The 288,358-nt window shown below is 42.0% G+C and overlaps 1 protein-coding gene and 1 non-coding gene across 2 annotated transcripts; both read left to right on the top strand.

The window, feature by feature from the left end:
* Positions 1 to 70,652: 70,652 nt before the first annotated feature.
* On the top strand, positions 70,653 to 276,076 carry LOC126461247 (protein flightless-1). Its single transcript, XM_050095980.1, has 23 exons — positions 70,653 to 70,853; positions 77,030 to 77,140; positions 88,142 to 88,380; positions 99,898 to 100,059; positions 100,563 to 100,783; positions 101,382 to 101,598; positions 108,258 to 108,499; positions 109,523 to 109,617; positions 157,264 to 157,334; positions 176,113 to 176,359; positions 201,897 to 202,082; positions 211,370 to 211,548; positions 215,148 to 215,286; positions 236,074 to 236,246; positions 236,334 to 236,460; positions 236,548 to 236,670; positions 255,457 to 255,610; positions 265,080 to 265,266; positions 265,498 to 265,749; positions 267,814 to 267,940; positions 275,109 to 275,291; positions 275,374 to 275,487; positions 275,609 to 276,076. The coding sequence occupies exons 1-23, from the start codon at positions 70,791 to 70,793 to the stop codon at positions 275,741 to 275,743; spliced, it is 3,747 nt and encodes a 1,248-aa protein (XP_049951937.1). The 5' UTR covers positions 70,653 to 70,790; the 3' UTR covers positions 275,744 to 276,076.
* On the top strand, positions 102,039 to 102,236 carry LOC126423744 (U2 spliceosomal RNA). Its single transcript, XR_007576157.1, has one exon. It is a non-coding gene; the product is annotated as a U2 spliceosomal RNA (small nuclear RNA).
* Positions 276,077 to 288,358: the final 12,282 nt, after the last annotated feature.

Below are 288,358 nucleotides of genomic sequence, written 5' to 3'. Positions count from 1 at the left end.
GATGATAATGATAATAGTAATAATAATAATCTTTTTCTTTATCTTCTTCTTCCTAGTGCTTTCCTGTTGGAACAGGGGCCACTTTTTGGGTCAATCGCGAAAATTTTTATCGTCTAACGCTTACTCTAGACTTACGCTTCTCGATCTTAGACGTGCTCTTACAGTATCTTGCCACTGTACTTTGAAGTCCCCCATGCAGCCCTTGGCCTTCGACACTGTCATCATAGACTACACTAGATTGTGGCCATACAATGTGTCCATACCAGTGAGGTACCTTGAAGCTTCTCATTGACTGGAGCCAGTCCAGCTAGTTGTTGGGTCGATATATTGTTGATAAGGTCGAGCAGATAAATATCGAATAATCCTCTCAGTATCCACATTTCCATAACATTGCGTGAGTGCTCAGCACTTCTAGTTGTGGGCCAACACTCGCTACCATGCCATAGAACTGGCCGCACCATTGAGCGGCAAAACTTTTAATTTCATGTTGACAGGCATCTTCTTACCTCAGAGGACACCAGTGATGTCTCTGAATCGCATCCAAGTCACTTTGATTCTTGCTCGCACATCCCCATTCACATACCAGTCAGTCTGTAGTCGAGAACCTAGATAATGGAATGTGTCCAACATGGTAAGAGGAGCTCCTCTAATCTGTATAGTTCCTGGAGATGGAATCGTTTCGAGGTACTCAGTCTTGTGAATATTTAAATGAAGGCCATATGTTGTAGACGAATGTACCACATTTGCACTTGAGTTTCAAGATTCTACCCGGTGACTGCTGTAAACATAATGTCATCAGTGTACACTGTACAGCATTGTCCACAGTACACATTTCTGTAGGTCGGCCTTATGGTTATCCATTGTGGTAACAAAGAGCAGTGGAGATAGAACAAATGAGTCTTGATGAATCTCAACTGTCACAGGGAGCTTGAGTCAGTGCTGCTGTGAATGGTACGCAGACTCTGGTGTTTTTGTACAGCATGTTTATCCAATTTATGTACGTTTCAGGAACTCGACGATCACAAAGACCATACCGAATCATCGGATGTGGTACTTCACCAAGTGTCTTCTCAAGGTAAGAAGGCAAGATGTAGTGACCTCCTTTCCTTGGGGAATTACTGCAACAGCAGGTGTGCAGAAACAGATACATGTATCATGCCCCATACCTTCCACAAACCACATTGTGAGTTGGACCATCAGTGATATAGTCTGTCGGTAAACTGAAGGGCGAGCAGCGCTTTCGGTGGGGGAAGTGGCCTTTCCTGGAAGAACGCTGCCACCGGCCTACAGGGGCACCCAAAATCTGTTGCCCATTATCGGTCTAGCGGTATAGATCGGCTTGCAGTGACATACGTCGTTTCTGTTCGTGGGATCTTAGTTGCCAGTGTCAGTGAGTAAACTTTGTATACTTACTGATGTACTCCGATATCCGGAAGTGATGGATAATCGTCTAGCATTGCAAGAAAATGTGCAGTATACCAAGAAGTGGAGGTATTTGCGGAGTAACGAGCATTGGATCGTCTCTAATGTTATTACTGCGTGTGTTGAAGAGGTTTCCCAAAAACAACTATTGTCTAATACTACCAGTCCCAATTAAAGGAGCCGGCCGAAGTGGCCGTGCGGTTAAAGGCGCTGCAGTCCGGAGCCGCGCTGCTGCTACGGTCGCAGGTTCGAATCCTGCCTCGGGCATGGGTGTGTGTGATGTCCTTAGGTTAGTTAGGTTTAAGTAGTTCTAAGTTCTAGGGGACTAATGACATCAGCAGTTGAGTCCCATAGTGCTCAGAGCCATTTGAACCATTTTGAACCCAATTAAAGGGCTGCAATCTATGCAAACGTCAGCCTCACCGAAAAGGACACATAAGTAAGAAACGGAAAAATAAGCTGCATGGTTTACTGAAATCGACACGAAGGAAAACTAATAATTTTGGAAGGAAACCCATCGGTATAGACAGTTTCAAAATTACGTAAGACCATTGATGCTTATGGAACACTAAATCTGTATCTCAGTCTCTATTCACCTGATTCTGAGACATATAGCTTAAAACATGTGGCAATAGCTATTCTAAACACTGCTGAAATTTCCTTCGAAACATGTACAACGATTCTGGACTTCTAAGCAACAAGCTTGACATTCGAGGTGCGTTCACATATACATTTTTATTTTTTGGTAAGAAATTTATTTGTTGATCTACAGCAGTGTTATCCTCTTCAAGATATTCCAGAATACATACTATACACTTATACCAGTGCTTTTTCCAGTTCCCAAAACACTTTAGGAGCTGTTTCTTCGGGATAGTTTATAGGACGCTTAACTGTGCATTCTTAATCTCATCCATACTTGTAAAATCGCTGTCCTTTAAGGCCTGCTTTGAAATGTTTATACTACTTGTCTGCCCTTGGTTTACTCATAACAGGCTCATCAAAAGCATTATTTACCATTTCTAAAAATTTCGTACATTTTATTCTATTCTTACAATAAAATTTAATACAGATCCTGCAATCTATTTTTATACAAAACAAATAATCGTTGATGCTACCAAAACACATGTAATCTTTTTGACAGCTGACAACACAGTAAATAGCCAATATGCATAACATTGTACACATAGTTTTGAGACATGTTTACAAAGACATTGACAAAAAAGTAGTGCATATCTGACTAACACACAAAATTATAAATTTCTGCTTACTCTTCATGTTGCAAGAATTGTTAAGTTTCAAAGAAAACATCCACCTTCCAGTAGAAACACAAAATAAGGTCAAGCCTTAAATTCTACAGATCGATTGCATTATGTGCAGCGCTTTTTACGAATAGCAACAGAGGAACATATATTCACATGAACAGACATTCGGTTCTATGTTTGTAGTAGAATCCTGACTTCCATTCTTATGTTAATATTATTTACTTTATTGTTGTGTTTCGAAAGAAGTTATCGTTTTTTGTATTCCTTATGGCCTTAATTCATTAGTCTAAAAATAAACGCAGCCGAGAGGTATCTGTACACGGCGTCGCCACAGATTTAAATCGCGCGCTGCAGCAGGGCCGGTACTACGTTGTGAAACAGCCTGTAGAAGCGCCCTGTGATGTAGCCGGGTTGGCAGAGTGGGGACTCGCTCGCTCGCTCTTCAGTTTACTGACAGACTACAGAGCACCTCAAGTTCCTGCTGCTAATAAACCAAGTACACTGTTCGTTTGTTACATATTTTTACGAGCTTCAAACAGGAGTGACTTCAGTAATGGATAGGAACTGTGATTGCTGTGGTCAGATGCGAGCTCTGTTGGTGACCCTTCACTCACAACTCCAGGCAGTGTTGGCTTCCATCACACAGCTTGAGGCTGCTGCCAAGGTGCATCACTGTGCGGGGTCGGACGTATGGAAGCAAGGGAAGTCGAGCACGTCCGACGTGTCCTCCGATTGGTCCACTGCTGTGAGTGCCCCGGGTACTGCCTGCACTGAGGTTGACCCCTCACCCGTGGTCGAGTGGGATATCATTCCAAAGTCTGGCAGATAGCGAAAGACTTTCAGAAGGGCCAGTTGTAGGACCTCCCTGGTTTGTTTGATGAACAGGTTTCAGGAGTTATCTGTGGCTGATGAAATCTCTAAGCTGGATGCAGTCGTCTACCCTGTTGCAATGGAGGCTTCATGGGCCACAAGGTCTGGGCATTCATAGAGGGTTTCTTTGCTGGTAGTTGGGAGCTCCACCACTAAGCATATAATGGGGCCCCTTAGAAATATGGCTGCCAAGGAGGGGATGGGAGCCAGTGTGCACTCTGTGTGCATACTGGGGGGGGGGCATTCCAGATGTGGAAAGAATGCTTCAGGATGCCATGAAGAGTAGAGCGTGCAGCCAACTGCAGGTGATGGCTCATGTCGGTACCAATGATATATCTCGCTTTGGATCAGAGATTCTCTCTGGTTTCAGGTGGCTAGCGGAAATGGTAAAGACTTGCGAGATTAAGTTGGAGCTCACCATCTGCAGCATTGTTGATAGAATCAACTGTGTTCATTTGGTGCAGAGCCGTGTGGAGGGTCTGAATCAGAGGCTCAGGCGGTTTTGTGGACGTGTAGGCTGCAGATTCCTTGACTTGCGCAAGTCAAGGAAACTGCAGCCTGGGTTTCCAGTTTCCACTTAACAGGTCAGGAGTCCACTACACACAGGGAGCGGCTACACGGATAGTGGGGGCTGTGTGGAAGTGACTGGGCGGATTTTTAGGTTAGAGGGTCTCAGAAAAGTCGGCCGGAGTGGCCGAGCGGTTCTAGGCGCTACAGTCTGGAACCGCGAGACTGCTACGGTCGTAGGTTCGAAACCTGCCTCGGGCACGGATGTGTGTGATGTCCTTAGGTTAGTTAGGTTTAAGTAGTTCTAAGTTCTAGGGGACTGATGACCTCAGCAGTTAAGTCCCATAGTGCTCAGAGCCATTTGAACCATTTTTTGGTCTCAGGAAAACACAGAACGTGCGTCTGTCTAAAAGGGGGCAGGTAAAACTCAGTAAGGTAGTTAGGTAGTTGTAGAAAGGATCGATACTGTAGTTGTAAAATGACTTAGCTGTGTTGGGGAAGAACCAGAGCTCCAAGCCCTAATAGAAAGCACTGAAGCTCAAACAGTTGTAGGTATGGAAAACTGGCTAAAGTTCAGCAGAAATTTTTTCAGACGACCTAACAGGGTTCAGAAAGGATAGATTAAATACAGTTGGTAGTGGTGTATTTATTGCTGTCAGAAGTACTTTACCTTGTCGTGAAACTGAAGTTGATAGTTCCTGCGAAATAGTATGGGTAGAGATTATACTTGACAATCGGACTAAGCTATTGATTGGATCGCTTTACCGACCCCTCCCCCCGATTCAGAAGATATAGATGCTGATCAGTTCAAAGCAAACTAGAGTCATTTCAATTAGGTACCCCACTCATACAATTGTAGTCGAAGGTGACTTCAGTCTGCCCTCGGTATACTGGAAAAGTTATATGTTTAAAGCCGGCGGCAGGCATAAATGCTCTTAATGCCATTTTAAGAGAGTCTCCAATCCTTGCCATCTGATCACGTAAGCGTGGAAAAGATGTGGAATGATTTCAAAGAGATAGTATCGACGGCAGTTGAGAGATATATACAAAATAAATTAATAAGTTATGGTACTGATCCCCCATGGTTCACAAAATGGTTCAGATTGTTGTTGCGGAAGTAACGAAAAAAGCATGCCAAATTTAAAAGAACACAGTCTCCAAGATTGGCAAAGTTTTGAATAGGTTCGAAAGATAGTACGTATTTCACTGCAAGATGTTTTTAATAATTTCCACAGCGAAACTCTGTCTCGGAATCTGGCAGAAAAACCAAAGAGATTCTGGTCATACATAAAGCACACCAGTGGCAAGACGCAAATACCTTCACTGCATGATAACAACGGTGAAGTCACCGATGGCATTGCCACTATAGCAGTGTTATGAAACAAGGTTTTCCGAAATCTCTTCACCAAAGAAGACGAAGTAAATATTCCTGAATTCCGATCAAGAACACCTGCCAAGATGAGAAACATAGAAGTAGATAACCTCGGTGTAGCAAAGCAGCTTAAATCACTTAATAAAGGCAAGACCTCCGGTCCAGATTGTATACCTGTCAGGTTCCTTTCAAAGTATGCTGATACAATAGCTCCATACTTAGCAATTATATACAACCCCTCACTCACAAAAAGACTGGAAAATTGCTCAAGTCACACCAACATTCAAAAAGGAAAATAGGAGTAAGCTGCTGAATTACAGACCCATATCACTAACGTCAATTTGCAGTAGTTTTTTGGAACATATACTGTATTCGAATATTATGAATTATCTCGAAGAACACGATTTATTGACACATAGCACGGATTCAGAAAATTTCGTTCTTGAGAAACACAAGTAGCCGGTCGATGTGGCCGAGCGGTTCTAGGCGCTTCAGTCTGGAACCGCGCGACCGCTACGACGCAGCTTCGAATCCTGCCTCGGGCATGGATGTGTGTGATGTCCTTAGGTTAGTTAGGTTTAATTAGTTCTAAGTTCTAGGCGACCGATGACCTCAGATGTTAAGTCCCATAATGCTCAGAGCCATTTCATTTTTTGAAACAGAACTAGCTCTTTATAGTCACGAAGTAATGCGTTATCGAGAGGGGATGTCAAATGGATTCCATATTTTTAGGCTTGTAGACGGCTTTCGACATAGTTCCTCACAAGCGTCTTCTAACCAAACTGCATGCCTATGGAATATCGCCTCAGTTGTGCGACTGTATTCATGATTTCCTGTCAGAAACGTCACAGTTCGTAGTAATAGACGGAAAGTCATCGAGTAAAACAGAAGTAATATCCGGCGTTCCCCAGGGAAGTGTTATGGGTCCTCGAGTGTTCTTGATCTATAATTAACGACTTAAGACGGAAAACCAGTTCTAAGCAAAGAAGGGAAATCAGAAACGTGCTAGGAGTAGATAGGCGATGTACTGGAAGGCAATATTGTGGAAATGGAAGAGGACGTAGATGAAGATGAAGTGGGAGATATTATACTGCGTGACGAGTTTGGCAGAGCACTGAAAGACCTGAGTCGAAACTAGGCCCCGGGAGTAGACAACATTCCATTAGAACTACTGACGGCCTTGGGAGAGCCAGTCCTGACAAAACTCTACTATATGGTGGCCAAGATGTATGAGGCAAGTGAAATACCCTCAGATTGCATGAAGAATATAATAATTCCCATCCCAAAGAAAGCAGATGTGTGAAAATTACCGAACTATCAGTAAGTCATGGCTGCAAAATACAGACACGAATTCTTTACAGACGAATAGAAAAACTGGGAGAAGCAGACCTTGGGGAAGATCATTTTGTGTTCTGTAGAAGTGTTGGAACACGTGAGGCAATACTGACCCTAAGACTTATCTTAGAAGATAGATCAAGGAAAGGCAAACCTGCTTTTCTAGCATTTGTAGACTTAGAGAAAGCTTTTGACAATGTTGACTGAAATATTCTCTTTCAAATTCTGAAGGTGGCAGGGGTCAAACACAGGGAACGATAGGCTATTTAAAATTTGTACAGAAACCAGATGGCAGTTATAAGAGTCGTAGGGCATGAAAGGGAAGCTGTGGTTGGGAAGGGAGTGAGACAGGGTTGTAGCCTATCTGTGATGTTATTAAATCTGTATACTGAGCAAGCAGTAAAGGACACAACAAAAGCACTTTGAGTAGGAATTAAAATGCAAGGAGAAGAAATAAAATCTTTGAAGCTTGTCGATGACATTGTAATTCTGTCAGTGACAGCAAAGGACCTAGAAGAGAAGTTGTGTGAAATGGACACAGTCTTCAAAGGAGGATTTAAGATGAACATCAACAAAAGCAAATCGAGGATAATGGAAAGTAGTGGAATTCATCAGGTGATGCTTCGGGGAGTTACATTAGGAAATGAGACACGGAAAGCAGCTGATGAGTTTCGCAATTTGGGGAGCAAAATAACTGATGATGGTCGAAGCGGAGAGGATATAAGATGCAGACTGGCAATGGCAAGGAAAGCGTTTATGAAGAAGAGAAATTCGTCAATATGAAGTGTAGATATAGTGTCAGGAAGTCTTTTCTGTAAGTATTTGTAGGCGTGTAGGCATGTATGGAAGTGAAACGTGGACATTAAATAGTTTAGACAAGAAGAGAGTAGAGGCTTTCGAAATGTGGCGCCACGGAAGAATGCTGAAGATGCGATGGATAGATCACGTAACTAATGAGGAGCTATTTAATAGAACTGGGGAGAAGAGGAATTTGTGTCACAACTTGGATAGAAGAAGGGATCGATTGGGAGGACATGTTCTGAGGCGTCAAGGGTTTACTAATTTAGTAATGGAGGGCAGCGTGGAGGGTCAAAATCGTAGAGGGAGACCAAGAGATGAACACACTAAGCAGATTCAGATGGATGTAGACTACAATAGATACTTCGATATGAAGAAGCTTGCACAGGATACGGTAGCATGAAGAGTTGCATCAAACCAGTCTTTGAACTAAAGACTACAACAGCAACAACAGGAGACAATCTGAGTAGCCCTCTTGGTTGTTCCCAGATGATGCCGTCGTTCAACGTCTTGTAAAGTCTTCAGATGACAAATGAATTGCAAAATGATTTAGATATCTGTATGGTGCGAAAAGTGGCAATTGACCCTGAATAAAGAGAAGTGTGACGACGTTCACTGAGTACTAAAAGAAACCCGATAAACTTCGATTACGCGATAAGTCACACAAATCTGAAGGCTGTAAATTCAACTACATACTTAGGGATTACCTAAATTGGAAAGATCACAAAGATAATGTTGTGGGTAGAGCAAACCAAAGACTGCGATTCATTGGCAGAACACTTAAAAGGTGAAACAAGTCTACTAAAGAGACTGCATACACCACGCTTTTCCACCCTGTCCTGGAGTATTGCTGTGCAGTGTGGGATTCGCATAAGGTGGGATTGACAGATGACATCGAAAAAGTTCCAAGAAGGGCAGCTCGTTTTGTATTATCGCGAAATAGGGCAGACAGTGCCACAGACATGATACGTGAACTGAATAAAAACAAAGGCGTTTTTCGTTGCGACGGCATCTTCTCATGTAATTTCAGTCACCAGTTTTCTCCTCCGGAACGGTAGCGAGAGCTTGAAGGTGGTTCATTGAACCCTTCGCCAGGGACTTTTTGTGGATGGCAGAGTAATCACGTAGATGTAGATGCAGATTTATTTATTGTGAGCTAGACTATATTTCGGAGTCTGTTGTCAACAATAGGTTCCAGTATCTTCACAGTCTGGGGGAGGAGCCGGAATGGACGGTAGTTAGTACTTTCAGCAATAATAATAACAATAATAATAAGACAATATGCAAAATATTTTAATATAATAATAATGTGTTTACATCACACGTAGTACATCTCTTTAGTATAGCGTGCTAGACATTTCAGTTCAGAGAAATATGTTTCAAAAATATATGTTCAAAAATTTGAGACGTACATGTTACATACGATTAATTCAAGAGCTATGATAGTAACACACACTCACTCGTCTGACACAACCAAGCAAGCTCACCCCACAAAAACATTCGACATGCCTGGTGCACACACAGATGAACCGTTAAGCCTTTACATATAGTACAGCGATCAATTCAAGTGCTCAACCGCGCACGCACTGCTTCTATAAGAGCATAAGGAAGTAGCAATCCGTGAGATACTTATAGTCCAGTCAAATAATAGATATACCTTGCAAAAGGTGGGGTAGAAGAGTTTATTTTTTCAACTCGTTCATATGGTTGGAAAGATGAGAATACCGAGTTTTGCCAACAACATTTCGCTTGGGAAAACTTTCTGCAGTCAAAAAACTTCGAAAATTTTGGACTTTTTTCAGTTTTTTCAAAATATCTCAGTTTCAGTTGCTCCTATCGCTTTAACATCTATTTTCTTTTTTTAAGAGCACAAAATTCTCTACAAATTTGATTCTTGCCATTTTTTTCTACTCCCAATATCTAAGGCGCTACAGCGCCTCAAAAAATACCAATTTTTCAAACTTTGAACATAGTGGCAAGATACCTTTTTTTTAAGACTATTTTTTCAGTTTCTGTTTGTGTAGTATAAATACATTATGTTATAAGTTGGAATTTACCACCTCACTTTCAGGTATTCAATTTCTCTGTATGCAACATGAGGATTGGTGGGCACCCAACTACTGTGATTCTTACATCACTACCTGAAGTTCACTATGGGCCACCTCAGCCCTGGTACTTGTAAAACTATAAATATAAAAATACATCATTAAGAGACAAAGACACACACACACACACACACACACACACACACACACACACACACAAAATAAATTGTCTCAGGAAACTGAACTATTATTAGCTACCTAATTAGGTAGGTCATTCTTGTGTATAAAAGCCACACAGTTGACATTAAAAATAAGTAGTTTTATTGTAATTAAAATGCATTGTCAGTTACTAAAAAATGTTGACAGTTCTGGGTGTGTCATACTTGTAATATTGCACTTAAGCGCACTTGAGACAGGTATGAGCATCACTTCCAACGTTTTGATGGGCCAGGTTCCTCAGTGTCACCAGAAATACCTTGAGTTACGGTTTCAGGGTCTGTACCTAGAGTTGATCCCAGATTGACCTCTTCTTTAAACAGCGAGTCAGCCTCAGCAAGTTCGTTGGTTTCGTCAGCGGTTTCCTCAACATCCTCCATAACATCTTCTTCACTGTCTTCATATAAATAATTTTGGCACGTTTTGACAGTTGACCCCCATACATTTCTTGCAAATTGAAGAACATTTCAAACCCGCTTTTCTGCAGGAGCACGCTCCGCCACAGTTCAGCTTGCATGAGCATGGAACAGTGTGAAGAAGTGCTTCAGGTGCTGGACCTTGGCTCATTATAACGGGTATTGGACCGTGGTCACTGTGATTCCAGCCCCATTTCTCAGGAGGTTCCCAGTTTCCCATCCAACTTTGAACTTGTTGGTGAGTCCGCAACGAATGATGTTGTGCAGCATCTTGTGTAGGTGGCAGCCGTGCAAGATTCAGTTTGCTTTTTGTGGCAGACTTGGCGAATAGCGGGTACCGCAAGTGGTCTAGTGTGTGGGAACTGCTGACACCGCCACTATACAATGCGATAGTAACATGTTCTCCTGCGGTTATTATTTCTTCACGGGTAGCATATGGTTTATTGAACGTGCAAAGCACTGAGGTTAGGTGTTCATTTTTCGCAACAATATTGCAGCACTTAATTTTTCCTTGACCGAAAAAAGCAGATGTTGTATCATATCCGCTAAAAGCGTGAGTGAACAGAATATATTCACTGTCAAACTTGTAAGATGCAGTGTAAAACCCCTTGTCTTCTGCATTTCCTCTTCCTGACTTTAAGAAAAATAAGTTTTCAATGCCTTGCCCCAAACCGATCATGAGCACAAGCAGGTCAACATCTTCTCCTACAATGACAACACTTCCAAAATCTTCGGTTCTTGAAATGGCAGATGTTACAATTATAACGTCAGCGTCTTCTTGTGCCTGGTGCACTTCAATGCTACACTCCAGAAATTCCATTTTAAGAAGTGTGATCAAACGCATCTTGTTTCGTTCGTTGTACAAGAACTTGTCCTGAGGCATTTGGTTCACCATCTCTGATTCAACCACAACGTCAACCGAAGAATGTTGTTTGGACCTACGAATCCTCTCAGCACTCTTTGTGCTACATTTGTCTCCCTCACATGGATACCCATCAAATACAACAGCAAACTGAGATCTAAAATGACGTTGCAGGTAAGAAACATAGCTTTGGGCTATTGACTTGAAGCAAACATTTCGAGTCCAAGTCACTTTGTGGATAACGTATCCTCCATCAATGACAAAAAATTTACTCGGTCCACCTGACTTCACATCTTCCACTGGAACGAAGGCATTGTAGAATGAAGATTTTGTTCCTTTTCGTATGCCTTTTTCTGAGAATAGGGACATTGGGTAAGGAGGAAGTTCATATTTCAGAAAGGCTTTTAACTCTTCTTCACTTTGTTTCATTAAACAAATCCTTTGGAAAAGAGTTAAAGGACCAACAGGAGTAATTTTAGTGCTCCCAGCCAGCTTTTACAGAATTGAACGCAGAAAGGAGAGTCACAACTTTATCTTTTCTACGGAACTTTACATCGTGGAAATTGTCACCAACTATTCTTTGCTCGAAATTTGAAAAATTGGTATTTTTTGACGCGCTGTAGCGCCTTAGATACTGGGAGTAGAAAAAACTGGTAAGAATCAAATTTGTAGAGAATTTTGTGCTCTTTAAAAAAGAAAATAAACGTCAAAGCGATAGGAGCAAATGAAACATTTTGAAAAAACTGAAAAAAGTCCGAAATTTTCGAAGTTTTTTGACTGCAGAAAGTTTTCCCAAGAGAAATTTTGTTGGCAAAACTTGGTTTTCTAACCTTTCCAACAATATGAACGAGTTACAAAAATAAAATCTTCTACCCCACCTTTTGCAAGGTACAGGCTTTTTTTTCTGACAGTTTTACTGGACTATTATGTTTCAAGCGGTAATTGTACGTAAACATGGGTAAATCTAAGGACGTGACAAAGTGCCCAAAATTGACAATCGTGTTTGGCTGTGCCTACGGCCATACGGTGGCGAAGTTGCGGGATTTGTTGGTGTTTCGCGGTGGACTGTTCAGCGTGTCTACAAACAGTGGTGTAATACACGTGGCCAAGCAGCAAGACAGCAGAATTGCAGTCAGAATAATGTCGTGACTGAGAGGGACCAGAGACGTGAATCAAACTTATTTTTTACGTAATATGTATACATATATGGATGTATATCCACAATTCATGGCAACCACAGGTGCGTTTTAGAGAAATACGGGTATGTTGCTCCATACAGTAGTAATGGAACGTGACAATTTCTTGTTCAGCAGCAGGTGGGAAGAGTCAGACGTCATTGGGTTATCCCCAGCCTCACCCTTGTCATTTAAGACCACCTGCAACAGCTCATCAACTCCAACAGCGACAGCCGGTCGCTGCCTCGGCAGAAACCTTCAGGCTTCCCAGATGCAGGTGCATCGGGTTTGCAAGAGTGGTATTAGCCGTAATTTGTGTCAATCCTAATGAGTGAGTGTTGTCCGACAAGTAACCCTCTCTGTCATATTTCCGAGCACAGTTGAACTTGTAAGAAGTTCCTGTGTTTAAACCGATTTAGCCTGGTGCTGAAGGTAAATTGACTGCTTGTTTTTACATATCAGCGTTTCTCTAGTTTTCTAGTATTAATGTAGTACAGGTGTATTACTGAAGAGGTATTTTTAAACTTTCAGAAATTCCACGTTGTTGTGGATGTCGATATAAGCTAGACAACTTCTATATCGGTGGGAAGTTCACCTTTGTCAGCAGTAGGAAGAAAATTTCGACAGTCATAAAGATAGCATATAAACATTACTTCAAAGTAGAGATAAGTTACCAAAACAGAGTTTCTGTTGTGCTACATGTTACTGCAAACTAATTCAGTGGTGGAAAGGTAAAGAGAATGTTGGCATTGTTCGCTGTGCCCATGGTGTGGAGAGAGCCCAAGGACCACCTTACTGACTGTTGTTTCTGTCTAACAAAAATTCACGGTTTTGCAAACATAAAATCGAAGAGGCACATTGTTTACCCAGATCTGCATTCAGCAGGATTAGCAGTGCAGCATTCTGACAGCCTTCCAATACCTTCAAGAGCTCAGGGTCAAATTCGGAGTGACAGTGAAATAAATAGTACTAAAAAAATTACAGATGATGATCCTTTATATCACTACACAAGTGAGTCATCGACACATTTATGAACACAAGCAGATTTAAATGATTTAGTATGTGGTCAGACTGAGCAAACAAAAGGCGCAGCTGCTTGGTTCAAGATTACAAGAGTATAATCTACTCTGCCAAGGTACTAAAATCAATGTGTTGAGATACAGAGAAAATGTCTTTATTTCCTGTTTTGCAACTGGCGGAGCACTAGCATTTTGCAATGACGTTGCTGCCCTAATGAAAGTGTTGAACATCACCTATATTTCACAGGAGGGGGGACTTTTAATAGAGGCATCGAAAAAGAGTCTCAAGGGTGTTTTGCTCCATAACGGAAATAAAATACCCTCTGTTGCAGTAGCTTATGCCAGCTTGACCAAAGATAATTACAAATTCGTACAAAGGATGCTAAATTCATTCCAATACAATAAATACAAATGGAAAATATGTGCAGATTTCAAAGTAATTGCTATGGTACTGGGAATGCAACGAGACTACACGAAGTATGCCTGTTTTCTTTGTAAGTGGGATAGTCGAGACAGAAATTCTCACTACGTGAAAAGAAATGGCCCAGGCGGAGATGGAAAGTGGGTGTAAAGAATGTACAACGTGCAAGTCTGGTAGCTCCTGAAGATATACTACTTCCACCACTTCACATTAAACTTGGTCCAATGAAACAATTCGTAAAGGCCATGGATCCAACAGGCACTGGATTTGCATATCTAGCTATCAGATTCACGCACCTTTCAGCAACAAAAATAAAGGAAGGTGTATTTGTGGTTCCACAAATCAGAAGTTGCAGAAAGATGCAAATTCTGAAACACGTTTAACTGACAAGCAAGAAAAGACAGCATGGGACTGTTTCAAGATAGTGTCAGGAAACGTCCTCGGAAAAGAAGAGCTACTAACTGCAAAGCAATGGTGAATGACAAGATCAAAGCATATCGAGATCTGGGGTGCAACATGTCTTTAGAGGTACATAGGATAGACTCTGATCTGGACTACTTCACAGAGAGTTGTAGTGACGTATCAGGTGAAGAGGGCGAAAGATTCCATCAAGACATATCTACCATAGAAAGGCGTATTGAAGGGAAGTGGGTACTTTCTATGTTAGCAGATTATTGCTGGAGTATCATTCGAGAGAAGAAAGATTCACAACACAAGAGAAAAAAGTGATGTGCATTACAATACAGTGGCTCATTTTTTTGTCAATTTTCTATAATTTCTCACGTCAGATAAATGCTACGGAGCGCATACAGAAAGATTACTGTTTTATGTGATAGATCTCACCCTCCATTAATTTGATGAACTTATAACATCATAAAAACGTGAATTTGTTAATCCAATTTCACCTCATGTTTGCTGCACTATATCAGAAACAGAAAAGAGAAAAAATTGCTATTACTGATAAACTTTCCCTGACAGAAAAACATTGAAAACAGTTTTGAATTCAGCATTCTATGTACAACTAAGATCATAATGTATTTTTCAGAAAAAGAAAAAAGTTTTTTTGTAGAACTGTGATATTTTCTTGATAACGATTGCTCCACTCTTTTCAATAACAGCGAGACGAGCATGGGAAAGGCTCTAAGGGTTTGTGTGCTGTCAAGCCTCCTGCTTAAATTATTAGGGAAGGTTAATTTAATGTCCCTCAGAAGTGGCTCGTTAACTCTCTTTTAGTCAATGATTAAGCCTGCCACCATTATCTTAACCACTTTCCAATTTTGATTCTGTGTCCATATCTCCTTGATTCTATATTTTTAGAGTGAGACTCAGATTTTGCGTTTCAGTGCGTTTAACGCCCATATTCCCTAAGATTTACTTGTTCTCATACTGGCTAGCTATTTCTCTGTTTTTATTAGTGGTGTACCAGCCACATCTAGCAGGGAATAAATCTTAGCATTGTCTTCAACTAACCATCGTTTTAGACAGTATCTTGTGTGGATATTATACTGGGTGTCCGGGGAGAAATGACCAGTGTTCAGGGATATGACAGGAACGATCATTCGAACCAAAATGTCTGATAAACATAGGCTGTTAAATGCATACCTTAAGAGATATGGGCACCCCTTTGTCTTCGACATTATGAAACAAATCTCTTCTACTGCAACCGCTATCCTTTCCAAAGTTTGGAAGGAGGTAGTACGGAACAAAAGAATGAAAAAATGTCTGGTATACATGGGCTCTATAGTGCATACCTTAAGCGCTATTATCACTTGTTCAATAGAAGAGGTTTGTCTCACAGTAGCGAAGATAGCTCTTCACGGTTGCACTGCAAGGTCCATGTTTACTGGAAAGTTTTTCCTTGTTTTGTTCCATAACACTACCTCTCAAAATCTGGAAAGCTAAGAGCTTGCAGAAGAACAGACTGATTTCACATTGTCGATGATGAGGCATTGCTGATAGCTCATAAGATATGCATTTTCTAGCCTATGTTCGCTAGACTTTATTGCTTCGAATACTTGTTCCAGTCTAGTTCCTGAATACTGACTATTCCTCCTGGAACAACGTGTACTATAATTTCATTTAGTGCCGACTGAAAGTCACGAACGAGCATGTAGACACACACAGTCCAATGTACAAGTTTTATTATCCGTTGTAGTGTATTGGTAAACGCCTAATGCTTGTGTTGCGATTGCCAGACAGTCTTCCAAGTCTCTCGTAAATGTGTACAAGTGCCTGTCCAAAGGAGACTGCATATCAGGAACTGTTTTATTTCCACAAAGCTTTTAGTGTGTTCTGTATGTATCCTGACAATCACGCTGTCGAGAACCAGGAAACCAATATCATCATCGTCATCGTCATCATAGTCATCGTCTTGTCACTGTTGCGATGGAGCGCCATGCTGTGGACATGCCACTAAAGCATTCTTGCTTTTTTTGGGATTGTGTATGATATGACTTCAGTTATGACCAAGATACATGCGGTGGCTGGTGGTCGAGGAGATCAACACACTCCAAACGGCCACAACATGCTTAATACGAACAGAAAAACGTTATCTGAATTACGGCCATCATAAATATAACGAGGGGTATGGGGAATGAATTAATGAATGACTCAGTGATTCATAGTTGGATGGTAATATTCATTTCATGTAGAAGAGCGCGGTGTTGGGTTATGAAACATGACAGGGATTGTGGGAAAAGACTGATGCTCAGATGAGAAGCAGGCAGGAAGATTAAGAGTTTGACGTCCCATCCACGGCTCGAACAACAGAGACGGAGCACAAGCTCGCATTACTACAGGGTGGGGAAGGATTCGAGCGAGCCGTTTCCAAAGGAGCCATCCCAGAATTTGCCTGTAAAGTGAACAACAGAAATCTTAAATATGTTTGTCTGGACGGCTATACGAACCATCGTCCCCCTAAATGCGAGTCCAGTGTGCTAACCACAGTCATAAGTGTGATGAGAAGAGATATATTGCGAGGTAACAACATTTGTATTTCAGGCTTCCAAAATTTTTTTAAAAAAGGTGCATCAGTTCATCTGCTCCGTAGGCAGCCAATTTCAGCATCGATCCTGTAGAACACCTGGTCCCCACACAGCAGCCTCTTCAATGAAAGCAATGATGCACAATGGTATTGAGATGGCCTTTTGAGTGTCTTAAAAAAATGAACTTTGTAGTCTTCTCTGCGTATGAATTTTTCTTAAATTAATAATCGATAAATAACTCAAGGTTATGCTTCTATATGTGATATGAATGTTTTGCAGCGGCACATGTATCATGCAATAATCCGATATGATTTATTGGTCTCTCATGACCAGCACGCTACAAGGCCCATACATCACAAAATGAGTAACGTAGGGGATGAAATAAAGAGGGGAATCGCATTTTCAGAATATTCCTGAAGATATTTAAAATACCACAATTTTACATGGCTCGCCCTGCGAACCAGTTGCCAGACACACATGCCGCCTGGGCACCTCCTGTGACGAGTCTTGCGGAATATGCTATGTTGCTTACGTAAAAGACGGCCGTAAAAAAGGTTTCATGAATGAACCTCCATTACAACTTAAGCTGGGTGAACATAAACTGGTTTCAAAACACAAGTCCCTTGCTCTTAAAAATGAGAGTATTCGTTTCATTGACTTAATCAAAATTTACATAGATAACAGCACCATTTATTTATTGAGTCAAGTAATTTTATTTCCCATTTTCACTTGTCTTCTTATATCATGTACAGCTTTTCGTAGAGCAAGCCCACGCTTTGTTATAGTTAAACGGGATCATACAAACAAGCTCTCACTTGAAATATAATCCAGCCACCCACAGTCATGAGCCCTGATGCAATCGAGCCAATAAAATTCATTTGGTCCTGCCAGCCGCTAAATGCAGAAAGATAGCATTCTTGAGTGATAGCTTTGAGAAGAATTTGTTGTTTCCAGTTGTGCGATCCACACATCATACAAAAACAGATGTATGTACATATAGAGTGTAATGGGTGGAAGTTGAGAGATTTTTATATGCGGTACCTTAGTATCAACACACATCAATGTATTGTTTATTTTTTCTCTGAGTTGAACAGTATTACGACAAACATATCACAAACTTCCTGACCTAATCAGGAGGTATGATGTCATCAACACTGAGATGCGTAAAAAACTCCTGCATCATGCATGACGTTTTAAATTTTTACGTTTTACTACTAAGTCTATTCGCAAAATGTTTCGCTGGCAGTATCCAAATATACCACTGATTGTATTCGCAAATTTGTATTATTGTACAGTGCATAGTTCAGGTGATGTGACGTCTGTAATGTACAGCTGCACGAAAACGAAATCGCAGAGCGAAATTCGCTAGAGATACAGGTGAAATAAGTGTACAAATACGTGTGAAATACGTTTAACAAATGTGACATGTGAGACCTTAACTTTTCCCGGCGAATCGAATGTTCAAATAACTTACGGGTTTGCTGCCGGGTGACATCGTCGAACACCGCCGATATTTCGACAGGAGCACACCCTGCCAATCTCACGGCACAAATGCAAGGAAGAAAAAATGTGCAAGCAAATTTAATACCTCGGTTCATAGAGGAGAAACAAGGAAGACACCACACACAGAACAAGTGTCAACACAACCAAAGATAACCAGCATCAGAAATATCGATAGTTACTATTAATCAACAGGTGAGGTAGCACTAATTCTGTCCCTCTGTTTTTTCATGAGAGACAGAGCCGGATTCCAAGCAGCATTTAAACAAAATCCACTACCTCTGTTAATAAGGTTGTTTGATAGTCTGATTTCAAGAGCTTCCTTAATAACACTGTCCCAATAGCTGGACGTGCAAGCCAGAATCTCCGTGGTGTTGTAATCCATTGGATGACCGGTGTCAAGACAATGTTCTGCAATAGCGGATTTGCTCGGCTGTTGGCTGTTGGCTGTTGGCAGCTGAGCTAGCACACCTCGAAGTCACCTTTCGTCAGAATGGTTATAGTGAGAGGCAGATCAAACGTGCGTTGCGCCATCAGCCTTCTGTGCAACGATTGAGTGGCGATAGCAACGAAGTGGCACCTAAGTCTACGGCCTTTTTGCCTTACGCAGGAAGCATTTCCAACAGGATTGGCCGTATTTTGCGGAAATATGATGTGAAATGTAATTCTCGACCACCTTCTAAGATTAAGGCCCTGTTGGCGTCCGTAAAAGGTGATCTTGGTTTGCGCAAGGCTGGGGTCTATCGTATTCCTTGCAGTTGTGGCATGTCATATATTGGTCAGACAATCAGGACGGTGGAAGACCGGTGTATTGAACATAAGCGTCACACACGCTTACAACAGCCGAGCAAATCCGCTATTGCAGAACATTGCCATGACACCGGTCATCCAATGGAATACAACAACACGGAGATTCTGGCTTGCACGTCCAGCTATTGGGACAGTGTTATTAAGGAAGATGTTGAAATCAGACTATCAAGCAACCTTATTAACGGAGATGGTGAATTTTGTTTAAATGCTGCTTGGAATCCGGCTCTGTCTCTCATCAAAAAACAAGAGGGACAGAATTAGTGCTACCTCACCTGTTGATTAATAGTAACTATCGATATTTCTGATGCTGGTTATCTTTGGTTGTGTTGACACTTGTTCTGTGTGTGGTGTCTTCCTTGTTTCTCCTTTATGAACCGAGGTATTAAATTTGCTTGCACATTTTTTCTTCCTTGCATTTGTGCCTTGAGAATGGCAGGGTGTGCTCCTGTCGAAATATCGGCGGTGTTCGACGACGTCACCCGGCAGCAAACCCGTAAGTTATTTGAATTTGACATGTGCGTACGAAGACAAAGCCATGAGTAAAAAGCTCATTCTAAACCCATGGTACGATTTCAACCAAATTTGGTACACATATTAGTTACAATTTGGAAGGAAATACTGTGGTGGTAACAACCACTAGCCTTCTATCGGGGTGAGTGTGATAACGGGGAGAGAAAAGGGGGAGTAGGAGATGGACAGACAATGAGGAGGATGGGGATGTGAAGAGATAGGGGGAAGGGAGGCATAGGCACAGAGAGAGAAGGAGGAAATGAACAGAGAAAGGAAAGAGGAGGAGACAGACATAGAAAGGAAAGCGGAAGAGAATGACTGGAAGAGGGGGGAGGTATAGATAGACAGAGAGAGGGGGTAGGAAGAGGTGGAAACAGAGAGAGGCAGGAGGAGATGGATAGAAGGGGGGGAGGAAGGGATGGACAAACAGGAGATTACTACAGATACAATTTCAGTGTCACCACTTACCCTCTGAAGCACTCGCCAAGATGGCGCCAACTTATATTCAGTGCCCTGAAAACGAGAATATCCACATTAAGTTTCTCGCTGTTGAAACATCATACGTTTTGGCAGTTGCAAATGTTATTTATAGACAAATACGACAAAGTCTAGTGTTGCCACAAGTACAGCTGAGTTAATACAAAGTGTAATGCAGCATGTAGCACGTAGAAGGTGCCGAGGAGGTAGGGATGAATATTGAAGTGCTACTGAACACACAAAATTTATTGAAAATTTAATATAAACGCATTAAGTAACGTCCACATTTATATGAAAAATTATATCCTCTATATGACCGTGCAAGACCGCGCAGAAACGGGCAATGGATTCATTGAAGTTCTCCATGACGCATTGGCAAACATCTCGCGAGACGCCGTTAATAACCCTTTTAATTTCATCCTTCAGTTGGTATGTTCTTTGCGGTTTGTACGCGTACACTTTTGATTCCACAAATCCGCACCAAAAAGGTCACATGTCATAAGATCGCACATCTGGCAGGACATTGCTGGTTGCCAGGCAGAGGTAACTATTTGAGGAAACTTTTCATACAGCAGAACAATAGATTCACGGAGTGTGTGACATGTCGCACCATCTTGCTGAAACCAAAGATCGTCGTTTTCATCAATAAGCGGGAGAAACCAATCAGAAAGCATATTTCGCTAACGGTGGCGTTCACAGTGATGGCAACTCCCTCATCATTTTCAAAGAAGTACAGGCCGATAACTCCTCCTGCCCAGAACCCACAACACACAGTCGTGCGTTGTGGATGCATCTCGTCTTCCACAGTCACTCGCGGATTTTCGTTACTCCAGATTCTGCAGTTCTGCTTATCGACGTATCCACTGAGGTGGAGTGTGCCTCATCTGAGAAAAATATTTTTGTGAAGTTCTCGTTCTCCGCTTGTCGAGCCGAGACCCATTAAGCAAATCGATGTCTCTTTCCGGGCTCTGCGGGCTTTAACTCTTGCTTAAGTTGAATCTTGGACGCATGCATTTCCAGATCTTAGATTTTTTGAAAGGATTTCATGCAGTAAACTTGGTGACAAAGCCAGTTGTTGAACTCGTCAGTAAACCGATTTCCTGGGCCTTAGGGTCACACTTGTCACGCACGACAGCAATGTTTTCTTGTCTTTGAACAGCACACGGTCGCCCTGTTTTCTTAACGTCTGAAATGGAATCCTCGGTCTCAAACTTCCGCATCAACTTCCGAACAGATGATTCAGTTGGAACAGCATTACGTCCGAGTGTCACACGCAATTCACGAACGGTTGCCGTGGGACTTTCACTGTTTTAGTAATAACTTTTTATCACTTGGGTAAGTTGCTCAGTAGTCATCTGTTCCAGGACGAAAATAAACATCAAACAACAACACAAAAGCTGTTAGGTTATTAATGGGAAGGTGCTTTGGGGGTATAGAGGATAGCAACAACACGTCCAACCCGGCTTGACATTGGTACTAACTGATCTCGGAAGCCAGATGTGGTTGCAATCCTGCAACTAGACTGCGCATAAAATGGTATCACTTATACGAAATCGCCCACTGTCTCCCATTGCGACGCGTAAATTTGGAATTTGGCTCAAAGGTACCTTCCGCCTCCGTCTGTAATGGTGCAGAAGCGTAGCACCCTGTGACGTCACTCTCGGGATCGCCGACGCTTGAAACAGCATAGCGTCGACAGATGGGGAGAAGAGGCCACAGCTGCGAAGTCCAGGCGAGCTGTGAGGCGTGGACTAACGACGTCACACTGGCACCAAGTTTCACCACAACTCTGCCCAACGCCATCTTGGACGTGTGACACGGTGCGATGGCTGTCACACTCCCTGTTGCCCGCAATTCGTCCGTTCTTTTGAGGCGCCTGCGATTTGCGACAGAAGTCAGAACCGCAACAGCCACTGTTGAAATCGCGCGGTTTTCTTACGGGTGGCCGGGGAAAACATTTCAGACACGCCGCAGCCCACAACGACACGAAAATGCCGTCAGGAGGTGGCTTTAATGAAACCACACGTTCCACGACAGTTCGCATTATATTGAACAACGGGACGATGTTCTTAATTCGTACGACTTATCCCCACTCTATCTAAGGACATCGTGGGGTGCAACCACACCGAACGTGATACGACCCTCTGGAGTGTAGTGCAACCACAACTTTTTCTCTGCTATACACAACGTTACCGGTAGAGGGGGGGGGGGGGGGGGGGGCACTAGAGCAGCCGCGAGGCACCACTTAGCTACACGGCAAAGTGCGTGGCTGGCAGCGAGGGGGTTGCCGGAGTGGGTGGGTGGGTGGCGCGAGCGGGACTTTAGCGGGACCCTCTGCCGTTTTCTTCACGCTCAGGTCAATGTTGCACCTCAGAGTGATCGTGTCACAGGAGGGCGTTAAACAAGAGAGCTTTCCAAGTGTAAACACCCTTTGCTGCTTCGGACCACGTTCACATATCGTCGAATGGTTTTGCACGGTGCTTAGCAGTCCCACGCTACATACAGGGTGTTACAAAAAGGTACGGCCAAACTTTCAGGAAACATTCCTCACACACAAATAAAGAAAAGATGTTATGTGGACATGTGTCCGGAAACGCTTACTTTCCATGATAGAGCTCATTTTAGTTTCGTCAGTGTGTACTGTACTTCCTCGATTCACCGCCAGTTGGCCCAACTGAAGGAAGGTAATGTTGACTACGGTTCTTGTGTTGACGCGCGACTCATTGCTCTACAGTACTAGCATCAAGCACATCAGTACGTAGCATCAACAGGTTAGTGTTCATCACGACCGTGGTTTTGCAGTCAGTGCAATGTTTACAAATGCGGACTTGGAAGATGCCCATTTGTTGTATGGATTAGCACGGGGCAATAGCCGTGGCGCGGTACATTTGTATCGAGACAGATTTCCAGAACGAAGGTGTCCCGACAGGAAGACGTTCGAAGCAATTGATCGGCGTCTTAGGGAGCACGGAACATTCCAGCCTATGACTCGCGACTGGGGAAGACCTAGAACGACGAGGACACCTGCAACGGACGAGGCAATTCTTCGTGCAGTTGACGATAACCCTAATGTCAGCGTCAGAGAAGTTGCTGCTGTACAAGGTAACGTTGACCACGTCACTGTATGGAGAGTGCTACGGGAGAACCAGTTGTTTCCGTACCATGTACAGCGCGTGCAGGCAATATCAGCAGCTGATTGGCCTCCACGGGTACACTTCTGCGAATGGTTCATCCAACAATGTGTCAATCCTCATTTCAGTGTAAATGTTCTCTTTACGGATGAGGCTTCATTCTAACGTGATCAAATTGTTAATCTTCACACTTAACATGTGTGGGCTGACGAGAATCCGCACGCAATTGTGCAATCACGTCATCAGCACAGATTTTGGGCAGGCATTGTTGGTGATGTCTTGATTGGGCCCCATGTTCTTCCACCTACGCTCAATGTAGCACGTTATCATGATTTCATACGGGATACTCTACCTGTGCTGCTAGAACATGTGTCTTTACAAGTACGACACAACATGTGGTTCATGCACCATGGAGCTCCTGCACATTTCAGTCGAATTGTTCGTACGCTTCTCAACAACAGATTCGGTGACCGATGGATTGGTAGAGGCGGACCAATTCCATGGCCTCCACGCTCTCCTGACCTCAACCCTCTTGACTTTCATTTATGGGGGCATTTGAAAGCTCTTGTCTACGCAACCCCGATACCAAATCTAGAGACTCTTCGTGCTCGTATTGTGGACGGCTGTGATACAATATGCCATTCTCCAGGGCTGCATCAGCGCATCAGGGATTCCATGCGACGGAGGGTGGATGCATGTATCCTCGCTAACGGAGGACATTTTGAACATTTCCTGTAACAAAGTCTTTGAAGTCGCGCTGGTAAGTTCTGTTGCTGTGTGTTTCCATTCCATGATTAATGTGATTTGAAGAGAAGTAATAAAATGAGATCTAACATGGAAAGTAAGCGTTTCCGGACACATGTCCACATAAGATATTTTCTTTCTTTGTGCGTGAGGAATGTTTCCTGAAAGTTTGGCCGTACCTTTTTGTAACACCCTGTATTACAGCAGAACTTCGGTTCTCACTTCATTCCAAAGGGGTCAGAACACGTTCAGTGAGGTTGCGGTCCCACGATGTCTTTAGAGAACGGATGAATCGTCCAGGGTGGGTCATCAGTGTCGAACGTTGTCGAGAACGGGGGTCCTCTTGCTCATCACCCTGCCAACTGTCGTCTTCGACGGCGGAATATGTGGGAAGCGTGGTCTCATTCCCGCCATCTGCACCTCCTCCTGACGGGATTTTCCCGTCGATTCCGGGCAGCGGTGTGTCTGAAACGTTTTCCTGGGCCACTCGTAAGAAAACCGCGCGATTGCAACGCTGGCTGTTGCAGTTCAGGCTTCCATCGCAAATCACAGAGGTCTCAAAAGAAGGGATCAGTTGTGAGTAAAACGGAGTGTGACAACATTCCCACCGTGTGAGACGTCCACGATGGCATTGGGAAGCATCGTGGTAAAATTTGGTGCCAATGTGACGTCGTTAATCCACCTTACACCTCGAGTGAACTTCGGAGCTGTGGCCCCTTTTCCCACGTGTCGACGCGTTGCTCTCTGAAGCTTCGCCGAGTCCGAGGGTGACACCACGAGTCGACACGCTCTAAGAGAGAAGGATCGTAGGCACCTTTGAGCCGAATTTCAAGCTTATGTGCCGCAATGGGAGACAATTACGGCCTTTCTAAAATGTGACACTTTTTTGCGCAGTGTATAACGCCAGAGTACATCAGTGGTAGCGGCTATCGAGTGTTGTCGTGCTAGATGTTTTCAATGGGTGAGAGATTTGGAGAACGTTCTGCAGGCCAGGTTGGTCAGGACACCACGTACAATAGGCGTTGTTGCGTTATCTTGTCGAAGGCTAACGTTACAGAGTGTGAGAAGAAAGACCGCAACTACTGCCTGTAGCGTGTCAGAAATGTAACGGCTGTTGCCCAAATTAGATGATGTGCAGAACAGACGTGATCGTGTTGCACCCGAGTCGCCCTCCGTCCCATCACTCCAGATGCAAGGGCAGCCCGATGATCACGAATCCAATGTGGCAACGTTTGTTCTTGTAGCCCCCAAATACAGATATGGCCGACGCGACGCTGCCCTAGAACAGGCACTCGCTTAAGACGCCGATGCTCGTTTAGGACATGACGTGACGCCACTACTGCACTTGTTGCTGTTGGGCGCACCACTGCCTTCCTCTGTTGCCACATCTGTGGTGGCCGGTGTGACAATCGGCGGTGCCACAGACGCCGTTGCGCTCTGCCACAGGCGAGGCACGAGACGTCGCTGTACGATTCTACACGTAACGTTAGCGACAGCCCCGGACGGTGCACAAGTCCCGCCCAATCACCCCCCTCCACACCAATCCATATCCTAAGCTCCGCTCGTGGTCTGCCGCATGTTGCAACATCAAAGTTGTTCGTATCACAGATATACCAGTCACAACAAGGGAGAAAATCAGTAGTTAGTACGAAATACAGTTTTTCCGGCCCCATTGTGGAAAGAATTAGAAATATGTTCATTGAATATGCGAGTTGAAAAATCATCAATAAGAAATAAAAATAAAAATGGTATCCACACTGTCCTTTTTATTACACGAGCTTTCATCTGCACTATATCAAAAAACCTGATAATCGTTAACTACAGTAAGCGCAAATTTCCGTCACATCGCGTAGTGTAAGAAATTCTGTTGGGAATTATTAATTGGTAGTATCGCCAAGGATGCTGTCCATTATCTCGATTGTCTAAAGTCAATGTTGTGCATAAACAAGGCAAAGTCGATGTCTTGGTTTGTTTCTGATTACCTCATTAAGACTAAAGAATATAAGCGTGGGATAATGTAGAAATGCGTAATGCAAGCAGTCAGATATTTATACAGTGACATTCTTCATTAATATTTGCCTGTGTAATGGGTGAATTTTTACTTGTGAACTCTTATGACTGCTTGCCTATAGCAGTGTTTGAGAGCTTTAGAGCTGCCTATTGTTAAACATATGTACATAATTTCGTCAGTGTCATTCCAACACCTCTTAACGTACTTTAATGTCTGTTAGGTATCAGTTTTGACAGCAGTTGGCCGCAACAGTCAAGATTAGGTACCTTGTGTATGATAACTTTATTGAGAGTGCATATCTATGTTTCATTTTGACAGTATTACACAAACTGCTAAGAAGTACTAACAGCACAACACTGCTAGTATGAACAACCGCGGTAAACAAAAAACGACGAACAAAAACACGATAGCGACGAGGACTACCAAAGATCATATTGATGTGCTCTTGGTTGGTGTGGAGGGAGATAAATGGGCGGGGCTTGTGCAAATGTCCGGGGCTGTCGCTAACGTTTCCTCGATTCTACACGGCCGAGCGAACGGCATAACCCGTCTGTCCTCCAGGGCACCAGTCTCGTGGAGCTGGTGGCATCCCTCTCGGCGTCGAGTGTGGCCCTTCCGAACCCAGCCATCCCACACCCGTATGGCAGCCGCGGGATCCCGACCGACACGAAGAGCGACAGCGCCGAACGACGAACCACAGCCCCGACTGGTCACGATTCTGCCTCTGTCAAATTCCGGCATTCTCTCTATGCGATAGAAGTTTCTCCCTCTCACAAGAGGAATAACGCGATCTTCTCGCAAATAACAAGCACTCCACCCTGATTTCGGAACGAGTAACTGGCTGTGTAGTCTTTGCTTACTTACAGAATGTAGATGGCTTTACTCCTAGCTACATTTTGCAGTAGCGCTGCAATTTTGATCGACTGCATATCTAAGGTTGTAGTTCACATCAGTTTGCCGTTTGTTGCGTGCTGCCTCAATGATTTTGCTCTTTCATTTCAAATGGTTCCAATGGCTCTGAGCATTATGGGACTTAAACTTCTGAGGTCATCAGTCCCCTAGAACTTAGAACTACTTAAACCTAACCTATGGACAACACACACATCCATGCCCGAGGCAGGATGCGAACCTGCGACCGTAGCGGTCGTGCGGTTCCAGCTCTTTTAGTAGTGATCAATCTAGTTGAATGTGGTAACTGCCGACCCAAAGATAATCTTGTGGGGAACAACATACTTTTCGACCGCGGGAGACTAAAGCAACGGATTTATGTTTCTCTCGACATATTTGTATTTTCACTTTATAAAGAGGCGGTGATTGTAACAATTTTAAAGTAAAGGGGGTGGACTGAAAAATGGAGACATTAAAAACACAACACATTACTATACCCAACAAAGCGTAGGAAACTATTGCACTAGCATTCAAAACAGTTTCCAGCCGTCTAAGAATGGATAAATACACGTCTTGTATGGTTTTCAGACAAATCTTATACCATTCTTCCTGCAAAATAACGGCAAGATAACAAATGATGGAGATGGATGGCGATCGCGCAGCCCTCTCTCCAAATTAGATAAAAAAGAGCGCAATAATATTGAGATGTGGTGATTGTGGTGGCCAGGGGACGTGCTAACAGAACCATTCCTGACGATACCAGCTGTGCGAACAGGGACCCTGTCGTCTCGGATTAGAAAAACGCCATTGGAGAACAAATATTGTGCATTGGGATGGAAGTGATCAGCCAGATAATGCTTGGCAGTAATGCGAGAATGCAGAGTAATATTGGGGTGCACGGAATGACACGATGTGGCTGCCCCAATAATCACCAGACCCACGCTTCACTATTGGGACGAAAACAGCCATTGCGTCATAGTTCAGGTTTTGTGGCTTTGTCGTCACGTCCTCCTGTTAAGCGCATTTGTATCGCTCATCAGTGGTTTTGCAGTTCCAACGCACCCTGCAATTCCAGCCTATGGAGCAGCATCCGTGTTGTTTTGGGGCTGGCAGGGATCGTGAGTGCAATGTTCAGTTCTGCAGCGACTTTTGCAGCTCTCGTCCTCTAATTTTTGGTCACAATTCTCTTCGTGACTTTGTGCCACAGTCACTCAACACACACTATTGTCCGCGCTGTGACTTAGTGGATGATGTTCGCCCGCTTTACAAGTATGCGTATATATCTTCGGTAGGGTGCCTCTCGGAACACTGAACACTCCGTCTGCGTTGGTTACGGAAGCACCCACCACACGACCGCCGACAATCTGCCGACGCTCGAATTCACTCAGCGCCGACATAACGCTCTCTCACCTGCACAGAGTCCGCCCCAGTAGCTGAGTGGTCAGCGTGACGGATTGCCGTCCTCTGGGCCCGGGTTCGATTCCCGGCTGGGTCGGAGATTTTCTCCGCTCAGGGACTGGGTGTTGTGTTGTGTTCATCATCATTTCATCCCCATCCGGCGTGCAGGTCGCCCAATGTGGCGCCGAATGTAATAAGACCTGCGATATGGCGGCCGGACCTGCCCCGCGAGGGGCCTCCCGGCCAATGACGCCAAACGCTCATCATCATCATCAACCTGCACAGAACACTGCTCCGACGACGGTTGGCTCCTGCGACCCATTGAAGACATTCCGCAGGCACCGCTCGCGGTCGAATACAACGGCGCAACCTGCGTGCTCGGCTATCGTCTGCATTTTTGTTCGAACATACATTTGTCGCTGTGTTCCCCGATTTCTGTACAATCCCTGTATGAGTCAATGATGCCGCTAACTGTAGATTACAGTTAAAGTAATCTTCAACTGGGATAGTAATAAGTTTACTTACATGTCGACTGAAGATGCCGCTGTTGTGACAAACTGCAAAGAAGAACAAAAAACAGACTGATTAGAATGAGAATTTGTTCAATGAAAACCGAGATCATTGTGTTAGCAGAGTCACAGAAATATTGCATTATTGTTAGCATTATTCTTAACAACAGAATGATATGAAGTGCGTGCGTTGAACGACAACTTCCGTTAAATGCTAAATCTGGGACACAGTCAATTTTGGGGAATTGATTTATAATTTTACACATAGTTATTAACAGGAAGTTTAACAGTTATTTCAAGAATGTTTTTTAATTCTAGACTGCTCCATTTGTTCTTTAATATGTAGCCTCTAAGTTCAACACATTTTTGGGTGTCCCCAGACAACAGCAACAGCCGGTCGAGGTGGCCGAGAGGTTCTAGGCGCTACAGTCTGGAACCGCGCGACCGCTACAGTCGCAGGTTCGAATCCTGTCTCGGGCATGGGTGTATGTGATGTCCTTAGGTTAGTTAGGTTTAAGTAGTTCTAAGTTCTAGGGGACTGATGACCTCAGAAGTTAAGTCCCATAGTGCTCAGAGCCAGGCACAACAGCAACAAATAAACTACGTATTATGAAAGAGGAACGTATCACAGAATTTCATTTACCTGTGCGCCAGCGCATAATACCACCAACAAACAAAGACACTTCAACTCCTTAACGAAGGACTGTCATTCTCTTTCTCAGAACTTGCAGGCAGAATGAACACAGCAGTAAACAGGGGAGATTCCTGCTCAGCAGCCACAGGACAACACCAGTACTGGACATGTAGTATTAGAAATCAGAGCTGGTCAGGCAAAACAACGACACACCATAGATGAACTCTTGAAGAATAGCGGCAGGACCCTTTCTTACGGGTTCTTTTCCTTCTATGCCTGATGTGAGAAAATTTCACGAAAACCTTGACAGAAATTGTTGAATGGGAGCAAATTTATTTCTGGAACAATACGTCCATCTTAAAAATGATAAGGAATGCGGTATTTGAAACCCGGTGTAGCGTCGCAGGTCGAAAGTCGATGACTTGCGCAAGATGTGCAATATATCTGTTCTCTCTCTCTCTCTCTCTCTCTCTCTCTCTCTGTCTCTATCTCTGTCACATACACACACATACATACATACACACACACACACACACACACACACACACACACACACACACACACATACACACACACACCTTTTTTTCAGTCTTTCATTTTATTCTTTATACTCTTATTAGATAACGTGCACTGTTCTGTATCTTTGTTCTTCCATCCAGACATCTCTGTGCTTTTGTAATATTCATTCTCCACTTCACACGGCAGAGTGGGCTCTTTTAGACTGTAGACTAGAGGCTCGGTTCTTTCTCACCCAACGAAACTGGCGAGCAGATAGTGAGTCAGCGGTTCCCAATCTCAAAATGCAGTTACAGTCGACAGACTGTCTTCGTTACCGATGACCAGGAATTCTAGATGGATTGCTCGACTGAAAATGCTGTTTATACATTCGTTCATTAAAAATAAAAAGCCACACATAATGAAATATCGCCATCTGGTATTTTTTACGATCTCTCCAAGGCGTTTGATTGCGTAGATGATTTTATGTGCTGCACCACCACATACATACATTCCATTACTAAGGCAAATAGCCCTCTTAGCACGAGAGATGAAGGAATCAGCCGTCTTATCTATGAGATCTGTATCTATTCCAGATATTACAGTAAGAAAGAAAGGGCAGAGGCTACTGCTGGCTGTGAGACTCCGAGGCTTAAGCTCATTACGCCGTGTCATGTTTGTGTTGTTTGATGACGACGGCAGAGAGAGGGAGAAACCTGGTGCGACAAGCAGGTAATCGAAAACAGTGCAATGAGCCTATATATCGCGAGACAAAGAGGAATGGTTAGGAATTTTATCTAAGAGATTGAAAAGTCTGGTGATCAGGAACTTTACACCGCCGAATTTCCTTCTCTCGCCTGCCAAATTCTGGTGGTGACAAGTTTCTCCCAGCGCTAGCCAGAGTACAGACAAGTTTTACTAACCTCGGCTACAGAAGTGGAAAACTGCTACAGTAAAACCATTTACCCTTTACAGCTAAACTTGATGTAATCCTGGAGGGACCCAGTTACGCAAAAGTGCTCTCGGACGACATTATAATATTGTCAGAGTCACGTCCGGCATTGGCGTACCATAGTAACAACACAAACAATTATTGTGTGTGCCACATCTTAGAAGAAGCGTGGGAACTTTCATGCCGGAATAAAGCCATAATCATGTTTTGGGTTAAGAATCACAGTGGAATTAACGGCAATGGATAAATAGATGCTCGCTGGCACACGACGAACTACCATCTTATTTTTGAATTCCTGTGTACCATCAGGACCCAGATTTAGAATCAGTCCAATGACAAACTACACCTGGTTCTTGGTCTGCCGAAACGTCCTTGCTACAACAAAAGCAATTGCAACAAAAGCTTCCAAGTGACAACATCCAACCTCAGATTTAATCATTGGAAGTTTTGCCAACCCCTGAATCGAATCAGTATGGGCCCTTCTCCCTGCTGTGACTATGGGTCCGATGAAGACGCCAACTGTATTTTCTCCCGTTATCTCCGAAGAGAGCGTAGCACCGTGAACTTCCTGCACATGTCGTCGAGGAACGTGCTCCTGAAGGGTCAGAAAAACTTACTGGTGGGAAACGGTATAACCATGTGCAGAATCACCTATAGAACCTGTACAATTTTGTAGTAGAAAGCGAAACAAAAATTAGACAAACTTTTAGCTACATAAATCAACAAGTGATTAACATGCAATAAAATAAACTTACTATGCTACGAGGCTTTTATATAATAATTGCTTTATGTGCAATTATTCCAGGTTAACTAGTTCGGTATTATATGATATTATTTTATAGAAATGATGTCATGTAACAGCTCAAGTTGCTGATGAATTTATTCTTTGCTGTGCGACAAGTTTCGCTTAAAGACCTTTACCCCACACCGATTTTGGTTAACGATAAGAGTTATATATAAAAATTTAAAAAAATACAATGTCAAAAGTATAATATTTATAAATAATGTTATTTTAAGATTACAGGTAATTCTTGCTGTAAACAGAAATCTATGGCCGGCCGAAGTGGCCGAGCGGTTCTAGGCGCTACAGTCTGAAACCGTGCGACCGCTACGGTCGTAGGTTCGAATCGTGCCTCGGGCGTGGATGTTTGTGATGTTCTTAGGTTAGTTAGGTTTAAGTAGTTCTAAGTTCTAGACGACTGATGACCTCAGAAGGTAAGTCCCATAGTGCTCAGAGCCATGTGAACCAGAAATCTATGCTGGTTAACGGTCCTCGACGGGAACAGGCCACACAATAAACTGGCGACAGCATAATGTGTTACATGACGTCATTTCTACAATTCATAATACCTGTAGATCACAGTCAACAAAAAACTTATTATTTGTCTCGGGAGGCACATTTCATACACGAGTACACTTGGATGACATACGAGGTGTCTGGCTAATGGATTATGAACGAAGGCCAATAAATTTAAAAAAAAAATTGTCTGAGTGGAAACTTGTATGCATTTTGTTTTGAGCCTCAAAAATTTAGCGTAGGAATGTTTCGGTTCTAGGGAGGAGCTATTGCATACAGTGAGTTTGCTTATCCTTATAGCTGTTTCGAAATAAAACTATGATGCAGTCCGAAAAAAATAATACACTCAACGGTTCCCTAACGTTGGAGTACTGTAACATTTATAATTACGTCGCTACTTGTCGTTAAGGGGGACATTCTGCTATGTAACTGACTATAAACCTGTATGGGTTGCAAATTCGTTAAAATGTGAACACATTTATGAGCAGTTTAAGCTATAATGGTTCAAATGGTCTGAACACTATGGGACTTAACAGCTGAGGTCATCAGTCGCCTAGAACTTAGAACTACTTAAACCTAACTAACCTAAGGATATCACACACATCGATGCCCGAGGCAGGATTCGAACCTGCGACCGTAGCAGTCGCGCAGTTCCGGACTGTAGCGCCTAGAACCGCTCGGCTGCATTGGTAAGCTGTAAGCCACACACGGCACATTCCCTATTCTTCTCGCCGGAAAACTGGTATTTACTCCGTTTACAAAACACGGTACCTGTCGCATTTGGGAGGTGACTGCATTGTGTAGGGCCAACGTGTTACACGCCTGCAGCAGAGTGATGGGAGTTACCGACCTTCAGCACCTAGGGCTAGGAAAACATTTAAGAGTGGAAATCAAGCGTGGACATTTTACAACGCAATAATCTCCGTAGTTACCTTAAGATGAAATGGGAAATGACATGAACTATGGTGGATTTGAGGGCCTGTGGCGGAAAAACACGAGTGACATACATAATAGTCTATTCTAAACAAAATATTTGTTGTCGCTATAACAGTACATTTCAAGGAAAAATTTTGTTTCATCTTCAAAATAACCACTTGATTCACACCTAGATAATCAGGAGTTAGGAGCATAACACACGTTGATACACAGCGAAGTCTACCGCTTGGGTGACCTTTCATCGCCGAAGCGCCAAAGAAACTGGTACCGGCATGCGTATTCAAATACAGAGATGTATGTAAACAGGCAGAATACGGCGCTGCGGTCGCCAACGGCTATGCAGGACAACAAGTGTCTGGCGCAGTTGTTAGATCGTTTACTGCCGCTACAATGGCAGGTTATTAATATTTAAGTCAGTTTGAACGTGGTGTTTAGTCGGCGCACGAGCGATGGGACACAGCATCTCCGAAGTAGCGATGAAGTGGGGATTTTCCCGTACGACCATTACACGAGCGTGCCATGAATACGAGGAATCCGGTGAAACATCAAATCTCTGATATCACTGCTGCCGGAAAAAGATCCTGTATGAACGGGACCAATGACGACTGAAGGGAATCGTTCAACGTCACAGAAGAGCAACACCTCCGCAAATTCCCTCAAATTTCAATGCTGGTCCATCAGCAAGTGTCAGCGTGCGAACCATTCAGCAAAACATCGTCGTGTACCCTTTATGACAGCACGATACAAAGCTGTACACCTCGCCTGGACCCGACAGCACCGAGATTGGACTGTTGATGACTACAAAGATGTTGCCTGCGCGGACGAGTCTCGTTACAAATTGTATCAAGTGGATGGACGTGTACGGGTATACAGACAACGTCATGAATCCGTGGAGCCTGTATGTCAGCACGGGACTCTTTAAGCTGGCGGAGCTTCTGTAATGGTGTGTTGCGTGTGCAGTTGCAGTGATATGGCGCCCCTGATACGTCTTGGTGTGCCTCTGACAGGTGATACGTACGTAAGCATCCTGTCTGATCATCTGCGTCCGTTCATGTCCATTGTGCATCCCGACGGTTCTTGGGCAATTCCAGCAGGATAATGCGACACCCTACACGTCCAGAATTGCTATAGAGTGGCTCCAGGAATACTATGAGTTTGAACACGTCCGCTGGCCACCAAAGTCCCCAGACATGAACATTATTAAGCAAATCCGCGATGCCTTGCAACGTGCTGTTTACAAGAGATCCCCACCCCCTCGTACTCTTACAGATTTATGAACAGCCGTGCATGATTCATGGTGTGTCAGTTCCCTTCAGCACCACTTCAGACATTAGTCGAGTGCGTGCCACGTCGTGTTGCGGCACTTCTGCGCGCTCGTAGGGCCCCCCTACATGATTTTCGGCAGGTGTACCAGTTTCTTTGGCTCTTCAGTGTAGAATGTTTGGAAGTGTAATACTAGGAAGCCGTAAGACACTACTCACCTCGACGTACAAACTCCGCTAGCTAAGCGAGAAAATACAGAATCACTGCACTTGAACTGCGAGAGCGCGATCTGCTGCGATCCGATTGTCTTTCCACAGACTGAGCGAAGTAACCACGGTTTCAACCTGGCATTGTTGCCAGCGATCGGAATCCACACAGGAGCGCTTCGACCGCGGATGCGTGGCTTCGCCAGCTGTCATAAATCACTGAAAGTAGTATAACTGTGTTCCTAACCTATTCAATAAACACGATTCGAGGGAACAGAAAACCTTTAGTCTTTCGCAGTTTGAGATGGGTTTCTCTATTCGATTAATTCTGTAGCGTTGGAATGTTGAATGAATGCGGTTGATATTCCAACCAGCTACGTGCTGTTCTTACACTTACGCTCTTATTGTTATAACGCCAGAATTTAATAATGGAAATTTTGGCAATTGCATGCACGGTGGTGTTAGCTACAGAGCAACTGTTCTACTGGCATTAAGTAATGGTTTATGTGTCTGTACCCACAGCTATGTCAGGCAAGCTGCTGAGCCGTGTTTTTTTGTGGAGAGTACGAAGTATGTGAGGATCGTTTCCCCTTCCGTCCCACATGCAGATGGTGCGTGCGAAATGCGACTTCCGGTGGGCGTAGAATGTTACCGTCGATACGGCGGGGAGTGTTACATTACCAGGAAGAAACGGGACTTGGCGGCTCTGCTTGGGGCATCTGCTATCGCGGTTGCAAGACGAAGCCTTTTCGTAATGCGAAAAAATGTCTGTGTCGCACTTCTGACTGGAGATTGTTGGGCAAAATTGCGACGCTCAGCGCTGACTAAACACTGCAGTGAGGAATCGTTCAATTATCCTTTGAATCTCGTGTCTCTCTCTCTCTCTGTTATATTTAATCAGTTTGTTACGATTCTCAGAATGTGCGGAATCGCCTGTACACAAAGCATCTGTCCAACCGATGGTGTTGCTTGTAAAGAGCAGAATATGCGTACAATTAGGCTTGGAAGATACATCGCCTGTGCGGCAAAGAAATCAACTAGATAACATCCAGTACAGTGGAATGATCATTTCTTTACATAAAATACTGGACAGAAAATCTTTTTATCGTGTAGCCGTCATCGTCTTACTTCTTTCCTGGAGATAGCACTGCAGTTATGCGTTACTTTATCCTCTCTGTTTCTTGTCGTGTTTCTAAGCCGTTAGTGGGTAACATGCGTGTAAAACTCGTCCCAGAATCCGTGTGGGGCTGACGTGGGGGCCACGGTAGGCTCGTACGTCCATCCATGTCTGCGCCGATACTGCTTCCGGCGCCACAGGGGGGGCCGTCGACCACGGTTCCAGCGAACAGCAGGAACTGTGAAGAACTCGCGACGGCGGTGATTCGGCACTTATAAAAGAAAATCACGTGTATGAAAAATAGAAACAAGTTTGTGAGAAATGGTTGTGTCAAACAATTATTTTCCACTTACTTTGTTTGAAACGGGACAGCACCAATGGTAGCCACCTAGAATGGAACAGACTGTGAGATGAGACTTTACATTAAATGGGTGACGTCTAATTGCTGAACTCGTGAGCAGCCGTTGCCTGTCGTGAAAATGCTACCAGGCAAAGTGCAGTGCAGCACTCGGTGGAGTGTACTTCGTAACGAAGCTTATCCCTACTTCTCCAACTCCTGTCGTGAAAGGAGAGCGGAAACATAAATTTTTTACCGTGTTTTTAACAGACTACGTCGCTATCTTCTCTGTCCGTTCGGTACAAATCTTGCAGCTGATTTGAAATAATTTCCCAGTGAATTAGAAATCTGAAATTTTAAGCATACCTCAGAACTGAATGACTATGCAATACAAACAACGCTTTCTTGATCGGTATGTGACGAAGGGTACTTTATTTAGTACTGCTATTTCGCAATTACCTGGGGTTTTCAAATTTCCAGCAGAGATAGGAATTGCATGATTGTGAAACGTGAACTCGCTTTGTGTCTGGTGTGTGGTGCAGGGTACTTCGCGCACCACTGCCATCTCCCACATTTCCTGCTCCAGCAGCGAATGGCTCACGGGAAGGTAAGCATATGGGTAACCTCGAATCTTCTAATTTTACCTTCCCGGTCTTTTCTGGAGACATGTGTAGGATCATGCAATATATTGGTTGGTCAGACGAAGATAAACCGAAGTAAATCTGAAAGTTATCAAATGTCTAACGTCGTACTCTCATCAAAACGGGTGAAATAGATTGGACAAGACAAAAAAAACAATTATTTAAATAAAGATAATTTTAATATACCACAATTTAATGCAGACTAAAATGTATAATACAAGTTCTCCTAGCCCCATATAGATTCCTAACCACTTTCAGATGCTCCTGAAAATCTGGGATTGTGGATTTTTAGTAGGTATTATTATTCTTATAGAATTTGAAACGAGAAACGTCAAGCATGTGCAATACATAACTGATGCATGAATCATTGATATCCTTGCTGTTAACACTAGTTACCAATTGATGCACGAATAGATCTCTTCCTTTCTATTATCTATTGCATGCGCCTCACGTTTTTCGATTTAAGTCTTACAAGTGTTTTCGTAGCTAATAAAAATTCGAAGTTACAAATTTTCAAGACTATGTGTGTGGGATTAGGAATCAGTACGGCCCCAGAATAATAATTTGTACTTTTTAATCTGATTTAAAAACTTGTTGTATAAAAACTCATCTTTATTCAAATAAATGTTCTTTACTTCCGTACATCGTGTATCTCTTAAATTACCCTTGTCGTCCTTGGCAGGGCAGGTAATGGAGGAGTGCTTTTACAGTCCTTTTAGAAAATTTTTTCTTAAACTTTACGTGAGGTCTCTATATGTGTACACTTAGTAGTCAACCGTGAGCGACGCCTGTACACGTGAAGGGGAGACGCTGTCGCTTCTAAACACTCCTGAGCACCTCTCATTTGAAGTGAATTGTGCTTCTAACGACAGCATATATGCAGTTTTTTAATTATAGTCACATTGGTTTAAGACTTACATTATGCCCACTCTACGCCCCATTGTAACAGATCCACTTTGCATCCAACAATATATTAATTTCTTTGCAAGTTACCAGTTTTATTGCGGCATAATAGCTTTGTTTGTGAATGAGCACCCGACATGTTACCCACGGAATGTGATCCAGTTTACAGGGGTGTAGTCAGTAATAGCACAGGAGCGAACCTTCCCCCTCCCCCTCTCCCCCAACCCCCGAATCACTTCTTTCTGGGAAATAAATCTTCGCAGACAGGCGTCTCATGCTGCTCCACCAAAACACAGACGTATCAGTTCGATATAAGTTTGACGAAAGCCAGATCATGTAATGGATAGTGAATAATAGTCGTTAATCGATAAATGTAAAAACTGATTCGTCATTCGCCAGTAAATTAACATGAATTCTCCCTCTCCCCTGCCTCCCCCCACCCCTTACCGTTCTAGTATGATAAAAGAAAAAAAATAATTAAATTAAATGTATTTCAATTTTTTTCAATTTCAATCTGATAATTATATATATATATATATATATATATATATATATATATATATATATATATACTTTGTGTTTCAAACTAGAATGTCGTGTTCCCAGTTTGCCACAGGAGACACGAAAGCGGTCGAAGACGTCCGCCTTCTGGTCGGCTCCTGATCGTTGTCAGGAGGAGGCTAGTTTTTGATTACGCAAAGGCTTGGAAAAGAACAACCCGGATTCCTTTTTGTAATCAATATGAATTTTATAATTACCTAAGGGACCTTTAACAATGAACAATAAAAATTTGCATTTGCAAAGGAGCGGCCTTCTGTCTACGACCAGGATGCCGCAGTATGCTCTGCTGTAGTAAAGGCTGTTTGACAGTTATAAAAAATAATATGACATGGAGGTAAAAAAAAATAAAGGAAAAGAACAGAATTAGAAATCTGGTAAACACTAAATATATTCAAATAATTCCCACAAGCAATTAGGGCTTATTTATAAACAGTATAACTTACATAAGTAATTTTCTGACTGTATGGTGCGATCAGATTTCAGCCTGTCCTGTCTTGGTTCACGTTTTTGTCACAAATTACAGTCATTACTTTTCTCCTTCCTTCGAGACAATTCTTGCACCGTTCAACACCTTCATAACAATAACTTGCCGATTTACAGTAACGGACATAAATTACTTGAATTTTATTAATTAATAACTGCTGTCTCCACGCTGGCAAGACCGCTCACTTTTATGGCTTAAAGACGACCTTCTTTACGCTTTCACATTACAAGAAGAAGTACGACAAAATCTGAAGATCTATAAAGGTTTTTTACCGTCATATTTTTTTTTTTTTAGATTGAAACGGAACGTTCAGTTCTGCTTCTGTTAAAATGTTTCTTTGACTACGCAATCGATGTATTAGCATTCGCGCTAGATGAGCATCTTTACAGTTACGTAAATTATATAAAACAATTGTCTTTCAAATAATAGGTCTCATCTCATAAGTTGATCATTTAATACACAGCTAGATGAATGCCTTTCCAAGGGTACTCAGAGCTTTCATACGACAGAAAGCCCAATAATATTACATCGCTTCCCGCGTGAGGAGTAATGATTTTGCAACATCGTTACGTAATATTATTGGATTCACGTACTTAGTGAATGAAGTATTTAAGTATCTCTCCTTGTAGGGAGCAAAACAAATATAACATAAGGGAAATTGAGGTATATGCGTTTCACATTAAGTAGTCAAAACTCATCACAGTTGCTTGATCATTAACAGACTTGGTTGTGGCTTGATGCCATCATAAGTGTTCAAGGATTTAACATAGGTTCCTTCTTGCGTATTCTCAAGAATCACTTTCAATCAATAGGAACACTGAAATACTAACATAGATAGAAATACAAATCAAATACACATACACCTACATATATACACAAATATTGACAAGAAGAAAAGAAATTTGTTTGCAGGAATTCATTTGAAGTATTGGTGCATTTCCGCCAATTTTGAACAGAACATAAAACTTTTATCAGTCTTTCTCGTAGCGACGTCACTCTTCATTTTGTGGTTGGGAGTATTTCTTATAAACTAGGGTGATTTTCACAGGGTAATTCTTTATTATCTTTCACTTTTCAGTGCACTATAAATGGAGATCACCTTTCCACATTCTGGTGGGAATTTCACTATGTGAAGGGGGAAGGGATATTTCTTGTCTCGACAATCCATCGGGTCGTGTCGGGAATCAGGAAAGTTGATGACTGGTTCAATGACGAATGAGTCAATTTGGTGGCTGTCTTAATCTCATTCCAATTCATGTTTCAGCACATGAAAGTCCAGAGAAAAAAAAAATCTGTATTAGCTCTTGCTCATTAACTAGTATCTTAATGTAAAGGAATATAGAGTAAGAATTTAAGACAATAACAATTGCTATACAGACTATGTACATATATATTATATAGCCTATTATTCATGGTTTGTATCTAGGTTTCATATTCTTTCATTAGCAAGCATTAGCAAAACACGTATCGTCTTGTACAGGTCTTTCTTGTTGTTGTTGTTGTGGTCTTCAGTCCTGAGACTGGTTTGATGCAGCTCTCCATGCTACTCTATCCTGTGCAAGCTTCTTCATCTCCCAGTACCTACTGCAACCTACATCTTTCTGAATCTGCTTAGTGTATTCATCTCTTGGTCTCCCTCTACGATTTTTACCCTCCACGCTGCCCTCCAATGCTAAATTTGTGATCCCTTGATGCCTCAAAACATGTCCTACCAACCCATCCCTTCTTCTAGTCAAGTTGTGCCACAAACTTCTCTTCTTCCCAATCCTATTCAATACCTCCTCATTAGTTACGTGATCTACCCACCTTGTCTTCAGCATTCTTCTGTAGCACCACATTTCGAAAGCTTCTATTCTCTTCTTGTCCAAACTGGTTATCGTCCATGTTTCAATTCCATACATGGCTACACTCCATACAAATACTTTCAGAAATGACTTCCTGACACTTAAATCAATACTCGATGTTAACAAATTTCTCTTCTTCAGAAACGATTTCCTTGCCATTGCCAGTCTACATTTTATATCCTCTCTACTTCGACCATCATCAGTTATTTTACTACCTAAATAGCAAAACTCCTTTACTACTTTAAGTGTCTCATTTCCTAATCTAATCCCCTCAACATCACCCGATTTAATTTGACTACATTCCATTATCTTTCTTAAGCAATGTATTTAGCAATATTGCCGTATCAATTTTCATAACTAGGCAAAAGTCATCATTAGTGTCCTTTTCATGTAAATATGGTAAAATCGTGAGTAGTTTATTAACGTTTTATTATTTTTATTTCTACTTTCATCTCAAATCTGGAGCATGCTCACGCCCGTTATGGAGAGGGATGCTTATTGTTGAGCGCGGGCCTGCGAGCAGTCATTGAATGTTGCCACAATACTTCACAGTCACGTGGCAACGAACTGGCGGTTTAAAGTACTGTACTATTTGGCTGCGACTGCCCGCCGTAACTGCCAGCCGTCGCTGGATGTGTATTTCGTTGAGAGTGCTGACCGCTGCGGCCACGCCACTCAGTGAGTTACCTCTGTGAGAGGAACACGCACGCAACATGCATGCTAATACCGTTCTAGGTTTTTTGATGGACGATGAAGAAGAAGAGGAAATTATTGCAACGCTTACAAGATCTTGTCCCCACAGCATTTTCCAAACACGGAAAAGTGAAGTAATTTATGCTAACTTAGTAACCGGTCACTTGCGAAACGATGAAGTCATAAACAGCCCCACATCATCTTCCAACTCCCGATTATTAGCCAAGCGCTGCAGCAATTCCAATCGTTGTTGGCCCCTTTGGTTGATTGAATCCCAGTGTATTTTCCTCGATCTGCGAGCTGAGATGGAAGAGTTGGCGGCAGGTGCGTCAGTAGAGGACAAGGAAGCAGTGACTTGTGGAGTGCCGGGCCCTGTTTCATTGGCATTTTGTCCGTCTTCGTCAGATAGCAGTCCTTCAACACTTGTTGGCTCCCTTTGCGGAACACTACAAAAAGACGACCGCTCCCTTTCTACATCTCTCAAAAAGCCCATTTTGTTGTTGAACTTGGCGCTGCAGAACCTGTTTACAGTTTTTCTTTTCGAACTGTTTTCCAGTAGTTATGTCTGATGTCTTTCCCTCTCTTCTTACACTGGTTACCTAAAACGGAACGATATTTGTTTAGTTGTGTAATTAGGACAAGACATATTATTTATGTTTCATGTATTAATAATAATTATGGTTTGTGTTGTTTCTAGCTACAGGGGAAAGTTTCGTGTCCCTTGGATATGGTTTCCGGATATCACCAAGCTACGTGAGCATCTGTACAGGATGGCGGGTATCGGCAGGCGGTGGGTGTTGTGGAATAATAGTGTAAATTTTAGAGAAAGGCCATTTATTGGCTAAAGGATGATGAAAATGGGCTACATAGGCCTAGGGAGGTGAGGCTGAGCCAGAGCTTACAATTTGGCGAACATTGTTCGCGAACCTACCGAAAGTGGCTGTCCGCCAAAACTAAGTCCACAGTGCCGCAGCACCGGGAGAAGCGGGAGATGTTCAGTGCTACAGGGCGCTCATCCGACTCGCGGGTGAGCAAGAATACAAGAGGGCGAGCCCGGCGATGGGCCGCCGGGTATGTTCGACGCACCACGCGGCTTCCTCCGCCCTGATTGGTCAGGACCGAGCAAACCGTGCGGGCGCCATGGAACTTTCCAGAGCGTTGCCTGCTAAGCGACGCCTGGGGCGGCGTTACCTCGTCAGCACATGAGAGAGGCGGGTGAACAAGGTGCCCTTCGTCGGTGCTCACTTCCTGTTACTAGACCGTGGGACGAAAGAATTTACAGGCAGCTAACGCTGCCGGCCGTGGCTTGGCCGCAATGGAAAAATGAAGTTACCGGTTGGAGGCTCATATAATAAAGTAAAATCTCCTACTGTCTGGCTCATCCTTTACATTCCTCCCCCTTCCGTGGGAGCGGAGAACGTATGTGAATTCGCTCAATGTAATTAGCATTTAAATGTGAACAAATTTAGCTTGCAAAACAAAGTAAACATTACTTGATTAAGAATGGCCCTCACGGAAGACGGCAGGGGTCTTAACCTACGGGAGGATATAGAGACTCTAAAGACCTCCTAAGGGTCGCAAGGGGACTTACACATGTCAACAATATTGTGTGTATACAAGAATCATCATAAAACATCAAAACATTGTAAAACATCACAACATCATAAAATATCATAGAATCTCAAAACAAAATTAGAACAAAACATAGCAGTGTGAATTAGATAAACATGTCAAGTGTTCTTGTTGCTAAGTTGAAGTAAAAATGTCTTTTTTTATTCTTTTGTTAGAATAAGTTGAAAATATAAACATATCACCACTGATGAGTCACTGCGGGGGCGCCTGGCACGATGCGGCGTGGTGTGTTGTCCTCAGCGGGCAGCGCGCAGGCTGTCGGCGGGAAGGGCGCGTGGCCGTGGCCAGGGTCGTGAACTGGAACTCAGCGCAAGGCAGGGGGGTGTGAGGGGAGATTCACACGTTTCAAAACACAGTTGAAAAGGGAGTTATTACTAAGGGAACACTTCACTACACTACACTAGCTTTTCCACATTAGGTGATATTAGAATTGCACTCTTAAAACTAAGGGAGGGCACATGCCTGATAGGTTCTTGTTTTCTATTTTTTGTTTAGTTCGTGGCTGTTTGCATTAATTTAAGTGTGCCAACAGGCGAACGTAAGAAATTTGTCCTTTTTTTTCATTTTTTAGCAAGTCATCAATTGACGATAGGAGGTGATCATTTGATATGTTAGACAAAGCTGGCAAGTTAGCTGACAAGGGAATCATGAATGGGCTTTCAGGTATAAAAACATAATTAAAGGGGGCGCGAATACTAAGTGAGTAAGCCGTAGTGGCATGAAACGTCATTAATGGCGTTCCGACAGGAACCGTTTGCTAAAGATCTGCGCGGAGGCTACGTCAGAGTGGCAGCTGACTGCAAGGCCGAATCTCGCGCTAAGTCAGAAAGGCGCGCGGCAGATAATTTCCAAGGCCAGCGCGGCGTCAGGGCTGCACGCGGCAGCTGAGGGGTCTACGACTGTCAAATGCAACAAAATAAGAGTGGGATTACGCGTGACATAAAGCTAGATGAGCTGTTACAGTGGGTTCTGTTTAAAATTACATTATGCATTAGTAAGTTGGTTCGTAACCAAGTTCCTATGAAATCCATTTTAGCCCAAACATAATTGTTATAAAAACATGAAAATATAAAAGTGAAGTACACAAATATCATATTAAATTTACTGCATATTCCACATCGGCAAACAAAGAAAGTTAAGTGCCTCTTTGGGCTGACCCTCTACGTGTAATGACATTCACATTTTGAGAAGAATTTTCTCGCCACTCAATGTATTTGCTGAACACCATTAAGTGAGAGTGACGAAGAAAAGTGGCACCAGTCTGGTGCAGGTGGGGCATAGAGTGTGTCGTAGGATGTCAACGCTGTTGCTAACGAAAGGAGAGAAACAAAACACGACGATGTCCATAGTGGACACAGAGAGTATAAGGAATTGGATTAGAAAAGACTAAGTTGAGCGTAATTTCTGAAGGACTTTCCCTTTATGAAGGTACAGTGGATGGCGCATCGTTTACACGACGTTATCGCCTACTTAACTGGGTATACGACAATTCTGCGATTCCAAGATAGCTGCTACTTACTTCTTCCTAAAACACGACTTCTCTCACTTAAAACAAAACTTTACTGCGCGACAAAATTCACCGTCTTTATCCTCTCAACATCTTGCGACTAACTTTACTTTGCGACCAAATTCGCCGTCTTCATCCTCTCAACATTTTGCGACTAAACTCGCCGTCTCTATAACTCCGTTGTGCTGGCCTCATTGGGCCCAGCTGGTTGCTTAAAACTCCGTCTATCCTCGGTTATCTCGCAGTGTCCTGGGACACGTCATACAGTTAAATGCTACTACTTCAATAGTCGGTATTCCTTCGGAAAATATAATGGGGAAACAAAGAAGGCTCAAGGTTTTGAACAGAGATTTCCGCTTACTGGCGTTTAGCTGCGGGCTAGACGCGGTTCGCGTCTGACGTTGCCTGATCAGCTGTCGTCAGAGAGCACGGAACACTGCTCTCGTGAACTCTTCTTCGAGATGGAAGGTCAAAGTCTGGGCTGAATAGTTTTGTGTTAGGATACGCCCGGGTAATAGACTGCAAAAGGCGTTGTTCGGTTGAAAGTTGTCAGATGAAAGTGGATAGGACGGACTATGTCGCGAAACGGAAAAGTGAGGAAACGACACAGACAGCTGAGGGACCGCGCGGGTGCCAGCCGCGTCACGTAAGGTACGTGCCCTTGCGGGTGGTTGGTTCTCTTGTCCATCCAACAGACTAGGTATATAGCCAAAGCTTGCTCGTTCTGTGGGTGCGATTCACTCTGTTTACGTTACCTATCACGGCGGCAGGCATGTGGTATATCCCTCCAGATAAACATTCAGATACAAATGAAAATAAAGCATGGTTACATCCTAAATTACCCTTCCAAAACAATTTATTACCTAAGACATCATTATTACTAAACGAATAATTGGCAGTACTCGGGAACTTACTCTAGCACACTTGAAATCCTACAAAATGATTATCCTCATCAATATAGTAACACAGTGACACATGGAAACACTAGGCTGATACAAATACTAAATTACTGGTGCTGGCAAAACTTTAGCAAAAACTCTCTAAACATTTGATAATAGCATAAATGAGACATGGACAAAATGAACAATAGTAAAAATAATACATCGACATAAGTAATTAGACATAACTAATTGGATGTAAGTAATTGGACATAAGTAATTGGACATAATCAATTAGACACAAGCAATTTGACATAAGTAATTGGCAACTCATCATAGTGATACAAGCGGTTGCAAAACCGCAACAAAAGCAAAAGTTCAAAATAATATTTCCTTCAAACAAAACTTCCTTATCCTCCAGTTACATTTTGTAGTAAAATGAATGTAAGCATCCCTTTGTATTCCTTTATGCTCTCGTTTGTGTTTCCACACCAACTAATAGTCTTTCGTAGTACTACCTACAAGAAAACTGTCATTAAGCAATGGCAATGTTGTGTGTAATGCTGTGGAATAGTGTAATGTCACGTTAATACTTCCTTTAGCAAGATTCTGATGAAAAATGATTTTATGTCTCCTTCAATGAACAGACCAATAATTATTAAACGTGTGATAAACCGTTTCCTGTGTTGATTTGCAATTGCAAATATTGACGATCATCAGTCACCCAACCAATCGTTCCGGTGTGTATTTGTTGTTCCTTTTTTGTTCATTCTCTCACTTACCTGCTTCCATATAATCAATATTGGCGGCTCGACGAAGCTGGTTGCATCTCGAAAGACGTCGATATGACTTACCCGTCGGCGCTTTTGTTTTTAATAAAATTAGAGTTCATTTGCCATATAAAAAGTGTGTAGGGAGCAAAGTATGTTCCTTACTATTGAAAATGTGCGCAAAGTTATTCAAAGGGTTCGTTATACAATGGTTAAGAATTTCTGTGTTGAGATTCAGTGCAGCTTGAGGTGCTAAGGTGCGACACGCGCCGCGCTCCTGAGATTGTAAGTTGCTGACAGCACAGCTGACAGTACGGCTGCGTCAGGTTTCACTGGCTGGGCGGCACAACTGGCGTTCACGCTGGGTCCGTGCTCTTGCTACGCATGGAGTTTATCTCTCGGTACAGTCACAAAGCTTCCTTCTAGAGTTATCTTATGTTGTTCACGACAGTTATGCATGGAGGATGTTCTTTTCTAAGGGACTCTAATAACTTCAATCGCTAATCACAAAACTATCGGGTTCCAATTATTTTACTTAAACACTCTGTTCTTCTAAAATTTAGGTAACTGGCAGGTGTAAGGCTTCTAGATAAACTGCATTTTGCGATGGCATTCCAAACCCAACTCCTCGGCTAACGCGTTTCCCACACAGCGGTCGTTTGCAGGACAGATATAGCGGCAAGTTCCGGCTTTCTTGACGCCACATAGATCCGTTTATTAACCGTGGTGGTGATACAACATAGCCGGAGATCGATCTGAAATTCCAACGTTTACTAATCCTGATGGTTTAGAGAATGCGTACCAGGAAAAGTTCTCTCTCACTATTTTTGTTCCATACTGAAAATTCAAATAGACAATACACATAGATTCCCGTCTTTAGATAAGACTAATAAAATCTGTAGGGCAATATTAAGCTGCCGAGACGCATAACCAATTGGTCGTTCTTCGCCATCTATCTCTTGTGACAGGATGGCTCCTACAGCACAATCTGAGGCGTCCACTGACAGTATGAATGGTTTTTCAAAATCCGGGTACGCTAGTACAGGGGCTCTAGTTAAAACATGTTGAATTTGTTGCATAGCTTTATCACATTCTTTGGTCCAAATAAAACTAACTCCTTTTTTCAATAAATTAGTCAGGGGCTTAGCAAGGGTGGCATAATTATTCACAAAACCTCTGTAGTAGTTTGCAAGGCCTAAAAATGACTGTAGTTCTTTGACATTTGTCGGTGTTGGAAATTCCTTTACTGTGGTGGTCAAACGGGGGTCCGGTTTGACACCTTCTCCACTTATTATATGACCTAAATATTGTACTTGTGACTGGGCGAAAGCACACTTTTCCAATTTTACACTCAAATGAGCTCCTTTTAACCTTTGCAAAACACCCCTCAGTCTTTCTGCATGTTCTTTTATCGTTTTAGAAAAAATAATAATGTCATCTAAATACACCAAGCAGGTTGTAGGTTTCAACCCACGCAGCAGCAAGTCTGCAAATCATTGAAAAGTGGCAGGGGCGTTTCTCAATCCAAATGGCATCCTTACAAATTCATACAATCCTGTAGGTACAACAAAAGCAGTTTTATGGCGGTCCTGGGTGCAACAGGGATTTGATGGTACCCAGAACGCAAATCAAGGGTGGTAAAATACTTACAGTTGCCCAATCGGTCCAATGTTTCATCAATGCGCGGTAACGGATATGTGTCTGATGTCGTTACCCGATTTACTGCCCGCATATCGACACATAGGCGATAGGCTTTCTCCCCATTTACTGATTTCTTTGGCACAACGACCACGGGAGACGCCCACGCACTCGAGGAGGGTTGTATGATTCCTGCAGCTAATTGCTGCTGAATCGTATCTTCAACTACAGACTGCAAATGATATGGTATACGGCAAGGTTTTTGTGCAATGGGCCGAGCTTCTCCGGTCGGAATTTCGTGCTGAACCAAATCCGTAGCCGGTAGAAACTGCCTCTCTTCAAACAACCACGAAAATTCCTCTAATACTGGCTGCAACATTCCTTTCTCCTCACTGTTTAAATGACCTAACTTCTCTGCTAACTGACTCCTTAACGTCGACGCGACATATCGCACTTCCCTAACTGAACATTTCTTTCTTCTCCTTCCTTTCTCATCTTTATCTCGCTGCTTCTCAGCTCCTCTTATTCCCTCAAAAAATTTCCTGACCACTGGCAACAATAGTACCCTTCGGTATCACAACATCTTCTACACCAAAATTATCTATAATTACTGGTATCGCAAAACCCTTCTGTCTCCTTTCCGGTCGGCAGATACTTCTCTTTATATGTACTGAGTGACGATCCAAAACATCATTCTGGGTGAGCGGATCAACCAGAATGTCTGTCTTAGGCTGTTCTTGATTTTTGATATCTATCCAGAGAATCTTTCCACTTCCACCTTTTATCCTCACAGGGTCAGTGGTTTTCATCGCCCACATCTGCGGTTTTATGGGAGACTGTGAACGGCGCCTTTCGCAGCTCCCTCGCGTCTGACGGGGGTGCGCACTGCCAAATCGGTGAATTGCTTCGCCGAACTGCACAGTTCGCGTTCGATAATCCACTATCCCCTGATAACGGTGCAGGAAGTCATTCCCTAGTATGATGTCAAATTCACCCTTCTTTAGCCTTACTACCTCCATCGGCCGGCCGCGGTGGTCTAGCGGTTCTAGGCGCCCAGTCCGGAACCGCGCGACTGCTACGGTCGCAGGTTCGAATCCTGCCTCGGGCATGGATGTGTGTGATGTCCTTAGGTTAGTTAGGTTTAAGTAGTTCTAAGTTCTAGGGGACTGATGACCACAGATGTTAAGTCCCATAGTGCTCAGAGCCACTACCTCCATTCTCTGACTGTATTTACCCTCGTCTATTTGCAGATTCACTACACACGAACCTGCAGGGACAATTACTTCCTCTCCAAGGCCACTGATATGGTACCGGGGTGGCTGTAACGCCCTTCGGTCATTTTTCTCCAAAAACAGTACACTAACTTGAGCACCAGTATCAACTAAAATTCTAACTGATTCGTTCCCGAGTACACTAACTAGACTAACGTGTTCCACCTCTTTACATTTTCCAGTCCTAACCGGGTGTATCATTTTTGTCGGGGGCGCGGGTGGGTGGCGGAACCTGCCCCCCCAAGCGTTTCCCTGATTCGACCCCGCGTTGCGGCGGTGGCCGCGCATCTGATTTGAAAATGGTGACTTTGTGGGGCAAACATTATTAGTATGACCATCTGTCTGGCAAATAGTGCAATACGGCGCGCGACAGCGCATTGCCGTATGGTTGGGCTTCGCACAACGCTGACAAAATACTTCTTTTGCTGGGACCGGTACTGGGTCCGATGGGCGTGGTGCGGCAGCGCAAAAACGCAATACCTCTTCGCGTAACATTGCCAAACGAACAGCTTCAAACAGAGAAGTGGGGGAGGCTGCTTTGACTTCTCCTCCGATGCAGGGGTCAATATCGCGAACAAATGCATCAATTGCACGCGCTTCGGCTTCTGAGCGCAAAATTCTGTTTTCACTGGCATTTTCGCCTAGCTTGTAGGTACGACAATATACTGCTCGTATGCGATCTGCAAAGGCACCAAAATCCTCATTAGGCTTCTGCCTAAGGGTTGGTAATTGATCTCTGTAATATGCGGTACCTCTGGCATCGGAATAACGCGTAGTCAATCCGCGGGCCAATACTTCAAAATCGTGCGTGTCACGCAATTCGTCCACCGTTTCTATAAACATTCGGGCTTCCCCTGTCAACTTCAGTCTGGCTACATTGACCATCCGGCCAGGCACACGTGTGACCCACATCACGAATATTTTGTAAAAACATAGCCACATTTTCGTGGGACTTCCCAGAAAACGTGGGGATGAAATCAGCCGCAGGAAAATTGCTTACAGTCGCCATGTTAGCAGAAATTGTGGCGTTTGTATTAGAGACAGAATTAGTGTTAGTTGCGTCTGTTTGAGCATTTGTTACAGGGGTGGAGCTAGCCACAGGTATGGAAGTTCGCGCACTAGCTTCCAGCGTCTGTTTCAAGACGCGGTTTTGCTCAAGTAGCTCCTGATTTTGTGCGAATAACTGGCGCATTTGTGCATTTATGGCCTCGAGCGGGTCTTGCGAGGCAGGTGCCTCTACGGGGGTATCCCGTTCCGTCGCTCGTGTTCCCATCGGCATGTTTACAAATTTATGGGACGCTAGTGACCAGAAAAAAGTAATGATTGTTACAAAAAAAGGACGGCCACAAAGATTCTCAATCCAGCGGCGGAAGATCGTCGAAGCTATAGTTGTAAGCATCGCGGCGACTTACATGGCGGTGGAGGTGGTGCGACGCATTGGTGGCGGCGACGGCGTGGTGCAGTGGCTGCGGCGGGCGGTGGTCGGCGGGCGGCAGCGGGCGGCGGCGGCGGCGGCGTCCGGACCCTCGGGCGGCGGCAGATGTGTTGGCGGCGGACGACGCTGGCTCGGCCGGTCGGCGATGGCGGCAGGCCCCTGGCGCGTCGGTGACAGCGGCGGGCGGCGGTGGGCGGCGCGGCGGCGGCGGCTGACGGCGGCCCGGCCGGTCGCGCAGCGCAGGCCCCTCAAACTCAGGCAGCGGGCAGCGCGGCGGCGTCCGGCTCACGTGGCTGGCTAGCGTGGGCTGCCTGTGCGTGTTTAGTGGAGCAGCCACGGCCCACGTGGAGCAAACGTGGCGGCCGGTTGGCGCATTCCATGCGCGAAGTATACGGCGTCTTGCCGGGAGAAATTTAGTGTAGCGACAAAGTCACTACGGGAACGAATCCACACTTCTGACACCAAAGGATGGCGGGTATGGGCAGGCGGTGGGCGTTGTGGAATAATAGGGTAATTTTGAGAGAAAGGCCATTTATTGGCTAAAGCATGATGAAAAGGGGCTACATAGGCCTAGGGAGGTGAAGCTGAGCCAGAGCTTACAATTTGGCGAACATTGTTCGCGAAGCTACCGAAAGTGGCTGTCTGCCAAAACTAAGTCCACAGTGCCGCAGCACCGGGAGAAGCGGGAGATGATCAATGCTACAGGGCGCGCATCCGACTCGCGGGTGAGCAAGAATACAAGAGGGCGAGCCCGGCGACGGGCGGCCGGGTATGTTCGACGCACCACGCGGCTTCCTCCGCCCTGATTGGTCAGGACCGAGCAAACTGTGCGGGTGGCATGGAACTTTCCAGAGCGTTGCCTGCTAAGCAACGCCTGGGGCGGCGTTACCTCGTCAGCACACGAGAGAGGCGCGTGAACAAGGTACCCTTCATCGGTGCTGACTTCCTGTTACTAGACCGTGGGACGAAATAATTTACAGGCAGCTAACGCTGCCGGCCGTGGCTTGGCCGCAATGGAAAAATGAAGTTACTGGTTGGAGGCTCATATAATAAAGTAAAATCTCCTACTGTCTGGCTCATCCTTTACACATCATAGTTCGTGAAACAGTAGAAGCTATGTGCCAACACTTGGCACCTATCTTCCTGCCTCCTCCATCTCGAGAATCTTTCAGGGCAGGTGCGAAAGAAATCTACACTCTTTGGGGTTTCCCTAACTGCTGTGCTGCGATTGGTGGAAAACATATAAGGATACGGTGTCCTGGAAAAAGTGGTTCCCTTTTCTGGAATTACAAAGGGTGCTTCTCCATAGTACTTTTGGCATTGATTGACGCGAACTGTAAATTCGTTGCGATAGACGTAGGTTCATATGAGAAGGAAGGAGACAGTGGCATATTTGATAAGTCAGCAATGGGGAAAATGATCATGAAAGGAGACGTGTTTCCAGCAGATGAAGAGCTTCCATTAACTGACATCAAGATGGCATTTGTTACAGTTGGCGACGGGGCATTCCGCTTGCGAAAGCATATTCTCAAGCCTTACACTCGCTCGTCTGCCCATCAAGATAAATCAAAAGCGACCTTCAACTATAAATTGTCACGAGCGCGCCGAGTTTCTGAAAACGCTTTTGGACTTTTGTGTCAGGTATTTCGAGTGTTCTACACAAATCTGAATCTGCAACCTAACACATGTGATAAACTCGTTACAGCTTGATGTTGTCTACACAATCTCCTCAGGGGCGCCTATTTAGAAAAAAAGAGGACGACCTTTTTATGAACTTGACCATGACGTGAGTTTACCACAGAACATTATTCCCCTGCCCCAAACAGGGGGATTCTACCAAGCTGAAGGGTTTCAGGTACGAGATACATTTAAGAATTACTTCTGTGAACCTACAAATCAATGATTACAACCTGGAAAAGAACTAAGGCTCAAATAAAGGAAATAAATTATTGTTACTACTCGTAATGACTATTGTTGTAATCGTTTGGTGACAGAAAGAATGGAAGCATTGTTGTAGCCTCCATATTGTACAATTTGTCACAGTAGGGAAAAAACAGAAATAAATGAATGTTTATAAGCAAAACACTTACCATCTTTTTTCATTGCTTCTCCTATCTTCTTCCACACCTTATCCTTTGCCATCACATTTCTGAAATCTGTATGCTTATGATCATACAGTACAGAGTATCTGCTCACATACTCCACTAACTGCTCGTCGTCGTCATCGTGAAAACCTTTCTTCGACACAGCGCTTCGTTGATTTCTGCAGTCGTCACACACCTGGCAGTCGCGGCCCAACTGCTTGACTCCTGCAGCGGCCGAGACGCGGCAGTCGCGATGACGTCACGACCGCTGACTGCCGAGCAGTCACAACGACGTATGTTCCGTTTGCTTTGCCTATGAGGAGTAGTCAACTGCGGCCGGCAGTTGCAGCGAAATAGTACCTTTAGGTGATCGGCTCTGTAATGGCGGTCAGGCAGTGCCCCAGTATCGGCCTATTGAGGAACGACCACCTCACTTATGAGCTGGCAATAAGATGCCAGCCTATTGAGGGTAGTGTTCTGGACTTTGCAGGCTGCTTGCGTGCTACCGTTCTTCAGCCAGTTGGCGTCATGCCGGCTGTTGTGGGTGAGACAAAGGCAGCCACTGAGTTTTTGTTGGGAGTCTAGAGGACAACATCAGCTTTTTAGAGGGCACTCAACCTAGTGGCGGTCAGACAGGGTGTGGGCACAGTTGATACATTTAACCAACTGGATATCTGATTTAAGGGCATTAAAGTTAGAAGATCGTGTTAAGGAATCAAACCCTGAATTGGGGTCCTTGGTTAATAAATTGCAGTTTAAGGTCACGTGTAGAGCTTGATGGGAAGAGGATGGGGGAGCAGGATTTGTTATCTCCCGGGCGGTGTGCTAACGAGACCGGGAATAAGGGCCTTATGTCCTCCGAGAGGTTAGCCAGGACGTTTGCTAAATTGCCTAATCCTCAGGTGCATCTGTTTCGAGACATCACAGAAGTAACTATAGATCGACTCGAGCAAATTGAAACGTTGTTATGGTTGTTGGTTCACTTTGAGCAATAAGCTGATGCGTTTGGTGTTTCGCATCATGTAATTTTTTCTCTATTGTACCCTTTAACTAGAGGAAAATTGAGGACTCTGGTATTCAGGCCAGGGCATAAGGGTTTTCACTGCAGCAGTTGAAGGAGTTTGTGATCAGCAAAAGATTGACCACGGGAGTTCGTAAACAGCACGAGTGTCGCCATATTTGGCAGATGCAGCAAGATAGGGAGGAGTTGCATCAATACGTGGAAAGAATTAAGACAGCCTGTTTGCCCTTGTTAATGGATTTTCCAGGACAGGAGTTGGTTTCAGTTGTCCTGAGGGGAATGCGAGCGGCGGTTAAGTCACATTTTGTTTTTCGTGGTCGTCCTTCCACTTGGGAAGAACTTCGTGCCACCATTTTAGCGATATCCATGTTTCTGCTCTCGGACGATAGACACCGTGAAGTTAAAGTTCAGCCCGTGGACGTCACCGAGGTGAACTCTGGACTGCCAACACCAGCTGAGTCTGCTTAAGGGGAATCACAGCATTGTTTCAGGTGCGGTGGAACAGGGCATTTAGTTCATACTTGCGTTTAGCCACAGACACCCAGAGTCAATAAATGACGCAAGGCTGGGCAGCGACCCCCGGGTCGAGCCTTTAAATCCTGGTGTGCCCGTGTCGCTGCTCGATCATCACCCCCACTGCCTTATATTTGTTCCCTAGTAGGTGGCGAACCTATTTGTGCCGTTTTGGATTCTGATAGCTCCTTTTCATTCTTGAGCTTGGAATGGTTTCTTGACTTTGGTCATCTTGCGAGACTTGGGCCGGTCCCTTCTTTGGTGCAGAGGTGTCAGGTTGCCAATGGGCAGGTGTTGTCTCTGCATGGTCAGGTCCAAGGGAGTATCTTGGTTGGGGATATCTCGTGGCCCTTGTCTTTGGCCTTGGTTAAGGAGCTGCTGGTCGATTTGATTTTGGGATGTGATTTTATCGGTAAAACTGGTCTTGTCTTGGGTTATTCAGGGTACATCTTTTTCTTTAAGTTCGCTTCTGGTCAGAAATTTGCGTTCTCTGAGTGTACCAACACAAGGTGCATCGAGATGCGGGAATGCTGTCTGTTGATGCTAAGGTTAGTGAGTTTGATCTCACCCATCTTTCTTCCCAGCAGGCCTCTGAACTAGGAGGTTTGTTGGAGAGGTTCCCAGAGCTTCTCTGTGATAGACTGGGGGTTACTAATGTTCTTGACTATCCTATTCGTATGTCTGACCATACTCCCGCCAGGCAGTCCCCATATCGTCTCTCACTGTCTAAGATGAAGATACTAAGGGGAAAGATCTCCAAAATGCCTAATACATCCGCTTATGCCTCCTCTATATTCCTCGTCCATAAGAATCAGGGGCGGGACTTTCGGCCTGTTGTTGACTACCGTTGCCTAAATAAGAAGGTTGTCCTCGAATCGGTTCCTTTACCTGATCTTCATAACCCTATTACTTGGATTGCCAGGGCTAATTGGTTAACTATTCTCGGCCAGAATCAAGCCTATTATCACATTCCCTTAGCCGAAGAATGCAAACACGTTACAGCATTTTGTACTGATTTGAATCTGTTTGAGTTTAATAGGGTCCCCTTTGGTTTGTCTACTGGCGCAGCCGTCCTTACTCGTTTGGTGGATAATATTCTTGGAGACTTGAAATTAGTCTGTGTTTACAATTACTTGGACGATTTGGTAATTTATAGTCGTTCGTTTCAAGAGCATTTGAAACATATCCAGCAAGTTTCTGCTAGGTTGCAGGGGGTCGGTTTGACTGTTAAACCCAATGAGGTAACATTAGCCAGGCAGCAGGTGTCCTTCTTAGGTCACCTAGTAGCAGGCAAGACTGTTCACATTGATCAGGAGTAGACTGAGGCCTTCAGAGACCTTCTGCCACCCACTGATAAGAGAGGGATTGCCAAGTTCGTAGGGATGGCGATTTATTTTAGGCGTTTTGTCCCTAATTTTGCTCAGTTGGCGGCTCCTTCAAATGAACTGCGCCGAAGAGGGGTGCGTTTTGATTGGGGACCTGCTCAAGAGGCTGCGTTTGAGCCCAATAAGGCAGCTATAGTCAATCCTCTGGATCTCAGAGTGCACGATTTTAATAAGAAATTTACTGTCCAAACCTACGCATCTAATGCGGAAATTTCGTCAGTCCTCCTCCAGGAGTTCGAGGGTCAAAGGCAGCCATTAACGTATGCGTATCGTCGGTTAACCAGTGCCGAGCTTAAATATTCTGTTTACGAATGTGGGGCATTGGCCGTCTTGTTCGCGCTGGATAAGTACAGGTTTTATCTCGAAGATAGAGTATTTCAGCTAGAGACTGACAATCAAGCCTTAAGATGGGTGCTAGCCAGGCCATGTAAAACTGGCCATATCGGGAGGCTGGCGGTACGCATTTCGGCGTTTCAGTTCGAGATTAAGCACATTAGAGTCACTGAGAATGTGCTCGCAGACGTCCTCAGCTGTATGTTCACTGAACAACCACCTAGAAAGGGCGCCCAAGAAGTTTCAGAAGGCAATCTTACTTGCGTCATGTTAGGCGGTATTCCTCATTTGTTTAGTGACATTGCCGACCATCAGCATCAGGAGCCCACTTGGGGACCCGTTAAGAAATGGCTTTCGGCGGGGGAGCATTTGGATGAATACTTTATCAGGAAAGGCATTTTGTGCAAAGGGGTGGGACGTACCAAGGAGATTAAGATATGTCTACCAGGCCCGCTAGTACACCCCGTTTTCCATTATTTTAACAACTCGTTGATTGGCGGACATTTAGGAACATGTAAGACCTTGCAGAAGATTAAGGAGCATCTGACTTGGCCATCTATTGACCGAGACGGTAGAGAAATGGTTTCTTGGTGTCAGTTGTGTCGTGTGGCCAAACAAAATAACGCTCTTCAACAGGGGTTCCTTAGTTCTGAGCGTGAATTTTGTCCCACGGACAAACTCTATATCGATTATGTGGGGCCCTTACCTAGCACCAAAAGAGGTCATCGGTATGTATTAGTTATTATTGACACGTTTTCCAGGTTTACCTGGATTCTTCCGAGTCGTAATGTGACTGCTGCCACCACCGATGCGCATTTAACTAATGTATTTAGTGATTTTGGTCCCCCTAAGCAAATCGTTAGTGATAATGCGCCAGCCTTTCTTTCGGCTCCCTTCAAGGCCTTCTGTTTTCAAAGCAGTGTTAAGCATGTGACTACCACTCCGTATTATGTGCAGGGGTCCTTTGCGGAAAGGATCAATCGTAACCTTAAATCCGCACTGATTATCTTTCATCAGAAGTCTCCCAGTAAGTGGGATTCTAGTCAGCCATGGCTTAGCTTTGCCTTCAGTACCGCCAGCCATGAGGCTTTGAAGGCTACTCCGGTTTCTTGATGTTTGCTTATCCTGTTAATTCCCCGCATTCGGACTTATGGGGGATTCCAGATCTAATACCCATGGAGATCACCCCTCAGGTCGTCAAAGAAAACTGGAATCGCGCGAGGCGCAGTATTCTCAGGACCCAACTGTAATAGACGAGCCTTCGGGGATAAGCTGGGAGATGAGGTTTATGTCCATAATTTTCCTGGGGGGAGGTGTGTGTTGGCAACCTTGGTAAGTTTACTCCCCATTTTCTAGGTCTGTGTACAATTACGCGGATTTTAGGCCCAGTTAATCTTTTGGTTAAGCACAACCGTACCGGTTGTACCATAATCAAATTAAGTTTGGTTTGGTTGCTAGTTGAGTCTCCTAACACCCCCCCCCCCCCCCCCCCCCAGGTTTGGCCTTGAGAAGGGGAGGCTGAGCCGTGCTGCGGCTCGCGTTGCTGCTGTTTGTAGGCTTCCGCCCTCTGTTGGAGGCCAGATGGCTTCGTTTAGTTGGCATAGCTGCGGCTGTTTTTCTTTTTCTTGACTATCGCCACTCGATTTCGCAAGCATTGCCTGTACAATAGTGGCAGCAGCAGCGGTTATCGATATGTAGTAACTGTTGCCCTATCTTTGGGCGACAACGTTGTTTTTCCGGGTCGTGTGAGTGTGCCAGTTCGGTTGTGGACTCAGGAGGAGCCAGGTCTGCTCAGTGCCAGAACACGCCGGGACCGCTGGCGGCCGGCGTGGACTGCCAGATGGAAGAGGCGTGGGCACGAGGGTGCACCACCTCGTAGTAAACCGGATCCAGCAAGCTTTAAGATGAGTGCATTTCAATCCTAGTAGAGGAACCTCCACCACTGCATATCTCGCGATTCCCCAGTGACTTGGGCTCGTCTTGCTGCTTGTAGTGCCATCGAGTCGAAGAGCAGCGTGTGGAGTGCCTGGGAAAGGCGGATCTGATAAGCTTTCCTCGAGTTCTTATTACTATTTACTGCGTTCAATTTGTTACAATTTGGTAAGTTCGGCCAGCGGTAATTTTTCTTGCCTGGTGGCCGCTAACGCCCCAGTTACCTGCTCTGTGGGTTAGTGCCAGTTTGTGATTCTTCTACTCTGGTGGCAGTGATTCCTTTCTCGTTCTGGGCGCTCTAAGAACAGTATTCTGGGGACGTAGTGCAGACCGCCAGTTTCGGCTTTGGCGTATAGTTCCATCGTTTCATTTGGTTTATCGGACGTCAGGTAGCTTCAGCAAGATTGTCATTAGTCATTCATTAGACTGCCACTAGTCTGAGTTACCATCTTGTCAAGTGAATGCAACTCTTGGCTGCCTATCTCATCGCTGGCGAAAGTGTTGGTTGCCGGATCTTCTCAGAGGTCGATTGCTGGAGCACTGCCTATGGCCCCTTGGTTCTTGTAAGACATGTGTGTTCTAAAGGAGGTCTGATGGCCAGTAGTTCAGTGTAACGCTCCTTCAGTCCACGCCTTCTGCGGGTATAATCTGCCTCAGTAATCTTTAAGGAACTTATGTACTGGTCCTTGTGATTTATTATTGTATTATTTATTACAATATCTTGTAATGCCTACATTATACGTTATATACGTCTAGTTAATAGTTCTGGTCGCCTTCTGGAATAACTCTAGCGGTGTAGTGTTCAGTGGATGTTAAGGGTTATGTTACAAAGTTTACCATCATCTTATTTCACCCATTTGGTGATCAGTTCCTTTCTTTAAATTAACCTTTGCTATTGTATTTACTGTTTTACAGCAGGTTTCTAAATGTTTTATATTATTGCCGTTCCTGGCGTGTAAGGCTTTCAGCCGTGATTGTGGCATTTGCCTTAAAATTCTAATTTGGTATTTATATTTTGGTATTTATATTTTAGCAGTAAACCTTAAAATCTCATTTACTGCCATTCCTGGTGTCTGATGCCTTCTGCCGTGTTTGTGGCGACGTACCTGTAATATTTTAGTACCTGTAACTTGTAAATTGCAGCGAGTTCTTAAACAATTCTTAATTTATTGCCATTCTTGGCGAGTAAGGCCTACAGCCCAGATCACATTGGTTTGCTTTTAAAACAGTATCTGCTGTAACTGTATTTAATGGTGATTTGCTAAATTGTAACTCACTGAAAACACTATTATTTACATAGTTGTTTATTCCTTCATTAATAATGTGTGATATTTTAATTTATTGTTGAATTTGGAAATACTGGTTTAAAATAAATTGTGTGTAACTGTAAAAGGCAACCAACAGTAACTGATTACAGCCCCGCCCACAATTGTAACCGAATCCTGGCTGCCCTTGACTACCAGGTTATACCGATACCCAATCTCATATTGGTAATTTGACAAAAGAAGAGCCTACAATTGCAGCTTATGCTCTGTGCGAGTTGGGACTGACTGATAAGGGCTAAACAAAGATTGGAAGAGGTATATAGTCAGTCACCAAGTAAAATTTTCTACGAAAGACATACTTGTGAAACTTACACCACTTACTTACTGACTTACTTAGTTAGTTACACCGTATACAGTTGCGAGAGCCTGCTATTCAATTTGCAAATAAGTATATTGAGCTTTGGTAAGCAACTCTGATGCAAACACAATCGCCCCATCAACGGAACCAAATTTATGCATAAAAACTGCGCCAGTGCCATAAGAGGAAACATGCACAGCCCAGACCACCGGTTTGGATGGATCAGAAGGAACGAGGCATCAAACATTAAGCAGAGCATCTTTCAACTTCTGGAAAGAAGACTGACACTTTTGCGACCAAACAAATGGAACATTCTTTCTGTGCAAGCGAAGCATAGAAGGCACGACTTGAACAGTGTTAGGAATAAATCTCGTGAAATACGTGAGCTTCCTTAACACAGACTGCAATTCCCACGTGTGGTGTGTGGGTGGAAGGTCAGAGATAGCAAATAAACGTGATTGCAGTGGGTGAACGTGCTGGCTAATAATGACATGACGTAAGTACTCACTGAAAAAACATACAGTTGTCTCTATTAACATTTGAGATCAGCTGCAGCAACACTTGAAACAGGGTGTGTTCTTTAGGAGCGCGACCTGAGACGGCAGTTCCATCTAAATAATGGCGGGTGTGGAAGCACTGCCAAACGGCATTCCCAACAATTTGGAGAGATCTGATGAGTGTTAATGACTAAAACCTCTTGTGACTGCACATCCAAAGGGAGTTGCAAGTAAACGTTGTGCAAATCAGTTTAGGAAAAGTAGCAACCGACAACCATTTTATACAGCAGTTCTTTCTGACATGGCCCGAGATAACTGTCAATGACTGTTTCAGGGTTCACAGTTTTCTTAAAATCGGCGCACAGCCGGAGTCTGCCGAACCTTCTTTCAAATAACAAGAGAGACGCTGATTGCCTGGCAGTAATGGGTGCTAAGACCCCATCGTCTTGTAAATCAGTGAGTTCCTGATCCACCTCATTCTCAAAGTGCATCAAGAATAGGAGGAGCTCTAACAAAAAGTGGTTTTGTGTTGTCCTTCATTCTGACATGGGCAATAGAATTATTGGCTTTTCCCAAACCCTCAGAAAACAAATCCAGAAATTCTGCACGTAACTGAGCGACACTGTCTCGAGGATCAAAGGAAGAAACAGAAAGTACGTTGTCCTGAATGCGTAAGCCAAACAAATGAATAGAGTCTAGACCAAAAATATTAGCACTGTCTCGGGAGGAAAGCGCTGTAAAAGTCACTGTCTTCGTCAAATTTCGGAGTTACAGGAAGGATTCAACTGCCTAACACCTTGGCTGTTACGCCATCAGCGTATGGCGTGATGTGAACAACTTAAGCTTAGCTATCAATTCGTAAGTGCCATGGCTGAGCAAAGGGACTGAAGCCCGAGTGTCAAGCTGCAGACAGACCGATTGTCCAGTAATAGTAGGAGATGCAAAAAGTTTGTTGTCTTGACATAGCACTACAGGTGAGCTGGGAGCCTTTCCTGAACGGCTATTATACTATTGTTTTGCACTAACGATGGGCTTTGAAAACACGCTACACACAGATTGTGACTTAGATTCGTGTGAGGTAGTGGCAGAAGGCAGTGTCTTACGTTTCTGTAATAACACAGGCTGCAGGCTGGGAAAAAAAAAAGGTCACCTTACGTGAGGAACAAGATGGACGTGCGTCTGCCATATTATAGCGAGGGCATGACTTCACACCTTGTGCCAGACGTTTTTATACGAAGAACGCTGTGAAAGTGGCCGGCCGGGCTGCCTAACACAGAAATGTGTTGGCTGTTAATATGCCATCAGTGCATGGCTGCATGACCTGTTTGTCGCGGCTACCTCAAAACTGTCTGCTGCCATTTCTCAGGAATCTTGATAGTCAAGAATCCGCAGAACCTGTTGCAAGGAAGGGTCTGGGTATTTAAGAATCTGTTCCTGAATTCGAGAGTCAGCCACATTGAGTGTGATGAACGATTGTATCCCTGTAATATTTATTACAGCCACATTTGAATCTACACTGCCTAGTAAGGCCTTGCAAATCAGTCACCCACTGATGGTATGTCTGTTCTTGTTGCTTACACAACCTTAAAAATTTGTAATGGGCAGCCAGCACTTTTACCCTGTCCTCGTACTTTGTAAGCGCCTGCAATAGGTCCTCATATTGTACTAGTTCTGGGCGTGATGTGGAAAAAAGTTTCGAGCACAAGCGATACACAGTCACTCCAGCTGCAGCCAAGAAACAAGAATGTTTTTTAGTGCCTTTTATGTGATGTGCTGCGATGTGTGCGTTAAACTGTGCAAAGTACTCTGTCCAATATATCTTTCTGTCGACAGACTCACCAAATGGTCGCACATACGCAGGCAGTCTAGGCGGTGGCACTGGCATTGCGTCTGACAACATGTGTGCAGTCATCTGCGCTGTCACGAAGCGATTCATCATTTTTTGACTGTTAAACTGAATAAACTGAGTTACATCAACTGCAGACGACTTAGCAGACGATTGTGGCTCAACAGTCTTATTAACTAAGCAATATGCAAAATAATGAGACAAATAAGCACAGAGAAAGCAAAAAGTGCTAGAGAAGCAGCACACAAAGCATAAAGAGCACAAGTAAGGCGAGCACTGGTGATTCAGAAAACTACCAATAACAGCAAAAACCAACCAGAAAACGACAGAACTGGCAAAATTCAGTGAGAAGACTACCACACGCAGGAACTAAAGCTCACCACCAGGTATATTATGTACAAATGTAAGAAGAGGTGGGCTACAGAGCGGTCCAGCACCTGGCATCTTAGGAAAGGTGTACAGCAGCAGAAATTATGAGTGAACAAGCAAATAAAGTAAATAGAAACTTTATTTAGTTTGTATTTCTCCAAGTGCATGAAGACTCGTTACAAATAATGCAGTGAGAAATAAAGTCCAGCTAAAACAATAGCAACATGGACGAGGCTCTCTGAACTAAAGCACGAATGATGATGTCAGAGCCGTGACTAGGCAGCGTCTGCACAGGGTCACTTAGCCAAGTGTCTCTGAATGCAAGAGAGCTTGTGGGGCAGCGGGTGGTATATTTGTTAATGTTCCTATTATTTATTTAATGCTGTTGTTTGCCGTTCTCAAAACAGGCTCTCTAACTACAATATTGGCAACCAGAAAGTGATTAGCAAAACGTGAAGCCTGTAATTAGAATTCCTAGTGCCCACTTCATCTGAGAAATACATTTATAACTACAGCTTATAGCTCTGAAGAATTAGGAAACTGTCTGGGATTCATAATCAAAACCCATTCTCTCTAAAATGTTCACTATATTCTGAAAGTCACAGACCAAAAAGAATCCACACAATCCAACTACCAGAGCAGTTCAGAGTCTGATGCGCTAATGCAACTATAACTGTTCAAATTAAATGTTTAAGTGAATGCTCGCCATAATTTGATGATAATCTTCATCAAACGCCACGCTAATAATGGTAGAATGTCTGTCCTGCGGCGGCACGTGAAAATACGACATACGCAAACTAAAGATAGATCATTAACGTCATCCCAAAATAACACTTCACTCGAAAACGATTTCATGGTTATGCGTATCCCGAGTAACTTATTACTGCATCCGAGGCTATTTATATCAACGATACCGACGCGACGCGACGCGACTCCCGGCACAGGTGGTGCGCTAATCGGCGTCTGGAGAGACCTGGGCCTTTTTCTCTCGCGCAGCGTTCTTACATATAAAGCAGCGGTGCGGACGGCTAAGGGAACGCCTGATCAAATCTGCTCTCCCGATTAGCCGCTGGGCTAGTAATGCACCACTTTAAGTTATCGAATAAATCATTGCTTCCTTGGCTGATGGCCGATGAAGCTCTCAATTTAAATGTGCAATCAGCACACAGGTAAGTAATCATAATAAAAATCTAACGTGGGTAAGTCAAATATTTTGGGCGAGGGAATTAATTTAATTACACTACACGCAGTAGACGAGCTCTGAACTTGCTCTTTGGAGATACACTATAGCTATAGTTTTACAGTTATTCTGTTGAAACTTCCCACATTTTTATGATTATAGCGGATCTCCCTCCTACTTAAATTTAAACATCCTAGCTTTATTCATTCGCCTACTTAATCTATCTTGCTTTCTTAATTTCTAAGACAAAAACCAGAAAATCATGAATTTAATCTAAAATTTTAATTTGTGAGATCCAGAATACTGTTTCTACTAAATTATTATGCAAAAGGAATCTAGATATAAGTTTTTAAGTTTCTAGCTCTTTTCTGTTGCGCCAATGATTTTTACAGAAAAACATCCAAATTTCGAAAATGGTTAATGTTACTGAACTGATATCCAACACATATTGATTTTGTATTACTCCTGACATGCTAAAAACGTTTCAGGTTATTTACTCGTTTTTAAAGTATTGCACAATACTTTAATGATGTCAGAGCTAGTTACAGAGGACTAGGCTGGCACACAATGGAAAGACTGATTTGAATTTTATAAGGCGTGAGTATGCTGCTTCCCTACAGGCTGTGTGGCTGCACTGGCTGCCCCATGTCCCAGCAGCGGAGTTTGCTTGTGGTACGGAGCTGCTGGAGGTGTGGCTCAGCGGGCATGCACCATTGAGTCCGATAGATCATGCACTACCACTTTTGACATTTGACAGAAACGTGCATTGCTGTTGCCAACTTTGAGACGGCCCTTGGATACCACACACAATTCCAGGTCACACTGGAGGACATTGAAAAGATGGCCAGTATCACAATTTTTGACATCTTAAAAAGCTCCTTCATGATTTTTGTTCAACTTAACACCATGCAGACCTAGCAACGTTTCTTAGACAATGTCCTACACAGTGCACTGGACTGTTTTACCTACCTGGATGGTATTCTTATCTACTCCCCGGACACAGCTGAGCACCGTGAGCACATCAGGGAGGGTTTTACTCGCACGCAAACAGAAGTGGTCATTTTCAAACTGGAAAAATGTGTTTTCATGGTAGCGAAGTTTGACTTCTTAGAGCACACTATTTCTGCTTCTGGATCGAGACCTGAGCCTGAGAAAGTCACTGTGATCTCCAAATTCCCACATCCCACATTGTGTAAGGAGGTTCTCTGATTCCTAAGTATGGCTAATTTGTTTTTGGCACTTTCTTAGAAATCTGTTCAGGAACCTCTGACTGCCACACTGCAAGCTGACAGAACGAAGGGTAACGAAACCTTACTGTGGAGCCAGCCTATAATGGCCAGTTTTGAGAGCACTAAGCACGACCTCGCCAATGTGGCGAGTCTGGCACATTGCCGCCCTTCCAGCCAACTCACTATCATTGCCAATGCAAATAATTCTATAATCAACAAGGATCTTCAACATCGCATTGGGGACATTTGCAGCTGCTGGCTTTCTTTCGGCTAAGCTATTTGAGCCCCAGTACAAACAGGCCACATATGATTGGGAACTACTCACCATCAACGATGCAGTGAAGTAGTTCCGTCATTCCATAAAGGATGCCATTTCACCATCTTCAGTGACTACTGTCCTCCTATGACAAGCTTTTGTCAGAAAGATGCCACACAAATTTTGCCCTGACAGTTCTGTCACAAGAAGTACGTTGCTCAGTCTTCTACCAATATACGTCATGCAGTTGGTGTCAATAACGTCGCCGTCGACTGCCTCAACTGCTCCTGGGTACTCAGCCCTCCCTGAGATTATGAGACCCTCGCAAAACCCTGGTCTGCTGACTCCACACTAGCTCACTTATGTCAGCACCCAAATTCCAATGTCGTCCTCCAGTTCCACCAGGTCCCTGGCAAAGACTTGGGCATTTGGTACAATACTCTTTCTGGCCCCATGCACACTGACAGCTACAAAGACCATGTTTCCCCCTCGCTTCTGACAGCGAGCTTTTGACTGCCTGTACAGCCCGGCACCCCCAACATCCACTGCCCTCATCCAAGAATGTTTCCTCTGGCCAGGTGTCCAACAGCACAGCCTGGATCTGCATCCTGTTCCAGTGAGATAAAGTGGGCTGTCATGTTCTCACCCCTGTTTCTCTATGTTACCTCTATCAAGCTGTTGTATATTGGCTATAGGCTGTATATGTCCACTGGCAGTCTGACATCTCTGCTATGCACAGTTGCCTACCCATAGCCCACAACTGTCCCTCATCTGGAGATTGTGTGTTCATACAAGATAGGCATCAGGAATCATGACACCATAGTAACAAAAACCATATTTTTATATGCCAGTTGTTCTAGACTCCACCAGGAGGCACCAGCTACACTTCAGAGCAGTGTGTACACCAGGAAACTGGATGGGCTGTTAGCAGAGAACAAACACTGTTTGCACATCATCTGGATGGAAATGTACTTCTGCCTGCTAAATACATAAGGTCAGGAATAGCCTCCTGCAGGCCAGCTCCAGCTCGAGTTCCAATTCGAATTCCAGTTGGAATTTCACTGCAGTTGCTGAGACAAGCCAGTACACTCCACTCCGCTTTGCACCATCATCGTATCTACGCTACTGCCGCCCGGAGTGGCCGTGCGGCTCTAGGCGCTATAGTCTGGAGCCGAGCGACCGCTACAGTCGCAGGTTCGGATCCTGCCTCGGGCATGGATGTGTGTGATGTCCTTAGGTTAGTTAGGTTTAATTAGTTCTAAGTTCTAGGCGACTGATGACCTCAGAAGTTAAGTCGCATAGTGCTCAGAGCCATTTGAACCAATTTCTACGCTAGTCCACACTGCGTGGCCCTCATTGGACACCACCCTACAGCCATATGTGATGACCCTTTGTGTGCATCTGTTATCATGACAATATACTTTGTGTTTCTTAATTCAGTGATCATGAACGATCAGTTGCTGTTTTGGGACAAGTGTCATTGTGACTTTCTGAAATTAATAAAGTGTTTGTATTGCAACTTCATAATCATCTTGTAACCAATTTTAAAGTACAGGACACTAAAGAGCACCGGTTTTCCTATGTTCACATCGACATTGTTGACCCCCTGGCATCCTCAGACAGCTGTCAGTGTCTTATCATGTTGATAGACACTGATGCTGGCCAGAAGCCATCCAGGAAATTTCAACCAGAACAGTTGGCATGGCATTCATCCACGCCAAGGTTTTGTGTTTTTCTTCCCCACTAACACATGACACTGGAACATGGGCGACAATTCATTTGCAATTACTGAATGTGGTGGTGCAGTGGTGAGTACAGAGGACTCACATTTGGAAGGATTATGGTTCAGACATGTGTCTGGCCACCCTGATTTGGATTTTCTGTGATTTCCCTAAATGACTTCAGGCAAATGCTGGGATAGCTCCTTTGATGAGGCATGGCCAATTTCCTCCCCTATCCTTCCCTAATCAGAGCTTCTGCTCTGTCCGAAATGATCTCATTATTGATGTGATGTTAACAGTAAGCTCCTCCTCCTCACTTCACATTTATTCAGAACTCTGCCTGAGACTAGTGGCACTCTCATTCATTTTATTACCAGTGACACCCTGTAGCCAATGGCATGCTGCAATGTTTCCAGCATACATTGAAATACATCCTTACCTGTTATGACACAAAATGGTCCACTGACATGACACTAATTCTGTTAAGCTTGTGGGTGGCCCACTGTCACCGACCTGGTATAAGGGCTGCCCCTAGCCCTACCAGACAATTTTATTGAGTTGCAGCCTCTCTCCACTACTATCTGTGTACAAGCTTATATCCAGCACCTTCAAGACCCTATGGTCTGACTATGACTGTCACCTTCATGTCACCATGGCAAGTGCAAGACTTTTGTGCACCACAGCCTCTCATCATGTTCTCGTAGTGCTATGCCTCAATGCCTGCCAGCTCCCACTCTGCTCACAAAACTCGGTCGTCATCTCATTTTACAGTGAAACAACAAAACATTTACTGTGTGTCTCCACAGCAACCCTTCAATTGTGTCCACCGGCAGGTTAAAGTCAGCTTACGTGCTCACCCTCTACTGGTGTACCACTGGCTGGTGTCTGAGACACAGCCACCTCACTCCCCTTCGCCTTCCCTCCCACTCCAGAGCATGTGAAGCCCAACACCTCATGGAGTCGCATTTGCTACTCCCCAGGCAGCCCCACAGACCCAGCTGCAGCTCCAAATGCAGCTTCCAGCACCGCAGATTCAACGACACACACTTCTGCCAGGCCATCGTCTCCCTGGGGTGTCTAGTTGTTGGCTACAAACTGCATAGCCATATGCCTACCCAAGTGCTTGCACCCACTCCGTGGTCAGACTGTGTCGTGTCAAAGCTCCTTGTGCTGCCAGATGCTTCCTCCACACCCACTGCTTTGCCATTCGGCACCTTCTTTCCCAAGTTGCAGCTGCAGCCATGACGCACCTCATCAGGCACGCCTTCAGCCTTGTGGTACAACGCACTATCTTGCCCATCACGTGTTCTGGACCACTGCCCACCAAACACACAGTATACCGTCATTGTACACTACCATCTCCACTGTAAGTGGCATTGGCCAGCTGTTTTCCCCCACTGCATGTTGTAATCCACTGTCAACACAGTGGCTGTCAATGTAACAGCTGTCAAGTGCTGTCAATGACACTCACCACTGCAACATACACACCAGTGTCTGATGCTCCAGAGCTGCATTGAGCAATGTTACCTCAACATCCTTTTCTTTCAAGGGGACGAACTCTGCGGCGCCCTCAAAGTTGCACCTAGACACTCTGGAAAGCACCCATGTGCCAAGTGAACACTTATCGACAGATTGACAGGAATGTCTCCCCCCCCTCCCCCCTCCCCAGTAATCTGTCTACTCGAACTTCTGCCAATTGCAAGGTGGATATACTCTGACATGAGCTAGTAGTGAACGGACGATGCAGCATCTGTAAGAATGTTCCTACTTCCGTTTGTGAACCAGACCTTTCGTTTGGGAACCATTGCCTTCGTTTGTGGACCAGTGCTTTCAACAAGGACCTGAGGGCCACCACACTGTGACTATTTGAGGACAAATCTCGTGAGCATTGCTTCAGGCAGATTGCTTGCAAGTGCCAAACCTTTCCGAGCAGGATCGAATTGCAGTCCAGCTGTTTGTGGCTTAGACGCTGCATTCCCTTTAGCCTTCCCAAGTTGCTTTGGAGAGCCACCTTCCGATTTCCAGCGGCCATTAATTCCAAGTGTAGTGACACATATGAGTGCCCTGTATGTTGTACTGCTGTGTGGTAGCCAGTCAGTCCATGTGAACTGTTCCATTCAGTTCTCACACAGTTTTGGATCTTCCTTCACACAGACTGCGCCATGCTATTGTATATCTTTTACTTTTATTTGTCATTTCCTGTGCCCTCTACTGGGGACAAGGTTTTAGAGTTTACATCAAACCTTCGAACTTGTGTAAATCTTAATGAAGGCTGCCACCTAGGAACTTAATGCACATTTGCTTCTGTACTGGAACTGAAAATCTTTGCTGTACTGATTGCACCTCATTTGTGTACAGATAATGTATTTCCTTTTATGTAAGTGTTAAATAATATGAGGTATTTTGTCTACCTTAATAAATACATCGTGTTGCCAAAAATTCGTCCCTTCACCTGTTTGTCACTTCACGGGAAAATATGTTTCATGTCATTTCCAGGATTCTCCTTCCATTCCACTTAATATACCCCGCTTGATAGCTGTGATGTGCATTGTGCAGTGAAACAGCTACAGCACTACCAGCATTACCGCAACATCAACAGAAAAATTCTTGCGTCTCACCATTAAAACTTTTTTCTCAATTTTTGAAGTATCTCTGTGGCTACAATATCTTGAAATTCCCGTTGATGTCAGACTGGGTGACAACGTGCCACAATCTTTTCTTTTGTCTTTGCTAGCACCTTCATTTGATGGACGTCCATTTTTATTATGTTTAAAACAAGCACCACTTGTTTTACAATCCTTTTAACAAGGAAGGCATTTTCTGTCTCTGTTCTTGTTATAATGAAATGTTTTTGATATCTCAGCTTCAAATGCAGCTTGGTCATCCCTTTGTTGCTGTTTTTTAACCTTAATTGTCGACGTCAGTGGTGTATCAACATTTTCATCATCACAGTTTGTTATTCTCAGCTCCCAATCTAAAAAATCGCTTTTGTAACTAATTTCATGTTTTCTTCTTTGCAAATAAATTGTGCCATATAATCGAATTCTTTGTGCAAGGTTTGAATAAATGTTTTCAGTTGATTGAACGTCAAAAATCTGATGTTGCCTATTCCAGATCTATTTGGCAGCCTAGCAGTCCCAACATGCAACAAAGGCTTGGTTCATTTAGTAAGATTGGTTCCTTAATTAGGCGCAGTTTCTTCTGGTTTAATCAGCTCGCCATTTAGACATCGAAGATTAGTCAGGCTCTAAAATATATTTCATTATAATTTTCCAGGTTCCTCAATTTTCTTCGCCAGAAGGTTTTTTAATTTAGCTGTCTTTCGTTGGCCACTGTCTCCGTCTTTAGCTCTTTTACAGCGTCGAGCGACGTCAAAATCGACTATACCCTTAGCACTTCATGAAAACGTAACCGAGCACGCAAATCTGCTACCACGTTGATAAAACATCAAATGCCGTTTTGAAACAAAACATTTACTTAAAACACCAAAAAAGTACGCCAGTACCGGTAGAATACGTCCACACAATCCATGCACAACCAACATCACTCTGACGTGAACTAAAAAAATGATTTTTGATTTATTGATCCATTTTCATCTACAGCTGCACAATGTGCAAGAGATATTTGGATTTTTTTGTTAATATTAACAGTTTTACATATAATATGCCTTTGTACATAATAACACACATTAATATATCAGTTAAAGATGAATACTTAAATGAATGTTGTTACGCTATATAAAGAGAGATAAAATACAAATGTTCTTCTGAATGAGACTGCATTGGGTAAACACACAAAAATTTAGTTTTGTAGGTATTCATTTACTGTGTAAAAGCAGTGATCAGCCAAGTACGACTTCAGTTTAGATTTGAAGTGACCAATGTTTTGTATGTGTTTAATGGTATCTGGTAAGGCATTTTATAGTTTGATACTAGGATGGATAAGGCGGTTTTGAAATAACTTTGTGTTGGCGCTTTGAACATGTACATCCAATTTTTGTCTTGTATCATAGCTGTGTATTGTGTGCTTTTGAGTGATGAGTGGTCTTTTTGTATGTTTTGCTTTAAATACCTTATATTTTTAAGTATATATATTGACAGCGCTCAAAGTTTAATAATGCACCGTATAACAATCACACCTCCTCGATAACGACAATATTGAACAAACTCCAATACTTTCACAGTTAAAAGAAAATTGTACAGAAACGCTATTATTCGCTAAAAGATTTTGTTAAAGTTATAATAACACTTTTATTGTCAGCAGTAAATGATTTGTTTACGCATTTGTGGATTGTGTGTGTTAGTAATACTACGTTTAAAACTATAATATGATATCACGTAGTGCCGTTTAATGTTTGTAGTTGTCGAATCTGCTAGTTATTAAGGTAATAACATAAACTTGTAATTTTAGTTTTTAAATTTATCTGTGTCAACTGTTTTTGACGGAATATCTATGGTATGTGGATAGTGTATCTTTGCCAAGGTGAAGTAGTGTCATGGGTTGTTTTGATTTTGGTGTATGTATGGGTGGGCGTGTGTGAGGTTTTAGAATTTTGTGCGAAATAGTATTTGTTTGTGAGGAATAGGTAATTTATGAACAGGGATTGAAAGTTGTCAATTAACATCATGGCGAACACTGGCGTGTTACCGTTTGTTAGAGGTGTTGACTTCACAAGAAATGACTTCAGTGTAAGTAAACATTTTACTAATTCATTGTGTAGCAACAGTTGCTCCTATTTTGCATCCGGGACAGCTTATGCGCATCGTGAGTGTTATTCCATAGATCTCGTTGTTATTTATAAAAGATGGAATAAGTCATTGACCTTGCAGTTGTCAAAATTGTAAACAAATTACGTTTATCATTGTCACCCCGAAAACGGTGTGGCAGATCTCCAGCAATAGATGTTATTGACCATTATGCTCAATACTTGAGCTGCAATTTGTTAAAATTTGCCTCCCGTCACACCTAGAGAAATATCGATGGACATTTTCAGTGTCACTATGTTTTTTTGTAGTTGATACTGTGTGTCTGTGTTTTGTTAACATTTGGCATTCATGTTTAGATACTTACGCATTGTATGCCACTTCTTAACATTTGGCCCTAAGACGTATGAACTGTTAATTCTAGGAGAAAGTGAGGAGCTATTTGTCAGCCATTCAGTAGTGTTAGCAATCTGAGCTGTTGCTGATAAAATCTATTGAGCTAGGCTATATCAATTTCTCTTTGAAGTGTTTCAGTGCTCCACGTTTCCCTCTGCTGGGATCTTCATAAGGATTGCACTGATTTCCCTCGATGGTTGAACAGTTTTCTTGAAGAAGGAAGTTTACCTTGGAAGAAGTTTGAAAAGGCATATGACGTGGCCTAGTGACTCATAGGATTTTATCATCAGTGACAGTGGCTTTGAAAGCATGTAAACTCATATAAATCTAAGCTATTGTCAGGAGAAATTCCCGTGCAAACATTGTAACTGTGTTGTCAGTTGGCTGGAATGAGCTGCATTCCACGCATGTGCCTTATTGTTCAGATGCAGTGCTTGTCAAAGGAGAGGAAAATGGCCAGGACTCACAATATCAAATCAATAAATAGATGCATGTAAGGGTACAAAATAAAAACACCTTTATGAATTGAGCATAACTACAGATGCATTTGACTATAGTTGGTTTTGTAAAATATCACTTGCTCCTCAGTAGTGCTCTCGGAAGCAAAAACTAAATGTCATTTCAGTTATGGTGCAATGATTACCATGATTGTTAAATTTGAATCTGGTCAAGAGGAATGTTTGATGCTAGTCATCGGCTTTGACCACTGTGAAAATGTTAATCACTGCTGTGATGTTATATTTTGTTGCGTCTATTCACAGTTTTATTGTTGTTTTTGCAAAGTCAATGAATGTGAAAGCAAAATGAAGTGTTTGTGGTGATAAACTGATGAATATCTTAGTGCAAGGTCTAGGTTAGTTATGGTGGTGGGGTATAGAGGAATGTTTGATATGAGTGGTCAGCTTTGATCAGGGACATTGGAAGCATGCAACAATATGATGACTACAACATGTTACTGGTGATTTTTTTCTAACGGACTAAGCAAAAGATTGGTGTGTCAACACAACCAGGTTTTTTAGTATCACATTCATTGGCTTTGCCAACTCACAACCAAACAATTACCTTCTGACCTAACCTATACCTCGAGGTAAACTACAGATTAATATGTCACCATAGCAGGTGTCTTCCCCCCCCCCTCACCCCCTCCCGTTCCCCTTCACACTTACTTGTTAGCTTTGCCAACTAACAACAAAATGGTGAATATATGTGCCAAAAGGTGACTTGACTGCAGCCATTAACATTGTCACTTGCCAAAGCCGATGACTTGTACTGAACATTCAGCTTGACATGGATGATGACAGTTTGATTGTGAGTTGGTGAATCTTACTAATATGAAAGTTAAAAAAGCTGGTTGTGGTGAGCTACTGATCTTTAGCTTTGCTTGAGGTCTTGGTTAATTGCCGAGTGTGAGAAATGTTATGTTTGAGGAGAAGATATGAGATTGACCAAAGTCGCTGCACCTCAAACCAGGTTGTCCAGTATATGTGGGACCGACCAAGGTGGCGAAGCAGTTAGCACATTGGGCTTGCACATGGGAGGATGACTGTTCAAATCTGCATTCAGTTATACAGATTTAGGTTTTCCCTGATTTACAGAAATCACTTCAGGAAAATGCCAGAATGGTTCCTTTGAAAGGTCATAGCTGATTTCCTTCCCCGTCCTGAAGACAATTTGAGGGAAGTGTGTTGCATCCCTGGCTGCTCATGTTGTATGTTGATGACCTTGCAGACAATATTTATAGTAAAATCAGGATATTTGCAGATAATGCAGTTTTCTGTCGGAGGGAAAGTTCATAAATGTTCAGTCAGATCTTGATAAGATTTAACCGTGTGTCAAGACTACTTTCATTATTTTTCATGATTTTTTGCTAGTTTTATCAATTGTGTCTTTTTTTAAAGTGCTATTTGGTTTAGGATTTTTTGTATTGGTAACCTATTGGTCTTTCGAATTTACTTATGTAGGTTAATTGCTGTTGTTGATACTGCCTTTAGTTATGTTAATGATTTATCAAAATATTGTTGGCCTTCCCTATTGGCTTTGTGTAGTGTGATCTAGTTCTTTTGACCATACTCAGTTTTCAGTTGATAACTTGTGTGCAGATGGTTTGAAAAGTCTGGTTAATTTCCATTGAAGAATGTAACATATTTGCTGCCCATTCATGATTAGTAAGCTTGACCGTATAATTTCACAATGTACAGCATACGGTTCATTTTTGACAGCTATTGTAATTGGTCAATGTGTCGAATGTGACTGAAAATGGATATAAGTGACTTTCATGCTGCTATTAAGTATTTTCATTTGAAGGATTGGACTGCTGCACAAATCAAAACAGAAATGGATGGAATTCATGTGGGCTCTGTGCCATTGTTGAAGATCACTTACTTTTGGATTAATGAAATTAAGCATGGTTGGAGAAGCACTGAATATGACACGTGCTCTGGCTGCCCAAGTGAGGTCATCACAAACTAAATGATTGAAAAAATCGTGATACTGCAAGACCACCGAATAAAAATTTATGAGATTGCTGAGACTGCAGGCATCTTAACTGATTGGATAATATCCCGCTTGGAGAATTGGCTATGAAGAAACTGTTTGTCCGGTGTGGGTGCTTCGATTGCTTACAGTTGACCAAAAGTGCATCAGGCACATCATTTCAGCACAAAGTCTTGTGGTGATTAAACACAATCCACAAGACGTTTTGTGCCAATTTGTGACTGTTGATGAAATCTGGATCTGTCATTGAACACCAGAGTCAAAACAAATGACAAAGGCTGGTGGAGGTGACCTGAAGAAGGCAAATACCAGTTTGTCAGCTGTTAAAGTGCTGGCTACTGGTTATTGGGATTCCCAAGGAATAATCCCCAGAGGTTACTTGGAAAAGGGCAGAACCAGAACTGGACATTAATATGCATCAGTGTTGGATCATCTAAAACTCGCTTTGCGTGAGAAAAGACCAATGTTGGCAAAAAAAGTGCTCTTTGACCGGGATAATTCACCGTCCCACATATCAGCAGTAACAATGGGGAAAGAGTATGAATTGGGCTCCTCATCCACCAGATGTAGTGCCAAGTGATTTCTTCCTTTTCCCTAACCTTGAACCTTTTCTTGCTGGTTATAATTTTTTGTCAAATGAGGAAGTGAAGGTTCCAGTCAATGAGTATATTGCAGAGTTTGACAGAACCTATTATTCCAATGGGATGAAACACATAGAGGATCGCGGGACAAAGCATGTATCTCTCAAAGGAGACTACGTTGAGAAGTAAGATGAGTTGCTTGCAAAACAACTTTTTATTTATTTATTTATTTAAAAAAGCTGACTTATCAAACCTGTATGGGAGGAAGGGAAGAATCAGTTGTAAATTTTTAATCTGTTTATTGCAGATTGCATTCCGCAACTGTGTAGTTATCTTCAGTGCTGTTATATCCAAGTCATGATGACTCATTGTACATATAATTGCACAAGGTACCATTTGATGTTACAGATAAGAAACCTCTGTATCTGTAACTTCAAGTGGTACCATGTGCAATTATATGTGCGATGAGTCATCATGAGATGAATATTATTTCATGGAAGATAGCTACATAATAGCTGAAATCGATCTACAATAAACAGATTAAAAATTTATGATCAGTGCTGCCTTTCCTCTGATCTAGGATCTCATTAATATGATCAAAAATTAAAACAATGAATTCAGGGAACTAAGCACTACATTATCTTCGACACAGACTTCAACTCAGAATTGATTTGCCAATTATCTAGAAACAGTATGTATTTTTTGTCCTGAGAAGACCTTTATTGTAGACCTACAGTTTTGTTGGCTTTACCAAACCTGTCTTTAGCTGTATTATCCAACAATAATGATCAGAGTGTCTAAGGGCTTGTATAAATACTTTACAGTAGCACATAGTTGAAGACTGATACTGAACTTTTTGGTACCACTCAAAGTAGCAGTGTTTAACATTCGTGCCATGCTAAAAGTGTTCAAAATGTTTAAGACATTATTATCAACTTTACATTTAATACATGTGGTAATATGTCTCCACATTTTAATTGTGTTAGTTTTTGAGGCTGAGACTCTTTTCAGAACTTCCACTAACTTATTGAAAAATTGACCACGTTACCACTAGGTAATCAATACATGCCCAGAATGATTTAACTTCTTCAGGGTTTCTAGCTTCATTAGTTGAACTGCTGCCAGTTCAAAATTTTTGTATGCACTAATTGTGATCAGATCTTTTCTGGTTTTAAATATATTCTACTTGAGATGTAAATACATGATCCAGCACCCATTAGGGTAGCTTTACGTTAGCAACTTGACATTCATATTATGATAGCAAAGTACTGTTAGGTTGATGCCTAAGTTCGTAGCATCTTTTTGTTGCAAGTTGCTATTCTGGTTCCTATGGGTTTATTTATCAATTGCCATTCTTTTTATTTGTTGTTCACTGTTGCTATTTGAGTGTACATATTGTCATTTTGTCAATTGGGATTAGTGAATGGAGCTGTGGACTCTTAGAAAATGGAGTGCCGAGTGGAGAAATTGGAACATTTCCAACATATTCTTCTTGTTTGAGTTGAATAGACAGGTAACAGCAGTGGAGGCATCCAGAGACATTTTGGACAGAGCACTGCAAGAAAATGGCTTTCTCATTTTAAGGAGGATTGTTTTGACATTAGTGAATCTCCACATTCAGGAGGACATTTGGCAGTTGATGATGATCATTTAAATACAGTAATCAACAATGATCCACATCATTATACTCGAGAAATAGCAAACTTGATGAACTGTGATCATTACACCATCTTGCATGCAATGGGGAAAGGCCAAAAATCGGGCGTATGTGTACCGTATGCTCTAAACCAAAATCACAAAAAACAGCAGATGGCCATAAGTGCATCTCTATTTGCTTGTCATCAATTGGCTCATGAACAACACTGACCATCCCTCTCCTTTATTATTACTGGTGATGAAAGTGGTGCCTTTATGCTAACAAAGCCCACACAAAGCAGCAACTCAATATACAAAGATATGTGTGCATCCAAAAAAGATAATGTTATACATCTCTTGGAACAGTGGCAGTGTGGTGTACAACAAATTGCTTCCCTGAGGTGTAACCATCATTGCAGAAATTTATTGTCAACAACTGAGACATCTTGCAGATGCAACCAAAGAACAATGACCAGGAAGACTGTGTGAAGTGATGCTACTCCACAATAATGCCCACCTGCTTTCTGCTGGGTTGACAAAATACACTGTATGGGAGTTGGGTTGGGAAATCATTCTGCACCTATCTTATTCCCCTGATCTTGCACCCTCAGATTTCCACCTTTTCTACTCTCTATCAAACAACCATCAAGGAACTTACTTTCTGGATAAAAATGCGCTCCAAACATAACAACAATATCTTCACCTCAAAACCATGTGATTTCAACAATCATGGAATCATAAAGTTACCCCAGTGTTGGTAGGCTGTTATAAATAGTGAAGGAAAATATATTACTGATTACTAAAATGTCTGTTATGTGTATCTGCCCTATTGATTTAACTTACAGATAAATATCACGAACTTATGCACTGCCCCAATATATAGACTGTACTCCAGTTCAGTGTGCCTACACCAGTGCTCTGTAATGCATATCAGTGAGCTATTTAAAAACTGTTATTGACCTAAAGCTGGTATATTTTATTTTTAAAGGATTACTTATATTGATGAAGAATTGGTACTCAGCATTACTTTCAGGTGCTTTGTTGCGTTATTTACAGAATGAAAGATTTCCAGAGGCCGTGCGTCTTATGACAGGAGTCCAGTGGTTGAAACTAGATAGAACTAACCTGTCACAAATTCCAGAAGAGCTTGGGAAGCTGCTTAAGCTAGTAAGTATAAGAATTTGACATAGTCATCTATTGAATACTGAAATAAAATTACTTTCCCTTCAATATCTTCTTCAAATAAGAACATTTTAGATTATGCTTAACTGTGAATATTAATTGAAACTACAAATTATTGTAAATAGAAATAATATTTTTCTCCTTCTTTCTTGTATAGAAAGTGAATATAATGTAAATACAACTCTTGTAACACTGAAGGACAATGGCACAGGTTATGTGAAAATCAAACACAGTACTTTCATGGCTCATTAATTGATTTAAATCCGCCTGATGGTGGCCAGCTATAATCCTGTGTAGTTTGTAGTGGAAAGAATACTGAATTGTGAAAAGTTAGAATAATTTGTGATTTTAATTGATGTTTGCTTTAACAGATATTTGTGACACATTAAAACAGTGTAAAGCCTAAAGTTTGCTCCTGTGCCGAGGAGTTTTCCCATCACTGAATTTATTTGCTCACTGGGGCAAGCAGTGTTCAGCTTTCATGAGGACCAGCCAGAAGATTTCGGGGCAAGAAGTTGTGTACACATTACATCCCCCTCCCCACAGTAATATCTTATCTGTCAAAGGGCAACAATCCACTCCATGAGAGAAGATCTGTATTTATTAATCTTACCAGCAGACAAAGCTAACACTATGATTCTCCTTTCAATGAACCATTACCTAGACAAAAACATTTTTTTACTGAAACACTCAAAGTACTGAAGATTGCAGAATGCTCATACCGAGTTAGTAAAAGGAAAGGTACCTTCACTCCTGAAGATGAGTGTGTTAACAGACTATGTGCTTAAGCCAAATGCTGCTGTTCACTGTGATGATACAGTGTGTCAAAAGTTCATAAAGAAGCTGTTGCACTGTATCCCATTGTGAGTAGTTTTAATGTGCCCACTTACAGCTTGGTCAAGTATTTAGCATCTGTTCTTAGGCATCATGTCAGAAAATGTTAACACCATATTTCCAGTTCTATGTTCTTTATCCAGTGGTTGAAGTCGTCTTGTCTTGGTCTCTGTGATTTTCTTGTGAGCCTTGTTGTAGTTTCTTTGTTAACTCTTCTTTTTCTTGAAGAATATTGATGTTAATTAGTTAAAAACTGGACATCAAACTGACAAAATTTTGTCATCATGTTATGACATTGACATAGATTTTATTGAATGACAAACATACTGAGTGGGTATGGGTGGTAGGTACATTATCCCCAGTAGTCGCCAATTTATTTATGGAAGATTTTGAAGAAAAGACACTGAGGATGGTGTTTTTAAAACATGCCTGTTTTTGGAGGTACATCAGCGACATCTTTGTGCTGTGGCTACATATAACAGATGCTCAGAATTGTTTCCTGTATCATTTTCATTGCTTTCATTCCAGCATCAGTTTCACAAGGAAGATGTATTGGCCTACAGAAAGGGTGATGGGACTCCAGGGCATGGTGTTTGTCAAAAACTGACATAAACAGGGCTTACATCATCTCAGATGCAGAAGCTTGACACAAGAGCTGGAAAACTGTAAGCTCAAGTTCAAGCAGAATGGTTACGCAGACAAATAGCTCTGTCATGCCTTTGAGTCTGAACATTCACTAGAACCAGTAGAAGATCGATGGGTTTCCTAACGTGCTGCGGGCCTCTTCAAGGACAGGTAGTATTTTAAAAATACACTTGGATCAACCAGCCAAGGTTAAAGCATTCCTTGGCTTGGTGAAAGATGACCTAGGACTGAGGATGACCAGCATGTTCCAAATCTTTTGCCATTGTGTCCAAACAATAGATTGTCCCGACTATAAATGTATTGAGCACCATCACCATTTGGGATTATTGCAGCCTGAGAAATCTGCAGTGGCGGAGCACTGTCTTATGAAGGACCACGTAATGTTGTATAATGAAAGACAACTGTTTGCCTATGCATCTAACTGTTGGGCCTATGTTTTAAAGGAGCAGCTGAAATTCGACTACCAGACAACAATATAAATAGACACAACGGTTACCTTTCAACTAAAATTTGAAACCCTGTTTTATCTGACATTAAAAAAACAGTGGTTTTTGTCTCAGTGGCAGAAAGTATTGACAGTGGTACTCTGTAGTGATTCACTGTTTTTACCAGCTTACACCAATGTGGTTCTGTACCTTCACTTGTGTCGGGCAGCAGTGAGAATTTCTGGTGTGCACACTGTTGGTCTCCCACAGCGTATTAAAGTGCTTGGTAAGCCTTGGTAAGCCCTTGGTATGAATCAGTTTTGTAATGATTAGAAGACAGTTTTCTTATGTGGTAATGGAGGTCAGATGAACTACAGATATATTGTATCTGTTTGTTTATTTGAAGCCCAGAAATCTTGTACTTTGTAGCCACAAAGATATGGTACTGATGTTAATTACATGTCTGTACATTATATTTGCAAACAACAGCAAATGTTTAGTAATGACAGCGATAACCGAACATTTATCTTAAGCAGCTAAATAGATTAAAATGTACATGAAGATTCAGGACACACATTGTGCAAAATACTGCAGTGGCTACAATAGCATGAATGGCTAAAGACTCTCCGTCTATTTTAATATCCTAAAATATAGAAGCTACATGATGATATCTTAATAGGACTTGTTACATATAAGTGCAGGCATATTATTTCTGTATACCTCTACAAAGCAGTGACCATTATAAATTCTACCTTAAGTGGGAGGAAAGCATAAAAAGTAATTATCTAGATGATCAGGCTGCAGACCTGACAAAAATATCATTAGTTAATATGCCAGGGAAGTCTACATAGTTTCATGAGTTTTACTTGCCCTCAGAGGTAAAAGCTTCAGAAAGAATTCATTGCCATGCTGTTCGATGAAGGTATCATGCTTATAATAAAAGTGCTGGCTAGCACAAGAGATTTTCACATGCTAATGTAAAAAATACTATGTTCAGAAGCAACCTTTGTGATAATCATGCGGTTATTAGCAATATCCAGCACTAACACTGAAAAACCAGATGATACTAACAATACCACTGACTTGGTGTACTCTCTTAGTTGTAAATAGAGCTCTGCCGACACTAAGAACATGACTGTAGTGTTCTTAGCTACTTCGTGTTGACTGTATGCCATTTGACGATAAATACATAATAGTGGTCCGGCATAATAATTTTATTTTTAAAATATACCCTTCTCAGATGATATGTTTTAATAGTCTTGAAATTCGTGAGATTTGTGCTGCAGAGCACCATGTATCTAAAACATTTCAGTGTTCTTTTACAAGTATTACATTTCCTCTCTATTAAGATTATCACTCCTTTTAAAGCAGTATTCAGCTAAAATGCACTTACAATGTCCACATTGCTAGTGGTATGTGCTGATGTTGGCAATTTATTTATGTTGGTCACATTCAATTGGGTGATAGTCTGTGGAAGCCAGTGGTAGCCAATGATAATCAGTGGATCTAATGACTTCTTTTGGTGAAAGATACTAATTTGACTTCTTTTGGAGAAATATACTAATTGATTACATTTGTTTTTGAAATGGAGAGTGGAAAGAAAACTGTGCTGAGAAGAGCGAGCAGTAGTGAAGCCTGAGACTCACGTTATGTTGGAATGTGACAATTTGGTTGTGAGTTGGTGAAGCCAGCAAATCTCATCACAGTAATATAACTGCTATAATAGATTTATGTGTAGTGTAGACCGATTACAACTTTCATCATTATAATAAACTAATTGTGTGTCTTATTTCCAATCTTGCCAAACATGGTTAAGTTCTAAACTACTGGAACAAAAATATCAGCTAACTTTATTTGTGAACCATGGGAATTTACGAATGAGCATTGTGACTGACTACTGGTTCTCAGTTTGCCATATTCAGTTCCCGTAGCTCATCACGTGAGATGTTACCAATATCGGCATACAATGCAACAGCCACAGACAGCATAACTGCACTTTTACCCTGTATTCTTTGTATGTTTCAATCTGCTTCTTATCTATTTCCTCTTAATAGCACCTCCGTAGGCACAAACCATTGCACGCTGCTCCAAGTTATAACTTTAGCTCAGCCTTTGCTACGAATTTTGAAATTTATATTTTATAGGCCACAAGAAATGAAAGGTTGTGGAAATCTTTGTTTTGTGTCAGTCACAAATAGGATTGTTACATAATTTATTCTGAATTACATTGTTCTTTGAAACTTCAGTCTTCCCCCCCACCCCAATTTTCTGTTTGTTTCCACTTATCTTCAGTGGATGCGTTTATTCTCATGGCTGGGGAATGTTCTTATATGGAAATCCAAAACTTATGTAGATCATAAGCTCTCTTACATTCTTGAGCAGTACCTGCATTAGAAGCTAAAATGGATAACTAAATCAAGGAATATTTACAATATATGGTTTTTTGTCGACATATGTCCACACACCTGCAGTCTATTATATCAAGGGACCGATGACCTCAGCCGTTTGTTCCCATAAGACCTTACCACAAATTATTATTATTATTATTGTTATTGTTGTTATATCAGTCGGACTTGTTTCCAGTTGAAGTTGGTGTCATATATCCTCATTTTATCCTTCCTGGTTTCTTGAAGACAAGGCTGAAGGTATAATATTTCATTTTCTTGGAGATAATACTGGCTAATGTAGCCAGTGTAACTCTTTCCATGTCATCTGACAAAATTGAGGAAGCTATGTTTCATAAAGTGTGGTCATTATAGATAATGGTAAAGTTTTGTCCTACAGTAACTCATGAATGACAAATGATAGAATTTAGAAGCTGCTTGCATTGTGTTGGTGATTTTACACTTTGTGGTGATGTCTGAACAGAGAAAGCAATCGAAGTATTTGAAGTTGTCTACTATGTTAATTTCCTAATTACCAAACTTCAAGGGGATTGTTTAGGGATTTCAAGTTACTGACAAGCAAGCTGTTTTTGTTGTGTTGCAGATCTTTTCCATTTTCTGAAACTCTATTTGCCAGTGGCCTAGCATGTCATGGATAGCTTTCGATTCTCCTCATATAAAGTCGTGATCGAAAAACAAGACTTCTGCAATGTGATCTTAACTGTTTTTATTACTGCATCCTTTATAATTGTGAAGAGAAGAAGTGATAAGCAAATTCTTTGTTTGACTCTCTTTGTAATTTTAAATCTTTTTGTTGTTATTTGAATACAGCTCTTTGTGTTACAACATACTTACATTATTTGAGATGCGAATTGACGTGCCACTGTTTTGGATTTCAAACATTCTATTATGTATTATTGCCCATTATGCTGGAAACAACTGCACTGTGGTAATTAAAATTTATTTATAAATCCTACCTATAGCCACAAAAATAAATTTATTGAAAGTTACAAATTGTCACCCTCGAGAATCCATGGATCAGTTTACAGATGCTTTGGCTATCATATGGTTTCTTGCTTCAGAGTGACATGGAAAAAATGAATGTAACGTAACATAGTTCTTAATTACAACACACATGGAAACTATATGGTATAAAATGTTTGTATCAAAGTCACTCACATACTGATAACTAGAAACCAGATTATATGCATCATAAAAACCTTAAAATATGCTTGCAAATATGCATGAAAAATGCTTAAAAATGAATGAAAAGTGTCAAAATATGCAAGGTCAAATAATAATAAACATGGTAGTTACTGCATGCATTATTATCTCAAAGTCGAACCTGTGCATATCAGTTATGAGGAAGAACGCTGGCCACGCAAAAAATCGGTACATTTAGAATGCTGATATCATTTTCTGAATACTTTGTGGTAGATGTTGGGAAGGGGGCCTTTCTGGGATTATTTTCTAAAAATTTACAAAATGGGGATGCATACTGTGTTTCAAGAATTGTTCCTTCTTCGCTATTGTTGTTGGTAATAAACGGATGCGTTGCGAGTGAGTTGCAGTGAAACAGTCGATATGTGCAGGACCATCTTTGAGATATATCACACACAGAGGGATATGCTCAAAAAATTCATAATATTTTATTTAAAAAACAACATACAATCATGATTTTTTTGAACAGTATTAACTTTTGATTAATACTGTTGGACCAAAGCATCATTTAAAATTTATTTTACATTTTTCTACTATTGTAAACATCAGTGACCAAGTACTGTTCCAAATGTTTGGTAGTAAGTTTGTCTTCGTTCACTCTAAACATTTTTATAAACAGAAAAGGACCGTTCTACATCAATTGAGGTAACTGGGCAGTACAGTATTTGAATTTAGGTGCTCACTTACTGTTTCTCATAAAAGTTCACCGGTTCCATTAATGAAACTATCAAATAACCCCGGGGTTATTGTTTTAAATTTTTTCAAACTTTTGTTGAAGTTTTGTTGGGAATACTCCGGCAATGTTGACTTCACTAGAATAATTTTATTCATTAACTGAATAGATTCATTCAATGCCAAACCTTGAGTTTCAAGCTTTTTAATTCTTGCAGATAAATGGGAAAAGTGAGTGCTAATCACAGCAATGTCTTTTTTAATACCAGAATCATTAAAAGCCTCCTTGCACTGGCAAACTGCCAAAGTCTGTGTATTATCGAAGTCGTTTACTACCCATTTAATGGCCTCGAAATGTTCATTTTAAACAACACAGCTTTGACTCATGTACCCCAACGAGTTACCACTGGTTAGGGAGGTAAAGGCTCACTTGGTAGTTTCTATTTGTAGGTCTTGATGCGAGGAGCCTTTAGAAACACTTTCTTTGTGGATGAAATCAGTTTATTTACATTCAAAAACGTGGAATGTACTTCTTCAGCAAGGTGATGTACTCCGTGAGCAAAGCACATCACATGAATCAAATTGGGATAAAATACTTGGAGAGCTTTTCCTGTTTGAATCATATGGGTAGCAGCATCTGAAATAAACACAAACACCCTTTCATCGGCAGAAGATTCTGGAAATATTTTACTAATACCCTCATTCACGAATCTGACGATCGTAGAATGATTTACTTTTTCAAGTTTTTTTGCAGACCGCTAAATAGGAAGAAGGGGGCTCTTCTTTTAAACCACTAACAGTTAAATATTGTTCCTATGTAATTTTGACGCAATGTTGATTCATCTGCTTTATTTTGATTTAAGCAATATTTGCGCAGAAAGTCTTTGAGGATAGGGTTTGCAAGTTTGTGAAGAGAAATATTGCTTGCAATGAATGCTTCACATAGATCTATGTTAAACCAGCTTTTTAGGTTACCTTTGGATTACCTTTTTTGTTACCTTTGGACAAATCCCTGCTTTTCCAACTAGCTGTTGTCAGAAGTTGTTGTCATGGTCCTTTTTTCTGTATTCCTGTGATATGAAGACTTGTCTTTACATGCTGGTCTCTTGGAAACCTCTCTCTCTCTCTCTCTTTTTCTTTTTCTTTTTTTTTTTATTATTTTTTTTAAACGTTTTTCTCTCAAACTCAACAATATAAAACAATTCCATCATATGTACCTTTTGCAGGATGGTCAGCTATCCATGACTCGATGCTTTTTTTTCGGGCGGCATGGCGCACAACACGTTACACACTACATTTCATAAACACGTTCAACTGTGTACAAGTAAATAGAACACTAAATTGAAACAATGGACATGCGTCTAAAAGCTTGCATAATTTAATTTAATTGTTGCTGACGCCTACAGTATGACAGCGGAGGGGATTAACCGTGGGCACAGGAGCATTGACTCTGTCTACCTGTTCCTGTTCCTCCTCTGTAATGATTTTGTTAGGCAGTGGCCTCTCGGTTAGCAGTGGCATACAGTTCTAGGTCGCAGCCAATCTGAGAGATATCAAAACTAGATTGAGCTAGAGACCGCCTGTCTAAATTTTTAAAATATTGTAAACATAGAGCAAAAATATGCATTGTCACTAGTTTTTAGTTAAAATATGCAATAACTGGTGAAAAGGAGCAAAATATGCAAATGCTTATGCAACATGCAAATGCATATAATCCAGTCTCTACTGAGAACTGTGCCCCTTTGGTGTCAGTGAAGCACATAGACACTAAATTTGCATTTTATTTAATGAATATTCATTGGTTGAACTATGTTTAACATATTCTCTGTAGTCATATTTGCACTGTCTTATATATTATCTAGTTTGGATTCATTCAGACCATTCTTGACAAATGTTGGGTTTTCACAAATGAACACACATCAAAAAAAGTTTTGCATCACCCCGGTTTCCAGAACTCCTGAAGATAGACATTGACTGTGGATATTGTATCACAGACACAGTCCGTTTGACTGTTCAGAGATGTCACTAAACCCTCCCAAAGATATAAAAAACCATGCACGAGCAGCGCCTATTAGACGGAGGGGGTCCGACAGTCGATCAGTTCCAGTCATTCCACCAGGAAGGAGGTGCACGGCACGTGTTGTCTGTAGTTCAACCATACCTAGATGATCAATACTGCAGTTTGATCACATTCGCATTGTTACTTTTTGCCAGGAAGGGCTCTCAACAAGGGAAGTGTCCAGGCGTCTCGGAGTGAACCAAAGCGACGTTGTTCGGAAATGGAGGAGATACAGAGAGACATGAACTGTTGTTGTCATGCCTCGCTCAGGCCGCCCAAGGGCTACTACTGCAGTGGATGACCGCTACATACAGATTATGGCTCAGAGGAACACTTACAGCAATGCCACCAAATTGAATAATGCTTTTCGTGCAGCCACAGGATGTTGCATCACAACTCAAACTGTGCTCAATAGGCTGCATGATGCACAACCTCACCCCCGATGTCCGTGATGAGGTCCATCTTTGCAACCACGACACAACGCAGCACGGTGCAGATTGGCCCACAACAAGCCGAATGGACTGCTCAGGATTGGCACTATCGGACATGCCTAGGATAGATTAAAAAGGGCTGTTATGGACAATGTGACCCACCAACCACTCTAAGGTATCTACGCCAAGTCGCCGTTGAGAAGTGGGACAATCTGGACCAACAGTGCCTTGATGGACTTGTAGATACACTCCTGGAAATGGAAAAAAGAACACATTGACACCGGTGTGTCAGACCCACCATACTTGCTCCGGACACTGCGAGAGGGCTGTACAAGCAATGATCACACGCACGGCACAGCGGACACACCAGGAACCGCGGTGTTGGCCGTCGAATGGCGCTAGCTGTGCAGCATTTGTGCACCGCCGCCGTCAGTGTCAGCCAGTTTGCCGTGGCATACGGAGCTCCATCGCAGTCTTTAACACTGGTAGCATGCCGCGACAGCGTGGACGTGAACCGTATGTGCAGTTGACGGACTTTGAGCGAGGGCGTATAGTGGGCATGCGGGAGGACGGGTGGACGTACCGCCGAATTGCTCAACACGTGGGACGTGAGGTCTCCACAGTACATCGATGTTGTCGCCAGTGGTCGGCGGAAGGTGCACGTGCCCGTCGACCTTGGACCGGACCGCAGCGACGCACGGATGCACGCCAAGATCGTAGGATCCTACGCAGTGCCGTAGGGGACCGCACCGCCACTTCCCAGCAAATTAGGGACACTGTTGCTCCTGGGGTATCGGCGAGGACCATTCGCAACCATCTCCATGAAGCTGGGCTACGGTCCCGCACACCGTTAGGCCGTCTTCCGCTCACACCCCAACATCGTGCAGCGCGCCTCCAGTGGTGTCGCGACGGGCGTGAATGGAGGGACGAATGGAGTCGCTTCTCCTACACTGGCCGTACACCACTGTTGATCGTCGAGGGGACACTGAATAGTGCACGGTGCATCCAAACCGTCATCGAACCCATCGTTCTACCATTCCTAGACCGGCAAGGGAACTTGCTGTTCCAACAGGACAATGCACGTCCGCATGTAACCCGTGCCACCCAACGTGCTCTAGAAGGTGTAAGTCAACTACCCTGGCCAGCAAGATCTCCGGATCTGTCCCACATTGAGCATGTTTGGGACTGGATGAAGCGTCGTCTCACGCGGTCTGCACGTCCAGCACGAACGCTGGTCCAACTGAGGCGCCAGGTGGAAATGGCATGGCAAGCCGTTCCACAGGACTACATCCAGCATCTCTACGATCATCTCCATGGGAGAATAGCAGCCTGCATTGCTGCGAAAGGTGGATATACACTGTACTAGTGCCGACATTGTGCATGCTCTGTTGCCTGTGTCTATGTGCCTGTGGTTCTGTCAGTGTGATCATGTGATGTATCTGACCCCAGAAATGTGTCAATAAAGTTTCCCCTTCCTGGGACATTGAATTCACGGTGTTCTTATTTCAATTTCCAGGAGTGTAGTATGCCATGACGAACACAGGAATGCATCAGTGCAAGAGGACATGGTACTGGGTATTGGAGGTACTGGTGTGTACAGCAATCTGGACCACCACCTCTGAAGGTCTTGCTGTATGGTAGTACAACATGCAATGTGTGGTTTTCATGAGCAATAAAAAGGGCGGAAATGATGTTTATGTTGATCTCTATTGCAGTTTTCTGTACAGGTTCTGGAACTTTTGGAACCAAGGTGACACAAAACTTTTTTTGATGCGTGTAAAATAAGTGTATGTTATCTATGCTAGCAGTACTCTGTCTTCCCATGTTATCTGCATACATGTCTGTATGCTGTCTCATTATTGACCAAGCCCTGATGAAGCATATTATTTAAACTATTCATTTCCTGTTTTACTACTAAGTTCACAATTTTTTTGCCTTTTTGTTTGATTCCTGATCAGTCATAAGTTACGGAGCTTGTTACAGTGACGTGATACCATAAGTGACTATCTCAGATCCATAATGGTTTTCAATTGTTTTGAAGTGTTAGCAAATGAGTGATGTCAAGTAACAGAAGTTACAGTGGGATTGGAGGAAATATTAAAGACAGTGATTTCAGAAGCTAGAATGAATAATTCACCCTGCAGCACACTACATGTGGTTGTGAAAGTCCTCGACATTTAAAATTGTACAGGCAGTGCATGTATTGTATGCTCACGTATGGTTTTAATTTTCCAGTAAATTTTTTTTCAGTATCTACTGTACGTACAATCATTATAAGTGGTCCATAATAGTGATTAGTGGTATTTAATTTCCAGGAACATTTGTCCCTTGTACGGAATGATTTGGAAAAGCTGTATGGTGAATTGACAGAACTTGCATGTCTAAGAACACTCAACATCCGCCATAATAAAGTGAAAAGCTCTGGAATCCCAGCTGATTTGTTTAATCTTGAAGAGCTGACCACACTTGACTTGAGTCACAATAACCTGAAGGAAGTGCCAGAGGGTCTAGAGAGAGCAAAAAGTTTACTTGTCCTTAACCTGAGTCATAATCAGTAAGTATTTGCTTTAGGTGTTTGCATAACTGCATTAGTTTGAGTTAATACTATATATTTAAAACATTTTATTTGAGTCTTTTCATGATGCATACTTGTTCACAATTAACAGTTTTTGTTTGACAAACTTTTCATATGTAATAATTAGTTGTTTTATTCTAATATCTTTCATTTTAAGTTGGTACAAAATTCATAGTGTTTTTGTTTTGCATGTTACTACTCCTGTTGCTATGAGTTTATGTATTGACTGTCAATTTTTATTTGTAGTTCACTGTTACTGTTTGAGTTTATGTATTGTAATTTTGTGATTTTGAGTTAGTGAAGTGAACTGTGGATGCTAGAAACTGGGGAGCCAAGTGGAGAAATCTGAACATTTCTGACATATTCTTCCGTTTGAGTTCAGTAGAGGGGTGACAGCACTAGAGTCGGCCAGAAACATTTGTGCTGTGTATGGGGATAATGCAAGTGGATAGTGTGGAACAAGGAAGTGGTTTTCTTGTTTTGAAGAGGATCATATTGACATTAGTGACTCTCCATGTTCAGGAAGACCGTTGGGGTTTGATGATGATCATTGAAATACATTAATCCACAATGATATACATCAGTATACTCGAGAACTAGTAAATATGATGAACTTTGATAATTCCACCATCATGTGACGTTTCCATGCAATGGAGAAGATTCAAAACTTGGTTGTACGGGCACCACATGCTCCGAGCCACAAACATAAAAACCAGTGGGTGGTCGCATGGGATTTCTGCTTGCCCGCCATCAACTGGCTCATGAACAGGACCAACCATTCCTCATGAACAAGAACAACCATTCATATCCTTTATTGTTACTGGTGATGGGAAACAGTGCCTTTGTGCTAACATAAGAAAAAGAAAGGAGTGATTGAACTCAAACAAAGCAACAACTCCCTGTACAAAGACCTGTGCGTATCTACAATAGATAACACTATGCATCTGGTGGAACAGTAATAGCGCAGTGTACTACAAATTGCTTCCCCCAGTTGTAACCATCAGTACTGACATATATTGTCAACACCAAGATGTCTTGCAGATGCAGTACTAGAACAACAATCAGGAAGACTGTGTGAAGTGCCGCTCCTCAGTGATAATGATCGCCTGCTTTCTGCTACACTGACAAAAAACACTGTGCAGGAGTTGGGTTGGGAAGTTATTCCAAACCCACTGTATTCACATGATCTTGCACCGTTAGAGTTTCACCTTTTCCACACACTATTGAATAACCTTCAAAGAACTTTTTTCTGGATGAAAATGCTCTCCAAACATGGCTCGACAATTTCTTTGCCTCAAAACCACATGATTTCTACAGTTGTGGAATCAAAAAGTTACCACAGTGATGGCAGACTGTTGTAAATAGCGAAGTAGAATATAATGTTATTGATGGCTAAAGTCTCTGATGTGGGGATCTGTTGTGTTTATTAAATTTATGGATAAATGCCATGGACTTATGCACCAACCTAATACATTGTGATAATTTCTCTTTTCAGTTGATTGATTGTAAGGGTGAGAAACTTTTGCCTCTAAGTCTCCTTTGTAATTTCTCTCACTTCAAGATTTTTCCTTAACATTTATGTTATTTATTTCCATGTTTGGGATCCTGTCTTTAATTTTATATTTAACATGTCTTGCTTAATTTATTAGCTTATAATTTCTAAGTATCTCTTATACGAAAGTGAGAAATATTTTATTTATAACTACAATGGAAATTCCTGGATCGCGCAGTGCATAAAATAAGGAAAAGGCAATCATTCACCAATAGTAGATCGATGCACAGAGCACAATAACACATAACAAGCTACAGCATTCACACCAGCTTTCGGGCACTAGCTCTTTATCTAGCAATAGAACAGTAATGCAAGCTAGAAGAAGAGCTCGTGCTTGAAAGCCAGTATGAATGCTTTTTTTTCTGGTTACTGTGCTCCTCGCATCGATCCGCTAGAGGTGAGTTGTTGACTTTCCCTTATTTTATGTACTGCTAAATATTTTGTTTATGAGTTGAAGAATTATAATTTTCAAAATAATCACAACAGCATTTTAGGCATCTCTTCCATTTGCCCATGATTCTTTTTATTCCTCATTCATAAAAATTATGTGACTGCTGGAGGCATGGTTACATTAATCATTTGTGTATCCAGTGCAAACTTGCACCATCTTGAATCATTCTTCTGACTACCAGAAAAATGAAAATTGCAACATGATGCGTGTAGGGCATAAAGCATAGTCACTCTAATATCTATGCCACTTTTTCTTTATTTTCTTCTTTTTTGTCCCTCTTTCCCCAGGAATGGCACAAAAGTGCATGAAAGGTTACGGAACATCAAAAGAAAGCAATTGATTGACCCATCCTGATAGCCACACTTTAACTTGCTGCTTCTGGTGTTCTGGGAAGTCTGCTGGTTCTAGATCAAATTGTCCTGGTGGATTAATGATGAGGACCAGCGTGGCAGCTGGCCTGGATGTGATTTTTAGGCAGTTCCCCACATCTGACTAGGTAATACTGGGCTAGCACCCGTGTCTTGACTCCACGCTCCTACATGAGATAACACTATTGGCAGACAGTTGGGGTACACACATTCCTTCCCAGAGGAGAGGGGGGAAGAGGTCTGGGGTGGGGGGAGGAGGGGATTAGTGATGATAGGAAGGACATACTGCCACTCTCTACCATTAACACTGGTAATACCAGTAATTAATATGCTGACCCCATAAAGATGTGGGATAAATGACCAGGGAAAAGAAGTAGAACAAATCCATTAAGACGGAAGGGATCTTCACACGACATTCAAAAGTTGTTAACAAATTCATTGTCACTTGGATTTTTTCTAGCATTCGTTCACAGAACTGTCATCACATCAGAAGAAGTAGAAGAAGAAGAAGAAGAAGAAGAAAGTAAAAATTATCAGTTTGTAATGAATTCATGCATTAGTAGACTGTATTAGTCAAAGGAAAAAACGAATATGATTTTACCATGTGTTTGGCAAATGTGTAAGATTCTGAAGGTGTTGTCATGTCGTATTGCACTGCAAGCTGGTTGCTTCCTGTAAAACAACATTCACAAACACTTTACCATCCAGTGTGTGACATTCATGACATACAGGATGCAATGGAGAATGGCTTTTTCTTTGTCTGCAAATTACTACTGGTCTGAAACTTTGAAAGATGAATCTTGGAGCTAAGCCCGCATCTCGTGGTCGTGCGGTAGCGTTCTCGCTTCCCACGCCCGGGTTCCCGGGTTCGATTCCCGGCGGGGTGAGGGATTTTCTCTGCCTCGTGATGGCTGGGTGTTGTGTGCTGTCCTTAGGTTAGTTAGGTTTAAGTAGTTCTAAGTTCTAGGGGACTGATGACCATAGATGTTAAGTCCCATAGTGCTGAGAGCCATTTGAACCATTTTTTTCTTGGAGCTAAGCATAGACCAACACACAGTTATGTTATACACAATTGAAGGGAAAGATTTTACTCTAACTGTGTATTACTTTTTGCACATATATTATCAGAAGTATCCTAATTATTATTAGATAGTTTATTTTCATTAATTCATACTTAAAAAGCATTAAATAAATGTAAAAAAAAAAATGTTTGCCAATTGTGACACATTAATGAACACATAATGGAGCCAGTTCTTACATTAATTTTTGGGGCCATGTCATTTTTCATCCATCACAAGGAGAAGATAATTTGACTTTTCTTTGCCCATGATTGCTACAAAACAAAATGTAATGCCTTGCCTCAACATTAGAAATATGGTAACTAAACACCAGCTTCAGTTGTGTTATGTTTTACAGTCTTAACCAGTTTCATGTAGTGACTAATAATCATGAAATGTTGTACCTATATTGGAAATTCTTACCAAACCTTTGAGTCAGTTGAAAGAACAGTGGGACTCAAAAGAGGAAAGATATGGAAGTCCTAAAATCTCTCTACCAATGTTAGTTGTTATACTTTGTCAGAATTTAGTCATTAGACTGATTGATGAGTAGTGGGGCTCCAATCTGTAGATCAGAATTGTTCCTAACAATGGCCATGTGCCCTAACAAACACCTATCACAGTTAAATTTTTGATGAAAAGCTTATACAGTTAATGCGGAGAAACTTGGAAATAAGAACAGTTCCTGTGTAAGTTTCACTAGAGTTATTTTGTAAACACCAGTTAATTGTTCTTATTAGGTTTAAGTCATACATATTCACTTTTGAAATCACAATACTGCTTTTTTATACACATAAGTCCTATACCATAGACATGCGTTTATTGATTCTCTCTGAATAAATCACTCTTGGTTGCAAAATTTTTTTGTAAATTTCCTACACTTATTGCTGTTACAGACATACACTTAAGCATAAAGCTTAATTAAACCCAACACAGTTTGGTCTGTTGTACTTCAATGGGAATGTAAAACTTTGCCAAAAGTCAGTATTTACAGAACACTCTTGATTTTAAGTACGTTTTGTGCTGACCATACTATATGAATCTACTTCGGACTTCACCACCAAAATACAATGTCATTCACTGCCATGGCAGTTTCCATTCTATAAAGGTTTTCAGCACGTCACATCTTGCATCTCTCAAATATTGAAAAAGAAACACTTTTAATTGTTTGCACCAAAGCTGCTACTTATTTATTGTCTAACTAATTTCAGGCTTTCCCCATTTTCACAAACCAGCATGACACACAATGGAACTCCATCAAGTACAAATTCTCCAATATACGAGGGTGGTTTGAAAAGTTCTTGGAATGGAATAGAAAAAAAGTACTTAGATGCTGAAACTTTTTTATTTTTCAATGCAGTCTCCTTGTAGATTAATGCACTTGGTCCATCGATGTTCCAGTGCCTTGATCCCATCTTGAAAATGAGTTTCCTCCTGTCCTGCAAAATAGTTGCCAACTCTGGCTATCAATTCTTTGTTTGAAGCGAATCTTCATCCACCAAGAAAAATTTTCAGTTTTGGGAAGAAATGGAAGTCTGATGAAGCCATATCAGGTGAATAAGGTGAGTGTGGCAACAATTCGTACCTTAGCTCATGTGATTTTGCCATGGCGATGGCACGTGTGTGGGCGTGCATTGTCTTGTTGGAAGATGACTTCCTTCCTTGCCAAACCTGCCATTTTTTCACCTATTTTTTGTTTCGATTTGTCCAGGAGGTTAGCATAGTATTCTCCACTAATTGTTTGCCTAGTGGGGAGATAATCTAGAAACAGAATCCCCTCCGCATCCAAGAACACTCATGCCATGACCTTTCGCACTGAAGTAAATGTCTTTTCTTTCTTTGGTGGTGGAGAATCAGTATGTTTCCACTGCTTTGACTGTTGTTTTGTCTCTGGGGTATGGTGGTGCACCCAAGTTTCATCTGTGGTCACAAACCAGTGCAAAAAATCTTGTTCATTTCTTCTAAAACGGGCCAAACATTGTTCCGATATGTCCATTCTCATGTGTTTTTGATCCAAAGTCAAGAGTCGTCGCACCCATCTTGCAGATAATTTTTTCGTTTCTAATTCTTCAGTTAAAATGTGCTATACCCTTTCAGATGACATCTGGCAGGCGTGAGCAATTTCACGCGCTTTCAATTGGCAATCTTCCATGACCAATTTGTGCTCTTTTGCAATGATTTCTGTAGTAGTGACACATCGTGGGTGACCACTGCGTGGATCATCATCTAAGCTCTCCCAACCAAATTTAAATTCATTTGTGCACTTGGCAACAGTTGAATATGAAGGAGCAGAGTCCCCCTGTGTATTCTGGAAGTCGACATGAATGTCCTTTGCTTGCATACCTTTCTTTATGAAGTAGTTGATCATAGCTTGAATCTCCATTTTTTCCATCTTCACACATCACAATGTGGGAACAACAACATGGCCACGTCACTGCCACAGCTCTCTTCCAAGAGCACTAATGTGGCATGTCTTTACAGGCAACAGTCCAATGATTATTACGTGAAGAACTCGCTGTGCTAGCACTGATCTCTCATGGTGATTCTGAGAACTTTTCAAATCACCCTCGTGTAAGAAATATCATTGTCACATGAATGAGATCTGGTGATGATGAAGATCTTAGCTAAATCTCCAGTGTGGTGACATAAACTGATCTGTCAATGCCAGGTATATCCCAGATACAAAAGTATGTGGCTTGTGAAACTTTGCAGGTCTTGAAGTAGTCAGCCAATAAATAAACAGCAGCTTTGGATGCAAAAAATTAAAAATGTATTTTCTTCAATGTCCAAACTTGCATTAGCCATGTGGCATCCCAAAGAGAATTACCAGTGGGAAAAAAGGTACACCATTCCAACTATGTGGAGCCTATGTAGTACACTTAGAAGCAGCAGAGCAAGTTTTTGACTAGTTAGAACATAAGTATAGGTGCATAAAAAACTAAAGAAAAGCATAGGTAATAACAGAAATCGTAAAATATGAAATATAGAGTTAATTCAATTTGGAAAAAATATTCATCAAATTGAGAGATAACACTAAGGTGCAAGGGAGTTATGGGAGAGAGACATGAATAACAGTAATATACTAAAGACTAGTGTGAGTTGAGACTGGGTAATTTAAAGCTAACATCAGTGACACAGGATTCTTCTGATTCAGTTGATAAAAAAATTGATTTGAGAGATGTGAATGAGAGAAGATATTGTTGCATAAGCCTTGCCTTCTTTTTACTCTAATTTTCAAGCTAACAAGTTTTAAGAATCGGGTGTAATTAAATGTCAGGAAATATGGGTGTAGAAAAGTACTTTACATAGAAAATTTGTAGGAATGTGTAGGCCCATTTATTGAAAATATTCTTCTTGACTTCGCCAGCTGCTTTCCAGATTCTTTTTTTATGATGTCCATAATGTTTCTGTTCATTTTATGCTAGATATCTTACTTTTGTGGGATAGTTTTTATTCCAGTTTCCATTTCAAAGTCATAAAGTCATGATCAGAAGGTGCATGGAAATCCCTGTAAGTCATCTAGATTCAGATTTTCATGATTTCCGTAGATTGCTTCCAAATAAATGCCAGAACAGCTCCTTTAGCCAAGCTAGGCCCCCATTCAATTCTTCCTACACCTTTGTTGACATTAAGCTTGTACTCCATCTTTAATGATTGTGACTTCTATGACGTGTTAGTACAAGCGCTGTTCAAAAAGTATCCAACTTTTATTTATAAAATCAATCATTATTTAGTTGCAATTGTTTTACACTAGTCATCTTCAAGGTAGTCCCCTTCAGCTTTTACACAACTCTCCCAATGCTGCCAGCACTGCTTGAAGCATCACTGGAAAGCCTCTTTTGGTTGGTCTGCAGCTGCTCCATCGAATTCTGCATAATGTCTTCTCTGTTTTGAAATCTGGTCCCTTTTGGGGTCTCTTTCAATTTAGGGAAAAGACAGAAGTCACTCAGTGCTAGGTCAATAGAATAGAGAGGCTGACAAATCACAACTGTCTTGTGTTTTGTCAAGAAACTCTGAAGGGTTGCATTATCATGGTGAAGGTGCTAACTGCTCTCTGCCCACAATTCCGACCATTTGCACGTCAGTGCTTCATGAAGGTGTCACCAAACCTCTTGGTAGTACTCCTTATTGACATTACTACCTTCTGGGCTGTACTTGTGGTGGACCATGCCGTTGGAGACAATAGAAGTTAGCATGACTTTCACATTGCTGTGGACCTGTCTCCTTGATTTGGTTCTTGAGGATGACGAATGCTTCCATTACGATGAGTGGAACTTGAGTCAGTATTACTACTCAAGGCACATATTTGTTGAAAGCACTGATGATGGCTGTTAATCAATTGAAATCTATTTGCAAAAGTGAATAAATAAAACATGATTTTGCAACTGGTTACTGCTTATTTGGTAATTTTATGGTTTCCGGTTGTTGCACAACTTGGGAACCACATGGAGCCCACCATTCATGAGTGGAACTTTGTTTATGGGCTGTACCCATAAATGCAGGACTCATCACTTGTGATCACAGCGTTAGGAAAGTTTGGATTACTGTTCACAGTATCCAGCATGTCCTGTGTGATTTCTGAATGAAGTTGCTCCTGCACGGTTGTTTGTAACTGTGGCACTAATTTTGCTGAGTTCCTCTGGAGGTCCAGGTGTTCCATTAAAATGGAATGAATAGATACAGTACTAATTTTAATCTTATCGGCAAGTTCTCTGATTGTGATTCATCGATCTTGCATTGCTAGGATTCTTACGTGATCAATAACAACCTTATTTGTGGATGTTAATTGCCTACTTGAACGTGCTTCACTCTTCATTGATGAGCGGCCATGTTTGATATGGTTGTACTACTCCTTTATCTGTATGGTACCCATTGCTTCGTCCCCAAACACTTTATGAATTTTGTGGATTGTTTCAACTTCAGACTCACCAATCTTAAAACAAAATTTGATGCAATAATATTGTTCCACTTTTTCTTTCATTTTGTCCACAGCACAAATTCAGTTGTATACCACTTACATGTGTTCATTTGTTAATATATAGCCAGTGACTTGTTGTTTCCATAGTCATGAAAAAAAATCAGGCACACGCACTGCATACGCCTACAAATGTTCAACAACAAAAAATAAGGTTGGATACATTTTGAATAGCCTAAATACTTCATTCCATTAGCAGAAATATAACATTTATATATTCCAGTGAAAAATATGTAGTGGACAATAGGTGAACGAATGTGTAAAGTTGAGTCGTGGAGTTGGCTGGTCAATAGGAACTAATTAATACTGAGTACACATACACTTACACTGAACCAGCATTGCAGCTTTATGCCTATTTTAGTGTTGTGACCCAATGAAACTACTTTCATCCATCTGTAACTGTGGGATCTTTGATTGCTCGATGAGGTGGCATGTAGGAACTGTAACTAATGAAATATTGGTTCACTTTATTACATTAATGAATAAAAGATTTACTTAACTTCAACAGACTTCTTTGCCACAGGAATACTGTATAATTTACAACCATCATTGACTCTAAGAGCATCACTTGATGCGCTAAGTGTAACAGACTGTTCTCTTGAGGTACAAAATTCATCATTTACAACAGTAGAAGTACAGGGTCTACGTAATGCCTGGAACACTTTCAATTACAGTAGAGCGTCTGTTATCCGATGTAATTGGGGGACATGGGTGTTCGAAAAACTGGTTTGTTCGGATAATCGAACTGTGCATGTTTATTTGCCAAAAAGAAGTACTGTACAGTAAATTTATTCATAAAATCCTTCAAACTGCGTGGAGCGGCACGCCTCAACTCTAAGCTGGCGCAGCTGTTGCTACTTCTACTGCCAGTGCTAAGCCGACAGAAGTGTGCCGATTGTTGAAACACAGAGACTGGCGGCTTGGCCGCCTTGTGAAGGCCCCATTGGAAGCAATGTTCCGCCAGCGGTGGCCCAGTGCGGCGACTACTATGGGGAACTTGGTTTGGGAGTGAGGGGGATGATGGGTGGTAGGGTGGGAGAGTAACAGGTGCGAGCGAGTACACAGTTCAGTTAAGCGGTCGTTCGGTTGACCGACGTTCGGATAATCGACGCTCTACTGTATTTATTGCACAAGAACCAAACATTGTACAGATATCATAGATATGTCATTTTGAAGAGAAACCCTGAAAGTTTTTTTTTTTTTTTCATGTATACTGCCACAGCGTAGTTTGGTAACTTTCCTATAGTCAGTGCTAGTCACAAACATGGCGAATTCAGGTGCGGAGCAAGCTTTCTGTGTGTTGGAGTTTGACAAAACAAGTGTGCTACAGCTGTTCAATGGAAGTTTAGAACTAAGTACAGTAAGTAGCCACCAACATCTGTACATTTACCGCTGGCACAACAAATGCGATACGACGGGTTGCTTGTGCCGGACAAAGAGAAGCGGACGTCCCAGTGTGAGTGAAGTGAATGCGTAGTGCGTACGAGAGACATTCCTAATGAGTCTGCATCGTGCATCCCATGAACTTGAAATGGCTCCAATGACAGAAGCTGTCTATGAAACCATTCAAGTGCAGAAGCCCAATGACGATGACAAGGACAATTCGCAGTTGGAACAATTGATTGAGGATGGGGATGGCATTGTTGATCGCTTAATTTTTAGCGACCAAGCCACTTTTCACAATAATGGGAAAGTGAACAGGCATAATTGTCGAATATGGGGTACAAAGCATCCACACGAATGCATTGAATTTGAGCATGATTCCCGAAAGGTAAATGTTTTTTGTGCCTTATCACATCGAAAACTGGACGGGCCATTCTTCTTCGCGAAGAGCACTGTCACTGGATATTTCTACTTGGACATATTCCAGCAATGGCTGACGCTTCAAATGCAACCTGACTCTCCATTCATCTTTCAGCAGGATGGGGCTCCACCCCATTTTCATCGTGAAGTTGGTGGGTACCTGAACACGGAGCTGCAGCATGGATGGATCGGCTGTGCTACAGAAGGGGGCAGCTGTTTCACGAAATGGCCTCCCCCATCATTAGATCTCACTCTGTGTGACTTTTTTTCTGTGGGGACACATTAAAGATCTGGTTATGCACCGCCTCTGCCACGTGATGTTGCAGAGTTCTGGGAGAGAATACGAGAAGTGACTGCCACAGTTGACGACGCCATGCTGCTATGGGCATGTCAAGAATTCGATTACTGTATTGACGTCTGCTGCCGGGTCACTCATGGTTCGCATATCGAATGTTTGTCAAAAAAAAGAAAAAAACTTTCAGAGTTTCTCTTCAAAATGAAATATGTATATATGTATGACTTCTGTACAATGTTTAATTCTTGTGCAATAAATAATTGAAAGTGTTCCCAGACTTTATGTACACCCTGTACATCTGAAACTTGTACAACTCAATGGTCGTACACTGTGATGTTGACTGCTTCAGAGAGCATTACAAACTGACAGGAGCACTTCTGTGCTTGGCTTTATGTTGACCTCCGGTGCAATAATGCTGCTGTGCAGAGAGGGGAGGTATGGTGTTTAGTAGTGCCTCCCATCAGTTGTTGTGGATTGCAGTGAGACCTCAGTAATGTCTGTGGTATCGATATATGTTGCCGAGTTTAGTGTGGCTTGCATTCACAATGGTCTGCCCGTCACGTCCAAATTCATCCATCATGGATTAAGTCATGCAGTAACTGCTATAACAGCAGGATGAAAACGATGGATTGCTGCACACCACACAGAGGAGGTGTTGAGTTATAGACAGACACAATGGAAAAGAATTCTACAAATACTTCAGCTTTCAGACAATGTCATTCTTCATTGTGCTTGTCTCTGACTCAACACCTTCACTATGTGAGGAGTAGCAGTCTGTCCATTCCATATTTTTATTATTCCATTCTGGATTTTCCATTGTATCAAGTAACTGCAATACTAGAGGAACATCCTCTTGGTCCCAAATTATTTTCCCAAGAATAAATTTGCTGTGATACATTTTCACATCCTTGGAAACTTTTTCCCGAGGCATAAGCTGTTTAACAGTATCCGTTGAATATTTTGGTATAACTGAAGTTATTTCTCTCTTTTACAGTATAGACACAATTCCAAATCAGTTATTTATGCAACTGACAGATCTCCTTTTCTTGGATCTGAGTTCTAATAATTTGGAAACTCTGCCTCCACAGACACGGAGACTTGCAAATTTGCAGACACTAGTGTTAAATCATAATCCACTGGGACATTTTCAGCTAAGGTGAGTAGTTTGCTTCGGTTTTGATGTAAAGTAGTATATAATAATTTGCATGCCTCAGACATAATTGGGTGCTAAAACAAGGAAGTTAATCAATGATTAAAAAAAGTGACACTGGTTGTGTAGTTTTAATAACATTTAATTGCCACGGAGTAAATATGAAAAAAAAAGCCATTTTGAACTTATAGGTGATTAAAAGCAAAATTATAAGTGTAGGACAACCATAATGTAAGCAGCAAGGAAATGGGTAAATAAATTGCCTTAGAATCAAGTTGTAGCTTTTTTACTGCAGATTTACTGTACTTATTTCATTATTTTAAAAATAATGTATTGAAATTCATTCTGTTAAAGTATAATATATAAAATTATAGTTAAGTGATTAATATTTTTCATTTGTGTTTTTTTTCTTTCCATATTCCATTTGTCATTAGGTCAACATGTGCTTGTAGATATAGAGATGCATTGAATCTTAAGATCACTTTGTTTTACTCATTATTATTTTACAGGCAGTTACCATCATTAATGAATCTGGAAACTTTGCACATGCGAGACACACAGCGCACATTAAGTAATATACCATCAAACCTTGACAGTCTCACAAATTTAAGGGACCTGGATTTAGCACAGAATGCATTACCGAAGGTTCCTGAAGCCCTGTATGCTCTCCCAAACCTAAGAAGATTGAATCTAAGTGATAATGAGATAACGGAGCTTTCCCAGGCTGTTGGTAATTATTTTTCCTACATTTGTATTCTGATGTATTATGGTTTCTGGAATTAATTAGGACTTAGAGAGTTTGCACAATGGTGTTCCCATAATATGTTTTTATTCTAAGTTTGTAACAGCTGTGTAATAATATATAGGACATACTTGTAAATTAAGCAGGAATATTGTTTTGCATGTTACTGACAGATATATAAACACACTACGTGAGTTAAGTTACGTGCATGTCCAACATCTAGACATTCCCTCTTGTCTGTCAAATTTCGTCAAGCTGTACAGTTATTTTTCTCAGTTTTACCTTACAGTGATACAGTCTTTAGACTCAAAGAAGTTTTTATCCATCTGATGCAGTTTCTCAATTTTGTTTTTTCACGACATTGCGGTGTGATTTGGTTTACTTCTGTCTGGGACAGCTGCAAGGGTGGAAATATATGCACTATCATTCTTGGATTTAAAGTTTGCTTTCCAGATAAAGTAATTTCAATTTATAGTTAATTTATATATGATTTTGTTGATTTATTGATGTATTATTATGTTGCAAAATGTGGATTCATACATTTTGTTGTAATTTTAATTTGCTATTTGATTTTTAAATTTTCTAGATTTGTGGCAACATCTTGAAACATTAAATTTATGCCGGAATAAATTAACAGCATTGCCAGCCTCATTGTGCAAGATCAACACACTCAGGAGGTTGTATGTCAATGACAATCAGCTTGACTTTGAAGGAATTCCATCTGGGATTGGGAAACTGAGTAGTCTCGAAGTTTTCTCAGCTGCCAACAATCAACTTGAGATGATACCAGAGGGTTTGTGCAGGTATACAATGAAGTATTGCTGTAATATGTGCTACTACCATTATTAATTTTCATATAAAGAAATGTTTTGTATCACATTATTCATTCCATGTTGAGCTTAACTGTCTCTGGAATAAGCTTCTGAATATTGGAGGGTTTACTGAGCTGTTCTTGTCACAACAATGTTGAATTTCTCTTGTAAATCTGTTGTTGGTGACATTTAAATCAAACTTGTAACATGACATTGAGAAGCTGCTGTACACACAACTGCGTTCCACAGTGGGACGTTCTCCCTTTAAATGGAAATGTTTTGATTAGATCTGATCATTACGTTTGTGAAAATCAACACAAAATACAAATTACAGTAATCAGTCGCCAACCACTGTCTGGACTTAAGTTGAAGCAAAAATGGGAATAATAGAACAAACAGCCATTGCAAATGACCATAGCAGCTACACAGTGGACACTTCAAAATACTAAATAATGACTAAGATCAAAGTTTAGGATCTGTTCTACTCAGCTGAATACCTGATATGTCCTGCATTGCAGGACCGGAATATTAAACTCATTCTTGGCTCATGATGGAGTGCTAAGGGCTTGCTCCAGCTCTATTGCAGATTGCCCCAGCTTTGCAGTACTGCTGGGATTGGCCCACCTAAAAATCAATTCAAACATTGTCTCAAAGTCTGAGATGACTTAATGTTCTCAAATGATAGGATAAGCTGGGAAAAGGGCCTTGGCAGTGTACTTAAATGCAAACATATTTTTCTTCACCCACAGGAGATTAAGCAGAAATTATCTTATAGCAGCTATACAAGAAACTCAGTACACCATACAGATATGTACAGAATCAGACATTTGTGGCTGTTTCTACATAGGTGAGATTGGTAGATCATTTGACATCAGATTCAAGGGACACCTGGTAGCAGTAATAAACAAAACAAAAATCACACATCAGCACTAGCCACGACCTAAAAGAAACAAACCACCATGCTACTAACTCAAGCATCAGTATATGAGCATCCTACATATCCAAACTATAGGGAAAAAGCCAGACATCCTGGAAACATTCAGAGTAGACAAACACCTAAGAAAACCTGGTCCATCCTAAATGGCATTTGAAACAGCCTACATTTTAAAATATGCAGACACAACATGCATGCACCCCCCCCCCCCCCCCCCCCCACACACACACACAGAGAGAGAGAGAGAGAGAGAGAGAGAGGTGCTTACATTGTACTCTGCCTGGGATGCATTTTTCCCTTTTCACTTCTTTATAATACAACCAATATATGCGAAGTTCGAGTGATTTAGATTGTTAATTTTTTTTTTAAATGTAGAAATAAATGAAAGCTTCATTTATTGTATTTAGTGTTACAGAAAAAATTCATGCCTATGTGATCAGTCATCAAAAGTGTTTTTGGACAGATTTGTGAATATTAACAAACTAAATTTCAAACACTGTAATGATCTGTCTCTGATCAAAAATGCAAAGTTACTTCTAATTGCTTGTTGACTGGTATTGCCTGCCTGATTACTGTATTTTGTCTTTCTATTCGATCTTATATTAACTTTAGTAAATAAGTATTGTGAATGTATTAGAACATTGCAACTGTTGAAATTGAATATAATTTGTAATGAATTAGCTGCAACTAGTTGCTTTTATAGGCATTTATTTTTCCATGATGACATTTCAAACTGCCTGGCACACCGTCTTCAGATATTTACGTATCACAAACATTATTCCTTTCTATTGACGTCGCAGAATTTTGCAACATAGGTTTTTAAGACAGCTGATGTGGAAACCTTGTATGTAAAGAAACAGTGTTGACAACATACATGTAAATGTAAACATCTGAAAACAGGTTGGATATAAGATGAATATACTCTCAAAAACTTATGTTTTGAGGCATAATTTGTTGGTGCGTGGTGTCAGGAAAATGGTACCATTCATATTGGTGCAATACACCTAAACATTAACATCACAGGTGGTATAGTTTTGACTATGCACTAGGAACATTACTGATGTGTTGCATGACGAGCTGGGCCTGTGAACTTAGGTAACCACGTGAACAGTTGCTCTTCTACATGCAACACTCAGATTTGCACCAGTGTTATCGTATTGTTTTGTACATACTGGTTTTAAAAAAGAGGCTCCTTGAGAATAGTAATTTTTGAGAACATTTCTCATGGAGAACAGCAGTCTGGCAAAAAGTATTTTAAAAATGAACACAAACAGTCTCGACTGCAAAGAGACATTTATTTTGTGGTAACCAATTTTGGTCAGTTTTTGACCATCTTCAGACCTTATATTGAAATATGAACATAGAATGAGGGTAGAGAATGGATTTGGACGGATATCTCAAAATAATAGTAACATATAAAATATAACAAATATTACAAAATAAAAATATACCCATTATGGTATGAGGTGGTGATGAACAGACCATGTGTTATGACTCCAAGAACGTCAGCTGCTAAGGAGAGCAATGCAGCTGTTGCTTAAATACGTGACGCTTCGCCCACTGCATACCAGATTACATTGCTCCCAGATTGTAATGCCGATGAAAATACTGCTTGAGTGAATGAGTGAAGCCACTATTACCATCGAAGCAGCATGGAGGTGTTGACATTGCCTGTTTCAACAGATTTCAAAGTTGCAACAGTGAGTAATTGTTACAAAATAATGGCAACAAAGTAAGACGAATCTCGTAATGCGTGTCAGGTCACCCAGGTGACATTGACAAATCAACTAACAAGATAACAAGTAAAGTAAGGTACGTAATACCTAAAGCATGAAAAAAATGTAAGTTACATCAAAAGAGCTACAGCACAAAATCTCATTGACAGTCAAGGTAGTCAAAGACATAACACAACGAGCATAAGAAACTGAAGTTTAAAAGAACTGTGAACATAGCTGTTTACAGTCGTAAATATTCCACAAAATTCCATAAAATAGGATGTACAGAAATATATGTTACATCATTACGATATAATACATCATAGACACATCTAAGTAGTCATAAATGTAAAACAAACACATAAGCATCCAAAAGTTAAAAGACTGAAACCAGTTACTACATAATAAATGGCTTTTTGTGGTTGAGGTTGTTCATGTGAATTTTTAAAATCCTTGAGAATAATTTATTTTGAGCACATTCTGACTAATCAAAATTACAAACTGTTATATCGACATAAAGTATCTGCCTGAAAAGTTAACATTATACCTATTCTAAACTTATGGCATCTATTGAATTCCTACATTTTGAGAACACAAGAAGAAAGAAAATAAAGGTAAAGAAATGGTATACATTAATTTACAGACCATTTTCTTTTCTACATTCTTCGTTTATTAACCCTGTCATCTGTGGTATCACTATTTTTAATCATTGTCATAATAGCACGGTTGCGAATTTTATATATTTTGTGTCGCAAATATTTGGATGTTTCTTCAGATATGATGTGATTTTGAGGCTTGATTACGGTGGGGTCTGAGAATGCAAGCTATTTTATTTCTTTTTTGATTATTTATTTATCCCCCCCCCTACCCCCCCCAAATGCGTAATGGATTTTGCTTCTATACTGATATGAGTCTGTTACAATGCCTCTCTTGCATCCAAATATATCATTTACCTGCCACTCCCTCATTGGCTGTGTAGAACCAGCAGCTGACATACTCCCTTTCATTCCCATAATATGTCATGGTGAATGTTGACAGCATTGTGGTACAAAACACTTAAGTATGCTCCTGGATCCTTTCTAGGCTTTTACTGTCTCCTGCAGAAATAATACTGTTGTTGAGTATTAGTATAACTTTAAAATCAATTCAATTCAGACTACAAATTGATTCAGGCAAACCTAGTTAAAAGTGGTAGATGTTCATAAAGAGCTAAAGTATGCAGTGTAGATTTCCATGGTTGGGAGCATGACATAATTGCTGCCCAGTTGCTATTCCCCTCACTTATCGTAGATCTCAGCCAAGCTGGTGTCACTGTTTCCCCTTCCAAATTTTCCTTAGTACTGTGCTTGAGCTACTGTGAAATATGGACTGCTGTATCCTCTAGGGTACAATTTATATGTAACAGCAACTAATACGTAAGTAAAAGATCACAACTATGATTCAGTCCAATTCTTGAACTTCTGCTTGTCCCACAATCTACTGACATCTGTTGGTATATCTCCAAGGTGGTTCAACCACTGTAATTTAATCTCGCAGTAACAATTACAGTCAGTTTAATATGGTTTGTTTTGTTTGTTAGATATTTCATTCTAGATTAATTTTTCCTTTTTGTTTCATCTGAATGTCTCCATCATGTTCTAAAGCTGATAATGTTTTTACCCGGTATACTAATACACAAACGGTGATCAAATTTCTTGTTTGCAACTCACTTAGTAAATCATTACAGTCTCATAATCAAAGAAAATATTGATCTGGGTTCAGAAGCAAGTAATGTTTTTTGAAGGACAACATTTTCACTTTTTAATGTTACCTTTACTTAAAAAGCAGCATTAATGTTTGTATACAGCGTCTATACATGTATGAGAACTTTTTGTTGCAAACCTATTTAAATATGACAAGAGTTTGTAAGGTGATAGAATTTAATACTATTTCCTCCTGTGTTTCACAATATTGTCACATTTTAAGCAGGGCAAGAGATTGTTGTAGTGGCTAGTTCACAGTTTCTTGCATGTCACTTGCACTGTAGTTCAATTCTTTTATCTTGGCGGCTGGCGCATGCCCGACCAGACGCGGGAGATTGCTGCGTTGCCAGTTGCACACGACGCACATGCCAATAGAAGCAGCGTCATAGTATAATGTAGTTCGCAAGCTTACATTTAGGGGGGAGCGCATAGTTCATGAAGTAAAGCCACCACGGCCGCATTAACCCTTTCGCTGCTACAAAGACGTGCTCCCTGCATTCCGCGCTGTGCGCGATTTTGTCACTGCACTGCTCGCCTGTGCAGACACATCATGTTCCGACTGCTTTGACACTCTTATCATTCGATTCAACAAAAACTATTTGGCCCAAAAATTAGATTTTTACATGTCTTCTTGACCGATACCTTCCCCCCATAAATGACTTAATTTTGTTTCGATGTTCAACGCAGTTATTATGCAGCATTAAATATAGTAAACCATTGCACGAAATTTTGAAGAGTTTGCAGAGGTAAAAGTCCATAGAGTATACTTTCCGTATGGTCAATTTTAGTTGCCACGATGTTGAGAATGAAATGTGGACAAGATACCTAAATTTCATATAAAATTACTACATGTAATGCTGCACAGTAACTGCGTTGAACATCGAAACAAAATTAAGTCATTTATGGGGGGAAGGTATCAGTCAAGAAGACGTGTAAAAATCAAATTTTTGGGCCAAATAGTTTTTGTGAAATCGAATGATAAGTGTGTCAAAGCAGTGGGAACACCATGTGTCTGCACAGGCGAGCAGTGCAGTGATGACAAAATCGCGCACAGTGTGGAATGCGGGGAGCACGTGTCTGCAGCAGCGAAAGGGTTAATGAAGAGACAAAGCACTAGAAATTTCAAAAAAATTGCATTCAAACGAACATAATTCGTGAAGTAAGGCACTTCGATATTGTTTTTAAATAATGAAAATATTAAGTAGTGCACAAGGTTTGAACTCATAACCTTTCGCCAACACCTTAACCGTTACGCCAACGCAGCTCGTCTGACGACAGAACGCCATGAGGACTGTAACACGTCACGCAAAATACCGACAAACACTGTTGGTATGACTATGAATTACTCACGCTTCGGCGAAGTACAATAGGAAATAAACAATTACCGCTGTTCTTGATTGTGAAAAAGCGGTTCGTGAAATTGATACAAGCACCTTTCCTCGCTATCGCCTGAATTAGGAGTCTTATTGCGTGTGTGGTTTAATTAATTAATAGAATATGAAGCAATTGGTATAAAGAATGCTTTTTCCAAATTTTTTATAAAAGAAAGTCTGCTATCAAGACATTGCTTTTGTTCTATTACTTTATTTATGACTGAACGTTTCTAAAACTGAAGACACTCGTCCATGCTATGCACTGCAGTCGAGATCTGGCAACGTCGTTCTCTTTTCATTGGCTGACTGTGTTTTGTGACGTCAGATGCGCAGAACTAACCTAAACTCGGCCGCCAACATAAATGACGCACACTTTAGTGTCACGTGAGCCAAATGACACATGATTGTTAAAACAGCTTTGAAACTGTATTGAGCACTTCAGGATATTGGGAAGTCTCGAGCCTGTTCAAATGATAGTATAATGTGCCCAGCCCTGTGCTGCCAAATTCTTCAGAATAATCTGCATGTGACTTCAATAGACAAAGCTTAACCTGTAATGTAAGACGACCCCTGTATACTGTATTAAACAATGTAAAAATGTTGACCACAGCAGGAATAGTTTAATCTGCAAGTATAAGATAACCTTGTATTTTTTGAATGACAAATTTTGGAAAATATCCTCATCTCATAATCAGGTAAGTATGGTATCTAATATAGATTTTCCTGTTCCAACAAGAAAATTTGTGGATGTACCCCATTTGAGATCAAATTGTGGCCTATGTAATCAAAGCTAAGAGGTTCTTAATTTTTTGCATAATAGTACTGTGTAATCATTTACATAAAGAGTTCTGTTTAATTAACAGGAATTTGTCATATTTCTTTGCAGATGCGGTTCTTTGAAAAAATTAATACTGGCATCAAATCGCTTAATAACACTTCCTGACGCTGTTCATTTGCTGTCAGATCTTGACGTCCTGGATCTCCGTGACAACCCAGATCTTATCATGCCTCCCAAGCCTGTGGAAGTACAACGTGGAGCAGGCATTGAATTCTATAATATTGATTTTTCTTTACAACACCAGCTGAGACTTGCTGGGGCTAATATTCCTGCACCAGCTCCTTCAGGCGGTAAGTAATGTACGGTAGACAAATACTGTGAAAATTGTTGTTACTGGTTGAAATTATGAAGTGTATTGATGGGAAATGTATGAAAAAATGTTTGATATTGGCTGTGTGGACAGTACTACGTGACAACCTCCCCCTCCACCTCCCCCTTCATCTTTCTCCCTCCTCGTCTTCACATCAGGTGGGCGCATTTCATCCATAGTCTGAGTGACCAGTTTCTCCTTCCCAACCTTCTGGAATCCATTCCTCTTTCCTGCTGGATGAGGAACTAACAATTCTGGAAACTAGGAATAGATATTTTGTAATTTTTGATGTATCTAACAGTGGTATGGGTATTTTTACTCCTGAATGTAAGTACTGGCCAGCCCTTGTAATTTTCCAGACATTTCGAATCAAGACATCTATATATGGGATTTGTGGGTCCATCTTAAAGGAAAAGCACTGTGCACGTAATGACTAGACTTTTCACATCACATTATAGTGTGGGTCAAGTCAGCTGAGATTTCTTCCGCTTTGCGGAACTAAAACAAACTATTTTGTGGCATCAGTTTGAGTCTTCGTAAATCTTCCTCACTGAATCATAGTATGATGTCTTGACAAATTGTTTTGACGGGATGTGCAAGTGCATTAACAGTGATTCAAATAGAGTACTTTTGATAAGATGTGAAAGCAAGTTCTTGTAAAAAAGTTTCATTACTTTGTCAGAATGCTGAAAAATTCGTTCATAGGTTTTTGGTGTAAAATGAACAAACAGAACATGGTATCGATTAGTTTTTTGCTAAAAATATGACTTGAAATTAAATTATGTATTTGCAGAATACTGTACACTTCTCTTTAAATGAAGTTTTTCCTTCTTCTTTGCCATTCTGTACTGTTCTCTCTCTCTCTCTACAGTCAGCTATTTCTTTAAAGTAGTTTGAGGGGATTTCAGTTTTTTAATAAGGTCAACATAACTGATTGATTGAATTCAAATTTGTTTTATGTTAAGCAAACTGAAGCGTTACTGATGTACAAACAATATTTTAGGCACCAGTAAGGATCCTATTGCAAGGAAGATGCGGCTCAGGAGAGGACGTCGTGACCAGGAAGAAGCAGATCAGGACCAAGCAAAAATTCTTAAGGTAACACAATACAAGATTTTAAGCTTACGAGATGAGAAATAAATGAAAGAATACCCACCAAGTAGAAGACACATTGAGCAGCAAACAGGCACTCACAAAGGACTGTAAGTTACATGCACGTCTGAAAAAACAGATGGTGTTGATGCTCCACAGTTGTAGGAAATAATTCAAAATTAATTCACTAAATGTGAAGTCCTTGATATCAGCTGTGCTGGGTGTAGTTCTACCATCCAGTAGTGCCATATGAAAATTTCTACCAGACCAGGACTCAAACCCGAATTTCTTGCTATCGCAATTGGTCACCTTAACACTTTTGGCTGTCCTTGGACTGACCCAAACACTTCCATATGTCTCACTGTCTATCGCTTGCTTATATTGCAGTCCACTGAATTCATTACCTACTGCTTGCAACATTACTTGGATTCCCACTTCAAGGGTGAGGCCCCCCCCCATCCCCCCACCCTCTCACACACACACACACACACACACACACACACACACACACACACACACACACAGAGAGAGAGAGAGAGAGAGAGAGAGAGAGAGAGAGAGAGAGGCAAAATTATTCTATATGATTCTCACTATTCTATATGATTCTCACTTGAGAGCCAGATACTTAATCATCTACTGTTATCTATATCAGCCATATTTTGTACCATTGTTTCATCGGCCTAATTTTTATTGTAACAGTATCATATATAGGTAAACAAAGTCTAGCACATAAACTGCAGAACCTCATAGGATTTAAGGGAACAAGAAGTGTACATTGCATTTTGAAGTTAGTAGGCCTCAGTAGATTGTTGAATAGTACAGTAGAATTCTACAACATTTTATACTAAAATATTACACTTTTTTGTGATTATCATAATATTCAATGATTTGATGTCAGTTGCTTGATAAAGGCCACCTCTAGACTTTTCCATTTGTTTTGGTCTTTAGTAGTTTTCATCTATTTTGTTTTTGCAGATTTTCTCATGTGATATACAAGCCTTCTATTAAGTCAATGTCTCGGTATTTTCTTATCTCTTAGAATCCGGCAAAAAATTTCCTTGGTCTATTAATCATTCATTCACCTGTCTGAATATTTCAATAATCACATTTCCCATTCCAATCTCATTGGACAGATATATTATACTAGAGCTGACATGTGATTACATTTTCATGCAGTTTGAGTGCATAGATCCTGAGAAATCAGTACCCAGAACCACCACCTCTGGCCGTAATAACGGCCTTGATACGCCGGGGCATTGTGTCAAACAGAGCTTGGATGGCATGTACAGATACAGCTGCCCATGCAGCTTCAACACTATACCACAGTTCATCAAGAGTAGTGACTGGCGTATTGTGACGAGCCAGTTGCTCGGCCACCATTGACCAGACGTTTTCAATTGGTGAGATATCTGGAGAATGTGTTGGCCAGGGCAGCAGTCGAACATTTTCTGTATCCAGAAAGGCCCATACAGGACCTGCAACATACGGTTGTGCATTATCCTGCTGAAATATAGGGTTTCGCAGCAATCGAATGAAGGGTGGAGCCACGGGTCATAACACAATGTAACATCCACTGTTCAAAGAGCTGTCAATGCGAACAAGAGGTGACCGAGACGTGTAGCCAATGGCATTCCATACCATACACGCTTTCAATGTGCATTCACCATGATGTCATCAAACACGGATGCGACCATCATGATGCTGTAAACAGAACCTGGATGCATCCAAAAAAATGATGTTGTGCTATTTGTGCATCCAGGTTTGTCGTTGAGTACACCATTGCAGGCGCTCCTGTCTGTGGTGCAGCGTCAAGGGTAACTACAGCCATGGTCTCCGAGCTGATAGTCCATGCTGCTGCAAACATCGTCGAACTGTTGGTACAGATGGTTGTTGTCTTGCAAACGTCCCTATCTGTTGACTCAGGGATTGAGACGTGGCTGCACGATCTGTTGCAGCCATGCAGATAAGATTCCTGTCATCTCGACTGCTAGTAATACGAGGCCGTTGGGATCCAGCACGGCGTTCCGTATTACCCTCCTGAACCCACCGATTCCATATTCTGCTAAAAGTCATTGGATCTCGACCAACGCGAGCAGCAATGTCGCGATACAATAAACCGCAAACACGGTAGGTTGCAATCTGACCTTTATCAAAGTCGGAAACGTGATCGTATGCATTTCTCCTCCTTACACGAGGCATCACAACGTTTCACCAGTCAATGCCAGTCAACTGCTGTTTGTGTATGAGAAATCGGTTGGAAACTTTCTTCATGTCAGCACATTGTAGGTGTCGCCACCGGCGCCAACCTTGTGTGAATGCTCTGAAAAGCTAATCATTTGCATGTCACAGCATCTTCCTGTCAGTTAAATTTCACGTCTGTAGCACGTCATCTTTGTGGTGTAGCACTTTTAATGGCCAGTAGTGTATTTCTCAAAATGTAATCTCTTCATTTCTTGCTGAGTAACCCTAAGTTTTTGAGTGGTTTCTACACCAAGCATCTGTGTGTTAAGTGCTGTAAGTCAGAACTGGTAATAAACACCATTGGTGGTTTGGTTTTGAAGTTCTATTTAGTTTACCGATAAAAAATGAGCCTGATGTCACAACTGTTTACATTTCTAACAGGTTCTGGGAAAATATTGTGAACGGTGTTTTGACATTCATTTGAGATGTAACCCTTGATGTCCAGCCATTTAGGAAAATTTTAGGCCCAGAAGACCAGCCATTATTTAAAATATTAGTGGCACATTTGTGTTTTGATATATCTTAAAGGGTAACACATGCCAAAAATGACCAATCTTCAAGATTAGTTTTTTGTATTTACTTTAGTTCTTTTATAGATTACAAATTATGCAATAACAATGGCAAATAGTGTAATTATCCCTTAGAAAAAGCGTGAGGTGAGTTCTTGAGCAGTTTTCTGTGGAAAAGTGGAAGCACTTGATGGAACATGTTTTCAACAAGATAACCCATGAAATGTTCGGTGCTAGCGTGGAAATTTATCATCATGCTTGTCAGAATATTCAGCTGCTGCAATTTAAGCATTTTCCTAGGATCCTGCCTAAGCACAACCAGGGAAAAAACCAGCAAAAAATTTTTAGTGACCAATTGTGAAAGCTAAGCTTTTGTTATTGCTATACTTTATGTATTATTAATTTAAACCATTAACTCTTCCTCATGCTGCTTAACAGTGAGTTTGCTATTGGCCGATTACATCACTTGCCCTATGTTCTGAATATCTGTTGTCATTGTCTGGTGAGTTCACGTGACACGAGCTATGATTGCCCGATAAAAGCGCGTCATGCAATGCAATCTCGATTTCAGTGCTTCGGAAGCTATGTACTGTATTTCGTGCAGTATGTATTTATTCTTTTATAATATGAAAACGTGCAGTGTACATGTTGCAATGCATCCAAGATCTTTCCAAAATGTGTTATTTTTTGCTGAGTTTTGTTTTCTAACTGCCAGAAAGTTCTGTACCAGTGTATAGATACTTTACCATTTAAAGGATTTATAAGTTTTACAGTTCCAAGGGAAAGTATACTGTCAGTTGACACAGAATAAATGGACTTTTGCCTGGTGTCTAGTGTATTTTCACCCTGTAAGAGGTGTATGTTCACCCAGGAGAAACTGTATTTTTAACTGGGGAAAAATGCAGGGATTTTTTTCTTCTCCACATGTACACCCCGTTATTGCTCAGTTCTGTAATTTCATTGACGACTTGTAAATGGATCATTGTGATATATGATTGATCTTCAATGGTTTTCTTGTATATGGTTGGTGATAATTTTAGTGAATATTTTGTGCATTACAGAGACAAGGCTGATAGCTCTGTAGTTTTTTATGCCTTTTCTGTCTTGTTTCTTGTGAAGTAGAAGAATTACAGCATTATTATAGTTTTTGAGATGTGTCTTCATCCACAGACATTAGGTAAAAATAAAAATTATTGTAGCTCTTGTTGCTACTTGTTCTGTCAGCCACCAACAATGGAGGGTGAACCTTTGACAATGCCAATGTCTTTTTTGGCCAAACATCAGAAAAAATTACTGAACAAACAAACATTGCCAGTGATTCTGTAAAAGTTTTGAAAGTTCCTTTGGTATTAATTTGCCTACATTCTTAATCATTTCTGTTGAAATTCTCTATATTCATGCCAAGTAAAACAGACTAAAAACTGGAGCTTTTGAAGATAATCTACAGTTGACTGTCATAACAGCTGCTACAGTGTCATTGTAATCGACCGTGATTGATCAGCCTACATTATGACTTCTCACTGCCAAAATAATGTCGATGTTTGCAGTACTATTGGTGGCCATACAAATGTAAAAACCCTGGTGAATCTCTGTTTAGATTCTCAACAGAGTGTGTTTCAGTGGACCATTAGATTACAGCTACAATCCCAGTTATTGTTGTACATTCTGATTGCTACAGCCTCTTTGATAACAGAATCCTAGTAGATTGATGCGAGGGACAAACATAATTTTGTGTTTATTTGTGAAGCTTTGCTCAGGAAGTGCTGATTTTCCTCTGATTTTGAATCTGCCGTGGGTATTCTATACAACATTCAGAAATAGTTCAAATTGACTGGAAGATACAGTTGTTTCCTCACTGATGAAGCTTGTTGTAAGCTCAAGGGACTGTGAGGTTAAGTATCACCTTAACTGGGTGTGAGCTCTCTTATCGTCTTGAGCAGAAATAAAATGCGTCTTATCCTGAGTCTGCTGTGGATGATACTCTCTATTTGTGAGAAATAAACGTCAAAGAAAAGGAGCAGCACAATACATGAATTACCTTACATTGTTGAACATATATGTTTTTTCCTTTTTTGGAGAGTGATAATTTAATATCACAACTGTGACAACCATTCTTTTGGGTACATATGGTTAAGTTATTTAATCATCGAATCCAAGTGGTACTTAAAAGAAACAGCTGTAGCTCTGTGAACAACATATCTGGGCTAGGTGATGGAAGCTCTGCACACTGAGATTTAAGTCAGGATGCTTTGGTGTACAGTACACACATCTGGTGTAGACTCTACTGAAACACTTAAAAATGCCACCTTTGCTGCTCTTGACACTGAACTAGATGTTATGGTGCATGCCATTCATACATTGGAGAAAGTGCTGAAAAACTTTGATGCTGTGTGACCAGATCATAAACATATCATAAACACAGTGTTGGAATGAAGGGCCCCGACCTATTGCATGGCAATTCTTCATACCCCATGTTGCGATTTGCCCCCCCACGCAGAATACATAGTCTCTGATTCATGAACTCTGCCACTTTTTTTAATGCAGACTGAGCTTATTCAGTGTTGACTATTTTGGTCTCGCTTCCACCCCTTTAGCTTATATTTGATCTCCTTTTTTGTCAAATAAAGTACAGTCCCCTTTAGTGGGCTGATCCTCCACTTTTCAGAATTTTCTCAATAGTACAGGTGGTGCAGGAAATATCACTCAGTATTGCGTGTTTCCAATCAGATATGCAATTCTGTCTTATTCACATTGTGTGTGTGTGTGTGTGTGTGTGTGTGTGTGGGTGCGGGTGCGCGTGCACACACACACACACACACACACACACACACACACACACACACACACACACACACACACACACACGCGCGAGTGCCCGTTACATGTAAAACCAAGCTGGTGCTCACACACGTTGCTTAAAAAATTAGGTAGTTATAATGCTGAGAGATAACAATCCCAAGTCATTTCTTCCTTTACTTACACACTTAAGAAGAAAGGAGGAAAATAGACGAATCCTTCTTGAATACAATGTCATCGTTCTTTCTGTAACCAGTTGCAGGTAAGTACTGTGAAGTCATGTGAATAAATAAAATGAGAAATGGATAAGTAACAATAGAAATGTTATCTCCAACCCAGTCATTGTTCCTGGTCTCATGTAACTAAGTTGGTGGTTTCCTCGCCACAGTTATCCCCTGTAAGAGCCTCAGCAAGTTGCAAGAAAAAATTTGCCATTGTGACCTTACACTACAAACAGATGGAAAATTACAGGCTATCTTAGAAAGTCATGGATTCCCTACTGTCTGTCATGTCCAGCAAGGCCCAAACGATAACAGGACAGACAATGAAGCACTAATTCTGGCTTCCGAGAAAGATACCCTCCAGTGTGTTGTCAGACCTTTCGCAAAGCCTCTTGTAGTGTGTTTTAAATGTGTGCTCTTTGGGAGAGTCTTGACATTGTACACTGTACTGTATAGCCAGAGGTGTATGGAGAATGTGGATCATCAATTGAATGAGAACGCTCCTTGTAACTATGGAACAGAGCATTGTCCCGGCTCACTGATTTGTCCGGTCTTCAAAAAAGAATGCATAATACAAGAACATAGAATCTTCAACTGACTGACATAGTTTGACGTACAGAAAACATGTGAACACTTACATCCCATATAAGTGAGTAGTAGTACCACCTACAGCAAAAAAGAATACTCACTCTCACTCCATGAACACTAGGCTGAAATAGTGTCCTAGGCACTCTCCATCTGGGAAAGCGGGAGGGCTGCCTCCCACCCCCAGACACATGCCCCAAACCATCTCGCACATTGACAACAGCCAGTGGCTACAAGACACATTGGAAATGTCCTGTAGGACCGGCTATTCATATTCACCCAAAAGGAAAAGAAGAGACTAAAGGGAAAGACAGATTCGGTAACCCTGAAGGCTGTGGATCCCCCAATGCGACATACAGAAATTATACAAATTAACAGTGATCCCCCACATCAAGTACCAGCTCACATTAATTGTGACACCAATTTTCACTGCTTTCACTCCCTTCATGAAAACAGATGCAGTGCAACAGCTACTTCCACCCCATCACTGGACACCAAATGCATTCGACCAAGAAGTTGGTATAGCATTGCAAGAAACCCATTTGCCAGCACACTACTCTCCTATTATCATACATAACAAAGCATATTACAAAAATCGAGATAACCCTGCATGAGTGTTGGGTGGGGTTTGTTGATTGGTCCATGAGACCAATTTTAGTGAACAGATCCCAGTCAGTACTTCTCTAAAAGCAGTTGCTGTATGTACGTGGCCATGCACTGATTTTACGTTCTGTAACATTTCTCTACTTCAGATGTGGAGGTCCAACATCAACTAATCACTGATTTGGTCCTGCATCTATTTCCACTCCTACACATCATAAGTGATTTCAGTCCTCAAAATCCTTTGCAGGACAGTTACACAATCTCTCCGAGACAACACACTAGAAAAGGTATTTTTCAGTGACACAACATCCACATTTTTCTCCACCAACACCAGCTTTTCTGTATTGTGGTGATGGAAACTCCCCCTACAATATATTCTTCATTCCTATAATCCCCTTGGTCTCCTCAACTTTTGATAATTGCCGCTGTCTACCTGCCTATCCCCTTCTCTGTTCCCACTCCAGTACACTCACATCTTCTACCCTACCAAAGCACCTACATAGACCTTTCCATTTCTTCACTTCACTACTCCTCCCCCCCACCCCCCCCCCCCTCCACGTCCCCACTGCCCCCCTCACACACACACTTAGCACAGCCTCCCAGTGCTGCTTCCAGCAGCCCACAAGTAACACTAATACCTTTCTATTCCCCCCTCCACACCTCATCCTTACACCCACTATCCACTCCAGCTAGATTGCTGCTCATGTAATAAGCTGTTTCAGTCGGCCCTTAGCACCTGGAGACAGTGTCCCCCCCCCCCCCCCCCCCCCATCGTGTGTGTGTGTGTGTGTGTGTGTGTGTGTGTGCGCGTGCGCGCGTTTTGTAATGTAATCGACCGAAGGAAATAAGGTTTATCTAAAGCAAAGAGTATGATACCCATAGTAAAGAGTTGAAGTTATTTCATGACAGTAGTATGCTGCCAGAAAATGTGCGTAATTTATTAATTTAATTATGAATATGTTCTTTTGTAATAAACAATGAACTTTATAGCTTATTGAATGGAAACCAATAACACTAGGTGAGAGTGCTGTCCTACCACACCATACTGTGTAAAGTTCTATAAACAATTCTACTGTTATTTAAGAAACCAGTAAGATAACAAACAGTACAGTGTGAACTGTTGTATGAATTTGTGTGATTGCTCTACTTCTGAAAAAGGACTTTGTATTAGAGCTGAAATATATGTAGCAATCTCTCTTATTGTGCCTGTATGTGATTCAATATCTCCTCTACCAATAAACACCTAGCACTTTAAAGAATTGAACTACTATGAATGAAACAGCTTCAGATGACTGACTACTTTACAAATGGATTAAATATTTGATGTTAACTGTGCAAGCAAGAGAAAGTTTAGAAGAGGTTTGAAATTTTGCTTAAAGTTTGTTGGAAGTTGTGAAACATTCTCATTGTGAAATACTGGATGAATATGCTTTGGGTAATTTACACTCATTTTCAAACAAAAGCTACTTTTTTACACTTCTCAATGTTTATGACATCAAATCTCATGAACTGTGTGCCATACAATGATGTAATTTTGCAGGTCTATTCAGTGATATATGTGGATACTGACAGCAAACTGTATTGCGAATAGGCGGAGTAGGAAAGATGCAACAAACTAAAATATCATGCCTAATGTTGAAATTTGGTAACATGAACAGTGAAAATGTATTAAGCAATAAACATGTTTTCCTTTAATCTTTTTGTGGAGGATATCAATGAGAGAAATATTTTGTAAAATTTTGAAATTATGTGTAAAGTTTGTTGGATGTCACCACTAAGTGCTTTTAATCTCAAATACTGGATGAATCAAGGTCAGGTATTTGCGCGCCATCAGTACTGCTGCTCCAAGACGAATGTACCATTCCTAACTGCACCACATACTTGTCTCATTGTGTTAATCTTTAACAGAAGATCATATCTCGTAATGTGACTTGCAGTCTGACCAAAGTGGCCGGAGATAGTGGTCTGTGTACATGAGGTGTGCCTGCTTGTGTGATTGTATGTTTGTTTTCCTTTTTTTCTGAAAATGGCTATGCTCAGTGTGTAACAGTCTTTCTGCTGTGCCTGTCTGCAACTGACTGTGTCATTCTTACAGTTAGTAGTAATTTACCCTTTTTATAATTGTTGATATTCCAACGTGGACTTTCCATTCTTTCATTTGGTAATTGAGATGGAACCTATTAGAAATTTACGATGATTTGTACTTTGCTTAATGAGGAAACTGAAAATATATGAGTTGTGTTGAGTAAAGAGCCATTATCATCATCATGACTGAAATAGCAGATTGTGAAGTCGAAGATGACAAAATACGCTGCTGAGGAAAATAACAGCATCACTGTGAAAGGTAGTTCTGTGTATACTGCCATTAAAGGCCAGATAAGGATACTGTGTGTCACAATTCTGTTGGCATATAGACCTACAGTGTGTAACGGCACTCCACTTGTAAGAATACTCGAGTAATCACTATTACTACCCCATCAACACACACCTCCCCCTCCAACAAACCCCCAAACTGTAAAGGGAGTGGGTGAACAAGAATGAGGAAGAGGTGACAGGACAGGGGCTAGAAAATGTTGGATGACAGTTATCATAAATTGAGGCCAGGTAATTTCTGGAGCAGAAAATGTTTTGTAAGGATAACTCCTATCTGTGCAGTTCAGAAAATCTGGCGGTGGGATAGAGGATCCAAATGGGTTGGGCAATGAATCAGCCCATGAAATCAACTGTGTGATGTTCAGCTGCAAGTTGTGCCACAGGGTGGTCTACTTTGTTCTTGGCCACAGTTTGGCAGAGGCCGTTCATCCTGGTGGTCAGCTGGTTGGTAGTCATAGCAATATAAAAAGCTGTGCAATGATTGCAGCAGAGCTGGTATATGACATGGCTTCTTTCACAGGTGGCTTGGCCTCTCCTAGGGTAAAATAAGCCCGTGACAGGACTGGAAAGTGTTGGGTGAATTGATTGGGAAAGTCTTGCACGTGGGTCTTCCACAGGAGTAAGGTTACTGTGACAAGAGGTTGGGATTAGGAGTGGCATAGAGATAGACTAGGATGTTTTGGGGGTTGGGTGGGTGATTAAACACACCTTAGGAGGTGTGGGAAGGATCTCGGGTAGGCTGTCCCTCATTACACCGTATGATGACAGGAAATCGAAGCTCTGACAAAGAAAGTGGTTCAGTTGTTCCAGTCTAGGGAGGTATTGGGTGAAGAAAGGGGTCTTTGTGGCTGGTTTTTGGGTGTGGTGGGAGGATAGGGGATGTGTGGGGAAATGGCACGGGAGATCTGTTTGCAGACTACGTCTCGGGGATAGTGCCTGTCTGCGAAGGTGATAGTGTACTGGGTAAGTGAGTTGTTGTCTCTGCAGATACACTGTCCCCAGGTGGTAGGCCGTATGGGAGGGATTTTTTGTGTGGAAGGAATGACAGCTGTCAAAATGCAGGTACTGTTGGTGAATGGTGGGTTTAATGTGGACAGAGGTGCAGATGGAGAAATCAGAGAGGAGGAGGTCAACATCCAGGAAAGTGGCATACTAGGTTGGGGGGCACCACATGAAGCAGATGTGAGAAAAGGTGCAGAGGTTGTGAAGAAATGAGGATAGGGTGTCTTGGCCCTGAGTCCAGATCATGAAGATATTATTAGTGAACCTGAATCAGACTAGGGGTTTGGCATTTTGCGAGGCTTGGCATTCTGCGAGGCTAGGAAGGTCTCCTCTAGATAGCTCGTGTGCCATTTCCCCCAATCCTCCCATCACACCCAAGGACCAGTGACAAAGGAATTCCCCCTTTCTCACTATTACCGCCCCAGACTGGAACAACTGAACCACATCCTTCATCAAGGCTTTGGTCACCTATCATTATGCCCTGAAACGAACATCCTGCCCAAGATCCTTCCTACCCCTCATAAAGAGATGTTCCATCACCCACCCAACCCCCACAACTTCCTAATCCATCCCTATGCCACTCCCAAACCCAACCTCTTGCCACAGGGATCATATCCCTGTGGAAGATCCAGGTGAAGGACCTGCCCAATGTGCCCACCCAGCAGTTCCTGTTGCAGTACTGTCACGGGCTATCCTATCCCATCACACCTGTGAAGGCAGCCATGTCATTTACCAGCTCTGCTGCAATCATTGCTCAGCTTTATATATTGGAGTGACTACCACCCAGCAGTCCACCAAGATGAACGGCCACTGCCAAACTGTGGCCAAGAGCAGAGTAGACTATCCTGCGGCAAACGTGCAGCTGAACATAACATACTTGATTTCAATGGCTACTTCATTTCATCTTCAATCCTCCCCTCCACCAGCAGCTTTTCTGTATTGTGCAGATGGGATTTATCCTTACATCACATTCTGTGCTACTGAAATTAGCCGGGTCTCAATTTATGGTAACCTACTGTCCCCACACCCTCCAACCACCAGTTTCCATCCACTCCCTCTGCTCTATCACCCCCTCCCTATTCTCGTATGCCCATCCTCTTCATGTGCTGCCCTCTGCCATTGCAACTGCCTGTCTTTCCCCTTTTCTGCTCCTCTCCTTTTTTGGTCTCCTCCCACCCCCCTCCCAACCTCCCTGCCCCACACCCTCCAGATGCTGTGCCTGTTGACTGTCCATTCCCCACATGCTCTGCCAGATAGTGCCTTCTGTTCCCCCTCCCATACTTTATCATCATCCCTTCCCCTTACCCACCATTGCTGCCTCCTTACTACATGAAATTTGCACTCTGGTCCAAATTGTTGGAGGTGGTACTCATGTGTGCGTGAGGTGTGCTTGCTTGTGCGAATGAATGTGTGTGTTGTTTCCTTTGCTGTAAAACGCTTTGGCCAAAAGCTAATGTTTAAGTGTCTTTCCATTGTGCCTTTCTGTAGCCCAGTGTGTCATCTTTGTACTGAAAGTGTAGAGAAAGATAAGATTGCTACTTACCGTGAAGAAGACACACTAAGTTGCAGGCAAGCACTATTAAATGACACTTACACAAAACTTTTGGCCACAGCCTTCATCAGCAAGAGAGAAATAGAGAAACACCCATTATTCATACACAGAAGCAAGCTCACAGTGTCTTTTAATTGTATAAAATGCATGTTTGACCATCAGCTGCTCCTTTTATATATCTCTGCCGAAACTCTTTGCCTTTACAAATGTCTGCTTGTGTCTGTGTATGTGCGGTTGGATATGGCGGTGTGTGCGAGTGTATGCCTGTCCTTTTTTCCCCCTGAGGTAAGTCTTTCCGCTCCCAGGATTGGAATGACTCCTTACCCTCTCCCTTAAAACCCACATCCTTTCGTCTTTCCCTCTCCTTCCCTCTTTCCTGACGAAGCAACCGTGGGTTGCGAAAGCTTGAATTTTGTGTGTATGTTTGTGTTTTATATATATATATATATATATATATATATATATATATATATATATATATATATAAAAAATACAAGGAAACATTCCACGTGGGAAAAAATATATCTAAAAAACAAAGATGATTTGACTTACCCAACGAAAGCGCTGGTATGTCGATAGACACACAAACAAACACAAAAATACAAGCTTTCGCAATCAACGGTTGCCTCGTCAGGAAAGAGGGAAGGAGAGGGAAAGACGAAAGGATTTGGGTTTTAAGGGAGAGGGTAAGGAGTCATTCCAATCCCGGGAGTGGAAAGACTTACTTTAGGGGGAAAAAGGACGGGTATACACTCGCACACACACACATATCCATCCACACATATACAGACACAAGCAGACATATACAGAGGCAAAGAGTTTGGGCAGAGATGTCCGTCGAGGCGGAAGTGCAGAGGCAAAGATGTTGTGGAATGACAGGTGAGGTATGAGTGGCAGCAACTTGAAATTAGCGGAGATTGAGGCCTGGTGGATAACGGGAAGAGAGGATATATTGAAGAGCAAGTTCCCATCTCCGGAGTTCGGATAGGTTGGTGTTAGTGGGAAGTATCCAGATAGCCCGGACGGCGTAACACTGTGCCAAGATGTGCTGGCCGTGCACCAAGGCATGTTTAGCCACAGGGTGATCCTCATTACCAACAAACACTGTCTGCCTGTGTCCATTCATGTGAATGGACAGTTTGTTGCTGGTCATTCCCACATAGAATGCATCACAGTGTAGGCAGGTCAGTTGGTAGATCACGTGGGTGCTTTCACACGTGGCTCTGCCTTTGATCGTGTACACCTTCCGAGTTACAGGAGTGGAATAGGTGGTGGTGGGAGGGTGCATGGGACAGGTTTTACACCGGGGGCAGTTACAAGGGTAGGAGCCAGAGTGTAGGGAAGGTGGTTTGGGGATTTCATAGGGATGAACTAAGAGGTTACGAAGGTTAGGTGGACGGCGGAAAGACACTCTTGGTGGAGTGGGGAGGATTTCATGAAGGATGGATCTCATTTCCGTGCAGGATTTGAGGAAGTTGTATCCCTGCTGGAGAGCCACATTCAGAGTCTGATCCAGTCCCGGAAAGTATTCTGTCACAAGTGGGGCACTTTTGTGGTTCTTCTGTGGGAGGTTCTGAGTTTGAGAGGATGAGGAAGTGGCTCTGGTTATTTGCTTCTGTACCAGGTCGGGAGGGTAGTTGCGGGATGCGAAAGCTGTTGTCAGGTTGTTGGTGTAATGGTTCAGGGATTCCGGACTGGAGCAGATTCGTTTGCCACGAAGACCTAGGCTGTAGGGAAGGGACTGTTTGATGTGGAATGGGTGGCAGATGTCATAATGGCGGTACTGTTGCTTGTTGGTGGGTTTGATGTGGACGGACGTGTGAAGCTGGCCATTGGACAGGTGGAGGTCAACGTCAAGGAAAGTGGCATGGGATTTGGAGTAGGACCAGGTGAATCTGATGGAACCAAAGGAGTTGAGGTTGGAGAGGAAATTCTGGAGTTCTTCTTCACTGTGAGTCCAGATCATGACGATGTCATCAATAAATCTGTACCAAACTTTGGGTTGGCAGGCCTGGGTAACCAAGAAGGCTTCCTCTAAGTGACCCATGAATAGGTTGGCGTATGAGGGGGCCATCCTGGTGCCCATGGCTGTTCCCTTTAATTGTTGGTATGTCTGGTTTTCAAAAGTGAAGAAGTTGTGGGTCAGGATGAAGCTGGCTAAGGTAATGAGGAAGGAGGTTTTAGGTAGGGTGGCAGGTGATCGGCGTGAAAGGAAGTGCTCCATCGCAGCGACGCCCTGGACATGCGGGATATTTGTGTATAAGGAAGTGGCATCAATGGTTACAAGGATGGTTTCCGGGGTAACGGATTGGGTAAGGATTCCAGGCGTTCGAGAAAGTGGTTGGTGTCTTTGATGGAGGATGGGAGACTGCATGTAATGGGTTGAAGGTGTTGATCTACGTAGGCAGAGATACGTTCTGTGGGGGCTTGGTAACCAACTACAATGGGGCGGCCGGGATGATTGGGTTTGTGAATTTTAGGAAGAAGGTAGAAGGTAGGGGTGCGGGGTGTCAGTGGGGTCAGGAGGTTGATGGAGTCAGGTGAAAGGTTTTGTAGGGGGCCTAAGGTTCTGAGGATTCCTTGAAGCTCCGCCTGGACATCAGGAATGGGATTACCATGGCAAACTTTGTATGTGGTGTTGTCTGAAAGCTGACGCAGTCCCTCAGCCACATACTCCCGACGATCAAGTACCACGGTCGTGGAACCCCTGTCCGCCGGAAGAATGACGATGGACCGGTCAGCCTTCAGATCACGGATAGCCTGGGCTTCAGCAGTGGTGATGTTGGGAGTAGGATTAAGGCTTTTTAAGAAGGATTGAGAGGCAATGCTGGAAGTCAGAAATTCCTGGAAGGTTTGGAGAGGGTGATTTTGAGGAAGAGGAGGTGGGTCCCGCTGTGACGGAGGACGGAACTGTTCCAGGCAGGGTTCAATTTGGATAGTGTCTTGGGGAGTTGGATCATTAGGGGTAGGATTAGGATCATTTTTCTTCATGGCAAAGTGATACTTCCAGCAGAGAGTACGAGTGTAGGACAGTAAATCTTTGACGAGGGCTGTTTGGTTGAATCTGGGAGTTCTCAAACCCAGAACCTCCCACAGAAGAACCACGAAAGTGCCCCACTTGTGACAGAGTACTTTCCGGGACTGGATCAGACTCTGAATGTGGCTCTCCAGCAGGGATACAACTTCCTCAAATCCTGCCCGGAAATGAGATCCATCCTTCATGAAATCCTCCCCACTCTACCAAGAGTGTCTTTCCACCGTCCACCTAACCTTCGTAACCTCTTAGTTCATCCCTATGAAATCCCCAAACCACCTTCCCTACCCTCTGGCTCCTACCCTTGTAACTGCCCCCGGTGTAAAACCTGTCCCATGCACCCTCCCACCACCACCTACTCCAGTCCTGTAACCCAGGTCTACACGATCAAAGGCAGAGCCACGTGTGAAAGCACCCATGTGATCTACCAACTGACCTGCCTACACTGTGACGCATTCTATGTGGGAATGACCAGCAACAAACTGTCCATTCGCATGAATGGACACAGGCAGACAGTGTTTGTTGGTAATGAGGATCACCCTGTGGCTAAACATGCCTTGGTGCACGGCCAGCACATCTTGGCACAGTGTTACGCCGTCCGGGCTATCTGGATACTTCCCACTAACACCAACCTATCCGAACTCCGGAGATGGGAACTTGCTCTTCAATATATTCTCTCTTCCCGTTATCCACCAGGCCTCAATCTCTGCTAATTTCAAGTTGCCGCCACTCATACCTCACCTGTCATTCAACAACACCTTTGCCTCTGCACTTCCGCCTCGACGGACATCTCTGCCCAAGCTCTTTGCCTCTGTATATGTCTGCTTGTGTCTGTATATGTGTGGATGGATATGTGTGTGTGTGCGAGTGTATACCCGTCCTTTTTCCCCCTAAGGTAAGTCTTTCCACTCCTGGGATTGGAATGACTCCTTACCCTCTCCCTTAAAACCCAAATCCTTTCGTCTTTCCCTCTCCTTCCCTCTTTCCTGACGAGGCAACCATTGGTTGCGAAAGCTCGAATTTTGTGTGTATGTTTGTGTTTGTTTGTGTGTCTATCGACGTACCAGCACTTTCGTTTGGTAAGTCACATCATATATATATATATATATATATATATATATATATATATATATATATATATCACTATAATGGAAGGAAACATTCCACGTGGGAAAAATTATATATAAAAACAAAGATGAGGTGACTTACCGAACAAAAGCGCTGGCAGGTCGATAGACACACAAACACAAACATACACACAAAATTCAAGCTTTCGCAACAAACTGTTGCCTCATCAGGAAAGAGGGAAGGAGAGGGGAAGACGAAAGGAAGTGGGTTTTAAAGGAGAGGGTAAGGAGTCATTCCAATCCCGGGAGCGGAAAGACTTACCTTAGGGGGAAAAAAGGACAGGTATACACTCGCACACACGCACATATCCATCCACACATACAGACACAAGCAGACATATTTAAAGACCTTTAAATATATATATATATATATATATATATATATATATATATATATATATATATATATATATATATAATTTTTTCAAGATATCTTCTCCTGCAACTGTTTTGGCTGTCATCATTTACCGTGAAGAAACCCAACCTGTTTCAGTCACAGTTTGTGACTGTGTTCATTCATCCAAGCAAGCACACCCCACACAAACATAGTATGTTTGCCTTTAAAAGTCATTCATGGCATACTCTACATATGAGACATGGCCATTATTTAAGAAATGAAAAATGTGGTGATGTGGCCTAAACTGTTTTAACCCTAATCTATGAAGGTTGTCTGTGACTGAAACCAGTTGATATTTGGGTTTTAAATTAAAAAAAAAAAAAAAAACAGCGGATGGTCAAACAAGCATTTTATACACTACTTGACAGCTGTTAGTAGTCATATTCCAAAAATGTTCTTGTAATTGTGCCTGTCTACAACTTAACATGTCGTCTTTAAGGTAAGTAGCAATCTATATTTCCTTACATTGGTGATATCCCTATGTGGAGGTTGATGTTCCTTGTGTTGTTGACATCCCAACTTCAAGTTTCCATTGTTTTTTGTTTATACTTTCTTATTTGAAGGAGTTTCTATTGAAAAAAGGTGATGGCCGCCCAATAGCAAACTGCACCGTCTGCATAATCCACTAGACAAATATCCTCTAGTTGTTGTTGTTGTTGTTGTTGTTGTCTTCAGTCGTGAGACTGGTTTGGTGCAGCTCTCCATGCTACTCTATCCTGTGCAAGCTTCTTCATCTCCCAGTACCTACTGCAACCTACATCCTTCTGCATCTGCTTAGTGTATTCATCTCTTGGTCTCCCACTACGATTTTTACCCTCCACGCTGCCCTCCAATGCTAAATTTGTGATCCCTTGATGATCCTCTAGTATACCATACAATAAGTTAAAGTGCAGATTCTCATTTGGTGCCTCATTTGCTGTACATGATTCCGAGCTTCACTCAAAGGTACATCGTATGTTCTGTAATCTATTTCATTTGTTACCTTTAGACAAATCATTTCACTAAGTATTTGACCATTTGTGTTCTTTTCTAACTTTATTTTGATGTTTTGTTCAGTAAGCCTGAAATACAGTATTTATAAATATCGATCAGTATTCTATTATTGTAAGGAGTGTATAGATCAAGAGAAAGCAAATGAGGTGTTGACTGAGAATTGAAAGTTCAGTGAGGTACGTATCAAGCTGGTACTTCTTCCAATTCCATTTTGCTGCACATTGCTTGAGAAGGAATACAGTGATCGATAAATTACTGGTAGCATCTTGTGCATAATTTTCCATCATCGGTGACAGACGTACTGTTATCTACCAGGTAGTGGGAACCTTGTGCCTTATGAAAAGATGTGGAAACATTTAATGATCGCAAACACAGCAAGTAAGCTTGGGAGAGCGTCAGTGTTGGTTTAGAATTTTGTCACTGCTATTTAAGGTAATTCCACACTACTGAATGGTCTTTTTGATGGTCTGCCTTGTCTGCACAGTTCAGGTGACGCTTGAGGCATCCTATAGTCGAGTTAACGTAAGGAGATCCCAGGCAGTATCACTGTTACCAGCTTTCTCCTTTGAAGCACTAATGGCTGCAGGAGAAACAGCAATCTCCATAGAGATTAGAGATAACACTGAGGAATTACCATGGAGCTATTTACCAGATCACTTTATTAGCATCTTTTGTTCTTGAAATGTCTTGAATTTAATACTTATATTGAAGGTAGCCATTTTGAAAGTTAAATATTGCAGTAATGCAACTTGATATGTGCCTAACAGTTAGGCCTAGAAGAGAAGAACGTTTTTTCTTTTCTTTATCTGGGTAGCAGCACCTGTTCGTGAGATATTCCAATTTTTTCTCAGATCATTAAGTTTTTCTGATTTCTTTCAAGCAATTAAATCTTATTTTGCACAACTACACCTCGGCTTCGTGTATTTGGTACCCCATTTCCACTCTTCATGTGGCTATGAAAATTCTGACTAAAATTTTCCCTCAAATCACTATTTAGATTTTTCTTACTTACCGTGATTATTTGAAAGCAAATAAACCTTTTTTTTGTGTGTAATTTATGAGTCACATTGTCGTTCCACTCAAAAATTTTGCCAGTGAAAAGTTGAAGTCTGCTTGTTGTATTTTATGTATTCTTATTGGACCTCTTTGTCTACAAAAGCAGCTTCTACATGGATTGTGGTCAGTTTTGTAACAGTGATGGATGTTCATCTCTAGGCTTGCATCAAATCATGATTCGATTTGCGCATTCTTGCAAGTGAAATGTGCTGAAGGCTGCTTTTTGAGTTTCTCCCAAATGTGACCCAATATGTAAAGATGAGAATGAAAGTAAATATGACATGGCCTCTATATTGTTTTCTCACTTTCAGTGAGCATTGTGAAGGTAGCAGGTTTTTGTTAATTTTGCATTCATATATTTTAAATTGCTTTTCAACCTTAGTCATTAGAATATGGGTTCTGTACTGTCACCAACTAATTCAGCATTGTTCAAAAAGGTTTCGGGCGTGCAGCCAGTTGTCGTAAACTTCATTGCACGATATTTCGGCTGGACAACTGCCAGCCATTTTCTGGTGAGCCAAACAAGGACTGACGAAGACATTCTCCGCTCCAGCTTATATAGTGCACTGATAGTACTGCCGTGCTTGCGTTGCAGTCACGGAGACAGAAGGGCCACACCACCCAGCGACAACGTCCTCGCTGGTGGAACTGCAGTACTCAGCTGCCATCGGTGTTGTCACTTTCCGCAGCTATCGAAGTCTTCTGGCTCTTCGTCTCGAGCAGATTTCAGAGATGACGGGATTTCATGCATTATTCAATTGGAAACCACTGTCACCGTTCATTAGATTTCCCGCAATGCATATTTCAACAGATTCTTTGATAATGGCATCCCAAAAAGTTGTTGCTGTGGCCAAAATCGAATTTTTGTCGTACTCCACTGAATGTCCGTTAGAAATACAATGTTCCTCAACTGCAGACTTGCTGGGTTGCAGTAGACGAGTGCAATGTTGATGTTCTGTACAACGCTCTTCCACTGTATGCGTTGTCTGTCCTACGTAGGCCATACCATATTGACACAGTATTTTGTAAATTCCCGCCTTCCACAGTAAGAAATCATCCTTCACCGATCCCAGCAAATCCGAAATATTAGAAGGCGGACAAAAAACCACTTTCACATGAAAATTATTAAGAATCCTCGCTATTTTGAAGCAGATATTTCCAACGAAGGGAAAAAAAGCTAGGGACTTTGCTGGCGCGTTCTACTCTTTATCCACTTCCCGGTTCCTGGCCCTAGTTGAGAAGGCCCTGTTAATTTGCTGGGTCGAGTACCCATTGTCTCTGAAAATCGTCCTCAAATGTGCAAGTTCCTTAGGCAAATTCTCTGCATCCAACACCATATGTGCCCTGTGCACAAGGGTTTTAAGTACCCTCATGGTCTGGGATGGGTGATGGCAACTTGAAGAATGCAGGTACAAATCAGTGTGAGTGGGATTACGATAGACAGAATGTCCCACCATGCTGTCACTCTTCCGTTTAACCAAAACATCCAGGAATTGAAGGCAGTCATTTTTCTCTAGTTCCATAGTAAATCAAATATTCTCATGGTTGGAGTTAAGATGATCAAAAAACTCCATTAACTTTTCTTCTCTGTGGGGCCACACTATGAAAGTGTCATCGATGTATCTGGTGGCTAACCTTTATATGGAGGATTTTGAGGAGAGAGCATTTGAATCAGCAGTTTGTAAACCAACTGTTTTGTGGAGATACGTCGATGAAGAGCCAGAAGACTTCGATAGCTGCAGCCAGCGACGATACTGACAGCAGCTGAGTATTGCAGTCCACCAGTGAGAGCGCTGTCACTGGGCAGTGTGGCTCTTCTGTCTCTGCGACTGCAACGCATGCACGGCAGTACTATCAGCGCACTATATAAGCTGGAGCGGAGAACGTCTTCGTCAGTCCTCGTTCGGCTCACCTGAAGATGGGTGGCAGTTGTCCAGCCGAAATATCGTGCAATGAAGTTTACGACGACTGGCTGCAAGCCTGAAATCTTTTTGAACAGTTGATTTGTTGGGAAAATTTCAAATTTTACATAATTCAGCATTGATCGAGTGTTGAGAAATTTTACTGAGAGTTTTTTTTTTTCTGTTATTAAATTTGATTTTTTTGTGGCGGTGTTCGTAGCGACATACAATTCACTGTAGAAACGGCTTACGAAGTCACCGCCACACTTTTAATAGCGGGCCGACCGGTCCACTGGAACAGTGAACAGAAAGATGAAAACCCAAACACTCTGATTGAATAAAGTCGGTACTTATCTTTATTCATGAAGCTACAGAAACACCGTCGTGAACTCCATGTCTACAGAGATCTGTCTAGTTCGAGTCGGAGGGGCTAGGTCAGCGTCGGCTGACGACAAACAACAACTCTGCTGCGATGAACACACAACTGACTAGCAAGTACACAATTCGGTGGCGAGTATACAACTGAGCGGAGAATACAGAACTGTCCTAGCGCTCGCGACTCCAGCGCTTAAGAAGCCAGAAGCCAGCGGTGGCGCGCGCAGCCTTGCGGCGATTTCCTGTCTCGCTGGCGCTGCTTATGCGGACGGCGTCCGGACTTTGATGCTGCCAACCTTTTGGCAGCGGGCTCGGGTGGCATTACTGGCTAGGATATAACACTCCTCCCCCCCAAATCGCCGAACCGTCGTTGAATAATGACGTGGCGAGCGTCGACGGCGGGGGAGGGGTCGGGCCGCAGGCGTAGCAGAAGAGACCGGGGCGGAGACTGATGTCGGTGGCAGTCCCCGGTCCGCACCCCAGCATTGGCCGCGCGGGGCCTCGGGAAACACCGACTGAAAACCGAGGTCAGGGTGCACGCCTGTGACCACGGGCGCAGCTTCTGGTACTGGACGCGACGGGGCGTCGGGACCCACGAAGAGAGGCAGCGTCTCCTGACGCTGCGTCGACGGCTGCTGAGTGGGCGCCGGACAAGGCGCTGCGGTGTCAGACTCCTTGGGGGTGCCCAAGGAAAGCGGCTGCAGGACAGGCTGCACAGCCACCGCTTGGGAAGGCGGCCCAGCTGAGGGGTCGACGTCCATCAGCTCCGAAGGCGGTGGCGACTGAAGAGGAACCGCAGGCGCCGGAGCGACGACGGGGGCCGCTCCCGGATGAAGCTGCGCGGGAGGCATCAACGGGACGGGCTGTCGGCGTGGTAGCGGCGACGGCTGCTGCTGCTGCCCTGGGGGCGGCAGCGAAGTCGGAAGGCGTGGCTGGAACCCGCCGCGGACCAAATCTGTGGACAAAGAACGAGCGGCAGAATCCGGGCGGCCAGCGCGGCGCAACTGGTTCTGATGCCTCCTGTGCACCCCAGTAGCACCTTGAACAGTATAAAAACCACGACCCTGGACACTTATCACGGTACCACGTTCCCAACGACGGCGACCGTGATAAACTCTGAAAAAAACGGCGTCGTTGCGCTGAAAACGCGTGCGACGCTCAGAAGCGGCGGGTCGATCTGGGGGGTGCAACAACCGTAGTAGGGTGCGATGACGACGGCCGTGGAGAAGCTCCGCAGGCGAAGGGCCATCGCGTGGCGTGGTCCGGTACGACGACAGGAACGTGATGAGGGCCTGCTGACGAGAGTGCGTAGCACGAAGGCGGTCCATATGATCCTTGAATGTGCATACAAAACGTTCGGCTGCACCATTCGATTGAGGGTGGAACGGCGGAGTAAGAACATGGCGAATGCCATTGGCAGAACAAAAACTTTCAAATTCAGCAGAGGTAAATTGTGGACCATTGTCAGACACTAAAACTTCTGGAAGACCCTCAATACAAAAAAATGAAGTCAACGCCTGTATAGTTTGTGCAGACGTTGTAGACTGCATGGGCATAACAAACGGAAAATTACTAAATGCATCTATCACGATGAGCCAACGAGAATCCCAATATGGACCAGCGAAATCAATATGTACTCGCTGCCAGGGACCGGCAGGGCGTGCCCACTCAAAATAGCGTTGAGGCGGAGCAGCTTGGTGTTCGGCACACGTCGAACAATCTGTAGACATCTGCATAATCTGCTGATCAATGCCGATCCATGTACAATGACGGCGGGCAAGCTGCTTGGTGCGGACCACTCCCCAATGACCTTGATGCAACAAGTTGAGGACCTTGGATTGGAGCACTTGGGGAACCACTACACGAAGCTGGTCATTCTGGGTGCGTAACAGCAAAACTCCGTGCGAAACAGACAACAGATGACGTTGCGGATAATAGCGACGAACCACAGGATCCGATATGTCCTTTGCCTTGGACGGCCAACCACGTTGAACAAAACGTAATAGTAAACTCAGATGAGGATCCGTAGCTGTCTCACGTGCCACCTGACGATAATCAATCGGAAAATCCCGGAGGGATTGATGCTCATCGGCGTCAATCTGATGGCAAGAGTCGTCAGAGGAATCGAAGACATCATCCGCAGCAATCGGCAATCTAGAAAGCGTGTCAGCGTTTGCATGCTGAGCTGTAGGGCGATACAGTATCTCATACTGGTATTGTGATAACAAAAGAGCCCAACGTTGTAGTCTCTGAGTTGTCCGCTGAGGAACTGGTTTAGACGGTTGAAACAGTGACGTCAGGGGCTTGTGATCTGTGACTAAATAGAATGGTCTACCATAGAGGTAGTGATGGAATTTTGTGACACCGAACACAATAGCCAACGCTTCCTTGTCCAATTGGCTATAATTACACTGAGCTTTGTTTAGCAATTTAGATGCAAACGCAATAGGACGTTCGGTGTTACCGACTCGGTGAGACAACACAGCACCGAGGCCGAAAGAAGAGGCATCACAAGCTAACACCAGAGGCTTGTTAGGGTCGTAATGGACCAGACAACGATCATTCAATAAAGCCTCTTTAAGCTGCTGAAAGGCTGATTGGCAATCAGCTGACCACACAAACGGAACATTCTTACGGCGGAGACGATGCAACGTTGCAGCAATCTGTGATGCATTAGGTATAAACGTAATATAATATGACAATTTGCCAAGAACTGCTTGCAATTCCTGCAGATTGCGAGGGGCGGGCAAATCACGAATAGCTGCTAAATGTGACTGGGAGGGATGAATGCCTTGAGCATTAATAACATGTCCCAGATACTCCATCTCCGTAAGGAAAAATGAACATTTATCGATGTTGCAACGTAGGCCTGCCTGAGACAACACTTTAAACAAACACTCCAAATTACGGAAATGTTCAGCAGGCGTCCGACCGGACACAACAATATCGTCTAAATAGTTGCAACACGATGGCACATTAGCCAGAAGTTGTGACAAAAAACGCTGAAAAACAGCTGGAGCTGACGCACAACCAAAAGGCAAACGCAGAAAACGGAACAACCCCAACGACGTGTTTATGACAAAATACTGTTGTGATTGCTCGTCGAGGGGCAATTGCAAATATGCTTCACGGAGATCAATTTTGGAAAAGAAACGAGCTTCCCCTAACTTATCCATCAGCTCGTCCGGTCTAGGCAAAGGAAAAGAATCAATGACAGTCTGAGGATTAACTGTCGACTTAAAATCAGCACACAAACGTAACTTGCCAGACGGTTTCTTTATAATAACTAAGGGAGAAGCCCACGGGCTCGCTGAAACGGGTTGAATAACACCGTTGTTTTGCCAACGACGAAGTTCATCTGCTACAGGTGCCCGGAGGGCGTGAGGCACTGGACGAGCACGACAAAATTGAGGCTGAGCATTATCTTTTAACGTAATATGAGCGGCAAAGTTCGCAGCACAACCTAGTTCATCTTTAAATATGTCACTGTATCGTTTACACAAATCGGTTATGCTGTCTTGAGGAACAACGACAGAATTAATTTGCAACACATTGTCTTGGATAGACAGGCCAAACAAGTCAAAACAGTCTAATCCGAAAATGTTTACACTGTCTGTAGCGCGGAGCACTGTGAATGAAACTGTTTTTGTATTGCCACGGAATGTGGCTGCACGCTACATACACCTAACACAGGAATTTGTTCTCCACTATAAGTAGCCAAAGAATGTTTTGCCGCTGAAAGTTTAGGGCGGCCGATAGCCGCATACGTAGCACTATTTATGAGAGTCACAGACGCACCAGTGTCTAATTGAAAATTGAAGGTCTTATTCTGGATGCGTAGCTTCACAAATAGTTTATTACACTGTCTCTGGATCGGTGCAGTGGAGGCGGAAGACACAAAATCAGCGCGTTTAGCGCGTGTTCGCTGCTTACGACAACTCGTGGGTTGGGCGGGTGGAACAACAACTCCCGCTTCACTTGCAGTCTGTACATTACGTTTTACAGCGTTTGAATTACGCTTGGGTCGCATAGCAGAGGGCTGGGTGGGTGGCTTATTGCGAACAAGTTTATTACCCATACGAACCGTGGAAGAGTCTTTAAACGCGACCTTCTGGGCGGGCTGGCTCTCAAGAACATGAATATCCATGGGCTGGGCAGCACTAGAATTGTTCTTGCGTTTACGCAAACAAACAGTCTGGATGTGTCCTTTCCTTTGACAATAGTGGCAAACCGCGTTTCTTAACGGGCAACGTTCACGAGGATGAGCAAGAACACACTTAGGGCAAGACTTAACTCTATCATTTTGCACACGCGGCTGACGAATGTGTTTAACATGACGCGGCCGGCTAGTGTTTACAGTCTGACTCTGCCGGTGGGGCCGCGGGCGTGACATAACTTGCTTAGCACAGGCAATTTGAGAAATACATGGCTGATCTAACTCACACTCAGCATAGTCAAAAGTATCTTGGGCTTCAATGATGTTCATCACAGTCTCTAATGACGGGTCAGGCAACTTTAAGATAGCAGCACGAATACGAGAATCTGCAATGTTTTGAGTAATAGCGTCTCGTAACATGACATCACTGTAGGAAGCTCCACACACATAATTAAATCGGCACTGACGGGTGAGGCCCCGTAAATCTGTTAACCACTGTTTATTAGATTGATGTGGCAGTTTCTTTAATCTGAAGAACTTGAATCTGGCTGCTACCACATGAACTCGCGACTCGAAATACTCAGCAAGCTTGTTGACAACAACGTCATAGTCTAAAGCTTCTGGCTTGGATTCCGGGAACAACTTACAAAGTAGTCGATAGACTTCCACGCCTGCAGTGGAAATTAAATAAAGCTGCCACTCAGTACCTGTGATTTTGTAGACTGTCATGTGCGCCTGCAACTGCGCGAAATATTCTCGCCATTCTTCTCATGAGGCATCAAAAGCACGGAACGCTGGTGCTGCCTGTGCTTGTTCCTTTTGTGTTGGAGGATTAGCCGCTTGTTTGGCGATTGCTTCCACCAGACTTTGTATTTGCTGACTCTGTAACAAGATCAACTGTTGTAAGTCGGCAGACATAGTGAACACAAATTAAACCAGCCCCCAAAATTTTTCGCTATAATTAGTATAACCAGAAACAAGTTGAACCAGCCCTGCACACGAGTTCGGAAGTCCTCGTTGCCAGTTTTGTGGCGGTGTTCGTAGCGACATACAATTCACTGTAGAAACGGCTTACGAAGTCACCGCCACACTTTTAATAGCGGGCCGACCGGTCCGCTGGAACAGTGAACAGAAAGATGAAAACCCAAACACTCTGATTAAATAAAGTCAGTACTTATCTTTATTCATGAAGCTACAGAAACACCGTCGTGAACTCCATGTCTACAGAGATCTGTCTAGTTCGAGTCGGAGGGGCTAGGTCAGCGTCGGCTGACGACAAACAACAACTCTGCTGCGATGAACACACAACTGACTAGCAAGTACACAATTCGGTGGCGAGTATACAACTGAGCGGAGAATACAGAACTGTCCTAGCGCTCGCGACTCCAGCGCTTAAGAAGCCAGAAGCCAGCGGTGGCGCGCGCAGCCTTGCGGCGATTTCCTGTCTCGCTGGCGCTGCTTATGCGGACGGCGTCCGGACTTTGATGCTGCCAACCTTTTGGCAGCGGGCTCGGGTGGCATTACTGGCTAGGATATAACAGATTTTCCTACGCGCAAGTTGCTAATTTGTCTTGTGACAGTGTTTACTGATTGTTATATTATTCTTCCTTACTTTTTGATCCCCCCCCCCCCTGCCCATGAAACAAGGACCTTGCCATTGGTGGGGAGGCTTACGTGTCTCAGCGATATAGATAGCTGTACCGTATGTGCAACCACAATGGAGGGATGTCTGTTGAGAGGCTAGACAAACGTGTGGTTCCTGAAGAGGGCAGCGGCCTTTTCAATAGTTGCAGGGGCAACAGTCCGGATGATTGACTGATCTGTCCTTGTAACATCAACCAAAATGGCCTCCTTGCAGTGCTGGTACCGTGAATGACTGAAAGCAAGGTGCAAACAAAATTGGCGCTCTACGGATCGGAGTTTGGAATGTCAGATCCCTTAATCTGGCAGGTAGGTTAGAAAATTTAATAAAGGAAACGGATAGTGGGAATTAGTGAAGTTTGGTGGCCAGAGGAGCAAAACTTCTGGTCAGGTGAATACAGGCCTATAAATGCAAAATCAAATAAGAGTAATGCAGCAGTAGGTTTAATAATCAATATAAAAAAAAAAAATAGGAACTTGGATAACTTACTACGATAGGCCTGGAGACACTGGAAGATTTCCCATAGATTATGTAATGGTATGACAGAGATTTACAAACCAGGTTTTAAATTGTAAGACATTTTTAGGGGCAAATGTGGACTCTGACCACAATTTATTGGTTATGAACTGTAGAGTAAAACTGAAGAAACTGCAAAAAGTTGGGAATTTAAGATGATGGGACCTTGATAACCTGAAAGAACTAGAGGTTGTAGAGGATTTCACAGGGAGCATTAGGGAGCAATTTACAAGACCAGGGGAAAGGAATACAGTAGAAGAAGAATGGGTAGCTTTGAGAGATGAAATAGTGAAGGCAGCAGATAATCAAGTATGTAAAAAGCCAAGGGCTAGTAGAAATCCTTGGGTAACAGAAGAGAGATTGATCAAAGGATAAAATATAAAAGTGCAGTAAATAAAGCAGGCGAAAAGGAATACAAGCGTCTCAAAAATGAGATCGACAGGAAGTGCAAAATGGATAAGCAGGAATGGCTAGAGGACAAATGAAAGGATGTAGAAGCATATATCAGTAGGGGTAAGATAGATACTGCCTACAGGAAAATTAGAGAGACTTTTGGAGAAAAGAGAACCACCTGTATGAATATCAAGAGCTCAGATGGAGAACCAGTCCTAAGCAAAGAAGGGAAAGCAGAAAAGTGGAAAGAGTATATAGAGGGTCTATAATTGAGGGCAATATTATGGAAATGGAAGAGGAAGTAGATGAAGATGAAATGCCAGATAGGATACTGTGTGAAGAAAGACCTAAGTTGAAACAGGGACCCAGAAGTAGACAACATTCCATTAGAACTACTAATAGCCTTGCGTGAATCAGCCATGACAAAACTCTTCCATCTGGTGAGTAAGATGTATGAGACAGACGAAATTTACTCGGACTTCAAGAAGAATATAATAATTCCAATCTCAAAGAAAGCATGTCTTGACAGGTGTGAAATTACCAAACTATCAGTTTAATAAGTCACAGTTGCAAAATACTAACACGAATTCTTTACAGATTAATTGAAAAACTGGTAGAAGCCGACCTCGGGGAAGATCAGTTTGCATTCTGTAGAAATGTTGGAGCATGTGAGGCAATACTGATCATGCAGCTTATCTTAGCTTCTAAGTTAAGGAAAGGCAAACCTACGTTACTAGCATTTGTAGACTCAGAGAAAGCTTTTGACAGTGCTAACTGGAATACTTTTTTTTTAAATTCTGAAGGTGACAGAGGTAAAATAAAGGGAGCAAAGGCTATTTACAATTTGTACAGAAACCAAGTGGCAGTAATAAAGAGCTGAGGGACATGAAAGGGAAGCAGTGATTGAGAAAGGAGTGAGACAGGGTTGTAGCCTCTCCCCGATGTTATTCAATCTGTATATTGAGCAAGCAGTAAAGGAAACGAAAGAAAAATTTGGAGTGGGAATCAAAATCCATGGAGAAGAAGTAAAAATTTTGAGGTTTGCCAATGACATTGTAATTCTGTCAGAGACAGCAAAGGACCTGGAAGAGCAGTTGAATGGAATGGACAGTGTTTTTAAAGGAGGATATAAGATGAACATCAACAAAAGCAAAACAAGGATAATGGAAAGTAGTTGAATTAAATCAGCTGATGATGAGGGAAATAGAATAGGAAATGAGACACTTAAAGTAGATGAGTTTTGCTATCTGGAAAGCAAATTAACTGATGATGGTTGAAGTAGAGAGGATATAAAATGTATACGGGCTATGGCAAGGAAAGCGTTTCTGAAGAAGAGAAATTTGTTGACATCAAGTACAGATTTAAGTTTCAGGAAGTCCTTTCTGAAAGTATTTGTATGGAGAGTAGCTATGTATTGAAGTGAAACATGGACAGTAAATAGTTTAGACGAGAAGAGAATAGAATCTTTCGAAATGTGGTGCTACAGAAGAATGCTGAAGAGTAGGTGGGTAGATCATGTAACTAATGAGGAGGTACTGAATAGAATTGTGGAGAAGAGGAATTTGTTGCAAAACTTGACTAGAAGAAGGTATCAGTTGGTAGGACACATACTTAGGCATCGAGGGATCGCCAATTTAGTATTGGAGGGAAGCATGGAGGGTAAAAATCGTAAAGGGAGATCCAGAGATGAATACACTAAGCAGATTGAGAAGGATGTAGGTTGCAGTAACTACTCAGAGGTGACGGATAGAGTAGCATGGAGAGCTGCATCAAACAAGTCTCTGGACTGAAGACCACAACAACAGCAGTAACAACTGTTGTTGTTGTTGTTGTGGTCTTCAGTCCTGAGACTGGTTTGATGCAGCTCTCCATGCTACTCTATCCTGTGCAAGCTTTTTCATCTCCCAGTACCTACTGCAACCTACATCCTTCTGAATCTGCTTAGTGTATTCATCTCTTGGTCTCCCTCTACGATTTTTACCCTCCACGCTGCCCTCCAATACTAAATTGGTGATCCCTTGATGCCTCAGAACATGTCCTACCAACCGATCCCTTCTTCTGGTCAAGTTGTGCCACAAACTTCTCTTCTCCCCAATCCTATTCAATACTTCCTCATTAGTTACTTGATCTACCCATCTAATCTTCAGCATTCTTCTGTAGCACCACATTTCGAAAGCTTCTATTCTCTTCTTGTCCAAAGTATTTATCGTCCATGTTTCACTTCCATAGATGGCTACACTCCAGACGAATACTTTCAGAAATGACTTCCTGACACTTAAATCAATACTGGATGTTAACAAACTTCTCTTCTTCAGAAACGCTTTCCTTGCCATTGCCAGCCTACATTTTATATCCTCTCTACTTCGACCATCATCAGTTATTTTGCTCCTCAAATAGCAAAACTCCTTTACTACTTTAAGTGCCTCATTTCCTAATCTAATTCCCTCAGCATCACCCGACTTAATTAGACTACATTCCATTATCCTTGTTTTGCTTTTGTTGATGTTCATCTTATATCCTCCTTTCAAGACACTGTCCATTCCATTCAACTGCTCTTCCAAGTCCTTTGCTGTCTCTGACAGAATTACAATGTCATCGGCGAACCTCAAAGTTTTTATTTCTTCTCCATGAATTTTAATACCTACTCCGAATTTTTCTTTTGTTTCCTTTACTGCTTGCTCAATATACAGATTGAACAACATCGGGGAGAGGCTACAACCCTGTCTTACTCCCTTCCCAACCACTGCTTCCCTTTCATGTCCCTCGACTCTTATAACTGCCATCTGGTTTCTGTACAAATTGTAAATAGCCTTTCGCTCCCTGTATTTTACCCCTGCCACCTTTAGAATTTGAAAGAGAGTATTCCAGTCAACATTGTCAAAAGCTTTCTCTAAGTCTACAAATGCTAGAAACGTAGGTTTGCCTTTCCTTAATCTTTCTTCGAAGATTAGTCGTAAGGTCAGTATTGCCTCACGTGTTCCAACATTTCTACGGAATCCAAACTGATCTTCCCCGAGGTTGGCCTCTACAAGTTTTTCCATTCGTCTGTAAAGAATTCGTGTTAGTATTTTGCAGCTGTGACTTATTAAGCTGATAGTTCGGTAATTTTCACATCTGTCAACACCTGCTTTCTTTGGGATTGGAATTATTATATTCTTCTTGAAGTCTGAGGGTATTTCGCCTGTTTCATACATCTTGCTCACCAGATGGTAGAGTTTTGTCATGACTGGCTCTCCCACGGCCGTCAGTAGTTCCAATGGAATATTGTCTACTCCGGGGGCCTTGTTTCGACTCAGGTCTTTCAGTGCTCTGTCAAACTCTTCACGCAGTATCGTATCTCCCATTTCATCTTCATCTACATCCTCTTCCATTTCCATAATATTGTCCTCAAGTACATCGCCCTTGTATAGATCCTCTATATACTCCTTCCACCTTTCTGCTTTCCCTTCTTTGCTTAGAACTGGGTTTCCATCTGAGCTCTTGATATTCATACAAGTCGTTCTCTTATCTCCAAAGGTCTCTTTAATTTTCCTGTAGGCGGTATCTATCTTACCCCTAGTGAGATAGGCCGCTACATCCTTACATTTGTCCTCTAGCCATCCCTGCTTAGCCATTTTGCACTTCCTGTCGATCTCATTTTTGAGACGTTTGTATTCCTTTTTGCCTGTTTCACTTACTGCATTTTTATATTTCCTCCTTTCATCAATTAAATTCAATATTTCTTCTGTTACCCAAAGATTTCTACTAGCCCTCGTCTTTTTACCTACTTGATCCTCTGCTGCCTTCGCTACTTCATCCCTCAAAGCTACCCATTCTTCTTCTACTGTATTTATTTCCCCCATTCCTGTCAATTGCTCCCTTATGCTCTCCCTGAATCTCTGTACAACCTCTGGTTCTTTTAGTTTATCCAGGTCCCATCTCCTTAAATTCCCACCTTTTTGCAGCTTCTTCAGTTTTAATCTACAGGTCATAACCAATAGATTGTGGTCAGAGTCCACATCTGCCCCTGGAAATGTCTTACAATTTAAAACCTGGTTCCTAAATCTCTGTCTTACCATTATATAATCTATCTGATACCTTTTAGTATCTCCAGGGTTCTTCCATGTATACAACCTTCTTTCATGATTCTTAAACCAAGTGTTAGTTATGATTATGTTGTGCTCTGTGCAAAATTCTACCAGGCGGCTTCCTCTTTCATTTCTGTCCCCCAATCCATATTCACCTACTATGTTTCCTTCTCTCCCTTTTCCTACACTCGAATTCCAGTCCCCCATGACTATTAAATTTTCGTCTCCCTTCACAATCTGAATAATTTCTTTTATTTCATCATACATTTCTTCAATTTCTTCGTCATCTGCAGAGCTAGTTGGCATATAAACTTGTACTACTGTAGTAGGTGTGGGCTTCGTATCTATCTTGGCCACAATGCGTTCACTATGCTGTTTGTAGTAGCTTACCCGTATTCCTATTTTCCTATTCATTATTAAACCTACTCCTGCATTACCCCTATTTGATTTTGTGTTTATAACCCTGTAGTCACCTGACCAGAAGTCTTGTTCCTCCTGCCACCGAACTTCACTAATTCCCACTATATCTAACTTCAACCTATCCATTTCCCTTTTTAAATTTTCTAACCTACCTGCCCGATTAAGGGATCTGACATTCCACGCTCCGATCCGTAGAATGCTGGTTTTCTTTCTCCTGATAACGACATCCTCTTGAGTAGTCCCCGCCCGGAGATCCGAATGGGGGACTATTTTACCTCCGGAATATTTTACCCAAGAGGACGCCATCATCATGTAATCATACAGTAAAGCTGCATGCCCTCGGGAAAAATTACGGCTGTAGTTTCCCCTTGCTTTCAGCCGTTCGCAGTACCAGCACAGCAAGGCCGTTTTGGTTATTGTTACAAGGCCAGATCAGTCAATCATCCAGACTGTTGCCCTTGCAACTACTGAAAAGGCTGCTGCCCCTCTTCAGGAACCACACGTTTGTCTGGCCTCTCAACAGATACCCCTCTTTTGTGGTTGCACCTACGGTACGGCTATCTGTATCGCTGAGGCACGCAAGCCTCCCCACCAACGGCAAGGTCCATGGTTCATGGGGGGGAGTAACAACTACTTTAACATTTTAATAGATGTATGGCGTCACATACAAATGTGGTAATTTAAGAGCATCGGCATTGTAGTTCTCATTATTGATCCTCGAGGAACACCATATTTAATTAGATTACATTCTGCTAAGTATCTAAATTAATATACTACAATATGGAAAGGATGGATTGCTACTCAGACTGTCGGAAATTATAATGGGCCCATATTGTTTAAGTTGTCTCTCCCATCTTTTTTAATAGTTGGAATTATCTTAGCAACAATATAGGAAAAGACAGATTGCTGCTTACTGTAAAGAAGACACATTAAGTTTCAGACAGGCAAAATTAACAAACTTGGGTAAAGCTTTCGGCCACAGCCTTCATCAGTAAAAGAGACACATACATAATGCAAACACGCAGGCAAAGTCACCTCATGCACACATCACCGCCAACTCGAGCATCTCAGGCTGGAATGCAACTATCACGTGGGCTGCAAGCAGCAATTTGTAAGGGGTAGGGAAGGGGAAAGAATAGTAGTGCATGTGTGGGGAAAGAGATGAATGCTGTCTGGTGGAAACTGCAATGACTAGAGTGCCAACAGGTGCTGCGTCTGGACGTCGAGGGACAGGAAAGGAAGTTGGGGAGAAAAAGGAGTGAAAAAGGAGAGGAGTGGGGGAAGTGGGCTGGTCTGTTGGTAGAGGCCAGCAAATGTACAGGATGGGAGACAAGAATGGGGAGGAGGGTATGTAGCAGAGGAGGTGGAAACTGTTGTGTGGAGGGTGTGGAGACAGTATGTTACTGTATGGGAGCTGAGAATGTGTGGTAAGGATAACTCTCCTCTGTGCAGTTCAGAAAAAAAGATGGTGGTGGAGGGAAGGATCCGCAAGTCAGGTAGTGCAGTAGCCCTTGAAATCAAGTTCGTTATGTTCAGCTGCATGTTGTGCCACAGGATGGTCTGCTTTGCTCTTGGCCACAGTTTGGCAGTGGCCATTCGTCCTGGTGGACAGCTGGTTGGTAGTCATACCAATATAAAGAGCGATGCAATGATAGGAGCAGAGCTGGTAGATGACATGGCTACTTTTAAAGGTGACCCAGCCCATGATGGAATAGAATAAACCCGTGAGAGGACTCGAATAGGAAGTTCTGGGCAGGTGGATTGAGCAGGTTTTGCACCTGTGTATTCCACTGTGCCTTGTGGCAAGGGGTTGGGATTGGGAGCAGCATTGAGTTGCACTAGGATGTTGTGGAGGTTGGTTGGGTGATGGAACACCATTTTGGAGGGTGGGAAGTATCTTCGTTAAGTCTGGGGGATAGTGCCTGCCTGTGAGTACCTTGGTGAGACCCTCAGCATACTGAGCATGGGAATTTTTGTCATTGCATGTACACTGGCCCCAGGTCACCATGCTGGATGGGAGGGATTTTTTGGTGCAAAAGGGATGACAGCTGTCAAAATGCAGGTACTGTTGGTGGTTGGTGGAATTAATGTGGACAGAGGTACAGATGGAGACATCAGAGAGGACAGGGTTAACATCTAGATCATGAAGATATCATCAACGAACCTGAACCACACTAGGGGTTTGGTATTTTTAGAGGCAAGCAAGGTTCCTCCAGACAACTACAAAAGTGATGGCATAGAAGGGTGCCATGTGGGAGCCCATGGCAGTGCCACATTGTTTATATACCATCCATTCGATGGAGAAGTAGTTGTGGGTTAGGATAAAGTTAGTAAGATGTATGAGGGATGAGGTAGTGGGTTTCAAGTCTGGAGGACGTTGTAGAAGATAGTGTTCAATAGTGATAGGGCCATAAGAAAGAGGGATGTTGGTGTATAGGGAGGTGGCATCAACAGTGATGAGTAGGGATCCAGGAAGTAAAAGGGTCGGGATGGAGGAGAGTCAGTGAAGGGAGTGGTTGGTGCCTTTGATGTGGGAGGCTAGATTACAGGCAATTTGTTGTTGTGGAGGTTGGTTGGGTGATGGAACACCATTTTGGAGGGTGGGAGTATCTTCGTTAAGTCTGGGGGATAGTGCCTGCCTGTGAGTGCCTTGGTGAGACTCTCAGCATACTGAGCATGGGAATTTTTGTCATTACATGTACACTGGCCCCAGCCACAATGAGATGTCAAGGTTTGTTGGGTTTGTGGAGTTTGGGGAGCACGTATAAAGTGGGTGTGCTGGATGTCATAGGGGTGAGGAGGGAAGTGGATTCAAGGGAGATGTTCTGGGAAGGCCTTAAGCAGGGGTTGGAGGTTCTGTTGGACTTCTGTGATGGGATCACTCTGGCAGTGTTTATAAGTGGATCAGTCATGTAATCAACGGAGGCCTTCTGCTAGGTGGTCACTGCAGTTCGTAACAACAGTAGTGAACCCTTTGTCTGTGGGTACAATGATTAGGCCACAATTTGTTTTGAGGTTGTGTATGGCTGTTCTTTCTTCTACTGGAAGGTTGGTGTTCTGAGGGAGGGAATGGGGAAGGATGGTAAGGCTAAGTTGGAGGTAAGGAATTCCCAGAAAAGACCAGTGGTTGGGTAGGTGGGAGATAGGGGAGGATCATGGTTGGATGGTGTTATGGATAGGAAGCAGTATGATTCAGTGTTGGAATTAGGGTGGTTCTGCTTGGAAGGATTGGTGACAAAGAAGTGCTTCCACTGCAGGGATCATGAGAAGGAGAGCAGGTCTTTGACAAGTCCAGCATGGTTAAATTTGGGTGTAGGACTAAAGGAGGCCTTTGGATAGGACAAATTTTTGTTGAGCTGAGGGTTTAGGGGAAAGGTTAACAACAGAGTTACAGGAATGTTATGGCTCTGGATTTGGTGGAGAGTTGGTAGGGAATTTTGGGGGATTTGCTAAGTTGACAAGGTCAGCTAGGCAGGATTTAGCTACTACGAGAGGTGGACGAGGAGGAACATTTGTGGTGCAACAGGGTTGGATAGTGGTGCCCCGAGGCAGCAGTAGGACGTCAAGATACAAAGTACATGACTTGTAAAAATAGGCAAGTACTGAACTAGTCAGCCAATAAATAAATAGCAGCTTTCATGCTCAAAATTAAAAATGTACTTTCATCACTGTCCAAACTCTATGAGCCATATGGCATACCAAAGAGAACTAGTATGGGAAAAAAGGTACACCGTTCCAGCTAAGTGGAGCCTATGTTATACACTTAGTTGGAAGTAGTGGAGAGAGTAGTTGACAAGTCAGAACATAAGCATAGATGCTAAAAAAGATATTTGGGCATGGGAGGAATGGGAGAGGAAGAAAATTGTGAAGGCGAATAAAAAACTAATGAAAAGAATAGACGATAACAGAAATCACAAAATATGAAATACAGAGTAAACTCAATTAAGAAAAAGTTATTCATCAAGTTGAGAGGAAACACTAAGTTGTAAGGGAGTTGTGGGAGAGGGATACAAACAGCAGTAATATAATAAAGACTAGCATAAGTTCAGACTGGGTGATTCAAAGCTAACATCAGTGACACAGTATTCTTTTGACTATCCAAGGGCCTCACCTTTAACCCTACACCAAAATTTAACCATGCTGGACTTGTCAGAGACCTACTCTCTTTCTCCTGATCCCTGAAATGGAAGCACTCCTTTGCCACCAATCCCTCCAACCAAAACCACCCTAATTCCAACACTGAATCCTGGATCTTCCAGTTCCTACCACCATACAAGTATGATCCTCTTCTCTCCCACCTAACCACCCGCTGTTCACCTTCCAGAAATCCTTTACGTACAACTTAGCCTCGCTATCCTTTCCCAGGTCCCTTCTTCGAAAAATCAACCTTTCCGTAGAAGAAAGAACAGCCATACAAAACCTCAGAACAAGTCCTGACCTAATCATCCTGCCTGCAGAAAACTGTTCCACCACTGTTATGAACTGCATTGATTACCGGGCAGAATACCTCTATCTGACTCCTCCATTTATAAACTCTGCCAGAGTGATCCCATCCCAGAAGTCCTAAACACAACCTGAAATCCTAGCTTAAGGCCTTCAGCTCTTTCCAGAACATCTCCCATGAATCCATTTCCCTCCTCACCCCCTATGACACCCTGAACACCCACCTTCTACATGCTCCCCAAAATCCATAAACCCAACAAAACTGGTGCAACAGGGTGCAGCCAACTGCAGGTGGTGGCTCATGTCAGCACTAAGGACATGTGTCGCTATGGATCGGAAGAGATTCTCTCTGGTTTCTGGTGGCTATCTGAGTTGGTGAAAACTGCAGGACCGATTGCAGACCTTTGGTACAGAGCCGAGTGGAGGGTCTGAATCAGAGGCTCAGATGGCTCTTCGACTGTTTAGGCTGCATATTCCTTGACTTGCTCCGTAGGGCAGTAGGGTTTCGGGATCCGCTAAATTGGTCAGGTGTCCACTACACACAGGAGGTGGTTGCACGGGTGGCAGGGGCTGTGTGGCATGGACTGGGCGGTTTTTTAGGTTAGACAGTCTCAGGAAAGATCAAAAAGTGCTCCAGTCTCAAAGGGTACAGGGCAAAGAAATGACGAGAATCGACCAAGCAACAGTCGGTATTGTAGTTGTAAATTGTCGTAGCTGTGTTGGAAAAGTGCTAGAGCTTCAAGTGCTGATAGAAAGCACTGAAGCTGAAATCATTATAGGAACAGAAAGATGGCTAAACACAGAGATAAATTCTGCCGAAATTTTTACAGAGACACAAACCATGTTCAGAAAGGATAGATTAAATAAAGTAGGTGGTGGCGTGTTTATGTCTGTTGGTAGTAGCTCATCTTGTAATGAAGTTGAAATAGATAGTTCCTGCGAATTGTTAAGGGTAGAGGTTATACTCAACAGCCGTACCAAAATAATAATTGACTCCTTCTACTGACCCCCTGACTCAGATGATATAATAGCTGAACGGTTCAAGAAAACTTGAATCTTGTTACAAATAAGTACCCCACTCGTACAGCTATAATTGGTGGAGACTTCAATCTACCCTTGATTTATTGGCGAAAGTACATGTTCAAAGCCAGTGGTAGACAGAAAACATCTTTCGAAATTGTACTAAATGCTTTCTCTGAGCATTACTTTGAACAGTTAGTTCATGAGCCCACACGAATTGTAAATGGTGGTGAAAATACACTTGACCTCTTAGCCACAAATAATCCTGATCTAATAGACAGCGTCATGATGGATGCAGGGATTAGTGAACCCAAGGTCATTGTAGCAAGGCTCAAAACCATATCAACCAAAACCACCCAAAATAAACGCAAAATATATCTATTTAAAACAGCAGATAAAAATTCGCTCGATGCCTTCCTAAGTGAGAGTCTCCATTCCTTCCAAGATAATTATGTAAGATATGGCTCAAATTCAAAGATACAGTATCGACAGCAATAGATAGATTCGCACCGCATAAGTTAATAAGAGACGGGACTGTCCTACCATGGTACACAAAACACGTCAGAAAACCGTTGCAGAAATAATGAAAAAAGCTTGCCAAATTCAGAAGAACCACCAACAGTACCTGCATTTTGACAGCTGTCATCCCTTTTGCACCAAAAAATCCCTCGCATCCAGCCAGTGTATGTGCAATGACAAAAATTCGCACGCTTGGTATGCTGAGGGTCTCACCAGGGCACTCACAGGCAGGCGCTATTTATTTATTTATTTATTTATTTATTTTTCCGTTTGACCAAATTAAGGATAAGTCTCCATGGTGATGGAATGAGTCAATACACGAAATTATAACACAATAGTAGAAACAGATAAAATGAAATATAACAAACATATTCAGGTGACAATTCGTAAGTTTAAATAAAGAAAATCAACAATGTAACACTTTGAATTTGCTTAATTTTTCAGCTCTCCCAGGAGCTCCTTGACAGAATAGGAGGAGTGAGCCATGAGGAAACTCTTCAGTTTTGACTTAAAAGTGTTTGGGCTACTGCTAAGATTTTTGAGTTCTTGTGGTAGCTTATTGAAAATGGGTAGAGCAGAATACTGCACTCCTTTCTGCACAAGAGTCAAGGAAATGCATTACACGTGCAGATTTGATTTCTGCCTAGTATTAACTGAGTGAAAGCTGCGAAGTCTTGGGAATAAGCTAACAACAAACGACATTAAAGAAAATATATACTGTGAGGGCAATGTCAGAATTCCCAGACTGTTGAATAGGGGATGACCAGAGGTTCTCGAACTTACACCACACATAGCTCGAACAGCCCATTTTTGAGCCAAAAATACCCTTTTTGAATCAGAAGAATTATCCCAAAAAATAATACCATATGACATAAGCGTATAAAAATATGCGAAGTAGACTACTTTTCGTGTTGAACTGTCACTTATTTCAGATACTGTTCTAATGGTAAATAAAGCAGCATTTAGTTTCTGAACAAGATCCTGAACGTGGGCTTTCCACAACAGCTTACTATCTATCCGAACGCCTAGGAACTTGAACTGTTCTGTCCCGCTTATAATATGCCCATTCTGTCTGATCAAAATATCAGTTCTTGTAGAATTGTGGGTTAGAAACTGTAAAAACTGAGTCTTACTGTGATTTAGCATTAAATTATTTTCCACAAGCCACAAACTTATTTCATGAACTACATTATTTGATACTGTTTCAATATTACACACAAGATCCTTCACAACCAAGCTGGTGTCATCAGCAAACAGAAATATTTTTGAATCACCTGTAATACTAGAAGGCATATCATTTATATAAATAAGAAACAGCAGTGGCCCCAGCACCGACCCTTGGGGAACACCCCACTTAACAGTGCCCCATTGGGACTGAACGTCACTACCACTCTCAATATTGTGGAGAATTACCTTCTGCTTTCTGTTCTTAAAGTAAGAGGTGAACCAATTGTAAGCTACTCCCCTTACTCCATAATGGTCCAACTTCTGCAGTAATATTTTGTGGTCAGCACAGTCAAAAGCCTTTCTTAAATCAAATAAAACACCTAGCGTTCGCAATCTTTTATTTAATCAGTCCAAAACCCCACAGAGAAAAGAGAATATAGCATTTTCAGTTGTTAAACCATTTCTAAAACCAAACTGTACATTTGACAGCAAATTATGTGAATTTAAATGCTCCAGTAACCTTGTATATACAACCCTCTCAATAACTTTAGCAAACACCGATGGCATAGAAATAGGTCTATAATTGTCAACATTATCCCTGTCTCCCTTTTTATAAAGTGGCTTCACTACCAAGTACTTGAATTGGTCAGGAAACCGACCACTCCTAAAGGAAAAGTTACAGATATGGCTAAGTACTGAGCTAACATACATAGAACAATACTTCAGTATTCTGCTAGGTACCCCGTCATATCCATGAGAGTTCTTGGTCTTTAGTGATTTAATCATTAACTCAATCTCCCTCTTGTCAGTATCGTGGAGGAGCATTTCAGGTAACAGTCTCGGAACACTTTTTTCTACAAGCGCTATATGATTCCCTGTTGGGACTAGGTTTCTATTTAATTCACCTGCTATATTCAGAAAGTGATTATTAAATACTCTACATATATGCGACTTATCAGTAACACGGACATTCCCACTACGCAATGATTCTACATCCTGGACCTGTCTCTGCAGACCAGCCACTTCCTTTACGACTGACCATATGATTTTAATTTTATCCTGAGACTTAGCTATTCTATCTGCATACCACATACTTTTTGCCTTACTAATAACTTTTTTAAGCACCTTACAATACTGTTTGTAATGGGCTGCTGCATTTATATTTTCACTGTTTGTAACGTTTTGATATAATTGCCACTTTGTTCTACAGGATATTCTTATCCCTCTAGTCAGCCACCCAGGCTGCCTGTTTGTGCTAGTATCCCCCAGACTTTGTCTGCAAACAGATCTCCCTTACCATTTCCCTTCACACCCTGAATCCTCCCACTACACCCAAGAATCAGCCCTTAAGGAGTGTCCCCTTTGTCACCCGATACTTGTCCGGATTGCAACAACTGAGCCACATCCTTCTCCTGTGCTTGATTACCTATCATCATGGTCTGAAATGAGGAACATCTTAATGAAGATACTTCCCACCCTCCAAAGTGGTGTTCCATCGCCCAACCAACCTCCACAACATCCTAGTGCAACTCAATGCTGCTCCCAATCCCAACCCCTTGCCACAAGGCACAGTGGAAGAAGACAGGTGCAAAACCTGCTCAATCCACCTGCCCAGAACTTCCTGTTTGAGTCCTCTCACAGGTTTATCTTCTTGCAGCTCTGCTCCTATCATTGCACAGCTCTTTATATTGGTATGACTACCAACCAGCTGTCCACCAGGACGAATGGCCACTGCCAAACTGTGGCCAAGAGCAGAGCAGACCATCCTGTGGCACAACATGCAGCTGAACATAACACACTTGATTTCAAAGGCTACTGCACTACCTGACTCATGTGGATCCTTCGCTCCACCACCATCTTTTTTTCTGAACTGTACAGAGGAGAGTTATCCTTACCACACATTCTCAGCTCCCATACAGTAACATACTGTTTCCACACCCTCCACGCAACGGTTTCCACCTCCTCTGCTATATACCCTCCTCCCCATTCTTGTCTCCCATCCAGTACATTTGCTGGCCTCTACCAACAGACCTTGCCACAGCTGCAAAATACTAACACGAATTCTTTACAGACGAATGGAAAAACTAGTAGAAACCAACCTCGGGGAAGATCAGTTTGGATTCCGTAGAAACACTGGAACACGTGAGGCAATACTGACCTTACGACTTATCTTAGAAGAAAGATTAAGGAAAGGCAAACCTACGTTTCTAGCATTTGTAGACTTAGAGAAAGCTTTTGACAATGTTGACTGGAATACTCTCTTTCAAATTCTAAAGGTGGCAGGGGTAAAATACAGGGAGCGAAAGGCTATTTACAATTTGAACAGAAACCAGATGGCAGTTATAAGAGTCGAGGGACATGAAAGGGAAGCAGTGGTTGGGAAGGGAGTAAGACAGGGTTGTAGCCTCTCCCCGATGTTGTTCAATCTGTATATTGAGCAAGCAGTAAAGGAAACAAAAGAAAAATTCGGAGTAGGTATTAAAATTCATGGAGAAGAAATAAAAACTTTGAGGTTCGCCGATGATATTGTAATTCTGTCAGAGACAGCAAAGGACGTGGAAGAGCAGTTGAATGGAATGGACAGTGTCTTGAAAGGAGGATATAAGATGAACATCAACAAAAGCAAAACAAGGATAATGGAATGTAGTCTAATTAAATCGGGTGATGCTGAGGGAATTAGATTAGGAAATGAGGCACTTAAAGTAGTAAAGGAGTTTTGCTATTTGGTGAGCAAAATAACTGATGATGGTCGAAGTAGAGAGGATATAAAATGTAGGCTGGCAATGGCAAGGAAAGCGTTTCTGAAGAAGAGAAATTTGTTAACATCCAGTATTGATTTAAGTGTCAGGAAGTCATTTCTGAAAGCATTCGTATGGAGTGTAGCCATGTATGGAAGTGAAACATGGACGATAAATAGTTTGGACAAGAAGAGAATTGACTAAAGTAATAAAGTCATAATTTTTACAATGTCTGTATTCTGTTGTGGCTTATAGTTTCCACAAGTGATGACTCTGACGATAACAGATGCTAAGCTAATCAAGAGCAAGATCATTTTGCTAACTAACGTGGACACTGCACCCCCAAGACACATATCATATATGTTTCAGAAGACCTTTAGACTATTCCACAGACGATATTAACTTCTGAGAGAGTTCCGACACTTCGCATTGTATGCAGTTCACAGCTGCATTACGCCTTCCACACCGCATAGTAAATTTGTCACACCTGCTGTACATGCACAAGAGCTTTCTTTTGTGGCCTAGGGCATCTCAGGTGATAACATGCAATTTGTTCTCACTGTTGGAGTATTGGACTCACAAAATTTATTGTTATTATTAGATGTGGTGCAAAAGAAACAACCTAAGAATGAATACACATACATAAAGAACTGTTTCCTTCATCGATTGCACAAACCGACAGACATCAGCATTCAACAAGTGGAAACTGTTAGTTATGGAGTACCTTCCGCTTTTTACATCATCTGCCATCACTGGTTTCCATGACTGAGGTTTCTGATACCACATTCAAATAAATTTGGATGAGCCAGTTACCTTTTGTGGTGAAAAACGCAATGATTTCCAGTATCTCCTCACCTCATGATTACTGATAGCAGATCAACTTTGTCATTCTTGATTATTCAGTGACACAATTAGCCCCCATAAAGTGGAAAACATGGCATTGTGGAGATGGTTACGGGCACCAGTGCTAAGGAACAGCAGCACTCACTTGCGGAACAAGTGAGTGCACTACCTTGCTGAGTCGACACTCTTCAGCAGTAACTACAAGGAGCTCCAGCCACTTCCAGCAGCACTCAACCTACCAGACACCGTAGTGCACGAGCTAATGTCATCTAGCATGCAAAACCGTGTCAGTATCATTATTACTTCGGAAACTTTGTGCATAAATGTGTATTCCCACATTATTACCCAAATGGGAGCAACAATCGGAATTAGGCACAACTGATCGCTCAGTTACTGCAAATAGTTTTGCCCCCACTAGAAGAAAGTGGTCTGCCAGTGCTCCACTATGTGAGAACAGCGTACTCGCTTGTACTGGCACTCTGTCTGTTTCAAACACAGCTGACGGGCACTCTATTCTTCACAATGTTCTAACATCGCAATGACTGCACATCAAGGATAGATGGAATGAGCTAGTTTATGTGATTGACACAAGTTTCAGTGCCCTACCTACAATGCCAAGAAGTCGTTTATCATGGCTCACAGCAGTGCAAAATTTGAGAATTCCTATGTTCTGCCCCCATGATGCAGTCATGAATTTACGATTCTCACAGAATTTTCAGTGAATTATCCTGATCTCTGACGTCACTGAGCCCATAATCAGTGCAGATTTTCTCCACTGTTATGATGCAATTGTGTCCGTATGGGAGGCTGCACTTCGCTAGAACAATGAAACTGTACATGGACACATGATAATTTTGCAACACATTTCTGTGTCTGCAACAACCACACTCCCACATGAGAGGACTTCATCATCAGCAGAACACCTGCCCGTGGAACAGTTTCAAGAAAAACATAACACCGTACACCTATATTCCCACTGTGGCAGGGGTGTGTGCTGCTTACAAGGTCCTTCGATTGGCTCCTGGTAAATGTGCTGCTGCAAAGAAAGAGAGGAAGAGCATGAAGAATTGTTGGCTACGGTGGTCAACAGACATTCTGACAGCTCTTGGGCATCACCCCTACATTTAGCTCAAAAGACAGTTCATGGTGTTGTGTGAGGTCTGTCGCACCCTGAATTCACGCATCACACCGTATTGTATCCTGTTCCTCACTTACACGATTTTACGGTCACTCTGGCAGGCTTGCAAATATGTAGTGTTGTTGAATTCCTGAAGGCTAATCATCAAATTCTGGTAGCACCATAGGATGTACGATAGACAGCAATAATCACGCCGTTTGGTTTGGCCTCTTTGAATATGTTCGGATGCCATTTGGTCTTCAGGATGCTGCAGAAACGTGGCAGCGTTTTGTCAATGAGGTCCTCCATACTCTGGATTTCTGTTTTGTGTCACTTGCAACATGCTGATTTTTTCTACATCTGCAGCTGAGCAAAAATTCACCTACAGACTATCTTTCAGAGGCTTTCCAATTAGGGATTGAAGATAAACGGTGACAAATGTGTGCTGCTCAAAAGAGGCAATGGACTTGGTGGGACATGGGATGACTCCCACAGTTATTAAGCTCTTATGATCTGACATGGACTTGTTTCAGTCAGTTCCCCTACCAGAAACATATCAGCAATTACGCCATATCATAGGTGTAACTGATTTCTACAGGCGCCATCTACCATGAACAGTGATGTTCCAGGCAAATCACTCAGCAGCGCTTTCCGTCAATAGTTCACAAGGAAAACGTCCAATCGTGTTGACACCTGAAATGTCTGCTTTCCAAAAAGTGAAATCCTCCTTGCAAAAGGCAGTTCTCCTTGCTCACCCTCTGTCTTCAGCGCCACAGGCTGCGGTTGTAGACGTTAGCCAGGTAGCTATAGCTACAGTGCTGTGACAGAACGTAAAAGGGTCATGACAGCCCCCTCGATTTTTTTTCTCACGAGTTGTCTGACATGCAGACTAAATGGACTGCCTACGACCATGAAATGTTTGCAGTCTACAAAGCAATTATATATTTCCGACCACAATTTAAGGGATGCTGCTTCACGCTCTTTACAGACCATAAACGTATTTCATTGGCATTTAACAAACCACTCAGTTTGGCTCTCCTTAGCAGTTTGTCCAGTTAGAATTTGTCACACAATTCACTACCAATTTCTGTCGCATGCGAAGAGTTGCAAACATAGTTGGTGACTACTTCTCTAGAATCAACACACTCTCAGCAAGTGTATCTAATCCAACCGGCTATGGCACGGGGAACAGTCGAGAATGGACATGAGTTGCTTACGAAGCAAACAATGGGAATGCAGCTGCAACAAGTACCTACGGACAACTTCCTGATTTTGTGTGACATTTCACATAGCTGACCTCGACCTTCTGTTACTTTCCATTGTAGGAAGCGATTCACAGTCTCACACATTCTGGAGCCAACACGACTATTCATATGTAACAGACAGATATGTTTGGCTGGGGGTAGGACATAATTGTCATTTGTGGGTTAAGACATGCTTTCCTTGTCAGTTGGCCAAAGTCAGATGCCACATCCATGAATCTCATGGTTCCTTTCGACAATCAGTAGGCCATTTTCCTCATGTCCACAGACGCCCTCCAGGGCCATTACCATGGTGCAAGGATTCAAAGATATTCTGATGGCTATTGATAGATCAAAGTCCTGCCTACTATGGAGATTTCTGAAGAGACAGTAGCAAGAGCATTTTTGATAACATAGATTTCGAGTTTTGGGTGCTTGACAGATGTGACAACAGATCAAAGCTGACAATGTGAGTCTTCTTTGTTCAATGAACTAGTTGATTTATGATAGTTCACTCATCAGTGGTTCTTCAGCTAGCATCTTCTACCATCTGGCAAGCAATGGCATGGTAGAATGCTTGAACAGAACATTCAAGTCGTCATTAATGTGTCACAAGTTGTCCTGGTTGAGAGTATTGCCACTGGTATTGCTCAGGCTGTGGACTGCTTTCAAAAGCTACCTCAGCACTTAAACAGCAGAAATGTTATACGATGAAACTCTAAGACTCCCATCCTAGTTATTTCTGCACAACAGAGAAATGAAGCTGAAGATTGTTGCTCGTTGGTGCTACAAATTACTACATCACATATTTCTGACATTCAGTGGTGTCTCATTGCCATGCAAACTCACCCATTTTTGTTCGTAAAGATCTCTCTCTATGTACCCATGTCTTTCTCCATATGGATGTCATTAGAGCACTCTTCCAACTGCTTTACAGCAGGCCCTTTCCAGTTGTAGAAAGAGATACTTATATAATGAGGCTCTTACTTAATGCTTAGCCAAACATGGTTCCCATTGAACTGGTAAAATCTGCATACCTGCTTCTGTTGGGTGACACTGTGCAATGGCAGCCTCTCAATTGGCCAATACCTTCTCCTAGATCTTCTCCTGCTGAGCAGGCCCCCATACTACTGGCTCCAGATGTCACACTGCTGTCGTCAAAAGTGGAGTCAGCCACTGCAGATGCTCATGTGTTGAAAGCCGTTCTCCACTCAATGAGCACTCACACCCACTGATATCAACACCAGTTCGCACGAGAGCATGCAAGATAATGGTACTTGAACTCCGCTCTACAGGAGGAGGGCTGTATGGCGATGCAAGCAGTCCAACAAGTAACGGAAAATGTGTACTGCTTTTGTGTCTGTGTGATGGATGAGCTATCAGAATCTTTGTTTACGTTCTCATTCCTTTTTAAGGTCTCCCTGTTTTCACTACAGAGTATAGCGTTCCCTGATTTTTGCTGTTGACTAAGGTAATAAATTTATGATATTTATGACACATATATTCACATGTAGATTATTGTTTCTGCAAATATATCAATGAAAATGTTAAATTTTATCATTTGGATCATTAAATTTATGAACAGATGACCATTTTACTTTGTGTAGTAGTTTGTTATCCTACTTATAGCACCCAAATTTTAATTCTTGAATATATGTTGTTCTCAGTACTGCCGTTTAATAGAAAATACTTTCAGGATTAATGTTAGTTGTTTCTTAAGTGTTACGTAAAAATGAAATGTACTTCTTCCTGATGTGAAAACATATTACTGTTAGCAGTATTTTTAGAGCTAACAGTAATGAGAATGGCTGCTTTGTACTAGCAAGAAAACCACACACAGTTCACCATGTGGCTCAAAGTGAACGCTTAAGTATTGAAAAACATTCTGAACACTGTGCTGTTGAAATCAAACAATCTAAATATACTGTTTGTGTAATGGCAGTGTAACTTATCTCAATATATGAACAGAGTTAAAAGTGTTATCTGTTTTTACAAATCCAAATGTAAAGAGATCATTTTATGATGATATTTCATAAATTTCACAAATATCTCATTCATGGTGAGTGCTGTCAAAAATTTCTTGACAACTTGCAGTACCCAAAACATAATAATAGAATCAACTATGATAACATATAATTCAAATACTTAGATGGTGTGTTCTTGGACCCATAATTTGTCTTCTTTATTAATATTCTTAAGTAGTCAGTGACCTTCTTGACTATCCAGGTTTCCTTTCAAGTTCCTAGTGCATGGTAGTTAAAGTCCATGTAATCATTAGTTTCATCTACAGAAGGTTTATCAAAGACCCTGAGATTACCAGCATATTTAAAAATCTATTGCAGTCTCGGTCCCGAGACAGTTGTACAAAGAATATTGTTCTTACAATATTAAGCTGGCTAAATGGTATAAGTGTACAGTAAAATATGGCAAAGCAATTTTAATTTAATATATTGTATTCCTATTTGTAATTAACATATTCAATTAGACCACTGTGCTGAAAAACCACTGAAATATGTTTATGCTGGTCTTTATTCTTTTGATCTTATTGTTTTGCTCTGTTATGTTTACAACTACAGCTCTAATTCTTGATATCGTCTCTTTACAGGGAATGAAGGATGTTGCAAAAGACAAAAACAAACAGAAGACTGCTGAAGAAGCGAAAGCTGTATCGCTGAAGTAAGTGATAACTGTTATGGGAAACAAAAAGAGAAAAAATAGATTTTTACACTTAATTACAGCATATATTGATTTACTCCCCCCCCATGAACCATGGACCTTGCCGTTGGTGGGGAGGCTTGCGTGCCTCAGCGATACAGATAGCCGTACCGTAGGTGCAACCACAACGGAGGGGTATCTGTTGAGAGGCCAGACAAACGTGTGGTTCCTGAAGAGGGGCAGCAGCCTTTTCAGTAGTTGCAAGGGCAACAGTCTGGATGATTGACTGAGCTGGCCTTGTAGCAATAACCAAAACGGCATTGCCGCGCCGGTACTGCGAACGGCTGAAAGCAAGGGGAAACTACAGCCGTGATTTTTCCCGAGGGCATGCAGCTTTACTGTATGATTACATGATGATGGCGTCCTCTTGGGTAAAATATTCCGGAGGTAAAATAGTCCCCCATTCGGATCTCCGGGCGGGGACTACTCAAGAGGATGTCGTTATCAGGAGAAAGAAAACTGGCGTTCTACGGATCGGAGCGTGGAATGTCAGATCCCTTAATCGGGCAGGTAGATTAGAAAATTTAAAAAGGGAAATGGATAGGTTGAAGTTAGATATAGTGGGAATTAGTGAAGTTCGGTGGCAGGAGGAACAAGACTTCTGGTCAGGTGACTACAGGGTTATAAACACAAAATCAAATAGGGGTAATGCAGGAGTAGGTTTAATAATGAATAGGAAAATAGGAATGCGGGTAAGCTACTACAAACAGCAAAGTGAACGCATTATTGTGGCCAAGATAGATACGAAGCCCACACCTACTACAGTAGTACAAGTTTATATGCCAACTAGCTCTGCAGATGACAAAGAAATTGAAGAAATGTATGATGAAATAAAAGAAATTATTCAGATTGTGAAGGGAGACGAAAATTTAATAGTCATGGGTGACTGGAATTCGAGTGTAGGAAAAGGGAGAGAAGGAAACATAGTAGGTGAATATGGATTGGGGGACAGAAATGAAAGAGGAAGCCGCCTGGTAGAATTTTGCACAGAGCACAACATAATCATAACTAACACTTGGTTTAAGAATCATGAAAGAAGGTTGTATACATGGAAGAACCCTGGAGATACTAAAAGGTATCAGATAGATTATATAATGGTAAGACAGAGATTTAGGAACCAGGTTTTAAATTGTAAGACATTTCCAGGGGCAGATGTGGACTCTGACCACAATCTATTGGTTATGACCTGTAGATTAAAACTGAAGAAACTGCAAAAAGGTGGGAATTTAAGGAGATGGGACCTGGATAAACTAAAAGAACCAGAGGTTGTACAGAGATTCAGGGAGAGCATAAGGGAGCAATTGACAGGAATGGGGGAAATAAATACAGTAGAAGAAGAATGGGTAGCTTTGAGGGATGAAGTAGTGAAGGCAGCAGAGGATCAAGTAGGTAAAAAGACGAGGGCTAGTAGAAATCCTTGGGTAACAGAAGAAATATTGAATTTAATTGATGAAAGGAGAAAATATAAAAATGCAGTAAGTGAAACAGGCAAAAAGGAATACAAACGTCTCAAAAATGAGATCGACAGGAAGTGCAAAATGGCTAAGCAGGGATGGCTAGAGGACAAATGTAAGGATGTAGAGGCCTATTTCACTAGGGGTAAGATAGATACCACCTACAGGAAAATTAAAGAGACCTTTGGAGATAAGAGAACGACTTGTATGAATATCAAGAGCTCAGATGGAAACCCAGTTCTAAGCAAAGAAGGGAAAGCAGAAAGGTGGAAGGAGTATATAGAGGGTCTATACAAGGGCGATGTACTTGAGGACAATATTATGGAAATGGAAGAGGATGTAGATGAAGATGAAATGGGAGATATGATACTGCGTGAAGAGTTTGACAGAGCACTGAAAGACCTGAGTCGAAACAAAGCCCCCGGAGTAGACAATATTCCATTGGAACTACTGACGGCCGTGGGAGAGCCAGTCCTGACAAAACTCTACCATCTGGTGAGGAAGATGTATGAGACAGGCGAAATACCCTCAGACTTCAAGAAGAATATAATAATTCCAATCCCTAAGAAAGCAGGTGTTGACAGATGTGAAAATTACCGAACTATCAGCTTAATAAGTCACAGCTGCAAAATACTAACACGAATTCTTTACAGACGAATGGAAAAACTAGTAGAAGCGAACCTCGGGGAAGATCAGTTTGGATTCCGTAGAGACAGTGGAACACGTGAGGCAATACTGACCTTACGACTTATCTTAGAAGAAAGATTAAGAAAAGGCAAACCTACGTTTCTAGCATTTGTAGACTTAGAGAAAGCTTTTGACAATGTTGACTGGAATACTCTCTTTCAAATTCTAAAGGTGGCAGGGGTAAAATACAGGGAGCGAAAGGCTATTTACAATTTGTACAGAAACCAGATGGCAGTTATAAGAGTCGAGGGACATGAAAGGGAAGCAGTGGTTGGGAAGGGAGTAAGACAGGGTTGTAGCCTCTCCCCGATGTTGTTCAATCTGTATATTGAGCAAGCAGTAAAGGAAACAAAAGAAAAATTCGGGATAGGTATTAAAATTCATGGAGAAGAAATAAAAACTTTGAGGTTCGCCGATGATATTGTAATTCTGTCAGAGACAGCAAAGGACTTGGAAGAGCAGTTGAATGGAATGGACAGTGTCTTGAAAGGAGGATATAAGATGAACATCAACAAAAGCAAAACAAGGATAATGGAATGTAGTCTAATTAAGTCGGGTGATGCTGAGGGAATTAGATTAGGAAATGAGGCACTTAAAGTAGTAAAGGAGTTTTGCTATTTGGGGAGCAAAATAACTGATGATGGTCGAAGTAGAGAGGATGTAAAATGTAGGCTGGCAATGGCAACGAAAGTGTTTCTGAAGAAGAGAAATTTGTTAACATCCAGTATCGATTTAAGTGTCAGGAAGTCATTTCTGAAAGTATTTGTATGGAGTGTAGCCATGTATGGAAGTGAAACATGGACGATAAATAGTTTGGACAAGAAGAGAATAGAAGCTTTCGAAATGTGGTGCTACAGAAGAATGCTGAAGATTAGATGGGTAGATCACATAACTAATGAGGAAGTATTGAATAGAATTGGGGAGAAGAGAAGTTTGTGGCGCAACTTGACCAGAAGAAGGGATCGGTTGGTAGGACATGTTCTGAGGCATCAAGGGATCACCAATTTAGTATTGGAGGGCAGCGTGGAGGGTAAAAATCGTAGAGGGAGACCAAGAGATGAATACACTAAGCAGATTCAGAAGGATGTAGGTTGCAGTAGGTACTGGGAGATGAAAAAGCTTGCACAGGATAGAGTAGCATGGAGAGCTGCATCAAACCAGTCTCAGGACTGAAGACCACAACAACATTGATTTACTCCTTATGAAATGGATTACACTTTATTCAATCAAGTTTGAACTATCTTCAGGGCAGTAAGTTCCCCCCCCCCTCCCCCCCCCAAATTCCTCCTCCACTGCAGGTGCCCCCCCCCCCCACCCGGGGCACACTTTTTTTTTTAATATTATTATTTGTCTTGATTCTTACACTAATGGAAAACTAAAGGGTGAAATTTAGATGATGGGTGAGAAGCTGGATCACCACTCATCAGTAAGCCAGAATTCCTAGTAGTTTAAAAAAAATGGTGCACATTGTTCAGAGCATAATTTAGACGTGTAAGACTGTGCATTCATTCATTCGCAAATTGTGTTCCATAAATCCCATCGTGAGTGACAGATTTCAGGGATGTGGGAAGAGTCAAATTGTACACCACATGACAGAAATGCTGGCTGGTACAAAAGCTTCAGGAGGTGACATGTGTAGTACTGCCCACAGATGCACATAAAAGTGACACCGTACCTAGTGTTTCGAACTAACAATTTTATTCATCAGGGAGGGGAGAGGGATTGGTTGGGAGAAATGTAAAAAGGAATGGCTGGTCACTCAGATTCCAAGAATGAGAGGAAGCCACTTGTAATGAGGATGAGGAGAGAGTAAGTCAGAGATGGTACATTGATAAAACCTGTGCCATCTTCAGTCCAGAGATGAGAAGGGAAGTGTGAAAAGTAAATATAGATTAGAGGGAAGAGAGGTGAATTATGCAATTAAGAGACAGTGGGAAAATGGACCAAAATGTGTCCTGTTATCATCTGAAACATTATGAGCATCTGCTTAACAGCATTGTGGTCCACCTCTGGAATGCAGTACACCAGAATTTTGCATGGCATGGACTCTACTTGACCTGGTGCACTGACTCGGTGATGGGGCAGATGCTGCACAGGTTCTTCATATGGCCGTGGTGGAGAGCAAGGCCAGCCAGCAGCGTCCTCCATCTCTATGGTGTCCTAGTGGCAGTTGTAGGTTTGCAAACTGTTGGCAGCAGAATTATGGTGACTGAAACAGACTGGGTGTCACTTAACAGCAGAGCTGGTCAAACGTTGATGGGCTGGTTCACGTATCCTTTAGTGCTGCTTCTCTTTGCTGGTTCCACAGTAAGAGTGTTGCATAACAACCTCTGGAGTGTGTTGATGTCTGGGAGGTGTGGCGTAACCAGAAGTAGGTCAGCAAAGCTGCATCAGTTCATAGTTCTGGTGCTCATAGTCTTTACTACACAGGAGCTGATCACATAGTTCAATGACCAGCGTCTGTTGTCTGGCTCTGACCTCATTGCAATTTTGGACTGTGACATCTGCTACATGTTCTCGCGTAGTTTTGTCCCCCTTTCAAGCCAATGATGGTGTATCCATACATGGTCATCGACCTGGCGTAACAAGGAACACCATTCATATGATCAGGCAACATTGATGATTCTGTGCCCCCTGCAATCACAACTGAAACCCCCAGGGGACTGGCCGCTCTTTGGTGGATTTGTGCTTGGCTATCATGGAGCCCCATCCTTTGCAGCATCTTTTCCCTTCCATCCAGTATGTCTATCCTCTTGCTGTTCTTTTTCCCCTCCCTTTGGAAACATGTCTGGGCTATTTTTGGAAATGTATTCTGTATTTTCGGTAGTCAATATCAGAACACTCTCCACTGTTTTTCGTTCCTTTTTTCTTTCTTTGTTCACTTTCTCCTGTCCTTCCTCCGCTTTCACATTTGAGGCTCTTCCTCCTCCTCCTCCTCCTCCTCCTCCTCCTCCTCCCCCCCCCCTCCTCCTCCCTGTGCTCTCCTGAAGGCAGGCCTACATGTCTGATGCGTAACAGGTGACTGAATAACGCGTAATTCCCATCCCTGGGTCAACAGCTAGGGCTCAAATGTACCCATGGTACAGGCCAGGCCGAGGGAGGGGTGATTGCCTGAGCAGCAATCATCCCAAATTGCCGATTGGTCCCTCTGCCAGGTGTTTGGGAGGTGTGACCTGAGGTGTGAATGATCGCCTAAATTGGGTGAGGCCCCCTCTGAGAGGGACCCCCAGTTGGAAGGAGTGCGCTATGGAGACGCTGCCAGTCGTGAGGGATTTTCTCGCAATGAGCCAATCATTATCTTTACAGTCCACGTGTACCAAATGTAAATGGAATGGAGCTCCTGATTCAAAGACCCTCCCGTCTGCACCACTGTTCCTCACAGTTTCACGTACTCAAGACAGTCAACAACCCTTTGCAACAGTAAATCCATTCCTTATTCCGAAAGGAGTTGATGCAATTGCTGGCCCTGTGAAATCTTGCTCTCTCTTACGCAATGGCACTTTGCTTTTGGAGAATACTTCTGATTCTCGAGCACAATAACTGCTTGCTGCTTCGCTTCTCCACGGCTATTCTATTCGTGTCGAGGCCCATAGAACTCTCGAATTCTACCCGTGCTGTTACTTGCACTAGGCTGCTCAGTGGTCTGACAGTGGCAGAAATCCATACATGCCTCTCCGATCAGGGAGACATTGCCATCCGTCACGTGATGAAAGAGGTAGTGCATCCTTAGTGCCACACAGACTCTTTTTCTCACCTTTGATAGAGTGATGCTTCCATCCGAGATCAAAGCAATCTGTGAAGTTATCACAGTCTGACCATACATTCCGAAGCCGATGCGCTGCTACCAGTATTATCGTTTCAACCACACTCAAATGTCTCGTTGACACCTGGTCAGACGTGTAACCTCTGCTCGGGATGCACACGAGGGCAATTGCCTGCCCTCTTGTTCCCTTCTCTGCAATGGCGACCGTGCCGCTGCCTCCTGCGATTGTTCCGTGTATCTAGATGAGTGGACTGTTTAGGAGATCCTGGTAAAGGAAAAAGTCACTCGCAAGTTATTGGCTAGTCGCAAACTCTGCACGTTCTACCATCTGGCTCTTACAGTACTGTTATTGCTGCATCTCGCTCGGTGGAGGACGTGCAACTTCATATTCGGCACTGCGGTTGTGAAATCACCCAGTGTCGTGCGCTGTCTCCTTGTCCGACTGTGCATTGAGCCACCGAATGTTCACCTCCCAGGGTGAAGTCACCAGCTACACAAGTGACACGCAGGAAAGAACAGGAGGAATACTCCCACGAAGACTTCCTACATCCTTCCAGCCAACAAACATCTAAGTGTTCCTCTGCCAACTGGAAAGGCTCCGAGAAGTCTGGCAAAGGCAAACGGTCTTCTCTCTCACCGACTCGGAGATTCTCTTCGACGCTATTGCTGGGTGATACCCTCGCCTAGCCGACCTCCGTGTCACCGGTGCACACCGCCAATTGCTTTTCTGCCCTGGACTGTGCATATCAACAGAGGGAGAATGCCAACACCTCTGTAGAGATTAAATTTAATTTTAAAAATCGACAGCCTCAGTTGCACAGATTACCTAGATTTACCTAGGTCTCAGTCGGGATAACCCAGCCTTCTTCAGAATAAAAGTCACTACCGTTTGTCCGTAGTGGACATCGTCAAACTAAAAGTACAAAGCCATAAATTATACCCAGACTGTAAAAACTTATCTGAATCTGCCTCGGCCCCACTTCACGACCGCGTTGCGGCAGCCACGAGTGCTGTACAGTTCCACTACATTGGGTGCAGCCTGTATACTAGTGTTTTCAGTACCCCATTCCTCTGTGAAGGGTGGTGGCAGTGGTCTGCTTGCAAATACAGGTGAATGTGTGTTTTCTTCCAGTACACACGATGGCCCGGGGTACCGTATGCTCCTCTTAATCGTGACGTCCAGGAATAGTAGTCTTCCTTGTTCTTTGGTCTACATAGTGTGTGACGTCAGGGCCTCGTCCTCAAAGTGTTTCGTATACAAATTTGCAGCGACTGCCAATTGTGAATCTTTCCGTGTGTTCACAGTATTCCCCATTAAGTAGAAAATGGATGGTGGTAAGGACATGCCTGAAAAGGTCAGTGATCTTCCCATTGAATTTCTGACCAAAGAGCTCTAGAGACGCTTGTAGAGGCACTTTGGTGAGCAGCAAACCGATGTCAGAGCTCACCATGATATCTGAGTCCTTCAGCCTAATGTTGTTGAGGCATTTCACAAAATACACAGAATTGCAGATGGGATGTGGGCATTTATCCACATCAGGGCTTAGTATTTCTGACAAGTATTTTGCCACCAAATATGTTGGAGTCGTGATGTTTTTGACAGTGGGGTGTATCGGCACTCGCATCTTTGTGGACCTTGGGGAGTCCATAAAGTCGTGGTGGTACAGACCTTTGTGCTAACAATTTCTTGATGACCACCTCTGATAAGTCTGAGTCCTGAGTCCTTTACAAGTGCCCTGTCTTGTTCTCCACCTTCTTGGTGGGATCAGCATTTATTGTCCTTTAGGTGTCATCATCTATCAGACCCAGCATCTTCTCAGTGTAGCCCTTGTGGGAGAGAACAAAAGTAGTGTTGCATTTGTCAGCAGGTAAAATAACAATCTCAGATCGCTCTCTTGTGTCCCGAATATCCACCCTCTCTGTGCTGGTAATGTTTGACTTTTTAGTCGTAGTTCTTGTCAGAATGCAAGTTTCGTGATATACTTCTTCAGCTGTTTCTGGTGGTGGTTGCACTGCAGCTTGTTGAACTGTGATGATGATGTCCATGACTGATGTGAACTTATGGGTGGGAGAAAAGTTAAATCTCCTCTTCAGAACTGAAACTGTATCACCTTTCAGCTGCATGTTGTCAGATAGATAACAGCTGATTGGGGGGGAGAGGGGGGGGGGATTTACATCAGCGACATACACCCAGCAGCTCAGTTCATCAACACACCTCACACCCAACAATGACATGTCTGACCATTGAAATATTGTGCCCGTTGGACACTATGAACTGGTAGTACACTCGTGGACTGTTTGTCAGTAGAAAATGGAGAATTACATTTATAGAATTTTTTTAGTTATGGTGAAAATAAAGTTGAGAAGATCATTAAAACATGTTACTAGTTTTATTATTATCATTATTTTTGCTATCTGTATGTTACCAATAATAATTTTCTTGAAAGAAGACATGAAGTTACTAAATGTCATCATTAGCCCTTCGTCCACTGATGAGTGTTCTGACCTCATTTCTGAAGTAATTTTATCTAAACTAAATGTCTTCACCACTGTGGTTCTGCTTTAGATTTTGCCTTGTGAGATCATCTCTTCAAGATGATTCCCCACTTTTCTCAAAATGTGCCCAAACAACTGGAAGTATCTTTGGCTGACATGGGAAGATAAAAATCTTGTGATGCTTAGTTTCTTTATAATGGAAGCATTGGTTCTTTGTGCTGTCCTTGGTACACATAACATCTGCAGCCAAAAACACATCTTGAAGGCATCAATTCAACTCTTGTCCTTAGCTTTCATGGTCCAGGTCTCACAGTTGTACAAGAACAAAGGGAACACTAGTGATTCCGCCAAGCACGTTTTGTTGTTTTTGATATTGCTTGTTTCTGCCACATCGTAATGAGCTTAACCGTTTCTACTCACCCATGGCTGATTTCTCATTTTATTTCCTTATCATACTTCCACCGTTATGTGTTTGAGTTTGGGTCTTATTCTTTCTCCAAACTCTTTGAGATAATTTTATCTGTAATATGAACCTGTCTTATTCTTATCTTCTTGAACAATTTCAGTTTCATCCACATTTTCGTGGATAGCATTGTGTGGTCACTGCCATAGACTGCACCAGGATAGATCTCCCAATCTGGGACTGAAGTATGCTAATGTTTCCTCACCAAAATGAAATCATCTGATTTCTAATGCTATCACCAGGAGAAATCCATGTTTAGTGATGTGAATATTACAGAAAATAAATTGTTACTGCACTAACCACTCTCCACATTCATTCCTCATGCCCAAACTGTAAAATCCAACCACAAGACCCATATGTCCATCATTTGTAGTCTCACCTGTGGATGGTTTAGACTGATCTCTGCATTCCGAAGATTCTCTCAGCGTTGTCCCCATCAGAGACTGAACTGAGTAACTTACTCTGGAATCTGATTAAAGACTGAGTACAGTCATAAGATTGTCTTGAAAAATATCAGTGATGTGTTCCCGTTCCCTTTCTTTATTTAAATATGGCCACTCCTAATGTGGAGTCAAAAGCCTTTTATAGATGCACTTCTTCAGTACAGACTACAGGTTTGTCTCTTCTATCACTGGCACCATACCTTCCCAGTCACAGATACGACTGATGTCTTCACAGTGACCCAGGCAAGGGACCCTCAGACAGATGTACCTCAGTTTATTTAACAAGGTTTAAACTCCTCCCACTAATCTTTCCTCATTATTTACAAGATGACACCTCAGGTTTGTGACCAATAACAGCAGATCTATGAATAGGAGTGCACAAATTCATAATTACAGTACAAGACACAGAAGAGACTTTAATACGGTCAGCAGGATGCTGACATTGCAGCAAATAGCTCATATATCAGTGGAGTGATATGTAATTATTAACTGCCAAATGAACTCATACCATTGTTTTGGACTAATGTTAAAATGAGCTCAAACAATTGCTTGTGTTAAAATGAACATATGTCATGGAATTAGAATGAATTTGCCCTGGAAACGTGATGATAAACATCCTCAAATGATAAATATCATGTACTGTTGTAGTACAGAACTTGAAGTGTATGACTTTGGCATGCAAATACCATACATATCACGGCATGGCGTTTGCACATAACAATGCGTGTCAGGAGCAGAAAATTAAATTTGCAGTAGAATATAAAACTTTTCTGTGAATGGTAGACTTGACAGGGATGCTTATCTACATGGAAATTATTTTTACTTCACATATTTTCTTCTTTGTATTCTTGTGCACTTTTACAGATTAGGCCTGTCAGCCCGTTCTGTCCTCAGTTTTATTTTTTAACTGGTCATCCCGTGTGCCTCTTTCCTTTGTGTTTGTATTGTCAGGTCATCTGTCAAATCCCTGTTTCTTCCATTCATTTTACACTTTCCTCCCAGTTTTGTTTGTGTTCTTCTATTTTGTCATTTGCTGTAAAAATAATTAGTTCTTGTCTAACGTTTTCATTAGGAATCATGTCCACCCTATAGTAGACTTTGACTGCTGATAAACATTCCATTTCATTCACCTAAACATGGCTGGAATCTTTTCTCTCTATAACCCAGGATTCAGTGCCTTACAATAGAACATGTGTAGCTTTTATCCCAGAATTTAATTTTTGTGTCTCTTCATATATTTTTTAATGTTCTGCTTATAGTGGCGCACAAACTTTATATCTCTGGAATTTAATATCTGCATCCTTATCTTCTGCTTCTACATCTGCATCTATTCTATGTGAACCATCATGAGGTGCATGGCAGAGAATACATCCAGTTGTACCAGTTATTAGAGTTTCTTCATGTACCATTCATACACGGAGTGCAGGAGTGTACATATTGTAATTGTTCTAATCTTGTCCTTACAATCCCTGTGTGAGTCCTATATAGGGAGTTACAGTATATTCCTAGAGGCATCCTTTGAAGCCAGTTCTTGAAACTTTGTTCGAAAACTTTCTCGGCATAGTTTACGCCTGTCTTCAGGAATCTGCAAGTTCAGTTTCATCAGAATTTCCGTGACACTCCCATGTGTCAAAGAAAGGTATTACCATTGATGCTGCGCTTCTCTGTATATGTTTAGTATCCCCTGTTAGTCCTGTTTGATGTGTGTTCTACACACTTGAGCAATACTCTAGAATGGGCCACACAAGTGATTTGTAAGCAATTTCTTTGTAGACTCATTGCGTTTTCCCAGTTTTCTACTGATAAGCCAAAACGTACTACCTGCTTTCCCCATGACTAACCTTTTGTGGTCATTCCATTTTACACTCCTGGAAATGGAAAAAAGAACACATTGACACCGGTGTGTCAGACCCACCATACTTGCTCCGGTCACTGCGAGAGGGCTGTACAAGCAATGATCACACGCACGGCACAGCGGACACACCAGGAACCGCGGTGTTGGCCGTCGAATGGCGCTAGCTGCGCAGCATTTGTGCACCGCCGCCGTCAGTGTCAGCCCGTTTGCCGTGGCATACGGAGCTCCATCGCAGTCTTTAACACTGGTAGCATGCCGCGACAGCGTGGACGTGAACCGTATGTGCAGTTGACGGACTTTGAGCAAGGGTGTATAGTGGGCATGCGGGAGGCCAGGTGGACGTACCGCCGAATTGCTCAACACGTGGGGCGTGAGGTCTCCACAGTACATCGATGTTGTCGCCAGTGGTCGGCGGAAGGTGCACGTGCCCGTCAACCTGGGACCGGACCGCAGCGACGCACGGATGCACGCCAAGACCGTAGGATCCTACGCAGTGCCGTAGGGGACCGCACCGCCACTTCCCAGCAAATTAGGGACACTGTTGCTCCTGGGGTATCGGTAAGGACCATTCGCAACCGTCTCCATGAAGCTGGGCTACGGTCCCGCACACCGTTAGGCTGTTTTCCGCTCACGCCCCAACATCGTGCAGCCCGCCTCCAGTGGTGTCGCGACAGGCGTGAATGGAGGGACGAATGGAGACGTGTCGTCTTCAGCGATGAGAGTCGCTTCTGCCTTGGTGCCAATGATGGTCGTATGCGTGTTTGGCGCCGTGCAGGTGAGCGCCACAATCAGGACTGCATACGACCGAGGCACACGGGGCCAACACCCGGCATCATGGTGTGGGGAGCGATCTCCTACACTGGCCGTACACCTCTGGTGATCGTCGAGGGGACACTGAATAGTGCACGGTACATCCAAACCGTCATCGAACCCATCGTTCTACCATTCCTAGACCGGCAAGGGAACTTGCTGTTCCAACAGGACAATGCACGTCCGCATGTATCCCGTGCCACCCAACGTGCTCTAGAAGGTGTAAGTCAACTACCCTGGCCAGCAAGATCTCCGGATCTGTCCCCCATTGAGCATGTTTGGGACTGGATGAAGCGTCGTCCCACGCGGTCTGCACGTCCAGCACGAACGCTGGTCCAACTGAGGCGCCAGGTGGAAATGGCATGGCAAGCCGTTCCACAGGACTACATCCAGCATCTCTACGATCGTCTCCATGGGAGAATAGCAGCCTGCATTGCTGCGAAAGGTGGATATACACTGTACTAGTGCCGACATTGTGCATGCTCTGTTGCCTGTGTCTATGTGCCTGTGGTTCTGTCAGTGTGATCATGTGATGTATCTGACCCCAGGAATGTGTCAATAAAGTTTCCCCTTCCTGGGACAATGAGTTCACGGTGTTCTTATTTCAATTTCCAGGAGTGTATATCCAGGAATTTGTATGAGTTGGCCTACATTAACTGTGTCTCATTGACATTATAATCATAGGAACTATGTTTTTCTTTTTTCATTTTGTGAAGTGCACAATTTTACATTTTTGAACATTTAAGACAAGTTACCCACCTTTGGATCACTTTGAAATCTTATCAATATCTGACTAAATATTTATGTAGCTTCTTTCAGACAGTACTTCGTTATAGATAACTGCATCATCTGCAAAAAATCTGAGGTTATTATTAATATTGCCTGTAAGGTCATTAATATACAATATGTACTTCAAGGGTCCCATCCAACACACTTCCGTGAGGCATACCTGAAGTTACTTTTACATCTGATGATTACACACTATCCATTCACACATGCTGTGTCCTCGCTATCAAAAGCTCCTCAATCCAGTCATAAATTTCACTAGAGATCCCATATGATTGTACTTTTGACAAAAAAAGTACTGGTGTGATACTGAGTCAAATGCTGTTTGGAAATACTGCATCTATGTAGGCATGACAACCAACAAGCTGTCTGTCCACATGAACGGCCACCAACAAACTGTGGCCAAAAAACAAGTGGACCACCCTGTTGCTGAACGCACTGCCAAACGTGATATCCTTCTTTTCAATCACTGCTTCACAGCCTGTGCCATATGGATCTTTCCCACCAACACCACCTTTTCTGAATTGTGCAGGTGGGAACTTTCCCTGCAATGCATCCTACGTTCCCTTAACCCTCCTGGCCTCAACCTTCGTTAGTCACTATCCTCACCCATCCAGCCCCTTGCCTGTTCCCATTCCAGCACTACACAGCCGTCATTTCACCACCACATCCAATCTTTTAATTTCTTTTTATTTCTCTCCTTACCACTTCTTACACCCTAAACCCCCCCCCCCCCTCCCCCGCACCTTCTCTTCTGCCCTCCGTCTGAACTGCAACACGTGACTGTCCGCCATTCCCACCATACTATCCCTCCCCCTCCCCGTCCCAGTCTCCTCCTTCCCCCCATCCAGTAGCCACTCCCATCATACACTGGTGTTGCTGCTCGCAGTGTAGTTTCAGCTCTCTGAGACTGCAGACGTGTGCAAGTTGCGTTTGCATGAATGTGTGTGTGTGTGTGTGTGTGTGTGTGTGTGTGTGTGTGTGTGTGTGCAAGAATGGTAGTATGTGTGTGTACAAGAATGGTAGTAGAAGTGATTCATGAAACTACTGCCCAACATCCTTGACATCAGTTTGTTGTAGAATCTTAGAACATAATCTAAGCTCAAACATAATGAGATATCTCAAACAGAGTGACCTTCTCTGTGCCAGCCAGTATGAATTCCAGAAATACCAATCACACGAAACCCATCTCTCACGTTTCTATGGAATGTAACAATACCAGAGAAGGAACATTGCAACTCACCATACAGTGGAGATGCTGACTCGCGGTAGGCACAAAATAAAGATTCACACAATTATAGCTTTCGGCCATTAAGGCCTTTGTCAGCAGTAGACACACACACACACACACACACACACACACACACACACACACACACACACACACACACACGTGTGTGTGTGTGTGTGTGTGTGTGTGTGTGTGTGTGTGTGTGTGTGTGTGTGTGTGTGTATGTGTGTCTACTGCTGACAAAGTCCTTAATGGCCGAAAGCTATAATTGTGTGAATCTTTATTTTGTGCCTACCGCGAGTCAGCATCTCCACTGTATGGTGAGTTGCAATGTTCCTTCTCTGGTATTGTTACATTCCATACTGGATTTTCCACTGTTTGAAGAGCTGAAATTCCTTACTCTATTTTCAAATGTCCCTTGACATGGGAAACCTAGGAGAATTCCGCCACTTTATTCCTCGTACCCTTGAAAAGATGAGTGAAATGGTTGATGATGTTAGTGGTGTTGAGAAATAGCTGAAATCATTAAAATTGATTGAAGCTCCGGGGCCCAGTGGAATCCCTATTAGATTCTATACTGAATTAGGGGCAGAGTTAGCCCCTACTTATAACTATAATCTTTCATAAATCCCTTGAACAAAAAATAGTGTCCAGTAGCTTGAAGAAAGCATATCACACCCATTTACGAGAATGGTAGTAGAAGTGCTTCATGAAACTACTGCCCAACATCCTTGACATCAGTTTGTTGTAGAATATTAGAACATAATCTAAGCTCAAACATAATGAGATATCTCAAACAGAGTGACCTTCTCTGTGCCAGCCAGTATGAATTCCAGAAATATCAATCACACGAAACCCATCTCTCACGTTTCTTCCATTACATAAGGAAAGCTTTGGATCAAGGCAGTCAGATAGATGCAGTATTTCTTCATTTACAAAAAGAATTTGACTTGGTACCACATCTACACTTACTGTTAAAAGTACGAATATATAGGGTATCAAGTGATATTTGTGACTGGATTGAAGAGTTTTTGGTAGGAAAGACACAGAAGTTATGTTGGATGGAGGTTCATCATCAGATGTGAAGTAACTTCAGTTGTGTCCCAGAGAAGTGTGTTTGGTCCCTAGGTGTTCATGCAGTATATTGATGACATTGCAGACAATAGGAATCTCTCACTTTTTGCAGATGATGCAGTTACCTGTAATAAATTATTGTCTGAAAGAAGCTGCACAAATAGTCTGTAAGATTTCAAAGTGGTGCAAAGAAGGGCAACTTGGTTTTAATGTTCAGAAATGTAAAATTATGCACTTCACAAAACAAAAAAAGTATCCTATGACTGTAATATGAATGGTTCACAGGTGGAATCAGTTAACTCATACAAGTACCTGGTTGTACTCATACAAGTACCTGGTTGTAACACTTTATCCTATGAAATGGGACGATCACATAGGCTCAGTTGTGGGTAAGGCAGGTGGTAGATTTTGGTTTATAGGTAGAACACTGGGGAAGTGCAACCAGTCTATAAAGGAGATTGCTTACAAATCGCTCATGCAGCTCATTCTATAATATTCCTAAATTGTGTAAAACGTGTACCAAATGGGTCTAACTGGGGACACTGAACATATACAGAGAAGGGTATCATGAACAGTCACAGGTTTGTTTGACCTGTAGGAGAGTGTTACAGTGATGCTGAAGAATCTGAACTGGCAGACTCTTGAAGATAGGTGGAAACTATCCCAAGAAAGTCTACTAACAAAATTTCGAGAACTGCCTTGAAATGATGACTCTATGAATATACTACACTCCCCTACACATTGCTCACATAGAGATCATAAAGACAAGATTAGAATAATTACAGCATGCACAGAGGCATTCAAACAATCATTCTTCCAATGTCCCATACGTGAATGGAGTGGGAAGAAACCCTAATAATAGGTACAATGGGGTGTACTCTCTACCATGCACTTCTCAGTGGTTAGCAAGGTACAGATGTAGATTTAGATGTAGATTGTTACTTTCTAGGGATCCCAACCAGATAATCTGGGTGTGATGGAATTTTGTTAGCCATGTGGTAGTGTGTTGTAGAAAATAAGCTTCGTTGTTTGTTCAGTACATAATTAAACAGTGGAAACTTCAGGTAGGAAAAGATAGATTGCTACTTACCGTAAAGATAACATGCTAAGTTGCACACAGGCACAATTAAAAGATGCTTACATGTAAGCTTTTGGCCACAGCCTTCGTCGGAAAATGGGAAACACACACCACTCATCCACACAAGCGAGCACACCTCTTGCACATATAACCTCCAACTCTCGCAGCCTGGGCCACAGTCCATCTGCTGGAGTTGGCAGTCACGTGTGTGTGAGGTGTGCTTGCTTGTGTTAATGAATGGCGTGTGTTTCACTTTTTCCATCGAAGGCTGTGGCCAAAAGCTTATGTGTAAGTGTCTTTCAATTGTGCCTGTGTGCAACTTAGTGTGCTATCTTTACGGTAAGTTGCACTGTGTCTTTTCCTACATTGTCAATATGTAGTTAGTTACACTAAGGTTTGTGAACAAGACCATCTATTCTGGTCCTACCCTCGAAAACTAAAGGATACTTGGCTATACTTCTGTGCATTACATAACTGTTATATATAAAAACAAAGATGAGGTGACTTACCGAACGAAAGCGCTGGCAGGTCGATAGACACACAAACAAACACAAACATACACACAAAATTCAAGCTTTCGCAACAAACTGTTGCCTCATCAGGAAAGAGGGAAGGAGAGGGGAAGACGAAAGGAAGTGGGTTTTAAGGGAGAGGGTAAGGAGTCATTCCAATCCCGGGAGCGGAAAGACTTACCTTAGGGGGAAAAAAGGACAGGTATACACTCGCACATAACCATCCACACATACAGACACAAGCAGACATATTTAAATGTCTGCTTGTGTCTGTATGTGTGGATGGATATGTGCGTGTGTGCGAGTGTATACCTGTCCTTTTTTCCCCCTAAGGTAAGTCTTTCCGCTCCCGGGATTGGAATGACTCCTTACCCTCTCCCTTAAAACCCACTTCCTTTCGTCTTCCCCTCTCCTTCCCTCTTTCCTGATGAGGCAACAGTTTGTTGCGAAAGCTTGAATTTTGTGTGTATGTTTGTGTTTGTTTGTGTGTCTATCGACCTGCCAGCGCTTTCGTTCGGTAAGTCACCTCATCTTTGTTTTTATATATAATTTTTCCCACGTGGAATGTTTCCTTCTATTATAATGATTACATAACTGTTACTTATATTTAGAGTCAGCTGTCACACATTGTGATGTAATTTACTCTGTGGACTTCACTTATTATTTTTTTTATTCCAGTCATTATTCATGTATTACCACTGTGATTCTGAAACTGTTTTTAATATACAAAAACATAGAAAGCAATAAAATTAACTTATTGTTTTTTCTTTCACAGCACAGTTGTGGTAGTAAAATTTTTGGTCTTTGTTAGCTTTAACTCTAACAGATGACTCTAAGGTGACTTTAATTGTTCTGAAACTTTGTCAGTTTTAGCAAACAGGTACAGATTTCTGCTCAACCTGCTTGCCAGATTATTTATGTACTGTATCTAGAAAATAATAGGGATCCTGTCAGTCGGCCTGGGGCATTCCTGATGAGGCCCTTGTCTCTGATAAACACTTTCAACAAGGACAACAGACTGGATTCAGTTATTTAAGAAGTCTTCGAGCCAGTCACATATCCGTATGCTCGTACCTTTGTTAACAGTCTGTGATGGGGTACCATGTCAGATGCATTTCAGAAATGTAGGAATATGGAATCTGGCTGCTGCCCTTATCCGTAGTTCACAGTATAACACATGAGAAGAGGGAAAGCTGAGTTTCACACAAACAATGCCATCTAAATCCGTGCTGTAGATGGACAGAAGCTTCTCAGTCTCTAAGAAATTTATTGTATTCAAACCAGTATATGTTCTAGGATTCTGCAGTAAACTGATGTTAAGGATATTGGTCTGTAATTTTGTGGTCCATTCTTTCACCCTCCTTATATAAAGGAATCACTTGCACTTTTTTTGCACTGGGTGAGAGATTCACAATAAATGCAAGCTAAGTAAGGAGCCAATGCTGTGGAGTACTCTTTGTAAAACCGAATTGAGATTCCGTCAAGACCTGGTGACCTACCTGTTTTCAATTCTTTCAGTTATTACTGTATGCCAGGTATGTTTGTTACTAAGTCATCCATATGGGACCCTGTGTGATGGTCAAGTTACGTTATATTTGTATAATTCTCCTGCATGAATGATTTCTTAGACACGACAAGACTTGTTAGTGAGTGACTGGATGGAAGCCGTAGACCAACACAACAGATTTACATAGGATCAGACTCCCAAAAAATTTTGGGTTTTGCTGTCATGATCATGAGACAATTGAGTATATACAAGAGATAAATGAATTGTTGAGTGAGTTTGCGCATTGTTTCAATAGTGATGATTTTGATGTTGAGATGCCAAGCCTGAAATTATCTGTAGTTTTCGTTTGAGAGAAATTCACCCAGCTGCAATTTGTGAAGAGACTCAAATCCTTATCTTTATAAAATACTTGATGCTCTTTCTGATACCAATGGTGCATGTACACTTGACAGTAGACATATTGTTTATCTTACTTACTTTCTTGTGAGCTTAGGTTTAATTTATGATTTAACTACTAGTAAATAAAATTTATGGATGTAAACTCTCAGATTTTCATGATGGTTTTTTTTTTTTCTTCCAGGCCTAAGCGCTGGGATGAAAGTCTTGAGAAACCACCTTTGGATTATTCTGAAATCTTTGATGAAGATGCTGGACAGATACCTGGCGTAACAATTTGGGAAATAGAAAATTTTCTTCCTAATCAAATTGAAGAAGCTGTGCATGGGAAGTTTTATGAAGGAGATTGTTACATTGTTCTTAAAACAATAATTGATGAGACTGGTTCTTTGTCCTGGCAGATATATTTTTGGATTGGAGAAAAAGCAACAGTGAGTTTTTAGAGCTCTTACTGCTTTGGTAGATGTTCTAACAGCATTCTTAAATATAAAAATGTGAAGTAGATGCAGACTTGTGACTGTCTGTATAACAACTTTTTCTCCACAGCAGTAGTTTACATAAATATCAGAAGCCATTTGCTTCAGTCAGTTCACCCTGACCAAAACTTCAATTTGGAAAAAAAGAGAATCGTACATCATCATGAATCACACCAATTGATTTAAAATTTAAGAGTCAATTAGTTCCAATAACAAAATTTCGTTTTGACCTTTAGGTTTCATAACATCTTGCTGGCACCAGTGAGTAGTTCTGTCAGGTGCTAGTAGTCTGCTGTAGTGTACCTCACTATTTGACAGTGCTGGACATTGGTCATAGTGAAATATTAAACAACCAGAAAGACATCTCCCAGGTTAAAAATTAAATCAATGTTGTATGGCTAACTGTTCATACAATAGCTACAAAAACCTCAATAATGTGCTCTGTAAATGTTTTGGCAGAGAGTATTGTCTGTACACATCTGTAACTCTGAAGCCCTGCCCCATAGTGGCTTCTGTCAGAACATGACAGGAAAGACAAGGTGATAGGCAGTTACCCATACTATTGCAAGGAATTGTAAAAATGAGTGATGACATAATAGCTATATAACGACCTTCAGGAAGTGAAATGTATGGTATTGTTGATAAGGCACCTGTAAAAGTAAGGGGGAACATTACCTTACCTTTTGGAACTAATGATTTCTTCATTGGGCAGGAGAAATGGATATGTTGAGTAAGTTTACAAGGAAGGCAGGTCACTCATCCTAGGGTTTGCCCTTTTAACTTTCTCTAATATCCCTCTCTCCTACTTGATGAAGGAACTGTTACTCCTGAAAGCTGTGTCCCTTTCATATATGTCTTATCAGCAGCACTGTACATTTTGCAACATGAAGGTTAGGTTTTTTGAATGAATTTTCCTGTGACACGCTTACATATAGAATGATCATTAACAAGTCATCCAGTCTTTGTAAAATAATTGTGCATTAAAAAAAATCCTTCCCCACGAGTCACACACACATCATAGTGTGCTGGATTCAACTCCTAGTGCATACAGCTCTTCATAAGAACTGACTAAAGTCCTGCCAGCATAATTGCATGTAACATCTGAAATAGCCAGTAAAAGCAACCACATTGCTTACACTGTATTTTATCCTTTGATCTGTTGTACATTTATGCATAATGATATGTATGTGTCCCCTAGAATAATATAAGGAAAGGGTAGATTGCAACTCACTCTAAAGATGAAATGTGGAGTTGCACACAGGAACAACGAAAAGACAAGTTACACATTTAGCTTTTGGCCAAAGCTTTCTTCAGAAAAGGAAAATGGCAGTTCGGATGGTAAATCATTTCTTGTGGACAACTCCTTCACTTTTGTAGATGAATTTTTATTTAAAAATTGGTAGCTTAGGAAAAACTAATATTTATGAGTAATATGACTGAAAAATAATGTGTTAATGTTAAAACTGTCTTGTTCCACACTATTTTAATCAAAAAGTCATTCAGATCATACAAGCAACATGTTGCTGACTCAATAACTAGATACCAATCTCATGTGTATTGTCACAAATTGTTGAACATACACCACTGGTCAAAAGTTTTTGATTGTCCGTGATGAGAACTATATCCTTTATTTCAGTTTTCAAACACTTCATACAAACTAAATAGACCAACCAAAAATGTTGTGTCTTGACAAGACAACCTAGACACAATGAGAGGAAACCGAAAGGCACGCGCTTAAACTCACACAGGCTGGCATGAGGTCTGAAACAGGATACGTAATGAATGCTATAAAGAAAAGTACGTAGCTTCTGGAATACTTAACTTTAATCCATAATCGGTGTACATCGCTCTTGTACAGATATAATCTCCATTTCACTATACAATGTTAATGGCGCCTTGCTAGGTCGTAGCCAACGTAGCTGAAGGCTATGCTAACTATCGTCTCGGCAAATGAGAGCGTAATTGTCAGTGATCCATGGCTATCAACGTCGGCTGTTCAACTGGGGCGAGTGCTAGTACGTCTCTCTAGACCTGCCGTGTGGTGGCGCTCGGTCTGCGATCACTGACAGTGGCGACACGCGGGTCCGACGTATACTACCGGACCGCGGCTGATTTAAAAGCTACCACCTAGCAAGTGTGGTGTCTGGCGGTGACACCACAAAAAATGTTTTCTCTCATCATCATGAAGTACAATACATTTTGGTTTAGACTTAGCCTCTTCATAGAGCCCACCTGTTGCCCTTAGAAAGCTGTACAAACTCTTGGCATTCTGGACATTAGATTTTGTAGTGTTTTTGCAGATATTGCAGTCCAACACGTGTGTAAATTATTCCATAAATCTTCAACATTAGTGTTGTGACTCGCCGATCATTCAAAGTGCCGCCATGCAATTACACACGTCCTCTACATGCGGCGTTGTCTACCAGCCATGCAGCAGCCGCGCCACCTAAGCGGCCAGCCAGCCAGCGGCCGCTATACTTGGACTCAGGGCTCATTCAAATGTTACCGTGTTCACATTTCTTGCTTTGTCAACTTGCTCAGTGACTTATATGTGTTGTGTTGTTTTGAAATATATGTGTTCAACTTGACGTTACAGCAATTGGCGACGAGGTAGTGGATTTTTCCTTTTCACCGTTGACCCACAAGTTTCCATGGCTACTGTCGAGCAACTATTGTAAGGTCTCATTGAACAGCAAACGCTTCTAACATCGACAATTTGCGATTTCGTCGCGGCATCAAATGCGGGGCGTTTCTCGTCGTTGTCTGTTCCTCCTTTTCCTCCTTACGACGAGATGGTGGAAGACTGGTCTGATTACGAAAAACGTCTTCGACAGCACTTCGTGGCATTTCATGTCACGGACGAACAAAAATGTTTGTCTCTGTTCCTTTCATGGACTTCACCTCAAATGTATCGGTTGTTGTCGCAATTGGCTCCTTTGAAAGATCCTGCATCTTTGTCCTTTGCTGAAATGTGCTCACTTCTGTCTGTCTATTTTCAAAAGCAAACACATGTGGTAGCCTCTCATGTTGCCTTTTATCGTTGTCAAAAACAACCGCATCAAGCCTATCGCTCTTGGGCCGCTGAACTTCACGGCCTCCGTCGAAAGTGTCAGTTTGTTACTGACGTACACAAAGAATCCTATGCCGATTCCATGGTACGGGATGCTATTATCTGGTCGGCACCCGACAAAGAAGTTTGGCAACGTGCCCTTCAGTTGACAAATCCGACTCTAGATGAAGTTCTCTCCATCGCGCAGTTTTTTTGAAATTTCTTACCCCACTGGGATGCAAATAGAGGCGTGGGGTGACGTCGGGGAAATACAACCTCTGTGCGCTGTTGACACGTGCGGTGCATCCCCGCCGGCCGACGCGGCCGCAGTATGCTCCCACGTGCAGTCTCGGCCTAACCGTAAACAACCCTCTAAGAAACTGCAGCGAAACCCCCGGCAACTTCCTTCATGTCCGTGGTGTTTTACGAAACATTCATGGGAGGATTGTCCCCAACATTGGGCTGTGTGTCACAACTGCAAAAAGAAAGGTCATGTGTCTGCCGTTTGCAAATCCGACCGCATACATGATGTTCATGACTGTGACGCTGATTCTGCTTCTGTGTTGTCTGTCAATTGCACTTCTCCCTTTCAGGGAAGTTATTCCTCACTGTCCAAATCCTTGGTCGGGATGTGCGCATGTAGGTGGATACTGGTTCTTCTGCCACTATAACTAATTCTCAGATGTATCTTCAGTTGGGTTCTCCACTCCTATCACCTGTCACTCGGCAATTACGGATGTACAATAAACAGAAGATTTCTCTCTTGGGACAATTTAATGCTGAGGTATCTTACAAATCCATCGTTCGCACTGTTCCCATATTTGTGGTCGACCAGAGTAATGCAGAGAATCTTTTTGGTTTCAATGCCTTACGTGTTTTTGGATTCTCCATAGATGACTGTCAATATCGTCTCTGATGCTATTCCTTATCCTCAATTGGATTCCTTATCGACGACATTTTCGTCCCTTTTTTCTCCTGGGTTAGGCCGTGCAAATGATTTTGAAGCTCATATCACGCTGAAACCCACTGCTCAGCCTAAGTTTTTTCGGGCTCGACCCATTCCTGTGGCCCTTCGTGATCGGGTAAAACGGGAGCTAGATCATCTCACTGCTTCAGGGGTCTTGCTTCCTGTCACTTCCAGTGAGTGGTCCTCTCCTGTCGTCGTCGTTGCTAAGCCCAATGATGATAATCGTCTCTGTGGCGATTTTAAAGCCGCTGTAAATGCACAATGCCTCATCGACACTTACCCTATGCCCCGACCTGAAGAAAAGTTCACTAAACTTGCGGGAGGCCAGTATTTTTCTAAAATTGACCTGTCAGAAGCTTATCATCAACTTCCTCTCGACGCTGCTTCCCAGCAGTTTCTGGTTCTTAACACGCCTTTCGGCCTCTATCAATACCAACGCTTACCCTTCGGGGTTGCTAGCGCCCCTGCTCTCTTTCAGCGATTCTTGGAACAATTATTGCTCCCTGTCCCTGGGTGTATAAATTACATGGACGACATTGTTGTCACTGGCTCCACCACTGAAGAACATCTTCAGAACCTCCGCACACTTTTTCATGTCTTACAGACTGCCGGTCTTAACTGTGATCTTCAGAAATCACAATTTTTTCAGGCATCTATCACGTACTTGGGGTTTCAACACTCTCGGGATAGTATTCATCCGCTTCAGTAAACTGTCGCTGCGATCAGTACCCTTCCTCGCCCTACATCTGTTAAGGAACTGCAGGCCTTCTTGGGGAAAATAGCATACTATCACAAGTTTTTACTGTCTGCGGCTTCGGTGGCTCAGCCGTTGCATCGCCTGTTGCATAAAAACGTGCCTTTTCACTGGTCTGCGTCATGCGATGCGGCTTTCCAGAAATTGAAGACTATGCTGAAACAGGCCCCGTGCCTGGCTACTTACCGACCTGGCCAACATCTTGTTCTTGCCACAGGCGCCTCTCAATACGGGGTCGGTGCAGTCCTTGCGCACCATTTTTCTGACGGCTCTGAGCAACCCATTGCTTAAGCCTCCAAAATGCTCACGGATGCCCAACAAAAGTATTCTCAAATTTAAAAAGAAGCTTTGGCCATTATTTATGCTCTTCATAAGTTTGGTGTTTTTCTCTATGGCTCAAAATTTCATCTTGTTACGGATCACAAACCACTTGTTTCCTTGTTTCATCCATCAACGTCACTTCCCGACAAGGCTGCACACCGCCTCAGGCGTTGGGCTCTTTACTTATCTCATTTCAATTATGAGATTCATTTCTGGCCGACGGCTCAACATGAGAATGGTGATGCACTGCCTCGCCTTCCTATGGGTTCTGATCTGGCATTCGATAGGGACGAACTTTTGTGTTTCCACCTGGATGTTGCCGAGCAGCGGGTTGTGGACGGGTTCCCCATCACTGGGGACAGGCTGGCGGCTGCTACGGGTTCTGACCCTACCCTCTCCCGGGTTTTACGCTTTATTCAGAATGGTTGGCCAGATCGCCCGTCCGCTTACACTTCTGATCCGTTGCAGAACTACAACGCTTTGCGCTACCGCCTCACGGCTAGGGATGGTGTCATCCTCCTTTCCACCCGACAATGCTTCGCTGCGTGTTGTGGTACCTGCGTCTTTGTGTGCTTCGGTCTTGCGCCTCCTTCACGTAGGGCACTGGGGTGTCTCTGGCACAAAATCTCTGGCGCTCCGTCATGTATACTGGCCTGGGATCGACTCTGAAATAGCACATATGGTCGCTGCCTGCGACCCTTGTGCGCCAGAGGCCGCTGCCCCGAAGTCATCTTTGTCACCGTGGCCTTTGCCTGAGACGCCCTGGAAGCGCATTCATGTTGACTTCGCGGGACCTTTTTTAGGTACTTATTGGCTCCTCGTAATTGACGCCTACTCTAACTTTCCTTTCATTGTCTGTTGCACGTTGCCTACCACCGCCCGCCTACCACTCACCCGCATTTTTTCTTTGGAAGGCCTTCCCTCTACTCTTGTTACTGATAATGGTCCGCAATTTGCCTCTTCCGAATTTGCGGATTTTTGTGCTCGTCATGGTGTTATGCATGTCATGGCCCCGCCGTTCCATCCACAATCAAACGGAGAGGCTGGACGACTGGCCCGCACATTTAAGGCTCAGATGTGGAAACTCCTGACTTCTGTTGCTGATGATGCGCTTCTCCAGTTTCTAGCTTCTTACCGTTTCACCCCCATGGGCGACCACAGCCTGGCTGAGCTCTTACATGGCCAACAGCCCCGAACGCTACTTCATCTTCTGCAGTCTTCCACCTTACGGCCACGGGTACCTTCTGTTGTGACTTGACAAGACAGCCAAGCCACTATGAGATAGCCAAAAGGCACGCGTTAAAGCTCACGCAGGCTGGCGTGAGGTCTGGAATAGGTAAAGTAATTATACTAGCAAGAAAAGTGCGTAGCTTCTGGAATACTTAACTTTAATCCATAATTGGTGAACATCGGTCTGACGGTACATGCATCACAAGATAAATAGCAAATGATAATGGCGCCTTGCTAGGTCGTAGCAAATGACGTAGCTGAAGTCTATGCTACCTATCATCTCGGCAAATGAGAGCGTAATTTGTCAGTGAACCATCGCTAGCAAAGTCGGCTGTACAACTGGGGCGAGTGCTAGGAAGACTCTCTAGACCTGCAGTGTGGCGGCACTCGGTCTGCAATCACTGATAGTGGCGACACGCGGGTCCGACGTATACTACCGGACCGCAGCCGATTTAAAGGCTACCACCTAGCAAGTGTGGTGTCTGGTGGTGACACCAAATTCCTCCCCCGCAAATCGGCGTACGGTTGTGTTATAAGGCTTCCGCCCGCTGTGGGGAGTACCCCATGTTGACGTATGCGATGAGGTGGGGAGCCTAACAACAGGCGAGGCTGTGCCACCCGCACCCTGCCATTCGGTCCGAGGGGAGCTAGGAAACGCCTGAAAACCTAGTCCAGGGTGAACGCCAACGTGCAGTGTATGCGCCCGTAAAGAAACAGGAGGGGCCGAAGGGTTTACTTCCATCTGGTCGGGGCACCCGACGGGCGAAGACGCCATGTGGTCCGGAGCGGGCAAGGAGTCCATGGAGGAGGACAACGGGTCACGGGAAGCGATCAGCGGCGCGTGACCCAGGGAGGCGCCCGGCGGTAACAGCGACGCGTCCACTGCGGGCGTCGCCGGCGGGAGAACAGGCGGCGGCGGCGGCGCGTCGCCATGGGGCAAAATGGAAGGCAGCGTCGGTAACACCTGGGACTGAGGCGAGCTAGTAGATGGGTCCTCAATGGCGCTGACCGGACGGCACCGTCGCTGAAAGCAGACGGGGAGCGGCAGAACCCGTGCGACGACAGAGGCGCAGCTGATTGAGATGCCGACACACCTCACCAGAGGCCCCCAAAACCAGATACATAGCGCAGCTGAGGCAGTGAAGAATGCGCCCTGCGAGCCAACACCGTGAACCTCGATAGTTGCGATAATAGACAACGTCGCGTGGGGCAAAAGCAGGTGTCTGACGCTGCACAGGAACCTGATGCGGCAGATGTAGCAAAGACATCAAGGTTCGATGAGGACGACCGTGGAGCAACTCAGCTGGCGAGCGACCATCTCGAGGCTGAGAGCGATATGTGGACAAAAAGAGCAATAACGCGTCCTCCCGAGAATGAGACTCTTTCAACTTCAACATCTGTGACTTGAAAGTCCTGACCAATCGTTCAGCGGCACCATTTGACTGCGGCGAAAACGGCGCGGACGGCAGATGTTGAATACCATTGGCCTTGCAGAATGACTTAAATTCTGCGGACATGAATTGCGGGCCATTGTCGGAAACAATAGTCTGCGGAAAACCTTCAATGCAAAAGATAGCGGATAATGCTTGGATGGTGGCAGATGACGTCGTGGAAGACATCCGGACAACAAAAGGAAAATTACTGAATGAATCGACAACAACCAACCATCGAGCATTCCAGAAGGGACCAGCAAAATCGATGTGTAAGTGTTGCCAAGGGGAAGTGGCTTTTGGCCATGCTAAGAATTTCCGCGGTGGTGCGGATTGTTGTTCGGCACACTCCATGCAAGAAGAGCACATTTTCATAATCGCAGCATCGATTCCGAAATCCGATGCATCCACCATCAACAAAAGGGGTTTCTGGGGATCGAATGGCGGAAGGCAAGTATTAGAAAGCAACACCGATTTCAACTGGCGAAAGGCGCGTTCGCATTCCGTCGTCCAGACAAACGGAACACCTTTACGGCGTAAGCAATGAAGCGGAGCTGAAATGGAAGAGGCGTGGCGCACATAGGTCTTATAGTAATTGATTTTTCCCAGCACACTCTGTAGCTGCTTCAAATTCTGCGGCGAAGGCAAGTCTTGAATGGCACGGAGGTGCTCTGAACGGGGATGTATGCCTTGGGCATTGAGGACTTGGCCCAGATAGGGTAAGTCCCGAGCAAAAAAACACACATTTGTCCTTCCGCAAGCAAAGACCATTTTGTCGCAAGACCTGAAATAATGTTCTGAGATTGGCTAAATGTTCTTCTTCCGTCTTTCCGGAAAACACAATATCGTCCAGATAGTTTGCTGCAGTAGGGACCGACGCACCAACAGTTTGTAGATATTGCTGAAACAGTGCAGGGGCGGATGCACACCCGAATGGCAGTCGTTTGAATCGATACAAACCCAGATGCGTGTTAACCACCAAAATGCGCTGGGATTCTTCGTCCACCGGTATTTGCAAGTACGCATCTGCTGGGTCCAACTTCGAAAAATATTTACCCGGGCACAGTTTGTCAAAAAGATCTTCCGGGCGGGGTAAAGGAAAAGTTGCAATCACTAATTGTGGATTCACTGTTGCCTTGAAGTCCACACAAAGTCTCAATTTCCCGGAAGGTTTTTGCAAAATTACTAAGGGTGATGCCCAGAGAGAAGCCTGCACACGTTCAATCACACCTTGTGATTCCAAATCGTGCAATGTTCTTGCGACCTCATCACACAATGCGTGGGGAACATTGCGCACTCTGAAAAATTTCGGTTGCGCGTTTACTTTCAGTTCCAAATGTGCTTTATAGTTCGTAGCGCAACCAATGCCCGGTGCAAAAATGTCTGCAAACTCTTCACATAGACGAGAAACACTGTCTGAAGGCACAGTCTGGTTCACCAATAGGACCTGATTGACTATAGACAAGTTAAACAACTGAAATAAATCTAAACCAAACAAGTTCACTGCAGAAGAAGAACGAAGGACGTACAATGACACAAGTTTTGTTTCTCCCTTGTATGTTGCAAGAAGGCTGCACTGTCCTAACACAGGGATTGCTTGTCCTGAATAACTACTTAACTGAACATTTGCGGCACGCAACGGAGGGGTGCCCAGCTGTTTGTACATGTCTTGATTGATCAAGGAAACTGCAGCTCCGGTATCAAGCTGGAATGGTATCATTTTACCATTAATGTCCAAGTCTAAAAAAATTTTATTGTCCTGCTGACTCCTACGTCTCCTGTCATCTCAACCCGTTATCATCGGGGACACTTCCGTCCGTACGGGAAGCCACCTCCTCGAGACTTTACGGCCAGTCAAACAACGCCTATGGACGTTAGCAATCTACAGGCCACCTCCATCAAGACCAGTGCAAAAATTTCAAAGGGGGGAAAAGTGTTGTGACTCGCCGATCATTCAAAGTGCCGCCGCGCAATTACGTACGTCCTCTACATGTGGCGCTGTCTGCCAGCCATGCAGCAGCCGCGCCACCTAAGCGGCCAGCCAGCCAGCGGCCGTTAGACTTGGACTCAGGGCTCATTCAAATGTTCTGTGTTCACATGTCTTGCTTTGTCAACTTGCTCAGTGACTTATATGTGTTGTGTCGTTTTGAAATATATGTGTTCAACTTGACGTTACAACAATTAGATGATCTCAAGTTTCTGATTTCCCTGTCAAGTGCATCCCATAAGAGTTCTGTGGAATTTAAGTCATGTTATTGACTTGGTCAAATATCATTCTTCTGTTCCTCACATTTCTCTTTTCTATTGACCTATCCTCTGCATAATTTAGAAGCGTGTTTGGGATCATTGTCCTGCTGCAGAACAAACCCACTTGCAGTAAGTCTCTTTCAAGGTGGATTGCATTGTTGATCAGCATTCTCTGCTAGCATTTCTTCTTTAATGGTGCATTAATGTTCGGTAGATCACCGACTTTATCACCCACAAAACATCCCCACACCATGACTGACCTGCCATCGTACTCCACCATTGGCGTCACATGCTGACTCTTTGTACGTTCTCCATGAAGTCGATGAACATATATTCAATGATGGCTTCCAAATTCTTCACACATAGATTTGTCCATGAAGAAAACTGTGTACCATTGTTGTACACTTCAGTTTTTTTTGTTTTTGTGCTCATTGTAACCATAGCAAAAGTTTTTTGACTGCTATACACTCCTTTAAATCTTGTTCAGGAAGACAGCGATGTACTGTTGAGGCATAGATTGAAACTGCTCGCATACTATTTACTTAATCACATATTTCAGGCTCAGTATGAGTCTCTGACATTTATTCTGTGCACATATGAACTGATCTTTCATTTATGGTTTTACTCAGGGTCTTACAGATTGTGAAACTTTTGCATTGGTACTAGTTTGCCTGAACAACTGCAATGTAGACGCTGCTCTAGATTGGGCTACATCAACTTTTGTTGCTGTTGCCAACTAGAATAGCTTTTGTGATGCAGAGCTACAGGTATAGCACATTTTTCAATTCCAGTCTCCTGCTTCTCTCTCCTTTGGAGGCTATACGGCTTGAACCTGTCGAGACATACTAACAACTTCTAGATGCACTCAGTGCACTGTAAACTAGCACAGACTGATTGCTGCATGGACAGCTGAAGGATTGAGACCTGATGAAATAGAATAGTCTTCTGTAAAGGCACACCAGTGTTTTTGTGGATAGTCATCAGCACCCCTCTATGCAAACAACCAGCCAATTACATAACAAAGCTACCTAGTCTTTACATGTTTGTATTTGTTTTATTGAGTGGGGCTATGATAGAATATTCAAAACGAAAACCCTGTTTTAAGTACAAATCCATAATTGTCTTAGGTGATTGAAAACTTGTGACTGTAGTGTAGAGTGTTGCCAAGGCTTTCAGTTGCCAAACTTACATCAATTTCTTCTACAGTAGAAATTTCGTAAACTGTTTAACAGCGTTTTCTTTTCAGTACACATACTGCATACTTCAGCTCCAGCATGGGTGAATGGAAAGAAAAGTCACATGGCAAGGCATCCTCATCTTTCTCCTTTTATTAAATTTCACACTTCTGTGCTTTTATGACTATTTGACTCTGTGTATCTCCATTTTCTTCTCTTGTAACAGGTGTCCATCACCAGAATTTCCATTTTCATGCATTACATTGTTTTTTATTTTTACAGTCACCTTCTTTTCAATTCATTAACATCTGTCTACTTCCAGTTCTCTTATTGCTGCCCATCTCCCCCTTTTCCCTTCTAGTTTTTGTAACTGAGATAGCCTTTCTTAATATGTCTCTCTTTTAAATGTTCCTTCTTGCCATTATGTTTGTTTCTCATGGTCTATACAGTATCTCATTTTCTCATCCCCATTCTAGATTATACCTTGTCCCATGCAACTTAACTCTTGTCTTGGTTTTTCTAAACTGAATAAGCCAATTTCTGGGTGGTTCCTTTTTATAAGACTTGAGCAAATTACTTCCCAATTCTTCCACAGTCTGTGCTTATGCTCTGTTTAAATTTACGTCATCATTTTTGATGGATGTTAAATCTTAATCTTCCTAATGCCTACTTTGTTCTTACAGTTCTGTATTTCTCTCTGAAGTGTTGCAAGTTCTCAGTTGCTCCTTTCACCCTACACCCTTTGACTTTCTCATTCACTACGCACCTCACTATTAAAATCATATATCTGATTATGGCTTTTACAGCTTTACTCACAGCCATGTAAGCATTTTCAGTGCTGTAATCAAGGGGAGATGAGCTGATGAGAGGTCTGCAAAGATGTAACCAGGATTTTGTCAAAGGCAGGGGGGTTCAGTTTGTTAAAAAGTATCTGACAAAGACTCATGTTTTTCATTTATTCTGAAAATCTGCATAAAGAACAATAAACCATTTTATTTGAAATTGATCTTGGAGTTTTTACCAAGTGGAAATGTAATCTCTTGCTTAGAAGTGCTGTACATTGGCAAACCACTAAGAAGCAGTCGTGCTCCAATTTCTCTTTACTCTCCGAGGTCATTTTACACTCTTCTTCTTCTCAGTCTGGATTTGAGCTAAGGGAGTGATTAGGAACACATGAGAGCTAACATTTTGGGCACCATGATTATTACTGATAGAACTTTTGGAATAAATTATCTCTGTTCGACAGAGAAGCTAGAATAATTTTTGATAGTGAAAACGCAAAGAATCTGTAATTATTTAACCTACATCTACATGGATACTCTGCAAATCACATTTTAGAGCCTGGCAGGGGTTCATCGAACAACCTTCACAGTTCTCTGTATTTTCTATAGCGTGCGGAAATAATCAACACCTATATCTTTCTGTACAAGCTCTGATTTCCCTTATTTTATTGTGGTGATTGTTCCTCCCTATGAAGGTCAATGTCAACAAAGTATTTTTGCATTCGGAGGAGAAAGTAGGTGATTGGAATTTCATGAGAAGATTCCGTCGCAACGAAAAACGCATTTCTTTTAATGATGCCCAGCCCAAATCCTGTATCATTTCAGTGACACTCTCTCCCACATTTCACGATAATACAAAATGTGCTGCCTTTCTTTGATCTTTTTCATTGTACGCCATCAGTCCTATCTGGTAAGGATCCCACACTATGCAGCAGTATTCTAAAAAAGGATGGACAAGTGTAGTGTAGGCAGTCTCCTTAGTAGGTCTGTTACATTTTCTAAGTCTCCTGCCAATAAAGCGCAGCCTTTGGTTAGCTTTCCCCACAACATTTTCTGTGTTCCTTTCAATTTAAGTTGTTCGTAAGTGTAATACCTAGGTATTTAGTTGAATTTACGCCTTTTAGATTAGACTGATTTATCGTGTAACCAAAGTTTAACGCGTTCCTCTAAGCACTAATGTGGATGAACTCACACTTTTCGTTATTTAGGGTCAATTGCCACTTTTCGCACCATTCAGATATCTTTTCTAAATTGTTTTGCAGTTTGTTTTGATCTTCTGATGACTTTATTAGGCAATAAACGACAGCATCATCTGCAAACAACTGAAGATGGCTGCTCAAATTTTCTTCCAAATCATTTATATAGATAAGGAACAGCAAAGGGCCTATAACACTACCTTGGGGAATGCCAGAAATCACTTCTGTTTTACTCAATGACTTTCAATCAATTACTACAAACTGTGATCTCTCTCACAGGAAATCACAAATCCAGTCACATAACTGAGATGTTATTCTATAAGCACACAATTTCACTACGAGCTGCTTGTGTGGTACAGTGTCAAAAGCCTGCTGGAAATACGGAATCGATCTGAAATCCCTTGTCAATAGCACTCAACACTTCATGTGAATAAAGAGCTAGTTGTGTTTCACAAGAATGATGGTTTTAACTTACTGGTATAACTTAGTACTCTGTTCTTGTTAATAAGCCTCACTGCTTCTTCTGAACCTGTAAGGTGGTATATTTTTTATTTCCCTTAATTGTGTATCATGGTTTGATACCCATTGACAATCGCGTGCATATTAATAGTTTCAGCCTGAGCAATGTCAAATGGTTCAAATGGCTCTGAGCACTATGGGACTTAACATCTGAGGCCATCAGTCCCCTAGAACTTAGAACTACTTAACCCTAACTAAGCTAAGGACATCACACACATCCCTGCCTGAGGAAGGATTCGAATCTGCAACTGTAGCAGTCTCGCGGTTCCGGGCTGAAGCACCTAGAACTGCTCGGCCACACCGGCCAGCTGAGGAATGTCCTTAAAAATGTTATCTATCAGGGTCCTGCTATCTTGCTGCGTGGGAGTTGGGAAATTTACCACTGAAATCAGACTGAAAGAGCCGAGCGATGATTCCGGTTCGTTTTTACTGTCAGAAACAAAAGAAACCTACATTGAAGGGAAGGTTAAAAAGGAAGGTCAGGCCATACAGACACCAGGTCAAGAGTGACAAGTGATTCCTGTGGTCTTGAAAAGGACATGGCCAAATTCCTTCTCTGTTCATCTCCCATAAGAGCTAACAGTATGTGGGTATCTTTCATCCTGGGGCCTGAGTGGCCTACCCTTCCTTTTTAACCTTACTCAACCTATCCCTCTCACCTCCATAAGGAAAAAGGATAGTACCAAAAGAGTAAAAGGAATTTCATCCCCAGAAGGTCAGGCTTTGGTTACCTATTATTGTTTGCTGAAGTGAGGGACATGCTACCCGAGATATTTCCCACCCCACCTGAAGTTGTGTTCCATTGCCCACCAAACCTCCACAACTTCCTATTCCATCCTTATGCCATATCGAATCCCAACCCCTTGCCACAGGGATCATATCCCCGTGGAAGACCCAGGTGCAAGACCTGCCAATCCACCCACCCATCACTTCCTATTCCAGTCCTGTCACAGGTTTATCCTACCCCATCAACGGCCGGGCCACCTATGAAAGCAGCCATGTCATTTACCAGCTCTGCTGCAATAATTGCACAGCTTTTTATTTCGGTATGACATGCCAACAGTATGTACATCAGGTTGAATGGCTACCATCAGACTGTGCTGTGCCCAAGAGCAAAGGAGACCACCCTGTGGCACAACATGTGCAGCTGAACATAACACACTTGATTTCAAGGGCTGCTTCACTACCTGAGCCATCTGGATCTTTCCCTCCATCACCAGCTTTTCTGAATTGCACAGATGGGAGCTATCCTCACAACACATTCTCCGCTTCCATAATTATCCTGGTCTCTACCTATGGTAACATACTGTCCAGCACAATGTCCACACAACAATTTCCAACCCCCCCCCCCCCCCCCTCCCCCGTTCCATCATTCCTCCTCATTATCATCTCCCACCCTGCCTGTATATTTTGTACCCTCTGCCAAAGTCCTCGCCCATCTTTCCTGTGCCTCTCCTTCTTCACTCGTTCTTCTCCCCACCTCCCTGCCCCCACAAACTCCAGACAATGCACCTGTTGGCATTCTAGTCTCTACACTCTCTCCCCTCTCATACACTACTATCCCTTCTTCTTTCCCACCCCTTCCAGATTGCTGCTTGCATCCCACATGATAGCTGCCTGAGATGCTGGAGTTGGTGGTCATTTGTGCATGAGGTGTGTTTGCTTTGTGTATGAATAGTGTCTATTTCTCTTTTGATGGTGAAAGCTGTGACCAAAAGCTTTATGTAAATGTCTTTTAATTGTGCCTGTCTGCAACTTAAGGTGTCTTCTTTATGGTAAGTAGCCGTCTGTCTTTTTCTACATTGTTGATATTCATACCTGGAGTTTTCATTGTCTGATTTTTTACCTTATAATTTTATATGTATCTCAAGTGAATTTTGCTTTTGGTGACATTAAGTACTTTATTTTGTTGTGACAAAAGAAAAATATTTTCAACAGACTTGAAAATATTTGTGTTGTAGTAAGCTCTTACGAGGTGCATTCAAGTTCTAAGGCCTCCGATTTTTTTTCTAATTAACAACTCACCCGAAATCGATGAAACTGGCATTACTTCTCGATGTAATCGCCCTGCAGACGTACACATTTTTCACAACGCTCACGCCATGATTCCATGGCAGCAGCGAAGGCTTCTTTAGGAGTCTGTTTTGACCACTGGAAAATCGCTGACGCAATAGCAGCACGGCTGGTAAATGTGCGGCGTTGTTGTTGTTACTGTGAGACAGCGTTATACCAAGAGGAAAGGCGCGTCGATCTTAGAGCATGAGATGTGATGACCTTAAGCCATTGACAACACACAACGGTCACGGTAGCACCTGATTCCAGAATAGCTGCAGTAGTTAGGATCTACGAACTATCCCCTCTTGACCAGGTCCCCAAAACTTAACTCGTAACGTGATCCCTTCAAAGCAAATTGTCATAACGATCGTCTATAAAGGCTCCGTACAACGAGAAGAAATGTTACAGTTTATGGAATAATAACAGATATGACCAAACTGTCTTGTCTCTTCTGCTTTATTTAACATAACTTTGTTCACAGTTTTGGTTGCTTGACACCAACAGTCAATGATGATGATACAGCTTTTCTCCTTTTTATAAATTGAAGCCCGCTCTCCGCGATATAATTAAAAAAAAAAAAAAGGTCTCAATACCGCGTCCCCCGTGAGATGCAAATAGACTTATCCTGGAATTTACCGCCCTGTAGGTGTACTCAATTTAATGACCACACTTCACTATCCACAATTTCGTGTAACTAAATGTCCATTTGTCATTTGTTAGTCTGATTGTACACCGTAGCTATTTAAAACTCACCCCTATATTTTCACAATGCACAATTAGCACTTCTTTACTTGTTTTTTTTCTAAGAGTAAACGGAAAAAAAAGACGTCATATCATCGGCTTAGTCGATATAAAGCAAAACACTTTAATATACCCAATTTTACCTCTTCTTATAGGATCGGCTACCTTACTCATTAATTTACTACATATTATTTCCAATAACACTAAACAGGTATCGCCGTTATATTTTAATTGTATTCAAAAGAATGTTACTACTATTATGACCGACCAAATCGTAACAAATCGTGCGGCGTGCGTTTTTAACGATAACTTTACGCTATTCAAGTTCCGTTACAGCTCTCTTGACTCGTAATGTTACACGGCCCCCCAGACTGTGATGTCTTGAAGAGGATTCCAGACAGAACAGGCTTATTTTTTTTGTGTACTGTGACAGGAGAGGGTATTTGTTTCGGCGAGTACACTCACTCATAGATTCACTCAACAAGTCAGTACATACATTCTACAATATTTAAGTTGAGCTAATGGGCCTAGACAAAATGCCCTTAACTAAATTCCACATTTGTTTATAGGTTGTCTTAGAAACACTTCGTACTAATCACTTCATATTCACACCACATTTTTTTTCTTGGATGAAGCCCTCAGTTCTTCAACCGACTGTGCAAGGCAGGGATCACAGCCGGGTTCGACGATTGGCATCCTAGGCCAAAACCGTTATCAGGCTACTTGTTTAACCAGAGAGGATTTAGTCCTTTTCTTTTCCTCTTAATTCCACTTTTAAATCATCCATCCTCGCTGTTCGGTGATAGGATAAATCGTATTTCAGCGTCGTCATTGTTGCTGATACCAAGAAGGTATCTCATGGAAATCTTCGGTATATTCTTTAGTTTTCTTTGTAAGTTAGTATAAGTACGTATTTATCCACTGGTGCTTTTATTTAGTCCACTCTGAGCATAGTCTTGGTATCATTCAGTGTTTCTTGAATCTATATTTTGCTCATTATTGATAATACTTCTTCAGGTCTATGTGAGGGAACAAGCCCTGAATTACATCAGTATCACAATCTGCCAGGAGGTAGCTCCCTTCATTAGGTATTTTAATTATTTTGTATGGACCTGTATATAAATATTGCCATTACTTATTCAGTCTTTTCCTGGTTGATGCTTTTGGGTGATTTCTCAATAAAATTTCTTCCCCTACATCATATGTGACTACTTTCTTCACATTTTTATCAAAACGGGTTTTTCTCAATTGGGCTTGATGCTTCAGGTTTTTGTAGACCTTCTTCACCATATCTTCTTTCTTGGTAATCTTTTGTTCTATCGCAGGTAATTTCTTCATCCATTCTGGCACAATACTTTCACCAAATACTATTTGGTTAGGTGAATAACCTGTCGATAAGTGTGGTAAGTCATTATACATTTTCTCAAATTCATAAATCCAATCGATCCATTTATAATGTTGTTTGGGTATGTACGTCCGTAAAAATCGGTTCAACTCTCGGAAGATTCTCTCAACCGGATTTCCACAAGGGTAAAATCTTGAGATGTAAATGTGCTGGATTCCTTGTTCTTTCATAGTGTCTCTCCATACTTTGCTTGTATAATAAGCAGCGTTGTCTGTCAAGATCATTATAGGTTTGCCGGCTCAGTTATATAGTTGTTTATAAATTTGCGTAACATGGGTCGAACGTGGAGATTTTTCAAAGGATATAATTTCACATATTTTGAAAAGAGATCATAAAAAGCCAAAACATATCTGAACCGTCCACGTGTCATGGAACATGGCCCACAGACATCACATGACACCAACATTAAAGGTTGTTGTGGGATGATCGGATATAATTCTGTCTTCCGACAATAGTTTATGGCTTTTGCCTTCTGACATATTTTGCACTTCTTAAGAATATTTGTAGCTAGACGTCCCAAATTTGGATGATACCAGTATTGTGCTATTTTGGCTGTACATTTAGCGGCACCAAAATGACCCCAATTCAAGTGAGTGTACCATACTAGTGATTCTAAATATTTATGTGGAACACAAACTTTCCAAACATCTTCTTCATCCTTCCTCCGATACAATACTCCGGATTTTAATTGATACTGTTCTTGAGAGTGACTTAGCGTTTTGCTTTCAACAGCATGTCTAATGGCTTTCCACAACTTATCATCTTCTTGCAGTTGTGGAAGACTTTGACATAGCTGTGAAATCTGCCTCTCACAATATTGCCTTGATAAATTCATGACTTTAAAGTCAATAGTCCGTTCTTCACACACGTCGTCATTCTTTCTTTTCGGTAGTCTTGAAAGAGCATCGGCTATGATGTTGTCTTTCCCTCTGATATATTTGAGCGTAATATCATATTCTTGCAGTAGGAGCGTAATATCATATTCTTGCAGTAGCAAGGACCACCGTGTTAAACGTGAATGGAACATCCTTCCTGTTAAAATAAAAGCTAAAGCTTTGTGGTCGCAGAATACAATGATCTTCTTTCCATATACAAAATAGCGAAACTTTCTAAGGGACCAGACCACGGCCAGTACTTCCAATTCAGTAGTACAATACACACGTTCACAGCTAGAGAGTGTTCTGCTGGCAAACCCAGTTATTTTGATGGTACTGATATCTTTGGGATTGTCCATCTGGAAAAAGAGTGGCACCCAATCCTGTTTCAGAAGCATCCGCAGCAATATAGAAATCTTGATCAAGTCTCGGATGATGTAACAGTGGAGCATTAGTCAAAGCATTGCGGATGTTATCAAAAGCTTGCGTGCATTCAGAATTCCACTCCCACATGACATTTTTTCTTAACAGCCGTAACAAACAGTCTTGGCTTCCTAACTGATTGGGTAAAAATCGTCGAAAAAATGAAACTAAGCCGATAAATGACTTTAATTCTGCTCTATTCTTTGGATAAGCACATCTGTTAATTGCATCCATCTTTTTAGGATTTGGTTTGATCCCTTCAGGAGTAATTATATGTCCAAGAAATTTCAATTGGTTATGAGCAAACTTGGATTTGCTCAAATTTACAGTAACTCCGTATTCCAAAAATTTCGCAAAAACTCTTCTTAATAAGTGCAAATGTTCCTCCCAAGTTTCAGAAGCAATTAGCAAATCATCCACATATAAAGTAACTTCATTCACAAGGTCTCTGCCCAGTACGGTATCTAATGCCGATATGAAAACACCACCGCGTATTTTCAACCCAAATGGCATGACGGTAAACTGGTAATTTTGGCCCAGAAAAACGAATGCAGTATATTTTCGAGATTCTTTCGATATTCTAGTTTGCCAATATTAACTACGCATATCCAAAGAAGTTAAGAAGTGGGCACCATAAAATTTTTGTACTAGCTCTTCTAGGTTCTCCGGTCGCGTTTGTACAGGTATAATGATCTTATTGATCTCTCTGGCATCCAACACCAATCTGATGTCACCATTGGGTTTAATTACCGCCACAAGAGGGTTACAATATTCGGAATCTGAGGGCTCAATAATACCCCATTCTAACATTTTATTGATTTCCTTTCTGACAACTTCTTTCTTTGTCCATGGGATAGAAGAGGAAGTACGACAAAAGGGTTTATGTGCATACATCTTTATATGGTATTCAAAGTCTTTTATTATACCCGGACGTTTACTAAAAATCGACTGATATGCTTCCAACAAGTAGTACAATTCGTCCCTTTGGATAACAGATAAATATTCTGATTCTAACACCTTTTCCTGCAATGACATTTTATCCATCATTTCTTCAGAACATTCAATAAGGCAGATATACACATTTTCATCATCAATACTGACATATTTTACCATTAGATTCATACATAATTGATTTGGAATTACTCGGACCTTTCTCAGGGTGGCTGTCAAAACATTACCATTGGAATTAAATATACATTCACCTTTCTCTAAATTAATGATTGCACCAGCCCCACATAAATAATCCAAACCCCAGATACATGGTACTGTGATTTTAGGAACAACCAGGAATGTATTTTCTATTTGAGCCCCCTGTATTGTAACGTCGACACGTACCTGTTTCACAACTTTTTGCATTTTTGCGCTGAACGCGCCAGACACGGTACATCCTGTGATAGGAAAAGTGGGCATTTTTACCCCTCGGCTTATCTGTTTTAAACAGTCCAGCGTCATGACACTAATAGTCGCTCCAGTATCAATTAATATTTCAACATCAACATTATTTATACTTTTTGGAATTATTGTCTGTAAAATTTGTCCGCATTTATTAGAAACTTCAGGTTTTTCTTCAATTAATTCATTCCTTATATCCTGATCATTATTGTACCATAATACTCTCAGTTCAAATTGATGCCTGCCTTCCTTCTCCTTTCCAGTCACCCTAGGAAGGCATTTGGTGATTGGTATTAGTTTAATCTATCTCGTTGAGTCATCGGTGGGGGTTCATGAACTTCCACAATCCGTACAGTATGATCCGAGTTATGGTATTCACCCCGTCGCACATTGGAGGCTCCTTCGCCCATTGGTATAACTCCTTGTGCTGGATGAGGACTCGAGGCATTTGTTCCATCCTGCCGATGAACATTATGCTTCGAATTATCTTCCCAAGGTCGAATACAATTGGGTTCATCACTTGGGTACCTGTTACTCTTATTAATATCACTACTATGCACATTCGCGTCACAATGTCACTAGCACAGTGAGTATCTCTTCTATATTTATTGTAATCATTGTTTTTATTGCAACCATAGGACGAAGATTGTCCACGCTCCTGTGATGCGGGTTTGATCTGGTTTTCGGTATTATTATTATCATACATTAAATTATTATTATAATTATTCGTATTACTATGTGTGTGAGTCGACATTTGATTACTACTCATTTGTCTTGCGTCTTCCATAATCATATCTATAGAGTCAATCACCGACAAGAATTGTTCTACATCGTGGTCAGGAACATTTATTAACTTTTCACGTATATTTATGGGCAACCTTCCCTTCAAAATTCTGATCACTTCCTTGTGAGAAATTGGATCACTCCAATAACGTGTCTTATTTAGGTACTTTTCAAAATATTGCATTAAAGTACTCCTTTTACTGTTAAAATACTCAGGTTGATAAACCTCTTTTCTTAATTTCTCTTGTTTACTCGACGACCAGTATTTAGCCAAAAAAAGCTGTTCAAAGTCAGCGCAAGTATGGCAACTTTCACTTACTTCGGCGGCCCATAATGCGGCTTCTCCGGTAATTTTGGATACTATAAATTGAAGTCGGTTGTGTTCTGACCAGCTACGTGGAAATATTCTTTTGAAATTATTGATAAAGATTTTCGGATGCAGGTTGTTCTTTTCAGTGGAGAATGTTGGGAACTGTCTACTTTTAAAAATGCTGTTCTCCACGTTTAAAGAAGACAAATATCCTCGCTGACCAAAAGAATCATCACCTTTACCAACCGAATCAACTTCCCAATGCAAATTTTCACCACAATTGTACTTCGTATTATCACATATTTGGTTGTTTTTCGACCTATTCTCCGAACGTTCATCCTCTGTCAACAAATTTTGTGATGACTTTCGTTCTAACTCCGCCAATTTATGATTGGTTTCCTTTTGCCATTTAGGTAACTCATCAACTATTTTGTCTTTTATTTTCTGAAATTCGCTAGTGAAGAGCTTAATTAATTCATCATTTCTACTTAGGTGCTCATTGATATTTTCATTTGGCTGGGATCCAATAGTAGTCTTAACCTTGTCTACAATTTCATTTCCTTTTATTTCTATCCATTCAGATAGATCTTCGTCAAGTCTTTTAGTTTGATCTACTAAATACTTGTCATTTCCCTTACGAGCATTGGTCTCAAACGCGACTATTTGTTTCGAAAGCTCTTCTATCTGTGCGCTAGCATTGAAACAGCTGCTTTCACACTTAATCATCCTATTGGACAGGCCATTATAACTCTTCGAAACTTCCTCATATTTCTTTTCTACGTCATGAAGTTTTCCCATTAAATTATTATATTTCCTTTCTAAGTTTTTAGAAAACTCTACATCTAGTTCTCCAAATTTCGCATTTAATTGAGTTTCCCAGTCCGCCTTTAATTCTTTCTTAGTATTTTCCAGTTTATAATCAAAGGTGTTCAGTTTGCTTTCCAAAGAATCGATTTTAACTTCTAATGAACCAAATTTGGCCTCAAATTTTTCATTGAACTTTTGATTGTCCGCTTTTAATTGCTTATTATCTTTTTCTAGTGAACCAAGTCCTCCATTCAATACACCCATTTGAGTATTTATTGATACCAGCATATCAAACATTTTTTGATTAATATTTCCATTTTGAGCATCAACTTGCTGATCTACTTCCGAAACCTTAGGATCTTTATGTTCTCCCACACTGCTTACCTTACTTATCATTGTATTTGAATCTCCTAACGGCTCTAAATCAGTAACTGTATTATTATCTGTACTTGTCTCCTGTGCCACATTGAGCTCATGGGATGCATCATCCATATCCTCTTCACTTTCCTCCCTCTCTCTACTCATTACTCTACTCAACTGCACATTATCATGTATTCTTTTCGTTCGTTTTGACATGATTATTCACTACCAAGACATACACTTATTTTCACTATGTATTTATATATATTTATCTACCAAAATCACAAGTCTCAACTTCCTTTTTTTTTATAATTATACAGTTATTTTAATCATACCTGGTAGTATTGCTCACTTTTAGCGATTATTGAAGAATACCTCTTTCATTGGACAGACTCACTGGCTGCTACAATATTTTCCAACTCTAGGGTTCGTGAATCTGGATGACACTCGACTCGATGCAGCAATCCTCCTCGATTGAGCCGCACATTGTGGTGCCACTTCTACCGTATCTTCCTTCGCCGTCGGCGTTGTCGTTGTTACCGTGAGACACCGTTATACCAAGAGGAAAGGCGCGTCAATCTTAGAGCATGAGATATGATGACCTTAAGCCATTGACAACACACAACGGTCACGGTAGCACCTGATTCCAGAATAGCTGCAGTAGTTAGGATCTACAAACTATCCCCTCTTGACCAGGTCCCCAAAACTTAACTCGTAACGAGATCCCTTCAAAGCAAATTGTCATAACGATCGTCTATAAAGGCTTCGTACAACGAGAAGAAATGTTACAGTTTATGGAATAATAGCAGATATGATCAAACTGTCTTGTCTCTTCTGCTTTATTTAACATAACTTCATTCACAGTTTCATTTCGCATTCACCACTCATTCACCGAAACCCTTTGATGAACAGTTTTGGTTGCTTTACTCAATTTAATGACCACACTTCGCTATCCGCGATTTCGTGTAACTAAATGTCCATTTGTCATTTGTTAGTCTGATTGTACACCGTAGCTATTTAAAACTCGCCCCTATATTTTTCACAATGCACAATTAGCACTTCTTTACTTGTTTTTTTTCTAAGAGTAAACGGGAAAAAAAAAACGCCATATCATCAGCTTAGTCGATATAAAGCAAAACACTTTAATATGCCCAATTTTACCTCTTCTTATAGGATCGGCTACCTTACTCATTAATTTAGTACATATTATTTCCAATAACACTAAACAGGTATCGCTGTTATATTTTAATTGTATTCAAAAGCATGTTACTACTATTATGACCAACCAAATCGTAACAAATCGCACGGCGTGCGTTTTTAACGATAACTTTACGCTATTCAAGTTCCGTTACAGCTATCTTGACTCGTAATGTTACACACAGTTTTCACAGTGCTGATGCCATGATTCCATGGCAGCAGCGAAGGCTTCTTTAGGAGTCTGTTTTGACCACTGGAAAATCGCCGAGGCAATAGCAGCATGGCTGGTGAATGTGCGGCCACGGAGAGTGTCTTTCATTGTTGTAAAAAGCCAAAAGTCACTAGGAGCCAGGTCAGGTGAGTAGGGAGCATGAGGAATCACTTCAAAGTTGTTATCATGAAGAAACTGTTGCGTAACGTTAGCTCGATGTGCGGGTGCGTTGTCTTGGTGAAACAGCACACGTGCAGCCCTTCCCGGACGTTTTTGTTGCAGTGCAGGAAGGAATTTGTTGTTCAAAACATTTTCGTAGGATGCACCTGTTACCGTAGTGCCCTTTGGAACGCAGTGGGTAAGGATTACGCCCTCGCTGTCCCAGAACATGGACACCATCATTTTTTCAGCACTGGCGGTTACCCAAAATTTTTTTGGTGGTGGTGAATCTGCGTGCTTCCATTGAGCTGACTGGCGCTTTGTTTCTGGATTGAAAAATGGCATCCACGTCTCATCCATTGTCACAACCGATGAAAAGAAAGTCCCATTCTTGCTGTCGTTGCGCGTCAACATTGCTTGGCAACATGCCACACGGGCAGCCATGTGGTCGTCCGTCAGCATTCGTGGCACCCACCCGGATGACACTTTTCGTATTTTCAGGTCGTCATGCAGGATTGTGTGCACAGAACCCACAGAAATGCCAACTCTGGAGGCGATCTGTTCGACAGTCATTCGGCGATCCCCCAAAACAATTCCCTCCACTTTCTCGATCATGTCGTCAGACCAGCTTGTGTGAGCCCGAGGTTGTTTTGGTTTGTTGTCACATGATGTTCTGCCTTCATGAAACTATCACACCCACGAATGCACTTTCGACATATCCATAACTCCATCACCACATGTCTCCTTCAACTGTCGATGAATTTCAATTGGTTTCACACCACGCAAATTCAGAAAACGAATGATTGCACGCTGTTCAAGCAAGGAAAATGTCGCCATTTTAAGTATTTAAAACAGTTCTCATTCTCGCCACTGGCGGTAAAATTCCATCTGCCATATGGTGCTGCCATCTCTGGGACGTATTGACAATGAACGTGGCCTCATTTTAAAACAATGCACATGTTTCTATCTCTTTCCAGTCCGGAGGAAAAAATCGGAGGCCTTAGAACTTGAATGCACCTCGTATATGATTTCACTGTAACAAAGATGAATAATTTTTTATTTTTAATACAGTTAAAACAAAATACAAATATTTTTGGTTCACAGCTGGACAAGCGTGCCTGTGCAGCTATTCACGCAGTCAATCTGCGGAACTTTCTTGGTGCACAGTGTCGTACTATACGAGAAGAGCAAGCTGATGAGTCAAATGAATTCCTCAACTTGTTTGACACAGATATCACATATATCGAGGGTGGTCGCACATCGAGTGGTTTCTTTACAGTGGAAGACACGGTAAGGATGAAAGTTAATACAAATTTTGATCAAGAAAGTCATTACAGTAAACTTCATTCATTACTACTGTACCTGCACTGATTTTTGGACACTGAGGAAGTGGTGCAAAACTATTTACAATTTAACATACTTTGTGTAGTGTCCATAAACTATTTAGTATAGTATCAGTGGTGATAATATGGGATGTGAATCCTCTGTGAAGTGATGCAGAACTCATAGGCTATGTGTGGTGTTGCTAATTATAGTGTCCATGAGCCCCACGGGAATTGAGCGCCATTCTTCTCACCGCAACAAGAATCCATGAATACAGGCTGCAAAGTGCACACCTGACAGCATCCAAATGTGCTCTGTGGAACTTGGATCTTGAGATTTAGTTGACTATTCTGTGCACTGAATTGTGTGCCTTTGAAGAAGAGTCCAGTATGGTCAGAATATTAACACTTTTAGGGTGAAATCATTATCTATAGCTCTAGTTTAATGTTGTACGTCTAGTTTAATGTTGTAAGGAAGTGTCATGTATTTCATTGCTGTAGACGTGGGCAGTCATAGATGCACATATCCAGATATTGCCATATCTGAGGACATCTCTGTCATTACAGATTTGATGCTCGATAATGGGTTATGGTTATTTCCAAATCAAAATATTTCTCTCATTTTGTAAATTAAGTTGGGTTTCATTCACAAACTACTTAGGTAATTGTGATTCTTGAGTTTCTCCCGGCGTATCTGATAATCAAATTATCCACGGGTGTACTGCCGGTCTACAGTGTCCAACGGGCACAATATTTCAGCGATCATACATGTCGCCATCACCTGATGATGGCGACATGTATGATCGCCGAAATATTGTGCCTGTTGGACACTGTAGACCGGCAGTACACCCGTGGATATTTTGATTACTTAGGTAATTGGTTCCTATTCACATACATATGATCTTATTGGTGTCTTCTGCTCACTGTAATGAATATCACACTAATAGGGTTGCAACAGAGGCAGTTTGTTGTCAGTATAGGGTTGTCGTATTCTTCAAGTACAATGCAGCAAATATAAGTTGGATTGACAGAAGAGAGAGAGAAGATTCTAAGAGAGCTGTACTATTTACTAGTCAGCACTAAAGTGTCACAGAAATGCCCAAAAAACTATTGAGAAAGCTACGAGGGAGACAGTACTTGCCTCAAAATTCTGAGAGCACCAGTCTGTGCTTACATTGCTTACATTGATATGTGACTGTTAGTGACATTTATTTTTGTATTAGATGCTCAGACTACCTCACCATTTGCGCAGTGTATCCATGACATTTTCGTAGATATTTTAGCTTTCCTGTGCCTCAGAGCATAATGTCAGTGGGTCTTCTTTTGTGGCAGATGACAGTGATGCATTCGTCCACAGGAGCAACAAACAGCCATTCATTGTTTCTCATTGGTGTCCACAGACTTTCATTTAACATATTAGCTACTGCATGTAGTCCTTCGGAACTTCTCGTACTAGTTGCGGCATCTTAACCTCATGCCTGTCGTGATTGTATCTGAATAAGAGTATAAATTCTTACTTGCATATTCTGATTCTCTGATCTGCTGTTTTACGCTGTAGTCACTCATGGTTGCTCTGCTGTTCACTGTATTTACTGTTAAAAATGATAGCAATCACGACTCTCAAGAACTGTCTGTCAGTGCCTCTTTCATATTCTACTATGTGTCAGCTCAATTGCTTCATTTCCTGTGTGATAATCTCTTCATTTTTTTGCTAAGGAGCATATCTATAACTAGTTAAAGTTGTTTCAAGTGAAAGTCAGACTAGGTGTTTTGAAATTTGGAGTAGCTGTTTTCTGTTCCTCTTCCCCTTCTGTCTTTGCCTTGAAGTATGTCTGACATTACAAACAATATTTTGCTGAATTTGCCCACAAAGCTTAAGATCCTTCACTTCCTTATACAGGATTCGTGTTGTGCCAGTTGTCCAATTATACTTTGTGCTTTTTTGCTTTTTATTATGTGTCAGTGTAACGCAAGTTCTGCACTTTTACATTCTGCTGCAGTCATGTTCAATAAAGCCAGCATATCTTGACAGTATCGAATTTATTGCCTTGTGAGAACTTCCAAGAGTTCAAGTTTCTATTTCATCTGCAGCAAATTAAAATAACTCACAATCCTGCAAGTTAAATTGTAAATCTTCCCATTTTCCATCTTGTCATAATACGGTGTGGGTGATGACTGGAATTTTGTCATCTCTACGAACAGTTCTTGTCCCGCATTGCTCAACTCCAATTAGCAGGAGAGTAACGCCAATGAAGTAGGATAATGCCAACACCTGGAATTACAAAAATGTCTTCAGTTTGTGAACTGTAAGATACTCATTTCTCATCAGACAGATTACAAAGGTCTTTTCGTTTGTACTATTGTATATGGACCTCACCATAGTGTATCTGACTTACACAATTTGCTTCATTGTATGCTCTCATCGTACAACAGAACTTTATTGCCAAAGCAGAACTGGTCTGAATTCTGTGTGCTAGCATAATATTCCTTACTTTTTATTTTGCATTGCGCATTCTGTACTTTTGCACATCAGTACATTTCTTGCATGTGCTCTTTAAGCTGTGCCACATAATCATCGTAATTATACCTGTCTGGCCAGATTCCTTTGTGATATCCCCAGAACGTGGCATACTCTTCCAAAGAATAATTCATGTGGCATGTATCGTATCATATTGTGCATCACATATGGAACCCAAATGTCCTAGACTGATTGCACTCATTTACTTAATCTCGCAACATCTCTGGTAATATTCAATGTGACCTCTCTAATGCTTCATTTGTTTGAAGACTATAGCTTGTAATCCAGATTTGTCGATTCTCAACAATATTCACATTCTTTTCATGGTTTTGCTAATAAAATTGCTTCCTATGTTGCTCAGCGCTACTGACAGTATTCTGTTCCACAGTATAATCTTTTGTGCTAGCATACGCGCCACCGTGTTGGCATTTTGCTGATCAAGAGGTTCAGCTACCGTAAACCTGGTCAGAATTTTCTGAGATGTAAGGATACACTTATTTCCTCTGTCCATCTGGTTCAGTGGCTCTACTATATCAATACTGCACCTTTTGAAAATGTACCGGTCTCTGAAGTCTTCTTTGTGTGTCTCCTGGTGAGTTTATTCTTTTGACAACTTTTGTATTTACAGATATATTCTTGTATATTTTACTTTATACAGTTCCATACTCCATGTATTTTTCTTACTTCATACATTTCCATACTCTGTACATTTTTATTTGTTCATGGGTTCTTCCTGTGCCTCCGTGTCCTCTCACTGAAGAAGATACTGTTTTAGTGCTGCAGCTTTGTCATCCTCATTTATTTCTTACATTGGTCCTGGCCCATCTGTCTTGCATTCTGTGTTCTTTGTGGTCAGAGTTACAGCCTCTTCACTGGCACCAACAGCGCTGCAGTCTTCGCCTGCCTGTGGGTCCCTGACCCATGCAGTGAAGTCCTCTTCTGCTGCCTCCTGACCTGGGCTACTGCCATCTTCCAGTCGCCCACCAGCCGCCCTGACTCCTCTCTCTCACGAGCGTGTGTTAGTGACTTGGTTCCTTTTGCCTGACTTGGTTCCTTTTGCCACACTTATAAGTGATCTGATAATCATATTTCCCCAGATGTAACGTAAACTTAATTAATCTGAATGACAGATCTACTGCCTACATATGTTAGAGCATTATGGTCAGTACGTACCGGAAATTTCTGCCAAAAACTTACGGTGTTTTGATTGCCCAACAGATGGTTAACTTCTTCCTTTCAATATCACTGTACCCTCTTTCTGCCTTATTCAGCATCCTCAAGTTGTAAACGACTGGAAGATCTCTTCTGATCCTTCCGCGACTTAAAACGGCCCAAGTAGTTGTCTGACAAGCATCCATTGTGATTCTGAAGTCCTTTCCCAAGTCCAGAAACCATATTATTGATGAACTGATCAGCTTCTCTTTCAAATGTTGGAAAGTGTTTTCTTGCTCGACATCCCAGGCGTAAGGTATGTCCTTCTTTAATAATTCATGTAACGGCTTCTCAATTATTCTGAGGTTGCTCATAAAATTTCTACAGTATCCATTGAGGTCTAGGTTTTTGTTGTTTAGGCTGTGGATAATCTTTGATTACTCCTGCGAGCCTGGTTTCACACTCTCGGCCAATAAAATATGACCCAAATAACATACTTCTTTTTGTAAAAGTTCGCACTTGTCCACAATTGCTTTAATTTCTGGAGCCAGCCTTTCAAATATTTTTGTCAGCCACACATTATGTTCCTCTAATGAGAAGCCAAATATCATCCAAGTAGATGAACAACTTGTCATCTTGGAACACTGTCAAAACAGAGTTTGTCGGTTTCTGAAGCACATGCTGTTCCTAATTTCTGTTCATAATACTCGTACGGTGTACTGATAGCCATTTTTTCTCAGTCCTCTTCATCTAATAAAACTTGGTAATAACCTTTCATTAAACTGAGTGTCGAGAAATACTTAGCCTTTCCCGGACCGTCAAGAATGTCGTGCATCCTCGGTGATGGATAAACTCAATTTAGGAAGATCTCATTCAGTCACCTATAGCCCGCAACTGTACCCTGTTTTTGGTTTCCATCTTTTCAAGACCATTGTCAGTGGAAAGTTTCATCCACTTTTGCTTGATACTATGATGCCATCCTCTAACATTTTTTTAATCTCTGGCTGGAGCATTCTTTTTGGGTTTCCAGTATTCTGCAGGGCTTTGAGCTAACTACCATACCTTCTGCTTCTAATGTCCAAGTTTAATTCCATGCTTAATACTATCTGTGTAAAATAATTTGTCTCCTGGCAAATGGAAAACCTCATTGCACATGGTGCATAACACTACAACGAGTGCTTTCTCTTCTGTGTTCAGGTAACTAACATTAGCATTCAAGGTGGTTATAATTGAACTTCTGCTACTTGAGAGGGCCCCCGCAAAAAACGAGCAATTGCGGGACAGTGAAACTTTGTGGAAGCATTTGTAAGGACATGTGGAAGAGAAATAACAAATAAACTGTTGAAAGAAACACATTTTAATTTCCACTCGAGAGGGTAATATTTGTTAACTGCATACCATGTTTACATTCCAGATTAGAAACGTTGCTCATTGTGATGAGCCTTTGCATACACGACAGCCTGGAACTGTATTAGAGGTACCATTTTACAGTTGTTTGCAACACTTCTCAAATGGTGGACCACAGAATGTTCAGCTGTTGTGACAGAGCTCATGCACTACTTGAAGGCTGTACATTGCATCCAGCATTGTCAGCCATGGCAGCAGTAACTTCTTCAACAATTTGTAGTGCAATTGGCCGTGGGCCTAGGGAGCAATTCCCAAATTGACATTTAATTTGAACTTCCGAATTGTGTTCTTCAACTCCGGTGTGGGAAGAGGAACTGTCCATATTCCTGGAATGTGTTTTTTACTGTTGTCCTGATAAACCAGCTTTACGAGTGAAGCCCTGCTCACGCGGTCCAGACCCATGTCGAACTGTCTGCAGCTGTAATGCACGCTGACGGTTATGTTTCAGCCTTACATCATCGAACCAGCACCAGTGCTTGACAGCAATTCACGACACGAGCACTTCTAACTATGCACATCCTGCACCGTGCAGTCTACACTTCATTCCTATAAAGTAGCACGCCCGTATGATAAATTGTTGTCCATCGTCACTGGCTCAGGTAATAAAAGTCCTGTTTTAAACATCCTATGCCTATTTATGTTTTTGACTTTGGCTTGTCTGTACCCTAGTGACATGACTCACTGTGATCTGTTCTCGCTCCAGTACTGCTTCATCTGGGAGGGGAAGGAATTCTGCTGACATTGTTTCATTGTAATTTTCAGTACACTTGTAATGCATTCACATGATTCTAATGCATCAGGTAGATATACACCCTTGGTGATCTCTTGTTTTTGAATAATGATCTCTCTCATTCCATTCGTCCCTATTATGTTTGGCACACCTGTTCTTTTTGAGGCCTTGTTCTTAACATTCTTTTGCTTTGCTTGTCTCTCTTTATCTTTTCTCTGGAAATTTCTGTTGCATGCTTCTGTTGTAGGACAACAGATTGCTTTCTGCCTACCCAACTCACTCTAGTATATGTACGTACTTTTAATTTTGTGATTAAACATGTCTCAAAAGGCCCATCTCTTTCCTGTAAATGTGCTGTGCGGAGCTTGCATTGTGGCTCTGTCTTAATTTCTGTGCGTGCTTTTCACTCCACTTCCGAACCTATTCTGAAAGAGCCATCTCTTTCCTTTACCTGCAGAACTGCATGAGCAGTAACACAGTCTCTCTAGATACTTCTCAGAATTAGTCTCATTTGTGCCCCCATTATCCACAAGAAATCTCAGGTAATTCTCCATGCCTTCCAGGCAGTCCAGTTCTATAAACTCACACCTGGTTCTGGAATCAACTATTAACATCTTTCTGGACAAGGCGTAAGATGACCGATTCCTTACCTCCTTACTTACTTTCCCAAAGGACAGGGATTTTTGTACAGAATTTCCTTCTGTGCACGGAAAGTGCTCTCCGTGCATTATATTGCACATTGATTGGTTCGTTTGGATGTAAAACACGTCATGGATTCTGACTGTACACATTGGCCTACAAGACTTACAGTTACACTGTCAGCATGTCAGTACCCCCAATTCACCCATTCTCCTACAATTTCCTGGTGCAGCTTTCTTATTTTGTTACCTGGACAATAATCTCACACCATGAGATCTGGTTAATTGTACCTTTACTTAACTTCCACATGAGCGCAAGACTGCCCTCTAATTCCAATTCTCTCGTGCGCTACCTCTTACAGCCTCTCTACAGTAGTGCTGTATTGCATGCAGCCTTTAACCCCACTTTGTTATGCTATCCCCATGTTCTTGCCGACTCCCAAACATCTGACGTGTGTAGTAAGCGAGTGACCTTTTGCTGTCAATTTTCTATTAATATGGCACAATCTCGCTAAGTGGTGCTTAGGTTTCTTATTAAAAATTTGTTGTGTGATGCATCTAGTGTTTTAGCATTTTACAAATTTTAACAAAGCATCATGCTGCTCTGGATGAACGAGTTCAAATACAATATTGCAATTGTTGAGAGACTCAGAATATTCTTAGTGGTGTAGAACAATTACGGTATTAATTTAAGTGTGTCTGACAAACTGATAATGGCCTGTTGCGCAACTCTTGCGAATCGGCGCCATCGCTTGAGAGGCTCTCTTCATTGCCTGCTAGACTATTCCACTCACTGTGGGAATTCGTGCTTCTGCTGTTACCAATGCTGCTGCTTTGCACCTTCCACTGAAAAGCATTGTCCCCACCCATGCATCACTGTCTGTCACTGCTGGTGCTGCTACACTGCCTCTGCGTGCCATCTCTGACCTTGCACTGCTATTGGCCACTCCTGGCTGCCTCTGTGGGACGTCCATCTTGAGCCCAGGTGCCATCTGTCCTCTGCTGCTAAGGTTGCTCTGCCTCTAGCCGCCTTGTAGGATGAGTGCCTTGTCCTCAGGACGCCATCTGTTCTCTCAGCAAGAGAGCTGTTCTGTTTGCTTGCCTGGATCTGTTATTTTGGTTGACATCACAGTGAGGATGGTGAGCTATTTCAATAATCTGTGGTGCAGCAACAGTGCCTTGCTAATGCACGACCAGCTCCACACCTGGCACCAGATATATGTGTTGTGTCTAGGTAGCAGTTTGGATGCAGGAGGACGGACTATTGATGAAGGTCCATTCAGTTAGTTAGAGTGGTGGTACTTAACTGAACATTTTAAAGGAATTATAGAACTTGGTTGAGAAATATACAAACGAAAGGCGAGACTTAAACAAAGACAATCTTTAATGTTCATCTGAGTAAACTTGAATGAATGAATGGAAGTACACTGTCCCTCACTGTGAAGGTCCCCTGGAGAAAGGTACACGACTAAGCAATGACTTAAGTGGAGCCAGAACGAATACTGACTCTAGACCTGGACTATGTGGGCTGCTGAGAACTTCAACTAAATTCCCAGAATGCTAAGGCACAGTTCACGCTGAGACGATATTATATGCTATGCTGAGGTGCAGTTTACGCTGACTTGGCACGATATGCAATGTGATTCATTGTAATAAAAGTTGCGCAGTGTGATGCTTATTGGTGCAACACCCATGTTCCCACTGGAGCTATATAACATGTGATATGAGACAGCTCCACAGAGCGCTGCACGTGATCGTAGTGTGGAGTGTGGTGCGTCGTAGCTCATTGTGGCAAAATACCAAAATGCATTGTGTATTTACTCAAGACTGGAAAGAGGTACTGCTTTCCTTCTGGCATTAAAAACAATTTAGTTATGTTAGGTATATTTCTTATGCAGAAATTTATGCCGTAAAATGCACCAAATGTAAACTGGCCAGCACCTACATTTTTCACTGCAAACTTCTCAAAATATGCTCAGTGCTGTACTTTGCTTTGAAGTATCATAACAACTGTGAGTAAAATGCAAAGAAAACCAGTTCATTGTCGAACTGTGATATGTGGCTATAAGATGCAGAAAAATAATTTTTTTATTGAATAGTTTCCTCAGAATTGAATGAGAAAGACTGTATTGTGGAAAACATGTTAATACCAGCATTCTACACCGTCAGTGTCCTTCTATGCCTACAGGCTTCTTCATGATTCCACATGAGCTCCATGAGCCAGCACATTTCTGGTAGTGTTTTCTCTGTACTCTGTACAAATAATTTGTTCTTGCTTCTTTTAGGCCTTGCATTGCCCCATATGTAACACTATTGGTGGTGGTATGCTCCTGCTTTCCTCTGAACTTTGAACCGACTTACACGGCATATTAAAAAGACCCCCCCCCCCCCCCCCCATAGCTTAACATGTACTCCAAATGACAGTGCATTATAGCATTTTGACAAAAACAAATCATTGCCACAGAAAAAAGAAGTGAAAAGTGACCAAAAATCACAGAATAAATCAAAGTTTGAACCCCATATTGTATTTGTAGTCTGCAATTTATCCAGTTAGCAGAGTCACAGCATACGTATTACATTTCAGCTTCCAATTTTCTGTATTGCGTTATTCATTGTGTGAATATTTTGCAATTGTTGGGTAATACAGCTTCTCAAAATTGCAAGGATGATTAAAAAACTACCACTAATAATTAGTTGTGACATATGTAATTGATACTTATTGCATCTAAGTGAATTGTTTTAATGATGAAGATGTGACTAAAATGTGTTTTTTTGGGTAGCTACGTTCTGTGTTAAAACATTGTCCACAGGCATACATCACGAGGCTTTATCGAGTACATGCCGCAGGGTGCTCCTCAATACACATGGAACCAGTGGCAGTTTCAACAGATTCACTGGATCCACGATTTGTGTTTGTCCTTGACACTGGTCTCAAAATTTTCATGTGGTATGGCAAGAAATCAAAGAACACCTTCAAATCAAAGGCGAGGTTTGTACTTTTTAAACTGTATTTTTCTTGTTGTGTTACATTATTGATACTAGTTGTTAATACATTATTAACCTTGTATGAGAAGAGCTTTGTGATGACAAATTTAAGGTATGAAAAGTAATGTGCTGGGACATTATCCACTTGGCGTTTCCACTTGCCGCTGAATTCAAGCCATTAACCAACCTCTACAGTGGATCCTTGTAGTGGGTAGGGTGTTCTATACAACAATTTTCTCAAAAGTTAAAACTAGTCACTAGAGTCAAAAGCTTAATGTATTCCTTCAAAATTAGCAGTGGCTATTATCGTGGTTATGTAATAGGTAGATGACAGATTTAAGTTGTTTTAGTACTCCAGTGTAACACTGGTAATACGCAGGGGTGCTCAACCTTTCTAGGCTTGAGATCTACTGCGCGCAATTTAGTCATAAATGTTTAAGCACAAAACAATGCTGTAGCCCAAATTAACCACTTAACTACACAAAATACACAAATTTCTCTCCATAAAAAGCTCTAGGCCTTCTACTCAGTTTTCAAGATACTACACATGTGAAAAAAATTAAAATATGCACCGTCATAAATGTTGAAGAGGCTTTAGTGAGGTATTTGTCTTTGCCTATTATTGATAAGTTTATTATAATACAGTGAATAATTTATCAGAGCCAACCTTACACAGTCTGAAAGTGAGTATCAGTCAGTTTATTTCTACACTTTGATTTTGCTATGTTCATTGTTGAAAACAGTGCCTTATATAGACAAGTTACTCCAAAAAATGATAAAACATTTTATGCCACTTTTACAATGTTAGGGTAAGTTTTTACACTCTAATTCCTGAAAATTGTCTTTGTTCTATTCTGACTTTAAGGAAATGTGATTTTGAAATCAAATCATTTTCTCTTCAAGTTCATTCCCACTACAGGAGTAACGAATAGTCATTGTGCTTGAAATATCTTCCACACCCACTTTTTGGAAAGGTTGAACTATGAAAGCTAGAACAGGTTCCGTTGTCATGAAATATAAAAATCGATTTTCAGACTCTGTCTTCAATACTTTAGTGTTGACTGCATACTTCTTTTCAGCTTCTTGTTCATTTCAGCCATGTTTATTGATACCACAGCTGTGAATGTATTTGAGAAAGGTGCTTCACATGTAATGTCTGTAACTGCTATCCAAAGGTCAGATTTTTGCGTAAAACACTTTATGAAAGACATACGAGTTATAACGGTTTGGTTTTTTCCCTTGAAGTTCTTTGTTTCACTTGTTTAGTCTCACTGTCATATGAGTTACAAATGCCAGATACAACAACCAGCTCAAATCGTACTTTTGTGAGTGATCTTCTTCTCTTTCAGAGACAAAGATTTTATCACTGGGAAGTTATCTAAATCTGTTTGATACCATACCCCTACTCAACCTTCAAATTCCAGTGTACAACAGCAAGTCACATACTGGCTATCAAATTCTTCTAAATGCGCTCTAAGTTTTTTTTTCTCTTTAGTGATTGTGACTGAACTGAATTTACAATTTTTGTGAAGTGCTCATAACATGTTCCATATAAAAATGTGTCCACAGTGCACTTGCTGACACATGATACAATGATACACAGAGAAAGACAGGAATATTTGTTGTCCGCACACAAGGTAACAAGTCCTTTGTGCTTGCCTACCATGCAAGATGGTCCATCAGTAGTAGTAGTAGACACAAGTTTCTGAATTGGCAAACCATCTTCCAAGACGAAGGATTTGAATGCATTGTAAAAATCTTGTCCTTGTGTATTGCCTTTCAAGGTCAAACTTGTAAGCAGTCTTCTTTTACACTGAAATCTGAAAAAATAACAACTTGAGGTGAATCAACTCCGTCCATTGACTGGTATATCTGCATTCAGAAAAACAAGCAGGACTTCAAATCTGTTATCAGTTGATCTTTTATATTTCCTGCCATTAATTCCACATTTCGTGTTATAGTAGGTCCTGACAGAGGCATGTCTGTGATGGCTGATATTATCTCTGATTTTTTTTTTAAATGTGGAAAAAAACAAGGGCTCAGTGATTTTGCTTCTTTCATCAATACTTCAGATACATGAAGTGATGCAGTGTTTGATGAAAGACTTTTCCTCATCTCCCTGTCAACAGCTGCTTCCAATTCAAAGTCTTTGTGACTTGTTCTAAAATGACGTTCAATAATTCAGTTTTAGATATGGTTAAAGTAGCATTACATATCAGTCATAAATACCTATTTTTATGCTTGTAACAAAAACCTTTTATTCCCATTCAGTATGGAAGTGGTACATTTTCCTGTGTTTAGCTGAACTTATTTTTGACAAACACATTACCCCACTATGTAGGAGGAAAGGCTGGCAAGCGATGGAGTGGTGTAATGCAGATGGAGAGGAAAGAGGTGGAGATTGGGTTGTCAGATGTACCACCCACAAATACCATGTGAAACACTCATTGTCAGCAAATTGATATTTTACAAAAACAGCTCATTTACACAGATTTCAGACGTAGAATTCAAAAGATTGACTCATCAAGCCTAGGCGATCGACTAGTAAATGGCAATCAATGGGTTGAGCATCCCTGGTAATGAGGAGCCCTTTGGTTGAAATTCCAGACAATTTTTCAGTGTTTATATGTTTTGTATCAGAATAACAGTATTCAGTTGATCTTGTCGAGCCACCGTATGTTACTATATCCCTATATATGTTTTCAGAAGAACCACAACTTGCATAATTATTTCTGGGACATTTTAACATGGAGAAGGGAAAGGGGAAAGATGATAGGAGAGACAGGAATGTGTCACAAATCGAGGACAAAGAGAATATCACTGGCAAAAATATTAATAAGCCACCCATTAGGTAGTAGTTGATTCACTTTTAGTATGCATAATGGCTAAGATTTGTTGTGACATGGATTCTAGAAGTCCTTTGATGTAATTGTGTTGACTATATAATTTATTGAACTGAAAGGAGTAATAGAGAATACTGTTGCTATATAAATGCTTAACACTTCCTTCATTGTGTTATTGTAATTTTAAATCACTAAAGTTTATTGGAAAGTTTATAGGATGGTTATGTAAAGAAGATACAGAGTTGTTTATCTCTTCCAGACACCCTGATTTTGGTTCTACATGATTTTCCTAGTGAGCACCATCATGGATCCTACTAATATAGCATAGCCAGTATCTTCATCTTTCCTTACTGTTATTAAAATGTGTGATATAATTAGATGTTTTATTATGAAAATAAAAGTTGCTACGCACCATATAGTGGAGATGCTGAGTTGCAGGTAGGCATAGCAAAAGGACTGCCACAGATATAGCTTTCGACCAGTAAGGTCTTCGTCAGATTAGACGACAGACACACACATACACACACACACAAACACAACTCACACATACATGACAATTATGAATAACTGCCACTGGCAGTTGCCTGAGACTGCTGTGATCCAATCTTTGAATGAAAATTACTTTCATAATGTGCCAATTTTATATAGAAAATGGAATATTTAAGCAGTGGTGTTTTACAACCAATTTTTCATTTGTTCACAGTGTTATGTGTGAAGACAGATTTTTTTATTTTTCTAATTGTTTTCATTCTGTTTTAAGGCTTATGGCTGAAAAAGTAAACAAAAATGAGAGAAAGAATAAAGCAGAAATTCTCACTGAACTTCCTGGGGAGGAATCATCTGATTTTTGGCTGGCTCTTGGTGAGGAGGATGGACTTGCGCCAGAGGAACCACCTCAGGTACTCACATACTGCCCTTAAGTACATATTTGTGACAACATGGTATTGGTAACTGATGCTTCCTTCGAGAGAAATTGACATGGAAATTAAAAATATTTTTTTATGTATTCAGCTGACAGAGCAGTATAAACAAATGACTTACGATGTTGCATTCAGTTACTCATGCCGATAGCTTTAACCACTTGAAACATTCTGTGTCCAGAAGTAAATAATGAAACTGGTTCTTTGATGTCTTTTTTATTTCTTTTGGTAAAATTATTTGTGAAACTGAAGGTTTTTTTTTTTTTTTGTGAGGCTGAAATTGTATGAATGACTTTGGAGCTCTGAGACAATTACGTAACTGCAATTTATCAAACTATTTTAGTGAGTCTAGAATTAATTCTTTGTTCTTCAACCAAAATTACAAAGTTCTTCAGGTTGAAAATGATTTTTCATCTGAGTATTTTCAGACTTTATTTTAAATATTTTAAAGCAGGGGTGTTTTATTCAGTACATAATCATCATAATCAGCCTCTGAAGGCTCTTATTCATGTGGAAGTTAGAAACTGACTAGCTACTAGAATGGAAACAAGAAGAAAGAAAACTCCTTTATGTTTCTTAGCTGTAGAAGATAGCCCAAAGGTACAGGCTGCAGTCACCATTACCTTCTTGGTCAGTTACTCCAGAAAACATTGTTAAAGGATTCTCCCTGTTGGGTGACTTGTGGAACCATCAAAGAACGCATGTACATAAAATATTTCATGATTTACATTTTATGCAACTTATGTACGCATATTTACAAAGATTTTTCATAAGTTCCTGGTTCCAGTAACAGCTTAGGGTCTAGAGGATACAGAGTAGTCTCTCAAGTTGACAATACTTTTTCTGATTGGAATTTTTGACTCAGAGGTTGCCCTGATGTGTGCAACAAGGCCAGATGCTTCATTTGTTGTATGTTGCACTTCAGGTGGAATAATAATCCTGGAACTGTGTCATATCACATAGTCAACATGTTTGTACTGCTATAGACTGTTTCTTTCTTCTAGAGTACTCTCAACAGCTGTGAGAAGATACAGTTGGCATTCAACTGCAGGGCCAACATGCAGTGTGGCCAACCTTTAATACTGACAATGTTCCAGCTACGCATAATTTCACCTAAATGTGACTGCCATGGTTTCTGCTACTCTATTACCTGCATACTGTGTTTCTATGACAGTTAGAACTGCTATGCTCAACATCTCAGCACATGGGAGCCCTCTAAGGGACTTGATGTGCCTTGTCACATGTTTCATGTTATCCTGTCACAATTGAGCCCACACACTGCTGTCATGACAAAGTTTTTTTTGCCTTGAAGATCTCTTACTTATGGACACAGAAACAAAACAAAGGTCATCACAATAGATATTATTAGAAACCACTTAACTCTTACAGCAGGAATTCCTTTAAATGTGCAGATGTATTTGCAATTATAATTTGGCTGATTTTTGAAATGCAAAAATATTGCCATTATAGATTAACAGAAACTTCAGTCTGTTGTCAAAAAACTTAGATGCAGTTTCATATTTTAGTGTAAGATATGTTTTGAATTAAAGATTTGGCTATGTTTGCTCAGCTCCTCAGACTTTCTTCAATCAGCACTGCTGTTAGCATTCATAGGCATTTATTAAATTGTATGTATCAGGTACACATGCAACAACAGTATAATCCTCTGGATTCTTTAGTGATGGAATTCCTATTCTTATAAAGTGTTTCACACATCAGATAGACCAAATATTTCCACTGGGTTGTGCTCTCTCAATTAATCGATGAGCTCTGCTACTCATCTTCAAAAAATCACACCCTGGTGCCTTAACTTATAAAACAAATTACTGAGTTATTCATCTACATTTACACAGATATTCTGCAATCCACCTTGTGGCACAGCGCAGAAGGTATCCTGTACCACTAGTAGTCATTACTTTCCTGTCCCACTCGCAAATAGGGTGAGCGAAAAATGCCTGTTTATGTGCCTCCATTTGAGCCCTAATTTCTCATATCTTATCTCCGTGGTCCTTATGCACAATGTGTGTTGGAGGCAATAGAATCATTCTGCAGTCAGCTTCAAATGTTGGTTCTCTAAATTATCTGAATAGTGTTCCTAAAACGAATGTTGCTTCCCTCCAGGGAATCCCATTTGAGTTCTGCAAGCTTGTCCATAACACCTACGTGTTGTTCAAACCTCTGAATTGCTTCGGTGTCTTCCTTTAATCTGAGGTGGTATAGATCCCAAGCACTCGAGCGCTACTCGAGAATAGGTCGCACTTGTGTTCTATATGTGGTCTCCTTTACAGATGAGCCACACTTTCCTATAATTCTTGCAATGAACCGAAATTGACCATTCACCTTTCCTACCACAGTGCTTACATGCTCATTCCATTTTATATTGCTTTGTAGCATAGATATTTAAATGACTTGGCTGTGTCAAGCACAACACTACTAATGCTGTGTCCAAACATTGTTTTTTTTCCTACTTATCTGTGTTAACCTACATTTTTCCACATTTAGAGGTGGCTGCCATACGTATTCCCTCATCCTGTCTTCAGAGATAACTAATAAAGAAACACACACACACACACACACACACACACACACACACACACTCTGCGGGTCCGGGGATTAGAATAGGCCCGAGGTATTCCTGCCTGTCGTAAGAGGTGACTAAAAGGAGTCCCTCCCTCTCAAGGGGGTAGTTAGTGCCTGCGTCCGGAGACGGGCGGTTCCACGACCTCTATTTGCGGTCATTTTGCTTTTTCACTTCTCGTTTCTTCCTTCCTTTGGTTGGTTCCTTTCTTTGCTCTTCTCCATCTCACTGTCTTCCTTACTCTTTCCCTTGTCTTCTTCTCCTTGCCTTCTCATTGCCTTCTTCTCCTTGCCTTCTCTGGTCTCCGCCTCGGCGTTTGAGACAGTCTGTCCTCTCTCTCCCTCTCTCTCTTCTTTTTCCTCTTCTTCCTTCCTCCATGTGCGCGCCTGAAGGCCGACCCACGCGTTCGCATGCGTAGCCGGTGACGGGGTAACGCGTAATTCCCCGCCCTGGGTAGACAAGTAAGGCACGCACGTACCCCCTGGTAAAGGCCAGGCCCAGGGAGGGGTGATTGCCTGAGCTGATACCTTCTGAACATGCCAATTGGTCCCTCCATCTGTTTCTTGGGAGGTGTGACCTGAGGTGTAAACATTCACCTAAGGCGGGAGTGCCCTCTGAGAGGGTCCCCACAAGGAAGGAGCGTGCCATCGGAGACGCTGGCAATCATGGGGGATTCCTCCACAATGGTTTCTCTCCATCTCTCTCGACTTCTGCCCAAAAACGGAAACTTGACCAGCCACCAGTGACAAAAGTACTACCGCCTGCCCCACAGTTCCTCGTCGTTTCTCGATCTGAGGACGGAAAGGATTTTTCCTCTGTCAACCCTTTCGTTATCCAGAAGGGCGTAGATGCCATAGCTGGATCTGTCAAGTCGTGTACCAGGTTGCGTAATGGTACCTTGTTACTAGAAACTGAGAGCGCCTTTCAGGCACAAAAACTGTTTCGGGCCACACTCCTGTACACGTTCCCTGTGCGGGTGAAGGCTCACCGCACTTTGAATTCGTCTCGTGGTGTGGTCTATACTCGATCACTTGACAGATTGACTGACGAGGAAATTCAGTCTTTCCTCGCTGAGCAGGGCGTGACGGCTGTCCATAGGGTCATGAAAAAGGTCAACAATGACCTTGTACCGACCCGGACACTTTTCTTGACCTTTGACAGTGTTCAGCTGCCGTCGCATATCAAAGCGGGCTACGAGGTTATTTCTGTTCGCCCCTATGTCCCGACACCTACGCGCTGCTACCAGTGTCAGCGTTTTAATCACACTCGCCAGTCTTGTTCCAATGCGGCTAAATGTGTCACTTGTGGCAGGGATGCCCATGAGGGTGACTGTCCACCTCCGTCTCCTCATTGTGTGAACTGTCGGGGTGACCATGCAGCATCCTCCCACGACTGTCCCATCTACAAGGAAGAACGCTGTATCCAAGAAATTCGGGTCAAAGAGAAAGTGTCCACCTCGGCTGCTCGCAAGCTATTTGCTAGTAGGAAGCCCGCGCTGCTCCCAGCGGGAAAGTACAGTACTATCCTCGCCTCTCCTCGGACTACCAGGGAGGTGGCGACGCAGACATGCGATCTGACCTTCAGCACCACGGTCGTCCGTTCGGCCAGTGCTAAGATCGCGCGGTCGACGTCTCCTCTTCCTCCCGTCACCCCTCCAACACAAGCACCTTCATCAGCTTCTGCCAAGACGAAGACCCAGAAATCAGATGCACGGGCCTTCAAGAAGGAACCGTCCCGTGCAGACTTCCTACGTACCTCGCACTCCCAGCCGTCGACCAGTACTTCCACTAAAAGACCTTCCAAGAAGGCTCATAGGAAGCACAGTTCTCCTTCTCCTCCACGGCGCATTTCTTCTCCTGCGCCACCCAGCAGTTGCCATCCCAGGCTGTCATCCGTTTCGCCTGGCCGCACCGCTGGTAGCCGAACATCTGGCCGTCCACCGGTGGAGGAAGCTGCTCCTCCCGGCCATCTTAACAAGATGGCCGATGAACCTATAGACCACATGGACGAAGACTGTCCGCCTACTGATAGCGGCGGCAGTACTCGCTCGAAGCCAGGCCCTCAGCGGCCTTCGAGGTGACCCCTTTTTTCATCTTCCTTTTCTTCTCATGATGGCACTTATTCACTGGAATATTCGCAGCATTCGCTCCAACCGAGAGAACTTGAAGTTGCTGCCCCGCTTGCACCGTCCGCTCGTCGTAGCCCTCCAGGAAACGAAGCTCTGCCCATGCGATCACATTGCCTTGGCACACTACACCTCTGTGCGTTTTGACCTACCCCCTGTGGTAGGTATTCCGGCTCATGGAGGCATTATGTTGCTGGTCAGGGATGATATTTTCTACGATCCCATCACATTGCACACCGGCCTGCAGGCAGTTGCCGTCAGAATTACTCTCCCCACTTCTACATTTTCTATTTGTACCGTTTACACTCCATCGTCGTCTGCCGTTACCAGGGCAGACATGATTCAACTTATTGCTCAGCTACCTGCACCATTTTTGTTAACTGGAGACTTCAATGCCCACCATCCCCTTTGGGGCTCTCCAGCATCCTGCCCGAGGGGCTCCCTGTTAGCAGACCTTTTCAACCAGCTCAATCTTGTCTGCCTCAATACTGGCACCCCTACTTTTCTTTCGGACACATCTCACACCTATTCCCATTTAGACCTCTCTATATATACTACCCAACTTGCACGCCGGTTTGAGTGGTATGCCCTTTCTGATACATATTCGAGCGACCACTTCCCGTGTGTCATCCATCTCCTGCATCATACCCCCTATCCGTGCTCAGCTAGTTGGAACATCTCCGAAGCCGACTGGGGGCTCTTCTCTTCCGGGGCGACCTTTCAGGATCAAACCTTCACAAGCTGCGATAGTCAGGTCGCACACCTCACGGAAGTCATTCTCACTGCTGCTGAATATTCCATCCCTCACACCACTTCTTCTCCACGTCACGTACCGGTCCCCTGGTGGACCGCAGGATGTAGAGACGCTTTACGTGCTCGTCGACGTGCTTTACGCACCTTTAAACGCCACCCTACAGTGGCGCATTGTATCACTTATAAACGATTACGTGCGCAGTGCCGTTGTATTATTAAAGAAAGCAAGAAAGCCAGCTGGGCTGCTTTCACAAGCACCTTCAACAATTTTACTCCTTCTTCTGTTATCTGGGGTAGCCAGCGCCGTCTATCTGGCAGTAAGGTCCACTCACCAGTTCCTGTCTTGACAGTCGCGAATGACGTCCTTCTGGCCCCTGAGGATATCTCCAATGCCTTCAGCCGCTTTTTCGCAGAGGTTTCGAGCTCCGCTCATTACCACCCTGCCTTCCTCCCCCGAAAACAGGCAGAGGAGGCTAGGCCACCTAACTTCCGCTCCTCGAATCGTGAAAGTTATAATGCCCCTTTCACCATGCGGGAACTCGAAACTGCACCTGCCCGGTCACGGTCCTCCGCTCCAGGGCCAGATTCTATTCATATTCAGATGCTGAAGGACCTTTCTCCTGCGGGTAAAGGTTTCCTTCTTCGTACTTATAATCGCATCTGGATTGAGGGACATGTTCCCGCATGCTGGCGCGAGTCTATTGTTGTACCGATTCCTAAGCCGGGGAAGGACAGGCACTTGCCTTCCAGTTATCGACCCATCTCGCTTACCAGCTGTGTCTGTAAGGTTATGGAGCGAATGGTTAACTCTCGTTTGGTTTGGCTGCTCGAATCTCGGCGCCTACTTACCAATGTACAATGTGGATTTCGTAGGTGCCGCTCTGCTGTTGGCCATCTGGTTACCTTGTCAACCTTCATTATGAATAACTTCTTGCGGAAGCGCCCGACCACGGCTGTGTTCTTTGATTTGGAGAAGGCTTACGACACCTGTTGGAGGGCGGGCATTCTCCGCACCATGCATACATGGGGCCTTCGCGGTCGCCTCCCTCTTTTTATTCGTTCCTTTTTAATGGATCGACAGTTCAGGGTACGTGTGGGTTCTGTCCTGTCGGACACCTTTCGCCAGGAGAATGGGGTGCCACAGGGCTCAGTTTTGAGCGTCGCTCTCTTTGCCATAGCGATCAATCCAATAATGGATTGCCTCCCAGCTGATGCATCAGGCTCCCTTTTCGTGGACGATTTTACCATCTATTGCAGCACGCAGCATACATGTTTCCTGGAGCGCTGTCTTCAGCGTTCTCTTGACCATCTTTACTCCTGGAGTGTCGCCAATGGCTTCCGTTTTTCTGCCGAGAAGACGGTCTGTATTAACTTCTGGCGCTACAAAGAGTTTTTCCCACCGTCCTTTCGACTCGGTCCCGTTGCTCTCCCATTCATGGAGACAACAAAATTTTTAGATCTTACATTTGACAGGAAACTTAGCTGGTCTCCACATGTGTCTTATTTGTCTGCCCGTTGTACCCGTTCACTAAATGTCCTCCGTGTTCTCAGTGGTATGTCGTGGGGAGCGGTTCGAACCGTCCTACTTCGCCTATATCGGTCGATCGTCCGCTCAAAGCTGGATTATGGGAACTTCGTATACTCCTCTGCACGGCCGTCCATCTTACGCCGCCTCAACTCCATACAACATCGGGGTTTACGTCTTGCGATCAGAGCATTTTATACTTGTCCCGTCGAGAGTCTTCATGCTGAAGCCGGTGAATTGCCACTGCCCTACCGGCACAATATACTGCTTTGTCGGTATGCCTGTCAGCTACTGTCAATGCCCGACCACCCGTCTTATCGTTCCTTTTTTGACGACTCCCTCGATCGTCAATACGGGTTGTATGTCTCTGCCCTGCTACCCCCTGGAGTTCGCTTTCGTCGCCTCCTTCAACACCTTGATTTTTCACTCCCTGCAACCCTTAGAGTGGGCGAGAGCCACACGCCACCTTGGCTCCAGGCTCAGGTTCGCGTTCACCTTGACCTCAGCTCGCTCCCAAAGGAGGTTACCCCCGGTTCAGTATACCGCTCCCATTTTGTCGAACTTCGTTCGAAGTTCATTAATATGACCTTCATTTATACAGATGGCCCATGACCAATGACGGGGTCGGTTGTTCTTTTATTGTCGGGGCACAAAGTTTCAAATACCGGCTCCATGGCCATTATTCGGTCTTCACAGCTGAGCTCTTTGCCCTCTACCAGGCTGTTCTTTACATCTGCCGCCACCGACATTCTGCTTATGTCATCTGCTCTGATTCCCTGAGCGCCATCCAGAGCCTCAGTGATCCGTATCCAGTTCACCCTTTCGTGCACTGGATCCAACGCTCCATTCAGCAGCTGGTGGACGACGGTTCTCCGGTTAGCTTTATGTGGGTTCCTGGCCATGTCGGTATCCCTGGGAATGAAGCTGCAGATGCCGCGGCCAAGGCTGCGGTCCTCCAGCCTCGGACAGCTGTTTGTTGTGTCCCTTCATCAGATTGTAGCAGGGTCATTTGTCGGCGCATTTTATCGCTGTGGCATGCCAATTGGGCTGCACTTACGGACAACAAGCTTCGGGCCTTGAAACCTCTTCTCGCGGCTTGGACGTCCTCCTCACGCCCCTCTCGGTGGGAGGAGGTAGTTTTGGCCCGGTTACGAATTGGACACTGCCGGTTCAGCCATCGCCATCTGCTGACGGCTGTGCCGGCGCCGTTCTGCCCATGTGGGCACTTGCTGACGGTCCGCCACATTTTAACGTCCTGTCCGGATTTTACTACACTGCGTCTTGATCTTGGCCTGCCATGTACTCTCGATGCCATTTTAGCAGATGACCCAGGAGCAACTGCTCGTGTTCTTCGTTTTATCAAATTGACCAACCTGTCTAAGGACATTTAATTATGCTGTTTTTTTTAAATCCTATGTCTGTCGATCTTTTATCGTGTTTTCCCTTTTAGTTGCTGTTTTAAACTTGTGCCTCGCGGTGCATTCCTAACGTAGTCTGGACGCTAATGACCGTCACACACACAAAATTTGTCTGGGACAACTACATTGTACAGGCACTGCAGCTAGTCTGTGGCTGTTGATACAGTTTATTTTGTTGACTGGGACTGGGACAAAGTTTTTGTTGTAACGTCAAGTTTAACACATATATTTCAGAACGACACAACACATATAAGTTACAAAGTAAGTTGACAAGCAAGACATGTGTACATGTTAGCATTCGAATGAGCACTGAGTCTCAGTCTAGTGGCCGCTGCTCGGCTGGCCACTTAGGTGGCGCAGCTGCTGCATGGCTGGCAGTTAGCGCTGCACGTAGAGGACACGCGTAATTGCGCGGCGGCGCTTTGAATGATCGGTGAGTCACAACACTTTTCCCCCCTTTGAAATTGTTCCATTGGTCCTGATGGAGGTGTCCTGGAGATGGCTAATGTTCATAGGCGTTGTTTGACTCACGGTAAAGTCTCGAGGAGGAGGCTTCCCGTGCGGACGGAAGTGTCCTCGATGATAACGGGTTGAGATGACAGGAGATGTAGGAGTCGAATCTGCTGGGGCCCCATGGACCAATCTGCCTGTTGCGGCAAGTCCAGCTGATATAACAGGAGACGTGGGCGATGTGTCGGCATCCGTTGGAGGAGGAGGCGAGTAGATTGGCTCTGACAGAGGATGGTCATCCGGTTCCTGCATGGGCACGTCTCCTGGTGGCGTCCGTTCATGTGCTGGCATCGCGATGACGGTGAGAGGGTTGCGTTGTGAGTATTGAGAGATGCCAAGATCCCGAGCGTCAGGTAGAGCCGAAGGTGGTGTAGCGGCATTTGGAACAGGCGTTGCAGTCACACGAGGCCGAAGCTGGTCCGAATGACGCACTGCAACACCCGTGTCTGTCTGGATTTCATACAGGCGTCGGCCACGGTGTTGTAAGATGCGGCCAGTACTCCATTTTGGCCCCCTGCCATATCCCCGTACTCAGACGAGGTCGTCAGCGGTGAACCGGCCATGCGAAGGCACCTGCGGCCGTGAGGTGGAAGGCTGCAGAAGATGACGTAGCGTGCGGGGCTGTCGGCCATGTAAGAGCTCAGTCGGGCTGTGGTCGCCCATGGGGGTGAAACGGTAAGAAGTCAGAAACTGGAGAAGCGCATCATCAGCAACAGAAGAAGTCAGGTGTTTCCGCATCTGAGCCTTAAATGTGCGGGCCAGTCGTTCAGCCTCACCGTTTGATTGTGGATGGAACGGCGGGGCCGTGACATGCACAACACCGTGACGAGCACAAAAATCCGCAAATTCGGAAGAGGCAAATTGTGGACCATTATCAGTAACAAGAGTAGAGGGAAAGCCTTCCAAAGAAAAAATGCGGGTGAGTGGTAGGCGGGCGGTGGTAGGCGACGTGCAACAGACAATGAAAGGAAAGTTAGAGTAGGCGTCAATTAAAAGGAGCCAATAAGTACCTAAAAAGGAACCCGCAAAGTCAGCATGAATGCGCTCCCAGGGCTTCTCAGGCGAAGGCCACCATGACAAAGATGACTTCGGGGCAGCGGCCTCTGGCGCACAAGGGCCGCAGGCAGCGACCATATGTGCTATTTCAGAGTCGATGCCAGGCCAGTACACATGACGGAGCGCCAGAGATTTTTTACAAGAGACTCCTCAGTGCCCTTGGTGAAGGAGGCGCAAGACCGAAGCACACAAAGACGCAGGTACCACAACACGCAGCGAAGCATTGTCGGGTGGAAAGGAGGATGACACCATCCCTAGCCGTGAGGCGGTAGCGCAAAGCGTTGTAGTTCTGCAACGGATCAGAAGTGTAAGCGGACGGGCGATCTGGCCAACCATTCTGAATAAAGCGTAAAACCCGGGAGAGGGTAGGGTCAGAACCCGTAGCAGCCGCCAGCCTGTCCTCAGTGATGGGGAACCCGTCCACAACCCGCTGCTCGGCAACATCCAGGTGGAAACACAAAAGTTCGTCCCTATCGAATGCCAGATCAGAACCCATGGGAAGGCGAGGCAGTGCATCACCATTCTCATGTTGAGCCGTCGGCCGGAAATGAATCTCATAATTGAAATGAGACAAGTAAAGAGCCCAACGCCTGAGGTGGTGTGCAGCCTTGTCGGGAAGTGACGTTGATGGATGAAACAAGGAAACAAGTGGTTTGTGATCCGTAACAAGATGAAATTTTGAGCCATAGAGAAAAACACCAAACTTATGAAGAGCATAAATAATGGCCAAAGCTTCTTTTTAAATTTGAGAATACTTTTGTTGGGCATCCGTGAGCGTTTTGGAGGCTTAAGCAATGGGTTGTTCAGAGCCGTCAGAAAAATGGTGCGCAAGGACTGCACCGACCCCGTATTGAGAGGCGTCTGTGGCAAGAACAAGATGTTGGGCAGGTCGATAAGTAGCCAGGCACGGGGCCTGTTTCAGCATAGTCTTCAATTTCTGGAAAGCCGCATCGCATGACGCAGACCAGTGAAAAGGCACGTTTTTATGCAACAGGCGATGCAACGGCTGAGCCACCGAAGCTGCAGATGATAAAAACTTGTGATAGTATGCGATTTTCCCCAAGAAGGCCTGCAGTTCCTTAACAGATGTAGGGCGAGGAAGGGCATCGATCGCAGCGACAGTTTGCTGAAGCAGGCGAACACCATCCCAAGAGAGTTGAAACCCCAAGTACGTGATAGATGCCTGAAAAAATTGTGATTTCTGAAGGTTACACTTAAGACCGGCAGTCTGTAAGACATGAAAAAGTGTGCAGAGATTTTGAAGATGTTCTTCAGTGGTGGAGCCAGTGACAACAATGTCGTCCATGTAATTGATACAACCAGGGACAGGGAGCAATAATTGTTCCAAGAATCGCTGAATGAGAGCAGGGGCGCTAGCAACTCTGAAGGGTAAGCGTTGGTATTGATAGAGGCCGAAAGGCGTGTTAAGAACCAGAAACTGCCGGGAAGCAGCGTCGAGAGGAAGTTGATGATAAGCTTCTGACAGGTCAATTTTAGAAAAATACTGGCCTTCAGCAAGTTTAGTGAACAGTTCTTCAGGACAGGGCATAGGGTAAGTGTCGATGAGGCATTGAGCCTTTACAGTGGCTTTGAAATCGCCTCAGAGACGAATATCACCATTGGGCTTAGCAACGACAACGACAGGAGAGGACCACTCACTGGAAGTGAAGGAAGCAAGACCCCTGAAGTAGTGAGACGATCCAGCTCCCGTTTTACCCGATCACGAAGGGCCACAGGAATGGGCTGAGCCCGAAAAAACTTAGGCCGAGCAGTGGGTTTGAGCATGATATAAGCTTCAAAGTCGTTCGCACGGCCTAACCCAGGAGAAAAAAAGGGACAAAAATGTCGACGACAGGGAATCCAATTGAGCATAAGGAATAGCATCAGAGACGATATTGACAGAGTTATCTATGGAGAACCCAAAAACACGTAAGGCATCGAAACCAAAAAGATTCTCTGCGTTACTCTGGTTGACCACAAATATGGTAACAGTGCGAACGATGGATTTGTAAGATTCCTCAGCATTAAACTGTCCCAAGAGAGAAATGTTCTGTTTATTGTACGTCCGTAATTGCCGAGTGACAGGTGACAGGAGTGGAGAACCCAACTGAAGATACGTCTGAGAATTAATTATAGTGGTAGCAGAACCGGTAACCACCTGCATGCGAACATCTCAACCAAGGATTTGGACAGTGAGGAATAACTTCCCTGAAAGGGAAGAAGTGCAATTGACAGACAACACATGCGGTCGGATTTGCAAATGGAAGACACATGACCTTTCTTTTTGCAGTTGTGACACACAGCCCAACGTTGGGGACAATCCTCGCGTGAATGTTTCGTAAAACACTGCAGACATGAAGGAAGTTGCCGGGGGTTTTGCTGCAGTTTCTTAGCGGGATGCGCCGCGCGCGTCATCAACAGCTCACAGAGGTTGTATTTCCTCGACATCACCCCACGCCTCTATTCGCGCCCCAGCGGCGCGAGAAATTTCAAAAGACTGCGCAATGGAGAGAACCTCATCTAGAGTTGGATTTGCCAACTGAAGGGCACGTTGCCGAACTTCTTTGTCGGGCGCCGACTGGATAATAGCATCCCGTACCATGGAATCGGCATAGGATTCTTTGTGAACATCAGTAACAAATTGACACTTTCGACTGAGGCCGTGAAGTTCAGCAGCCCAAGCGCAATAAGATTGATGTGGCTGTTTTTGACAACGATAAAAGGCAACACGAGAGGCTACCACGTGCGTTTGCCTTTGAAAATAGACAGACAGAAGTGAGCACATTTCAGCAAAGGACAAAGATGCAGGATCCTTCAAAGGAGCCAATTGCGATAACAACCGATACATTTGAGGTGAAATCCAGGAAAGGAACAGAGACTTACATGGTTGTTCATCCGGGACATGAAATGCCAAGAAGTGCTGTCGAAGACGTTTTTCATAATCAGACCAGTCTTCCGCCGTCTCATCGTAAGGAGGCAAAGGAGGTATAGCCAATGACGAGAAATGCCCCGTATTTGACACCGCGACTAAATTACAAATCGCCGCTGTTAGAAGCGTTTGCTGTTCAAGGAGATTTTGCAATAGTTGCTCGATAGTAGCCATGGAAACCTGTGGGTCAACGGTGAAAAGGAAAAATCCACTACCTCGTCGCCAATTGTTGTAACGTCAAGTTTAACACATATATTTCAGAATGACCCAACACATATAAGTCACAGAGTAAGTTGACAAGCAAGACATGTGTACACGTTAGCATTCGAATGAGCACTGAGTCCCAGTCTAGCGGCCGCTGCTCGGCTGGCCGCTTAGGTGGCGCAGCTGATGCATGGCTGGCAGACAGCGCCGCATGTAGAGGACACGCGTAATTGTGCGGCGGCGCTTTGTATGATCGGCTAGTCACAACAGTTTTCAAAAATGTTCTTTGTACCAAGTAATTCAATAACATAGCTAGTGTTTGAGAGGACCGCAGATTTTGAATGTCATAAGTAGGAAAACATGCTACCAGAAATTACCTAATTTGATAATTATTCAATATTTTTGTCAGTGAAAATGTGGAATTAAGGATAGCACATTTGGGGTAATATGCAGTCTCATAGCACCACAATTCTGGACATGTCATCTCAATAAATTATAATTCAAAATGCGGCTTTTCAAGAACATGTTTGGGATATCACTTCCAGAAACACTCAAAATTACTTGTTAAAAAACAAGAAGCAAAAAAAGTGTTAAAAATTGCAACGTTGTCAAAAATTCAATATATTGAACATGTTCACTTCTGCCATCAGCTGGTTGGAATGCAGGAAGACACGTGATGCAAGAGCATAACCTCTAGCACCCAATACAAATATTTTGCATATGATTTGGAAAAAATAAAAGTCCATTAAAATCATAACTTTGACCACACTTCTTAAAACAAATGAATGTCATCCATTTAGCTTCTCTCCATTTGTGTATCACTACCATTAAATGATTAGGAATTGATATTTCAACAAACCATCAGTGTATCATATGCCTTGTTAGCGTAACTATACTATGACACAATATGATACAGTGTATAGTTCCGCCTTCACAAAGGTTTGAAGAACATATCAATAGCGGACTGTTTCTTTTGTCCTAATATTAATATTGTGTTGTCCATTTTAGTTAACATGCTCACCAATTCTTCAGCAACTTAAAACTCAAAATGTAATGCATAACAGTGTCCAATGCTTCAATAGTTTGTTGTCATGGACTGACAGATGCCAACACCTTTGCCACATTCAAAATATTCATCGAAGATGAGGTAGTCAGTGTTTGCTCCTTAATCCATTATTTGTTGCCGTTGTTCAGTTGCAGTTTTTTCGTTTTCTGGTGTGTTGTCTTCTTTAATTATCCAATCAAAGCCAGCCCTCTTGAAGCAGTCTGAGATTGTGATTTCTTCCATGGAATCAGAGGCAGTTTGTACAAAATGCATAGCATCTATGATTGTGGCCTTTCTCATTGTAGTATCAAGACAGTCTGGCCTCATTGCTACAAGAATTTTCCTGCATTTTTGTTTCAGGCATTTTATAATGCACATCTTGTTTAGGCACTGGTCAACAGCATGTACAAATTTTACGAAGTGCATTACACTATGCTGTGTGTGATAATTATATTTATTCTGCTACTGGTTTCAGTCTTAAACCATTTTCAACAGCAGCTGTCCACTTGTACGTTGTACAGCTGCCGTTGAAGATGCTTTAAGACTGAAACCGATAGCAAAATAAATATCATTATCACACACAGCACAGTGAAATGGATTTTATAAAATTTTATAAAGCTTTGATCAAGTGGCTGAAAGTGGCTTGTACAATTATGAAGAATAAAACAATACTTTTATAGTATACAGATAGGACATATCTTGGGTGTGCGCCGCACACTGGTCAATAAGCAAGAGGATTTTCCTGTTTCTAACACCCAACCTTGCATCCCAGGCATGCAAGAATTGTTGGAATATGGTAGCTGTTATCCATGTGTTCGCTTTAGCTGTATATTTTGATGGAAATGAAAATCAACATTGTGGACTCTTCGCCTTTCCAGTTATTAGTGGCACCAACTTTTCTGTTCCCCTTTCATTACAACATAATAAAACAGTTAGCTTCGTTTTATTAAGTACTCTGCCATGGTATTTTTCTCCTCTCTGAACTTGAGTTTTATCAGGCAGAAGGTGAAAAAATAAGCCCATTTTATCTGCATTAAAAATCTTTTTGGGACTGTACTTTTCTATCATTGATGGAAGATTATTTTCTCATGACTGACCAATGTCAGTGTCAATGTTTATGCTTCCAGCCTTACCTCAAACACATTTATACATTAAATTATGTCTGTTATTGAATCTTTCAATTCAACAATTGGATGCATTGAAATCTTGAATCCCAACTGTTTGTGCCAAATATATACTTTAGAATGGAACACACCACCATCAGTTAAAATATTCAAAGCACAAGCTTGTTTAACCACTTCAGTAGCACATTTTCCAGTTCTGGAAGCTGACCATTGTGCACTTGTTCTTGTTTGCTGTTTCACCCTTCAAAAAATGCTGCTTCAGTTACTTTTCATTTGCTCAGTATTGTATTTAATGTTGATGGAGGAATGTTCAGTTTCCATGCTTCATGTGGGAATTTTTGTCCATTTCCTGAATAGTGCTCCCCTTTTCTTCGTTTGTTAAATGTCTCAATCTGTTTTTATCTGTAAAGTGCCGGTGTACTGTTTAACATAAGAAAGAAAAGAAGAAGAAATTATGGACTGAGTGTCAAAGAAATGCTAAACACGAGAGAACACCAGTGACTGAGTTATTCACTGTTTGCTTCATTGTTTGGCCACACTACAGAATTCGGAAGTCGCCGTAACTACTGCCAACCTATATGAACTACTCCCGAACATCATTTCTACCGTAGCACAAGATCTCTGTGACTTGCAAAATTGCTAGCACTGAAAAACACTCTCCCCCTATTCTTTCCATATCCCATGTTCACAAACATTGTGCTCCCATCACTATCAGAACTCTCAGCGGCAAAAGTTGCAGCGGCCAAACAGTACTGATACTGCTGTATTTGAATGCACTAAGTAGGGAGGTAGAACATACAATGTCATTTTAACACGTATTTATTGTAATCGAGACTGAGATTTCCAAAAATGGATGTACTATACAGGGAAAACATGGTTTGGGTGAGAGACTGTGGCAGCTATTCCCTCAGGTCACATATGTAAGAAGCCTTTAAGAAGAATGCAATAAAAAAAATCAAGAACAGTAGCCTGATGATGACACCACAGCTGTTTAAAGATAACCTAGTTTTAACAGTAGCTTTATATTGCCCATTTCAAATTTGCATTTGTATCTCATCTGTCAAACTAGCTATAGCTGTACTACACACAACGTGTACAGAGTTCATTTCATTTGCGTTGGCATAATCTGTGCTGTTAGGTACCTTACCAGTTGTTGTTCCTTGCCTGGGATTAATTGTTTTTTGACAACTTAGGACTACCTGCTTCCACTCATACAGTTAGAGGCAAATTGGTGAACTCCCTCCTGCATCCTCCCCTTGTCAGTTGTGGCTCCATCCCATTGACCTTCAAGTTGATAAGGATGTGTCTCGATGATTCCAGCAACATTTTGTTCTTTAGTTGAATAATGTTTTCAAGCATTTATTTTCATAATAATTTTTCTTTTTAACTCACTTATTATTTTATAAATTCAATTATACAACTAAGATGTTAATACTAGAATTCATTTCACATTTGAGTGATTTCATTATGAAATTGACATTGTTGCCTGATACCTTCTGCACTCCCATTTGTGATTGTATGTTTGTTTTTCATACTGCCTGTATATGCTTCCAAAACTGACTGATTTTGTTCTCTTGTGGAACTGACTGATAATATAGAGTAAACAATTGAGCAAAATTATATAAAAATACCTACAGACTCAGTTGACTACTGCATTTATGGTTTTTCTATATCCATTGAGTTGCCAAAATTCAGGACACTGTACCATTGTGCTGCTTCAGCCAAAATGTCACTCCATTGTGCCTTATGGGTAACCTGCATTAAAACTTGTAGTTTGGGTTTAGCAGCGTGTGAATTACATGTGTTTCTGTCCTTCTCCTCATCTCTGAAGTTTTCACCATAAATGAAACACCCATCAACTACCGAATTCAGAGTGGACCCACCAACATGTTGTTGGCTCTGTAAATGTCAACTGTGGTTGAAGCAGAATCCATCACAACCTATCAGTCTCTCAATAACTAAATGTTAAAGACTTTATTGCAGCCTAGCAAACTTGATAGTGGCTGGCAATGATTACAACATATCACTCATAATTTTATTCCGAACCGACTGGCAAATTAATTGGAGGAGTGAACAGAGAAAAAAACAACAAGTATTAACATGTCTGTGTGCTAACATAGTATGATAAATAGAACATAGCTTGAAATTTGTATCATAAATCATGGTAAATAGTAGTGGAACATAATTTATTATGGCAATTGAGTGCTTTTTTGTAGCTTTCACAGTCAGAAGAGCCTGGCTATGAAGTGCCAAAATGTGGCTCTGTCTTCTTTTGCCGATATTGAACCATTGTTCATCAGTTAAGTTTTATTTCATGCTTACTTAGTTGACTACAGTATTTGTTTTGTATGTTACTTCTTCCACCAATCAAAATTTGTGGAGAACAGTACACACTTTCAGTAATTCACGTTGGCACTAAACATTATAAGAGCGAAGATCGGAAAGTAATGCACAATAATTTAGTACCAAGAAGATTAACAGGGAGAAAAAAAAAAAAACCACACACACACACACACACACACACACACACACAAATGAACTTAACATACACTCCTGGAAATGGAAAAAAGAACACATTGACACCGGTGTGTCAGACCCACCATTCTTGCTCCGGACACTGCGAGAGGGCTGTACAAGCAATGATCACACGCACGGCACAGCGGACACACCAGGAACCGCGGTGTTGGCCGTTGAATGGTGCTAGCTGCGCAGCATTTGTGCACCGCCGCCATCAGTATCAGCCAGTTTGCCGTGGCATACGGAGCTCCATCGCAGTCTTTAACACTGGTAGCATGCCGCGACAGCGTGGACGTGAACCATATGTGCAGTTGACGGACTTTGAGCGAGGGCGTATAGTGGGCATGCGGGAGGCCAGGTGGACATACCGCCGAATTGCTCAACACGTGGGGCGTGAGGTCTCCACAGTACATTGATGTTGTCGCCAGTGGTCGGCGGAAGGTGCACGTGCCCGTCGACCTGGGACCGGACCGCAGCGACGCACGGATGCACGCCAAGACCGTAGGATCCTACGCAGTGCCGTAGGGGCCCGCACCGCCACTTCCCAGCAAATTAGGGACACTGTTGCTCCTGGGGTATCGGTGAGGACCATTCGCAACCGTCTCCAAGAAGCTGGGCTATGGTCCCGCACACCGTTAGGCCGTCTTCTGCTCACGCCCCAACATCGTGCAGCCCTCCTCCAGTGGTGTCGCGACAGGCGTGAATGGAGGGACGAATGGAGATGTGTCGTCTTCAGCGATGAGAGTAGCTTCTGCCTTGGTGCCAATGATGGTCGTATGCGTGTTTGGCGCCGTGCAGGTGAGCGCCACAATCAGGACTGCATACGACCGAGGCACACAGGGCCAACACCCGGCATCATGGTGTGGGGAGCGATCTCCTACACTGGCCGTACACCACTGGTGATCGTCGAGGGGACACTGAATAGTGCACGGTACATCCAAACCGTCATCGAACCCATCGTTCTACCATTCCTAGACCGGCAAGGGAACTTGCTGTTCCAACAGGGCAATGCACGTCCGCATGTATCCCGTGCCACCCAACGTGCTCTAGAAGGTGTAAGTCAACTACCCTGGCCAGCAAGATCTCCGGATCTGTCCCCCATTGAGCATGTTTGGGACTGGATGAAGCGTCGTCTCACGCGGTCTGCACGTCCAGCACGAACGCTGGTCCAACTGAGGCGCCAGGTGGAAATGGCATGGCAAGCCATTCCACAGGACTACATCCAGCATCTCTACGATCGTCTCCATGGGAGAATAGCAGCCTGCATTGCTGCGAAAGGTGGATATACACTGTACTAGTGCCGACATTGTGCATGCTCTGTTGCCTGTGTCTATGTGCCTGTGGTTCTGTCAGTGTGATCATGTGATGTATCTGACCCCAGGAATGTGTGAATAAAGTTTCCCCTTCCTGGGACAATGAATTCACGGTGTTCTTATTTCAATTTCCAGGAGTGTATTTTACCTACTTTTCCGCATAATCGCCAGTCTTCGTAACATATTTCTCCCATCATGGTACCAGTTTGAGAATACCTTGTTTGTAGAAGTCCGTTTGTTTGGCGCATAACCATCTTTGAACTGATCATTTCACTTCAACATCTATCATAAAATGTTGGTTGCCCAGGAATTTCTTCACGGTACCAAACAGATAAAAGTCAAATCTTGCAAGGTCCAGTCTGTATGGTGGATGTTGGAACACCTGCCATCCAATGATTTTTTTCATGAACGGGAGCAGCAACAATGGGATGAACATTGTCATGATGAAGTTTGACACCATCAGCATTGATGTTGTTGGCATATGTCACAAAGGGCATGACGTAACTTAACCAAAGTTTTAACATAAGTTGCATCATTGACAGTGGTCCCGTGTTCAGTTGAGTCCACCAGTAACACACCATGCACATCCCACAACACTGTCACGAGTACTTTCATAGTAGATTGTCACTTTGAATTATTTTCATGCTGGTAAACCGGCATGTTTCCACTCCACACAGGCCTGCTTGGTTTCAGGTTGTTTGTGGTACACCCACGACTCATTCACCAGTGGCAATTCCTTTCTGAAAATCGTGTCCTTCTGCAGCATAAAGTGGTAAGCAATCCAAGCATGTCATCACTTGCTGGTCCTTATACTTGTCTGTCAGGTTCTTAGGCACTCAGCGAGCACTAACTTAATGAAATTTCAATGTGTCATGAACAGTATCGTACACTGCACGTTACGAAATGTTGAACTGCTGCAATAAGGTGTGCAGTTGCACATGCCTGTCATTCAAAATTGCTGCTTCAATGGCTCTGACATTCTGCAGTGTTGTAGCTGTAACTGACCACCCATAGCGTGGCGAATCACTAAGGTTCACAGGTCTCTCCTGGAACAATGTACACCACCTGGAGACACTGTTATGGTCCATACAGTCCCATACACATCACTCATGTCCCTGTGAATTTCGCTCAGTTTATGCCGTTTGGCTCACAAATACTAAATTACACATTGTTGCTATTCACAAGTTGATGATAGTAATATGCGTGACTTGTTTGTTTTGTAGTTCAGGCTTCTCTAACTAGGGCTGCACGCAAAAACAAAATACCCTCTGTAGCACAAACTTCAAACTATATCATTGTGAAATTTCAACATTCCAGCTGCAATACCAGGGGAGAAAATATATATATATAGTGTGTTGCTTTCCTATCCTACCTTGTACAGTACATCTTCACCACACTGGAGTGAATGTGTATAGTAAAACTGTCCTGAGTGGGATACCAAAGGGTTTTGTTTCACAGCAATTGCTCTTGAGGCTCTAATGTAATGCTCTATGATATAAGGTGTTCTGTGTTGCATTAATTTGTGGATATAGATACTCTTGATGTAAAACATTAGAGGCATAACCTAAATAAATATGCTGGGTGTGATCTAGATTAATTTTCTTCTCATCAAAGTTTTTACATAAATCTCATCAGAAAATATGTGCTGAAATTGGTAAAATAATTGTAGGAACATGTAAGCTGCAATTTTGTGCCTGCAACACCTCGCTTATACCAAGTGAGGCTTGGAATGGGCTACTTGGAGCTACCACAAGTTGAGGTTCCTCATGGCAAACTTGTGAATTCACTGCTGAATAATAGAAATGTATATATACTCGACTGTTACCCTGATGTATATGTTTGGTAAGTCATTTGAGAAGAGTATTGTTTATTTACTTCAGTATTAATGATTGAAAACAAAATTTACTAAGAAAATATTTGCTGTTGAAGGTTTGGGAAAAAGTCTACTCGTCTTGTACGAGCAGCTGCTGTGAAGCTCTCTCAAGAACTATTCAGTATGATTTCAAGACCAGAGTATGCATTAGTAAGCAGAGTCCAAGAAGGAACAGAAACACAGGTATTACATCTTGCTACAACATAATATTTCTTAATTTATGTTATGTAGATTTGTTAGGATTTTTTAAAACCTTCATTTTTGTTTCAGATTTTCAAATCAAAGTTCAGTGGCTGGGATGAAGTTATAGCAGTTGATTTTACACGAACTGCTGAATCAGTACAGAAGACTGGAGCTGATCTTACTAAATGGGCTCGACAGCAAGAAACAAAGGTGAATTACTTGCCTGCATTACTTCATATTGACTTAAGAATATGTTTATTTTTAAAGTTAGCTATTTTTAAGTTGTGTTTTGTTGTAAATTTCTGACAAAGCTGCAAATATATTCTCTGGGTGTGTTTAAAAACAATGAAGTTAAATAATTTCAAACAATTAGCAAGTTACTGAAGAAAAACTGCTGATGATATAATAACAGTGAGAAATGTTTTGACACATTTTAGTTTCAGTGACATATTTTATTAAACTTTATTCACTGAAAAAGCTATTTCATAGCAATTTGACTAATATTGTTTAAATTACTGCTGACTTCCTAATGTTCAGAGTTAAATGACTAATTGGAAATTAAAACACTATTACATTTAACTTCTGAACAAACCTGTTTTTACATTCCCAGAATTAACATTTTTTTCACTGATTACAACATTGTTTTACGGCACAGAAAATTTGAATTAAATGCCTTCAGCCAAAATTTTTTAAATGTTTTATTAAATTGTGCTATGCATTTCAGATCCTGTGGGTCCATCTTTAGGCACAAATCGTCTAATACATAATTTACCTTTGCTGTCAAGTGAGGTGAAATGCATTTTCATATTTCATGAATCGAGTGCAGAAATACCTAAGAAACAGTGGAAAATATGAAACCTATGTTTAAATTTCTCATACAGGAAAATACATTTGACCTCACTAAAGAGCAAAGGCAAATGATGTATTAGACAATAACTGAAAAAGGACCCACAGGGTCCAAAATGCATTGTGTAATTTAATAAAATATGAAAAAAATGTATCTGAAGGTGTTTTTATTGAAGCTTCCACTATATTGAATACAGTCACATTCACAGCTGAAAATTCTGGATAAAATTAATTTTTTTTAGTTGTCCCTTCAAATTCTCTACGTTCAAAATCTTTTTCTTTTGCATTGTTGTAAGTCTCCCACAGTTTACTTTTAATAAACCAACATTAATGGGGCAAAACAAAAATAGAAAAAGAACATGTAATTGAGATACCTACAGCAGGAAAGGCCTGGTAGAATGTGAATACTGTGGGTGTAAAAGACACCATTCCCCGAAATGGAGAAGTGTAGAGACATTGGCAGGCACAAACGAAAAAGATAAGTTTCTGCCTTTTTGTGAGTAATTGAGATATTTATTTAATCCACATATACATTTAGGTACAAGGCTGTACTAATTTTAATTCTCTTGCCAGTGTGAGGTAAATGCATACATTGCTACAAAAGTGAACATCAGAAATTATCAGTTTTTTGTTACAAAAACCAACTTAGAGCTATATACACTAACAGCTTTACAAGAAGACATTACAATTGAAACCTCCTTCTGGGGAACATCATTTCTCTATTAATAAACACTTCAGTTTATTTTGTAAGTTATTGAAATGATCTTTCTTTATTCCTGTCAGAGGTACACTAAAATGAACACATATACAATACATAAAAAGAAAAATATACAGTATTCAACCAGAATTGGGCAACTTTGATAGCATTGGGTGCTGCAGACGTTAAGTCCTTCATGCTACAGCTGATTGGGCATAAGTTACATTTGAAGAGATGCCGGGTTGTCTGCAATTCACCACATTCGCACAGTGTTGTGTTGGCATTTGGCAGTTGGAAGTTCCATTTAAGGAGATTGTCTCTCGATCTTGCAAGTTCGGTCCGTAGTCTGTTCAAGGACTTCCAGATGACCCACTTTTCCACTTGTCCAGACAGCTGGGATTCTAGTGGTGTCATCCAGTTTGACAGGTGTTGGCATCTTTCTTTCCACGTGGTGAGTCGGGTAGCCGCAGCTGATCCTTCTAAGGGCTTTGAAGTTGTTAGGAAACTCTTCCTGGACTTCAGTCTTGGCTTGGCAGGTTGATGTCCAAAGAGTGGATGTGAGGTCACTGTATTTGGTTTATGCCCCTCGATGTTAGCGGCGACCTCTCTTCTGATGTCACATGGAGCAACTTTGTTCATGGGGGTTGGCCTTAGGCAACCTGTAACAATCCTACAGCTGTCATTTACGGCTACATCTACCTGCTTTGCATGTACTGAATTGTACCACACTGGGCTAGCGTACTCTCCTGCAGAATAGCATAAGGCAAGAGCTGTTGTTTTGTGTATCCCAGATTGGTCCCGCCAGTTTCTGAAGAAGGCAGTTTCTGGAGAATACTTTCTGCTTCAGCTTCAGACAATGTTCCTTGTAGGTTAGTGTACTGTCAAGAGTGACACCCAAATACCTGGGGTGGGAACAATATTCTAGTGCAACGCCATTCCAGAATATTTCAAGTTTCCTGTCAGCTTGTTTATGTTTGTGATGGAAAGAACACACTTGCATTTTCTTACGGTTGGGTGTGAGTTGATTCTTTTCATAGTAAGTACCAAGCTGTTGTAGACCGTGTGCAAGCATTATCTCTACATCTTCAAACTGATTGCCCTGGGCAGCAAGAGCAAGATCATCAGCATATATGAAACTTTTGCATCCTTCTGGCTGTGGTTTATTATTAGTGTAAACATTAAATAAAATAGGTGACAGTACATTTCCTTGAGGTTAAATGATGGTAGTCTGTTATAAAAATTGTTTCTATCCTATGTAAACTGTGATTGAAGCGTCTTCATTGCTTGCAATTCTGTGAAAGTTTTCCCCTTTCCACCCTGTGTTGTACTTAGGTATGTAAGTGTTCATTACATTATGTTCTGGATTTAGTTTCTCAGATATGGCCTGCAGGTTGTACATAGCGTAGCTAGTAAGTATTTTATATTTTCTGGTGATTTCTTTATTACGCGCTCTCTTGTTTACCTTGGATACCACTCTTACTGGTTCATTTTATTGTACTTTATTTTATTTTGTTATATATTCTAAGAATTCTGTCTGTATAGACTAATGGTGTCCATCCCAGATCAAAGTACCACACTGAAGATGCAACTGTATGTAACGAAAATATATGTGTTCTAAAGTGTCATGGTCCAGGGAGGTTTGGACACTTTTCAGTAAATACATATTTTTGCTAGCTTTTTTACAAATGTGATGTATATGATCTTTCATGACTGGTGTCCAACCACAATGATACCCAAAAAAATTGTGTTTGTGTGTATAACTAAGTGCCAGTTGGAATGTTACCACTTGTGTTTGCTGCTGGAGAGAACCAATTCTGTGAATGTGCTGTACCAGTTGTTTTGTTCATAGTTATCTTCACCTTTACATCTTTTCTTCCTGCACTCGCATTGCTCATTGAAATTGTGGTTCACTCGTTGATATATCAGACTTCATCACCTGCAGGAAAGCACTGTGATAATGTTGATGTTGTTGTGGTCTTCAGTTCTGGGACTGGTTTGATGCACCTCTCCATGCTACTCTATCCTGTGCAAGCTTCTTCATCTCCCAGTACCTACTGCAGCCTACATCCTTCTGAATCTGCTTAGTGTATTCATCTCTTGGTCTCCCTCTACGATTTTTGCCTCCACGCTGCCCTCCAATACTAAATTGGTGATCCCTTGATGCCTCAGAACATGTCCTACCAACCGATGCCTTCTTCTAGTCAAGTTGTGCCTCAAGCTCCTCTTCTCCCCAATTCTATTCAATATCTCCTCATTAGTTATGTGATCTACCCAGCCAATCTTCAACATTCTTCTGTAGCACCACATTTCGAAAGCTTCTATTCTCTTCTTGTCTAAACTATTTATCGTCCACGTTTCACTTCCATACATGGCTACACTCCATTCAAATACTTTCAGAAACGACTTCCTGACACTTAAATCTATACTCGATGTTAACAAATTTTTCTTCTTCAGAAACGCTTTCCTTGCCATTGCTGGTCTACATTTTATATCCTCTCTACTTTGACCATCGTCAGTTATTTTGCTCCCCAAATAGCAAAACTCCTTTACTACTTTACTCCCTTCCCAACCACTGCTTCCCTTTCATACCCCTCGACTCTTATAACTGCCATCTGGTTTCTGTACAAATTGTGAATAGCCTTTCGCTCCCTGTATTTTACCCTTGCCACCTTCAGAATTTGAAAGAGAGTATTCCAGTCAGCATTGTCAAAAGCTTTCTCTAAGTCTACAAATGCTAGAAATGTAGGTTTGCCTTTCCTTAATCTTTCTTCTAAGATAAGTCGTAGGGTCAGTATTGCCTAACGTGTTCCAACATTTCTACGGAATCCAAACTGATCTTCCCTGAGGTCGGCGTCTATCAGTTTTTCCAGTCGTCTGTAAAGAATTCGCGTTAGTATTTTGCAGCTATGACTTATTAAACTGATAGTTCGGTAATTTTCACATCTGTCAACACCTGCTTTCTTTGGGATTGGAATTATTATATTCTTCTTGAAGTCTGAGGGTATTTCGCCTGTCTAATACATCTTGCTCACCAGATGTTAGAGTTTTGTCAGGACTGGCTCTCCCAAGGCTGTCAGTAGTTCTAATGGAATGTTGTCTACTCCGGGGGCCTTGTTTCGACTCAGGTCTTTCAGTGCTCTGTCAAACTCTTCATGCAGTATCATATCTCCCATTTCATCTTCATCTACATCCTCTTCCATTTCCATAATATTGTCGTCAAGTACATCGCCCTTGTATAGACCCTCTATATACTCCTTCCACCTTTCTGCTTTCCCTTCTTTGCTTAGAACTTGGTTTCCATCAAAGCTCTTGATATTCATGCAAGTGGTTCTCCTTTCTCCAAAGGTCTCTTTAATTTTCCTATATGCAGTATCTATCTTACCCCTAGTGAGATAAGCCTCTACATCCTTACATTTGTCCTCTAGCCGTCACTGCTTAGCCATTTTACACTTCCTGTCAATCTCATTTTTGAGACATTTGTATTCCTTTTTGCCCGCTTTATTTACTGCATTTTTATATTTTCTCCTTTCATCAATTAAATTCAACATCTCTTCTGTTACCCAAGGGTTTCTACTAGCCCTCGTCTTTTTACCTATTTGATCCTCTGCTGCCTTCACTATTTCATCCCTCAAAGTTACCCATTCTTCTTCTATTGTATTTCTTTCCCCCATTCCTGTCAGTTGTTCCCTTATGCTCTCCCTGAAACTCTGTACAACCTCTGGTTCTTTCAGTTTATCCAGGTCCCATCTCCTTAAATTCCCATCTTTTTGCAGTTTCTTCAGTTTTAATCTACAGTTCATAACCAATAGATTGTGGTCAGAGTCCACATCTGCCCCTGGAAACGTCTTACAATTTAAAACCTGGTTCCTAAATCTGTGTCTTACCATTATATAATCTATCTGATACCTTTTAGTATCTCCAGGGTTCTTCCATGTATACAGCCTTCTTTCATGATTCTTAAACCAAGTGTTAGCTATGGTTAAGTTATGCTCTGCCCAAAATTCTACCAGACGGCTTCCTCTTTCATTTCTTAGCCCCAATCCATATTCACCTACTATGTTTCCTTCTCTCCCTTTTCCTACGCTTGAATTCCAGTCACCCATGACTATTAAATTTTCGTCTCCCTTCACTATTTGAATAATATCTTATACCTCCTCATACATTTCATCAATTTCTTCATCATCTGCAGAGCTCGTTGGCATATAAACTTGTACTACTGTAGTAGGCGTGGGCTTCGTATCTATCTTTGCCACAATAATGTGTTCACTATGCTGTTTGTAGTAGCTTACCCGTACTCCAATTTTTTTTTTATTCATTATTAAACCTACTCCTGCATTACCCCAATTTGATTTTGTATTTATAACCCTGTATTCACCTGACCAAAGGTCTTGTTCCTCCTGCCACCGAACTTCGCTAATTCCCACTATATCTAACTATAACCTATCCATTTCCCTTTTTAAATTTTCTAACCTACCTGTCCGATTAAGGGATCTGACATTCCACACTCCGATCTGTAGAACGCCAGTTTTCTTTCTCCTGATAACAACGTCCTCCTGAGTAGTCCCCACCCGGAGATCTGAATGGGGGACTATTTTACCTCCGGAATATTTTACCCAAAAGGACGCCATCATCATTTAATCATACAGTAAAGCTGCATGCCCTTGGGAAAAATTACGTCTGTAGTTTCCCCTTTCTTTCAGCCATTCACAGTACCAGAACAGCAAGGCTATTTTGGTTAGTGTTACAAGGCCAGATCAGTCAATCATCCAGGATGTTGCCCCTGCAACTACTGAAAAGGCTACTGCCCCTCTTCAGGAACCAAACGTTTGCTTGGCCTCTCAATAGATACCCCTCCGTTGTGGTTGCACCTACGGTACAGCTATCTGTATCGTTCAGGCACGCAAGCCTCTCCACAAATGCCAAGGTCCGTGGTTCATGGAGGGATTATGTAAGTAGTTAGTATGTAATTCATTAAGTAAATCCACACAATCCTGCCCGCCCCCCCCCCCCCCTCCCCCCCGCCTTCCTCCTCCAGCACAGCAGCCACAGTCGTCCCAACCTCTTCTTTAGCATCCATGGCACTACCAATTTCTGACATAAAAATGTAAATGGCTTCTTCCCACCAGGAAAACACTCACCCTCCATCGTGCATTGGGGCTGCATGGTGCTGACATTTGCATTTCGCATCTGCATATAAATAAAAAAAAAAAGCACGCACAGTATGTGGTCTTTCCTCTTTCACTGCTACTATAAATTAAGGTTCCTGTGGTGTCACCGCCAGACACCACACTTGCTAGGTGGTAGCTTAAATCGGCCGCGGTCCAATTAGTACATGTCGGACCCGCGTGTCGCCACTGTGTGATCGCAGACCTAGCGCCACCACAAGGCAGGTCTCGAGATACGATAGAGCACTCGCCCCAGTTGTACGGACGACATTGCTAGCGACAATACGGACGAAGCCTTCCTCTCATTTGCCGAGAGTCAGTTAGAATAGCCTTCTGCTAAGTCCATGGCTACGACCTAGCAAGGCGCCAATTGTAACAGTGCATGTATCTTACGAGTCGCATTTGTATAGTCAAGAGAGATGTATCACAAGGAGTCATTAAAGTTAAGTATAAAGCAGCTACGTACTTTTCTTACTACCATTCAATAGTTATCCTGTTCCAGAATTCACGCCCGTCTGCGTTAGATAGCGTGCCTATCGGCCCCCTCAAAATAACACTGTGTCGGCACTTCTGTCGACACATCAGTTCCTACACAACCGTCTTTCATCTGCAGAGTAGAAAGGAAGTGGGACATGTAGTTATCTTGAATAGCAAAATGTACCACCACACAGTGGAGGTGTAAATAAAGTAACATTTATATTTAGATTATGATGATGCTGGCAAGGTGTTGGCTTTCATGTAGTGTTGACCAACATTCCACAGTAAACTTTCTTGATCTCTGGTCTCCATAATTCTGAATTGGGAGTCATTAAAATTTGGAACAGTTCATGCTTCTCACACAGCCTGCCTAATAACTGTGCAGTCAGTAGTGTGGCTTGCAGAAGTGTTAAAGAATGAAGTGTTGGTTGGGCCAAAACTTCAGAATTAGTCCGCACCGAAGTAAAGTTTGCAACAGTTAATAAGAGCTGTGGTTGTGTTGCTTCCAGATAATATACAAACCACAGTAAAACCTTCACAGACATAGCATTTCTGGCAGTAAAAACTATGAACTATATTGGGAGGGGGAACATTACTTTTGATTTACAGGGCAATGTTATGAAATAGTATATGGTATATTGTTATGTGACAATTTATGAAATGATGCTTAGATTGGGAACTAATTACATTCCATGATTTCAGAGGTGTAGGGACCTGACAGCATAGCTAAAATTTTACTAGGCGTTCCACTCTATATCATGGACTACAGAACTACGTTCATTATGCCACCACATATATACATACATTTAACTTCATGATAACATTTATAGAACATAATTATGTCATTGGGCCTACAACATTACATAATTGTCATCACCACCCATTGCTGACTGTCATCCTACATTTTGAATATTTCTCTTAAAATATCGTTTTTAACATTTGATGTAGCAAGTTTTGTAATTTGTATGTAGATATACTTCTTGTCTACGTTTTAATGTTGTGTATATGTACTAGCGGAAAAGGCTAATACGCGCTTGTTTTAAAAGACTCTGACTGAAAAGTGGGGTACCAGCTGCCTCGTTCTATCTTCATCAGTAGCTTTAAAAATTTTCCCAAAAATTTTGGAATGCAAAAGCATATCACATTCTCTTTTTACATACAATTCGCGTCTCACTCCCAGAAGCTTCCGTGATTGTAACTTGCTCACATCTGTTAGCCCTTCGCTGTAAGTTGTTCATACTCATCCATTCCCCCTTGCCCATTCTCAGTCACTCATTCAGCCCAATTGTCAATATCTCTTCGTTCCTCTTTGTCACTGTCTCCTGGCTCACAGCCCAGTCTCTTTCATTCTGTCCTACTACAGCTGTCTCCTCATGTTGTCACTGTCTCCCTCTTGCACTCTATTACCACTGATTCATTCATTCCTTTCCACTGCTGCTGTCCCTTCTCATTGTCGCTCATACGTCCTCATTGTCACTGACTCTCTCTTTGTTGTTGGCTTTCACCCACTTCCACTTCCTCCTTTTCTTTATCCCTCTATGACTGGCACTATTCCCTTCACTCTTTTCCTAGTACTGTTCTGTCACTGTCAACCTAATTTTGCTGCTACTGTGCCCCTCTCTTTCTGTCCCATTGCCATTGTCTCCTTCACTCTTTCTATGCTATGACCATTGTGTACTATTTTCTAGTATTTATTACTTTTCCATCTCAGTCCCACTGCCAATGTCTCATTCTCTCTCTGCATAAAAAAGCATGAGTATGTTCATATTCCATTATTTTTGAGAAAGTTTTTAAACGTGGTGAGGAGGGTAGAGTTAGGCATCCAATATCCCCACTTTCCAGAGTCTTTTAGAAAGGATCATATTTACCTTTTTTGTCCCCTGATAGGAGTTTTTTCCAATGGAATATATCATAAAAAATTCAACCATTTTCTGTGTAAATCCATCTAGGAATGTGTAGTTTTTTGGGTTTTTTCCAGAACTGCCCATGAACAAAATTGCTTTTCCACCCCTTAAAGCACATGATAGACCACATATAATGCGAAAAGAACCAACTGATTTGCTCCATTTGTCTAAGCTGAAGGAAGTTTGTAATATTCTACTTTGCCCCCGTACTGTAGAATAGTTACAGAAAAATGACACTGCTCAGGGGGATCACAATTGTTCGGTGAGTTCATGCTTGGCTACCATGGGCCCCCAGCCCTTGCAGCACCTCTTCCCTTTCTGTGCTGCATGTCTATCCTCGTCCTATTCTTTTTTCTCTCCCTTGGGGAACACGACCTGATAGTTTATGGAATGCATTCCAGAGTTTCGATAGCCCGGCTGTGGAGCTGTTCCTCATCTATTTTTACTTTCTTTCTTCGTTCTCCATCTCAGCCCCTTCCTCTGCTGTAGTGTTTTAGTTTTCTCTCTGTTTCTTCTTCCTCCTCCTGTGCACTCCTGAAATCCGGCCAGTGCATTTGACACGTAACAGGTGATTGGGTAATAGATTCTTTTCAACCCCGGGTTGACTGATAGGGTTCACGTGTATTCCCTGGTACAGGCCAGGCCCAGGGAGGGATGATTGCCTGATCTGTTACCTTTCCAATTACCAATTAGTCCCTCTGTCAGGAGTTTGGGAGATGTGACTTGAGGTGTGAGCAATCACCCGAGGTGGGTGAACCCCTCTCTGGGAGGCACGCAGTTGAAAGGAGTGTGCAATCGTAGATGCTGACAATCGAGGGAGATTTTTTTGCAATGAGGCAATCATCATCTAAGTCTACATCTACTAAACATAAATGGAAAGAAGTTAAAGATTCAAAAGACTGTCCCAGCTGCATGTCGCATCCTTCTGGTATCACATACTGTAGGAGGTCAGTCGTTTGCTACAGTTAATCCATTTATTATTCAGAAAAGTACTGATGCAGTTTCCGGCCCTGTGAAATCCTGTTCTTGCTTACATAACGGGACTTTGCTTTTGGAGATCAATTGTGAGTTTCAAGCCCAACAACTCTGCTTACAACTTCACTCCTCCACAGCTATTCCCTCTGTGTCAAAGCCCATCGTACGCTGAATACTTCTCTTGGTGTTATTGACACTCGGTTGCTTGATAGTCTTAGCGAGGGAGAAATCTGGACTGATCTCTCTGATCATGGCGTTACTGCAGTCCGTCAGGTAATGAAAATATGGATGCACACTTAGTGCCTACACACACTCTCTGTCTCACATTTTATTGAGTAGTGCTTCCATCCAAGATTAAGGCAGGCATCCTCTAAAAATATGGCCGAATCTGGTACTTGTGGTGGAGATGCTCATGAGAGCGATTGCCCACCTCCTCCTCCCCACTGTATCAATTGTAATCCCGTGAATGTCCTGTTGCTTGCAAGTTGTTGGCTAGTTGAAAGCCCTGCATCTTACCATCCGGCATTTACAGTACCATTCTTGCTATGCCTCACTCCGTGGAGGACGTGGCCACACAGAGATGTGACCTTAAATTCATTACTGCAGTTGTGAAAGTGATCAGAATGATGGTAGCATCCCTGTCTCTTTCTCTTACAGCTGTTCAACAAGCCACAAAATCTTGGCCTCCGTCGGCAAAATCGCCTGCTACACAACAAGCAGGTTGAAAAGAACAAAAGGGAGACTTCCGTGAAGACCTTTGTATGTCCTTGCAGCCAACAAACATCTGAGTCTTCGTCTGCCAATCAAAAACGATCTAAGAAATCGAACATATTCGAAGGGCCTTCTCCTTCCCTGACTCGGAGATCCTCTTCAAAACTGTCACTCGGCCAATCACCTTTTCACTGGTGCACACTGCCAACAGTTTTCCTGCTGTGGAATCTGCACGCTAGCCCAGGAAGAATGCTGATCTTTTGTAGATTTCATGGAACGAGACCCTCCAGCCTCTGCGCCCTGCAGCAGTGAGTCTTCGAAGGCTGAGACTCGGTAGCTGGCAAGGTTATTACCCTTCATTTGTTCCCTCCTCCACATTTCCCGTTATGACACTTCTCCAGTGGAAAGTTTGCAGCTTTAGATCTAACAAGGAAGAATTGCAGCTGCTCTTCGAAATGCAGCATCCAATCGTTTTGTGTCTTCAAGAAACAAAATTGCATCCTCACTTTTCCTTGCGGTCCGCTTTGGCCTCCCAGCCAAGGACAATATTCCATCTCATGGGGGAGTCATGCTGCTCATCCGGGATGATGTTTATAGCCTTTTTTCCTTCCTCATTTCACGTTTTCTCTTTGTAACGTCTTCATCCCTATGTCATTTTCTGTCACCAGGGCTGACTTACTCCAGGTTATTGCTTAGTTCCCACACCTTTTTAGCTGCTAAGCAACTTTTATGCCCACCATCCCCTCTAGGGCTCTTTGAGAACCTGTCGAAGAGATTCCCTCTTCGCTGACCTTCTCAGTCAACTTGACGTCAACTGGAGCACACACATTCTTTTCAGACTCCACACACACACACACCTATTCCCATTTGGTCTTCTCTTTCTGTACTGCCAATCTCACCCATCATCTCGAATGGTCCATTGTCTCTGTCACGTACTCTAGTGACCATTTCCCATGTGCCATCCATTTGCTGACTACTACTACACCTGTGTATAAACCCAATTGCCGGCTTTCTAAGGCCGACTGGAGACTTGACTCCTGCCTAGCGACCTTTGATGAACAACATTTCCTCAGTTGTGATGACCAGGTAGAGTACTTCATGAACGTTATCCTTACCGCTGCAGAACATTCCATACCTCACACTTCACCCTTACCACGCCTTGTCCTGGTCCCCTAGTGGACTAAGCTGCCGCAGTGCAATTTGCGTGCAGATATGTCCTTTCTGCGTTTTTAACCATCATCCTAAAATGGCAAACTTCATTTATTATAAACAGTTGTGTGCTCAATGTTGTTGCATTCTTTGAGATAGCAAAAAAGCTAGCATGATATCATTCACTAGTTCTTTTACCAGTTTCACTACCTCTTCCGTCATGTGGGACAATAACTGTTGACTCTCTGGGACCGAGGTCCATTCCCCAGCTTCCAGCCTGACCTATTGCTATCTCCAACACCTTGAGCCACTATTTTTTGCCGATTTTGAGCTCAACCTGTTTCCCTCAGAGGCTCGGGCGATGTCCTTGTCTTCTGAGAATCGTGACTGCTACAATGCCGCCTTTGCTATGAGGAAGCTGCACCGTGTTCTCACTACATCCCGATCTTTCACCCCGAGACTGGACGATGTCCACATTCAGATGTTGCAGCACCTTTCTCTTCTGGGCACACACTTTCTCTTTCGTACGTACAATCGCATTTGGGCAGATGGCACATATCCCAGACCTTGGTGTGAAAGCACTGTCAGACCCATGCATAAGCCTGGTGAGGACAAACACCTTCCCTCTAGCTACTGCCCTATTTTTTTCACCAGCTGTGTTTGCAAGGGGATGGAACATACAATTCACGGCCAGCTGGTACGGTGGCTCGAGTCTTGCAATCTGCTAACCACTGCGCAAAGTGGATTTCGAGAGTGCCGTGCTGCAATTGACCATTTAATCACTTTGTCAACCCGAGTCGTGAACAGTTTTCTGTGGAAATATCAGACTGTGGCCGTGTTTTTTGATTTGGAGAAAGCCTATGACACCTGCTGGAGAACTGGAACCCTCTGTACTGTGTACATGTGGGGCTTCCGAGGCTGCCAGTCCCATTTCCTTAAGGAATTTTTTAAATATGTCTGCTTGTGTCTGTATGTGTGGATGGATATGTGCGTGTGTGCGAGTGTATACCTGTCCTTTTTTCCCCCTAAGGTAAGTATTTCCGCTCCCGGGATTGGAATGACTCCTTACCCTCTCCTTTAAAACCCACTTCCTTTCGTCTTCCCCTCTCCTTCCCTCTTTCCTGATGAGGCAACAGTTTGTTGCGAAAGCTTGAATTTTGTGTGTATGTTTGTGTTTGTTTGTGTGTCTATCGACCTGCCAGCGCTTTTGTTCGGTAAGCCACCTCATCTTTGTTTTTATATATAATTTTTCCCACGTGGAATGTTTCCTTCCATTATATTGATAGTCTTTAAATATGTCTGCTTGTGTCTGTATGTGTGGATGGATATGTGCGTGTGTGCGAGTGTATACCTGTCCTTTTTTCCCCCTAAGGTAAGTCTTTCCGCTCCCAGGATTGGAATGACTCCTTACCCTCTCCTTTAAAACCCACTTCCTTTCGTCTTCCCCTCTCCTTCCCTCTTTCCTGATGAGGCAACAGTTTGTTGCGAAAGCTTGAATTTTGTGTGTATGTTTGTGTTTGTTTGTGTGTCTATCGACCTGCCAGCGCTTTTGTTCGGTAAGTCACCTCATCTTTGTTTTTATATATAATTTTTCCCACGTGGAATGTTTCCTTCCATTATATTAAACATGACATGATATGTATATTCTTCCGCATTTGCTGTTGTCTCACTCTAGTTTCGTAGTTTATTAGGCAGGCAGAATTTATACGAGATAGCAGCAAACACGAAAGAATACATGGCAAAATGTTTATATTCATATTATTCTTATAGTGAAGAGAATACTGCATGTGATTCACAATTCATAAAAGTTCCTAATAGCAACCATCTCTTCTCACAGGTAGGAAAAAATTCAGAACGTAGGGTTGGCCATATTGACAAACATCCCAAACAGTCTTGCCAGTCGGATTTACGAAGTACATTGAAATGCTGCTACATTCGAAGTTGAACAACAAGGAATTTGTATTTACTTCGATGGATAATGTATGGAAATGCAGTGGTCGAAACTCGGGGCGGAGGAAAAAAATGCTCGTATTCCACCTTTTTTTTATTTATTTACTGATGCAGAGGTTTGGGCGCCAGTATTTATCTTTGTGCTTGCAAAGCATGCCTGTGTAGCGGAACATATATTCGACGACATAAGTTAGTTTTGGCGGCACCTACCAACATTTTTCAGAAAAGAAAAATATGGAAGAGGGGCATACCATGCAATGTGAATAATGTCTATTTTCTGGCTAAAATTGTTATCTGATAAACAGTTGATCATTGACAGCCTAATACTATCCTTCCATTAGCTGCCTCCAACTTTCAACTCATGATTGCAAATCCCCGTCCAGTCATCCAGATTTAAGTTTTCCATGATTTCCCTAAATTTCTCAAGGTAAAAAAAAAGGCACAGACAACTTTCTTCCCCTATCCCGGCACCTACTCCATCACCAATTGCCTTTTTGTCTGTGGGACATTAAATTTTAATCTTTCTTCCTTATAACTTGCAATGGAGATGTGTGGAAAGTCCATAGTAATGTTTATCTTAGGATACACATTATTACTTCTGACTGGTTCTTAACAAAATGTATAAAATGAATGTTACTTGAAGCAAAATTACATCTGAGATCAAGCAAACCAATTTTTTTACTAGTCCTCCTTATAGTTACGCACGTTTAACAGTAAAATTTTGTTTCAGTTTGAAACATGATAGACAGTGGCTGATACATAAGATAAACTGAACATGACAATAATATTAAATAGGAAATGTTTTCCTGATGTTCCCCAAGATATTATTTCTTTGATCACAAACTGGCTTTCAGCTTCTTATGCCATCATCGGGTGATAATTAAGTGTCACAACCTCAGATAAAATGGCCTGCAAACCCAGAAATTGTTATGTTTGATAAAAATTGGAAAATAAAGTTTTCAAATAGTGGAAAGTGCTGGATGGAATAACAACAGTATGGAAATGATAGATTGCTACTCACCACATAGAGCAGACATTAAGTTGCATACTCGCATAATGAAAAAGACTGCTAATATATTAAGGTTTCACACAAAATCTTTTTTCTGAACAAGAAAACACACACACTTTCACACAATCACAACTCTCACACAGCTGGTGCAACACTCATGCACATGCAACAGTTCGCTGATCAAATCATGAAGTTACAAAAGTAACAATTACTACTTTAGTACTCAAATCCCTAAATAGAGTCATTAAATATGCTACATTTTGCACAGACAGATCTACATAAAGTAAACCTTGAGCTCACATTGTTTGTAAAAAGTCTTTACTAGCCCATGATTTCAAAAGTGCTGCTGCTTGTGAAGTACGTTCTTCGTTTGACTTTATACATTGAGGAAGTTTAAGAAGAAACTCATTTCCAACAGTGCCATCACTACGAAAAGCAAACAATTCAAAAACGTTAGTTTTAGTAAGCAGAAGTGATTAAAGTGGTAAAGTTAACCTCTTTATTGACAATCCAACTTCAGCTTTTAGCGAACATATAAAAACCACATTTGAATCACATAGAAGTGTTATATCATAAACAATAAACTGTATTCATGTTATTATTGTGTAAGTTGCAAATAGTTTTAGCTATGGTAATGGCATTAAGTTGTCACCTGAAGATGGACTAAGAAGCCAAAAGCAGTTCATGATCAAATAAATAAGATTTTACAGAACATCAGGAAAGTGTCCCTATTTAACAGTATGTACTAAACGTTTCATTGCAAAAAAGAAAGTCGATGTTTGAAGTTTCTGTTTCAAATGATTTAGTGGAGACAGGTAAACATTCTTCTCACCACTGACTAAACATGATGTCAAAGCCCTAGACACATAGCTAGAAGCTACCCTTTTGACGTTTTAAATTATGAACACAGTTATCCAAGCATAACGTAAAATCAGCAGTTAATTTAGGAAACTGCTTTGTTATCCATATCAAATGTGTGAGAGCCATACAAAAATTGGGAGAAAATGGTTTCTCAGTAAAATATTTTATGTCATAATTTTTTATGACGAGTTTCTGTTGGAATAATTTTGTCATTGCTAAACCATATACATACAGTGCTGGAACCCAAACTTTCAGTGTCTTTAACTGCCACCACCATCATAGGCAGATGACTATGTGCCAAGATGAGTGAACGTTGTGTGTATATACACTCCTGGAAATTGAAATAAGAACACCGTCAATTCATTGTCCCAGGAAGGGGAAACTTTATTCACACATTCCTGGGGTCAGATACACCACATGATCACACTGACAGAACCACAGGCACATAGACACAGGCAACAGAGCATGCACAATGTCGGCACTAGTACAGTGTATATCCACCTTTCGCAGCAATGCAGGCTGCTATTCTCCCATGGAGACGATCGTAGAGATGCTGGATGTAGTCCTGTGGAACGGCTTGCCATGCCATTTCCACCTGGCGCCTCAGTTGGACCAGCGTTCGTGCTGGACGTGCAGACCGCGTGAGACGACGCTTCATCCAGTCCCAAACATGCTCAATGGGGGACAGATCCGGAGATCTTGCTGGCCAGGGTAGTTGACTTACACCTTCTAGAGCACGTTGGGTGGCACGGGATACATGCGGACGTGCATTGTCCTGTTGGAACAGCAAGTTCCCTTGTCGGTCTAGGAATGGTAGAACGATGGGTTCGATGACGGTTTGGATGTACCGTGCACTATTCAGTGTCCCCTCGACGATCACCAGTGGTGTACGGCCAGTGTAGGAGATCGCTCCCCACACCATGATGCCGGGTGTTGGCCCTGTGTGCCTCGGTCGTATGCAGTCCTGATTGTGGCGCTCACCTGCACGGCGCCAAACACGCATACGACCATCATTGGCACCAAGGCAGAAGCGACTCTCATCGCTGAAGACGACACGTCTCCATTCGTCCCTCCATTCACGCCTGTCGCGACACCACTGGAGGCGGGCTGCACGATGTTGGGGCGTGAGCGGAAGACGGCCTAACGGTGTGCGGGAACGTAACCCAGCTTCACGGAGACGGTTGCGAATGGTCCTCGCCGATACCCCAGGAGCAACAGTGTCCCTAATTTGCTGGGAAGTGGCGGTGCGGTCCCCTACGGCACTGCGTAGGATCCTACGGTCTTGGCGTGCATCCGTGCGTCGCTGCGGTCCGGTCCCAGTTTGACGGGCATGTGCACCTTCCGCCGACCACTGGCGACAACATCGATGTACTGTGGAGACCTCACGCCCCACGTGTTGAGCAATTCGGCGGTACGTCCACCCGGCCTCCCACATGCCCACTATACGCCCTCACTCAAAGTCCGTCAACTGCACATACGGTTCACGTCCACGCTGTCGCGGCATGCTACCAGTGTTAAAGACTGCGATGGAGCTCAGTATGCCACGGCAAACTGGCTGACACTGACGGCGGCGGTGCACAAATGCTGCGCAGCTAGCGCCATTCGACGGCCAACACCGCGGTTTCTGGTGTGTCCGCTGTGCCGTGCGTGTGATCATTGCTTGTACAGCCCTCTCGCAGTGTCCTGCGCAAGTATGGTGGGTCTGACACACCGGTGTCAATGTGTTCTTTTTTCCATTTCCAGGAGTGTAAATAGATCAAGGAGAGCTTCTGGAATATTGTGGAGGTTGGCTTTTTAAAATTAGAAGTATATGGACACTAGTGGTGGAAAGACAGTTCCATTCCCACCATTGGAGTGATCGAACAGGTACAGTGGTGATGTGGATCCTGGCAGTATTGTGGTCAAACTCCTTCTCCATTACAGTAACTGTTCCCACACTATGCCCAGTACGTAACCACAGTTTCTTCTAAAGTTTTTGCCAATAGATTGAAGAATTTTCTTTGCTTCATTTCTGATAGCCACAGTATGAAGCTCTGTGGACAATTAGCTCTTAGTTGATGCTGTTCTGCCATTCATATATCTCATTGTATGCGAGATTGAATCAAATGTAAACTGGAATTACTTTTATACATTTATTTAGCTTCAGAAAAATTCACACACACGAACTTATTTTGCTATATGGTCTCAGATCAACAGTTTCTTGATCCCATTTTCGTAAAGTGAATGTGCCTATGACAGCAGCCAGTTGTGCATTAATATTTCTACTGTGCCATTGGTCTCTCTCTCTCTCTCTCTCTCTCTCTCTCTCTCTCTCTCTCTCACACCGAGCGAGGTGGCGCAGTGGTTAGCACACTGGACTCGCATTCGGGAGGACGACGGTTCAATCCCGTCTCCGGCCATCCTGATTTAGGTTTTCCGTGATTTCCCTAAATCGCTTCAGGCAAATGCCGGGATGGTTCCTTTGAAAGGGCACGGCCTATTTCCTTCCCCATCCTTCCCTCACCAGAGCTTGCGCTCCGTCTCTAATGACCTCGTTGTCGACGGGACGTTAAACACTAATATCCTCCTCCTCCTCTCTCTCTCTCCCTCTCCCTCCCCTCCCCCCCCTTCCCTCCTCCCCCACCCTCCCTGAAAACGAAAATTGGCAATAGTATGCAGCATTCACAGTGTGATGTTCATGGAGAAAATTGATGGGAAGAACTCTTTTAAAATAAAAAAGACTATCGCAAGAACCTCATTCAGCCATGCTGGTCCTCAGCTGATGTTGGTGAGGTGCATTCTCAACGTTTTCACATCCACATAATAACTGTTTGTGCCCTGTGTACTCTTGAATATTTCTTGTGGTGTTGTCACTGAACTGTGCCACAAGTATTGTCAAAATTATGTCTTGTAAAAAACTTGATCACAATGCGTTGGGCATCAGATGATGGTACATCCTGGTCTGACATTGCGATCCTCACTAAAGAAACAGTATGACAATGTTCTTGCTGTGGAAGGCAATCACTGGAAACGATAACAAAAATGAACAGAGACCATGACACACTCCATTAATGTAATGGCATGTAAATGAAAAATTCTGCTTTATATTTGATTCACCCTCATAGTTAATGAATGTCTGGTGGGTGGCCCTTTTGTTAACAAAATACCTTATTTTTATGAAGGTCATTTGTGTATAAGTACATTGCATTCCCAATTTTCTGAAAAAAATATTGCATTTACCATGTGGAGTAATAATAGGTATTTATGCAACAGGCCGATTTGGCTGCTCTCTTTACACCTCGACAACCACCAATGTCGCTTGCTGAGGCTCAACAACTTATGGAAGAGTGGAATGAAGATTTGGACGCAATGGAGGCTTTTGTCTTAGAAGGAAAGAAGTTTGTTCGACTGCCAGAGGAAGAACTAGGTAAGTACCCTTGAATAGCTTTTAAGGGACAGTATGCTAAGATCTTTTGTAATTTTCACATGTGGTTACTAGACCAATAAATAATAATTAATAATGACTAATAATAACTGTTATTATTATAAATTGCTTACATTACAGAGTAAATAGTATTGTGAGTGTAAACATCATAAACTTATGTTTAATAGGGTGTGCTGTGTAGCTAGAAAAAAGTTTGTGTTTAACGACTCAGACATGCAAAGTAGTGACACAAAGTGCAGTAGTAGCCTGGAAATTGTCTTCTCCAAGGGCAGTAAGTGAACTGAACTGTGAATGAATACAAGGAAAACACAGGTTAATACTGGTACAGCTTCACAAAAAAAGGCAACTAAGAAATTACACTGAGCAATGTGGTGCCCAAAGATCCTCGAAAAATCCAAAAATTGCAATAATATATTACCAGAAAGATTAATAGACAGTCGCACAAAACACAAAATTTAATCTCTGCTGAGTTAACACAAAGGCAATGTGAGTAGTGATAACTTTGTGTCAGAAAATCCAAATTCACAGATTTTATTTACCATTATGTTTTCAGAGAAAATAATTGTGATGCCAAACTTTATCATGAAGCATATTAGGATAAAAGCAAACATTGAAGTGTTCGTGCTAGAAGGCAAGCCCTGTTTATCATGTTAATGGAAACATAAACATGGAGCTTAAGACACAGAATAAAGACTGAAGGTCAGAGGAATGAAAGTATGACGGTTGATGTTACAATGTTCTTGTGGTCTTCAGTTTGAAGACTGTTTTGACAGAGCTTTCCACACTAGTCTGTCCTGTGCTGTCAGTCTCTTCTTTTATGTGTAATTACTGCAACCCACAGCCATTTGAAGCTGCTGGCTGTCTATCCTTGGTCTCCCTCTACAATTTTGACACCCCCTTCCTCCCTCCACCCTTACCCTCTGCCACTGCCACATTTACGATTCCTTGCTGCCTCATGATGTTTCCTAACAATTCATTCCATCTTTTAGTAAAGTTGAGCCACAAATATCTCTCTTTCCCCAGTTCAATTAATATTTCTTCATTATTTATTTGATCTACCCATGAAATTTTCAGCATTCTTCTGTAGCACCTCATCTGAGAAGCTTCTATTCTTTTCTTATTTGTGCTGTGCCCATGTTTCACTTCTGTAGCACACTCCACTCCATATAAATACCTTCTCAAAAGATGTCCTAATGCTTGCATTTATATTAGATGCCAAAAAATTTCTCTTTATCTTGGATACATAATTGAACTAAGTGGAAAAACTGGAGAATACTGTGCGTACAGAAAATATAACAACAGTATACCAGAGTCAGCGCTTCCTTTTGCTTTTCTTCATCTGTGCACTATTTATCATCTTATGAGGTCCCACACAGATTTAACAGGGCTGGCACCAAAATGTGATGCACAGCTTAGTAAATTGCATGTCATTTTACACATTAGCAAGTGATTCTGTTTTTAAAAATACTTTGTAATAGTTGCAAATTTCTGCCCCCGGTAGCTGACTGGTCAGCGCGACAGAATGTCAATCCTAAGGGCCCGGGTTCGATTCCTGGCTGGGTTGGAGATTTTCCCCGCGCAGGGACTGGGTGTTGTGTTGTCCTAATCATCATCATTTCATCCCCATTGACGCGCAAGTCACCGAAGTGGCATCAAATCGAAAGACCTGCACCCGGCGAATGATCTACCCGACAGGAGGCCCTAGTCACACTACATTTACATTTTAATAGCTGCAAACAGTTTTTGAGTGTCCCAGTCTGCCTCCCTCCATCTCTAACCCCCGCCCCCCTTCCCCCCCATCTCCAGCATTACCATTAGCGTCTGAAATCAACATTCTTTCCATTTCAGTTTTGTTGGAATGAACAAGTTATTCCCAAATTTGGTTGCATGCACAACATTTTGTCTGCTCCACAAAGTCAGTTTTGTACAGTAGTATATCCATTAATTTTTATTAAACATAAATCATTGGTATAACTCTAGTGGGTAGTGGAATGTGAATGCTCTGAAGCAATAGTCCCATGTGAATGAACTTGTCTTGAACAGTCATTTTAAGCCTTTGCATAACTTTCTCTAACTACAATGCTGTCATATATAGAAACAATCTTAAGACTGTTTCACATCATTTTGGGAGATAGTGTATCGCACTTCTTCCCGCTGTTATCAAAATTTCCTAAGACCACCAATGCACATTTCCAAAAGGACACAGATCTGGTGACTGGCTTGTCATTGTAGTAGATGATCAACCTGTAGAGGACATTGGATGATGCAGAAAACATTGGCATTGTCTTGCTTAATGATAATACGTACATATTGTTCAGTGTTCCTTCAAAGAATACTAAAAACACTGAATCAGTGCAGTCATTGCCGCAAACTATGAGGCAGTAGTGTCCAGCCAAATTTGGCAGTGTGTTTCCAGGTTCTGAGACTTGGATGTGGTTGCGTACATTGTCGTGTTGCACTAACATTTATTTTGGATTCTTGTCTAATTGAATTCACTGGAAACGATTCTTGAATCTGGCAACACATCCATGAGAATTACACCTTCACTTTTTCCAAAAGACTGTCATCATGACTTTGCCAACAGAGGGAGCTGCTTTGAACTGCCCACTTTTTAATAATGACATATGAGTGATTATGGAGAACAGTTCTGCACTTTCTGGTGCTTTAACTCTCTTTACCCATCACCAAACAATATTCCTATCGACTGTGTCGTTACCATACAGTGCACATTAGCTTTGATGGGTGTTCACCATGATTTCTTTTTCCGCATCAAAGAATTCAATTAAAGCATGTTGCTTGTAATGATTGCCTTGTGTAGACGCTGTTTTGACGGTTCATTACTACTCTGCCATCTGTTGGAATTAATCAAAACTTTGAACATGTGCAGGAGAAACACATTATGCACTGAAGAATCTTTATAATTTGTGTTTCATTCACGAATGGCTGCAAGTTTGATGATGTGACACTCTAAGTACACATATTTATGCCGTTTCTGACTGGAACCTGGATAGTTAGCGAGTGCACATCCAATGAACCATCAGCGTTAACAGTGATGTACAGTTGATACCTCACTTCCAATGTGTTAGTAGTCAGTTCATTGAAGGGATCACTCAGCACCACACTTGTCCACTGTGTGACCACACCGAAATTCAGTTAATTGCATAAATTGTGATTTTTGAGAAAATTGTATCATGTCTACAACCTTTGCTACCCAATCGTGTTGCTCAAAACAATTGACCATTGTTTCTGAAAGTCAAGTATGGAATGAGCCAACCCATTTTATGATCTGTTCCTATTGTATTCACAGCATGATGATTTGAATAATTGTCTTATCTACTTATCTTATGCTAATAAGGTGTGGGGTGTGTTGTTTTTGATTTGTGTCTACAGTAAATAGTATCAGCATGACTGTACATACAGTGTATTGTAGTATACTCAGTAGTTTATTTGCAATCAGTTCATTTTTAATAGGTAGGTTGATGTTAGTGTCGGAGATACAATATGGGTCTCACATTTTGGAGGCACTGAGTGGGACAATGCGTTTTAATTTAGATTTTTTTGATTATCGTAAATCAGTAGAAGTTAGTGCTAGGAAATTTATTTAGTAAGACCACAGGTGACTGCTGTTTCCACACCTATCTGAAACTTGGCTGGTGCTACACTTTATCTTCAGTTTTGGTGGCGTGTTGAAATCCAGGAATAATTAAATAGAATCATAGATTAGATCATACCTCAGAGTAACTTGTACAAGTAGTTTTGTTAACAATTAGGCTATGAGTCTACAGTTCTTTTGTGCTTAATTGACATCTGCTGTGTGTTATGTTAAATGGAATTGCCTTTGTTACTTTTTTTACTGTCCATAGTGAACCAAAAGTATTAGATTACCATATCAGTCCAAACAGTTTATAAAATCTGGATTGGTAAAAAACTGGAAAAGTTAAGGTGGTGGTTTTACTGCTTCATATGTTCTCTAGAGTCTCCCCTTACCTGAGTAGAATGCACAGAACTATCATACAGTTATGTGAAAATGTCAGAAAATTCCTTCTTTGAGATGATGATCAACTCACGTGTCACATTGGCTCGAGTGTAGGAAATGTCATCAAAGCGTTTACCCTTCATGTGGGTTTGTATTGATAATACCAATTCTCATCACAGAAAAAAATTGTCCGCATATCGCATTTCAATCAAGTCACAGCAGGGACCACATGTTGTCGTGTATGTTTGGGAATCAATGTGTAACCTCCCAACAGAAAAATAGTTATATTATTCACATCTAGTGTAACCTCCCAACAAAAAAAATCTTGTTTAAGTTCCCAATAGAGAAATTTCTTTCCAATAATAAAATTTATAATAATAATAACACGAATTCTTTACAGACGAATGGAAAAACTAGTAGAAGCCGACCTCGGGGAAGATCAGTTTGGATTCCATAGAAATACTGGAACACGTGAGGCAATACTGACCTTACGACTTATCTTAGAAGAAAGATTAAGGAAAGGCAAACCTACGTTTCTAGCATTTGTAGACTTAGAGAAAGCTTTTGACAATGTTGACTGGAATACTCTCTTTCAAATTCTAAAGGTGGCAGGGGTAAAATACAGGGAGCGAAAGGCTATTTACAATTTGTACAGAAAGCAGATGGCAGTTATAAGAGTCGATGGACATGAAAGGGAAGCAGTGGTTGGGAAGGGATTAAGACAGGGTTGTAGCCTCTCCCCGATGTTATTCAATCTGTATATTGAGCAAGCAGTAAAGGAAACAAAAGAAAAGTTCGGAGTAGGTATTAAAATCCATGGAGAAGAAGTAAAAACTTTGAGGTTTGCCGATGACATTGTAATTCTGTCAGAGACAGCAAAGGACTTGGAAGAGCAGTTGAACAGAATGGATGGTGTCTTGAAGGGAGGATATAATATGAACATCAACAAAAGTAAAACGAGGATAATGAAATGTAGTCGAATGTAGTCGGGTGATGTTGAGGGTATTAGATTAGGAAATGAGGCACTTAAAGTAGTAAAGGAGTTTTGCTATTTGGGGAGCAAAATAACTGATGATGGTCGAAGTAGAGAGGATATAAAATGTAGACTGGTAATGGCAAGGAAAGCGTTTCTGAAGAAGAGAAATTTGTTAACATCGAGTATAGATTTAAGTGTCAGGAAGTCATTTCTGAAAGTATTTGTATGGAGTGTAGCCATGTATGGATGTGAAACATGGACTGTAAATAGTTTGGACAAGAAGAGAATTGAAGCTTTCGAAATGTGGTGCTACAGAAGAATGCTGAAGATTAGATGGGTAGATCACATAACTAATGAGGAAGTATTGAATAGGATTGGGGAGAAGAGAATTTTGTGGCACAACTTGACCAGAAGAAGGGATCGGTTGGTAGGACATGTTCTGATGCATCAAGGGATCACCAATTTAGTATTGGAGGGCAGTGTGGAGGGTAAAAATCGTAGGGGGAGACCAAGAGATGAATACACTAAGCAGATTCAGAAGGATGTAGGTTGCAGTAGGTACTGGGAGATGAAGAAGCTTGCACAGAATAGAGTAGCATGGAGAGCTGCATCAAACCAGTCTCAGGACTGAAGACCACAACAACAACAATAAAATTTCAAGTTTTAATGTGACCTTCCATTAAAGACTGAATGCATATCGAGATTAATAAGTTTTGATGTCAGCAGCACTGTGTCGTGGCCCTGTAAAATCATTCTGAATAAACTGAAAAATTCTTACCTCACAATGATGTCACCTGCTAATGCTATCTATACATCTGCTTCTATAAGAAATTTTTTGGCATAGCCCAGTGCAATGCTGGCCACTAGATTTTCATTTGTAGGAAAACAATTGATTTTCTTTTGCTTAATCAACATGAGTATGCACAGGAAAAATTCATAAAATCTTTAAACGCAGATAAATAACTGGCAAAAGTTTTCTTCAGAACAAAAGTTATTATTGAAAATTTCTCAAAGGAATTACATGGGACTTTAACATTACAGTTGTGGTTAAATCAGTTGTGGCAATTAACATATGAATGCGGCAACAAAGAAAAATATTATTATTTTTTTTTTTTTCTTTTACCTTATACCACATTGCTCAGGCACCACCATCGTTCTGCACGACTGGCCCAACACAAGTCAACCACTGCACTGCCCTGTCTGAACTCCACAACTCATGTGCTCTGTGTGAGCTACAAAACATGACTGCTCCCTGTGAGCTACTAAACTCGACTTACTGCCAACAGTGCTTCTATTGTAGCATAGATATTCCATATCGCAGGCAGCACGTGAGCAATCATCAAAATCACATCTGCTCAAGTGCGCTAGCAAATAGTAATGAGCCCATTACAAATGTATGTCAGACACACTTCGCATACATGTTTCTTTTCTTCAGAACATTCTAGAAAATGTACTGAGCTCTTTTGGAGGTGCTCCTCCATTGTGTTCTGTGACACAGTAATGTTGACACACGATGACTGCACATTCTTAATACTGCATACTGAATGGTCGAATGCAGACCTGTTTACATTTGGTAGTTCAAGCTGCCACTGTAGTTACTGTGTTGATGTCATTTATACCCAAGGAATGAAGTCACTCCAGAAATTTTTTGGACAGATGGTGTATGTTAATGATTGTATCAATAATGTAACAAAAGAAATTGTGTTTTTAAAGTGGTACGTGGTATCTTACCATTTTCTATGCGTCACTTCCACTTGGAATTTTAGCTAGCTGTTAATAGCAGGTACTGGATGTAGAGCAGGTTTTTAGTGTAAAGCATTATATATACATTTTTTAAAAATAGTTGTAATAGTTCATGGTGTCTTCAGATGTATTGTATGTTACATAATTTCCCAAATATCATGTATTTACTGAGTAAAAACTGTTTTCTGTGCATCAGTACACTGAATGCAATACTACAACAGTATATTATAACATTTCTTGAACTCTTTTGATGAGGTGTAGTGATACGTCATGAATTATTAACTATACTGAACATTCTCACATGATGTCCATTTCACTATTAGTTTTGGGAATGTTGTCAGTTAGGAGCATTTGAGGGATAAGTCAATAGAAAATCATGTATGATAAAACTAATCACTGTACTCATTGTTTTGCTGGTCAAGAACAAGCACATATTTTATTACTGATATTCTGGCTGAAATTGTCAATCCAGATGCAAATGACACAGATTGTAAAGCAAACACTGAAGTTAAGCCTGTGCTCAGTGTCATGTTCTGCAACTAAGTCTATGGCACAGACTAGCAATGGACAATCATTTGGGTGGACAGTTAATTGGTGCTCACACCCACATAATAGTTGTATCTCTGGTAGGACAAGAATAGGTTGAGCTAGATGGGAGACAGGACAGGTCTCACACCTGGGTCTTCCGCAAGACTACGACTCATTTGGAAAGTTGTTGGGGGTAGGTGTGGCAAAAGGATGGACAAGGATATTTCGTTGGATGAGCAGTGGAGTATGTTGTTGTTGTTGTTGTTGTTGTTGTTGTGGTCTTCAGTCCTGAGACTGGTTTGATGCAGCTCTCCATGCTACTCTATCCTGTGCAAGCTTTTTTATCTCCCAGTACCTACTGCCACACCAGTGGAGTATATCTGGGTAGAAATAAAAAGGATTTCCCAGTGCAGTGATCAGTAGTGGAAGATGTAGTGAAGGATTTGGTTAAGTTGTTCCAGTCTGAGGTAATTTTAACTAATAAGGGGATGCTTATTTGCAGTTGGGCCATGAGAATGCGTGGAGGATTAAGGACTTGTGTGGATGTGGCACAGGGGACCTATTTGTGAAGTTTGCTTGGAGGGTAATCCCTGTCTGTGAAAGCCTTGGAAAGACTTTCAGAATGCTGGGACTGAACTGTATAGGAGAGACGTTTGAGTGTGTGGTGGATGGCAGCTACCAAAATGGAGGTACTGTTGATGGTTGCTTTGATGTATATGGGCAGAGCTTTTTATGCAACCATCCGAGAGGTGGGTATCAACATCCAGGAAGATGGCATACTGAGCTGGGGAACACCAAGTACAGTGGATATGATAGAAAGTGTTGAGTTGATGAGGGAAGGAGGATAGAGTATCTTGGCCTTGCATCCATATCATGAAGGTATTATCACTGAACCTGAACCAGACAAAGGGGTGTAGGATTTTGGTGACAAGGAATATTTTCCTTAAATGGCCCATAAACAGGTCAGTATATGAGGGCATTATGCTGCAGCACATGTCTGTTACAGAAGATTTGTTTGTATGCATAATCACCAAATAATGCCAAGTTGCTCATAAGCACATAGTCTATCAGGTGTATAAGGTTTTAAGTGGAAAGTTTGGAGTTGGCTGTTGTTGGGAGGGATAGTGTGGTCATGTGCACAGGAGATGTTTGTGTGTAGTGAGGTGATCTCAGTGGTGTACAGGGCTCCGAGTGATACTGGGCTGGGGATAGTTGAGAGTGAGTGAAGGAGTGGTTCGTGTTCTTGGTATGGAAGGTACACCACTAGCATTAGGTTGGACATTGGACATGGTAGGATACTATTTGAAAGCTCAGCAATGTTTCCAGTCTTACATGCCTGCTCACTGATCAACACATCATGTATGTGGTTAGTGGTTACTTTACTCTTTCCATCACTTATAATCCACCCACGACTTCCCAGGAAGGCATTATGTTAATGGTTATAATTGGCTACAAATAGTAACATGGTTGTGTGTTATTAATTCTTTGTTATTTATGCATCTGCTAAATCCTTCAAACATTGTAATTGTCTGTTTCCAGTCTTTGGTATTTACAATGAATAAAACTAATGTAATCTCACTAAATGTCATAGAACTTGAGTTTCATGACATTTGCAGATCGAAAAGATTCAGTGAATTTTTTGATTTTCTAAAGAGACCTTAGTAAAATTAAATGAAATATACTATTAAAGATATATAATTCAGTTTTTCAAATACCAAATGAATTATGTGACAATAACATGAGAACTATTGAGAATAACATTTCATGTGATACAGGCCAGCAGAAATTGTCATATGGTGTTAGAAATAATATCCAAAGTTTAATATACCTGTATAGAAGGTAAAGGAGTAAAACAAAGCATGATATCTCACAATAAGAGAGAAGGCTGCTAATATTCTGTGCACATTAACTGATACGCATTTGAAAATTAATGAAAGATGAATAATGGTCCACCAAAACAAACTTAGACAAAAGCCCATTGCAAACGTTGATTCTGTATCATCAATAGTGACAGTGTTTGATGTTTGTGTGTACCTGAAAAGATAATGCCATCATCTTTATGAGTAACATGTGTAATGTTGTTTATTGCTTTGAGACAATCTGAAAAATGACATCTAAATTTTTAAATTGTATCTTGATAGCATTAGAAGTGTTTCTTACTAACAGTTTCAAATATGAACATATGTTTCTCTTCGTATTTTGGTACTAAATATTGAGAAAATTTTCAGGTCACTTCTACAGTCGGGACTGTTATGTGTTCCTTTGCCGTTACTGGGTACCTGGTGAGGTTCCGGATGAAGGAAATGCTGATGATGAAACTGACCAAGGACAGGTTGAAGACGACTTTCAGTGTGTTGTGTATTTCTGGCAAGGACGAGAAGCATCCAACATGGGATGGCTTACTTTTACTTTTAGGTATGTACTGTAAAAGCCAAGGAGACTTTACAAGCAACTGTTGAATGTTTGTGAAAGTGTTTCAACTTGTAATAGGTACATGCTAGTCACTGGCACTTCATATATTGTCTTTTTCATCATTATTTTAGAGTAAATCTGTTGTACTGTATAAGACAAATAACAATATTTTTTGAGTTAATATAGGCAGTACTTTGCCATCTAATGAGAGAGTTTTTTTTTTTTTTTTTACAGTTTGCAGAAAAAATTCAAGTCTTTGTTTGGAGAAAAACTGGAAGTTGTGAGAACTCATCAGCAGCAAGAGAATTTGAAATTTATGGCACATTTCAAAAGAAAATTTGTAATCCACCAAGGAAAACGTAAGGAACCACCACCTTCAACAGGACCTCCAGTGGAATTCTATCATCTTCGTTCCAATGGAAGTCCATTATGTACAAGACTGATACAGATAAGGCCTGATCCACTGGCCCTCAACTCTGCGTTTTGGTAAGAATGCCAGAAATTGTGTAAACATATTTTAAAAGGAGGATTTGCTACTGTGGTCCTCATATTTGTGACACTATTGTCACATTGAAATCACAATCGAGTGTTCATCTGAAGGCAGGGTCATCAGTGAAGTACAACACCTAGAAATTAAAGCAAGTTTATTACTGACGAAGTATACAACCAGAACAGATTTAACCTCCTGGACAGGGAATGCAATTATTTATACAAAAATTGAATATTCCAGATGTACAAACATAAGATATTTCAAGAACCTTAAAAAATAAATAAATAAATGTGAAATAACAAAAAATTCCTGGTGGTCAGGTTTGAATTGGCAATATGCAACATGCCACCATATGACACTAACCACTATGCCACACAGTTCACACTAGAGCTTGTGGCAATATCTTACTGACAATAAATCTAAATTTTCAGAACTTGATAAAGGAAGCAAATTCAGTTATGTGGTCTTGTAATTCATTTTAGGAATGGTCCTTGTGCTTCATGAACAAAATGAACATAGTTACTTTTTCGTGTCTGTAACTTAAGAGATCATGGAGATCTGTGTAACAAAATTAGTCACGGTGATTATACAACCCATGCTGGCAAAGTGACAGTGGGCTGTGAGTGGTGTTTAACTGTGTGTGATGATTCTTTGTTGATGGCATGCAGAATGACAATAGGAGATGTGATGACACCACAGGATGTACATCAACTCCCCATACCTGTTGATCAAGCCTCAGGTGTGGCTCATGGTACTGCTTTCCAGTGCTGGAGATGTGCTCTCCAGAGATCAGCAGTGGTCCATGGTGATGGTCTTCAGCTTTAACCCTAGCAATACCAACACACTTTCCATAATGTGCATTACAGGGAGTTGGGGAGATACTTTATGCCTCTCCAAAAAATTATTTATAAAACACAAATTTTGTTAATTGTTGTAGGCTTTTATTCACAACATCAATTTTAAAGAGAGCCTGATGTCTAAGTAAGGTCCCAATCCTGAAAATATTGAATATGATGGGGGAAAGCAACATGTACTATCTAAGACTTGAATTTTTTGGTTTAGCTAAAAAATTTAAACATTTATGGAATCTGGCAGAAGAATTTATTAAAAACATAGAATATTTTTTCAAAATTTTAAAATATAAAGTAATTGTCTAGATCACAGTATTTTCAAAAGAGTGGCCCTATTCCCCCCCCCCCCCCTCCCCCCCTACCCACCCAAAAAAAAAAAAAATCCTGTCCCCTCCCCCCGCAAGGTTTAGTCCTTTAGCCACAAGGAGTTAGTGCATGTTGGATTGGATTTTTTAAGTGCAGTAAGGAAGCTGCCATTTCAGATGCATGAAGTTCTCAAATTATAATTAGTGGTCCTGTACTTTGGCATTATTTAAGTAGTAATACAGTGAGCTGGACTCTTGTTGTTGGGTATTATCATTTATTAGATGGAACCCACAAAAAAGTACATATGGTATTAAAGTATGTCATTCTTACAGACAACAGCTGTCATAGTATGCCTAGGAAACACATTCATTATCATATGTATTTCTAACACAATGCCAACTCAGATGTGGGTGCTGATACTGCTGTATTTGTCCCTTTCCATCATATTTTAATTGCAGTACAAGAGAACATCAGACAAGCAGATAGTGTATATCACTGTTCAGGCTAAACTTCAACTCACGTAAATTTTTACTGGATATTTCCACAACAGACAATAAATGAGACAAAATAGTGTGCACACCAGAAAAATTAAACCTCTTCACTCTTAGTTTATTTGTTTTTCCTTCTTTACCTTGAATTCTATCTTTCTTCAAACTGTGTTTGGTGCTGTAATTGTAATGCATCTGTACTTGTCTCTTTATTAGCAAGATTCTAACACTTTTTATCCATCCCTAATGGTGTCATTGTTCATGGCACATTAAACCATTGTGTTCCTTCTTCCTTGTGTGTGTGTGTGTGTGTGTGTTATTGCTGCCTTGTAGTTACGTTAGTGTATTCTTTTAAGTTAATTTCTAACTTATTACAAAATTACTTACTCACTTCTTGGTGGTTTGTTGATTTCAGTTATATTTTGAAAGTACCTTTCAACAACGAGGAGTTGACGGGGATAGTTTATGTGTGGTTAGGGTCAAAAGCTGATCCTGATGAGGCAAGACTTGTAGTTGAAATAGCAGAAGAAATGTTTAACAATGTAAGTTTTTGCAGTGTTGTCTGTAAGTATTAACTACATTTAGTTGATAACATCAAATCATTATGTAATTTGTTCATAATAATCTACACTTCCATATGTAACTGAATATATCACACACATCTTTGATAAAATCAGTTTTATGCTACTAGATGAGTATGCACACGTTCTTTCAGACACAGACCTTTTCATTTTCTATTGATATTAATCAATATTTCTGAAACATGGTTATTTAATTCATTAGTATGATTCAACATGTGTTTCCATTTGCATTTTGAACTGTCAATAAGTCCTTTACCTTTGTTATGAGTAGTCTGCCATGTATGCCTGGAAAGTGACAACTACCACTCCTTTATTATATATGATAAGTTTCCAAAGATTTATGCTTGGAGGCTTAATTTTGAGTTATGTTGTACAGATTCAAGGTTGGTTAGTTGTTTGTCTGTAGCATAAATCATGTGAAATCTGAAGTGCCAAACACAGACAGTTCTCATACAAATTTAAAATTTCAAAATAGTCTAAGGACAGATCCATTCATAGTTTCACAGAACAACTTCCATCTTATGTTGGTTTGGTTTCTTCAAAACTGTGTTCAGATACAGCACATGACAGTAAAGTAATTATTGTGCAAAGAATCTAACAGAACTTTTAGTGTCTGAAACTAAAGAACTCTCCCTCACATCTTAGGCAAAAACAGAAGATATGACAAGAAATAGACTGTATTGTCCTACTCAGGCCTAATTACTCCGATGCTAGGTGGCATATCGGGGAACAAGTGCCCTCCTGTGAAATCGATCAGCAACCAGATTTGAGGTTTGAATTGCTGAATTTGTTGTTTCTGTTGCGGTCAAAAATTTTACAGGGTCAGGTTGCTGACCCGAGCCCAACCCTGCTCCTCTCATTTGAGCTAGGGAACAGCAGTGGTGAAGTTGGACTGTATAGTGGAAGATGGAAATTCATTGTCTAGTACATTGTTTTGTTCTTTGTGCCTTTATTAACCTAGGGCTCTGACTTACACTCTGCTCTGTTAGTGTACTGCTTGCTGTTATTTTTTGTCCACTTCTGTTTATTCTTTTGTCATGAACAGAAGGAACATCTAATTCTGGAAGTCTTGGTGCTTTTCTTTGTCATGAACAGAAGGAACATCTAATTCTGGAAGTCTTAGTGCTTTTCTTTTCATTTGTGTTTTTTCTGTTATATTTAAACTTACAGAATTTCTTCAAGAAAATAATGTTGCTGCCTTCTGTACTTGGTACTAACATTGCATAGCTTCTCACTTGTCCTCATTTGTACAGTTAACACATTAAATGTTACTACTTGGATTGTTCCTGTAATAGTTTACAGTAGATTATCTTTTATTCATAAGTACTGTCCAGCTTGTGTGTTTTACTTATACTGGTCACAGTGATTCGGGAATGCATATTTACATAAATACTGTATAAATCTCTGTAAAATGACTGACAGAGTGTACTTAATATGTTACATATTAGGATTTCTTCACATTCTAATTGTTTATAGTGTGTGGAAAACATGACAGTCCAAATGCCACTGTGTATATTCTAATTAATCTAATCTTGCCATCACAATCTCTAGAGGAGTGATATGTAGGATGTTGGAGAGTATCTGTAGATTATTCATTCCATACTGGTTTTTGAAACTTTGTAAATAGGTTCTGAGGAGATGTTTGGCATCTGTCTTCTAGAGTCTACCAATTCAGATTTGTCAACCTTAATGGGACACATTTTCATGAGTCAGACAAATCTGTGCCCTTTCATACTACTCTTCTTTGCATACATTCAATATTCCCTGTTAATCCTTTTTGGCACGGGTCCCACAAACTTGAGCAGTAGTCTAAGACGAGACACACGAGTTATTTCTAAGCTGCGTCCTTTGTGGACTGACTGCATTTTCCCAGTATCAAAATATGCACTTGCTTTGTCTATGATGAGGGTATTGGATCATTCCATTTCATACCTGTACAAATTGTTAACTTTGGTATTGAGTTTATTGATTACAGTTGTGATACATTGATATTGTAGTCATAGGTACTGCGTTCTTTTGTTTCATTAAGTGCACAATGTACATTTCTGAACATTTACAGGAAGTTTTCAATCTTTGCACAACTTCGAAATCTTATCAAGATCTGACTTGATGATTTTGCAGCTTTTCTTCAGACATACATCATTTGCAAAGAGTCTGAGGTTACTGATAATATTGTCTGCAAGGTCATTAAGGTACAATGTGAACAATAAGGGTCCCAAGACACTTCCTTGGGTCACACCTGAAGTTATTTCTACATCAGCTAGTGATTCTCTAACCAAGATGATATGCTGCTTTCTCCCTACCAAGAAATCATCAGTCTAGTTACAAATTTCTCTCAGTACCTTATACAAATGTACAGGGTGTTTCAAAAATGACCGGTATATTTGAAACGGTAATAAAAACTAAACGAGCAGCGATAGAAATACACCGTTTGTTGCAATATGCTTGGGACAACAGTACATTTTCAGGCAGACAAACTTTCGAAATTACAGTAGTTACAATTGTCAACAACAGATGGCGCTGCGGTCTGGGAAACTCTATAGTACGATGTTTTCCACATATCCACCATGCATAGCAATAATATGGCGTAGTCTCTTAATGAAATTACCCGAAACCTTTGACAACGTGTCTGGCAGAATGGCTTCACATGCAGATGAGATGTACTGCTTCAGCTGTTCAATTGTTTCTGGATTCTGGCGGTGCACCTGGTCTTTCAAGTGTCCCCACAGAAAGAAGTCACAGGGGTTCATGTCTGGCGAATAGGGAGGCCAATCCACGCCGCCTCCTGTATGTTTCGGGTAGCCCAAAGCAATCACACGATCATCGAAATATTCATTCAGGAAATTAAAGACGTCGGCCGTGCGATGTGGCCGGGCACCATCTTGCATAAACCACGAGGTGTTCGCAGTGTGGTCTAAGGCAGTTTGTACCACCACAAATTCACGAAGAATGTCCAGATAGTGTGATGCAGTAATCGTTTCGGATCTGAAAAATGGGTCAGTGATTCCTTTGGAAGAAATGGCGGCCCAGACCAGTACTTTTTGAGGATGCAGGGACAATGGGACTGCAACATGGGGCTTTTCGATTCCCCATATGCGCCAGTTCTGTTTATTGACGAAGCCGTCCAGGTAAAAATAAGCTTCGTCAGTAAACCAAATGCTGCCCACATGCATATCGCCGTCATCAATCCCGTGCACTATATCGTTAGCAAATGTCTCTCGTGCAGCAATGGTAGCAGCGCTGAGGGGTTGCCGCGTTTGAATTTTGTATGGATAGAGGTGTAAACTCTGGCGCATGAGACGATACATGGACGTTGGCGTCATTTGGACCGCAGCTGCAACACGGCGAACGGAAACCCGAGGCCGCTGTTGGATCACCTGCTGCACTAGCTGCGCGTTGCCCTCTGTGGTTGCCGTACGCGGTCGCCCTACCTTTCCAGCACATTCATCCGTCACGTTCCCAGTCCGTTGAAATTTTTCAAACAGATCCTTTATTGTATCGCTTTTCGGTCCTTTGGTTACATTAAACCTCCGTTGAAAACTTCGTCTTGTTGCAACAACACTGTGTTCTAGGCGGTGGAATTCCAACACCAGAAAAATCCTCTGTTCTAAGGAATAAACCATGTTGTCCACAGCACACTTGCACGTTGTGAACAGCACACGCTTACAGCAGAAAGACGACGTACAGAATGGCGCACCCACAGACTGCGTTGTCTTCTATATCTTTCACATCACTTGCAGGGCCATCTGTTGTTGAAAATTGTAACTAGTGTAATTTCGAAAGTTTGTCCGCCTGAAAATGTACTGTTGTCCCAAGCATATTGCAACAAACGGTGTATTTCTATCGCTGCTCATTTAGTTTTTATTGCCGTTTCAAATATACCGGTCATTTTTGAAACACCCTGTATTTTTGTTAGTTATTATAGATGTGATGTTGAGTCAAAGGCTGTTTGGAAGCCAAGAAATACTACAGCTCTTTGAGTGCCTTGATCCATGCCTTGCAAGATGTCACAAGAGAACAGTGCACGTTGGGTTGCATACAACCAAAGTTTTTGGAATTCACACTGGCTGGAATGGAGAGCAGTCGTTCCCTATTAGATAGCTCATTGCATTTTAGCTCAGAAGGGTTTCTAAGATTATACAACAGATGGATATAAGGCTTACTGAATGGTAGTTTTGTGGATCACTTCTGGTACTCTCCTAGTAGGTGAGTGTGACCCTTGCACTGTTATTTGTTTGAGAGAGATCTACAGCATATTATAGTTGAAGAACGGGCTAACTGGGTCACAAATTCTATATAAAATCTGATAGAGAAGCCACTGAACCTTGGAATTTTGTTCAGTTTTAGCACTTTCTAAATGCCACTGGCACTAATAACAATCTCACTCATTCTTGTGTAGGTGCAAGAACTGTGGCAATACCCCTGAATTTTACTTTAGAGGAACAGTGAAAACAGTTCATCATTTCTAATTTTGCCTTACTACCCTAAATTTGAGTTCCTGTGGTATCCATGAGAACCCATACATGAACTTTGATGCCAGTGACAGCCTTGAAATGTAACTAGAGTTTCTGTAGGTCTTGTGAGAGATCTCGTGATAAGAATCTGCGATGGTGATTGTTCAAGGCTTCATGCATTGCCCTCTTGCCAGTGAGATGAATTCATTCAGTATTTGTTTATCTATAGCCCTCTGCTTTATTTTATACCTATTATTCAGTAGTCTGTTTCTTTAGAAATTAACTATTTTTACAAAATTATGAGGAAGTATGTGTTATGTAAAGCTAAGCCTTTAGGTTTCATATGTAGCAGGATACACTTAGAGGTACACTGTAATATACTGGTGCAGATGCTTTAAGTTTCCTTTCTATGCCACCAAAGATACAGAGGAAAGTATTTGTGTTACTGGTGCAGCTCAGAAATATGTGACACAACTAATTTATGTTCTGTTTGTATGCATTAAGATTTTTTCAAATGGCTAACATAGCTTTCACCTATTTGGCATGAGTTCGGTGGGCATATTGGTGAGTGTCTGAGGAACATGGTGCTTTTCCATGAGAAGAGCACACTATAGCTTTGAAGTAATTTTAGGATATGTTGGCTGGGTTTCAGTGTGATTTGAAATAAATCCTAGTTAGTTTTAATAATAGAGCTTGGATGACCACAGCACCTGGATGATGTGTGTTGTTATCAACTGAGTTTTGTGTGGACAATCATTGTTGTTAATAAAAAGGGAAGATCATCAGTAGCACAAACATATAATATACAAGAGAAAGAACTGTTTAATATTTTGAGGTCCATATGTCTCCCAGCACTGCTTCGTACCAACACTGTTAGTTCTCCACCATGATAATGAACTATTTCGTACACAAATGTAAGACTGGAGCTTAAAAAGCAACGGTCTGTGTCTGTTGTTCCTGCAGTGACATTTAAATATGTTCTGTTATTTTGTGTGTGTGTGTGTGTGTGTGTGTGTGTGTGTGTGTGTGTCCCTTCCACTTGGGGCGGAAGCTAAGCTGTGACCATTTCTGTCAAGTACGATGTACGATCACAATGATACATTTTATGCTGTGTTACATACACATAGATTGAGCGATAATGTAGGACAACAGCTTAACCAATGCATTGAACTTGGTCAGCACTGGCCAACCAGCTGGTCCAACTAACCTGCAATGATGTGAGCAGTTGCATTTCAGACGCAAAAAGAGACGAGCAGAGGAACAATATAGCTTCAAATGTTATTTAATTTTTAAAGAGAATGAAATAATATTCGGCAAAACTCCAGCACTACTGCACGCTTCTTAGGTAACCAGACAGAAAGCATAAAATGCTCTTATTCTCACCTAACATAGTATTCTAATTACAAACGAGTGAGGAAAACTCCTAACTTAAACACAGGGTAATTTTTCTGAGTGATGCAAAAGCATGCATGATGCAAAAGCATACTGCAGGGATTTCATCGTACTGTTGAATGCTGAAGCCAATTACAGTGAATCCTCTGGTAATCTCTTAGCTCCTTCCTTATCCGAATCTGAAAAATACATTTCAGTTCTGGAACTATCATCTGCTACATTGACAACGAGTCGATCACCAACAGAATCCATGAAGTCAACCAGGCACCGCATTTTCTCCTCTTCTTTTATGACATACCATTCTTATCCCACTAGCGTTCGGCAGTGACATGTAAAAATGCTGCATGCATTAGTTCCAGTACATTTGGCAGCTTAACAATTTTGGTATTTCTCAGGCCAAATCCCTTAACTCTACTTCAGATCAGTTCTGTTGGGTTCGTATTGTAATGGTACAATGGCAAATGGAGATATGCAGCATTTTTATGGTGTGCTCGATGCTGTGAAAATCATTGTTTTGCACGTTTTTACACCTCTATACTTTAACTGTGTTCCACACACGTTTCACTACAGAACAGGAAGCAGCCTCAGACCATTTTTCATACTGCATATTAAGTGTCACAATCAGGGCCCAACAGTGCAGAGACTGGGACTGTACACAACTTTTAAAATAAAAACTACATAGCTAAAGCATTATTAAGGAAAACATTGATGGCTGTTAATAAATTTGAACACCTTAAAGTTTCATTTAACATAACTTAGTAAAAATATATCTAATACATACTTCCAAGAGCATACCGACACCTGTGTATGCGTGCTATGGCTTCTGACCAATCATCTCATTTGTGTTTGTTTACATCAGGTTTATTCTTATAAGGAATGCAGTATACATTCAATGTCAGTATTTGAACTGTGTGTCCATTAATGTCAATCATTTCTTTGACGTTGTTAAATAGAATAAAAGCTGCCACTACTATAGTAAAACTGTGTAGCCTTACTGTGTTTGGCTTAAATATAACTACATGAATCATGATATATTGACTGAGTGACTTACCATTATAAAGAGTGAAAGTCTCTCAAATACTCGTTGCCCAATTTATCTCTAGTCTGTGCCTGTTGATACTTTTAGTCTCAGACCTGATTGAATGTAACATTACATGTTGTTGCGGACACTTATTGATATTATGTATACTGTCACACTGACATAAAATAAGAGTTTAATAATCATTGAATATTGTGCATCTACAAGATAAAGATTCTCAAAGAAATTATTTTTTGTGTTTCAGCCATGGATAGGATTCCAAACATTAAATGAAGGTGAAGAACCTGACAATTTCTTTTGGGTTGCTCTGGGTGGTCGTAAACCATACGATACGGATGCCGATTTTATGAATTACACACGCCTTTTCCGCTGTTCAAATGAGAAAGGATACTTCACAGTATCTGAAAAATGTTCAGATTTCTGTCAGGTGAATATTACATTTAGTTTATAAATAAAGCAGTAGTTTTTATGGCATTGGATTAATTATTTGTTTTTACCATACACAACAGGATGACTTAGCAGATGATGATATAATGATTTTGGATAACGGAGAGCAGGTGTTCCTCTGGCTTGGACCAAAATGTAGTGAAGTGGAAGTGAAACTGGCATTCAAGTCAGCACAGGTGAGACCACTGAACACTCCCGTACCAACTTTTATTAAATATAGTGATTAAACACATTAATGCATAATTCTGTAGTATGTGTATTTAAGTGACATATGACATTATATCTTTTTGTTTTTAGGTGTACATACAGCATTTAAGAGTCAAGCAACCAGAAAGACCTCGTAAGCTTTTCCTTACAGCAAAAAATAGAGAGTCTCGCAAATTCACAAAGTGCTTCCATGGTTGGGGCCCACACAAAAGGCCTCCAGAATAAAATATTTATCTGTGCATTTTTACTATCTTTCATGCAGGAAACAGCCACAGAGCTACATCTTTTGTGCAAGTTGTCCATTTAAATGTTCCACTGGTCCTGTTTTCTGGTTACAGTGTTTCATGAACAGTCAGTACTGCACAGATTTTTTTATATTTATTATTATTTATTACTTTTTTACTTTAAAGACAGAAGTACTTTGCTGTACAATATTTTCTGATAATGTACATATATTTACGTGTTATTCTGTTAAACTGTACTTTTTGCATGCACAAAATATTTTTAATGGATTGTAAAGACTTTTTGAGTAAAATATAGATGTTTATTACATGTTGACATGAGTTGTTTTCAGCAATATTATATCAACTATGAGTTCTAATAAACCTTAAGAATTATGACACACACACACACACACACACACACACACACACACACACAGCAGAGAGAGAGAGAGAGAGACAGAGAGAGAGAGAGAGAGAGAGAGAGAGAGAGAGAGACTCTGCCCAAGCATTAGTGTAAAACATATGCAACATTGAGAGGCAAATAAATATTAAAGTTTTGAAGCTAGTATTCAGTTTCTTAATGGTGACATGGAAATAAATGGCAAGAAGGGCATGGGAAAAGCTCAGTCCCTCAGAACACTGTGCTGGAATGGAAAAAATAAGTTCTGTTGTTTCATCATCTATAGCTTAAAGATTCTTGAATATATCCCACACATTTTGCCACATATTTGAAAACACACACAAGGTAAGTCAGTTAACACAAATGGTATTATTACCAATTTCAACTTAACACCAAGTTAGCAGCAGATGATTTGAATACATTACACAGTAACTAGTCAACGGAAAAGGCCTGATGAGGCATTCACAATGTAAACTTATTTGCACTCAAAGCCCTTTCTTTATTTCCTTTTGGTTAGTGCAACAATTTCTCAGTGACTAAACTCAACAAAAACTCTGACAAAATTTTGTCAAAAAAGTTACAAGAACGTCAATTATAGTGTACCATTGTTAAAGATTCACTTTTGCATGGTAGTTGTTGGAGAGCCTTCTGAATGAATGAACTTGTCCAGCTACTGGACCACAGTTGGAATGCATACTTGTTTCAGTACCAACCATTAATATACAGATACACTTCACTCCATCATATTCTTTACATTGCAGCTAACACTTGACTAGTGGTGGAGATTATGTTGCACGTTTCTGTCCATTGCATTTACTGTCATATAATCAAGTGACCTGTGTCAGATCTTTGATTAAGATTAACAAAATTTTAAATAATAGCAAATAAACAAATTAGTTTATTCACTAACACAAGTTTGAATAAAATCATTGATTAGTTATATAATAATGTGACTTATATACTGATAGGGCCCGTATCTCCTTTTTTAAAATAGCTTGTGTTGTAAGTCTGCTTCCTCAGCAACACCGGTTTTTACTAAGCACAACTTATTTACAATTAAATCACAAAAAGTTATAGTCCCTGATTCTCTCAGAAATACACAAAAGAATTCTGCAGGTGGATACCTCATTTTTGATACAGTACTTTGAGTGGTTTTTGAATAACTCCACCATCAGTGATGAACACTGTAGGTTCAACTAAAAAACACTCGGATGCAAACCATTTTCTTTCTGCACCATATGGCATTGGTTTGTTCACTGCAATCCCTATGGTCAGGGCCATTGTCAATAGGTGCATTGTGAAACTTGATTTAAACATCAGCTGATTGACAAGTAAGACCACAGCAACTCCTTAAGTGTGTCGCAGTGTTTATGCCTGTGATCTGTCGCTAGCAGATGTAGCCTTCCAAGTTGCACCTTGTGTCCTCACCTGATGGTTGCGTAATTATATTGAAACATCTGTTAATATGTTTTGTGGGATTACAAGAGCTTGTATAATGTACAGTTGATACCATTTGTAGCGACATCACTTTTATTGACATATCGGCTGTAACAGCGAAATCTAATGGTCTCCTGTAAATCCTATGTACTGTGGCAGCTGCTGTATAAGAGCACATGAACACCCTAACTTTTGACGCCTTGTGGATTTATTGGTTATTTTTCTTGGAATTCTGTTAAACATAATGTAGATGCGGTAATCTGAAATACACGGCACTAAATCAACCGCTGTGTGCTACATATTGCTTCACTAGACTCGGTGAAACTTGCCATCAGAGTCGTGAGCGCACCTTCACTTGTGCACATTTTAAGGAGCTACTGCGCATGTGCAGCTGATATGACGTAATTGCCTTATGGGCCAAATACGTACTGATTTGGTAAACAATGTGCACAGTTCACGGTGTGCACTCCTAGCCCTTGCCAGTCAACTACTAGTTCATATCAGTGCCACCAGGTGGTAGCACACTGCAGCAGACTTTTATCTATGTTCGCCATAAAGTCCACTATGTGGTAGCACACTCCACAGATAAAAGAATTCACACACTGTATACTAAAATTAGATCAGACATCAGCATATGTTATAGTTATACTGAGAGAAAACCTATTTTGTGGGATTCTGAATGAGATATGTTACATGAAATTTTGGATTTTATCATAGAGTAATGCATTTGAGTCACTGAGAACCTTAAAGTGCATCACCAGTGATTGTGAGACTGTAGCATTTATTCATGCTTCTGACATCTGTTGATCTTATGGTTTATCTGTACTGTAGGCCCACATTGTACAATATATTTGAACATTCACTAATTCACTAAAAGGGGGGAGGGGGGGAGTTCAGACAGTATGCTTTTTGGTAGATAGTACTAGTTGAATTTAATCATTTCAGCAAACAGCAGTTTGAGTTTGGAGTTGGTTGTCTATTGCGCAGGAATCGGCTTTCCTGTGGAGTGTCAGCATGAACTCCGTTGAAACTGTATTAAACACTAACAGAAAAGAAAATTACCACTAGAAATTAGCTGCAAAGAAAATAGGGCAGTCCAGAACAGATTTGTTGTCCGAGAAAGTGACGAAATCAAATAAGTGTGACTGCAGGTCAACATTTCACGAAATTAGCTGCAAAGAAAATAGGGCAGTCCAGAACAGATTTGTTGTCCGAGAAAGTGACGAAATCAAATAAGTGTGACTGCAGGTCAACATTCAACAAAGCGTAAGTCATTATGTGGGTGCAACCTAAGATTGCCTAATTTTCAGCCCAGACGTTAATTCATCAACTAATACATGAATTAGAGATCATGTACGTTTGTCTGAGAAAATAAAAAGGCACAAAAACTCCCACTTCCACAAAAATGCGAAGCCGAGAGTAGCAAAAGCTTAAACATTATTTTGTTCTTGACATAAACTGTACTTAATTATGTACAAAACAACTCAACTCCTCAAAAACAATTCTTCCTTTTTTCAGACAAGTTATGCATATTATTATTATTATTGACAGCAGCTGAAGTTGTATAATATGTTGATGAACATAACTGTTACACAGCAGATGCTATTAATTTTGCACACTTACATTTAATCTGCCAGGAAGTTTCATATCAGGGCACACTCGGCTGCAGAGTGAAAATTTCATTCTGGACACTTGTAGTGCGACTGCTTCGGTCGCAGGTTCGAATCCTGCCTCGGGCATGGATGTGTGTGATGTCCTTAGGTTAGTTGGGTTTAAGTAGTTCTAAGTTCTAGGGGACTGATGACCCCAGCAGTTGAGTCCCATAGTGCTCAGAGCCATTTGAACCATTTTTGACACTTGTATTTGTCTGAATTTAAAGATTTGTGAAAATCAGAATGTATAACTGCAAGCCGCCACTGTGTATGTAAATGCTATTTTTAAAAAATTGCTTAGTTCGACATCACTCATTGTGACTTAGCATATAAAACAACATGTTTATTATTACATTTTCAGAGAAATATATTGCCTATAATATCCAATCTTCGTCTCTGTTTGTTATGTGTTTGAGGATTACTAACAGCAATGTAATGCTTATTTTCAACCTCTTGTTTTCTGCAGGTTGTTGGTAGCAACACTACCTTTGCCGTGATTGAAGAAAACTAGAAAATTAAATTCCAGTGTGTGCTATTTTTTAAAAGTATAGAAGTGGAATAATAGTGTATTCAGTATGGTTATGGTCAGTTTTTGGTTATGTGTTTTAGATATTTTCAGTGTGTTAGGTAAGGTGTGTCACATTATTGTATAACATTTTAAAGAGAAACATAGGAGAAAATTTAGGCCTTCATGTATTTTTAATGTAAATATAAAAATTGCCAGCGATTATGAGATAGATGTGAATGATGTTGTAAATGTGTGTGAGAATAAACACGATAGTGTTCACTGTGCAGAATAGGGGGAATGATGACCTCGAAACTGACATAGTTTTCCATGGTGAGATTAACTATTTCACTTGGAGTTTCCGAGTGCCCATTTGTGGCACTAAGACACCACACAAAAATATAATAAATCCTGCCAATCAGTTAGGTAATGATACAGACCCAGAAGAAATATGGTGTTTGTTTTTCAACACTGAGAAGTTGGATGAGATGGTATGTACTACTAACTCAAAACCACAAATCATAAGGAATAAATTAAGGAATCCTTCATTCTCCAGCTATAAAATACAGACAAAACTGAAATTGAGGTGTTGATTGGTTTGATGATTCTGTGTTCCATTTTCAACTATGGATGTGAAAATTGGCATAACTTTTTGCAAATGCCTGTGCCGGTCATCCCCAATTTTCGTGCAAACGTGTCTAAAATGATGTGATGGCTGGTGTAATTTTTTTCTTTACTTCAATATATAGCAATATGTCTGAGAAACCACATCAACTATTTAAATGGAAACACTAATATTTAGTTTTTTGAATTTTGCAAAAGAAGAATAACCCATTACATGAAGAAAAGATGTATAATTTTGCATAATGTAACACAAATTTTGATTTAAACACAATAAAAATATTAGTATCACACTGTTAAACTGTTATTTATTTTTGATATTTACCAAAGTGGACATAAATTGCAAAATTTGGTTATCTTAGTCTCCCAGTGAATGTTACCATTAGTGCACATTTTTTTATGTGTTACCAACCAAAGTCTTAAATTATGGCATATTTACTGCATTTTCTTTCATGAAGGAATTTCAGAAAGCCATGTTTAGTAACTCCACTTTAGTGGCATATCAGTGGTAATATTGCCATTGATGTTATGCAGTGAAGCTGTTGAATGAATCTTACCACTGGTATACTTTACAAATGACCAGAGTCTCTCTGGATTTTGTGCCAGGTTTGAGACAGAATATCATTATGGAAACTATTAAAAGCATCTTGCATTGAAGTATGTACTGTATGAGCTTCTGTGAAACACTCTGCCATATGAACCAGTTTATGACACAATTATCATAACTCTGTAACAAAATAAAATTCAAACACATACTCCTATTCTTATTCACAATGTATAAATGACATAAATATTCCAAGGTAAAAACGGAGAGCACTAACATGCTGAAATTTATTTTAATCAGAATGTTTTCTTGCAGTAGTTTAGCTTGTGTGGTATGGGTTAGGGAAAGAAAAGGACTCTCAGTGGAGTTGTCATCCCTCGTGCATCTGTCAGGTGCAGCTGCACCCTCTTGGGGCAGTAGTAGCAATTTCCTTTTACATTCATGGGAATCAATCTTTTTGAACCTCCAGGCTTCTCTAAAAATTCCTTATCTGTCCTAACATTTGTTGCAGACCACTTATGCCAATACCTCTAGCTTCGAGGTGGCACAATTATTGACCCGCATTGAGGGGAACAGCAGTTCAAATCTCTGTCCAGCCAATGACATTTGTCAAGTAAGTTAGTACTGTACATCTCGAATAATTTATATTCTGTTTACTCACTGCTTTTAACTTTAACTAAAATTGATGTACAGAAGACCTATTATTATTTTATAAAAATAACTTTTCAACAGGGTAGTCAAAATGGCCTAAAGTAGTAATTGTGTGATAGCATGAAAGTAAACTAACAGCTGAGTGTAACATGGAATCATTTGAAAAAGTTTAACTCACCTTGGTATGCAGCGTCATGGGCTTGTTTCAAAAAAACAAATATAGCTGTAGTTTTGTAAAGCTAAAGAAAGTGGTTTCAGTAGGTTTGTTTGTTCTAAAATCATTCTGAACATTAACTAGTATTTTATTTTAATTTGTAAACTTAGTTAACCTTCTAGGTATGACTCTTTCAGTTATTTTAGAAAAGCCAGATAGTAATGAGACTGGCCCACATACAGTGATGAATTCTTCTCGGGTTATCAGCTGAGTAGTGACATCGTCTTGTTGCAACGTTTCGAAAAGTTTTGTACCCATCATCTTCTGGCGAAGTGTCGGGATGCTGTGTTCTGCATATCTATATAGCTGCTTGGGCGTCATCCGCTTCTGTAGGCCGGCCAATCATGTTTCTCTGGAAGGGGGTGCCATGTCAGTGGTGGCGGTGGGAGGGGGGGGGGGGACGCTACTGCGTGGCCTGGCAGCGAGACCCGGTGGCTACCCAATCTGTCTGCGGACACCCCTGCCTTCAGTTTGGAGCATTCCTGACATATTTTGTCAAGTGCGGGATTCCATGCTGCAGTGAGCTGAAAATTGTTATCCCTGTTTACTAAATTTAGTAGCTCATTGGATGCGGCAACAAGATTATGCCACCACTCAGATGATAACCTGGACTGTTCATGCATTTTTGTGGCACAGCTACCACACAAATCCCCTCTTGGAGAATGGAGCGAGCTCGGAAGCTGTGAGAAAGTACAGGTGTCCACCTCGTGTGACACTTTTGGGTTTCAGACGCTTCATTGTGATGTCGGCGTGAGCACAATGGAGATGGGCCAGTCAGCGGCACTTGCGCGGTGGCATTTGATGTCAGCACGCAGGTGCACTGTGGGTGTGTCGTCGTGCAGCTGGCTAGTGTGCTGGCGTAATCTGTCGCCAGCACACCAGGTGGCAAAGAGGTTGCAAGAAGATCGATAGCAGGCTCCAAGCAAAGCGTATAAGGAGAGAGGCCAAATAGAGACAGAGAAATGCATCGCCAGTGCCCTCTCGGCCGCCAGTATTTAGATAGCCGCCTCGGACCGGAGGGTTCAGTCAGTCATCCAGTGAGTCAACTAGTCGAGTCATCAGTCACAGCTCTGTGGGAGTCACAGTTAACTCAGCTTCTAGCTCAGAGTCAGTCAGTACCTAGACACCAGAGTAATCCACAGTGTGGGATTTGTACTTCACCAGCAGCGAGGCTAACGTGGACTGTTACAGAAGAGCTTGTACCACATAGACTAGCTTAAGATAAGTAAATTTAAAGAACCCTTTTAATATATGAGTGCAGTTGTGTTACAGAAAAAGGATACTGGCCATCAAACAATATCCTCTCCTTGCTTCCCACGGAACAAGCCTACAGTGGCAACGAGATGACACAAAAGCTAGCGGCAGGCAGTGACAGCTGAGAGTTAAGTGAAAATATGTTGTCTCGAAAAAAACAAAGATAATGAGACAAAGTGTTCAAGAGTTTCACTGTTTGGTCTTCACAGACATACTCAGTCGTGGGACCACAGCATGCAATTCAATCTGGACTCTACACTCCGCTATAGCTGAAATACGGAGATTGTGCGAAGTGTCTACACTTGCCCGAGTATGGTGTTGTCCAGAGCTCTACAGGAAAGGACACGGAAACGTAGTGCGGAAGTTAATCCGGGCTCAATGCCCGACGTGGCGGAGACACAGGGACATGAACGCGACTCCTGGAGCTGTGATGGACAGGCAGCCACTTATGCTGGAGACGCTTTCCAGAGCTCAACTGGAGACAATCAGGTAAGGACACAGCTCACTGGAGACTGGTTGTCTACAGTAGACTGTGGCCGGTGTGTTGTTATGAGGCAACACGGGCATTTGAATTGGATACAGTGGTCGGAGCATGTGACGTAGTCCACCGGCAGTTGTGGTGGAGAAAGCCCGGGCGCTTGTGGTGAGCGCAGGCCAGGTGGCTGTGCCTGCTGGCAGGGCGGGTCTGCAGCACACGTGGCAGTGCTGTGACAGCTGGCGGTGTGTGTGCGTCATTGGGAGCCGCAGGTGTGGGCTCTGTCCGACCAGTAGTGGAGGAAGCGTCATTTGTTAACTAGTCTTCCACTGGGTCAAAGAATTGAATAGCAGCAAGAGCAGCCACGATGTAAGCCAGCTTAAGTTGGTCGATTGACACTTTGGTCGGCTCGCCATTGCATTCACTGTCGAGCACTCTCCCACCACGGGTGATTATTGAGCGTGGAGCCAAGTACGGTGGCCGAAGTGGTGGCTGTACTGTGTCAGTACACAGTATGGTGTGTACAGCAATGTAGGCCAGCATGTACAAACACTCTGCCAGTGCCAACCTGCATCGGTCCTTGTCGTTGGACAAGGGCCGTGTGGGTGTGCAGATGTTTTGCCAATGGAGGGGCTGATGTTTCACACGGTACCTCATCCACAAAATCACCAGAACGGCGAGAGATTGTCTGTACACGAGGTCGGCAGGTGAAGCGCTGCCCTATTCTTTCAGTGTTACTCGTAGGCCGAGCAGTGTCAACAGAACTGTATCTGTCCAGGCAGCATAGTGGCTTTTAGTGTTTGATGGAGTTGCTTAACTGTGCTGTTAGATGATGGGTGGTAGCTGAAAGTTCAGTGTAACTGCATGACACACAGTCGTGAGACTTGTGTGAACAGCGCAGTCAATCTGATGGCTATGATCCATTGTGACGTGTCTGGGGCAGCCAAAGCGAGACACCCAGGCATCATCGAAGGCTGTGGTGATGGTCTTGGCAGTGATGTGTGCTATGGACATTGCCTTGGACAGCTTGTGAAGCAGTCTACCATTGTCAACTGATCACGCTTGCCTTGGGACAGAGGGAGCAAGTTCATAATGTTGACACAGATGTGTGCAGAATAGCATGTGGCGCATGGGTGTCCCTACTGACTTTGGATGCACTGCAAGTGCATGCCCATTGATGATATTCTTTATATAGTCTTTGGCAGACAAAATGCATGACCATGGAGACAGTGGTGTTGAAGCTGGGGGTTGACACTCTGTGGACATGCTCGAAAACAGTGTGCCTGAATTTCTCCAGGAGAAATGGGCGTTGTGTGCCTGTTGAAATGTCACACCAAATTTTATAGGCAGAGTCAGGAATGGGCACTAGCTCGAGCTGTGGGCTGCTAGAGGTGTCGTGGCAGAGACTGTCCAGTTCCTTGTCATTCTCCTGTTCTTAGGCAATGTCCTCAAAGTTCACAGGAGGAGAGATAATGGCACAAGTGCAAAACAAGCAATCTGCATTTATGTTATTTCTGGAAATATGGTGGATGTCCAAGTATACTTGGTATTGTTGTTCTGCAATGTGTGAGTTAGGGGCTTGTGGTCAGTGAAATTTATGAATAGATGAACTTCTACCGACAGGTGGAAGTATTTTACTGCCTCAAACACCACAAGCAACTCGCGATCGCAAGCACTCCATGCACGCTGCAACTCTGAAAGCTTACATGAAAAGAAACAAAATGGCTTCCAGCTGCCACAAATGAGTGTTGAAGCACTGGGCCTATGGCTGTGGCTAGCGTCCATGAATACGGCCAGTTCAGCATCGTGCACCAGCCATCTGGTAGAATTTTGCGCAGAGCATAACTTAATCATAGCTAACACTTGGTTTAAGAATCATGAAGGAAGGTTGTATTCATGGACGAACCCTGGAGATACTAAAAGGTATCAGATAGATTATATAATGGTAAGAGACAGATTAGGAACCAGGTTTTAAATTGCAAGACATTTCCAGGGGCAGATATGGACTCTGACCACAATCTATTGGTTATGAACTGTAGATTAAAACTGAAGAAACTGCAAAAAGGTCAGGATTTAAGGAGATGGGACCTGGACAAACTGATTAAACCAGAAGTTGTACAGAGTTTCAGGGAGAGCATAAGGGAACAATTGTCACAAATGGGGGAAATAAATACAGTAGAAGAAGAATGGGTAGCTCTGAGGGATGAAGTAGTGAAGGCAGCAGACGATCAAGTAGGTAAAAAGACGAGGGCTAGTAGAAATCCTTGGATAACAGAAGAAATATTGAATTTAATTGATGAAAGGAGAAAATATAAAAACGCAGTAAATGAAGCAGGCAAAAAGGAATACAAACGTCTCAAAAATGAGATTGACAGGAAGTGCGAAATGGCTAAGCAGGGATGGCTAGAGGACAAATGTAAGGATGTAGAGGCTTATCTCACTAGGGGTAAGACAGATACTGCCTACAGGAAAATTAAAGAGACCTTTGGAGAAAGGAGAACCACTTGTTTGAACATCAAGAGCTCAGATGGAAACCAAGTTCTAAGCAAAGAAGGGAAAGCAGAAAGGTGGAAGGAGTATATAGAGGGTCTATACAAGGGCGATGTACTTGAGGACGATATTCTGGAAATGGAAGAGGATGTAGATGAAGATGAAATGGGAGATAAGATACTGCGTGAAGAGTTTGACAGAGCACTGAGAGACCTGAGTCGAAACAAGGCCCCAGGAGTAGACAACATTCCATTAGAACTACTGACGGCCTTGGGAGAGCCAGTCCTGACAAAACTCTACCATCTGGTGAGCAAGATGAATGAGACAAGCGACATACCCTCAGACTTCAAGAAGAATATAATAATTCCAATCCCAAAGAAAGCAGGTGTTGACAGATGTGAAAATTACCGAACTATCAGTTTAATAAGTCACAGCTGCAAACTACTAACACGAATTATTTACAGATGAATGGAAAAACTGGTAGAAGCCGACCTCGGGGAAGATCAGTTTGGATTCTGTAGAAATGTTGGAACACGTGAGGCAATACTGACCTTACGACTTATCTTAGAAGAAAGATTAAGGAAAGGCAAACCTACGTTTCTAGCATTTGTAGACTTAGAGAAAGCTTTTGACAATGTTGACTGGAATACTCTCTTTCAAATTCTGATGGTGGCAGGGGTAAAATACAGGGAGCGAAAGGCTATTTACAATTTGTACAGAAAGCAGATGGCAGTTGTAAGAGTCAAGGGACACGAAAGGGAAGCAGTGGTTGGGAAGGGAGTGTGACAGGGTTGTAGCCTCTCCCCGATGTTATTCAATCTGTATATTGAGTAAGCAGTGAAGGAAACAAAAGAAAAATTTGGAGTAGGTATTAAAATCCATGGAGAAGAAATTAAAACTTTGAGGTTTGCCGATGACATTGTAATTCTATCAGAGACAGCAAAGGACTTGTAAGAGCAGTTGAATGGAATGGACAGTGTCTTGAAACAAGGATAAGAGCTGAACCTCAACAAAAGCAAAACGAGCATAATGGAATGTAGTCGAATTAAGTCGGGTGATGCTGAGGGAATTAGATTAGGAAATGAGACACTTAAAGTAGTAAATGAGTTTTGCTATTTGGGGTGCAAAATAACTGATGACGGTCGAAGTAGAGAGGATATAAAATTTAGACTGGCAATGGCAAGGAAAGCGTTTCTGAAGAAGAGAAATTTGTTAACATCGAGTATAGATTTAAGTGTCAGGAAGTCATTTTTGAAAGTATTTGTTAGGAGTGTAGCCATGTATGGAAGTGAAACATGGATGATAAATAGTTTGGACGAGAAGAGAATAGAAGCTTTTGAAATGTGGTGCTACAGTAGAATGCTGAAGATTAGATGGGTAGATCACATAACTAATGAGGAAGTATTGAATAGGATTGGGGAGAAGAGAATTTTGTGGCACAACTTGACTAGAAGAAGGGATTGGTTGGTAGGACATGTTCTGAGGCATCAAGGGATCACCAATTTCGTATTGGAGGGCAACGTGGAGGGTAAAAACCGTAGAGGGAGACCAAGAGATGAATACGCTAAGCAGATTCAGAAGGATGTAGGTTGCGGTAGGAACTGGGAGATGAAGAAGCTTGCACAAGATAGATTAGCATGGAGAGCTGCATCAAACCAGTCTCAGGACTGAAGACCACAACAACAACAACTACAACAACGTCAGTGCACTAGGCGGGTGAGTGACCCCTGGAAATTTGTCCAGTATGTCTGCATACTGCCCAGGGCACTTAACTGATGTAGCACTGAATAAAGCGGCCAGCCGTTGCTGTCCCACCATTTTCAGATTTGTTGTCTAATCGATTAACAGAGTATTTGTGATGTCAGCTAATAAGTTGTTGTGGCCAAGGAAAGCTGCACCTAGGATTGGTTTGTGAATCAGATACATTAAACGTCCACGCAAATGTGTGGCACAGTCCGAAGTCCAAATTTCAGTGATGTGTGCCATATGTTTCTATTGTTGAATTGTTTGCCGCCTTAAGAGGCAGTGCCTTGGGTGACTGGGGTCTCTTAGCATAGATTGGGTGAAAATACCCAAATCGGAACCTGTGTTGACGAGTTACTTTACATTGCCAGCCTGTTCCATTAAGAAGAGGCATCCAGATATTGCACTGATGCCAGATGGGCATAAGCCCGGTTACAGCTGTCATTTGGGTGCTAGCAGGGAGGCCGACAGTTTCACTTCATTTCCGAAGCAGGAATGATATCGACAAAACCCACTTGGCTGCTGCTCTAACATCATTAACTTACTGCCAGAAAAGCTGGTACCGCACTGCGTGTTGTGCGAGTGGGATCGGGATCTGTTGCCACTGCGGCATCTGCAGGCCATCTTTCC

The sequence above is a fragment of the Schistocerca serialis genome, chromosome 1, assembly GCF_023864345.2.
Source record: "Schistocerca serialis cubense isolate TAMUIC-IGC-003099 chromosome 1, iqSchSeri2.2, whole genome shotgun sequence".
Classification (NCBI taxonomy): domain Eukaryota; kingdom Metazoa; phylum Arthropoda; class Insecta; order Orthoptera; family Acrididae; genus Schistocerca; species Schistocerca serialis.
The sequence above is the reverse complement of the archived record's forward strand: the minus strand, read 5'-3'. Positions and strand labels throughout refer to the sequence as shown.

Excerpts from the sequence above, each read along its gene's own strand:
- LOC126461247 (XM_050095980.1), top strand. The coding sequence starts at position 70,791 with ATGGCGAACACTGGCGTGTTACCGTTTGTTAGAGGTGTTGACTTCACA. Across the intron at positions 100,060-100,562 it reads CTGGGACATTTTCAGCTAAG|GCAGTTACCATCATTAATGA; the intron begins GTGAGTAGTTTG and ends ATTATTTTACAG. Across the intron at positions 100,784-101,381 it reads GGAGCTTTCCCAGGCTGTTG|ATTTGTGGCAACATCTTGAA; the intron begins GTAATTATTTTT and ends TAAATTTTCTAG.